At 42.9% G+C, this 266,993-nt stretch overlaps 2 protein-coding genes, 1 long non-coding RNA gene and 1 pseudogene across 7 annotated transcripts; 2 read left to right on the top strand and 2 right to left on the bottom strand.

Moving 5' to 3' along the window:
* Nucleotides 1–15,981: 15,981 nt before the first annotated feature.
* Nucleotides 15,982–57,199, bottom strand: ST14 (ST14 transmembrane serine protease matriptase). Of its 2 annotated transcripts, XM_037841962.1 has the most exons (19): nt 56,965–57,199; nt 36,246–36,405; nt 35,838–35,965; nt 35,590–35,660; nt 34,942–35,099; nt 34,796–34,831; nt 34,320–34,560; nt 32,056–32,195; nt 31,671–31,768; nt 31,030–31,139; nt 30,791–30,921; nt 28,868–28,972; nt 28,625–28,735; nt 28,355–28,468; nt 27,799–27,921; nt 26,639–26,825; nt 19,681–19,955; nt 18,397–18,533; nt 15,982–17,612 (listed from the first exon to the last, which is right to left on the bottom strand). In XM_037841962.1, exons 1-19 carry the CDS (start codon nt 57,043–57,045, stop codon nt 17,451–17,453), a joined length of 2,568 nt encoding a protein of 855 aa, XP_037697890.1. In that variant the 5' UTR covers nt 57,046–57,199; the 3' UTR covers nt 15,982–17,450. The 2 variants fall into 2 exon arrangements, with proteins under 2 accessions (XP_037697890.1, XP_037697891.1); XM_037841963.1 differs by lacking the exons at nt 36,246–36,405; nt 56,965–57,199 and having other exon boundaries at nt 34,942–35,050; nt 35,838–35,908.
* An 18,436-nt stretch (nt 57,200–75,635) lies between these two features.
* On the top strand, nt 75,636–76,284 carry LOC119537428 (annotated as a pseudogene).
* Nucleotides 76,285–103,341: 27,057 nt separating this feature from the next.
* APLP2 (amyloid beta precursor like protein 2) lies at nt 103,342–199,411 on the bottom strand. Of its 4 annotated transcripts, XM_037841958.1 has the most exons (18): nt 199,218–199,411; nt 139,676–139,849; nt 139,018–139,141; nt 124,766–124,878; nt 123,831–124,030; nt 123,298–123,491; nt 122,046–122,213; nt 119,010–119,140; nt 118,083–118,157; nt 116,750–116,908; nt 115,833–115,961; nt 113,030–113,129; nt 111,350–111,502; nt 109,920–109,955; nt 106,987–107,072; nt 106,199–106,273; nt 105,731–105,886; nt 103,342–104,840 (listed from the first exon to the last, which is right to left on the bottom strand). In XM_037841958.1, the coding sequence occupies exons 1-18, from the start codon at nt 199,320–199,322 to the stop codon at nt 104,739–104,741; spliced, it is 2,280 nt and encodes a 759-aa protein (XP_037697886.1). In that variant the 5' UTR covers nt 199,323–199,411; the 3' UTR covers nt 103,342–104,738. The 4 variants fall into 4 exon arrangements, with proteins under 4 accessions (XP_037697886.1, XP_037697887.1, XP_037697888.1 ...); XM_037841959.1 differs by lacking the exon at nt 109,920–109,955 and having other exon boundaries at nt 199,218–199,410; XM_037841960.1 differs by lacking the exon at nt 122,046–122,213 and having other exon boundaries at nt 199,218–199,410.
* Nucleotides 199,412–226,236: 26,825 nt separating this feature from the next.
* On the top strand, nt 226,237–236,263 carry LOC119538088. The gene is made up of 3 exons (XR_005217510.1): nt 226,237–226,267; nt 226,338–226,410; nt 236,128–236,263. It is a non-coding gene; the product is annotated as an uncharacterized LOC119538088 (long non-coding RNA).
* The last annotated feature ends 30,730 nt before the right edge of the window (nt 236,264–266,993 follow it).

The following is a 266,993-nucleotide window of genomic DNA, read 5'->3' as shown; positions in this document are numbered from 1 at the left end:
AAGGCTAAAACTTCCCTCCCTGCTTTGAGGGAAGCACCCACCAACTCTTAATACAGCTTTTCCCCTGGTATTAGTGGAAGCTGTGTTTATTTCATGTAGCTCTTAGAAACTCCTGTTTTCTAGAGAGAAATTTTCTATGATTAGGTTATAAGTGCATTTTCTCTAGGTGATTTCTCTTTATTTCATTTATCAATTTAATTCTCAAGTTGACAAATGCTATGTAAAGTCTCTCATACTGAGAGTCATCCGTTAAATTTTTGAAAGTTGCACTGTTTTTCACCTTTCAGGTACCTGAAATGAACGACATCAGGTACTTGAAGGTGTAAGATCGTAAACTTTATTCATTTTCTTGTACAAAGCGATGGCTTCTAATGCTTGTATTTCAAGGTATTTTTTAAAAAGATAGCAACAGTCCCTAATAACGTTTGGTTTTGATCCAAGTCCCCAATAATATATTTAATTTTTTTGCTATTACTGGTGCCTCCTGTTGTTGCATCAGCAATAGATTGCCTGCCTCTTTGTAGGGCACCCTCGTGGCACCTTATATCCAACTTGAAGGATGGTATATGGCTTCTTTGTGCCTCTACTATCTTTTCAAAAGCCATTTTATAAAAATCCTAGGTAGCCTATTTTAATATTTAAATATATATATTTGTGAAAGATACTTTTAGAACAGACTTTTTTTTTTTACTTTAGAAGTTCCAAATTCCCATTTTTAAGAGTAAATTTAAACTTTCCAAGATGAGAAATGGTCTTTTTCAGAGCAGCATAATGAGAAAGTCATATCCAGGCAACAGCCCATAATTCAGTACTAGAAGAAACTGACGTTTAGTTGAAGGAGACTGATGTGAAGGAAAAAATTGTTTTGATACGTAGCAAATGAATTTTTAAATAAAATTGTGTTTTAGTTCCTGTGATTTCCTGTTTCCTGCTACAGTAGCCCAGTAATTTACAGGGCAAACAAATCTGGCTCCATTTAAAAACTGGAGTCCTTTGTAATGCAACCAGCTAGGAGGAAACTGCACCACAGTCTTCCAGCTGGTGACCGAATGAATGCTTTGTTGAGCTGATGCATGTTTTAATATTTTACCTATAGCCTGGCATCAAGGAAGGTTGGGCGATCTCTTTACCCTGCCAGTTAATTAGCATCATAATTCTTTCGGGGCACTGGAATTTTGTGAAACTTCTTGAGGGAGGGTACTGCCAGGGGAAAATGTGAATTAAGTTCTGTAGATGGGTGTTAGGACTTCTGCCCCTCTCCTAGAACCAGTGCAACTCTCTCATAACTGTGCCACTCCCCAGTTTCCCAGCTTTGTGTCCAGGTAATCATCTCATTCAAGTATGGCTCAACTTTGGTGACAGTGGCCACAGCTAAATTACTTGGCATGTTTGACTTTCAACAGTGACAAAAAATGGTTTGGATTTTATTTCCTAAAAATGTATACAATGTCAGAACTTCACATTTTATATATTAGTATCTGGCTATTAGTATTTTACAGGAACCATAGTTCTTGGTGACTACATATATATATATATATATTTTTGTGACATTTTTGTAAACTAAGTGCCGTTTCAACGTTACAATCATTTTTAGAGTTATTGTAATCAATGTGAATATGTTTTTTCAAATCTGTTCTGAGCCTATAGTGTTTGCTTTGTGAACATGTGTATTGTATATATTCTGTATAGTTACATTGTATTGAAATAATAGCCTGTTTGATATAAGGAAAGTATGTACTGAGTACCTTTTTTTGCTAGCCTGGTTGTTTGATCTTTTTTGAAAAAGTTTAAACTTTAAAAAAAAAAATTCTTTAAACTGGCCTTTATTACATGGTCAAAAATAAAGTTGCATTTAGAAGGGATGGGCAGGGAAAAACTAGTTTTGAGTGTCTTCGGATAGAAACATGAGACTAAGGTGTTTTTTCCCCCCTCATTAAAATATCAAACTAGTGCTTTACGGAGTAAAACTTCCTGCTTCTGTTATTTATTGCTAGCCAGAAGGAAGAACTGCCGGTATTGGTTGAGGTCAAGTGGATGAGAAAAGTCATCAGAATAATACATTAGTTAAGCGACCATCCACTGAGTGCCTACAGTCTAGAGAATATTACATTAAATAGCACATGGCTTCCTGAGTTAGAAAAAACTGGAAGTACAAAGGTTAGAAAAGACTTTGTAACTTCAGATTCATTTTGAGGTAGATTTTGACAATAACTGGTCTATGGAATGGTAGTAACAGGCAAAGAAAATCATTTCATTAACCCCAAACTACCAAGATCATTTTAGCTTTAGAGTTCAGTTGAGAGAGGGAAAGGATAAATTCAGGAAACATTCTCTTTCATTCAATGAGTGTGTTGAGTGTGTTTTACAGAACTATTCACAGTCAGCAAACTGTGTTGTGTTGATTCATAAACGCAGCCACAGATGATGTCTATTAGTGCAGAGTACAGAATTTTAATTATATCCTACAGTTTGATTTGTATATGAATTTTGTAGCAGAAAGATTGTTCTCAGAGATTTGCACTAAAAGTAATGACCAAAGTTGTGTCCCTCAATTGATAGAGTTGAAACCAGAGGTTACTAAACTAAGAAATTAAAATTAAATCTACAGAGTTTAAGGGGGTAAAACTTCCTCATAAAAATACAGCCCAAAGTTTAATGTAATTCCTTTTTTGCATGGGTAAACTGTTACACAGCTAGAAAGAATGACTATGGACATATTTGATCTAGAAAAATTCTTCAGCGAGGGAGATGTGTTTTGTTTTTGTTTTTTCCCCTTAAACTCTGATAGGTTTGCTTGAATTGTAGAAGACACGAAGTTTTTCTGCCTACCCATTTTATAGATAAGGAAATGGAGACCCAGGGAACCAGCCACTGCAGAGGCAGAGGGCAGGGCTGGCGTTAGAATCAGTCTTGCGGGGCTTCCACACGTGATCCCCACTCCCTTCTATCCTGCCTGACTCTTCCCCACAGCCAACACTTCTGGCTGCCTGTGGCTGGATGTCATTTAGTGAATGAGTGAGTCTCATTTCCTAGAGAACCCGAAAGTTAGGCTCTTAGCAAGACACCCACACACACACCCAAAACCACCTGGAGTAAAGGCCTCTGATGATTAATATTACAGTTTAGAAACCTCTTTAGGAAAGTGGCTTAGAGCATAACAAGGAAATGTCACGGCCAAATAAAATTCCTGAAGCCCATTTTAAATTAGGGACTGAGGCAGAAACTAAATATAGTAGAGCCTGTGTACATGATAACTTTTGTCCAGGAACAGAGTTCTTTGTTTAATGCAAGTGAATCTACTTAAAACATTAGTAAAAAGTCCTTTTTTTTATGGTGTCCTCTCTGAAACAGAGTGATTGGAAGAGAAGCCATATCCAGGACCCAAGTGCTCTCTCAGAAGAGTCAGATATTCTTGTCCTTACAATGAGAAAGGAAGTGCTTGTGTACTTGTTCTAAAAGATATGGACTGGTCAAGGTTTTCTTTATGTGCTCACTTCTAGTATTAGCTAGGGAAAGGCTGAGCTTTCATTCCCACCCTGCTGATAACCATTGCCCATGGTTTTCTCCTCCCTCCTGCTACTAGTTTAACTCATTCAAGGCTTGTTGTTCCTTGCCTGCTCACTGCTCCTCCTTTTCTCTGTTCTGGCCCCTTGCATCCTTCACGTTGATGGATGTGATGTCACTGCCCTACTCAAAAGCTCCTGCCCCCATACCCCAAAACCCTGGAGACCCTTCCTGGCCTGCTTCTCCTGCCTAATGACCTCTGAGCTGCCAAGACACAAGCCAGGCCTCACCCCCTCAAGGAGCCAGACTCACTCCACACTGCCCCTGCCCCCACCTCTGCCTGGGATTACAGGCCCCGCCTCTTTACTCCCCTTGCAGATTTTGTCTAGCTGCTTGTGAGAATTAAATGAGTTCTAGGTAAAGCCCTCAGTACAGCACCTGGCGAATGGTCAAGTACCCACTTCCGTCTCGTGCACGACATGAACTCCCTGCGGGCAGCGACTGTGCCCTTTTGCCTGTGATTAACACAGCATCTGCCACATGATAGAACTCAAAAGCTGTTAGGTGAATCAGCGAACATTGCCAAGAAAATGGGCACAAGCTAATTTACCAGAAAGCGCAGAGACACTGAGCAGGGAGCTCTTCGGCCACAGCACATAGGAATTGTTTGTATCATACAGCCTGACGCTCTGCCTCCTCGCTAACTTCACTAAATATACCAGAATCTTACTCACTTTTAAATGAGCGTGGAAATAGAAGGCTAGGTGAAGGTGTGAATGAATACAGACTTTCAGTCCAATCCTCAGAACTGCTACCAGCTAGGCCAACATTTCCCCCGTGCTAATCATAGGGCACTGCTGCCTGCAGCTTTCCTCTGCTTTACTTCTCCATCGAGCCCGAGCTTTCCCAGGCCCTCCCACACTAGGTTGGGACTTCCTATTGAGTATGCACAACGTCTAGTACTTTTGTTACCGTGGTAATTGATTGTTTAAGATCAGTTGGACCAAACACCATGAGACCAAGTTCCATTAGGACTGTCTCTACCAAGGTGGCCCTTGGCCCAGGGTAGTTGAGTGAAGTCTCTGACCTCAAGCAGCAATGGCCTCTGAAGGAAAAAGAATCACAGAAATAAAACGGAGAGAGAAATATCAGACCACTATGACAAAAACACCGAAATGCTTTGGAAATGTGAAGATGGGAGAGACCTGGCTGGAGGAGGTGACACCTAAGCTGTATCTTCCTTGAAAGGGGGCACAGGATTTGTACAGGCAGAAACGAGGGAGTACAAGGCCACTCCAGGAAACAGCATGGAGCTTGGAGTGTGGCGGGGAACAAAAGTTCAAATCACTGCACATTACAGGGTCCCTGAAGGCAAAGGGTGGAAGAAAATGTTCCAGGGTAGTCTGGGACCACATCAGGGAAAGCCTTAAGGATGTGGACTCTTATTTGGTAGGAAGCAGAGAACCATTCAACATTTTCAGGCTGGGAAACAACATGACTGGGGTTTGCCCCAGGAAGACTAAACGAGTATAAAGCACTTTGGAGGGGGTATCCTCTGTCCATCCAGACTTCGCTGGGATCAGTGAGGAACCACTTAAGTAGTTCAGACAGGAGCCCACCAGAAGATAATGAGAGTGGGGCTACAGAGGAGGGGGCATGTGGGTCCAGGAGGTCATGGCCGCACATCGGCAAGTTTGGGTAAGGAGTGTTGTGCTCATAAGTCCAATTTCATCTCTGAACAGCAGGGAATACCTCCTGGAGTTACGTCAGCTACTTAGCTGACCTCGTCAGGTTCTCGATCCCTCCCTGTGTCCTAGAGAAAATAGGGGTAAGCAGTAAGCAGAGTTCTGAGTCACATTCAAGAGGGGAGCCCAGAGTTAGGGTGAGGAGAGATTCCCACCCCACCCAGGAATGATCTTGCAAATTAAGTTATTAAGCCTCCCTTTTTTTCCTCTTCCTCTTCTCACCAGCCACCACCTTTAAAAACAGAGAGAAAGGAAAAAACCTGATTTGCTGCTTTTCTGGATAGCCCTTTCTAGTAGATCCCAACTTCTCCTGAACCAGGTTGGCTGGGTGGGAAGTTCCAAAGACATCACTCGTCTAATTCAATCCCTCTGCCCTCCCACAGCAGGCTGGGGGTGCCTTCCTACCTGGAGAAACCCAGAGGCCACCATGCCAGGCAGTGTTCTAGGCCCCATGAGTCCCCTGTGAACAGAACAACAAAAATGTTCCCCTCATGGAGCTTTTGTTCTTGGCAGGGGAAGGGAGGAGGGGATGGCTAACAACAAACAAGAAAAATAGTGTGTTCAATAGCTGTAAGTGCCAGAGAAAAACAAAGCAGGAAAGTGGGGGAGCAGGGCAGGTGGGCCAGTGAGCCCTTCCAGATAGGGAGGCCAAAGCAAGGCAACAACATGCCCCCAAAGGCCTGAAGAAAGAGCAGGAAAGAGCTGTTTGGATCCAGCAAAGGGCTCCGCCGACCAAAGGGGCTCGCTCCCTAGTGTGTCCCCACAATAGCGAGGCAGCCAATGCCTCACCCACATGAGGCTTGTCTTGAGGCATTGGTGGGAAGAGGCCACGACAGAACAGGCAATGCCAGAGATATCAAGGAGCAAAATAGTAACTGAACATGGAGGAGATTGGCTTCCTGGTCTAATACAGAAGGTCTCTTCCTGTACAAATTCGAGAAGCCTGTTTCCCCAGCACGCACCGTGGAGCAGGCTGCTTGCAGTTTACGACTGAGCCTAAAGGCCAGGCACTGGCAAAGTTGTAGGTTTCAATTTTTTTAAACAGCTGAATTCATTCTCCATGAGAATTTTAGTTGCCATTCAAAGATCTCTGCATCTGCAGAATAGCAGGCCCACCCCTTCCTAGGGTACTGGCTGCATGTACCCTCCTATGTACACCAAATCCAGAGCGCACACAGCCACAGATGGGCTTCATGAGCGTGTGCTCTGCTGTCACCCAAAAAACAGTGGCTTTCCCAAAACATGGTTCCCCAACAACTCCCCTGCAGGTGAGGAGATGTGCACCACTCGCCAGAGAATTCTATCACGGGCCTTTAAAGTGATGCCACAGGGAAGGCTCTAGGAAGGGGGTGAGGTTTCAGCAGGAGGGAACGTGCCTGTGTGTGGTGGAACCCAAGATGTGCCGTGGACATTGGTGCATAATTTCTACCGCTGCACCCCAGGCCTCCCCCTGCACACAGATGGGATGCCCTTTAGAATTCAAATCCACATGGAGATTGCCTGTCAGACGTGGCAGGGCCTCCCACATGGTCCTTAGAGAAAGAAACCGACATAGATTAGCTTTGGGGAAGAGCTGCTGCTAACTTGGCCTTGCACATCACAAGTGCCCCAGAACATACAAGTGTTTGTGTATACATATATATTCATACACATAAGGCATGCATGCATACACATAATCACACACACACACATAAAACTTCTCGATGAAGGGAAGGCCTCTCGTAAATGTGTATTTCAGTAAGAGCGTGCCTTTGTAGCCCCAGTCGTCCCCATGTCAGTGGAGCACAATTGTAACCACTCGTTACTCCCACCAAGTGTCCCCCACAACCCCCCTCATAGGACTGCTCTCAGCCCTTGGAGCACATGGGACCAAACTCCCTACCCACCCACCACCCACCACCCAGGAACCTTCCACGAGCCCAGCGAAAATGAAGATGCTCCCAAGGAGCCTGCCATTCATTCCCCTTCTCACGCTCCCCTCTAGAGCCAAACAAAAACTCCAGCCCCTTTCTTACTCGCCTTTGTTTGCAGGCAGCAGGTGTGGAAGATTTTACCCCAATTTGCCAGTTCTCTTTCCAGCTTTTCTGTGCATCAGTGGATTTTCCAGTTCCTCTCCCACCATAAAGGGTAGCCTGGGAGTGGCAGTGGAGGGGTGAGCAGAGCCAAGAGCAAAGGAAAAACCGAGCAGCTCAGTTCTGCCTAGCAACCCCCAATCTCAGAGAGGCCCTGACTGGTCCAAGCTCAGGGCACAGCACTCGCACCCAAGCCCCTAAGCCTTGGCGGGGGGCCTTACACCCTGGTTCTCAGCACTTGTCATCCCTGGAGGCCACCTCTCGGCAAGTTAAGCAAGAACTTGTGCAGCTTGATTTCAGTGTAGACAGGAAGTTTTGTCCTTGCTTCCCAGAAGTCATCTACAGTGCAGGCTCAAGAATCGAGGACAAAATAGAAGAGATCCCCTAATTCCAAAGGAGAAGGAAAAGTAATTGGGGAGAACAAGGCTGAATAGAATTCGGACTCAATCTAAGATAAAGTGACAGGAACTTGTGGTAACAGATATGTCTACCTCTCCAGAGCCCCAAACTCATCTTCAAGTGGCTGAGCACTGATAAATTTCCATTAACCCTTTGGTTCTGCTCCCTGCCTTTCAATGTTCTTGCCTTCCCCCCTGTGATAGCACAGGGAAAGAGAGCACTGGGTTTGGAAGTCAGGAAACTTGGATTCCGGCACGAGGATGAGTCCTTCACCAGCCTCGAGCCTCAGTTTCCTCCTGGCATGGTTCTGAGGGTCCCTGCTGTACCCCCAGTGCCTAGGCAAGGCCTGGCCCTGAGAAAGAAGTAAGAGTGTCCTTTGAATGAGAAAATAAGGAAACGGATCCACGATCACGCAAACCTGTTAATCATGTCACAGCCATGAGAAAATAATAATAACCAAGAGGCATGAGCCTCAATTCACTTCTTAACCCTGTAAAGTTCATGCTCAATGAAGCTGCACCTAATTATCTCCCGCCCTTCACAGCCCTGTGATGCTCCAGGGCCAGGGCCAGTGTCAAGAGGCAGTTCGCAGGGGCTTAGGAATCACCCCCCAACCCCATCTTCATCAGCTTCCCAAGTGCTCACCAGTGAAGACAGCCTAAAGGGCTTGATGGTTTCTTAACGTTGGAGGGGAAAAGCTTTAGAGACGAGGGCCATGCTCCCAGGCACATGCAATGGGACAAAACCCAGGCTCCGGAAAAGGTGCCTTCGGGAGCTCCTCCAGGCCCTCTGCACTCAGCAGGAGAGCGGAGAGAGAAGGCTGCGCCCCCAGAGCAGCGCGCGGACCCCAAATTCCCCTCGGCCTTCCACAAACCCGCCCCGACCCGGGGTCTCCCAGAACTCCCCACCCCTAATGCCCTCCAAGGTCACAGAAGCCAGGGCTGCTCCCCGCATAAAGCGGCAAGCCATCAAGCTCGGGAAACACTCGTGGGACTCAAAGGCCACGAGCCCCTCCAGAGCGCAGCAAGTTCTCCCACCGGGTGCTGGAAAGAGCTGGGACCTGTGCGGCTGCCCACGGGTGAGGGGTGAGGGGTGGGGACGGAAGGCCTGGAGGGCTCCCCCCCGATGGCGGCCACACGTGGGAACACGGGCGCTGTGCCTCCACGCTCCCCCAGACGCAGGATGAAGGAGGGAGGAACCGGGTGTTGGGGAGAGAGGCGGCCCGAAGCCGCGTTCCGGGCCCTTCCACGGCTGCCCCGCAAGTGCAGTGTGCGCGCGCCCCCTACTGCCCCCTCCGGGAACGAACCGCGGGCGGGAACCGAACCAAGCTCATTGCAGCGCAGTTGCTGCAACCCAGACTTAACAAGATATTCCTTCTGAAACCAAATCAGGAGACTTTCATTTCCAACACACACCCAAACCTAGGAAAGCAGTTCAAACCGTTAACCAGTCTTGCGTTCTTCAAAAGCTACTGAGCTGGCACAAAATGGAACGGACTGTCACCTCAGCCCTGGTTCTTGCTACCTTCTCCCCCACCTCCCGGGTCTGGGTGAAAAACCTCGTGCGGATGATCCAGAAATAGTTCTGGCCCACCCCTTTCCGCAAAAGCAAACACACACACAGACACACTCAACACACACACACACTCAGGTTCAGTTGCGGGTCATCTCTGAGCAAGGGGCCGTGTGGGCTCCATGGCGCCTCACTCCCCGGCTCGGGGCTCCAGGCCCAGCTCCCTTTCACTCTCAGCCTCGGATCCCTTTGCTGAAACTGCCTCCCCGCCAGGGCCATGCCGTGCTCAGCAGAAATGAACACCTCAGGGGAGGAAGAAGAGAGGTAGAGACCAAATCAGTGGGCAGGATGGGTACTTCTGCCGTCCCTGGCCGAGATCACAAGGAAAGACTCTCTCCCTCCAGTCCCCACTGGTCCCCACAGAATAATAAGAGGAAGCAGAAGGTTTTGCCCCTGAGAGAGGGAAAGGGCCCGGGGTTGCTGGAGGCAGCCCTGGAACTGGGAATGGGAAAGACTGTGAACTGCTCAAGAGCCATTTTGGAGACCTGCTAGCAGACGTGCATGTGGGCTTCTCCTCCTGAGGCTAAGTCAGTGCATTTGTCACCTGGCAGGAGGGCCCCTGTCCCTGGCAGCTGAAGGTGTCAGATGGCATGTCCTGGCTCCAAAAGGCAGAGCCAGCCCTGCTGAAATGCACAGGCTTTGGGGCCCAGTGGCTATATCTGTACCCTCCTCTTCCCACGTACACCCCAGCTCCGGGCCTCGGTTTCCTCCCGTGTCAATGGGGACATAAAATCGACTCCCTGGGATGGAGAAGACTCAGTGAGATGCCTTCTCCACGGGACACAGCACAGGGCCTGCCACTTAGTATATGCTGGTGCTTGTTGTCTATTATCAGAGCAGAAAAGCTTCACGATCCCATCAAGCACCAATGTCCAGTGGGGAACAGGCCTGGAGGTCAATTCTAACACCTGATGGCGAGGGCGGTTGCTAACAGCTCTGCAAAGACGGACTGGAGGTGCAGCGAAGTTCTCGTCCCTGGAAGCCTGGCTCTGCTTCAACAGGCTCACAAACAGGATTCACATTCCTCTGCTGGAGACGGGCCTGGATGACCTTCCATGTCAGGTTCTCTCCAACTAGGAGGCTGACAGAGGCATCATTCCAGGTCTATGCAGATTCCCCACAGGCAGTCGTCTTATCCCAGGAAATGCTTTCCACTGAGCGACTGATGGAACAATGAAAAATCCTTGCACCCATCTGCCAAGGCCCCGGGCTTCACACCTGCAGGGAATCTGAGCACTGCCTGGCTACAGACCTGCTTCCAGACACTGTTTCCTCACTTCCACCCAGCCATGGGGCCTGGGCAGCCTCACACCCCACCTCAATCACCCTTTTCTAGACCACAAAGGTCTTATCTGCTGGATCCCAGGTCCCTACCGCAGGGCCGGGCACCCTCCACAAAAGTTTGTGGAATTAATGAATGGCCTCTTCTCCATCCTTTCCCCTGCCTTACTTAAATAAACCTGTCACCCTTTTAAAAAAATAATAATAACACAGGTGCCATATTTCAAACATCTGTTTTTTCTAGTCTGTGTCTATGCATTTCTCCCATCCTGTTTGTCTTCCTTGGAGGGCCTGCATATTTTGGGGCAATGTCTTCAGAATGCGTATCTGTGTGGAAAGAGGAGAAATAGCGAGCGAGAAAAACACCTTCTCTCCCCTTCTCAGCTGGAGCTCCCCCCCCCCCCACACACACACACATACACACAAACACACACATCACACACCATTATCTTGGGCTCTTTGGAAAAAAAGAGCACAGGCCAAGGGTGGGAGAATTTCCTTACTGAGTTAAATAAGACCACATGACGTTCCATAGGAGAGGTTGAGTTATTCTTGATTACAGGGTGTGGACAGGGAAACAGTGATAACTTCCAAGGTGAAGCAGTTGTGGGGTGGAGGGCGAGTGCAGCCAAGGGAAGGGAAAGTGACGCGTTCAGCCCAGGAAAATACACACATCCTTCCTGCTGGAAGATTCCGAGACCACGGAACAGACCGACAATGGGATGCATTTCACTGATGCCTGGAACAATTCTGGCAGGAGCGTTTTGGGAAACATTTGGAGGGGAGGACAAAGGATATAGGATGAAGACACAGTCTCCAAGCTGCAGGCTTTAGGATGGTGGGATCTGGGAGTATACACCCTTTTGAGAAGCAAAGGAAGGAAACTGGAAAAGGAGAGCGGAGCTTAGCGGGGCCCTAGGAGTTAGGCTTTCCTTGTCAGAAAACCATGTCAGGACACGAAGCAATCAGTGTGGCTTACAAGCTCTAAGGTGAGACTCCAGGCTCTTCCAGCAAAGCCAGCCCAGTCCCTTGCTGGCACAGTGGGGTGACAGGAGCCACCCCAGCCCCCAGCACCCAGCACCCAGGAGCTCTCCACCTGCTCAAAACCTCTTGACATCTTCCCTCCCTGCCATTGACGCCAGCGCTTGACCTCTTGTGGGGGAGCAGTTGGAACCAACTTCAACATCATCCCAAGGTCCTGCTTTGGGGGTTGCCCTCATCATTTCTAGTGCTATTTAGTAGCTTCTCAGGACCCCTTCCTGATTGTCACCCTGAGGAATCCCAGCCCGGCATCCAGGGACCTGTCAACAAACACTCAGAGAGAAAAGACCACCCTTCTCCCTTCCCTCTCTAGCAGGCCACCTTGCTGGGCAAGTTCAGACAGCATCAGGGTCCAGAAAAATCACCTCCCGCTGCCTGTGTGGACCTCAGAGCCCAAGAGGCAGTGACACCCTCACCCCACCACGGCTGGAGGAGGAAAGGGGGACAGGCACATGGCCAGCCCCAGAGCAAACCCCACACCTGGAAAATGGGTCTCCTGCCAGGAGGGTCTCACGGCCAGCGAGGCTTCCCTTTATCCCCTCAGGAAGGGGTTTCAGGATTCCTAAAGGAAAGGGGGGCTGGGCGCTTGCCTAGAGGAACCGTTCCCAAAGGCTGACCCACAAGTACCTGCTAGTACACAGAGAAAAAATGAGAAAAATAAGGACAGTGTGTGCACAAAAGCTAAAGCTGTTCCACTTAAAGGGCTGCCCTTGTGACAAGAGCATGACTTCCTTCACACATGTTAAAGTGCCCTTTCTTTTATGAAATGATGCTGACAGTGTGTGTTATATATAGAATGTGGTGGGTAGGTGGGTGATGATGGAGGGATGGAGGGCTGAGAGATGACAGATAGGTAGAGAAATAGGTAAATTGGCTTCTTGGGATCGTTTACTATAGGTAGGGGCCAGCTTCCAAGACAGGCTGCTGCAGGTCATGGAGTCTGTCCTGGTGATTCCCAATCATATATTCAGTCTATCTGAATAGAGGAGATAGAGGGATGACCCAGGGATGACTGATAGAGAGAAGATAGATAGGGGATGGATGGATGATGGATGGATGGATGGATGGATGGATGGATGGATGGATTCAATAGATAGCACAAAGCCTAAGAGTTTTAAATCCTGAATCCACTGTTTCCTAAATATGTGAACTTGGACAGGTTATTTAAACCCTTGGTGTCCTGGTTTTCTATCTGTAAAATGGGTTGTGAGGTTTACATGAAATAAAACACAAAGAATGTTAGAAATGCAGGCCTCCAGTGTTCTCCTACAGTTTCACAGTTCCAAGAAATTCCAATGTCCAAGAACCACTAGCTTAGATAAACTTTGCTGTATTGCAACACACACACACCCTTGTGCACTCATGCACACACACTTGCTCACACACTCAGGCATGCACTCACACTTGCTCACGCACCCACAGGAGCCAGGTCAAGTACCTGTGGTAGATTCTACTCAGTTTATTCCTAGGATCGGGAGCCTGATCCCCAAGACACACACACACACACACACCACTCTCCCCAAATGTACGTCTTGTGTGTGTGAACATACACGTCTATAAGATGCAGATGAGAGACTGAATATATGATTGGGAATCACCAGGACAGACTCCCCACGACCTGCAGCAGTCCATCTTGGAAGCTGGCCCCTACCTACAGCAAACGATCCCAAGAAGCCAAACCACAGTCCCTGGAACAAGGATCCCCAACTAGCCAGCCCTTGACTGATAACTGACAGCTTCCCTAGGTTTTGCCCCTGCTTCCAACTTCGAAGAAAAGCCAGATTGGCTCCCCTCACCCCCTGCCCCGCTTCCGGTTAGCCCACCTTCAGCCCACATCAGGCACACCCGATCTTCCCCTTTTTCCACTTTATGAAGTGTTCCCACGCCTCTGCTCACTTCTGAGTCTCGACCAAACGCAAATGCTGGTGGTGGCCTCCGTCGCGATGGCACGCTCTGAATACATAGTCTTTGTGCGTTCTCTCGGGTGTTCTTCGCTGGTTTCCACACAGAGGACCCCCCAGCAGCCGCCTCAGGCCCTAACCTCTGCCAATTACCAAGTTTCTAATTAGATGATGTTTCACAACTGCTGCCTCTCCCACCTTAACACCCACACCTTGGGGGCCACAGGCCACCCCTCTACTTCTCTTCCACCTTGACTCTGCCCTGGAACTACCCCCTTCAGGCCCCAGTGCCTGGTGGTCAGGAAAATGGCAGATTGGGGGGGGGGGGAGAGAAAGGGGACACTGAAGGGGCTGAGGGACTGACCAGGAGAGGCTCGTGCTGAGCCAGGGCACAAACCCTGCAGCTCTAACAGGGGTCAGAAAGCAGTGGCAGACTGTAGATAGCCAGCCTTCCCGGGACAGAGGGGGCAGGGCTGGGGGCTGGGAAGGCTGGACTGCCCCCTCCCTGCCCTATTCAGGGGTGCAGCAGTGCCCTTGGAGGGGAGCAGCTGCCCTCCCTGCCCTCAGGGTCTATGACAGACTATTCCGTGTTCTGCACCCTGTGAGCATCTGGAGCCCCCCTAACTGGGCCCAGAATTTGAAACCTACCACCCCCATGAAGTCTTCCCGGCTCTTTCTGCAGCCTTCCTGTGAAATCTCACTGTGAAAGCAACTGAAGGACCCTGAGTTAAGCATTCATTAAGTGTAAACTAAATGCATTCAGCTGGTGGCTAGAAAAACAAGGAAATACAAGGGGGTGGAGCAGTAATAACCACAACAAACCAAGTGCTGGTGCTTCTGAGCTGGGGCCCTGGGCCACACACTGGACAGTCCAGGAAGCTGTGAGGGGCACAGCCTGGCAGCCTTGCCTCTCGGCTCCCCACTCCAGAATGGGGTGACACTAATTTAAGAATGTGTTACTCACCCTGTGCTCTGAACCACAAGCTTGACCACAACCCAGAGATGGCGCTAGCAAAACTGTATTCTCTCTCCCACACTTGGAGGTAAAGTTCTCACACTGAAGATGCAACTGTGTGCAAAACCGGGCCGTATGGGATTGTTTCCCTCACGAGTCCCCTTCCCCTGCCTCCCTTAGGGTCAGCAGCGGCCGGAGCCGGTCTTTGGCACCATCGCCCATGTCCCTGTCCCCCCTGACAGAGGTGGACAGACCTGAGCTGCTGTCCTCGGCTGGGAAGAGCAGTTAGAGGGCTCTTTTCATTCCTATCACCACCTCAGAGTATCTGTTGGTACCAGTGGCCTCTGCCAGTCCCTCAAGAGGGATGTCTGACTTCCCACTAAGATTCTTAGCCTGGTCTTACCTCCGGTTGGAAATCACAGTGCATCCGGCTCCACGGTTTTAAAGGCATTGCACTTCAATGATTTTCTGGGCAACAAATGCTTCTTAAAACTCTGGCAGGTTTCCAGAGAGGATATCACTGGGATTTCAGGGCTAAGTAAACCAGTCCCAGTCACGCAGGGAGCACTAGGATCCGGGCTCAAATGAGGCTGAGCCTGGATGGGTCAAATATGGCACAAGAACCTCTCTCACCATCTCGATGGTCCCTTGGGTCCCCCTTCCCCAATAGAGTCCCCTCCTCTTCCTGCCTCCCTCACAGAGATGCTGCAGCTCATTTCCTAAAACCGTAGTTCCCAAAGCAGCCTGGTTCCTGGACCACCTGAGGATTTTTGAAGCCATCTGGAAAGGTGTTTCTCAAACTATAACGTGCACACGAGTCACCTGGGGATCTTAAGGGATGCAGATGTGGGGCAGAGCCCAGCTGCTGAGTGCTAAAGAGACCCCAGGTGACTCTGATGCTGTTAAATCCACCCACACACTCTGAGTGGCAAGCGGTTCTCTCCTGTGCACTCGAGTCTCCTGGAGGGCTTGGGAAACCCCCAGATCTCTGGGTCCCCATCCCTGGGCTTCTGACTCAGGTCTACGTGAGACGTGAGCATCTCAAGCCCATACCTCTGGTCTGGGGGCCACACACAGAGAAACACTGTCCTAGAGGATGTCTGTTCCCACCAGCCCCACCCCAAGACCTCCTGCTCGGAATCCTGGAAGGGTGGAGGAGGCCCCCTAGCACCTCAGCACCTGTATCTTTAACAGGCTCCCCAGGTGGGAAACACTGAGTCTTGGAAAGTGCGTGGGCCCGGAAGAGGAGGTCCCCAGAGGAGCGCAGCAAAGGGACGTCACGTCCTTTTGGAACAAAGGCACTGGACAGTCAAGTCTTCTGCTGGCCTCACTGTCTGTCCAAGCCGGAGTGGGGAGTTGGCACAGTGGGAACATCAGGCCACAGAGGGTGTTGTGTGGCCCCAGGCTGGGCCACCTCCCGAGTCCCGCTGCTGGGCGACGGCAGCAACAGCAGGGCCAGCCCCGGCCAGCAGACTTCCATTCAAACCACACACAAGTCATGTGAAATGTCTCCATTTAATGTAGGCACTTGCATAGCATCGACACTGGGACACTTTTGCTAGAAACGACCAGGAGGAACACACCATGTCACGGGAAAAAACAGACGCTATTTACAACATTATACAGCATGCACAGGAGCCTCGTGATGGTGTTTTTATTCTTCCTTCCATGCCTTGGTAAAAACAGTTCACTGCATGTGGGAGGGAACTCCAACACAGGCGCTTGTGCAGGGGTCCAGACAGTGCTTCTCCCTCCCTTGAGAGGGGAAAACATTCGGCTCAAATGAAAGAGGTAGCTCAACCACACCTCCTCCAAGAAGTCTTCCCAATTGCTCCAACTCGGCTGTATCCTTCCTCCTGTTGCAACCATAACGCAGTTCATTCCACAAATATGTATCATCATCTCTGTCCGTGGGGATGCAGAGGTGAGCAGGGACATCTGCTCTCAGGACACTGTCTGTGGATTCACCTCCTTAGGTCCACCGCCCACCCCATCCCACCCCCCGTCAGCTGGGCTGTGTTAGAGTGCCTGGGCATGTGGGGGTCCCTAAAGCTTCCTTGGGGAAGGCCCTTCAAAGGCCCAGGGTTAAGAGCTCCTAACCCTTTCCCAGCTCCTTGACACTGTCCCTCTGGGCCACCTCAAGCAAGGGGACAGACTATTTTAAGTTAATCCGCAAAAATCAATGGCACTAGAAGGGTGGGGTTCTTAAGTAAGGCCTCAGGCTGCATCCGCAGGCTGTGCACCCACTACCCACACAGACACTGTTTGGGGGGGTGGGTCTCATGGGAAACCCAGCTTCCTTCTGGCTTCCTCATGACAAGTTTCTCCTCCCTCCCTACCACACGCCTCTTCCGTAAATAGTTCCTTTCCGGGCACCAGCACCCCTCCCACCCCAATGCTCCAGGTGGGAGCAGAAATGCAGCCCCATACTGGCCTGGAGAACAGGGCCTCGGGGCTGGGGCCGCCACTCTCGGGGAATTTAAGTCGAGTTTCTTGCAACTAGGGCTGCGAGGAAAGAGGAGGGAGACCCATCAACTCCAGAATGGAAAAAAATAATTAAAAAGAAACAAGATGTTTTACTCATATACACTAAAATACACACACTGGACCCCACCCCAGGAGCCACGAAAACAATTCCAATCTCAGCCTCGTCTTTCACCCCACTCCTTCTGGCCTGGGCTGCTGAAGGGTCTGACCCTCCTTGGCAGTTACTGCTGCTCCTCGGAGCGGGGACGAAGCGGGACTTTAGGGCCGAGATTCGGCCCAGCTCAGCGGTGGCAGGGAGGGGCCGGCGTCGCCATGTCCTCTCCTCCCAGCCCCGGGCGGCTTTGGAGCCCAGGCGGACGCGCCGTCTCCGGAGTCCTGGGGGATCGGTTCGCAGTCCGGGCTCCGCAGGCCCCGCGGAGGGGTGCCCACGGGCAGCGCATCTGTCCTCGGCCCCAGGCGTGCGCGTCGGGGGGCCAGGGGGCGGCCCCGGCCTCTACACCCCCGTCTTCTCCTTGATCCAGTCCCGAAACTCGGACAGCTTCGTGTACACGCCTGGCTTGTCCCTCCGAGCACAGCCCTCACCCCAGCTCACCACGCCGGCCTGGAAGATTCGCCCGTCGGCCTCCACGCTGGACAGCGGGCCCCCGGAGTCGCCCTGGGGACACAGCAGCCAGCCGGGTGAGCGCGCCCGCCCCGCCCCCAGCCCCTCCTCCTCCTTCCTCCCCAGCCCCACCTCCCCTCCTCCCCCGCCCCCAGCCCCGCTTCCCCCTCCTCCCCAGCCCCTCCTCCCCCGCCCCCGCCCCATCTCTCACCTCCGTCCCCGCCCTCAACCCCTCCTACCACTCCTCCCCAGCCTCGCCCCCCCCCTCCTCTCCTCCTTCCTCCTCCCCCGCCCTAGCCCCACCTCCCACCTCCTCCCACACCCCCAGCCCCTCCTCCGTCTCTTCCCCGCCCCCAGCCCCACCTCCCCTCCTCCCACGCCCCCGCCCCACCTCCCCCCTCCTTCCCCGCCCTCAACCCCTCCTACCCCTCCTCCCCAGCCTCGCCTCCCCGCCCCTCCTTCTCCTCCTTTCTCCACACCTGCCCGAGCCCCACCTGCCACCTCCCCACACACGCCCAACCCCTCCTTCCCCTCTTCCCCCGCCCCCAGCCCCACCTCCCCCCTCCTTCTCCGCCCTCAACCCCTCCTACCCCAACTCTCCAGCCCCGCCTCCCCGGACCCTCCTCCTCCTTCCTCCTCCCCGCCCCAGCCCCACCTCCGCCCACACCCCAGCCCCTCCTCCCCCTCTTCCCCCGCCCCCACCCCCTACTCCAGCCCCGCCTCTCCGCCCCTCCTCCTCCCCCTCCTACCCAGCCCCTCTCCCTCCTCCTCCGCCCCCAGCCCCCCCTTCCCCTGCTCCCGTCCCCAGCCCCACCACCCCCACAAGGCCTGGGCCCACCTGGCAGGCGTCCACGCCCCCGCTGAGGTAGCCCACGCACATCATGCGGGAGGTGAGCTGCTGCGGCAGCAGGCTTTCACAGGTGGTCTGGTTGATGACGCGGATCTCGCCCTTCTGCAGGATCAGCGCCCCAGTGCCTGCGGGGAGAAGGGGAGAAGGCAGAGCCGGGGTAACCAAGGGGGAGGCCTGTCCTGGGGGACAGCAGCTCGACGCCCAGTCACGGACACCGGCCATCCCCAAGGCCTCAGCCGAGCCACGGTTTGCGTGACTGGCGCGTTTCCGCTCGACGGCCAGGAAATCAAATCAAATCCACCCATGTGGATGCGCGCGAGCAGTTCAACGATTTGGAAAGAAACGTCACAAAACGCCCACGGGTGCAGGCTGGGGTGGTGGGGCTACAAGTGAGCTTACTTTCCTTCTTCCTCTCATTGTTCCATTAATTCCCAGCACTGGGCTGTATTAATTTTCTACTGACGTTTAAAACATGACATTGAGCACCCGAAGGCCTCTGCCTGCCGGGGGTAGGGGCAGGCGGCTGTGGGGGGCAGCCCCTCCCAGGCCCTTCCAAATCAGCCTCTGCACAGCCAGGAGCTTAGGTTGGGGATTGAATCATGTCCCCACAAAAGAGGTGTTCACACCTTAATTTGCAGTCCTGTGGAGGTGACAAACTGTGCAAATAGGATTTGGGGGAAGATGTCATTATTAGTTAAGAAGTGGGCAAGTTGAATCAGGGTGGGTCTTAATCCTTATGCCTGAAGTCCTTATCAAGAGAGGATGTCAGTCAATAGAAGCCAGAAGCCAGACAAGAGAGACGGCCACGTGACAAAGGACTGCCATCCCCAAAATCCTACCAACCAGGAACAGCACATGGCCTTGCTCACTCCTGGACTTTGAACTTCTAGCCTTCGAAACTGTGAGACAATAAATGCTTTTCGTTGAAACCAACCCCTTGTGTGGTGTTGGTCATAGCTCTGAGAAGCGACGGCAGCTTACACCCATGAAGGACTCTGGGATGGTGCTTTTATCTCCACTTTCCTCATAAAGACATCCGCTCAATTTTAAACCACTTCCCAAAGCCACTCAGGTAGTTAAAACGGCTTTGAATCTGGGCCTGCCCCCAAATGCCCTGTTCTCTTCGCTAGACCTCCCTCCTGGACAGCCTCATCCCGGGGGGGACAGGGAACAGGGCCATCGGGCCCCCAGGCGCCCAAGGGACGACTGGACAGGTGGGGCCCCCAGAGGCCGGAGACAGAGGCACTTCCCCGCGGGGCGCCCAGCGCTCACCTCCCTCCTGGGTGTGGCCCCAGCCCGTGACCCAGATGGCCTTGCCCGCCGGGAAGACGTGGGTGGCGTCGGGCAGGCAGACGGGCCGCACCACGTTGCTGTACTCGGCCGGCCGCTCCAGCTCCAGCACCGCGATGTCGTAGTCGTAGGTGAAGTCGTTGAAGAAGGCGTGGGGGATGATGCGCTTGAGCCGGTGCTCCTGCACCCCTTGGGCGCTGCGGTCGCTCTGGTCCAGCAGCCCCAGGTAGGCGGTCCACAGGGTGGGGTCGGAGTACCTGGGGAGGGCCGGAGGCGCAGCCCGCGTCAGCCCGGGGCAGAGTGCGGGGGCCGCCGGTCATGGCGCAGAGGACGCCAGGGGGCTTCCTGCCACAGACAAAGCCTCTCACCAAACCAACAAGATGGCCTTTGACGTCTGCTCCGTCTGCGTTACCCCTAAGCCCGAAGCTTTACCGGGACCTACTGTTACAGCACTTGCCCTCTCTTTACCTCCTTTCAATATGTTTTTAATCTGACTACAAATATACAAATATATGTATCGTTATCTATATATTATTTATGTTTATATTTATATTATACAGAGAGCAATATATAGATACATAGATATCTAATCTAACTTCACAGGAGTTAACAAGAAAATTAATCCAAATAATGTTTGAAGTTGGCATTATATATTCTATGAACAAAACAAACTGAAAAGCATATTGAACTGCATCTGCTAGGTGTGTTGTTGGTAGTGGAATAGATTTAGCAATTCTGAAGCTATGTAACCGACACTTCAGGACCCAGCAAATGAGTAGACACACTGATGAGGCTGGGAGCCAGTTTTCAGTGTAGGAAAAGGGAGAAAGACACAAATATGGAATGGAGGAAGAGAGGAAGAACCCTGGGCTGCTGGAGTAGAATTAGAGGCCATGGTAAAAACACATGACTCAAAAAAAGAAAAAGCCTAAAAGCACTGCCATCCTCAGTTGCCCCCAATCTTGGCTTCTAAATATCCTTCTTCACCAAAAAGAACCAGGGCTCCTTGGAGAAATGGTTGGTCTCAGGTCTGGGGCACTGTGGCAGTTTGAAGCTGTATGTACCCCTGAAAAACATGTTCTTAAACTTAATCCATTACTGTGGTTGTGAACCCATCGTAAATAGGACCTTGTGATGAGGGTGACTTCAGTTAAGGTGTGACCCAACTGAATCAGGATGGGTCTTAATCCTGTTACCCGAGTTCTTTATAAATGGAATGAAATGCAGACAGACAGAGAGAAAGCCACAGAGGGAACCGCCAGAAGCTAAAAGTCAGAGGAACGTAGAAGAGGAGGGAGAGGCCAGGAGAGCCTGCCATGTGCATTGCCATGTGACAGAAAAGCCCAAGACCAGGGATCACCAGCAGCCAGCCCCAGAATGCCGCCTTCAGAAAGCAAGCATCACCTTGATGACACCTTGATTTTGGATTTCTCCTAGCTCAAAACAATGAGCCAATAAATTCCCATTGTTTAAGCCAACCCATTGCATGGTATTTGCTTTAGCAACAAGGAAACTAAAACAGGCATTTAAAGCACAAAGTAAACTTGGGACATTTTGTTTTGCCAGAAAGTGTGTGAGTGCTAATAAATGGATGGGAATACGTTAAAGGAGCCAGTTTGAAAAGGCTTTCGCTGGTGAGATTTAGAATACTTTGAACATTGAAATAAAAAACAACAGGATTAAATTACCATGCAGGATGAATAATAAAAAAGGGAATCCATGAGTCTATCCTGAGTCTAGAAAATAATTTCAAAAAACTTTATAAAGGGGGACGGAAAGCTATTCTTTACTGAAAAACACCAGCTAATAAATATAGGAGGAATGATATGATACAAAATAACCATCTGAACATACAATGGAATATTATTCAGCCATAAAAGGAATGAAGTCCTGATGAACGCGGATGAACCTTGAAGACGCTGTGTTGCATGAAATAAGCCAGACACAAAAGGACAAATATTGTATGAGCCCACTTACAGGAAATAACTAGAATATGCAAATATATAGAGACAGAAAGTAGATTACACAAGTTACCGGGGCAGGGGTGGGGGTGATGAATGAGGAATTACTGCTTAATGGGTACAGGTTTCAGTTTGGGGTGATAGAAAAGTTTTGGTAATGGATGGTGGTGAATGTAATTAACATCACTGAATTAAATACTTGCAAGTGGTTAGAAGAGAAAATGTTATGTTATATATATGTTACCATGATTAAAAAAAATTTTTAAGCATCCTCTTGCACCTACCATAGCAATAATTAGTACATGCAACAATCATCAATGGATACTAAAATAATCACTGAGTGAAAGATATTTGGAGAACAGGATGTTCCTACTGTCTTAAATATCACCGAACTACTTATTCATAACAAAGGGGGAAGTGCATAGATGATGGAGAAAGCTGGTAGATTCAACCTTAATCAAGAAATCAAACTTTTCTCCCATATCATCACCTGCTGCCTGGTATGATGTGTTGAGAAGGAACAGAATCACCTATGTAGCGTTTCCTGACAGACATGTTTAACCTCAATCTAACCATGAGTTATTAATTTCCTAAAGCCTGCTTTTTAAGATCCTTTTCCTCTCATTCAACAGCCTAAAGCCATTCCCAAGATCTACCAGATCAAGTCTCACCTCCCTAACCAGGCATTTTATATCCATCAGTAATTGGCCATACTCTACCTAACATTGTCCCCAATCATCCAACCATCGATTTATCCATCCAGCTGTTTCGTTTATTCAACAATTATGGGTATTTATAATCTTGCAGGAATGTCACTAGACCCAGTCCTCAAGTTCACAGTGATATGAGAACCACCAATTAGAACATAACATGAGACGTTTCCTAGAGAGGAGTGGGTAGAACCCAACAGAGGAGCGTGGGATGAGAGGCGTGAACCAAGCCTTGAAGACCAAGGAGGAATTGGCCAGTCCACACCTGCAGGCAGGGGAGAGAGGGTGGCCACGGCGGTCATGATTCAGAATGTCTACCTCATCCTGCAAGCTAGGGCATGCCTCTAAAGCAGGGAGTTGGTAAGATCAGATTTGCTCTTTGGAAAGACCACTCTGGCAGTGCGGGCTGCAGACTAGAGTCCCAAGAAGGAATCAAGGACCAGTTAGAGGGTGTGGCAGTCATCTAGGTTAGGGTGACCCAAGGCACTGGCAGTGGAAATAGAAAAGAGGAGGGATATGTCAGGAATGTTTAGAGGGCCAGCACTCAGTCATTGCAAGGATGGGATGGGATGGGGGAGAGGAGGGAATCATTCTAGCCCCCTCTGGGTCCATCCCACACCCCCTGCCCTGTTATCGCAGCACCTAATACAAACATTCCCTCATCGGGGTCTTGGCTGGTGCCATGCCCCCTGCTTTCCACCTCCCTTCTCTCAAGCCTTCATCCAGCATCCTTGGCCCAAGCCTTCTCTATCAGCTCTGCCATGGTGAGCTTTTTACATTATCGAATCTAGGATGAGATTTGATTTTATCAGTAGACTGTCTCTTAGTAACCAAGAGGCCAGTTATGAAACTACCACCACTGATACCCTTAGCAGGGGGGAGTGTGCAGGTGGGGATCGCGGACATTCTGACGAGCCTCCCACACACAAGGCACTACTCTGAGTGCTGGCATGTTAAGTCACTTTATTCTCCAAATGGCCCTTCAAGGTAGGGCCGCCCATGGGAAGACGAGGACTCGGGCACAGAGAGGTTAAGGCACTTGGCTAAGGCCCCACAGCTAAGGAGCAGGACAGGACTTGAACCCAGGCAGCCTCCACTCCTGGCCCATGATAGGATCCCACCTCTCCATGAAGCCCTTCTCCACGAATCTCAGAAATGTGCTCAAAGTGACGGCGCCGCAGCCTTTGTGTCACTTCATGCCTCCCTGCTTTGTTCATGAGGCCCCTCCTTGTCTGGAAGGTCTGGTGACCACCCCGTCCATCCTACAAACACCCCCACAGCCCCCAAAGCTCCATTCAGCAGCCCCTCTTTCTAAATCCTTCCTAACAGCCGCCCTCCTGCCCACCAGGCAGAGTTCCAAATTCTGCACTTCGTGCCCTCTGTAACCTGCAGACATTTCTGCAAGGCATGGACTGTGCATGTGCACATGTGTGTAACATACCTTGTCCCCCTTCCCTGAGAAGAATATGAAGTGCAGAGACCGGGTCTTATTCATCTTTGTCTCCCTGGTGCTAATAATAATGATGGATGTTCAATATATTCATTGCACGATTAAGTGGCAGCAACAAGGCTGAGGATGAACAGAAGAGATAGGACCAGGGTGCTAATGAAGCAGAGAAAAAGAGGAGGAAGTGACAGGGCGTGGAGGTGAGTTCCAAAGTGAGCACACACACATCCTAGCTCTGTCAGCTGGGAGAGCCTGGATAACAAGGAGCCCACCGAGAGGCCAGGTCTCGGAGCTGAAATGCAATTCCATAAAAGGGCTCTGCAGAGAAATGACTAATCTAGGGCTGGGGCAGGGAGAACACAAGATGAGCCCAGGGCACCTTGGAGTGCCAGAAAGCAAGGCAGTGGCTCAGAGCAGGTCAAAGGGACCCAGGAGCCGACTGAAGGCGCTCCCCCACGGCCAAAGCTGGGACAATTTGAACAACAAAGCAAAAATAGCATGGTACTGGATTACAACCCAAAGTATAAAACAAATCTTCTTGGGTCCACCCTAATGTAAATAAGTGATTGCATAACCAAACAGGGAGAAGGAACAGATCTTCCTTCCAGGAAAATTCCAAATAACCTAAGTGGATACTGTCCTCTCCACAAGGTGAGGCTTACTGCCCCCTCCCCTAAAAGCAGGCTGGAGTTAGTGACCCACATCCAAAGAATAGGGTACAGAGCGGGGGAAAGTGGTAACGTCATGGTGGAGAAGCCAGCAAACACCATCTTAACCAAGAGATCAAGATTAACATCAACAGTTACAAGTCACATTGCTAAAACCAACCTGTGATCAGATTTGGTGGGGAAGGGGCTCTACCTCTGTGGTCATCTCTCCAAATACCCATAACCCCAGCCTAACCAGGAGGAAAACAGCAAACACACCCAGATGGGGGGACCTCCTACAGGACACCTGGCTGGTGCTGCTCAAAACCATCACGGTCTCGAAAAGCAAGGAAAAGACTGAAAATCCATCTCAAGGCAGAGAAGGCTGGAGATGGGACAACTAAATGGCATGTGGGATCTGGGTTGGCCCCTGGATCAGAAAGAGGACATTAGAGGGGCTAAATCCAAGGAAAGGAATATTCCCACATTGGTTTCTTAGTGTCAGCCAATGGGCCATGTTACAGCAGGGGAAACGGGGAGGAGCACATGAGAACTCTCCAGACCACCTTTGTAGCTTGTCCGATTGTTCCAAAATGAAAAGCTTATTGAAAAAGATTCATAAGTCAGCAAACATCACACCCAAAAGAAAGCAACTCATTTTGGCGCAGGGTGGAGTTGAGTGTGGCAGAGTGAGCAGAGGAGTGAGGGCAGCGCCAGGCTGGAAGGGGCTGCACGTCCACAGCCCAGCAAGGCCAGCCCCGCTCACCCCCTCACCCATGTCACCCCCTCATCCATGTCGATACATCTGCTCAACCCCACCCAGTGCCTGTGCATTGTGCCTATTTCATGCTGCATGACATGTTTCACCTGAAAGATGGCGGCAGGCTGTCTTCTCCTCCCGGCAAAAGGGTGGTCATGATGGCTGGGTTACATTCTCATGGAGCCTGCCAATGGCAGGAGGGCAGCCAGCCAGTAGAAGTTCCCACTGTAGCAATCTCCTGGCAGGCCCACTCCTCTGCCCCTACTTCTGTCCCCTTAGCTGTCCCCTGGGACTCCTACTGGCAGCCGCTGGCCCAGGGGACCTGGGGACACAGCTAGCCCCCTCCCAGACTGAGTCCCCCAATCCTGGGGGCTCTCTGGCCTCCCAGAGTCCAGACCCTCCCATCTAGTCCTGAGATGTCAGCGTGACCCTTCCATGGTCACCCCCCATGGGCCAGGACTCCACAGCTGCACTGTCCTGAGCTCCTGCTACGTGCTAGGCACAACACTAAGGGTTCAAGTGCGTTGTCCTGTTCAATTCTTACAACTCTCAGGGAAAGAACCAACAGCATCACCATGATCGATGGGGAACGAGTGGCCTAGGACACTGGGATGACTCGCTCAAGGTCAGCCAGCACGTCAGAGCTGAGCCCTCAATCCAGGTTTGTCCGAACCCGGCCTGAGGAGCCCGCGAGGTGCAGAGGCTCACAGCACAGGCGTTGGAACCAAACACATCTCGAGTCACCCAAGCTCGGCCACTTCAAGCCCAGATCCTGACCTGTCCACAACTTGGTTTCTGTAAAATGGGGATAAAATGGGACCTGCCTCACCAGGTCACTACCAGACAAAAATTACTTTTTGATGCATATGACAATGGGGATGAAACTTGAAAACAGTAGGCTGAGCGAAAAAAGCCAGACATGATAGGACAGGTATTATATGAGTCCACTCATGTGAAACATCTAGAATAGGCAAATTCATAGAGACAAAAAGTAGACTGGAAGTTACCAGGGTCTTGGGGAAAAGGGGACGGGCAGTTACTGCCTAATGGATCCCAAGTTTCCGTGTGGGGTGATGGAAAAACTTCATGATGGAAGGTGCCGATGGTGGCATAACATAGTAAAAGTAATTAATGCCACTGAATTGGATACTTGAGAAAGGTTAAAAGGGCAAAAATTGATGTTACATGTAAATGTTATAATTATAAATAAATTACAAAGTAAATTATAATTGGTTGATTACCGCTGGCATGAAGCTCAGTCCTGGGGCAACCGCTGCCTCTCCAGCTTTGTGCACCCTACCTTGGCACGACTGATACCCACGGCTGGGGGGCTTTGCAACCCCAGAAAACCTTCAGAGGGTGCAGGGAGGCCTCCCCCCACCCCCTGCCCCACCCCACCCCACTCCACGACTCACTTGAATCCTCTGTCATCGACGTAGCAGTGCGCCGCGGACACCAGCCAGCTGGGCGAGATGAGCGAGGCCCCGCAGACGTGGCCCTGGCCCTGGGCGTGCAGGCTCACCTGCCAGGGCCACTCGCCCACATCTGCATCCTCACCCCCCACGACCCGCGACCGCTTGCTGAACAGCCGCAGCCCGCAATCTGCAAGGGGGCAGAGAACCCCAGAGGCCAGGGTTACGGCTTGAATTGTGTCCCCAGAGGGACCCGCTCCAGGCCCAGGCCCGGGCCCATGGCTGTGACACTAGTGAGCGGGTTCCCTGATGCTATTAGTTAGGACGAGGCCGAACCAGAGTAGGACAGGCCCTCGTCCCATGCAAAGAGCGTCCTGACAAGCAGAGGAAACTGGACGCAGGAAGAGAGTGAGAGTGACGGCCACGTGATGGAGGCAGAGCTCCGGTTAGGCCACCACAAGCCAGAGGAGAAGCAGGGAGCAGACTCTCCCCTTTCAGAGGAAGCACAGCGAGCTGACTCCCTGATTTCAGACCTGCAGCTTCCAGAACCAAGAGACAATCAACTCCTTGTCTGTGGTTCCTGGTTCAGTGGCCCGGGCAAACTCAGACCGAGTCAAGGCAGGGACACCCAGGCCCCACAGGGCCACCACCAGCTCCGACCCTTAGAAAGGGGCCTGTTTCTCTCAGGAGGCGGCATCCAGGGCCTGAGGGACCCCACCCCACCAGCCTCGTCAACTCCCTACCTCGTAACAGGGACCTCTTCTCTGCCCCCAAACTCAAAACCCTCCCAACCCGGCCTCCCCTGTCCTGCTCGGTGCACCAAGGGGCCTCCGGGTGCAGCTGCTTTGCTTGGATTTGGTGCGGGCGCCATTTGCATGCATTTTCTTGCTCTCTCAAGTAGGAAGAGAGCCAGGGTGATGGGAAGTCAAAGGATGGCAGTGGGGATCTTTGAATTAACCCAGGACCAGCATTTCTGGTGAAGGCTGCTCAGGTTGGCCGTGCCCCCTCCAGGTGGCCTCTGTCCACAGAGCAAGGACTCACCGACCCTGGGCAGATCCCACCAGGTCTCAGACATGCCAGCTGCCCAGGCCACTGGGACCCCAGCCAATCCTTCCCCAGAGAGCCCCCTCCCACCAGGGGCCAGACCAGGCCGGGGAGCTCACCGCAGTCCTTCTCGTCCGAGCCGTCAGCACAGTCCTGCTGCCCGTCGCACTCAGGGTTGGCCTTGTTCACGCAGAGCCCGCTGTGACAGCGGTAAGTGTGCTTGGTGCAGGTGACAGTGCTCACTGCCCAGGGAGAGGGGAGTGGAGAAGAGGGGACGGGTGGGGGGTCAGCCCCTTGCAGCCCCCAGGACTGCCCTGCATCAGGACCCACCCACTTTTAGCCCCTCCATCCAGCCACCCACCCCACCCATGTCCACTGTCCTTCTCCCTGGGCGATGGCCACCCACACTGGTCTGTGGCTATTAAGCTTTGGTGACATGCTGCATGTGAGGCTCCCATGGCTGCTTCCATAGGTTTCTCTGCATTTGGGGGGAGGTTCCCTGCAGGAAAGGGCAGTGTGGCCCCCCACAGGTCGTGACCGTGTGACCTCTGCAGGAAGGGACAGTTCTCTGATGGGACAGTGACCCCCACAAGAAGGGACTGTGGGAACCCTGCAGGAAGGGATGGTGCCCTGACCCCCTGAGCCCCCACCCTGCCCCACCCATATGGTCCTCACCTCTGTCACAGGTGGCCTCGTCCGACCCGTCCCCGCAGTTGTCTCGCCCATCACACTGCTGGCTCTTTGGCAAGCACTTCCCGTTGCCACACTTGAAGTTCTGAGCTGGGCAGCCTGGGGGAGCACAGGGACTCCAGGATGCTGGGCAAACCCCGCCCCTTACCCCCAGCCCCGCCCCCCCACCCAGCCACGGAGGGTGACTCCTCCCAGGGGACACCCCAGCCCACCCCACCCGGAAGCCCAGTCGGCGCCCCCTCCCCGGGCACTCACTGCAGCCCAGCTCGTCACTGTTGTCCCCACAGTCGTTGACATTGTCACAGACCCAGTAGAGGGGCTTGCAGAACTTGTTCTTGCAGGTGAACTGGTGGGCGGGGTTGCATTCTGGGGGGGGCGAGGGTGGTGGTGAGTGGGACCCAGGCCTCACTCCGGCTGCAGGGCCCCTCGCTGCTTCCTGGGGACACCCGGGGGGTGGCGTACTGAGGACAGGGTGGGGCAGGGCTGGGAGGGACTCACGGCAGTTGAGCTCATCGCTGTGGTCCGCGCAGTCGACCCAGCCGTCGCAGCGCAGGGCCTTGCGGATACAGCGCCCCGTGTTACATGTGAACATGCCAGGACACGCTGCGGGGACAGGAAGGCCTGGAGTCCACGCCGCCACCCACAGCCCACTCCCATCTCCCCTCCCTCCAGGCCAATTTTGTGGCCACACTGGGGACCAAAGAGAGAGCCCCTCCCAGCCCAGCACCCCAAAGCAGAGCACAGCAGGCAGGTGCCGGAGCTCAGGGCAGGGGTCCCCTAGGCCACCAAGGTGGGCTTCCTGAAGACAAGGTGCTTGCTCGGCAAAGCGCATGCCCACAGCCAAACAGCCCCTGCAGGCCAAGGCCAAGGGCGGTCGTGGGCTTGCAGCCTGGGCCAGCCAGGACATCCCTCCCGGACCTCCGTGGCGGAAACCCAGAGAAGGCTGGCCTGGGCTTGCGCCCAGTCCTGGTGCCACCGATGCGTCCTTTCTGCATCCCAGCTCCTCGTCCGTAAGGTGGGAGCAGTGGTAGCGGAGCAGATTGAGGATGTACAGGTGCCATCCAAATGTAAGACGGCATCACCGTATTTCCTTCATGCTAAGATACGTGCCACCTTTTAATGTTTCTGAAATTGAGATGTATCTGATGACTGACATCAAAATGGAGTTAAGAGTCATAAGGCAGATCACAGAGTTGGCAGGAAGCCGTTGTCACTGCCTCCATGCAATAAGCGTTGCCGTGTATCAAAGGGATCTGTTCATCCAATTAGACTTTTGGTTATAAGCCACACAGTTGCATTTTAACTTACATTTGGATTCGTCAGTATAGCCCAAATGTCTTCCAAATTAATGCTTAATGGATACAGGGTTTCTGTTTGGGGTGGGGGCAAGTTTGATAATGGATGTTGGTGGTGGTAGCACAATATTGTGAGTGTAATTAGCACCACTGAATTGTACACTTGCAAGCGGTTAAAATGGGAAATGTTGTAGATATGTTACCACCACCAAAACTTTAAAAAAAAAAAAAAAGAAAGAAAGAAAGAAAGAAAGGAAAAAAGAATGCCTTCCAAAAGGCATTCTATGATGCGGGATGGAAACAAAACATTTTTGCCTACCTGGAGGAACTGCTATGCATGCAGCAGACAGTGAAATTAAAGGCAAAAGAGATCACCCAAACTCTTAGAATTTATAGATCACAGAATTTTCGCTCTTGTGCTGAATATCATTGGTCAAAACCTTCCAGCTGATTTTGAAATAGTTTTAACTTCCTTTTTAGGGAAAAAACTGAAACTGTGGGTTTAACAAAAGGGAAAATGCAGACTAAAGCCTCAGCGTTTTCTAGTATGTCTCTAAATTATGCAATTAGTACTGCGGCCACAGAGAGAGATGCAAAAGGACAAATATTGTATGATTCCACTTACATGAAATATTGAGAGGCAAGTTCACAGAGATAGAAAGATCAGACGTTCCCAGGGGCTGGGGGGAGGAGGAGATGGGGAGCTATTGCTTCATGGGTGCAGAGTTTCTATTTGGGGCCAGAAAAAACTCCTGGTAGTGGAAGGAAGTGGTGGTAGCACAACATTGTAGATGTAATAAATACACATTAAAATGGTTATATGTATGCCACCTCAATAAAAAAAAAATTTTTTTTCTAAAAAGGCCACACAGACCAGCACCGGTTATTGAAGTCAGGGTGATGGGTGACCAAAGGGACGGTGGCCCAAATAACTCGGGAGGGCCAGGGCAGACCCGGACAACATCAGGCCCCTCAATGAACACATTGAAAGTAGCGGTTTCGCCCCAAAAGAGCTCTGCCTCCTACCACCCCATAGAAGGTAGGAGATACCAGGGTGAGAGACGCCCCCCGGCCAGGCCCTCTGGCCACTTCCCTCCTGCCACAGGTGTCCTTTGCCTGCACTCACGATCACTGGAGTCGTAGGAGAGGAATTCAGCCAGGAACCCTGTGTCGGTGTAGGACGCATCCGAGTGGAAGCGAACGGTGACCCTGCTGCTGTTACTGGTGACCACGAACTGGGGCTTCTCGCCGCAGTACCTGGAAGACAGCCAGGAGGAGGCGGCTGGGGGCGCCGGGCCGGGCGCAGGGGCTGCCACGCCTGCAGAGTGGGTGGAGACCCGCGCACAGGGCGGCCCTGGACCCCACCTCGCCCCGTGGATCTCCACGTAGTCCTTGGTGCAGGTGCCCAGGGCCACTTCAGGCTCCACCAGGTAGAAGACGTTGAAGCGCACCTTCACGTTCCTGTTCGCCGGCACCTGCGAGAGAGACACGGCTGGGTCTCTGCGGCTTCCTGCCCGCTCCCCCAAACCCGGCGATGCCAGGGGCCCACCGGGGGCAGCACTCCTTCCTATCTGTCCAATTTCCCGCTCTCCATCTTCCAAACTGAGCCCGAGAGGGCCACAGGGAAGGCAGAGCACGTGCGACCCAGGTTAGCTGTTTGGAAGGACTTCTAGACTCAGAGGCAAAGGCGCTCTTCTGTTACGGAAAGAGGCCGGAAAGTTCTCCTGGTGCTGATCTGTGACCGACTTGTCTACAGACTCCCTTTTAGAGAGGCCCCTTCCCAGGGGCTTCCCCTGGTCACTCTCTGATGCCTCCAAGACACAGATACCACCACCCTCATTTCCCTATGGGTAAACTGAGGCACACAGAGGCCATCTGACTAGTCCCTGGCTCAGCCCTTGATGGTGGAGGCTGCCCTTGCGGTCTCCACCTCCCCACCCCTCCCCACTGGCCATCCTGGAGCACCCACTGCTCTGCCACCACTCTCCTGTGCACACAGCTCCTACCTCGATGTCCCAGGTGCAGTCGATGTTGGGTGGGTAGTGGGCCGGGTAATAGGGGCTGCTGAATGTCCCCTGGGCTTGACGAAAGTAGCCTCCACAGCCTGGCAGAAAAACGCAGGAGGACCGGTGTGAGGCCCAGGCTAAGCGGGGCCTGCCGGGAGCAAAACCCGCCCTGCTCTCCCGTCAACCCCACGGGAGCGGAAATCTGCACCCCTGGACCCGTAACGGCAAGTGGCTGGAGGCTGAGGGCCAGCAGACAGCCGCAGGGAGGGCTCCTGGCCCAGCTGGCCAGCAGAGTGCCCTCTGGCTTAGGGTGCAACCTCTGTGGCTTCTGGGCCCGTCCTCCAGCTCGGTCACCTGCACCCACCCTGCCCCTGCCCCTCCTTACTGCTCATCTTAGGGAGCTGGAAGAAGGTGGCCTCAAAGCCCGGGTGCCGCCGCTCGGTGGTGGTGATCAGCGTGACGAGCAAGACGTTCTGGGAGGAGAGGAAGGTCAGGTTGTAGGAGGGAGGGTAGGCGCCACAGAGCCTGCGTGGGGGGTGGGGAGCAGAGGGAGGTGGGGTCAGGAACGCATGCAGAGCCGGCCCCGGCCCCAAGCCCGTCCCACCCACCAAAGGCCAAGAGAGGAGGCCGAAAGACCCCCGATCAAGTCCCTCTCCGGACAAACAATCAATGGTGCAAGTAAGGAGTTGGTGAGGAGACTGTTGGTCATTGATTAAAATGGCAAAATCTCAGACACATCAAGTGCCCGACCATAGGGGACTCGTTAAATAAGCTATGGAAAGTAGCAGCAGTAGTAGTAGTAGTTATTAAGAACGTGCCACATGCTTTTATATCTATTAAGTCATGTGATCCTAACAACCCTAGGAAGCAGATACGATTATCCCCATTTTCCAGATAGGGAAACCAAGGCACAGAGAGACTAAGTCATGTGCCCAAGAGTATACAGTTAATAAGTGGGAGGGCTGGGACCCAAACTCAGACTCCAGAGTCCCCCTTCTCTGCAGGACTATGTCGTCCTGCCTCCAAATAATGCAACATTATTGAAAATGAGGATGAGACCCAGGAAAAGTGAAAGCAGATGTGCAAACAAAAACTCGTGGGTGAAGGTTCATAGCAGCATTATCTGTAACAGCAGAAAGCAGAACAACTAAAAGTCCACCTTCTGATGAACAGAGAAATGAAAGGTGGTCTACCCATATGATGGAATATTCTTCAGCTATAAAAAGGAATGAAGTACTGATAACACACTACAACGTGGATAAGCCTTGAAAACATTATGCTAAGTGAAAGAAGACAGTCATGGAAGACCATATAGTGTATGATTCCATTCATATGAAATGCTGAGACTAGGCAAATCCATAGAGACAGAAAGTGGATCAGTGGTTGCCAAGGGCTGGGGGCGGAAATGAAAAGTCACTGGTAACAGGTACAGGGTTTCTTTTGGGGATAATAAAAATATTCTAAAATTGAGTGTGATGATAACTGCACAATTCTGTGAATACACTAAAAACCACTGAATTTTATGCTTTAAATGGGTAAATTATGTGGTATGTAGAATGTATCTTCCTAATGCTGTTAAAAATGGTGGTTAGAAACAAGTTTACTGATTTGGAAAGACCATCATAATATACTTAGTGAAAAAGAAAAACAGGCAACAAAATTGAATGTACAAGAACAATATACATATTACTAGGATTAAAAAAATTTCTTAAAATGATAGGACTGTACAACACAAACGGTGAACCCAATGTAAACTATACACTATAGTAACAGGACAGTTATAATATTCTTTCATCAATTGTAACAAAGGCACCACACTAATGCAAAGTGTTAATAAGAGAAAGGGTTATAAGGGAACTCTGCATTTTCTATAAACCTACAACTTCTCTAATTAAAAACAAAAAGTTGTTAGAGATCAGATAGCAAAAAAAAGTGTCAGACTCTTTATTAATAGCTCTTAAAAGGTGTTAATAGTCCAAAACCAGAGGATTTATTGCAAGGCCTTTTGATAAAATAAAGTACATTTGACTGCAAAAACAAAAACAAAAAAAATCAGAATGTTCAGTACAATCCTATTTTAAAATACACACACACATATAGCAAATAAGTCTAGAAGAACAGACATGAACAGTGGTTATTTCTAGATGTGAGGTGATGAGTGGATACTGTCTTCTTTTCGCTTGTCTACTTTCCACTTTTCCCTCGGGATCATGCATTTGCTTTTTGTTCAATTAAGAAGTCAGCTAGAGAGAAGGAAACCCTCATAAAAGAGGGGCTTGGGCAGTGTCCTAGGCTGTGGTGGCAGATGGTTTCTCTCTCCCTTCGGGCCTGAATCTTAATGGATCATTAACATCTTCCAGCTCATTTCCCCACAGCCACGGAAAGCTCTGGCGCCTGACCCCCTCGGGGGCTAGGCCTGGCGGTTGACAGAGGCTCATCCACTGGGGCTGGGTTCAGTTCAGAGGCACCACGAGCCCTCCTCAGCCTCCCAAAGGCTGACAACATCACCCCCAATGGCCCCCAAACCCACCCAATATCACACCACACCTGTTCTCTGCAGCCTGGAAAACCCACGATGGCCTTTGGCCGAGAGTCACAAAATCCCTCCCAAACCCACGCTGCGGCCCAGCCAGCCCCCAGGACACTCACTGCACCAGCACGTGGGGCTCCATGGGGCTCAGCGTGTCGTACACGGCCACCATGTCTCTGTCGTGCCCGTCGCAGGGCGCCACGTCGAAGCTGCGGAAGGTGAGGCTCAGCACGGCCCCGGCGTCCCCCCGCAGGGCCCACTGGCAGTGAGCACGGGCCGGGTAGGGGCTGTCGGGGAAGCCGGGCGTGGTGAAGCGCGTCAGCTCCCCGCCTCGGGCGTGCAGGGCGAAGCTGCAGCTGTCTGTGGGGCAGACAGGGCAGGGGTGAGGGCATGGGGCTGAGCCGGGCTGTGCACCCAAAAACCCACGGGGGGGTGCCCCGAGGCCCTGTCCCTCTAAGAGCCCCAGGCTCCTGGGCATGGCTCCATCTGGGGCCCGTTGGGAAGGGGCCTGGGAGAGGTGGACGGCCGTGCGACTGTCACCACTGGGCGACTTCTGGGGAGCCCCAAGACTGAGGGGAGCAGGGGTGGTACTTACTGTCCCGGGTTGTTTGGGCCATTCTCGGGTCCGTGGCTGCAGAGGGAAAGGAGAATAAAGGGTTTCTTGGCGTTGTCTGCTTCGTGCACCTGCTTCCTTATGACCCTAACAGGAGGCACCCCGGGCGGCCCCACCCCAGGACTCACGGAAGGCCACCACGGACGTCATGACGAAGGACTGGAGAGCGCGGGCACGGGGCGGCAGCGTGACGATGCGCTCCTGCGCCATGGACCACTCGGCCTCCTCCGCCAGGTGCTGTGGGAGGCTGAACTCAGACCAGTAGTACGCGATGACGCTGCCCTCGCTGGGGAGAGGGGTCCGGCCTGAGTTGCAGGGACTCCGGGCCTTCCTTCCCCACAGCCCCCCAGGCTGCAGGGGGCAGGCGCAGGGCAGCCAGGCCTCCCCCAGGAGGCCTCCCTCCAGGCTGGGACTTGTCCCACATCCCCAACCCTCTCACCGTCTAGTCCCCCTCTGCTCTACCAGGCCCACCCCAACCAGACACATTCTGGGTTCTCAGGCTCAGGAGTGAGAACAAAGTCTGGGGCAGGGTTTTGCCTCCACCTCCAGCTTGGGCCCACCGAATACCACCCTCCTGATCTGAGACCTGGGATGGCACAGCCTCTTGCTTTGAAAACAGGACGTTTGTAACTGAACAAGTTCTCATTAAAGCACACACCCCAAGAAGCGCGGGGACAAAGTGCGCTAACAGCTTGCTGGAAGGATAGAACAGGGCCTGGGGACGCTCCCAGAAGACCCCACGTCCGCCCCCACCCCACCCCTCTCCCCGCACCCACCTGAAAGCCGTCACGGCCGACTCCTTATGGTAGGGGCCCAGGACGGGGATCCCTCTGTACAGCAGCTTCAGCTGGGGGGGCAGGAGGAGACTCACAGCAGCCGAGGCTGACCCCTGTCCCCACTCCCCCACCCGGAAGCCCCGCGTCCCGCCATCTGGGAGGGTGAAGAGGCCCCCAGCGCCCTTCTTTGTGCTGGGGTGTGGGGAGCCAGGACAGGAGACGGGGCCCGCGTCCAGGCCGGGACTCACCGCTTCCTTCACCTTGGTGGCCAGGTTTACAAACTCTGTGGAGTTGGAGTCCTCGTAGGCATCCAGGAATTTCTCATTTGTGATCCTCAGGTGGCCGTTGAAGATCATGGGGACCTGCGCGTTCCGGGCTGAGTGAGAGCAGGGAAGGAGACGGTCAGTGGGAGGGGACCACCCTACCCCATGGGGAGGTGACAAGCAGACTCAGCTCCAGCCAGCTCCTTTGTGGCTCCCTCCTTAAGGCTCCAAAGGCCCAGGAGAGCAGGCGCCCAGACCCCAGGGGCTTGAACCCCTGAGCTTTCCTTAGCCCCACCCTGAACCCCACCCTTGGGCACACGTCCAGCCAGGTACAGAGGTCCATCTGCCCCCAGGCTGCCGTACCCAGGGCCCACTCCCCCGGGCCCCACTCACACTGGAAGTGCCACACCAGGAAGCCAACCAGGAGGGACAGCACGGAGACGCCAGTGACCACAGCCGCCAGCACCACCCAGCACTTTGGGCCGTGCTTCTCCACCTTCTTGGCATTGTTGGCTGGTAAGAACTCCACACCTTCCTCCAAGCCATTCATGTTCTGAAGAGAGGAAGGTGCCAGGGCTCAGAAACTGTCTTTCCCTTCACCAGCCTCCCCAGCCCAGCTCAGGGAAGGACATTTTCATTTCTTGAAGGCCGGCTTGGAGAAAACGGCAAGGATGTGGATGAGCACAGGGGCTAGTCCATGAGCCACTGGAGAAGAGAGAGGTGGTCTTTCCATCCCAGTCCCCCAGGTTAGTTTAAAGAAAAATGAAATGAAGGACATCTCTAAACCCAGTCGTTGAGGCTCTCCACTTAAATGAATCATCTGGGGCAGGGGGAGCTCCGAAGTAGGGGAGGAGACCCAAGCCCAGGGGCCATGTCCCACAACCATGATGCCTCTGCAAATTACAAATGGCAGCCCTCCCCAGGCAGCCGCTGTCCCGGGCATGGTACAAGAATCCTGGACTATTTCAGTCCCCACTCTTCACCTGGGCGGGGAGCTCTTGGGCAGTGCCTTACCTGCACGCCCAACCCCAGCGGCCCTGCCCCTGCCGTTGTTTAACCAGCCCTGGGCAACTCCATTGTGGAACAAACCACGCTGCCTTCAACCCCTTAGGGTCTGGTCCAGGAACTCGAGCTGGCGTGAGAAAGGCCAGCTCTCTACTGCAATCCACACCCATGCTCAGAACCAAGAGAGTGCAAAGCAAGCAAGCAAACAAAACTGCAGACAAAGAGGGCGAGCAGCTTCCTGGGTTCCTGCCTGCCAGAGGACGACCCAGGAGGAGCGGGGCACAAATACAGACGGGAACAGGTGGGGGTTTGCAGCTCTCAACGACAGATCTACAGACTTTTCTGCACCATGGCACAAAACTTGACCTGCCACTCCTAAATCCTACAGATGTGCTGTGCTCTTTGGCTGGGACATTTTAGGTTTGACCACCTTCTACCCAGTCCAGAAAGGTTTAGAGTGAAAAGCAATATCCCCTACCCAAAATTGCCCAGAAGCAGCCACTTAGAAGACTTTGCAGATGTAGCTCTTCTGCTGGCTACCTCCCTAACTCTAACTCATGTGCTTAATCTGACATTCCTTGGCTTGTCACCTTTACACATTATTAACTCAAGGCTATGAAAGATTCCTCCCACCGCTGCCATTCTTAGATACTGATATTTCTAATTTTTGTTTCCCTATTGGTTACATTTGTGACTTTATCTAATATCATTCAGAGAAACACACCCCAGAGGCAACCTCTTGAAATGCTCTCAAGCTGCTGCTTCTGGAATTTGACCCCATATGTCTAAATAATATGCCAATACCACTAGCTCTCCATTCATCGATTTAAAATACAATCAACGGAATTCCCATCATCATAATGTGCCTTTTAATGTCCATATTTCCCCCATCCTCTGTCCTCCCAACAGTTATAAATTTTCATTTACTTAGATTTCTTTTTAACACACATCCAAGTCTTTCTGTATGATCTAAGAGCTCTGTAATACCCTTCTCTCAATCTTCCACATATAAATTCTGTCAAATAACCTATTGTTTCATTTTCTCCTGGGTCCCTCTGTCCTCCCACACAGCCGGGTAGCCTGCCCTCATCACCACCCTGGGAATTTCTTTCATTTCCTTCCTTTGTTATAGCTCTGAATTCCTGGATTCCACATCTTCATCTCTCTTGAGTTACTTCATTTTGTAGAACAGTTTTCAGTAGTTTCCCAAGAGGCAAATTTTTGAGACTTTGCATGCTTCTGAAAAGATCCATTCTGCCCTCATTTTGGTGGATAGTATGGCTGGGTAGAGAAATATAGGCATAAAATAATTTTCACTTGGAATTTTGAAGGCTCCATTGTCTTTTAGCTTCCAAATTTGCTTTTAAGAAATATGATACTGCTACAAATCCACACCTTTAATTATGGCTTTTGTTCTTTCTCTGAAAGCTTTGAGGATATGCCTTGAATTTAAGTCTCTAAAATTTATTGTGCTGGGCTCTCCAATGCTGTTTCAATCTGGAAACTCACATCTTTTCTTCTGGGAAATTTTCTTACACTATTTTTTAGGTTATGTCTTCCCTTACATTCTCTCTGTTCTCTTTCTGCAATTCCTATTGTCCTCTACTTTTCTTATCCTTTCTCTGCTATTATTCATCTCAATTGTTTTCATTTCAGCTATCAACTTTTAATTCCCAAGAATTCTGTCTTGTTCTCTGATTTTTCCTTTTACGGCATCTTGTACTTATTTCATGAATGCAAAATCTTTTCGTCTCTGTATTTCTATTAAGTATCTTTTTCTCTGTTTTTCACTTTCTCCTCTATGTGGAAGGCTTTTCTCGAATGTCGGAGGATCCTGGTTGTTCATTCCTATTTTGGAATGAGGACCAGAGGCTGTTTGGAGAGTTTGTGTGCACAGCTTGCCACAAATGGCTTCACTATAGAACACAATTATGTGGCTAACCAGATTGTTACTGGGCACTCCCAAATGTTAAGTTATGTAGATCTTTCCTATGAGTAGTTTAATTCCTCCAGAGAATAATTTTCCAATCTCCCGCCTGGGGCGATCTAAACCCAGCCACATGTAAGAGAACAGATCGTCAACTCACTCTCCCACTCTTCGCCCCTCATGCCGGCCCTCCTCTAGGCCTGGTGTGCAAAACTCTGGAGGCTCTCAGTTCCATTTCTCCAAACTATTCTTCCCATCTCCCTTTGGGAGCCTGGCGAAGCAGTTGCCTTTTTGCTTGGGATGGAGGTAGGAATCTGCCCTTTCCTGACTCACCTCTCTCCTCTATACTACCCAAGGCCCAATTCCCGAGCCTGGCAGAAAAGAGAACATTATCAAGGAAATACTAGAATATTTCCAAGAGCTGAAGAGTGACACATATTCTCAAATCCAAAAGGCCCACAAAATGATGAGAAAGAAAAAACAAGAAAGAAGCACACGTAACTAAATATATTGTATTGAAATTTCATCACCAAGGATAAAGACCTCTACACCTCTTTTTTTTCACTCTCATATTTTCACATTTCTTTGTCTTTTAGTTCTACTCCGAGAACTTTTTTACTAGTTCTTGCAAACCTTCCACTGAATTTTAAAAACAGTTTTCAAGAGGTGCAACTGACATAAAATAAATGGCACACGTTTAAAGTGTACAGTTTGGTAAGTTTGCATATGTGTATCCATGAAACCATCATCATGCACGATCATGATAATGGATTTTTGTCCATCATCCCCAAAAGTTTCCACCTGGCTCCTGGTTATCCTTTTCTGCTGTGTCTCCCTGCTCTATCTTCCTGACCAAAGGCAACCACTGATCTGTTTCCCATCATTAAAAATTCATTTGTCTTTTCTAAAACTTTTTATAAATGGAATTATATAGAATATTCTTTTTGGGGGGAGGGAGGTCTGGCTTAATTTACTCAGTGCAATTGTTTTAAAACTCATCCACATTATTACATATATCAATATTTCATTCCTTTCTATTGCTGAGTAGTATCCTATTGTATGGATATAAACAATTTGTTTACCCATTCACCAGCTATTAGACATACGGATTGTTTTCAGTCTTTGGCTATTCCAAAGAGAGCTGCCCTGAGCATATCTATATGAGTCTTTGTATGAACACATGCTTTCATTACCCTTGAGTAGATGCCTACAAGTGGAACAGCAAGATTGCATGGGAGAAGCATACCTAACTTTTTAAGAAACTGCCAAACTGTTTTCCAAAGTGATGTACCATTTTACATTCCCACCAGCAGTGCATGAGAATTCCAGTAGCTCAGCTTTCTTTCCAAAACTCTTGGCATGGGAAATCTTCTTAATGTTAGCAATTTGATTAGATGCATCTCATTGCAGTTTTAATTTACTTTTCCCTAATGACTAAGGATGTGAAGCAGCTTTCCATGTGCTTAATTGCCATCTGTTTATCTTCTTTGGTGAAGTGTCTTTTCAAATCTTTTGCCCATTTTTAAATTGGGTTGTTTATTTTCTAATTATTGAATTTTAAGAGTTCTTTATATATTCTGGAAACAAGTCCTTTGTCAGATACAAGTTTTGTGATAATTTTCTCCTAATCTTGTATTTTCATTCTCTGAACAAATGCCTTTTGGAGAGCAGTTTTTCATTTTGATTAAGCCCAATATGTCAAAATTTTCTTTCATGGGTTGTGCTTTTGGTGTCGTAGCTTAGAAATCTTTGCCTAATCTGAGATTTTCACCCATGTTTTCTTCCAAAAGATCTATAGTTTGTGGCTTTCTAGTTAGGCCTAAGTCTACTTTAAATCAGTTTTTTTTTTTTTCATATGATATAACTATAACAAATAACTATAAGAAATAAAAGTGTTTTTTTAAATATGGATGTCCCATTGTTCCACCACCATTTATTAACAAGACTGTCCTTTCTCCACTGACTTGCCTGTGCAGCTTTGTCAACAATCAGTTATCTGTGTAAGTGTGGTTCTGTTTCTGAACTCTATTCTCTTCCATTGATTTATTATCCATCTTTATGCCAACACCATACTATCTTGATTGCTGTCGCTTCACAAGAAAGTAAAAAATGCTATTGAAATAAGTTTAGCAAGATGGCGGGATACAAGATCAATATACAAAATCAAATGTATTTCTACATACTAGCAATGGACAATCAGAAATTGAAATTTAAAAAATACCATTTACAAGAGCATCCAAAAACACAAAATACTTAAGGGTTAATCTGACAAAAGATGTACAAGACCTATACACTGAAAAATACAAAACATTGCTGAGAGAAATTAAAGAAGGTATAAATAAATGGAACAACATGTCATGTTCATGGAATAGAAAACTCAGTATTGTTAAGATGTCTATTCTCCCCGAAAGATTATCTAAAGATTTATCGCAATCCCAATCAAAATCTCAGCAGGTTTTTTGGTAGAAATTGACAGTATGACTCTAAAATTCAATGGAAATGCAGAGGACCTAGAAAAGTCAAAGTACTTTGGAAAAGAGGAATGAAGTTGGAGGACGAATATTACCTGATTTCAAGACTTACAAAGGCAATAAATTTTTTTAAATTTCATTTCCAAGGGCAATCAATGTTTTATTCTTTGATGGCTACTTTTTTGTGCAGCCTTTTCTTATTTTATGAATGCAATACCTTCTTGACTCTTTCTTCAGATACCAGCTAGATTTTTTTTAAGGTTATCGTCAGTACTTCCTTGCTTTTCTCTAATCGTCTTTAAGAAAGGCTTCAGATGGACCTCAGAAGGTGTGTACGTGTGTTGGAAGAAACATAACAAAATAATACTTTATTCTGTTTGTGTTTATTTTTAATTTATAGCGTAATGCCGCAACTATTTTCTTACCTGATCCTCACAGCAATCAAACAAATCATTCGAGACTGGGACCTTGCCCCCATTTCATAGATAAGGCCGGGAGAAGTGATAACTTTCCCAAGATCGCACAGCCAGCCAGTGGCAGAGCTAGGGTTTGAACCCAGGCAGCCTGCTCCCCAGTGTGGTTTGCTTCCAGACCTCAAGGACCGAGTTTGCAGGGAAACAGGAAAGAAAGGACATTTTCCAAAGGCTCTGGCGGGAAGGGAAAAGGCAGCAGGAGGCCAGGCCAGGGTCCCGGGGCGTCCCGAGCTTGCGGGGAACAAGGGTTTCGGGGGTGGGGCCGGCTCAAGGACAGGGCTCGGGCACAGGGGCAGCATAACTTCAGTGGCTCCACTCTGCCCAGAGGCGCCGTTTAATCAGTAACTGGCCTGCTTCCTTTACAGCCCTGGCTCACAGCTCCGTTTGGAGGCATTTTACAGATCACCTGGCATAAGCCCTTCCTTTTATTGAAAAGAAAACTGAGGCAGAGAGCAAGGGAGTGGCCCGTCCCAGGTCACAAAGTTGGTTAAGTCAGTAAAGCAGTGAAGCTGGGGCTAGAGCCCAAGTTGGGCAACTCGGAGACAGGTGTTTTCTCAGGTAGATGGCGCAGGTGGCCTCCAGGGTCAAGGGCAGATGGAGGAGGAAGGAGGCAGAGGCAGCTCCTGGCCGGGGAGCTCCAGCCACCTTGGTCTGATTGCACACCTGAGCTCCAGGCAGCAGCAACACCAAGGGAAGAGAAACCACACCCCAGCACACTTGTGTTCTTGGTTATTTTTGTTTTGTGTTCTTAAACCTTTTACTGTGAAATAATTTCAAACTTACAGGACAATTGCAAAAATAATACAAACTGGAGGGTATATGGGACAGCTGTATTTTCTGCATGACTTTTCTGAAAACCTACAACTTCTCTAATAAAATAAATACATAATGCAAACCCCATACAGAGAACCCCAACATAACCCCACCCCCAGATAAACAGTTCCGCCAACTTTTAACATTTTGCCACACAATTGCTCTATCATTCTACCCATTCACTCATCCATCCAACCATCCATCCAGCCATCTATTTATCCATCTATTTTCTAAATATTTGAGAGTAGGTTGCATACATCATGCTCCTTGGACACAGAAAACCTCCATGTACATTTCCTAAGAACAAGGATTTTCACATTTGTTACGACCCTAAGTACAGTTGTCAAGATGAGAAATTTATCATTGACGTAAAGCTTAGAGTCTATATTTCAATTTTTTTCTTATGTCCCAATAATGTCCTTATTAGCCTTTTCTCCTTCATGATGAGATCCAGCCCTGTATTGCATTTCATTGTCATTGTCTCTTTAGTTGATCTTTTTTTTTAAAAAATTCAATTTTAGTAAGATATATTCATATACCATGCAGTCATACAAACGTACATTCAGTTGTTCACAGCACCATTATATAGTTGTGTGTTCATCACCAAAATTAATTTTTGAACATTTTCAATACCACACACACAAAAATAATAAGAATAAAATTAAAGTCAAAAAGAACAAAGTTAAAAAGAACACTGGGTGCCTTTGTTTTTTTTGTTTTTTTGTTTTTTTGCCCCCATTTTTCCATTCATCCATCCATACACTGGACAAAGGGCAGTGTGGTCCATACAGCTTTTCCAATCACATTGTAACCCCTCATAAGCTACAGTTTTATACAATTGTCTTCAAGATTCAAGGGTTCTGGGTTGTAGTTTGATAGTTTCAGGTATTTACTGCTAGCTACTCCAATTCATTAGAACATAAAAAAGGTTATCTATATCGTGCGTAAGAGTGCCCACCAGAGTGACCTCTCAACTCCATTAGAAATCTCTCAGCCCCTGAAGCTTATTTAATCTCCTTTCACATCCCCCTTTTGGTCAAGAAGATGTTCTCCATCCCACGATGCCGGGTCCAGATTCATCCCCAGGAGTCATATTCCATGTTGACAGGGAGATTTACTCCCCTGGGTGTCAGATCCCACATAGGAGGGAGAGGGAGGGCTAGTTGCTTTTTTTTTTTTTTTTTAATTGCAAAAATACATATATAACATAAACTTCCCCATCTGAACCCTCCCTGAGCATATCTTTCAGTGCGATTAATCACAATGTGCTTACTTTTGCCTCTCTCATTCTCCCTTTCTTAAAAGTAAACCTATTTGCAGTTGCACCTTCAAATCACAGTGCCCTGTGAAGCCAGGTGCTTGCTTACCCCAAATATAGACAGAGGCCGCATGCCCTCCCAGCCTCTCTCTGCCTGCAGCTCCAGCAGATCCTGCCCAGGGCCCCAGAAACACAGCCTGGCTTGAGGCCACTTCAGAAGAAAGAACGAGGAATGGCTGCTAGGTGGATGGATGGGAATAAAGGACTTGTGGTCCCCGCTGAGGGAAGACCCTGGGCTGAGGGAGGGCGAAAACCCAAAGGGAGAGGGTGGCAGGGGCAAGACCAGTTAATTGCAATTCCTACCCAGCGTCCTGGAGAGAAAGACGGTAGAAGGTCTGGAAGTCCAGGAGGGGAGAAAGTATAAGTCTTGGCACATATAGAACTTTCTGTTGTTTTCAGCATGCTAGTAATAAGTTAAGTGATACTTATCTGCTCCAAGGCCAGTGGTTGTCCAAAGAACCCGATTTATAGAAGGTAAGAAAAGGCAATTTTATATGATGATACAGAGCCACCCTATTCTCCCACTGAGGAAGAAACTCAGCAGGGCTGAGAGTTGAGTGCTGAGCAAACAAAACTCTGCGACCAAGTCAACCAAAGGATCCTCCCTCTCAACCTGTTCCTGGTCCCCCAAGCACATTCTAACAGACCCATCTCCAGGTCCAACCCCCCAGGCCCACGATCCCACTGGCTCTGGAGGCCGGAAAATCCAAAGCAGGGACTTTCCATGGTTAGCTCAGAGTAGAGCCCTCTGAGTGGCATTGGGTTCCATAAATGTCTCTACACTCACAAATAGCAAAAATACTACTAACCAAGGGAATATTATTCAGCCGTAAAAAGGAATGAAGTTCTGGTACATGCAACTACCTGGGTGACCCCTGAAGACATCTTGTTGGGTGAAATAAGCCAGACACAAAAGGACAGATAATGTGTGAGCTCACTTATATGAAATACCTGGAATATGCAAATTCAGAGACAACAAGTAGATTAGAGGTCACCAGAAGCTGAGAGGAGCTATTGTTTAATGGGTCCAGAGTTTCTGTTCAAGGTGTTGAAAAAGTTTTGGTAATGGATGGTGGTGATGGTAGCCCAGTATTGCAAATGTGATTAATATCGCCGAATTGTATGCATGAAAGTCATTAAAATGGGAAAATTTGTGTTGCAGATATGTTACCACAATAAAACTTAAAAAGAGAAAGAGAGAGAGAGAGAGAGAGAGTGCTGTACAACCCCAAGAGTAAACTCTAATGTAAACTATGGACTTATTTAATAATAGAATTATTTTTTAAAAAATACTACTGACAATCCATAAATCCACACAAGATTCCAATCAAAGCACTTGGGGAAAAAATAAATCCTCATGCCAAAACTTTTTTTTTTTTTTCTTTTAAGATAGTCTCTCATTTGGCTGAGGTTGGGTGTGGTCTGCTGGGAAGGCAGAGGGCAGACCTGAAACCCTGCAGAGGTCCCTGAAACTCCCGGGAGGGGCCAGGAGAGGCTGTCACCTGACCAGCAGGAACGTGCTTCTGTTGCAAGGAGATCAAGGTCAAGGGGCAAAGGTGATGTCACCGGCTGGGGACACAGGTGTGGTGCTCAGACTTGAGACTAGGACAAGTGCTCACCAGGATCTGCAGCACATTCTCTTCACTCACTCATCCAGTGACTCAGTCTCTCCACCCACCCATCAGAGGGCATGGACTGCAATTCCATGACGTCACCAGGGCCAGAGAACCATAAAGCCCTGGGACTGGCTGAGATGGTTCGAGCAAGAAAGGAAAGCACAGTGTGACCATCCACCATGGCCATTCAAACAACAGAAGGCTGGAAGGCAAGCTGCAGCCTTCCAGAGACGCCTACCTTCTCTTGGGCACAAGCCAAGGCGGAAATGGCTCTCAGGGCCTCCTCCTGCCCACTAGCTTGAGGCAGACCCTGGGCAGGGTTTGAGGCCACCACCGATAAAAGAACCAGGAATGCCTTCCAAAAACTGATGATGTATTTGTCATCCTGAGCAATGCGGAACACACTAGAAGGAGGTAACAGTGAGATCAGAGGTGAAACCGGAGAAAGTCCTCGTTTTCAAGTTGCTCATGATAAAAGGAAATGTCTCCAGCAAAGAGTGGAGGCCCTATTTGGAAGGGGTCACTCCAGTTAAATAACCATCCCCAGGTCAACTCGGGCAGCTGCTGAGCAGAGACCAGGGGCCCAACTGCAGCCCCTGAGGGCAAGGGCTTTGCACCCTGCCCATGACGGCAGTCCAGAGCCCAGCCCCATGCCTGGTACAGGAAGGGGCTTGATTTGTTCATCCAGAGACGGCTGCAAAAACCATTGATGCGGGAAGAGAAACCCACGTGGGGGATCTCCACACTACCTCACAATCCAGGGGGTGCGATTTACCTAGCAGGAAGCCAGATTCTAGAGAAATGCACCAAGAGGCTAAGGCTCCCTTTTGATAGCCCCACCAAAGCAGTGTTCCCCAAACTCGTCTGGTCACTAAAAAAATAATAAATTAATTTTATCAAACAAACGCTCACGGGGCTTGTTAAACATCCAGAGTCCCAAGGCCCTCTCCCTGGAGATTCCGAGGTCAGGAGCAGGGCCCTGGAATCTGGAAGTTTATCAAGTGCCCCCCAGGCCCCACATCCAGGTTCTTCTTACAGATGTGGAAGTTGGAGAAACCTCACTTACCCCATCCAAGAGACCGCCGGCCCGCTGTCCCACTTCCCATCCCCAGCAGAGCGGAGCCAGCTGGCTGCACTGGAGTTTTCAGTCTATTTTAAGCAGCCACCTGGGCCACACAGACCTACTTCTGGGAGTTGGACTTGCCTCCCACGCCCGGGGACCCTCCCAGCATAGGTTACGAGCATCACCCAAAAGTCCCTGAAGCTGTCATTATTCAGAAACCCACACGCCTGGTTTCTCCCGTAAGTGGACAGAGAGTGGCCCAGGGCAGGACCATGGATACAGAGCCCCTTCCTTCCCCTTTTCAGGGGCTGGGATGGGGAGGAGCCAGGGGAGGCAGCTGGAGCCACAGGGGCCAGTGTTTCCCACTGTGCCTCAGTTTTCCTGTCTTAAAAGTGGGTTAATAACCTCTTATGGCCTTACAGGAAGAGGTGTTGTAAAGCATAATTAGCTGACTCTCTCTTAAGAAAAGCTGCTTATTACGGGGGAGATAATGAGAGCCAGGGCCTCCTATTGTGCCCCTTCCATTTTGATTTCTCCACCCATCACCCAGCCATCTGCCCAAGGCAAGGCAGGTCAAGTTCAAACAGTAAATCAAGATAAAACAACAAGCTTGACAGCACAAGTCTCCCAAGAGGTCCAGAGATCCCGGAAGCCCTGGAGGAGCCAAGCCAAGCCCCAACCCTGTCCACTGCCCGCCCCCCCCACCGAAAACTACCAAGTGGGAAGGAGACAGCCCCACCCTGCCCCCACCCCAGGGCCCCCCAGCCACCTGCCACCTGGGCACATCTGACCCAGCAAAGCCTGGCTGTTGCCTGATCAAGGTGACCCTCCCAACCTCAGTTGACAAGTCTGTAGGTTTCCAATCGCTTTCAAAAACATTTTTTAAAACAAGGAAAAAATTTTATTCCAAATGCAATTTTAGGCAGGACCTCAGAATATATAGAGCAATAAAAGTGGAGTCAGCCAGGTGGAAGGAGCATGTCCCAAAGACCTCAGCAGAGTTCAAAACCACTGCACTAGACAATGCCCCGGACCCTTCTAAGTTGGCTGGGAAAGGAGGGCTGCTGCAGGCTGGAGGCCACCAACAGGTGCTAGGGTGAGCGGCTCCCAAGAACTCTCACAGCTCTGGGGGGCAGGGGAGAGCCACGACAAAAGGAGTCATTCTTTTTGTGCATCTATGTGCCACATTGGATGTTAATACATTCTAATTCTTAGAAAAAGCAGGTTTCATTTTCAGGTGAGAAAACGGATTAAAAGAGGGTAACATCCAAAACTCTGAGAGCTGCAAAGTGGCAGAGCTGAATGTCAGAGCCAAAGTGACCCGTCTCCACTGCCCACTGTCTACACTGCAGCTTCTGAAGGGGACAGTCATTACCCCAACAAGACAGGAGAGGCGACGGAAGCCCGGAGAGATTTCCCGACTTAAAGAACGTTCTGCAAAACTCTACCAAATACAAAGCCTGCATCCTGAGTGCAAGCGATGGGCACTGTTGGATGGATTTCTGCCACTTCTCCCTGGTTCATGAGGTCGTGAGTCCCCCACCTCAGACCCTGCCCCCCAGCAGGGTAAAAACCCAGGAGGCTGTCCCCATTCTGCCAGCTGGGAATGCTTTAGCTCTCCTCACCTCTTAGTGAATCCTGCCTGTCCTTGAGGACCCAGCCCAAGGTCGAGCTTCTCCCTGAAGCTCCTCAATTCAGCAGCTGAGCAATTTCTCCCTGGGACCTGCCACCTCGTTTCAGACCTGCACCTCCCACTTGGCATCAGTGACATCCCACGGCCAAGGCCAAGGCAGGCCAATTTCCTTCTCGTCCCACTTCTCTCCTTCCCCCGACAGAAGCACCTGCTGCTGGAGCACAGCCAGACAGACTCCCAGAGAAAGTAGCCAAGAGAAGGGGAAGGCAACACCTTCATCTTCTCGACTTTTCACTGAACCCACGTTCTGACTTCACGACCTAGGGCTTTTATTTTTAATTGACATGTTTATTGAGATAATTGTAGATTCACATGCCACTGTAAGAAATAATACAGCCCCCTTGCCAGCTTTCTCCACCATCCACGCTGCGTGCTTTTGACTCCCAGCCTCACCATATCTTCTCACGAGACTTTCAGAATCAAGCGATTCCTGGCCAAGGAACAAAAACAGAATCATCCCATTCCCCAATGGATTTGAATGAAACCTGGCAACTAAATCAGGTGCACCTCCCAGAGGAGACTTTGAAGAGCCCAGCTGGGTCTCTAAGACCAAGTGATGGCACACACATCCACACTGTATCACGGTCACTAGCAAATTGCCCCATCAAGTTGAAAAAGTCACCCTCTCCCAACAGTTGAATTTATTTTACTGGGAAAATAACTGTTTGTTTGTTTTTTTCTTTTTTTAATGCTTTTGCATAAATTAGTTGACTCAGTAATAAATATGTGAGATGTTTTGTTTGGAAAAAATAATAATATAGACAGAGCCTTTGTACACTTGGCCCAGTCGCCCCCGAAGGTAGCATCTTGCAAAACTACAGCACAGCATCACAGCTAGGATGTTGTCATGGATACAATTCACAGGTCTTATTCAGATCTCCTGAGTTTTACTTGTACTCGTGTGTGTATGTGTGTGTGTGTTCAGTCCTATATAATACAGTATTAAGTTCCGTATAATAGAATGTTATCAGTAGTGTAGGGTCATGTACCTGCCAGCACACTCAAGATTCGGAACAGCTCCATCTGCCACAAGCGTCCCTCCTGTTGCCCCTTTATAACTATACCTACCTCCCTCCTGCACCCCCTCCACCCCCAACCATGAATCTATCCTCCATTTCTAACATTTCCTCGTGTCTAAAATGTTAAATACATGGAATCATACAGTATGCAACTTTTGGGGATGGGTGGCTCTCTTTGCTCAACAGAATTCCCTGGAGATGCATCCAGCTTGGTGACCAAGCTTGGTGGAGCTGTAAAAAGTTTATCTGACCTTTTTTGACAGCTGCCTTAGTGGACTGAGGGATCTGCAGGAGTTAGTGGAAAAGCCCCAAGTCTTGGGCAGTAGCTCCTAGAGTTGACTTTGTTCTAAAACACCTCTTCTGCGGCTCCCAGGAGGGGTGAATGGAATTACAAATCTAAGAGGCTGTTTGGATGAAAGGGCTGCATATGCAAACAGGAAAACCCTGGGGCCAAAGTAGGGGGCAAGAAGGGAAGGATGAAGACATGGCTGGAGGCCCAGGGTCCACAGTTACACACCAAAATAATCCTGTGTGGTCAAACACAGGGATAAGAGTGACCTGGGAACTACTGAACTGTATCTTTGGCATCAGGTTCTTAGAGCTGGAGCAGATTTTAGATATCCTCTCATCTCATTCCCCATCATCCAGGGGCCAACATTTTGGGTGAAACAGTATTTTTATTTAGTGCCAATTATTAGAAAGTTCTTCCTTTTACTGAGGCATGATCAGCACCATAATAACGTCTACGTATTAACATTGCAACAAAACCAGCCTCATTTCTCCTGCTGAGGGCAATTCATGAAATCCTCACAGTGGTCGTGTGCCCTCTCAGTCTTCTCTTTCTCTGGCTAAACATGCTCAATTCCTCCAATCACTCATCAAACAAAATGTTTTCTAAATCTCTGGACATTGAATCTCACCCCTGGCAATATTCCCCCTAAGATCTGGTACCCAGAATTCAATAGCGTAATCAAATGAGACCCAGTGTGTCCCCCCACTGAGGCAGCTTGTTAATCATGGCAGCTTATCAATTGTCCAATAATTCATTCTATTAGCACACACAGACAGTAAAATAAATAAACACCTGGCTATAGGGAGTTTGTTGAGTAAAGAATGATATAGCCATTTCATGAAAGCCTCATGCAGCAATCAAAACTGGTTTTCTACAGGGGCTCAGATATTTGTAGGCCAATGTTCATAGCAGCATTATTTGCAATAACCCAAAAGTAGAAACAACCCAAGAGTCCATCCAGAGATGAATGGATAAACAAAATATGGTCTGTTCATACAATGAAATATTCTTCAGCATAAAAAGGAATGAAGTTCTGATGCTTGCTACAGTGTAGATGAACCTTGAAGACATCATGTTGAGTGAAATAAGCCAGACCCAAAAGGACAAATATTATATAATCTTGCTTATATGAAATACCTAGAACATGCAAATTCATAGAGACAGTAGATTACAGATCATCAGGAAAGGGGACTGCTTAATGGGTGCAGAGTTTCTGTTTGGGGTGATAAAAAAGTTTGGGTGATGGGAGCACAATATTGTGAATGTAATTAATACCACTGAATTGTACACTTGAAAGCGACTAAAATGGGAAATTTTGGTTTGTATATATCTTAATACAAGAGAAAGTTAAATGAATGAACAACCCTAAGAAAAGAAAAAGTATGAGATTACTTCTCACCCTTTAAAGCTTAGCTCATGTCTCCTTCTCTGGGAAACTTTCAAGGACAGATCCTTCTCTCACCTTTTTAATTGGGTGCTCTCCTCTTCATTACCCTAGCACCCTTCTCACACCTGTCCAGGTATCTCAAATCCTCAAGGTCAAGCCCCTTGCTCCTTAAGGATGGAAGACAGAGAGCCTGTCTTTGCTCCAAATCCTAAAGGGGTTGATATTTAATGAATATTTTAAGAAAGCATGCTTAGAAAACACCAAATTGTTAAAATGCCTCTGTATGGGTAATTTTTTCCATTTTTCCATCACAAATAAGCCTTTAGCTGCAGAACAGTAACTATATAATGATTCCATTTGGGGAGAAATATGTGTATACATAATATCTGTGCAAATATTAGTATATATATGGAAGACTTGTGAGAGAACATAAGCCAAACCAGTTATAGCAGTTATTTCTGCAGGGAGAATTTCAGAGGAATTTCACTTTCTATTTTGTACACGAAAAAGGGATAACCAAATAAAAATAGTGGGAGAGGCATCATGACACGCCAGGCCTCCAGTGGCCTATCAACCAATACCGTAGCGCCAGGATCCTTGTCCTGAACGTGGGCTTTCCTGTGCAGATTGGCTCAGCCTCTCCTGCCAGGCTGTCCAAATCTTCCTGACTCATAAAGAAATCATCCAAAGGTAGCGACCTTTCCCACCCAGCTGTGTGTCATCTACCAAGCTGATAAGCATAGGCTCCAAGTTTTCATCCAAGCTGTTACCAAAGAAGAAATGGTGCAGAACGCAAGAGGGAGGGAGTGGTGGCCAGAGGTCACTGTCCAGCAACTGAGGCGATCAGATATGGATCCACCAGGCCTTCAGTCCTCTCACCAGCCCCCAGGCCTGCCCGGTGCCAAGCAGATTTGAAGCTGACAGCCATGACCTCCCCAGCACACAAGTGGCATATGCACTGCGATCACAAATTAGACAAAACATTTCATAGAGTAAAGAGGCATGAAAAATGTCAACAACTTGATTCGTTGGTGTGAGCCAATTGTGGGTGATTTTTTTATTTCACTTTAAAATGTCCACTATTACTTGTAATCATGTATATAATAAATAAAGCTACATTTTGTTTAAAGCCTCGTTGCAATCATGTCTCCAGCAGAGCTTCTGATCTACCAGCTAAGGAACCTCATCAAAAGGGGAAACCAGACGGGTTTGCTGGGAGATGTTTTGAGAGCAGGTGTGCTGGCACCTGCTGATCGCCACTTCCATTTTTAAATGCTCCCAGCTCTCTGCTTAATGATGTGTTCTGGGGCTTGGCAGGGGATATGCGTCAATCACCATTGTCTTTGGGATACAATTTTATACTGGTCTTGCGGTTAAGGTCAAAGGCTTTGAAGTTGGACAGATACAGGGTTGAATTCTTGCTCTGCTTCTTACTGTCTTTAGGCCATTGCTCAAATCCTTTGAGCCTCTGCCTTCTCATCTGTAAAAGAGGCATATGTTTTTTTTTCACACAGTTGCGGTAAGGATAAAATAAGATAATGAACTGAAGCACATGTATTTGGTGAAGTGTAGAAATGATTATCATCATTTATATTTTCCACCTTTACATTATATCCTCAGCATCACCAGTGTGGGCCATAAAGAGACAACAGATTTTTACCAGTCGTAGCCAACTGTCACAAGAATTCTAGGGAAAACCCCAGGATGTTGCTAAGCCCAGTCAGCAGGGGCAAATTCTGAAAATATAAGACATCAAGACTGAATTTTTAGCAGGGGCCTATTTCTGGAAAAGTTCTGAATCATGAAAAAAAAAAGGGCAATTCCTACCCTGGGCTTGGAAGCAAACACCAGATAGTCTCTCACCACTGCTAGCCAGCACGAGAATGCACTGAGAAACCCAAAATTCCCACTCTAGTGACTACCAAACGGCTTTTATGACTTCTCATCTCTGAGACATCCAAGAAGAGAAATCCGTTTCTTACCCAAATCAAACCAATTCCCACCGTTGCTAACCCATCACTTCAGAGCCCCGTGGAGTGGGCGGCCCTGCCTTGCACTGCCAGCATCTGAGAAGAACACAGCCGAGCCAAGCTACCCAGGTTAGAAGAGGACCCCACTATTATTGGAGCTCTGTGGACTTGGACAGTCCACTAAGCCTCTCTGTGCCCCATTTTCCTATAAGAGGTGATAATAATAGCACCTTATCTCTCAGAGGTGCAAGCCATACACACACTGTGGAACAGAGCCCTAGTGTGCTCAGTAAATGCCAGGAATGGTGACGGTGACTAGCAGACACTCCGGGAGCCACGTTCAAGTGTCAGAAGCAACGACATCTGTCCCAGCCCCCTTCCTCTTCCCAGCAGCCTGAGAACGAACAGCCCACAGGGGATCTCCAGGATCCACCAGGTCCCGAGGGAAAAGGCCAGTGACCACGGTGGGCTGCGTGCTCCCCGGGGGGATGCAAAGGGAGAGGCCGGGGCAGGGGGCGGTGGTGGGCAGGGGCCGTGACTGGTTCTCCCAAGCAGCCTGTGGTGGCGTGGCCTCTCTGCCAACAAGCCAAGGCTCTGAGCAGATCCACCCTCAGACAATGCCTGTGGCCAGGAGGCGACTTCTTGCCCACATCTATCAAGCAAGTTCTGCTTTCTTGTGCCTCAGTTTCCCCATCTCCTAAGTGGAGGCCGCGAATCTGCAGGTGTTGCTGGTCTTTCCAGGACAAAGGTGGAAGGAAGGTTCTAGAAAGCCCCCTTGAGTAGACAGGCTTCCAGTCCCTGGGAGGCTCAGTCCCTGCCCGAAAAACAGCCTTTCTTCCCCTCTGCTCACCACCTTCCCTTTTCTTTCTCTCACTCCCTTGCACACTCCTTCCCAGCTTGAGACCTTCCCCAGGGACCTCACCCACAGTCTCAGGAGAACAAAGAAAGAAGGAAGTTTTTTAAAGGGTTATTTGGCTTGGTGGGGAAAGGGGTAGGGGAGGGAGGGGTGGTCCCAGCACCCATTTCCCTTTCAGGACACCTTTCTCATTGAAGCCCAGGTAGAGAGGGAAATGGTAACCAGAAGTGCAGGTGGAAGAGAGCCTCGACTGCCGCGACGCTGCCACCCCACACTCATCTGAGAGCTTCTCTGTGGGCAGCGGGACGGGCCAGGGCTTCCTCCAAGCCAGCACACCTGGGACAAGCCAGGCTCTCCTCACGGCATCCGGCCCATACTAGCATCTCGTGTTGTCTCCAGGGCCTTTTCCAACCCCCAAAATTCAATCCGTGTGATCCGTAGACCATGCTGCAACATACAAAGCGCTTTCACTTCAAGTGTCCCTTTTAACCCTCATCGCAGAACTTTACCTTAGGTGTCAATAGGCACAGAGACGCTTAGAGAGATTATTTCAGCTCCACACTGGATACACCTGCTGTCATCACAGACCAACCCCCCAGCCCTGGTGCACCCCATTGCCCCTCAGGCCTGGGTTAGAGGGCCTCCTAAGCACCCACTCTTCGCTAACCCATATCTTGAATTTATTACACAGCATGGTAATTCCGTGTGTGTCGCATGGCACTGCGTGTTCTTGGAAGGCAGGGCTGTGTGACTGCGGTCGTTCTCCCAGCTGTTTCCCATGCTCAACCGGTGGGCCCCTAAGTGCGGGAGCGACTGATTAAATGAATGGATGAGTGACCAATTAACAAAAAGATGGCCCTCTCAACAGTCAGAGCCGTAGAGCACAGCCCCCAGTGCCTTGCCTTCCTTTTGACCCCACAACATTTGATTCTCCAGCCCTGTCCTCCATGTGCTCGGGGCACTGAGTCTTCCCTGGGCCAACCCTGACCTGAGAAGAAACCAGTGGGTGTCAAAGCAGCTTCACAGCCGCCATCCAACAGTCAACAGGGCCCAAGGCCTTCGGTGCAGCAGGCTGCCCAGTTCTCACTACCAGCCCTGATGAGTGGCCCCTGCGCCCCGGCTCCCACCCAGGCAGAACTCACACAGCCCCTGCCCTGTATGGATGTCAGGGCCCTGCGATGGTGGAGGCCACTTCCCATGGGTCTCAGTCTTGATGGGAAGGGGTGAGGGTGGGAGCTGGGCCCTGGAGACAGCCAGAACACATACCCCCAGAGAGATCCTCCAGAGAGGGAAGGAGCCCCCAGAGCAGCCTGGAAACAAGAAGCACAAGCTACAGGGACCCTGTGTGGCTCAGCAGGGCCTGAGACAAATCTGCTGACACAGAGGGTCACCAGGCAGTGCGTCACCTCCCTTCAGGGAACACCTCACGGCAATGTCTGCAGATCCAAAGGCAAAGTGAGCCCAGAGGATGAGGCTCCCAGGAAGGTAGCGGCAGGTGGGGAGGACGTGAAGACTTCCTGGAGAAAGAGAAATGAGCTTTGGGCATGGCAGACCATTTCCTTCCCAACCCACTGCCTTGTGTTTAACTTCTGCACACGTTCCTCAGCATCACTCTCAAGACCCTAAGTTCCTGAGACCAACCAGCTTGAAAAGCCCTGATGACTCCAGAAAGACCTAGCTTTTCCACTGTCAGCAGGAGAGTCCCAGAAAGGGAAGTCAAGAAGAACAAACGACTTGCAAAGAGGGAAGAAAGAACAGCTTTGAAATAACAAATAGCAAACAGCAGGCTCTCCGCTGAGGAGGCAGGGGGCTAGAGGCCCAAGCAGGCCATTATCAAGGAACCATAAACAGAGTTTGCAATTACAGAAAGGAAACTAGAAGGCGTTGGGCAAATCCACCTCGCAGCAGGGACAGCAGCAGCCTCTCCAGCTGGCTGCCAAGTCCTTGCTTCCTTATCATTGCTGGGCAAAGAATGGAGAAAACTGAGACTCTCAAGACTCAAATGCTATTTGTGGTTTGGGCACAAACCATGGACAGCCCCAGAATCCGGTGCTCCACAACCTCCCCAAGTCAGGATGCTGCGTGGAGAAAAAGAATTGATTTGAGAGATCTCCAAAATGTAGCCTGACCTGAAGCCACAGCCTCAGCGTGGGGAGGAGGAAGTTTCCCTGACCCAGGAACACAGAGAAAAAGTGAGGCTGCCACTGGATCCCCAGCTACCATTTGCAGAGTAACAAATCTCTCCTTCACTCTCAGCGGCATCCAGGAAACCTGGGTCTGGGCTGGACAGAGGGTAGAGTCCTCCCTTCTCCTTCTGTCTGAGCACTAGAAACAACCCATCTCCACCTCCAGTAAAGTAACAACCCATCCCCAACTCAATAAAGTAAACCATCCCCAACTTGCATGTTAAGATGGCACACTGTTGAGCGCCTTCAAGAGGTCTCTGATTGTTCTCTACCAATGAGTTTCCTGCTTCGGTGTCCTCCAAATGGCTCAAGGCACGCCCACAACCCTTCCCATCAAGGCACCTTCCCAAAGAGAAACCAAAGCTTTGACCTCCCAGTTGTCCTCTGCAAAGATGCCCAAGTACCCCGTGACCAGGAAGAAAGAAGCAAATTCCCTTGGAGGCGAAGAATGGCTAAGACTCCAAACTTCCCCGGAACCCTGCCTTCCCGGGCCAAATCACCCCAATAGCAAAGCCTCTGCGCCCCGGTTTCTTCCCGACGTAAATGAGTTCATAGAGAGACGGGAGCAGAGTCCTTTCTCTCGAGTCCCAAAAACCACCGACAGGCGGGAAGGCCGGAGGGAAGACTCAGCCTCCCGGAGCCTGGGGTTCTCCGCCCCGATCTGGAGCGCCCGGGTCTGGTCCCGAAGGTCCCGCCTGCCCCGCAGCCCCCGCCTCCCCCGGCCCGGCCGGCCGCGGCCCGGTACTCGCCGAACAGGAAATTCCACCTGGCCGGCCAGCGCCCGGGCGCCCAGGTGGGCACTGCGGTGGCGCGCTGGGCCGAGACAAAGCGCGGGGAGGGCGCCAGGGGGTCCCCAACAGCCCCCACCCACCCTCCGATCGCGCCCCGCACCCACCCAGTCCTCGGCGTCCGGCCCCAATGGGGGCTACCCGGCCCCGCGCCGCCCGCCCTGCCGGGGCAGTGTGCGAAGCGCAGTGGCGGGGGAGTCGCGGGCTTCCCCCCGCCCGGCCCACGCGCGCCCACCTGGTGCTGCGAGCTGTACTTGAGCTCCGCGCCGAAGTCCCTGGGGCCCCCGCCGCCCTGCCGGGCCCGATTGCTCTTCATGGTCCCGGCGTGGGTCGGGTCTCAGAGGCGCCTTCCCTCCAGGCGGCCGGCTCCCATGGCCCGGTGACGCAGGGGCGCAGGGGACTGGCTGGGCGAGGGTGGGCAGAGTTCCCGGCAGGCCGCCCCTTCGCTCTCACTCTCACCTACCGCGCAGGTAGTTTCAGGGTGTGGCCTGCCCGGGGCCCCGCCCACTGCCCGCTCCCCGGCGCACCTTTCCCGGGAAGCCCGCCCTGCACCGGCCCTACCTGCAGCCCAGCCCTACCCAGCAGCTTCGCGCACCCGCGTGAACGCTGGAAACAGGGCCGTGGGCCTGGAGGTGATGCAGATACAAGCTGCTGCCACTTGGTTGGTGGGGGTTGGTGTCATTATCGTCAACTATGACCCTGACATATCAGGCCCTGTGTCAATATCTAACAAAAACAACGAATAGTCCAGTCTCCAAAGGGAGGAAGGAAGTTGGAGGACTGACACTACCTCATTTGAAAACTTGCTACAGAGCCACAATAATCAAAACAAGTGTGGTGGGGCCATAAGGGTAGACACATAGACCAATGGAATACAGTTGAGTTCGGAGATAAACCTTCACGTCTTCTGCCAACTGATTTTCAACGAGGATGCCAAATCCACTCAATGGGTTAAGAATCCTCTCTTTTACTTACCAGTAGTGCTGGGAAAACTGGATATCTACCTGCAAAAGAATGAAATTGTACCCCTACCTTTTACCACATACAAAAATTAACTGTAAGTGAATCAGCTATGTTAATAGAAGGGCTAAAACCATCTATTCCCCTATGGGAATATCTTCAAGACCTCATATTAGGCAATGGAATCTTAGATATGACACCAAAAACATGAGCCACAAAAGAAAAAATAGACACATTGAATCATCAAAATTTGAAACTTTTGTACAGCAAGGGACATCAAGAAAGTGAAAAGACAACCTACAGAATGGGAGAAAAAATATGTAAATCTTTTATCTGATGAGGGTTTAATATCAAAAACATGTAAAGAATTCCTACATCTCAACAACAAAAAGACAAACAACCCAATTTTTTTAAATGAGCAAAGGACTGGACTAGACATTTCTCCAAAGAAAATATACAAATGGCCAAAACACACATGAAAAGAAATTCAACATCATTAGCCATCAGGGAATGCAAATAAAAAGCACAGTGAGATACCCCTTTGCACCCACTAGGATGGCTATTATGTAAATAATTTTTTAAAAAAAAAAGAAAATAACAAGTGTCGGGGAGGATATGGAGAAATTGGAGCTCTCTTGCTTTGCTGGTGGGTATGCAAAATGTTGCAACCACAGTGGAAAACAGTTTGGTGGAGACTCAGAAAGTTAGACATAGAATGTCTATGGTGGCTTGGAGTTATATACCCCAGAAAACATGTTCTTAATCTTAAACTATTCCTGTGGGTGTGAACCCATTGTAAACAGGACCTTTTGATGAGGTTCCTTCAGTTAAAGTGTGGCTCGAATGAATCAGAATGGGTCTTAATCCTGTTCCTGGAGGCCTTATAGAGAAGGTCTCAGAGAGAGAAGCCATGGAGAGAAGCCAGAAACTGGAAGTGAAAGGAACCCAGAGGAGAAAGAAGAAGATGCTGCCGTGTGTATTGCCATGTGACAGAAAAGCCAAGGAACCTCAAAGACTGCTGGTCAGCCAGAAGATACCAAAACCAGGAGGAAGCCAGCCTTCTAGCCTCAAAACCATGAGCCAATAAAGTCCTGTTGTTAAGCCAACCCATTGTATGGTATTTGTTTTAGCAGCCAGGAAACTGAAACAGTTACCATATGACCTGGCAATCCCACTTCTAAGTATATACCCAAAAGAGTTGAAGACAGGAGCTCAAACAGATATTTGCACACCGATGTTAATTGCAGAATTACTCACAATTGCCAAAAGGTGTTCTGGGCTGGCTGCCAGGGAACCTTGTCCTTGGCTTTTCCATCATGTAGCAATGCACATAGCGGCATCTTCTCCTTTCTCTTCCACTATCCACTGACTTCCAGCTTCTGGCTGCTTCCCATGTGTCATGGCTCTAGAGGGCTTTTGTAGCCAAAAGACAAAAGAAAGCACCGGACACGTTCTGAGACATGAGCCTTTATTATGGGGCTTACCGACAGGTGGGAAGTCGAGTCACGTTGCCCTGAATTCAGGAGCTTCTATGAGTGGATTCAGGAGCTGCTCTGAATGGCGGCAGGTTCAGAGCTCAATATGAAGATAGTCCACACTATGGGGGGGGGGGCCTGAATAAGCTGGTTATAAGGGCTCGACATTCCAATGGGTATGAGAGCATAAGGTGAGCTTGCAACATAGGGAGGGATTGATTGTAATCAACAAGGAGGAGAAGAGGATTATAGATTATCTTGTAGATAACAGTATCTCAGGAAGTCTCACAGAGGAGGTAGTTATAGATTACATTTAGCATGGGCAAGGAGAATAGGTCAGATATTAACTGTCCTAGATGAAGCAAACTGCTGTATGCAGTCTTCAAGACACTTGAGGTGTTTGGGGCTCCCACAATCCACCCCCATGCAGTGATTTGCATTGACCATATGTGCCAGTTTGAATGTATTGTCCCCTCAAATGCCATCATCTTTGATGTAGTCTTGTGGGGCAGATGTTTTGGTGCTGATTAGATTTGCATGGAAATGCGCCCCACCCAACTGTAGGTGATAACTCTGATGAGATATTTCCATGGAGGCATGGCCCCACCCGTTCAGGGTGTGCCTTTATCAGTGGAGCCATATAAATGAGCTCACGGGCAGAGGGAACTCAGTGCAGTGCAGCTATGAGTGACATTTTGAAGAGGAGCTACAGCCAAGAGGGACACTTTGAAGAAAGCACAGGAGCTGCAGATGAGAGACAGTTTGAAGATGGCTGTTGAAAGCAGACTCTTGCTCCGGAGAAGCTAAGAGAGGACAAATATCCCAAGTGCAACTAAGAGTGACATTTTTGAGGAACTGCAGCCTAGAGAGGAACGTCCTGGGAGAAAGCCATTTTGAAACCAGAACTTTGGAGCAGACGCCAGCCTCGTGCCTTCCCAGCTAACAGAGGTTTTCCGGACACCATTGGCCATCCTTCAGTGAAGGTACCTGACTGCTGATGTGTTACCTTGGACACTTTGTGGCCTTAAGACTGTAACTGTGTAACCAAATAAACCCCCTTTATAAAAGTCAATCCATCTCTGGTGTTTTGCATTCTGGCGGCATTAGCAAACTAGAACACCATAGAACAGACATTGTATCCATAGTTCACAACTATACAGTGAACAGCAGAGTACAAGTAAACCAGGACATATGGACAGTAATCCTGTTAACAAGTGGCACCATGGCTAAGTTAAAGAATTAAATGATTTGGACAAAGGATCATCAGATAAATGTTCAATATTTTGTATTTGATCTGGCATGTGATCAAGAGCTTGTGTTACATTTTGTGAGTTATTGGGTACATATACACAGCATTGAATATTAATTGTAGCACAGGTATACCTGGGGCTAAAATAGCTAAAGGCTAAAACTACCAGGCAGTCTGCTTTATTCTACCTCTAGTTTTTTTTTACCATCTCCTAACTTTGCCCATAGAAATAAATTTCCTTTTCACAAACTTTCTGTGACTTTCTATATCCATACAGATTTTTGTCCTACATGTTCTCTTTTTTGTTCTGAAACAACCAGTCATTTAGGACAAAACCACTTTCCTTTTCCTTTTAATACAAAATATACTTTTTACCTCTTATACTTAAGTTACCAAAATAATTTTGGAAACCATTTTCAAGCAGACATTCTACAGCATACAATTACCACTAAAATTAAAACTTGTTAGAATAATGCTAAAAACTTAAAACACTTTAGTTAATGCATTATTGAAACAGCAATATACAATTTTTTAACAAGAATTAACAGCACATGTAGGAAAAGTATATAAGCTGAGTTTTCATTAGTGGATAGAAGAGTTCCAGGTGAGGTGGTTTTTGAGCTGTCATATTCTTTCCCCCTGTGGGGAGCCCTTACAGGTCAGATCTACAGTTAGTTTGGGGTTGCAAAGTTACACATACAGTTCCCTGGGGGGTGGGGGGTGGGGTCCCAGATGGGAGATAAAAATAACCTTCGGCATAATACCCCATGGGCTTAGGATTCTCAACCAGTGTGGCTGCGTGGGCCAAAACCAGAGCCAATTGACCTTATTTTCCCCAATTTCTAGTGTTTATGGCACAGGCCACAGCAGATTATTATCGCTGACTCGCTGTGGCTTAAGGACAGCTGGCCCCCCTTATTTGAATTTGTAAGGCTTGGCATGGGCCCCGTGGTTACCATTTCCACAGGTGCAGGAGCCACTGCTTTGGGTCTGGAGTTAATGCTGATACAGTCATTGAATCCATTGTTGTTAGGAGTTTCTATTTAAGTGTTCCTTTAAAAGGCCATTCATTCTTTCAATTAACCCAGCTGCTGTGGGATTATAGGGCAGGTGAAACGTCCAAAGGACATTATGTTTTGTAGCCCAGGCCTGAGTTAATTGCCTGGTGAAGGGGGTTCCCCTATCACTGACTACATGTGTGGGGACCCCAAAAAAGGCACTCTATTTTTCTAAGCTGTGTACAGTAGCTCGTTAGTTGGCCTTGCCCCCTGGGAAGGCCAGCAGACGCCCTGTAGCCATAGCTGCAGTGGTGAAGGTATATTTTGCCTCTTTGGCCAGAGGAAGAGGCCAATGTAGTCTATTTACCACCAGGTGAGAAGAATCTGGTCTCGGCCGATGGGCCCAAGTCAGTGAGGAAGCATTCTGGGCGGTCACAGTGAGCAGGAAGGGCTAGCGTCTTCTACTCCTTTTAACTCTTATGGGGTGACAGGCAGCTGAAACTGCTGTGCCACCTTCCACAGGGTCTGGTACCCTCGGTGCCTGGTTTTCCAGTGCAGCCACTCAGTCGCCTCATGCATCGTTAGTGTTAGGCTGCGGAATTTTGCTAGGGCATCTGCTTCTACCTTACCTGGCAGTGAGTTAATGTTATGGGCAGAAATATGGAAAGCAGTTACCTTGTGTTTCTGGCAGGCCATCCAGATGTCTTCCCACAGTTCCCTCCCCCATAGGGGGCGGTCAACCACCGTCCATTGCTCCTGCTTCCCCGTGGCCATCCACACTGTTAAGCCTCGATATATGGACCAATTATCTGGGCAGACAGTCAAGGTGTTTCCTGGTTCATGGACAGTTACTCTCCATACAGCCTGCAGCTCAGCTCACTAGCTACTTTGCATATTTCCGGATGTCAGTTTTCCCACCAGATGATGTCAGTACTTGGCTGGACAGTCATGGCCGTCCAGGTAGCATGTTGCCCAAGTGCCAATCAGTCAGTCCACCATGCAGAATCAGGTATATTCCCTTGTCTGTCATTGGTGGGCATGTGAGGAGCCACCTCGGGAGGATCAACAGGAGGCAGGGCATGCTGCTCTTCCACATGGGAGACCCATCCTAAAATTTCATACATCTCTGCACTCACAGGGCTATTGTTAAAAATTCGGCATTGTAGGACGTAGACTTTCCATTTTGCCAGCATGCTTAGCTCAGCACTCCCCGAATGGGGCTTATTTATAGTCTTCTGTGTCCACCCGTGCATGGATATGGCCACCCATAAGGTCACTGGGCACCTTTGGGTTAGACCTTCGACTTGTAACAGAGCATTATAAGCTGCAAACAATGGCTTTTCCAATGGGCTGTATCTGAGTTCTGTGCCCTTCCGAAGTTGGGACCAGAATCTAATATTATGCATTTAGCCTGTTGCCTTTGCCACAAACCCCACCCAAAGCCAATATTGGCAGTGGCCACATCCAATTCACAGGGTATATCAGGGTCCACCCCCCTTAAAGCCTGTGCTTGCACCATAGTTTGCTTAGCTTTTATAAACACAGCCTGCCCTGGAAAATCCCATTCCCTTGCTTTTCCTTTTCTAATTAGGGTGTACAAAGGTTTTAAAGTTTTTAAATAGAGTATAAACAGTTTCCAATAACCTCATAAACCAAGAAAAGTTATTAACTGTTTAGGAGTTAGCAGTGTAGGATAACTTTGTATTTTAACAACAACAGCTAAAGGAATAGCTTTAGTTTTACCCAACCAGACAATGCCCAAGAACTTGATGGAACGTTCGGGCTTTTGTCATTTGCTTTGATTTATCGCCCATCCTTGACTTTCAAGGTGGGTCACCACTGTGCTAGCAGCCCTAGTAATGGAAAAGAATTACCAGTTAGCATGATATCATCATTATAGTGCCTTTTCCTTAAATCTTGTGCTGCCAGTCCATGGCAGATGGTGGGACTGTGGAGGTATCCTGTGGAATCACAGCAAATGTCATTGTTGGTTTTCCCACGTGAAGATGGACACAGTCTGGCTGGCGGGATCTAAAATACTAAAATAAGCTTTAGCAAGGTTTCACACAATGTGAAATTGGCTTGAGTACTCATATCCTGCAACAAGGTAGCTATATTTGACATGGCTGCAAACAAAGTAGTTACTAAATTAAGGTCGATATAATTAACAATCATTTGCCAGGTACCGTTAGTTTTTTTCATTGGCCAGACAGGGCTATTAAATGACCCTGGTAATTTATACTGATACATCACCACAGTACATCTGGGAGAAGGCATCTTTTGTTGGACCAGAGGACGCACATGCTTACTTTCCTCAGTTTTAATTTCCCAGTCAGACAGGAGCTCATCATCTTTTGATGAGGAATCAACAGGGTCCCACACTTTAGGGTCAGGGGAAGCCAGGGTATACCTAACTTGCCCTTTGGGCAGCTTATGCCCTCTTACTCTACTGTACTGGCTTGCCAGTGTTTCTAAACTTTTATCCAGAGTGTCTTTCAATTCTGCTTGGGTCAATTGCATATATCTTTTCAACTTCATTCTTCTTCTAAGCAGCAGACGGCCACATCAGCTGTTAAGGCCTTTTCTGCAGCTGCACACACAGCCTCCGAGAACGGCCAGGCTACTGCTGCAGCAGCCTGGCGGCTTTCCTTCTTCCCATGAAATCCTACTAGTACTGTGGCCTGTTGCAGGAGAGCTATTAACCCGCTGGGGAGTTACAGGCATCTCCATACTCCCACAGCAGACCCCATTCATCTAGAAGGGCAGCCACCCCTCCCCACATAGATATCACAGGCCACCCCAGTATCCCACCCAGGAACTTCCCCTTTCCCTTCCCCAAGTTCATGTCATCATATCGAAGTCCAAGAGGGCTTTTGTAGCCAAAGGACTAAAGAAGGCACCAGACATGTTCTGAGACATGAGCCTTTGTTACGGGGCTTACCAACAGGGTGGGAAGTCAAGTCACGTTGCCCTGAATTCAGGAGCGTCTCTGAATGGATTCAGGAGCTGCTCTGAATGGCGGCACGTTCAGAGCTCAATGTGAAGATAGTCCACACTTTTGGGAGGCTGAATAAGCTGGTTATAAGGGTTCGACATTCCAATGGGTAAGGCGAGCTTGCAACGTAGGGAGGGATTGATTGTAGCCAACAGGGAGGAGGGGAGGATTATAGATTATCTTGTAGATAACAGTATCTCAGGGAGTCTCAGGGAGGAGGTAGTTACAGATTACATTTAGCATGGGCAAGGAGAATAGGTGAGAAGTTAACTGTCCTAGGTCAAGTAAACTGCTGTGTGCAGTCTTCAAGACATTTGAGGGCCCAGGGTTCCCACATCATGGCTCCTTTCTCTGTGGTCTACCCTATACGGCTTCCAGTAATAGGATTAAGATTCAACCTAATACAATCAGGCCATACCTTAACTGAAGTAACCGCATCAAAAGATCCTATATACAAGAGTTCACACCCACAGGAATGGATTAAAATTAAGAATATGTTTTTCTGGAGCACGTAACTCCAAGCCACCACATATATCAATGGAATATTATTCAGTCGTATAAAGGAATGAAGTTCTGGTGCATGCTACAATATAGGTGGGACTTGAAGACTAAGTGAAATAAGTCAGAAAGAAAAGGACAAATATATTCTACGATTTCACATATATTAAATATCTAGAATAGGCAAATTCAAAGGAACCAAAAGTAGATAAGAAGCTACCAGGGGATGGGAGTAAGGGGAATAGTGCGTTATGTATTGCTAAACAGAGTTTCTGTTTGGGGTCATGAAAAATTTTGATACTGGATTGTGGTGATGGTAGCTCAACAATGTAAAGTAATTAATGCCACTGAACTGTATGCTTAAAAATAAAATGGCAAAAATTTTGCTGTGTTTTCTTTTTTTATTGGAGAAGTTGAAGGTCTACAGAAAAATCTTGCAGAAAGGAGAAAGACTATGTTCTTTTAATCCAATCTTGTGGGGGCAGACCTATTGTGGGTGGGACTTTTTGATCAGGTTGTTTCCATGGAGATGAGACCCCACCCATTCAAGGTGGGTCTTAATCCCCTTGCTGGAGTTCTTTATGAGAGGATAAAAGGTAGAGACATTTTGGAGAGAGCTCACAGAAGCTAAAAAATGTAATCCAGAGTTTGCCCTCAGGAGAAGCAAGAAGGACCCACGAGAGAAGCTAAGACAGAAAGCCTAGAGACATTTTGAAGAAAGCCACAGAAACCAGAAGCTAAACCTGGGAGAAGAACAGCAGACTCCAGCCATGTGCCTTCCCTTTTCTGGTATATTGCATTTCAGCAGCTTTAGCAAACCAGATCACCCCCATCCTCACACACACACAGTTTTCCCTATTATTAACATTTTTCATTAGCATGGTAACTTTATTAATAATATACTATTAACTATAGTCCATAGATTACATTAGAGTTCATCGTGTTGTACAGTTCTAACATTTTAAAAAATTTTCATTCTTGTAACTTACATACCTCCTAAAACTCCCCCTTTTAACCACATTTGAATATATAATTCGTGCTGTTAATTACGGTCACAATGTCGTGCTGCCATCGACGCTATCCATTACCAAAACATTTCTATCACTCCAAACAGAAATTCTATACCAAGTAAGCATTAACTACCCATTCCCTACTCCCACCCTGCCCTGACCCCTGTAAACTATATTCTAGTTAAAATGGAAAATTTTATGTTATACATGTTGCCACATTTAAAAAATATACAAATTAAAACAAACAAAAGAAGAGTTAATTTACCCACTCAGTCTCTTGAAAGAGTAAGTGTCCCTTTCTGCTGGGAGACAACCCTTGGTCTGTCTCCTTGATTCCAACCATCATTTCTTTCCTTCCTTTTTGCATCTTCATTCTCTTTTTCCACTACATCTTTCCCCTCGGCTGCCTTGCTGCATGGCTAAGTCTCAATTATTCCCTCATTCCCTCTCCAACACCAAATAAAAGACAAAACAGCCCCTTGCCCCAGCCTCCCCCTCAAGCCACTGCTTACCGTTCTCCCCAGGCCAGTTGCTGCTACCCCTTCACTGTTAGGGGCCCCTGATGTCACTGCACCCAGCCCTCCCAGTGTGTGTCACCAGGGGTCCAAGCTGCTCAACCAAATGCCCTCGTATCACTTCCCGGCATCCCCCACCCATTCACAACATGTGAAGATCCCCATCTTCCCTGGTTTCCAGTTCTACTCTGTCACCCCCTGAATGTAATGGTTCCCAATGTTCTCTCTGCAACCTCTTCCCTTTTCCCTCTATATATTCTCTCTTGAGAACTCATTCATCTTATAGTTTCAAATAGGTAAGTTTGCCTTCCCAGTATTGACATCCCTAAGGAGGACCGATTCGGCATTAACAATCACCTGGGAACTTCTCCATTTGTGTTCCACTCATGTGCTCAACAAGTATTATTGAACATTTATGATGTACTAAGCACTGTTCCAGGTGCTGGGAAGCAATGGTGAACAAAATAAACAAAAGTCCATGCTTTGAAATCAACAACCTCCAAACTTCCTTCCCAGACTTGCTGTCATCCATTGGTTTCTCTGATTTTAATGGTATCACTCACCTAGGCCTAAAACTTTGGGGTCATCTTAGACTCTCCACCCTCCTTACATTTAATATCCCATTAGTTCCAAATCTGGTTAAGTTTTCTCCTAAGTAGCCAATAGATATAGCCCTTTCCTTCCTTCCTGGAAAGAAGATACCTACTCAAGCTCTCTCCATTCTTTGCCTGGATTTGCATAAGAAACAAACTGATCTCCTGCATCCAGTTTGCTGCCGTCAGATTTCTCCTGCACAAAGCCATCAGGTTATCCTTCCTAAACCACAGCATCTCCTGGATAAAATCTACTCTCCTTAGCATGGTTTCTACTACGTGAACTAATAAACCTCCTTTGTAAAGTCAATCCATTTCTGGTATATTACATTTTAGCAGCCCATTTGAGCCCCTTCTTTTCAGCCAGACTTTCCAACTTTGCACCTTTCCTAAAGCTTCTTGCCCATTGAAATCCCAGCCCCATCAGACTCATTTTTGCATCCCAGGCCAAACGTCACCTGAGACAGTCATCAGTGGTGGTCACTAAATGTTTCTAGTTTTCTGCTTCTGGGTGCAGGCTAGGGTCACACTTCCCTCCCCTTTGAAGTCAGGTGTGGCCAGCAGCTAGGAATGGCCAAGAAAAAGTCCAGTGAAAGGTTATATGCCCCATTCCAGGTAGGATTGAAGGGAGGCCACACACGATTCCCCATGCTCTCTTCCCCTTGTCATGATGACTCGGGAAGCACATGTTGAGATGGATCCTCCGTGCCCTGGGGGAGCAGCTGATGTGCCCTGGACATTGGCATAAATGAGAAGTAAGCGTGGGGGCATCAAGCCACCCAGAGTTGAGGGTTGTACGTTATTACCGCAAACCCAGCCCATCTCGACCAATACACCACCTCCTCCATGAAACTCTTCCTTCTCTCAAAAGCAGAGTTGGATCCTTTGGTACACCTGTCAGAGAATGTGTCACATTTCTGTCAGTGTCTCACTCAGCTCTGTGTCCTCAGAGACTAACACAATGATTGGCACGATAAATTGTATCTGTTTAATAAATGGGAAAATAAATCTGCCACCTCCCATCATATAAACATTCCAAAGCTAAATGGAAGGTATCTGAATTAAAAACAAACAAACAACAATTCCCAGTTTGGGATTATCAATGGCCCAACACCCTTCAATTAGTGTGGATAATCAAAAGTAAGCCAGATCCAATAACAAAAAGAGCAGAACACTCAGAGCACCCCAAGCTGCTATTCTGCTATAAAAAGAGTGACGCATGTCATCTCCCCGGTTCCTAGTGCCACCTCTTTGAGCTCATGGACCTACTATGGGGTCTTGAATGCACAATTATTTGAATGGAATACTCAGCACTATTATTTGGCTGGGATACATGTGTGCTTTAGTTTGCCAGGCTGCTATGACAAACACCACACCATGCATTGGCTTAGGCAACCAGCATTTATTGGTTCACAGTTTTGGAGCCCAGAAGCACCACATCAAGTTGTCAGCAAGGCCGAGCTCTCTCCGAGTCTGTAGCCGGGCTTCCTTGCGTTGCATCTCAGTGCTCTCTCTTTCCTTGGGTCTGCTCTTTCAGTTTCTCCTGACTTCCTGCTTCTCCCTGCGGCCTCTGATTTCCTGCTTCCCCTTTCTTCTCTTTATTAGGCCTCCAATAATAGGCATTAAGCCCCATCCTGATTCAGTTGGCCACACCTTAAGTAAATAACGTCTTCAAAAGGCCCTATTTACAAATAAATTCACACCCACTTGGATGTGGACTAAGTTCATGTCTTTCATTGGGGAACAGGATTCAACATACTGCAGTGTGCAAGGCATTTACTGCAAATCCAGGTTAAGAGAAAGAGATTCGGGTAAAGACCCTTCTCCTCCAATTGCTGCATCAAGTCAGCTTATTGAGAGCACGTTGTGTGTCTCATGGAGGAAGAAGTGTGATCCTGTACTGTCACATTTGAACCCATTTGCTTTAATCCTCATAAAATTATGATATGAGAAGTAGGTGCTTTTATTCCTAAGTTGCTACTGAAGAAATAAACCCAGACGAAAGGATATGGCCAGCTTCACAGATTCGTAAGGGGCAAATGCACTCAAAACCAGACTCCAACCTGAGACCTGGGTCATTTCTCTTCTGCAATGACCAGAACTGCACACCCGAGGCTGCGTTCTCTTTCTCTCCCACCACCAGCATCCCCGCCCCACCTGCAACACTCCCAAGCCTTCCATCTCTCTTCTCTCCAAAAGTCAGTTCCTGACCCCAGGACTCTGCCTCTTGGTGAAGTCGGGTCTCTGTCTCTCGGGCCCCCCAGAGGCCCACTCCAACCAACCCAGCCTCTGAATATTCTTGGGGCCACTTAGTGGTACCAGGCACAGCCTATAAGACACTGGCTTGAACTGGCCATAAACATGGGAAGAGAGTGGAGCTAAGTGAGGTAGACCCAGACCGAGTTTAAAATCACCAGGCTCTGTTATCCTCCACATGCAAAACCAGAGGAGCTGATTGTACTTGCCCTCCAGGCAAATCACACTCCTTCAAGGAGGAGAAGTCTGCAAACCACAGGAGATCTGAGCATTAGCATAAAAAACAGAAGTCCCCACCATAGCCAAAGGGACAATCTTTGATTCTTGCTAAACAGCCTTCTACACCCTACACAAGGTATGGGAGAGGTTAAGAACCAGCAGAATAATGCAGAATTAGCCAGTTAAGAGAGCCATCATCCACAAAAGGACTCAGTTCTTCTGGAACAGCAAAATTTAAACTTTCCACACCTAGCACCACTTTTGCTTTTGTACTGCCACAGCCCTAGCACTTCTCTACGGAAAGGGCTCTTCGTAAATATCAGTAGTTTAGGAGTCACAAAGTAATTCTGCTTTCTCTCTATACAACACCCCACCGCCACCATCCAGTGCCCCCGCCACAGACTTGTTGCACACTTATGCCCCAGACCTTCACATATGCTACTGTTTGCCTGCAATCCTTCCTCGCTTCACCACACCCCATTTCATCTCCTTCTCTTGGCGAATCCCAATTCAGCTGAAATATCATTTCTATGAAACTTGCCCAGGCATAATCTTCTCTTCCAATTATCTCCTCTTCCTCTGCCTCCCAGAAATTGGTACACACCTCGTTTAGAGCTTTTGTGACAAGGTATTTTGATATTCCTGGCACATATAAAGCTCTCCCAGTGTTGTCAAAAGAAAGAATGAGGGAGAAGATTCCATGAAGCTGGGAAGTATCAGTCTATTAAGCCTTTGCTATTATCTCAGAACTATAACTGTTTTGTTTTTGAGACAAAATGCAAGCAGATGTGGTCCCTGCCAAGTGCTTGCCATTGGTTGAAAACATAGGAAACAATCTGAAACAAATTCAAGGCAATGCAAACTCTGGCAGGAGGGTATTGAACAGGGGCTGGTCTTTACACTGTGCTTGTCCTCCCTGAAAAGACTCACATTTTCTCCACCGGGTAGCAGCCTGGCAGTTTGGGTGGGACTGACCTGATTGGGTGGGAAACCTGATTGGACAAAGGGTGAGCCTTCTCCTTTACCACAGTGATTGGCTCCTTGATTTGCCTGATTCAGCCTGAAGCCATTCTCCACCTGGCAGTTAGGACTTGTGTTCAGCGACTGGAGAAAGCAGCAGGCTCACCAACTGTTGGTTATGAAGAGGGAATACGTAGTCCTGGTTGCTACTGGCAGCCATCTTGAAAGCCAACTAAGGCCAAAACCAACTGGGGAAAGAGGACAGAACCAGAGGCTCACCCGGAGAGTCAGAGACCTGATAAAGAGCCTGAAGCCCACCTTTTTTTTTTTTTAATTAGAGAAGTTGTGTGTTTACAGAAAAATCATACATAAAATACATGGTTCCCATATATCAACCTATTATTAACACCTTGCATTGATGTAGTTCACCTCCATTTTTACTTCTCAGTTATGTGGACCAATACATCACCTTCTTAGCTTAAGCCAGATCGAGTAGGATTATCAGTTATTTAAAACTGCAAGCATCCTGAGACAGGATTCTATAGGAACTCAGAGTAGAGAAAGGCCCCTTTCCTTCCTGTGGCTCACTGGGAAAGCTACCTGGAGCAGGACCTGGGATCTGATGGGATCTGGAAGAAGCAAGCAAACTTGACCTCCAAAGGCAGAGGCATGAAGAAATGTGCGTGGATGGGACAGTTTAGAGATGAGAATAGATGGAATCAAGGATTCTTACTCCAGATAAAAGGCCAGATGGATACATTGGAGCCACTTGAAAGAGGGCATCAAATGACTGACATGAATGATTGCTAATAACCAAAGAAGAAATTAGGTTCTTAAGGAGAGTATTTGCATGATGTACCAAGAAGATTCATCCTACAGACATGGGCCCAGTGTCTTGGAGGTATTGGCCACAGTCTATGCAACTCAATTTACACACATGTAGTTGAGCATTCTCTTTGATCCCGGCTCTGTGAGGGCTGCTCAGATGAAACAAGCTGATGCTCCAAATCAAGGAGCCCATGAGGTGGTAAAGGAGGTGAGGTATGTAGCAAAAGAGGTGCATAGATGTTACGAGAAACGGTCAGACTGCCAAGGGTACAAACAAAACACAGTGAGGTTATATCCAATAGGAGGCCCGAGAAGACTTCAGGAAGCAAGTGACACTTAAAATAAGAAAGATTTCAAAAGGCTGGGATGGTAGGGGGCATGGAGGAGGCTCAGGGCTTATACCACAGATTCAAGCACAGAGGTAGAAACAATAATTTCATGACATTTTTCTGGAAATGACAAGTGGTTTGTAACACAGTTACCTACCAATAATCAATTGTTTTCCCCAAATCCACAGCACATCAGTTGAGTCATTGATACAAAATCTAGTCAAACAATTTTTGAAAGTCTAAATAGCTAACCAAAAGATGATTCATGAATAAACAAAATTTATAATTTTTTTAAATCAGCACATACAAATCAACTCTAAGGACACTTTTCCCATTTAGTAAATGACTTTGTCATCCATTTTCACCCAGTTCTAGAAGACATTGCTGACTTCTTCTTTGTCCTTACCCCATCCACAATAAAATAAAGACCAACAACAACAAAAAGGCAAATCAGAAAGACCACCAAAAAATAAATAAATAAAATAAAATCACCAAGTCTGTCAGTTCTACCTCCAAAATATGTAAGTAGTCTGTCTACTTCTCTCTCTCCCTACTGCCCTCCCTTAATCCAAGCCACCATCTTCTCTTCCCTGGACTATAAAGAGTCTCCTAAGAGCTATGCCTTCTTCCGCTTTGCTCCACTCCAATCCTCTGTGATTTCAGTAAAAGATAAACAATATCTTATCACTCACCACCGAAAGTCTTTAAAGAATTACCACTCTATATACCCGGAAGATCGGAAAGCAGTGACACGAACAGATATCTGCACGCCAATGTTCACAGCAGCATTATTCACAATTGCCAAGAGATGGAAACAACCCAAATGTCTTTCAACAGATGAGTGGATAAATAAAATGTGGTATATACACACAATGGAATACTACACAGCAGTAAGAAGGAACGATCTCGTGAAACATATGACAACATGGATGAACCTTGAAGACATAATGCTGAGCGAAATAAGCCAGGCACAAAAAGAGAAATATTACATGCTACCGCTAATGTGAACTTTGAAAAATGTAAAACAAATGGTTTATAATGTAGAATGTAGGGGAACTAGTGAGAGAGCAATTAAGGAAGGCGGAACAATAATCCAGGAAGAAAAGATAAGTTATCGTAGGTAAACTTAACGTTCTGGGAATGCCCAGGAATGACTATGGTCTATTAATTTCTGACGGGTATAGTAGGAACAAGTTCACAGAAATGTTGCTATATTAGGTTACTTTCTTGGGGTAGAGTAGGAACACATTGGAAGTAAAGTAGTTATCTTAGGTTAGTTGTCTTTTTCTTATTCCCTTGTTGTGGTCTCTTTGAAATGTTCTTTTATTGTATGTTTTTTAAAAAAATTTTTTTTCATATAGTTGATTTTAAAAAAAAGTTAAAAAAAAAAAAAAAAGGAAAAAAATATGCAGAGCCCCCTTGAGGAGCTGGTGGAGAATGCAGGGGATGTGCTCACAGATATAGGGGACTGAAGGTTTGATGGGCTGAGCCCTCTACCACAGGACTTGCCCTTGGGAAGACTGTTGCTACAAAGGAGAGGCTAGGCCTCCCTATAATTGTGCCTAAGAGCCTCCTCCCAAATGCCTCTTTGTTGCTCAGATGTGGCCCTCTCTCTCCAGCTAAGCCAACTTGAAAGGTGAAATCACTGCCCTCCCCCCTACATGGGATCAGACACCCAGGGGAGTGAATCTCCCTGGCAACGTGGAATATGACTCCCAGGGAGGAATGTGGACCCGGCATCGTGGGATGGAGAACATCTTCTTGACCAAAAGGGGGATGTGAAAGGGAATGAAATAAGCTTCAGTGGCAGAGAGATTCCCAAAGGAGCCGAGAGGTCACTCTGGTGGGCACTCTTACGCACAATATAGACAGCCCTTTTTAGGTTCTAGTGAATTGGGGTAGCTGGTGGTAGATACCTGAAACTATCAAACTACAACCCAGAACCCATGAATCTCGAAGACAATTGTATAAAAATGTAGCTTATGAGGGGTGACAATGGGATTGCGAAAGTCATAAGGACCACACTCCCCTTTGTCTAGTTTATGGATGGATGAGTAGAAAAATAGGGGAAGGAAACAAACAAACAGACAAAGGCACCCAGTGTTCTTTTTTACTTTAATTGTTCTTTTTCACTTTAATTATTATTCTTGTTATTTTTGTGTGTGTGCTAATGAAGGTGTCAGGGATTGATTTTGGTGATAAATGCACAACTATGTAATGGTACTGTGAACAATCGAATGTACGATTTGTTTTGTATGACTGCGTGGTATGTGAATTAAAAAAAAAAAAAAAAGAATTACCATTCATTACATGTAAGATAAAGGCCCAAATTCTCCATGCTGATGATAAGGCAACACAGGGCTTGATTTTGCCATAGGTTAGTTCTCCAGGAAGAGTTAAGCTATTAGGGTGTGCCCTTGACCTGTGGAAGGGAAGGGAAGGAAGCTGGATTGGGCAGAGGGAAAGGCTGAACTGCAGTGGTGCCTGCCTGATGGCAGTTTTGCCCAAGCCCACAGGGAGCTCTGGAGCTCAAATACCAGAGCTGGACCCTGTTGGACGGAAATGGCCAGGCCTTTGCACCCCGTTTCCATCAATCATTGGATGAGGGCAACCTCAGGAAGGGCATGCCTTGTGCGAGGTGGCTCTCTGCGCCTGGACATCCCTGAAGGAGCTGAAGGCCATCCACAGATGAGCTTCCCAGCAGCTGGGACAAGGAGCTCCTCCTCGAAGGGGGATTGAGGAGGCACATGTCTATCCATCCCACTCCTATGACCGCAGCCTCATCTCAGGCCTTCTCCCCTTTGCTCAGAGAAAAGAAAAGAGTTGAGAGAAAGACTCCCAGGAGAGAGGTGAGCAGGTCCAAAGGCACAAGACAGGAAGGACTTTGCATTTTGAGGGAAGAAAAAGGAGGCCTGTGCAACAGGAGAGCACGGGGCAAGATGAGATTGCAGCTAGGCGAGATCCACAGGGCTGAGAAGTGTTCTGCAAAGTTTCTGATGCATCAGAAACAGCAAGGGGACAAGATTCAATTTACGATTTTGAAGAGATCCCTTTGGCTGCGGAGCAATGATTGCAGTGGGGCAAAAGCAGAAACAGGGAGATTATGCAGGAGGCTGATTGTAGTCCAGGCAAGAGATCAGATAAGTTGATGGCAGTGGAGCTGTCGAGATGTGGATAGACTAGATATATTTTGGAGGTGGAGATGTGGGTGGGTGAAAAAAGAGGAAAGGGATAACTTCCATCAACCCTGGTCTAGGCACCTGGGTCAGTGATGGCACCAAATGCTGAGATAAGAAATGCTGGCGGGGAATGGGAAGTAGACTTGATGTGTGGGAAATGAAGGGTTTGGTTTGGGGATGTTAAATCTGAGATCTCCATGAGACATCCAAGTGGAGATATCAGACAGTTCAGAGGAGAGATCCAGGCTGGAGACAACTTTCAGAGTCACAGCGTAACTATAATTTGTGAAGCCATGGCAGTGAATAAAATCTACTTAGAAGCAAGGGCAGGTTGGAGGTCTGAAGAGGAAGATGAGAGCTGAGACTCCATTCCCTACTCCTTCCTGAATTAACAGCCTAAGGAATTCAGACTCCAGATTTTAATATCACTTTTACTGATACTTCTAGCCACTGGCCTGTGCTATTGAATTTGGACTTGCCAGATCCCGCACTCACTTGCCTACCTGATGGAGAGAGAGAGAGAGAGAGAGAGAGAGAGACTGAGGAAACAACTGAACAGATACAAGCCCTTCAGTCTCCATTGTTTCAACTGCTTTCCCTAAAGGAAATACTCAGGATTACAGAGAAAGAAGGGATCCCAAAGTTTGGCTTGATTTGAAGAGTCTAGAATGAGCCAAATTGCTGTGCCTGAATGAAATGTTTCCGTGGGCCATTGATGCTTGACAATTGGCATAGGTGTTGCCAAGTGTGTCTGCTCCAGAACACAGAAGAAACCTGCCAATCTTTTTCCCGTCCACATAAGAAATAAACAGTCCTATCTTCAACTAGCCACATGTGCCAGAATGTCCAAAAGGCTCAGTCCCCATTTACAATAAAAAAATCCCAGAAGATTACTATTGTCTGAAACACCTGGAACCACCACAGCTATTCTGTGATGATGGCCAAATCGCACTTTGTGTCAAGTGTTTCCTGTCCCAAGAGCACGAGAATCATGTGGTGTGTGGAGTAGAAGAGGCTGCTGTGAATTACAGGACGTTATTCCAGGAGATGTTGAACACATTGAAGAAGAAACTCGGAAGTAGCTCAAAGGATATTGGCTGATGAGCAAAAAGGAACAGTGATTTTTCAGGGAGAGGAGCAGAATTTTAAAGGGATGATTGTCTGAATATAGGCTAAGTTTCCCATTGTTCAATGAAGAGAAAGAGAGGAACCTCTTGAGACTGCAAGGATGAGTGTTCAGCCTGAATATGAGAGAAGCCAGTCTGAGTCATGTAGTCGGGTTTGTCAGAGACGTTACAGAGACTAAACACTTTGGGAAAAGAGAACATGAATAAACTGAAGGAGAGTGAAGTCAGGGTCTCTGAACATATCTGCAGCCTCCAAAGCATCACCACAGAGCTAGAGAAGAAATGTGGGGCTCTGCCTTTGCACTGCTCCAGAATGCAAGATATTCTTTGCAAAGGAGCGAGCCCATCCTGCTTCAGTGTCTAGAGCCTGCCCATATCACAACATTGAGTTTTTGCCGGATAACAGGAAAGAGGAAAATGCTGAGAGTATTCCAAACACATATAAGTTTGGATCCTGAAACAACCTATTGCTGTCTAGTCTTATCTGAGGATCTGAGAAGTGTGAGATTTGGAAATGTCCTCCAGGATGTACAAGATAAGCCAGAGAGACTTGATGCTTCACCTCAGGGAGGCAATACTGGGAGGTGGATGTAGAAAAGGCTACAGGTGGCAGCTGGGCACATACAAGGGCTCTGCAAGCCGAAAGGGTGACAGACCCCATGCCTCTGGAGATAAATTCTTACTTACAGGATCCATTACAGATACTGACTTTACCTTCTGGGTCCTTTAAAAAGGGGTCTCCTGGAGAGAGCAAATGCACAAAGTTAGAGTTTTCCTAGACTATGAATATGGGCAAATATAACTTTACAATGTGTTAAAGATATCTCTCATTTACAATTTATCTCATCCGACCTTCAAAGGAGCTCTCAGACCTATATGTTCTCTTTATATCATAAATAGAAAGCGTGAATTCAGACTGCCTCACCATCTGCACCCCTCATGCTCCTTGTGGTGTAACTGTCAGCTCTTCAGTCTTCCTTGGTATGAAATCCAAGGCCAAGAGGGACCAGAAAGCTAAGAGTGTTGTGACTTTGAGAAAGCATTTCTATAAAAGATTTTTGCACTTGAATTGGAACCCAGTTCAATACCCTAGAGCCTTTGCATTCGTGACTTGCAAACCCCATTTAGTGGAAGAGGTTGCATTTAAACTGAATCATGAATAAATAAAGGACCCTACACTGATTAGAATAACAAATGCATATACAACAAAGGATTGGAAAATTGGAATGGAAATGTAATCTGTCCTCAGATTAACTGGAGTCCTTAGGTCTATTTAAGGACTGTAAACATAGTCCTTAAAACATTGGCAGAATTCAGTGATTAGCTCAAGGAGCTTTACTGTGGATTTTTCATAATTTTCTGTATATAGGATCATGTCATCTGCAAATAGGGAAAGTTTTACTTCTTCCTTTCCAATTTGGATGCCTTTAATTTTTTTTTCTTGCCTAACCGCTCTGGTAAGAACTTCCAGTACAATGTTGAATAACTGCGGTGACAGTGGGCATCCTTGTCTTGTTCCAGATCTTAGAGGAAAAGCTCTCAGTCTTTCACTATTAAGTAGGATGTTAGCTGTGGGCTTTCATATATGCCCTTTATCATGTTAAGAAAGTTTCCTTCTATTTCTTGTTGAAGTATTTCTGGTCTTCTAAGTGTTTTTATCAAGAAGGAGTGCTGGATTTTGTCAAACGCCCTTTCTGTATCAATTGCGAAGATTATGTGATTTTTTTCCTTCATTGTGTTAAGGTGGTGTATTACATTAATTGATTTTTGTATGTCAAACCAATCTTGCATGCCAGGGATAAATCCCAGTTGATCATAGGGTATAATTCTTTTAATATGCTATTGGATTCAGTTTGCTAGTATTTTGTTGAGGATTTTTGCATCTATATTCATAAGGATATTGGTCTGTAGTTTTCTTTTCTTATGGAATCTTTATCTGGCTTTGGTGTGAGGGTGATGGTAACACAGCACTGTGAACGTAGTTAACAGCACTGAAATATATATCTGCATATGATTAAAAGGGAAATGTCAGATTGTATATATGGTAACAGAATGAAAAATTTTAAAAAGTACATTACACAAACAGTGAACCCTGAGTTAAATCATGGACTATAGTTAATAGTACAATTATAAAAATATTATTAAATTATTAAAAGAATTGATGTAACAAATATCCCACACCAATGCAGGGTGTTAATAATAAGGTGGTATATGGGAACCTTGTATTTTATGCATGATTGTCCTGTAAATCCACCACTTCTCCAAAAAAGAAAGAAAAATTTTTTAAATAAAGAAGCAAGCCCCCCCACCCCCACCCCCGACATGGGACCTGACTCCCAGGGGTGTAAATCTCCCTGGCAACGCAGGATATGACTCCCGGGGATGAATCTGGGCCCAGCATCGTGGGATTGAGAACATCTTCTTGACCAAAAGGCGGAAGTGAAATGAAACAAAATAAAGTTTCAGTGGCTGAGAGATTTCAAATGGAGTCGAGAGGTCACGCTGGTGGACATCCTTATGCACTACATAGGTAACACTTTTTAGGTTTTAATATATTAGAATAGCTAGAAGTAAATACCTGAAACAACCAAACTCCAACCCAGTAGCCTTGACTCTTGCAGATGATTTTATAACAATGTAGTTTACAATGGTTGACAGTAAGTGTGATTGTGAAAACCTTGTGAATCGCACTCCCTTTATCCAGTGTATGGATGGATGAGTAGAAAAATGGGGATAAAATCTAAATGAAAAATAGGGTGGGATAAGGGAGTTATTTGGGTGTTCTTTTTTACTTTTATTTTTTATTCTGATTCTGATTCTTTCTGGTGTAAGGAAAATGTTCAAAAATAGATTGGGGTGATGAATGCACAACTATAAGATGATACTGTGAACAGTTGATTGTACATCATGGATGATTGTATGGTATGTGAATGTATCTCAATAAAACTGAATTTAAAAAAAATTTAAAAAAAATAAAATAAAATAAAGAGGCAAGGGCAGCAAAGAGAAGAGAATATCTTGGACCAAGACACAAGATGCACTGATACCTAGAGCAGAGATGGAGGAGGAAGAGCCAGCAAAGGGGAAAAAGGGGACTGAGACAGATAGCTAGTAAGACAGAAGGACAACCAAAAAAGAGTGCTTTCTAGAAACCAAGAAAGCATGGAAGGCTGCTGGAGGCCAAGGCTCACGAGGCCGAGGAAGTCTCCTTCTAACAACACAGACATCACTGGCGACCCGACAAAGGCAGCGTTAGAGACAGAAACTACAGTAGGATGGATTGAAGAATGAACAGGAGCTGAGGAGGTGGCAGGGCAGGCGTGAAACTCTTTAAAAGAAATTTCCTCGTAAAAGAAGTAGAGAAACGAGAAGAGCTGAAGAAGGATGCAGGGCTGACAACACTCCCAGGGGAAGTCCCTCAGGCCAGTGTTTCCTGGTCCCTCAGTTGGAGACAGTCTCCTCTGTAATCTTTTCATCACCTATACTTTCCTTCATAGCACTCGCCACCATTTACATTTACCTTTGTGTGATTCTTTAACGTCTGTCTTCCCCCATGAGATTATAAACTCCTGGGGGACTGTCTCCCCAACACACACAATAAATGTTTGTTAAATTATTAAAAGAATAAATGTCCAAGTGAAAAGCTTAAGTAAATGTTTTCTGGTTTTCTGCTCTCATTTACATTTTTTTTGTTACTGCTTAAGGTAACACAAATATAGAAAACAACATAAAACAAATGGAAAGTGTAATGGATTATTATAAGGCAGCACTCTTGTAATCGCTAACCACGAGAGGAAATAGAATCTTGTCAACAACCACTCCCCACTCCCCCGAAAAAATGTCCTCCACATGCCTGTCCCCAAAATAAGTCCCACTGTAGTCACTAAGAATAACCACTAGACTCACCTCTATGTGATAACTTCTTCGATTTCTTTTATGTAGTTTTATATCCAGGCCTGAATGGATGGTCTAAATACACTGTAGATTAGCTTTGGCCTAGGATTTGTTTTGTTTTTGTTTTGTTTTGATTTGCTTTAAATATGTTTTTTAGGTCTCTTTCAATCTACAGGTTGCCACATCATCTTCCCTACCCCACCCCACCCCCACACACATACACACCTTTGCAATTGATCTATTGATGAAACCTGATGATTTGTCCTGTGGAGTTTCTCCCGGCCAGAACTTTGCTGTGTTCTCATAGAGCAGTTTATTTAACAGGGGCCCCTGTTCTTTGCCTTTCCTGCAAATTGTTAGTTGTATCTAGAGGCTTAATTGGATGGGGGTTTGATAGTTTGGAAGGAAGATGACTTTTGTTCTTCACCTGGCACATGTCTGCTTGTCTCTTGTATTGCCAGCTCCATGCTTGGATCCTAAATTTGTTAAGAGACACAAACAGGGATATTTCACAATTTCATTCCTTATTTACTTGTTGGAATATTTCTATGAATAGAACCTTCTCCTCAACTATTTGGTTACCTTGTGTACCCTTTGTACAGGAGAGGAAGGATAAATGTCCAAGTTCTATATTTAGCAGTTTTCAAAACAGTTAATTCTCCAACATTCTCCCAACAGGCCAATTGTTTTTTGTTTATTTGTTTGCATATTATTTAATACTCTTGGATTGAAATGCATTTGATATGTATGGGCTTATTTCAGGTTTTAACCTTATTGTTGCTCAAATTATCCCATCTTTGGCCAGTGGGAGTATCTTCAAGTTGGCTTCAAGTCCCTTTGTCCTATCTTTGACCATCTATCGTCTTTGATGGTTTCCTTGTTTTCTGATGTTCCAGGTTCATCTCGTACATTTCCTACCCCAGACCTGCAATCAGCCATTTATCTAAGACATTCTAGTGTTTTTTAGCAGGAAATGGTATTTCAAGACCATGCGGTGAACCCAAGAAAGATTCAATACTACTGAGTTGGTCATTGTTTCTGGAGTTTTTTGGTGGACAAAGCCACCAATTTCTTTTTAAGAAAAAACACCTGATAAGATCATATTGATAATTCCAATTCAAATTTAGGATTGCAGGGCAGGGACTTAACTTAACTCTATCTGTATCTTCTTTTCCCCACACTGAGAATCGTGTTCTCTCGTCACTTTTTTTTTTAACCCTATCTCCTCCACTAAATTAAGGCAAGTACAATTTTCCTGTTATGAGTTTACTCTAGATGGGGTTTTTGTCAACTTGCCAGCTCATACACAACAGAACACTGTAGCTAATTTGCACACACAAAAAAGAAGAAATTATTAAAAAGCATTTTAGGAGGCTCACAGAATCTCTAGGAGGCCAGAGAGGGAGGTGTGGAGAAGACACAGCCAGGAACGTGCCCTCAGCCGCCACCAGGCTGTATGGGAAACCCTCACCGCGGCTGCCCTGGGGAGACCACTGCAGTTCAACCCAGTGACATCAGTCCTGGAACCAATCACCTTTTGCTGCTGCCCTGAAGCTGGAGGCCTCTATCTTCACCCAAGCCAGAAAGTGGATTCACCACGTGGCAGTGTGCGCTCTCTCTTCCCTTGAGTGCAACTCATAGACTGACCCTAACTTACGCCTCGGCACCCTACATTCAAGCGAGCCAAGATGTCAGGTCTGTTTTGTGCCTTGCATAAGCAGGATTTATAATACGGGAATTCTCCAAATATAGGAGGGCTGCTCGAAACCCACTGGGGTATCCATAAACTGGGAAAAAACAGACGCACCAAGCAGTTATTCTGGGAATGTGTCCTCGGAGCTTTCCGGAAATGCACGTCACCCTGGGCTACTCATTTATGCTCCCTCCTTAAAGACGTTCCCTTTTCCTGACTGCCCCTCTCCTGTTCACATCGTCAACTCATCCAATTTCACCCCTTCTTCCCTCTAATGTGGGCAGCTAGGCTCCAGCCTCCTCCCTGACCCACGGGGTCTACAGGGCTTGACCGAGATGAGGGCCTTCCAGAGCGCACGTACAGAATGGCCGAGCAGGAAGCTTCATGCATGGCTCCCGCCACTAGAAAGAATGGGAGTTGGGAAGACAGCCTGGAGTTAACTAGGTGGTCACTCTGGATCTAGAATGGACGCCTAGAACAACTACAGGAGTGCCAGAGGAAGCAAGAGGCCGCCCCGAGTTCAGCTGCTGTAAGTGAAAACAGGAACAAGTGCCCAATCTCCATGGCGACAGTGGCTGCAGAAACAGCCATGGCTGTGGCAAGGGGGAAGCCAGCTCTGGAAGCCGGCTGGGACCAGGGTGGGGAGAGGACACATCCGCCTCTAAAAGTTGGGGTTGAGGGCCTGGGTTGGGGGGAATCCAGCGAGGAGGTTGGCTTGGGTTTTACCATCTGGGCAGCCACTCCCAGCTTCCCCCCACATCCACAAGGACATAAAACCTAGTGTTGTTTCTTCCTTCTGTGCATGGACATTTCCTGGTCTGGAAGATTCCATGAGGACCCCGGGTGTTCTCTGGCCTTGGTTTCAGCCCTGTTTGCATCAAGGGTTTCTGGCCTCACACCAGCATCTACCAAGACTTAAGGACCAGGTACCCTTTTTCATTGGTTGGTTTTCTTCTTTCTCCTTCTTGTGTTGTAGTCTGGCTGCTCCCAAGGCCCAGTTCAGATGATAGGCTTGCTTTCTTTCAGAAGGAGACTCTGCTGGCCTTATCCTAGCATCTACAGGAACATAAAACGCCAGTGCACTACTTTCTGTTTTTCTTTTCTTTATTTTCCTTTTGCTGTTGTTGTTGATTGCTTTTATCTTCCTCAGTTTTACATTTGTGTGGCTCTGGTGGATCTCTGAGGGATGAGCAGGGATGTTGGCCTAGGTTTTGGCCTCAAAAACAGCAGTTTCTGGCTAACATAGCTGCATAGAGAGGAGTGGAAGACTGTTAGTCCCACTGGAACAATTCATAAATGACAAAAAGACTAGTAAATAACCTGGAATAACTGCAGGGAGACAAATGTGACTGTCCACCCATCACACACCAACCTGAATTGGGAGGAATGCCTGAGATGGCAGCATAAAATCTGTAAGTAAAAACTGCGAACCCGCACTGAAAGCTGAGAGCCGAGAGCCCCTCCCTCACAGAAGCCTCACGGTGCTAGAGAGCAGCACTCTCTCAGCCCAGCTCCAACTGGGGTTTTAATGTTAACTGCTCAATACAGACAGCAAATCCTCAACAAGCAGACAGAGGCTTTTGGTGACAACTGACCTTGGGAGAGTCAGGGGACATATCTGTCTCAGTACGGGGAGCCCAGAGGATCGGGTGCTATCTCGGCTGATGGGTGAACCTGGGAGCTTTCTGTCCCTTTCTCTCTCTGTGTCAACCTGGATGGCTCAGTGCAGAAAGCCTCAGCCGTTTTCAGCCCACAGCACTTTGCAGTAAAGAAAGCCTCAGCCATTTTTAAATCACAGCACTCTGACCAGCAGAGTCAGAGAAACAAAGAACTTATTGATATGCAAACGACATCTCTGTAGGGGGCATAGCTTCCCAAGAGGAAAGGGAGGGGCCCAGCTCTTCTACTACCTGCCTTACTGGAACCAGACCCCAGAGCCTGGGGGAGGAGAGCCGGGACCACACCCCCTTACACCAGCCCATGACAGGCTGACAGGCGCCACCTGTTGAGCAGAAAAGTGCAGGGTGTGTCAATCCGCTAAGAAAAACCATCAGGGAAACTGGATACTGAATATTTCCTCCTTCTGTGACCTGAGCCTGTTCTCGCCTGGGAAAACCTGATAGGGGTGGCCTAGGAGGTCAGTTGCCTAGGCAATAGAAAACTACAACCTATACTAAGAAAAACAAAGTTATGGCCCAATCAAAGGAACAAACTTACACTTCAACTGAGATACAGGAATTTAAACAACTAATGCTAAATCAATTCAAAAAGTTTAGAGAAGATATGGTAAAAGAGATAAAGGCTATAAAGAAAACACTGGGCATACATAAGGCAGAAATCTAAAGCTCAAAAAAACAACCAGCAGAATCTATGGAAACGAAAGGCACAACACAAGAGACAAAAGACACAATGGAAACACAACAGCAGATCTCAAGAGGCAGAAGAAATCACTCAGGAACTGGAGAACAAAACACCTGAAACCCTACACACAAAGGAGCAGATAGAGAAAAGAATGAAAAAATATGAGCAATGTCCCGGGAACTTAAGGACGAAACAAAATACAAGAATGTATGTATCATTGGTGTCCCAGAAGGAGAAGAGAAGGGAAAAGGGGCAGAAGCAATAATAGAGGAAATAATCGATGAAAATTTCCTATCTCTTAGGAAAGACATAAAATTACAGATCCAAGAAGCGCAGCATACTCCAAACAGAATAGATCTGAATAGGCCCACGCCAAGACACTTAATAATCAGATTATCACACGTCAAAGACAAAGATTGAAGCCTGAAAGCAGCAAGAGAAAAGTGACCCATCACATACAAAGGAAGCTTAGTAAGACTATGTACGGATCTCTCAGCAGAAACCAGGGAGGCAAGAAGGAAGTGGTGTGATATATTTAAGACACTGAAAGAGAAAAACCACCAACCAAGAATCCTATATCCAGCAAAATTGTCCTTCATATATGAGGGAGAGCTCAAAATATTTTCTGACAAACAGACAATGAGAAACTGTGAACAAGACACTTGCCCTACAGGAAACACTAAAGGGAGCACTACAGGATGATAGAAGACAGGAGTGAGAGGTTTGGAACACAATTTTGGGAGATGGTAGCACAGCAATGTAAGTACGCTGAACAAAGATAACTATGAATATGGCTGAGAGAGAAAGGTTAGGAGCATGTGAGACACCAGAAGAAAGGAGGAAAGATAAAGACTGGGACTGTGTAACTCGGTGAAATCTAGAGTGCTCAACAATTGTGATAAAATGTACAAATACATTCTTTCATGAGGGAGAACAAGCAAATATCAACCTTGCAAGGTGTTAAAAATGGGGAGGCATTGGGGGAGGGATGCAATCAACGTAAACTAGAGACTGTAACTAACAATCATTGTATTATACTTTCTTTAATGTAACAAAGGTGATATACCAAGGAAAATGCAGATAAGAGGGGGGATAGGAGAGGCATGTGAGACACTTGACATTGGTGGTGTTGTCTGATTCTTTACTCTACTTTGATTTAAGGTTATCTTTCCTTTTGTTGCTTCCTAGCTGTTATTTTTTTTTCCTCTTTCTTTTTTCTTTTTCTTTTGCCTCTCTACCTTCTTTGACTCTCCCTCCTACCTTGTGGAAGAAATGTAGATGCCCTTATATAGATAGTGGTGAAGGTGGTGAACACATAAATATGTGACTATACAGGGAACCACTGATTATTTACTTAGGAAGGAATGTATGGCATGTGAACAAAACCATCTTAAAAAAAAAAAAATGGGTTGATGATGAAAACTTGAGGGCAATGTACTGAGTGAAATAAGCCAGACACATAAGGACAAATATTGCAGGGTCTCATTGATAGGAACTAATTATAATATGTAAACTCATAGACATGAAATATAAATTACCAAGATATAGAATGAGGCTAAAGAATGGGGAGTGGTTGCTTAGTATGAGCAAAATGTTCCACTAGGATGAGCTTAAATGTTTGGAAATGAACAGAGGTGTCGGTAGCAAGATGTGAGAATAACTAACAGTGCTGAATGGTGCATGAAAGTGGTGGGAAGTTGGAGGTCAAAAGATGGGAATGCATAAAACTGAATCCTATGGTGGGCAATATCCATGATTAACTATACAAATATTAGAAATCTCTTCCATGAACCAGAACAAAAGTATGACAATACAACTAGAAGTTAATAATAGAGGGCACATAGGGAAAAAATATATACCTGTTGCAAACTATATACTACAGTTAGTAGTATTTCAATGTTCTTTCATAAACAGTAACAAATGTGCTATACCAATACTACGAGTCAACGATGGAGGGGGGGTGGTTAGGGATATGGGGGGATTCGAGTTTCCTTTTTTTTTCCTTTCGTCTTTCACTTCATTTCTTGTCTGGAGTAATGAAAAGTTTCTAAAAATTAAACAAAAATTAAGTGTAGCGATGGATGCACAGCTGTAAGAGGGTACCCAGGGGCAAGTGATTGTACAGTTTGGATCATTGGATAATTGTATGGTATGTGAACAATCTCAATAAAAATTAAAAACAAAACAAAACAAAACAAAAAAAAGGAACCAAACAGAACTACTGGAGTTGAAGACCACAATAACTGAAATGAAAAATGCCCAGGAGGGTTTCAACAGCAGATTGGAACTATTAGAAGAAAGAATCAGCAGACTCGAAGACAAGACAATTGAAATGGGTAAGGCTGAAGAACAAAAGTAAAAGGAACTATAAATAGTGAAAATAGCCTAAAATATCTCTGAGATGTCATCAAGCATACAAACATACATATTATGGGGGTCTCAGAAGCAGAAGAGAGAAAGGGCAAAAAGGAATATTCAAAGAAATAATGACAGAAACTTCCCAACTTTTGCAAAAGATGTGAATATGCACATCCAAGAAAACTAGAGAACACGAATCAGGATAAATTTGAAGAAAAATGCAACCTGTCACATACTGCTCAATCAAATGCAAAGGACAAGGAGAGATTTCTGAAAGCTGCAAGAGAAAAGTAATGTATTATGTACAAGGGAGTCCCAATTAGATTAAGTTCCAATATCTCATTAGAAACTATGAAGGCAAAAAGGCAGTGGGTTGAAATATTTAAGGTGCTAAAAGAAAACAACTGCCAAGCAAGAATTTTATATCCAGTGGGACTTTCTTTCAAAAATGAAGGTGAGATTAAGACATTCCCAGATAAGCAAAAGCCGAGGGAGCTGATCACCAACAGACCTGCCTACAAGCAATGCTCAAGGGAGTTTTTCAGCCTGAAAGGTAAAGACACTGGATAGTGCTTCAAAGTGGCGTAAAGAAATAAAGACCTCCAATATAGGTAACCATATGGGTAATTATAAATGCCACTATTGTGTTGTCTTTTTTGGTTTGTAACTCCACTTCTTACTTCTTATAGGTCTTAAAATGCAAATGCATAAAAAGTAATGATAAATCCATGGTTTTGGACATACAATGTACAAGGATATAATTTGTAACAAGTACAAAAGAAGGTGGGAGGATGGAAGGATATACAAACAGTATATGTGTATGCTATTGAAGTCAAGTTGGTATTAAACTAAATATGATTGTTATATATATTTAGGATGTTAAATTTTTAATCCTATGTAGTCATAAGGAAAATAGATGAAAAATCTATCCAGATAGAAGGCTCTCAACATGGTATGAAACAAAAAAATCAAATAAATATGAAAGTAGGCATTCACAGAAGAATTGAGGGACAAAAAAGGTATAAAATTAACAAAGACTAAAGAGCAAAATCGCAGAAAAAAGCCCTGTATAATCAGTAGTGATTTTACATTAAATGGATTAAACCTCCAGTAAAAAGAGATTGGCAGAATGGATAAAAAGCACAACTGAACTGTATGTTGTCTACAAGAGATTCACCTTAAATTCAAAGACATAGCTAGGTTGAACTAAAAGGATGGAAAAATATATACCGTGCAGGTAGTAACCGAAAGAGAGCTGAGGTAGCTATACTAATATCAGATAAAATAACTTTTAAGTCAAAAACAGTTAAAAGGTTGTGAGGTATGGAACTAGGTAAATGGGCCTTGAGGACAGTATGTTGCATGAAATAAGCCAGAAATGAAAAGACAGACACTATAATGCCTCACTAATATGGACTAAGTATAATGTGCAAACTCTGAGAACTGAATTCGAGAGCATAGGCTATCAGGGGGATGGCCTAATTGTAAAGGTTCCTAGATTGTAAGCTCTTACAGCAGTTACCTCTATTCCTGAGTTGTAATGGTAATTACTAGATTCTGAGATGCTGAGCTCTTGTGAATAACCTGGTTGGTCCCTAGAAATTCAGGTATTTGTGTGACACCTGAGACTCAGAGCTAGAGGTCAGTAGCTATGAATGTCAACATTACCCCCATACAGCAAATGTTAAAAAAGCTGAAAAAGAGATCAGACTTCAGTTAGAGATATGAACAAAATGGCCTTGGTTAGGACTAAGGTAAATCAGCCTAAAGGGTAAAGGATGATATTGACTGTGTTTTAAAACTTCAACTTCTGTGTGAGGCCTAAGGCAGAGATGTTTATTTGGTGGAAAACCTTTGTTTTCTGTAGCACGCTATATAATTTAAATTGTATGGTCAGTTTATTCAAATACACATAATCACGTGGAATCCTGAATAGGGAGTGAGACCTGGTTTGTCTGTAAAGGTTAGTGTGAAACCCGGATACATCCTAGTTATAATTTGGGCAGGGCATAAAAAAGAATTTGAAAAGCCCCCTTGAAGGACTGGGGAAAATGTGGAAATATTAAACTTCCCCATCTGGGAATTCCTGTTATTCTCTTAAGCATTGGGGACTACCAGTGTAGTAGACCAACCCCTCAATCTTGGGGTTTGCCATTATGAAACTTTTTCCTGCAAAGGAGAAGCTAAGCCTGCTTATAATTATGCCTAAGAGTCACCCCAGAGAACCTCCTTTGTTGCTCAGATGTGGTCTCTCTCTCTCTAAGCGAACTCAGCAGATGGGACTTGCTGCCCTCTCCCCTATGTGGGACCTGACTCCCAGGGGTGTAAATCTCCCTGGCAACATGGGACATGACTCCCACGGATGAGCCTGGCCCTGGCATCATGGGATTGAGAATGCCTTCTTGACCAAAAAGGGGAAGAGAAAGGAAATAAAATAAAGTTTTAGGGGCTGAGAGATTTCAAATGGAGTCAAGAGGTCATTCTGGAGGTTATTCTTATGCACTATATAGATATCCCTTTTTAGTTTTCAGTGTATTGGAATAGCTAGAAGGAAATACCTGAAGCCATTGAACAGCAACCCAGGAGCCTTGATTCTTGAAGACAGTTATATAACTATATAGCTTACACTGTGTGACTTTGTGAAAACCTTGTGGCTCCCACTCCCTTTATCCAGTGTATGGATGGATGAGTATAAAGACAGAGTATGGGAAGTTTAGATTAAAGCACAGATGTTTCTATCATATCTCAACTTATGCTATATTTGCCAGGTTGTTTCAATCATGAAATAACTATTTTTTAGTGTGTCCCTACATACTGAAGAAGATATGTTCTCAACAGTAAATGATTTCAATTAAAAACAATAAATAAAAAATGATAAATGTGACAGCTCATTTCATGTGTCAATTTGGCTGGGTCATAGTTCCCAGTTATTTAATCAAATGTTAAATCTACGTGTTGCTGTGATAGACAGAGGTTTCCTGGATGCTGACTTATGTAAAGTTGCTTTAACTAAAGATTATCTTTGATAATGTGGGTGAGCCTCATCCAATCAGTTGAAGGCCTTAGAGCAAAAACTGAGGCTTCCCAGAGAAGAAATTATTCCGCAAGACCGCAGCATAAATTCCTGCCTGAGTTTCCAGCCTGCCTGAATGCTTTACAAATTTTGGACTTCCTAGTTCCCACCATTGCATGAGCCAATTCCTTAAAACAAATAAAATAATATAATATATATCTCCTATTGGTTCTGTTTCTCTGAAGAACCCTGACTGATACAAATCCCTTTCATCGATCCTTGCTCTGTGCTCACACACATGGGGAAACAAGGTCCAGAACAGTTAAGAGAATGCACCCAAGGTCACTCAACTAGTAAGAGGCCAAACTAGGAAAAGAATCAGGCAGTCCAACTTCAGAATCCCTTCTTTTAACACTATAGCTGCCTCTTAGATTATTTGTAGTTTATGAAAAAGTATGTATTATGAAACATCTGGTAGGCATAACCCCTGATGGATCGGCTCCTAGGATGGAGTAAAGAAGTCTTCCCACGTATGGTTCTGGTACTGGCCAATACGGAAAATCTGTAGGAAGCCAGTGCTGCAAAGGAAGCTGAGGCCACACGTGCACAACGTGCCAAAAAAAAAAAAAAAAAAAAGTCTTCAATGTAGTTCTTTTGATAAAAATCAAAAACTTTAAAATAAGGTAGAATTGTTGCAATGTTTTGTAATAAAATTGGAAAGGACGAAGAAAATCTTTTGTGCTGCTCATCTTGTGACAACGTATTTAAAGAATTGAGCTTTTATCGAGTCAGAATCTAGAATACAGGTTACCAGGGAATTGAGTGGAGATAGGGAATGGGAAGTTAAAGCTTAAAATGTAGTGTTCCTGTTTGGAATGGAAATGTTTTGGCAATGGATGGTGGTGATGGTAGCAATTAAGAGCACTGATATATATATATATATATATATATGAATATGATTAAAAGGGGAAATGTCAGATTGTATATATGGTAACAGAATAAAAATTTTAAAAAACATCCACAGAACTACACCACACAATGAACCCTAAGTTAAACCATGGACTTTAATTAATAGTACAATTATAAAAATTTTCTATCATCAATTGTAACAAATGTTCCACACCAATGCAAGTTGTTGGTGGGATGGTGTGGTAGTTTGGGGCTGTTACGTACCCCAGAATAGACCATGTTCTTTTAATCCATTCTTGTGGGTGCAGACTTTTGACTAGGTTATTTCAATTGAGATGTGACCCAGGTCATTCAGGGTGGGTCTTAATCCTTTATTGGAGTCCTTCATGAGAGAGACATTTAGAGAGACAGCAGAGAAAGGAATGCCCAGAGAAGTAAGAAGGACCCACAGGAGCTGAGAGCAAGTTGCTGAAAACAGAACCCAGGAGAGAAGGACCAGCAGATGTCACCATGTGCCTTTCTATGTGACAGAGGAACCCTGGATGCCAGCAGCCTTTCTTCAGAGAAGGTATCTTCTTGTTGATGCCTTAATTTGGGCATTTTCATGACCTTAGAATTGTAGCTTATAACTTAATAAATCTCCATTATTAAAAGCCAACCCATTTCTGGTATATTGCATTTAGGTAGCATTAGCAAACCGAAACAGGTGGTGTATGGGAATCCTGTATTTTATGCATGACTGTGGAGAATTTTGAAAACAAATGTCTGGGGCAAGATGGCAGACTGGTGAGCTGTATGTTTTAGTTACTCCTCCAGGAAAGTAGGTAAAAAGCCAGGAACTGCGTGGACTGGACACCACAGAGCAATCTGTCTTTCGGCATACTTCATACAACACTCATGAAAACGTGGAACTGCTGAGATCAGCGAAATCTGTAAGTTTTTGCGGCCAGGGGACCCGCGCCCCTCCCTGCCAGGCTCAGTCCCGGGGGAGGAGGGGCTGTCAGCTCCAGGAAGGAGAAGGGAGAATTGCAGTGGCTGCTCTCATCGGAAACTCATTCTACTGATTCAAACTCCAACCATAGATAGACTGAGGCCAGACACCAGAGACTCTGAGAGCAGCCAGCCCAGCAGAGAGGAGACGGGCATAGAAGGAAAACAACACGAGAAGCTCCAAAGTAAAAGCAGAGGATTTTTGGAGTTCTGGTGAACACAGAAAGGGGAAGGGCGGAGATCAGGCCTTGAGGCGCATATGCAAATCCCGAAGCAAGGCTGATCTCTCTGCCCAGGGCACCTTTCCTTAATGGCCCTGGTTGCTTTGTCTATTAGCATTTCAATAACCCATTAGATCTCTGAGGAGGGCCGTTTTTTTTTTTTTTTTTTTTTTTTTTTTTTAAATCCTTTTTGCTTTTTCTAAAACAATTACTCTAAGAAGCTCAATACAGAAAGCTTCAAAGAATTGAAATTTGGGCACGTCAAGTCAAGAGCAGAACTAAGAGAGCTCTGAGACAAAAGGCAATAATCCAGTGGCTGAGAAAATTCACTAAACAACACAACTTCCCAAGAAAAGGGGGGTGTCCGCTCACAGCCACCATCCTGGTGGACAGGAAACACTCCTGCCCATCGCCAGCCCCATAGCCCAGAGCTGCCCCAGACAACCCAGTGTGACGGAAGTGCTTCAAATAACAGGCACACACCACAAAACTGGGCGTGGACATTAGCCTTCCCTGCAACCTCAGCTGAATGTCCCAGAGCTGGGAAGGGGGAGCAGTGTGAATTAACAGAGCCCCATTCAGCCATCATTTGAGCAGACTGGGAGCCTCCCAACACAGCCCAGCAGCCCAGAACTGCCCTGGGGGGACGGCACTCACCTGTGACATAGCACAGTCATCCCTCAACAGAGGACCCGGGGTGCACAGCCTGGAAGAGGGGCCCACTTGCAAGTCTCAGGAGCCATACACCAATACCAAAGACTTGTGGGTCAGTGGCAGAGACAAACTGTGGCAGGACTGAACTGAAGGATTAGACTATTGCAGTAGCTTTAAAACTCTAGGATCATCAGGGAGATTTGATTGTTAGGGCCACCCCCCCTCCCCGACTGCCCAGAAACACGCCCCACATACAGGGCAGGCAACACCAACTACACACGCAAGCTTGGGACACCAATTGGGCCCCACAAGACTCACTCCCCCACTCACCAAAAAGGCTAAGCAGGGGAGATCTGGCTTGTGGAGAACAGGTGGCTCGTGGACGCCACCTGCTGGTTAGTTAGAGAAAGTGTACTCCACGAAGCTGTAGATCTGATAAATTAGAGATAAGGACTTCAACTGGTCTACAAACCCTAAAAGACCCCTATCAAGGACAGCAAATGCCACGAAGCCAAAAACAACAGAAAATTATAAAGCATATGAAAAAACCAGACGATATGGATAACCCAAGCCCAAGCACCCAAATCAAAAGACCAGAAGAGACACACCTAGAGCAGCTACTCAAAGAACTAAAGATGAACAATGAGACCCTAGTACGGGATATGAAGGAAATCAAGAAGACCCTAGAAGAGCATAAAGAAGACATTGCAAGACTAAATAAAAAAATGGATGATCTTATGGAAATTAAAGAAACTGTTGACCAAATTAAAAAGATTCTGGACACTCATAGTACAAGACTAGAGGAAGTTGAACAACGAATCAGTGACCTGGAAGATGACAGAATGGAAAATGAAAGCATAAAAGAAAGAATGGGGAAAAAAATTGAAAAACTCGAAATGGACCTCAGGGATATGATAGATAATATGAAACGTCCGAATATAAGACTCATTGGTGTCCCAGAAGGGGAAGAAAAGGGTAAAGGTCTAGGAAGAGTATTCAAAGAAATTGTTGGGGAAAACTTCCCAAATCTTCTAAACAACATAAATACACAAATCATAAATGCTCAGCGAACTCCAAATAGAATAAATCCAAAAAAACCCACTCCGAGACATATACTGATCACACTGTCAAACATAGAAGAGAAGGAGCAAGTTCTGAAAGCAGCAAGAGAAAAGCAATTCACCACATACAAAGGAAACAGCATAAGACTAAGTAGTGACTACTCAGCAGCCACCATGGAGGCGAGAAGGCAATGGCACGATATATTTAAAATTCTGAGAGAGAGGAATTTCCAGCCAAGAATACTTTATCCAGCAAAGCTCTCCTTCAAATTTGAGGGAGAGCTTAAATTTTTCACAGACAAAGAAATGCTGAGAGAATTTGCTAATAAGAGACCTGCCCTGCTGGAGATACTAAAGGGAGCCCTACAGACAGAGAAACAAAGACAGGACAGAGAGACTTGGAGAAAGGTTCAGTACTAAAGAGATTCGGTATGGGTACAATAAAGGATATTAATAGAGAGAGGGAAAAATATGGCAAACATAATCCAAAGGATAAGATGGCCGATTCAAGAAATGCCTTCACGGTTTTAACGTTGAATGTAAATGGATTAAACTCCCCAATTAAAAGATATAGATTCGCAGAATGGATCAAAAAAAATGAACCATCAATATGTTGCATACAAGAGACTCATCTTAGACACAGGGACACAAAGAAATTGAAAGTGAAAGGATGGAAAAAAATATTTCATGCAAGCTACAGCCAAAAGAAAGCAGGTGTAGCAATATTAATCTCAGATAAAATAGACTTCAAATGCAGGGATGTTTTGAGAGACAAAGAAGGCCACTACATACTAATAAAAGGGGCAATTCAGCAAGAAGAAATAACAATTGTAAATGTCTATGCACCCAATCAAGGTGCCACAAAATACATGAGAGAAACATTGGCAAAACTAAAGGAAGCAATTGATGTTTCCACAATAATTGTGGGAGACTTCAACACATCACTCTCTCCTATAGATAGATCAACCAGACAGAAGACCAATAAGGAAATTGAAAACCTAAACAATCCGATAAATGAATTAGATTTAACAGACATCTACAGGACATTACATCCCAAATCACCAGGATACACATACTTTTCTAGTGCTCACGGAACTTTCTCCAGAATAGATCATATGCTGGGACATAAAACAAGCCTCAATAAATTTAAAAAGATTGAAATTATTCAAAGCACATTCTCTGACCACAATGGAATACAATTAGAAGTCAATAACCATCAGAGACTTAGACAATTCACAAATACCTGGAGGTTAAACAACACACTCCTAAACAATCAGTGGGTTAAAGAAGAAATAGCAAGAGAAATTGCTAAATATATAGAGACGAATGAAAATGAGAACACAACATACCAAAACCTATGGGATGCAGCAAAAGCAGTGCTAAGGGGGAAATTTATAGCACTAAACGCATATATTAAAAAGGAAGAAAGAGCCAAAATCAAAGAACTAATGGATCAACTGAAGAAGCTAGAAAATGAACAGCAAACCAATCCTAAACCAAGTAGAAGAAAAGAAATAACAAGGATTAAAGCAGAAATAAATGACATAGAGAACAAAAAAACAATAGAAAGGATAAATATCACCAAAAGTTGGTTCTTTGAGAAGATCAACAAGATTGACAAGCCCCTAGCTAGACTGACAAAATCAAAAAGAGAGAAGACCCATATAAACAAAATAATGAATGAAAAAGGTGACATAACTGCAGATCCTGAAGAAATTAAAAAAATTATAAGAGGATATTATGAACAACTGTATGGCAACAAACTGGATAATGTAGAAGAAATGGACAATTTCCTGGAAACATATGAACAACCTAGACTGACCAGAGAAGAAATAGAAGACCTCAACCAACCCATCACAAGCAAAGAGATCCAATCAGTCATCAAAAATCTTCCCACAAATAAATGCCCAGGGCCAGATGGCTTCACAGGGGAATTCTACCAAACTTTCCAGAAAGAACTGACACCAATCTTACTCAAACTCTTTCAAAACATTGAAGAAAATGGAACACTACCTAACTCATTTTATGAAGCTAACATCAATCTAATACCAAAACCAGGCAAAGATGCTACAAAAAAGGAAAACTACCGGCCAATCTCCCTAATGAATATAGATGCAAAAATCCTCAACAAAATACTTGCAAATCGAATCCAAAGACACATTAAAAAAATCATACACCATGACCAAGTGGGGTTCATTCCAGGCATGCAAGGATGGTTCAACATCAGAAAAACAATCAATGTATTACAACACATTAAAAACTCGAAAGGGAAAAATCAATTGATCATCTCAATAGATGCTGAAAAAGCATTTGACAAAATCCAACATCCCTTTTTGATAAAAACACTTCAAAAGGTAGGAATTGAAGGAAACTTCCTCAACATGATAAAGAGCATATATGAAAAACCCACAGCCAGCATAGTACTCAATGGTGAGAGACTGAAAGCCTTCCCTCTAAGATCAGGAACAAGACAAGGATGCCCGCTGTCACCACTGTTATTCAACATTGTGCTGGAAGTGCTAGCCAGGGCAATCCGGCAAGACAAAGAAATAAAAGGCATCCAAATTGTAAAAGAAGAAGTAAAACTGTCATTGTTTGCAGATGATATGATCTTATATCTAGAAAACCCTGAGAAATCAACGATACACCTACTAGAGCTAATAAACAAATTTAGCAAAGTAGCGGGATACAAGATTAATGCACATAAGTCAGTAATGTTTCTATATGCTAGAAATGAACAAACTGAAGAGACACTCAAGAAAAAGATACCATTTTCAATAGCAACTAAAAAAATCAAGTACCTAGGAATCAACTTAACCAAAGATGTAAAAGACCTATACAAAGAAAACTACATAACTCTACTAAAAGAAATAGAAGGGGACCTTAAAAGATGGAAAAATATTCCATGTTCATGGATAGGAAGGCTAAATGTCATTAAGATGTCAATTCTACCCAAACTCATCTACAGATTCAATGCAATCCCAATCAAAATTCCAACAACCTACTTTGCAGACTTGGAAAAGCTAGTTATCAAATTTATTTGGAAAGGGAAGATGCCTCGAATTGCTAAAGACACTCTAAAAAAGAAAAACGAAGTGGGAGGACTTACACTCCCTGACTTTGAAGCTTATTATAAAGCCACAGTTGCCAAGACAGCATGGTACTGGCACAAAGATAGACATATAGATCAATGGAATCGAATTGAGAATTCAGAGATAGACCCTCAGATCTATGGCCGACTGATCTTTGATAAGGCCCCCAAAGTCACCGAACTGAGCCATAATGGTCTTTTCAACAAATGGGGCTGGGAGAGTTGGATATCCATATCCAAAAGAATGAAAGAGGACCCCTACCTCACCCCCTACACAAAAATTAACTCAAAATGGACCAAAGATCTCAATATAAAAGAAAGTACCATAAAACTCCTAGAAGATAATGTAGGAAAACATCTTCAAGACCTTGTATTAGGAGGCCACTTCCTAGACTTTACACCCAAAGCACAAGCAACAAAAGAGAAAATAGATAAATGGGAACTCCTCAAGCTTAGAAGTTTCTGCACCTCAAAGGAATTTCTCAAAAAGGTAAAGAGGCAGCCAACTCAATGGGAAAAAATTTTTGGAAACCATGTATCTGACAAAAGACTGATATCTTGCATATACAAAGAAATCCTACAACTCAATGACAATAGTACAGACAGCCCAATTATAAAATGGGCAAAAGATATGAAAAGACAGTTCTCTGAAGAGGAAATACAAATGACCAAGAAACACATGAAAAAATGTTCAGCTTCACTAGCTATTAGAGAGATGCAAATTAAGACCACAATGAGATACCATCTAACACCGGTTAGAATGGCTGCCATTAAACAAACAGGAAACTACAAATGCTGGAGGGGATGTGGAGAAATTGGAACTCTTATTCATTGTTGGTGGGACTGTATAATGGTTCAGCCACTCTGGAAGTCAGTCTGGCAGTTCCTTAGAAAACTAGATATAGAACTACCATTCGATCCAGCGATTGCACTCCTCGGTATATACCCGGAAGATCGGAAAGCAGTGACACGAACAGATATCTGCACGCCAATGTTCATAGCAGCATTATTCACAATTGCCAAGAGATGGAAACAACCCAAATGTCCTTCAACAGATGAGTGGATAAATAAAATGTGGTATATACACACGATGGAATACTACGCGGCAGTAAGAAGGAACGATCTGGTGAAACATATGACAACATGGATGAACCTTGAAGACATAATGCTGAGCGAAATAAGCCAGGCACAAAAGAGAAATATTATATGCTACCACTAATGTGAACTTTGAAAAATGTAAAACAAATGGTTTATAATGTAGAATGTAGGGGAACTAGCAGTAGAGAGCAATTAAGGAAGGGGGAACAATAATCCAGGAAGAACAGATAGGCTATTTAACGTTCTGGGGATGCCCAGAAATGACTATGGTCTGTTAATTTCTGATGGTTGTAGTAGGAACAAGTTCACTGAAATGTTGCTATATTATGTAACTTTCTTGGGGTAAAGTAGGAACATGTTGGAAGTTAAGCAGTTATCTTAGGTTAGTTGTCTTTTTCTTACTCCCTTGCTATGGTCTCTTTGAAAGGCTCTTTTATTGTATGTTTGTTTTCTTTTTAACTTTTTTTTTCATACAGGTGATTTGAAAAAAGAAGGGAAAGTTAAAAAAAAAAAAAAAAAAAAGATGTAGTGCCCCCTTGAGGAGCCTGTGGAGAATGCAGGGGTATTCGCCTACCCCACCTCCATGGTTGCTAACATGACCACAGACATAGGGGACTGGTGGTTTGATGGGTTGAGCCCTCTACCATAAGTTTTACCCTTGGGAAGACGGTTGCTGCAAAGGAGAGGCTAGGCCTCCCTATATTTGTGCCTAAGAGTCTCCTCCTGAATGCCTCTTTGTTGCTCAGATGTGGCCCTCTCTCTCTGGCTAAGCCAACTTGAAAGGTGAAATCACTGCCCTCCCCCCTACGTGGGATCAGACACCCAGGGAAGTGAATCTCCCTGGCAACGTGGAATATGACTCCCAGGGAGGAATGTAGACCTGGCACCGTGGGACGGAGAACATCTTCTTGACCAAAAGGGGGATGTGAAAGGAAATGAAATAAGCTTCAGTGGCAGAGAGATTCCAAAAGGAGCCGAGAGGTCACTCTGGTGGGCACTCTTATGCACACTTTAGACAACCCTTTTTAGGTTCTAAAGAATTGAGGTAGCTGGTGGTGGATACCTGAAACTATCAAACTACAACCCAGAACCCATGAATCTCGAAGACAGTTGTATAAAAATGTAGCTTATGAGGGGTGACAATGGGATTGGGAAAGCCATAAGGACCAAACACCACTTTGTCTAGTTTATGGATGGATGTGTAGAAAAGTAGGGGAAGGAAACAAACAGACAAAGGTACCCAGTGTTCTTTTTTACTTCAATTGCTCTTTTTCACTCTAATTATTATTCTTGTTATTTTTGTGTGTGTGCTAATGAAGGTGTCAGGGATTGATTTAGGTGATGAATGTACAACTATGTAATGGTACTGTAAACAATCGAAAGTACAATTTGTTTTGTATGACTGCGTGGTATGTGAATATATCTCAATAAAATGATGATTAAAAAAAAAAAAAAAAAAGAAAACAAATGTCTGGATAGGTTTCCATTATTAGGTAATTTTGCTGTCAAAAATGATGCTTCACCTAAAAGGGCTCTCTACACACTTCAACTTGGAAATGGAATTGGCAGACAGGATTGAAAACCTAGTATCACCCTGTTAACAGGTTACAGCCAATGCTGCACTTGTCCCTTTCCAACCTGTTTTTGTGAGGTGTCTCTTCAGGTTGCTTTAAAAAGCAGCTTTGAGGTACAAATGACATACAATTGTGCAGCTACTGAAAGCGCACAATCTGACAGGGTCTGAAAAAAATATACCCCCGAGAAACCGTTGCCACAACCAAGAACTCTCTTTCAGCTCTGACAGTCCTTGAACATAATATTGAAACAAAGCAACCTTGGAACCAGACTTTCTTATGCTCTATTTCAGTGTTAAAACCCAGTTTAAAAATAATGAGATATGGGGGATCGTAACTCCCCACTCCTTAAGTGTGGGTTGTGTGTAGTGACTTTCTTCCAAAGAGTACAGAAGGGAAATGGCGGGGAGAAAGAGTAGCTTTGCTGGGAAGAAACTCGACAACCCCCACCTCAGCCAGGTGATCAAGGTCAACAACAACAGTGATAAATCAGTTTGCAAGCATGCATCTTGGATATGTGACAAAAAAGGCACTTTATCTCTGTGGTCTCCTCCCAGGAACCCATAACCACAGGCTCCTTTTTTTTTTTTTTAATTGTGGTAACATATATGGAACATAACATTTCCCATTTTCACCACTTTCAAGTATACAATTCATTGGTGTTAATTACATTCACAGTGTTCTGCTATCATAACCACCATCCATTACCAACACTTCTCCATCATTCCAAATAGAAACTCTGTACCCTTTAAGCAATAACTCCCCATTCCCCACCCTCACCCTTGGTAGCCTATAATCTGCTTTGCCTCTATGAATTCATATATTCTAGTTATTTCATATAAGTGGCATTATACAATATCTGTCCTTTTGTATCTATCTGGGTTACTTCACTCAAGACAATGTCTTCAAGGTTCATCCATGTTGTCGCATGTATCAGAACTTCATTCCTTTTCACAGCTAAATAACATTCCATCGTGTGCATATACCACATTGTGTTTATCCAGTCATCGCTTATGGACACTTGGTGTTCTGGTTTGCTAGTGCTGCCATTATGCCAAATACCAGAAATGGATTGGCTTTTATAAAGGGGGTTTATAAAATTTACAGTTTACAGGTCACAAATTTACAGTTCTACAGCCATAAAAGTGTCCAAACTAAGGCATCAACAACAGGATGCCTTAACTGAAGAACGGCCGATGGTGTCTGGAAAACCTCTGTCAGCTGGGAAGGCACGTGTGGGGCATCTGCTGGTCTGGGGTGTGTTTCAGCCCCTCTCTCAGCTCCCGTGTGTCCTTAGCTTAGCATCTCCAAACGTCCTTCTGTCCACAACTCCAAGCAACTCCAAGCATCTCTGAGCATCTCTGTCAGTTCCCAAGTGTCTCTCCATAAGTCTCTCTCAGCTGCTCTTGGGGCATTTTGTCATCTCTTAGCTTCTCCGGAGCAAACTCTGGGCTAGCATCTCAAAGTGTCTTCAAGCATCTGGGTTTCCTGGCTTGGATGTCCTGGGGTGTTTTCATCTCTCTGCTCTGTGTGAGCTCCCTTTAAAGGAAAACTAATCAAGACCTATGTGCAGGATCAAATTTCCATGAAAACATTCAATCAAGAGGTCCCACCCTAATCAAAAAGATTAATCACTCTGCCCCCACAAGATCGCATTAAAGAATATGGCTTTTTCTGGGGGACACTATACAGACCGGCACACTTGGGTTGCTTCCACATTTTGGCTATTGTGAATAATGCCGCTATGAGCATCAGTGTCCAATTATCTGTTCGAGTCCCTGCTTTCAATATTTTGGGTATATATCTAGATGTGAAATTGCGAAGTCATAGAGTAATTCTATGTTCAACTTTTTAAGGAAGTGCCAAACTGATTTTCACAGTGGCTGCACCATTTCCAGGGTTATATCATGAGAAAAACATTAGACAAATCCAAACAAAGGGGCATCCTACAAAATACCTGACCACTCCTCAAAACTGTTAACATCATAAAAACAAGAAAAACCTGACAAACCACAGCCTAAGAAGACATGACAATGAAATGTGATATGGTATCTAGATGAGGAAAAAGACAGATAAAAACAAACAAAACAAAAAAACCCAGTAACAACAAAACTAAGGAAACATGAATAAAATATGGACTTTAGCTAATAATAAAAAATTATAAAAATGGTAAAATCAAAGAAATCACTTTGCTTGCACTAAAAGTAGTAATATTTTAGTGGCATTCAAAGGCTTGTACATGTAATTAAAATTTGGAAAATTTCATCTTTCTTATACTTTGTATTTATGCTAGTCCATTTCTATAATTTAAAAATAACTACATGCATAGGGCACATGCTAAGAACGTTTTATGGCTGGAGGCCACTGCTCTAATCAGAAAGTCAGTGTCTATCTTGAATCCTTCCATGTCTGGGCTAACTTGGCCACAGAATTCCTGTGGATTCCTCAAGAAATCATGCCCTATCCATCTCAAGGATTCTAGAAAGAACACCCAATTGACTATGATCCCACCCACGCTCTAGCTCTCCCGACTGCTCCATGGTGGGAAGGCACTAAAAAGTCTGGGATCCCTGAGGCTGCCAGATGGAGCCCCAAATATGTCCTCACATGACACAGCAACACCACTTCCCCTGGCTTCGTCGTCAGTGACAAGGCAAGCTACCTTCCTCCTGTTTCACAAAGAACCCTCACCTTTGTTCCAGAAGGGAGAACCTGCTGCCCACACAAGATTTTGGCTCTGCCACCAAACAGCATGTGACCTAGTGTCTTGTTCCAAATTGACAATGGAGGGGGCCATAGGGTCCCCTAGTTCTTCTATCCATCTTGTCCGTGTCCCTTACTTCACACGGAGAACCTCAGGCACGTATGTTCCTTTAGAGAGGACCCCTGTGCCTCCCCAAATCTTAGAATACCAATCTGTCTCCTCAATAAGGGCATTGGTGTCACCCATGAAACCAGAGATTATGCCGGCCCCTGGAGCTGCCTTGGGCCTTGGCCGTGGGGCTGATTCCTAAGAGGGCAGGCGGGGAGGCAGCAGAACTCAGGCACCCCTGGAGAGGTGGTGGAAACTCCCGAGTCAGTCCCCTCAGACCTGACTAGTGGGCCTGGGTGAGGCGTGCTGGGCAGTGCCCGCCCAACTACACTGCCATGCGGGTGTCCTCACAAACTAGAATTTAGTCTCTATTTACTACCATTTATACATCCACTTGTCTATGGTGTAAGGCATATGGGGTGGGGGGAAACCCAGCTGCAACACGTGCACATCCTGATCTAACCCCATTTGGGTACTGAAAGCGTACACTGCCATTTTGGCTTCTCCTAGGTCTGTCACCAACTTGGGTGATGGTAGTGGGTGAAAGTCCTGATAGTTGGCCAGTTGAATGTGTACTGAATCCCGCGGGCCCTGCCTTCTAGGACTGACATAAACTAAACTGTGGAATGACTGCAGTGTTGGAGTCACACAGAGTGGGCTCGCCATCTTTACACTCCATCCCTCACCAGTCGGAGGGCCTCGGCTTTCTGCACCTCCAATGGTTGAGAAGATTCAATGAGATCCTGCACGTAAAGTAGCTGACAGATGGCAAGCACTAAAACAAATGAAGCTGTTCTGTTGGTTTGGAACTAAGATAGCAAATGCGGCCAGAACGACACTTTTCCAGCTGATCCAGCAGAGGATTGGCTGACACTACTCTTTCAGGGCACTCTGGCAGACACAGTCTTAAAAAAAAAGAAAGAAAAAAAGGATTCATTTTTTGTGTGACCTTCCTGGCAGCAAGTGGAGTTGGAGGGGGTGGTGGACGGGGAACTGCTGGTACTTACTGAGAATCGGTTTGCTCGACTGGTTCACCCTGATGTGCTTCCTGGCTAGAGGCTCACAGAACATGAGCTCCGGATTCCAGTATTCTGGGGAAAATACAGCAGGTCCATCTCCGCACATGCACGCCTCTGCGTGTGTACACAGCTGCACCATGTACTTACACTGCAGTTACACTATGGCAGGGTGGGGATGCACGGTGGAGATTAGCCCTGAACCTAACCTTACACATTTAGCTGGGCAATAAAAAGACTCTGCTCGCTAGTGAATAGCAACACAGGCAGTTAGGTAAACCAACCAAACACCTCTTCCTACCAGGAAACACGGCCTCCTGGTGGCAGGTTATTTAAAAAGCTCAGACATGGAGGCTGTAACACTTCTCTGAAAATCCAGACACAAGCCCCGTTCATTGCTTCTGGTACCATTAAGAGAAATCTCGTATTAATAAATATCCATAGGTGAGATTAAACTTTGCCAAATGCTGGAGACGGACTTCATCTTATTTTATTTTTTAGGTGAAAATTGGAATTCAAGCCCAAGTGTCACAACTTGCTTGAGTAGGCTAATGTCAGCCTCTGACACAAGGCTCAGCAATCCTCCACGGAAGGAGGTCACCTGTCACCCCCGAAGGCAGAACTACAACCAGCATCACAGATCAATGCCGCGGTGAAGAAAACAAGGAGCCTCTGGGGAAGTTAAAGTATTTATTGATGTGTTTGAATTCTGTACATTCTCCACGGATCATATTAAGGAGTTTGTAGGTGAAGTTTAATCTGTGCATAGTGGGAAGACACAAGGATATGGTTGAAGGGGGAGGAAGAGGGGGGAAAAAAACAGTTAAAGGAAAATAGAAAAAAAAAATACACTACAGGTTACCAGAACCTTCAGAGTAAAAGAAAAAAAAGGAAAAAAACAAACAAAAACAAATGCTGAGGGAATCAATGTCAACTATACAAGCATTACAAAGACTCGTGTCAAACAAAAATCTTCTATGCTTTCCACGGTGGCTACAGATCCAGTTTCATGTACAACCTGGAATATCCTCTTTTCAAATAAAAGCAAACCTTGCGTGCTCTAGCCTGGGGCCACTAGCGGCCTGCTCATCGTTGGTCTTCTCTGCGTGACCGCCCCGGGGGCTGGTGCTCAGGAAAGGGAGGGCAGAGAAGCCCGGATGCAAAGGCGGGGGTGGGGAGTCAGTGCCTTTCGAGGGACATGTCCAAAGAGGAAGGAGGCATCACATTTGGACATAACTTGTCGGGGGAGGTGAAGAGTAAAAAGCTACAGAGCAAACGACGGAGAGTGGAAGAATGTCATATACAAAGTGCAGGCAGATCTCGGTGGAAGAACTGGATATGAAGGGAAGCAGCTGTGGACGCACTGTCTGTGTGCCATTAGGCTCGCTAAAAGGTGCTGGAATCAAATAACTTTAACTCCATGGTGCCAAGGCTGGTGGGGACACAGCACGTCACCCAGCAGCAGAGCACCAGACTCCCAAAAAAATGGGCCATGTGAGATATTTTGAGAGGTGGTCATGATATGCTTCAAGGTCAATTCCAGTTCCCTCTTTCCTTTCGTTTCTCAGCAACCTTCTGAAAGCCCCCTTAAAGAGGGGATGCTGCCTTTTTTTTTTTTTTTTAATTAAAACTATGAGAGTGAATGAGCCTTAAAGAGTTGATTTATACATTGCAATGGGAAAAAACAGCCTGTGTATACAGTCTATCGTTGAAAATCAACTTTTTCTGTTTATATAGAACGTGGAGCATGTGTGAGAATACAATAGAACTGGGATTTCTGATTAATTTAAAAAAAGAAAACTACATCAGTCAAGTATTTGCAATAGATCATTTTCTCATTTTTAAGGTTTATATATCATATATTGTTATATTAACATTTTTTCACCCATTTAAAAGAATGGAAATTGCAACTCTACAGTAGTACTTTATAGTTGTAGTGATCCAGGAGTTCTGAGTGTAAGATGAAATCCTCCGGAAGCAACTGCTGGCCGGCCATTGACCCAAGCGGCCGGGCCTCTCCCCGCCTGCCGGCACCCCTGCATTCCAGCCAGCAGGGCCACCCGCTCCCCCCGCTCAGATCTGCATCTGCTCCAGGTATTTGTAGGTCGGGTTCTCATAACCATGGTTCTGCATCTTGTTCAGGTGACGCTCTTCTGGGGTGAGCATTGGGTCAACCTGGAAGAAGCAAGATTGTGGATCACGGTGGGGGATCGAGAGCGAGCCGCACAGGGCGTCAGGGGACCTGAGCTCTTTGCTGGGCAATGCCCTGGGGACCAAGGGCAGCCAGTGTCCCCTCTGGGTGGACAAAGAACAAGAGCTAGCGGTGAGGATGCAGGAGGAAAAGAGACAAAGAGTAAAAGGAAGCAGTGCTTCTGAAAAAGCTACAGTCCAAGGAGGAGAGGAGTCCACTGAATTTCCCAGCACCATAGTGACAAGCAAGCCTCTGATCTGCTACTTCCTGCTTGGGTGGCAGGGGCAAGCCACTTACCCAGCCATCCAGAAAGTGAGGGGCTGGGCTCTAGGGTCTCCTCGATGGTCTCCTGCAGCTCAGAAGTTCTACAACTAGGTCAGTCTCCAGCAGAAGATGACATGCATCTGAACTAATTCCCCAAAGCATACTATGTTCCTTATCGTATTTATATTCTAGAACCAAGGGCACTTTGAGCATCCCTGCCATCAACAAAAAAGGACGCGGCAAGAAGTTCCAATCACAAAGCAGCAGAAGACGGAACAGAAACAGCCTGCCTTGGTTATTTCTAAATTTCTTTTGTTTTTTAATCCCCATTCAAAAAGAAGAGTTTTAGCAGTCTGTCATTCCCAAATCTCTAACTACGTGGAACAAAGGGAACACTAAAGAAATAACCTGGGAAAAGTTTTTGCTCTCAGTGGAATAAAATGCTCTTAGGACTTTCTGACACTCAGAGTCAAAGCCCAAGTCACAGTTGGCGACAGCCCTCTGCAAGGGTCAGGTGGGGCTGACTTCCAAAATGTGGCCCGATAGTCCAGCGAGTAACGTAACTGATGATGCTAAGACGTGTGAAGCCCGTGAAGACCCCAGCCCTCACCTCCACGATGCCGTGGCTGATGGTGCCGTACTGCCGCTTCCTCAGCATCACCAGGCTGACGACGATGACTGCAGCCACGGCCACGGCGACGACCAGCAGGCCGATGAGGGCGCTGCTGCTCAGGGCAAAGTCCTCCCGCAGCGGCCCCACTGATTCCTGAAAGAGCAGGGCAGGGCGCCGTGAGAAGACCACGACTGAAGAGACAGGTAAGCCAGCGGGGCCCCCCTAGGACACTGTCTCCGAAACCCCATGCCACCCCGAGGCTCTGCTCGCCGGCTCCCCATCCAACTGACATGGAGATCTTCACTTCCGATCTCTTACCCATGAGTTTGGAAAGGCAGGGAGGGGACCTTTGTAACAGGATGTCAAGCATCTCTGCCACAGTTTACTTGAACAGAGAAGGCAGGAGAGAGAAGGGGCTGAGACGGAAAGGCAGCGGGGCATTAGATCTGGGAACTAAACACCTACCGGCTCCTCTTCCAGGCCTCCAACCCTCTCAGCATTGAAAATCATTTCCTTAACATCCAGCGTTTCGTCGATGACCTGAAACAGTCGTCAAAGTGTCTGCTACTGTGCGGAAGGGGAATTTATATAAATGCCACTGCTTCTTTCTACTCCATTTACTACTTGGTGGAGGGGAGCTGGCACCTGTTGGACACCCACTAACACACTGGTTTTGCCACATTCGTCTAAGTCCACTCACCACACCCCTGAATAAAGAGGCAAGTGGAGGTGCAAGGCTCTTAAACAGCAGTTAGTCCTCTGAGGCCCTGGTCTGCATTCTCTTTAAGGTAACTGCTATGGGGAGAGACAGTTCAGGGCAGATTACAAAGTGGCCAAGTTTGAGTATCAAACTCAGGTGAGAGCAATCCTGAAATATAAGTGATGGAAAATTCTAGAATAATAATAGCAGGTACAAAACTAAGGCAGGATAAGAACCCAACCATTAAATCTACCATTAAATCTCTAATCCCTTGAAAATGGCCTCTAGCATTTTATTCATATTTTTAGCTACAACGATATCCCCACTTTATCTGTATAGCAAGAGACAAACTACTGCCGAGAAAAGTTTTTTGTTCTCTCTCATACCTCGTGCTCAACAACACAGCAAATCTATGGGAGCAGCCTGAGCCCACTAATCTCTGCTATATGGAAACTGAGCACATGGCGGTTCTGGAAAGCCTCTAAAACAATGCCACTCATTCGGATCACTCTCAAAATTAACGTGTGCTCGGGGCAGGAGAGAAACGGCTCACCATGTTTTCGTCCACTTTGTTCTTACTGTTGATCAATTTCTCCTCGGCCCCGATCAGTCCTCCGTCCTGCTCTCCCACGCCTGATCCTGGGGGAGAGAGATGCAAGCTGGGTGTCCCAGGACGGGCTGAGCTCATGCCAAACTCACAGAAGCCGCAAGCTCGCTCCTGGGGACCGGGGAAGCCCCTTGCTGAATGCCACCGACCCCCACCCCTGCACCCCACTCAATATGCTCCTCTGTTCACATTTCTGACGATGCACTGTGCTCTGTAAGCATGAATGATACAGGCATTTTTCAGAGGCCCGGTGGGTGTAATGAAGGAAGAGAGAGTGCTGACTTGGCTTCACCTTGGGAAAATGGAATGCAAAGCTTTAGGAGAGAATGTTTGTTGTAAGACAAATAGAAGCGGAGCCCAAAGGCGTTCCAGCATGGAGAAACATGGAACGCACTGCATGATGCCACGAGCACCTGCTGTCCCCACCTCACTCCTTCCCTGGGGCCTTCTGGAAGGATGAAGAAGCTGTTCCACCAGCGAGGAGTGTGCAAATTTGCCTCGAGCATCAGATTTTATCCTAACAGCAGTTTCTCCTGCCTGGAATACCCTTTCCCTACCTCAAAGCCCTATCTGTCCTTCATGCTTCAGCTCTTTGGGGGAAACCATTTCCAGTTTTCAGGCTTACAATCACATTTTGTAATTACTGTTTTTCTTCTGTGTCCCACCCGGACTGTTCCCCTCTCGGGAAAATAGCAAAGTGCCGAGATCACAGACCATCCGTCACATCCTGACTGGTTATTAAACAATGAGTGAGGAAGGAAGCGCTCCAGAGCACCACGGTGAAAGGCACCTTTCTATAAACGGAATGAGGGCAGCAACCAGCACTGCTACTCTCGTCAAGGCCAGACGTTGCCTGACCAGTGCCACCTGGGTGTGGCACTCCCCACACCAGGACCCAAATGTGCAGTGTGACTGGACCAGGGGAGAATGGCAAATGGCAGGGACGCCTTCTTTATTTTTAGTTCCAAAACATGTGATTCTGAGCCACCATGAGCGCTCCTTATTAATAATAAATGCACACCAGAGTCAAGGATTTGAACCTTTTATAAATGACCCTGATAACAGGTTCTAAGGTAACTACCTGCAAATGAGCAAGAGTCAAACACGAGCATATGCGGAGCTCTCTCCCTCCAGGGCTTGTCAAAGGCAGACAATGAAACGAGGCCCAGCCTCAGCAAATGTTCCAGTTCCCAACCTGGCTCATTCTTATCACGGACCCACTAATACCAGCCACCATGGCTGCCAAACTTGCAGCTAGCTGATGACGATGCAGGAACTCATTGCAATGCAGCCAAAAAGGGCGTAATTTTTTTTCTAGAGAAGACCTTACTCTAGGGTAAGTGAAATCAGGGCTGGCTTCTGAGGTCTCAAAACGCCCAGGGGACAGCAGTGGTATACCCCAACTATCTGAGAAATAGGAGTCGGAAGGGTATTGCCTGTCAGGGTACTTGTGATCAAGCCTAATCAATTCCAGTTCTGAGCTGCTTCGATCTTTTTCTCTCAGAATCTTAAAGGTCATGTACCTAGAAGGCCAGGATGCTACACAAAAAATGTGGCACTGAGCCAACTAACTTCAAGCCCTACTTCCAAATGTTTTCATACTGCTTTGGCAGTATGACCTATGAGTTCCTTAAACTCTGGCCAAAACAGTTTGGCTTTATGGAATCCATCAACAAGTGACTTCAAGAGACCCAAAGTTAGTTAACTGTTAAATTATTCCAGCTTAACAGGTGAAGCACGAGGGCAGAAGCAAGTTAAACGTCTAAAACATTTATCTTTATCTATAAACATCTGAGATGTGCTGTTCAAAGGAATGTTGACACAGTGATCGCCAAGAAGGGGCACATCCAAGCAGAACAAAATAAAGCATTTACATCTGAGTGATTTTTAGAAGATTCAAATTGCGCTATTACGTTCTGAGAACAAGGTGGGGCACACACCAGAACACCCAATGCTTATCCAGGGAGCACGGCTCGGCTTGGTCCATCCGTAACCAGTCCGCCAAAGTCCAAAGGGTGGGGTCATAAAACACACATGAACAACCAACCAGGAAATGTCTGAAGTTACCTGCAGTGACTCTAGAGACGGTGGACCAACCAAGAGCCCAGCGACTTCAGCAGCTGACACTGGCACCTTATGTGCCTGGAGTAGCATGGCCTTTGAAGGGAGAGGGAACTGAGCCCAAACCCTAGTTCCTCCACCCCTTAACCCCGTGACTTGGAGCAAATCGTGTCATCTCAAGGCTTCAACTGCTGAGTCTATAAAACGGGGTTAAAAGTGCCCCCGACGAATGTGCACGAGGTTCACTTGGTTTAAAAACTGGAGACTCCCTATGGTGAGAGTTCCCTTGTGTCAGCTTGTTTCACCCATCAGCTTCTAATGGTTTGAGGGATGCTACAAGTCAAGAGATTTGAGACCATTGGTAAGGCCCGAGGGCAAGATAGCGCTAAAAAGAAAGGGAAAAGATGCAAGTGGGAGCAGCAGCGTTTGAAAAGAAGGGCTTAACGGGCTAAAAAATTGTGTATTAAGCCTATTTTATAAACACTAACAATTAAAATGGACATTCTTAAACATCTGCCCAGATGAAAAGAATTTATACAAATGTCATCTTTTGGTTGCTCCACGTTCTCTGGACCTGCTGCCAGGGAGAGCAGGATGGTCACACTGTACAAATGCTGTTGGAACTGCCACCCCAAGTGCCGGGAGGTCGGGGCCTTGTTAGCGATGCCGAGGGAGGGCCACGCCACGCCTGGCCACGTGTGAGCATGAGGTGGGGGGAACCAGGCGATGGGATGGAACACACAGTGAAACTTCCGACACACTGAGCAAGTGGGGAGGGATGAGAGAGATCTTAGGGGGAACATCTTTGAAAAACCAACCTTTTTTCATTGGGTGGTACAACTCCGGCTGAGTGTCTAGCAGAAAGGAAAACAATAAAACAAAACAGCACAAAAGGAGAGATTAAGAAAGAAAATGGCTTCTTTCAAAATTCGTGTCTTTGACTTTCTCTGTAACGTGAACAGAACGTGCTCTTCCTCAAAACCCATGCCCGAGACATCCCATACACCAGCCAGCAGTGAGAGTGAAAGCAAATCACTACAAGGTATCCTGGTAAGACAGAAGGAAGTGGGTCTGTCTTGGGCCTTTCCAGGGAAGTCTGGAAAGTAAAAAATTATCTGGCTACGGCCACAAAGCTGTTTTTATTAGAAAGTAACAGAGATTGGAGTGGGGACTGGTGGTGGTTTGCCGACAAGGAGACAAGGCTCTGGTTCAGGTACGGCTGAGATGCCTCCACAGCAAACAAGTACACGGGACCTATCTGTGCCCCGTGGGGGTGTGGTCTGTGGGGGCAAGTTCAGGAGCAGAGTGGGAGGTCTCCATTTATCCTCATCCTACTACTGGAGGGCAGACCGCCTCGAAGGCTGAGCTCAGGGTAGGCAAAGCTGGACGCCCTCCTGCTGGAGGCCCCCACCCAGCACGGATTCTGGCCAGCAGGATGTGATGGCACCAGTGTCCGTGTGACTCCATGACCAGGTTCAGGTCCTGACTCTCCACCACAGGCGACGTGACCTTGGCAAGTCACTTCCCTCTTTAAGCCTTGGAAAATCCCCATGGGGATGCTCACAGCACCTGCTTTAGAGGGTCTCTTGAGGATTAAATGAGAGCACACCTGCAAACTGCTTAGCTGAAGGTGGCAGCGATTAAGGACTCAATAACCACGGGCCATTATTTGCATCGTTACTCCCTCAGCAGCAGCAGACGAGTAACAGAATCTGGCAACATGCGCTGGTCCCAGGGTGCCCACCCCGGCAGCCTGTTTACTTCTGGTGCAGAGGCCCAGCTTTTAGACATCAAGAACCAGCATGGAACAGAGGAAAGCAGGCCTGCCCAGGAGCCGGGCCACAGCTTCTTACCCCCAAGCCCAGACCTCGCGTGAGTCCCTGACCTCCTCGGGCTCACCCTTACCCACCTCCCAAGATGGTCACAAAAGGACAATGCCACAAGAGAAAATGAAAGTGCTATTTAAACCACAGAGTGACTTCCATGTATCATCAAATGAGCTGCAACCGGCTGGCAAGGCTGGGAAAACAAGGGGCTTTAAGCCGTCGTTCTATAAACAGGAGAGATGGCCAGCTCCACCATGATGCTCAAGTCAGCTCTGGGCACACCTGGGCACCGAGCTACATCAAAAGGAGGTGCTCTCTAACTTGCCCAGGAAACCACCTTCCCGGATTAGCCCAGAGGCAAATGACCAAGTTCAGTTTTCTAACCGTGCCCACCCGGAAGCTGTGCTGTCAGTCGCACCTACCTTCGATGTCAGGTAGGGGCGGGAAGGGATGGAGGGGGTGGAACGGCGGGATCTCGTCACTCTCTTCAGAGCTCACCCTGACGTCCACGGGGGTCTCTGAGATGGAGGCAGTGAACTGGTCCATGTCTGCCCGCTGCTCTTGAAGGAGCTCATCTGACCAAAACAGACACACAGGGGACCAGGTTTACAGAAGGAGCCTGTCTCTAAGCACAGGCCACTTCTCGCCACCTGAGAGCAAGGGGAGACTGCCAGGGGGATCCGAGAGGGGAGCATCTCACCAGCGTGCAACCCACCAACGACTCCCTCCTCCCTGAAACACACACACACCCCTGCCCCCGAATCTGGAGCAGGGCTCTGGGACCCCAGGTCTCCACCCTGGGCACCACCTCCTCTCGAGCCACACGCTCTGCCTCAGCGGTCTCGCCCAATGCCACAGTCTCAAACGCCACCCATAAACCACGACTCCCAGACCCGGACAGTGTGCCTACTTCCCCGACTTCTGGCTCTGACAGCCTACTTCACCCTCCACCTGAACGCCTACCAGCAACTTCTAATTTAACTCACATAAAGAGAACTCTTGCGTTTCTTCCCAAACACCCTCCCCCACCTACCCAGCCACTCAGACAAAATCCTAAGCATTATCCTTGACACTTTCCTTTGCCACACCTTGTGCAGCCATCCGCCCTTCCTCAGAAGACATACCCTCAAAGCCCTTCCACGTCTCTTTCCCTCCTCCGTGACCATTCTAGTGCAGACTGCCCTCATCTCTCTTCTGGATTTTTATAACTGCTTCCTGGCTGCTTTCCAATTTTAGTCAACTCTCCAACCTACAACCAATTTTTTTTTTAAAGCCATGCCTTTTTTAAAGCATCATTTGGATCTTGTCCCTCCCCAACTGGAAACACTCTAATGGCTTCCCGTTATCCTAGACTAAAATCTAAACCCCTTGATATCTGCTTAATTCTCTTTAGGATGTGGTCCCGGTCTAGCCATGCTGATCCACTCAAATATGCCAGACAGGTTTAAACCTCAGGACCCTAGTGGAGTCGCCAGTTCCTCGGCTAGTGATGCTTTTTCTCTCATGATCTTTGCATGGTCACTTTGTTGCCTGGATCTCAGATCACCTTTACCTGAGAAAGCTTCCTCGGCCACCTTGTCACTCTCCGTCGCTCGCCCTATACAGCACTTATCATGGTCAGACACTGGTTTTATTTTACTGTTTCCTCCCACCTACAATGTGCTCCCTGAGATACTGTCTGCTTGTCCACCATTTTACTGTGAAACAACAAATACTTTTCTAATGAATGAAGAAGACAAAGAAAGACCAGAAGAGGGAGAAGTGAGAATGTGTATAAAATAGGGTGCCTTGAAGCTCATCAGCAATTAAAGGGCGGGGAAAGGTTAACAGGACACTTCCCTGTCTCTTGCAATCTCACACCCTAGATTTTCTTCCGGTAACAGAGTGTAAGGTCAATGAAATACGAGGCCCTGTGGCTCACAGCCAGCACGTCTGTCCAAGGCTACTACTCCCCTGACCTTGCACATAAGCTCCAGGTGGCTCCAGGCTTCGGAACCAGCGGCCTGCCTTGTTCCACTTTCTCTGCCCTTGCCCTGTGCTCACCACTGAGCCTTAGCATGACGGCCTGACCTGGACATGCACACGACAGCCAGCATACCCACCGATTTCCTCCTGGATTTCCTGGGCCACATAAGGTACTTTGTAGAGCAGAGAGAGGCTCTGGTTCCTCCTTTCTTCAATTACGTGGAGGTGTGTCAGCACCTGGAAGCACAGCCCTGTTAGAGGCTCCCTGGTGAGGGCCACACCCCCACGCTCCGGAGCCCAGTAGCTGGTCGGGGGTGGGTATCAGCCCCTGGCCAGACTGACCGACCACTAGAGGACAGGAATGTGTTTGGCCTGTGCATGAGCCCCTCAGTAGTCCAGTCATTTATTCCCGAGCGCTCCAAGGTAGAAGACGACTCAGTAAGACCTCCACTGGCCAGCTGCTGACTTGCTTTTCCTAGAATGTGCTTCCTAACTGTGCTAAATGAGGTTAAACAGCATCCTAACTCTACAATGTCAGAACCTCAATAAGGTTTTGAAAAGATGAAGAAGGAGAGTCGGTCAATTTTTACCGCTTTTAAGAAGATGGGGTAGAGAGACTGAAATCATTGGTTAAAAAGTAGGTTTGGGGGAAGTGGGGTCACTTGTGGATTTTACTTAATGAAGCAATTACTAAAAATGGTTATCATGGTGAACAGCAAATTATTTCCCTTCTCTTTAATCTAAATTATATTATTCTTCCAAAAATTCATCCTGGGTTATAAATTTTAAGCCAATTTTAAGGGGTCAACATAGGAAAGGCTTATCAACCATCTGTCTTCCTCAGCTCACTACCTTTCCTGAATGCGAAAGTTCCCCTAAAAAGAAAGCCATTAAAATTGGCCACTTAGTTTTAAAGCTTTTCAGGGTGCAACGTAAAGAATATTTGGCTAACACCCACTCCAGAGCCACGAGCAGGCCTGCGATCCCACTCTGGAGAGCTGCACTAAATTAAGCTACTCCTGCCCAGCAGCCTGGCAGTGACCAGGCTTCTCCTACAGAGGGAGCACTAAGTCAATTAATTAATTATGTGGGCTCCCAGTCCAGGAAGGGTCAAAATGGAGGGAACAAGTTAAAAGGAAAGATGCTTTTATTGTAGATTGATTTCTCTCTGACCTCTAAAAGCAAGGATGAAAGCAATTTAATTTTATATCTGCCATTCTGTCGTTCAAGTAAATTGATGGGAAAGCACAAGAGCAAGTGCCTAAGAGGAAAAATGCAAATGGAGCCTGGAACGTACCACCTGCGGTTTAGCATGTGTTGATATGGTTACACCTCTTTGGGTGAATTAAGAAGCCCCACAAGAAGGACAGTTTATGTTACAGTTATGGGGGGGGTACACTCCATATCACTCATATCCAGGCAACCAGATATGGCACATGTTATAATAGGCTGAATATATTCCATTTTTTCCTAGAGTTTAGATAACACAATAAGAAACAGAATAAGTGACAGGCAAAAAGGTTAATGTAATTCAACAGCCAAGCTTCACTACAATCAAAGGCTTGGAGCAGACAGGGACTGTCACACAGCAGAGCTGGGTTCTCTCTCCCGGGGACTTAGAGATGGGAGGGTGCCACTGCCCATGTTACTTGGTGTGGCACTTGGATCTTGCTTCCAGGAAACTATTCTCTAGTTATTGATTTATGAAGCTGATCAAAGTCTCTCCTTCCTTCTCTTACCCCACAAAAATAGTAGCCCAATTTTTCAACAAAGTTTGAAAATGGTTACGTTTTGTTGAAAATCAAGACCACCTGAAAAGTCCCTGTCAAGAGGCATGTACTTCCCGACCCAAGCTTCCCCGAGATCACTCTAGGATTCTCTTGGCTTTCCTCCTTCTCTTCTAACCCGGACAGCTTAAAATGAAGCCTCGAGCTCCAGGCCCATCCCCTCTGTCTCCGAGGATCCCAACACCACCCCCTTCCACGTTCTCCCTACACAGGAGGAGCCTGAGTTCTCTCACTCCCCCAAACATCCAACTTTCAAGGTGAACTCGGTAATTCTTCATCTTTCTAGTTAACGTACTTAATTCTACCCTAGGTGGTGGGCTGCTCCAGGGTACCCAAGGGATTCCGCTGTGTCACTGGATGCTAGGGCAGAGTTTGGCATACAGAGAGTAGGCACAGAAACTTGTGCTCAACAAACTCAGCTCCAGAATTCCCAAGACTTCTAGGTAGATTACAACCTTACAACCATAATAGACACACACAAGAAGCTGGGAGGCTGGGATATGGATGATGGGCAAGTTCCCATGCTGTATTTAAAATATGGGAGGAAATCAAGTAAGATCAGTTGTGTTATTATAAGGCCCTCCCAGAAAACACTTAATAGACGTTCTGATTTAAAAGAAGGCTAGCAATCTTATAGACAAGTTCATTTTCTGTGAATACAGGTGAGTGACATTCAAGTTAATATATGGATAATTCTGAAATGAGAAGCAGAGCACAGAAACAAACTTGTAAAGATGACAGTAAAATAAAGCGGGACCTGGCATGGGACAAAATCCAGGAATGTAAAAGTGTCTATTCAAGCAACAACTCTGATGCAAAAAACAAGAAAAGTGACCAACTTTTAAGATCCACAGGATAGATCTACCTAGAAAAGGATTTCAAATGTTAACTCAGATGTTATCCTCAATCAAAAAATGGAATTCAAACTTCACAGATCTCTTCCATATAATGCTGCCTTCCTAAACTTTCAAAGACTGTTAAAGTAGAAAAGTACTTAATATAAGAAAGTGGGCAAAAGATTTAAAAATAGTACACAGTATCTTTGCAAAGACCAACTCATGTCCCAAATGTCTCTGGAAACCCAAAATCCTAAGAACTAAGAAGCAGCACGACCATCAGCACCACCCAGCCACCTCTCCTCTGTCCACCGTACCTGGGACTTCATCTGGGCCGCCTTTTCGGGGTCCACAGCCAGCACGTGCTGGTAATGCCGGATGGTGTGCAGGCGGTCTTTGTTCTCAGCACGCACGTAACGCCGCAAGGCCTGGAGAATGCGATGGGGCTGCAAGGGAGGGTGACAGCAGTTTTAATACTCATAGACTAGAGAATTGAAAAGAGGCAGGAAAACAAAGTTTAAAAAATTCACTTATGAATGTAACAAAAAAGCGCTGTCTAGGTAAATTCCAAAAACTAAGTTCCAAGGTTATCTCAGCTCCCTAGTAACACTGCTTTTTCAGACCCTCTAGCCCCTTGCTCTCTTCCCACCTGTCCTCTTTTCCAGCTCAGCCTCTGACACCTTAATGACACGCTAGGAAGCCTCATCTATCACCCAGAAAAGACCTTACTAGCCTATTTAAGAAGGATACAAATATCCTCTTTTCCAGTACTTCCCCATCCCCTCAAAGTAAGGCAGGTTAGAGTGAAGAGACCACTAGCACAAGTGCTAATATAAATTACTTTTCTTTATTTAGAGAGGAAATGGTTCAAAAGCTTTCATCCATGGAAGGCATGTTTTTATTCTTTCAAAGTAAAACTAGACAAAAAAAAAAGTGACAATTGCATAATTAACCCAATATCCTGAGGTTATGCTTTTCTAGTGCAAGATACTTGCATATCATAGGTGGCATACTTAGGCATAAAGTGATGTTATAAGCCTATAACAAACAGATACTAAAAGACAATAATATTGTTTCCTCCATAACTCCTGTCCTTACCTCAAGACTTGCCAGAATCTGTCACTGGAAATGTGAGTTTTACAGACCTGTCACCCCCGTCCCTCCCACCCACCACTTTAGGACAGTGACTCTGAGGACACAATTCATCGAGGACTCAGCTCTGAAGGCGACTCACCCGGGGCGGGTCAGACTGCAAGGCCGCCAGGTAATTCTCCAGGGCCACGCGCCGGCGATCGTTCAGCATGGCTTCCACACGGGCCAGGTGGGTCTCCACCAGCTGCTGCTTCTCGCTCGCTGCTTCCTTCTCCAGAGCCTTCACCATAGCTTGGAAGTGCTAAACCAACAAAGGGGACTGCCTTGGAATCTGTGGTCTCAGGATCCTGGAGTCTAAGCAAGCAACTTCTAGCCTCTGATGCACTGCTTCTCCTTGCCTCGTCCCATGCAGGAAGGTAACAGGTTCAGAGAGGTGGGGCAGGGTAAAGAGTAAGGTAGGTGCACTTCGTCTGATTTTTGTCTGGACGATGGCTCCTTCATCTAATGGGAGCACGTGGAATCTGCGTTTCAGAGGGATTCCTTAGCATTTTTGGAACTGAAATTACCAGGGCTGCAAGACAGATGCCCGGTTTCTCAGTGTGCACCATGAAAGAAGGAATACTGTTCTCCCATTGTAGCAAAGACTGACTTACAAATTGTGAAACCAACGACCCACAGGGGATAGATTTAAATATCTCCCAGCAGTGTGCTGGGTTACACAGAATCTTCACTTTCATGTCATTGAGGACAAGTTACCTGTGAGGTACCTGGCCACGTTAAATAGTAGATTTAAATTTCCCTGCAGAAGCTACATAAACTTACAGAGAAATTAAAACTCTTAAGAACAGATTTTCCAGATAACTGATATAAAAAGCAAAGGTCTTCCAATACAGTGTTAATATCACAAGAAGAGTAATTTTAGCTAAACAGAAACAGAAACCAGTTGATTTAAAATGTAATCAATTTTATGAAACCCTCAATCAGTCTTGTAAATTGCTGTATCACTACTTCTATCAACGCCCTCTTCTATTCAAGGGCAATGCAGTTTGCTGCCACGGTTTTAAGGTACATTCTTGCAAAGCTAGAGATGAGCTTGTGTCAGAGAGCTTTGTTTTCCACCTCTGACTTTTTAGTAAGTCTGGACAAAAAAAAAGGATTCAGTCCTCCTGAAAATCAAGTCATATATACCTAAGAAAGAAGATGACAGAGGACATTAGCCAGGGAACTGGAACTAACCAACACAGCCGAGCTAAGGTTCCTTCCTGGCATGAATTACGAGTGCTTTGGTGGGGTGTTTGGTTTCCTTCTACACCAGTGGGAGGGGACAGAGAAAAGCAGGTCAGTTCGCTTGCTTGTAACATAAGCCCTCTGCTAAGAGGAGGTGTCGAATTCTCATTTCCCATGTGCCTGGCTGGCTCTGACCATACTTGCAAGTTGTCGAGCTGAAGTCTCAGTCCCTGGAGAAGGCATCTCACCTGAATGAGAGTCTGTCTCTCTGCTTTGGGGAGGTTCTTAGCTTGAAGCTCTGCCTCTTCCCATTCCTTCTTCACCTAGGGAAAGAGCACTGTAATCAGACAACAGTCCTCTGAAACAACTCCTCTGTTTTCTAAAAATACTGCTGGACACTGAATCTGATGGAGGAAACTGGCTGCTGGGGTCTGTCCCATGACTATGGCCCATGAGGCTCGATGAGGAACCAGGATATCTGAGCCAGGTAACCCTGGGCAGGTTACTTAGCAGGCTCTGGGCTCAATACTTCTAGAACTGATGTGGATAAAACAAAGCAATGAGCACTTCCCCAAGTGTAGGCACAGCACTGGGGACAGCAGAAGGTGAGCCGGTGTCCGGCCTGCCGTAACTAACACTGCCCCGGGCCTCCCTTCTCAATTTTCTTTCCGTCCTTCTGAGTAAGTCAAGGAGAAAGTTGCACTTTGGTGCTCACACAGCGAACACTTCTTTTAGAATCCTTTTTAAGGAAAACATCCCTGAGACTCGGAATCTTCAGTAGACAACAGTGTCTGGCTGGAATTTATTATTACAGGTTTGCTTTCCTTTACCTTCCTCTTATGGCAAATAACACCAACTGTCTATTTACAAAAGTGATATAAAGTTTTTTTGTTTTTCAAGTGAGTTAATGGCAAAGAAAAATAAGTACATAATAGTGACAGGAAGTGCTTAGCACAAAGTCTAGAAGGAGATAAGCGTGGAGGGGCAATTATGTTATCATGGAGGTGGAGGTGGGGAAGGAAGGCCTGGTAACGTCCAGAAGGAAGCACCACTTCTCCTCCCCGGCCTCACCTTTCCTAACATAGCCACAAGACAATGGAAGGGGAACCCCTTTTCTTCAACTCTGAGGAAACCGTGTTCCTCAAACCACGAAGATGAGAAGCGCTGGGACTCACCCTGTCCATTCGGTTGCGGTGCCGTATCTCCAGCTGCTCCTTTGCCTTCTGGAAGCGCGCGTGCTCGTTATCGTCTGCCGAGGTCTCGAAATACACGTCGACGTCGTTGGTTGGCAGAGGAGTTGGAGGAACTGAAACAAAATGAAAGAAGTTCTCTTTGGGGGTCAGGCCCAATATTAAGGAGGAACGCCAAGTTCGGGACCTGCAAGATGGATGCCGTTTTTCTTGGCTCACACCGAAAAGAACCGGGTGCTGCTGCCTGCCACGCCTCCACTTGGTGACGTTACACAGGGGCAGCCTTCTTTCCGTGTGTTCGCCGACCCTGTCGGTCCGTGCTAGGGCGGCACCCTGTTGGTGGGTGAACCACTGGCGCCTGCAGCACCAGCTGGACAGCTGCTTCTGACTCTGGGGCAGAAGAAGAAATGGCTGCTTAAACCTGAAAAATACCTTCCTGCCTGTCACTGATAACACATGAACAGAGATGAGGGCTTAAATCAGATCCTGCAGAGGCACTTTCACAAATTCTCCATTTTCTAGGAATTCCTTCTGGCCAATTCTAGGTTATAAGTTACCTGGGGAACTGGTTCACTTGCATGTTCTCTGCTTGTGGGCTGTGTGGAAAAGGTCTCAATCACTCTAGCTATATTTTTTAGTTTTCACTATTATTAAAGGACTCAACCCCCCCCCCCCCCAAAAAAAAAGGCTAAAACTAAGTTGCTCTGTTTTACCAAGACACCTTACTTTGAGTGTGAAGATACACTGGGCTTTTCAATCCATTACACTGATTGGCCTTCCCAGGCCATTAGAGAACAAAATCCATTAACTGAACGCTCCTCACTGGAGCATAAACTATTACTTGTCCCATGCATATGAATATCTGCACAATGGGGCTTAGCATCAAAAAGGAAAGGATGACAAGTTTACTTAGTCAACCTCTCAAGAAATACCTACGGAAACTCATATACCCAATATGTTCGAGATTCTCTGCACTGGGAAGGAATGACATGTAACTGGCTTGAACAATTTACTATATCATGACATAATTTTTAGAGCTAGGTGGAGAACAAATGCCAAAATCAAGCTAATTTTAATTCAGAAACAAATTCATCTCATTTCCAGAACTGTATAATTTTAATCCAACAATCCAACAGCTGTATAACCGATGAATACAGCTATAAATTAGTAAGCCACTCTGAAGTTTCTCTACTGGAAGCATCTTTTATTTACCACCCCCCTTTATTAAATAAACCTAAAAGCTAAAACCAAATCTTGTGAAGAATATTTATTAGACTCTTACATGAATAATTTTAAACAGCCAACTTTTGAGATTAACTAAACTAGAATACACAGCATGGCAAATCACATAGTCCAAGACTCAAAGCACTGAATCCCACGAGTGCCAATGCCCATGCCACCATCAGGGACACCTGTCTGCTGTTCAAGACTGTGCTCTGGGGAGTGAGCCTGTGGCTCTCATTACTAGGCTGGGTAACGACAATACAAAGCCCAAGCTGCGCCACCTTCCTGGGATACCTGGACGTCAAGTCTAAGGCACCACGGGGTGCAGAGTCAGGGCCACACCCACCGTCCACGTGGAACGCCACCTTCTCACATAGCTCAGAGCCCTGACCCACCTCGGACACCTTCCAGGAGGGACACAAACTTGATCCCTGGCAGGGGGGACGTTTCTTGGCCTCCAAAGCACTGCAGTTGGTGCCCCCACACATACACGAACGCACCGTGGCCCTGCGGCAAATCTCCCCAACTGTGAGTTACAGGAAACTACAACTCTGCAGCAGACTTCCAAGCTGTTGGTGTTCTAAATAATGGCTGTCACATCTGGTCTCACCCCACTCTCTACCTGATCCTTTGGGTAAAGGTTGCAAAGCCTCCCTCAGTGAGCTGTTGGGGTCGCTGACTCCTCAGGCTTCAACCCTAAACAGCTTTCTGTTGACCCTTAGCTTGAGTAGTTTTACAAAGTAGTAAATGGCATCATCACTTCTGTCTCTAAATCTGTCCTCAATAAACCAGGTTTCTGCTGCCAAAGTTACCTAAAGCCTCATAAAAACAGCCTTTCCATAGAGTGATAGCTAGAGTGGAAGCGCTAAAAATATACCACAGATTTTAAAAATCTTTTGGTGGAGGGAGCTTAAAGGTTCTTGAATGAAAATCCACCAGAAACTACAGCCAAAAGCTGTCAAAGCAAATCCCAGGAACAGGCAGCCACTTTTGTTACTCTACCCAATTCCAGGGCAAGACCCGAGAAGATCGCCCACCCTCAGGACTTGCTAGGTCTGCAAGGTGAGAGAAAGGTCTCAAAAAGAAGGCCTGCCTTCCTGCTTACTTCTAACCTGACCCTAACACAACTGAAGCACTGAGCTGCTTCTGTGACCAAAGATGGCACGAATGAAAACTCCCTCACTTTCTAAAGTGAAGTACGACTGACCGTTGTCAAAATATCATGAGAAACAAAGAGCCAGCACCACCTGTCTGCAGAGCTATCTCCCCAGAGTGCACAAAGCGAGCTCTTTCAATATCCCAGACACCCACAGTCACCCCCACTGTCACTTCCCCAGGGAGCAGGGGGCCCCCATGAGCCAGCAAGCATCACAGGGGCAGTGACGGGCTCATTCAAAGACAAGGAGCAGCAAAGACCACAGCACGAGTACGAACAGAACTCACGGCTGATCTGCTCATCCGTTTTTGCCTCTCAACCCAAGATGGCCAGAGCCTGTTGACACGAATGCACTCTGGGAGCCTACGGACTTCAAAGCTGGATGAGGACAAACAAGCCCCAGCTCCACGGCCATCCCGGGCGGGCCATCACCACCACCACCAGCAGACACACACAGGACTATGTCAGAAGGACAGCAAAGCCCGGGTCCAGAAAGCACGAAGACGGGGGAGGGCAACTGACAGCGAATGCCCGCGTGAGCAGGGCACACCACACAGACGTGGCCGCAGGGATGGCCGGGAAAGGACAGCACGTGGGACACGACAGTGGCTGCCGCGGAGCCAGCGTGAGGCGGGACTTACTCATCGTTTTACACACAGCCATACAATAGTCCTCAGACTCAAAATTGTTCCTGTTGCCGCCGCAGCCGCCATATATAAAGCGCACGCACTTTCCCTTGGAGAGGTCGAAGTACCAACGGGGCATCACGGCCCGGCAGGGGCCCGTCATCGCCTCCTGGGAGCAGACAGCTGTGTGGAAACGGTCAGAGCGTCAGCGGGGAAGAGGGGGTGGCTGCACATGCTTCAGAACACTACGGGCCAGCCGGGGCAAGCATGGGGCGCAGGAGGTGCCAGGGCACCCGTGACGGCCAGGCAGAGCCCAAACGCCCTGGCTACGCTAAACTCACCAGCCCGAAGGTCAGCCATTCCTGAGGACGTGTGTGAAAAAGGACACCAAAGAGCTGAAAGTTAATTTTCTGGCACTGTCTTGAGTCTAGACTGACATCCAGGTGGACATACAAAGAATTCCACATCTCAGCACTCATGTTTCTGATCTGCTGGGTGGAAGGTGTTTGCCTGACTTGCTGATCTTGGGCTTGCAAGGATCAGACGAGCTGATGTGGGTGAAAAGCTGGGACGCTGTGTTGGAGACCACTTAGGCCTCCAGAAAGGATGCGTGTTCTCTGTGCTTATGATTCCTCATGGTGAATCATAAACTTGTACACTCTTTAAGTAATTTCCCTGGGCTGGGTCCTGAATAATTCCTTGGCTCTTAGTTGGCCTCAAATACACAAGCAGCAGAAGGCTGTGTAAATGGCTCTGACCCTATGATGTTGTTTGTTCTTTAATTGGCAGGATGAGAAAAACTGGGGCCCTAACCCATTTCCTAGGATGTCCTTAAATATCCCCTCCCAGCTACAAACATCTTTGTAACGGACGAGCAGGGCAACCTACAGATGGGAATGCATTTGAGAAAAGGAACACCAAGGAGGGGGATTTGGTGGTGTTGGTGGTGGGTTTCCCTCGGGGAGCACCTGTAAGGCTGCACAAGTCAGTCATGCTGCAGGGAGATTATACGCTCTCCTCTCTAGTTCTGCTGTCTCATCAGATCTTGCTCTGATTCGGGCCTGTCTCTCCCTGGGGGCAGCACCCGCCAGGCGCCCTGCAGTGGTGGCCGCCTGTCACTGCTCAGATGGCACCCCAAGGTGCTGGCAGGTGAAGGTCACCTTCAGTGTGCAGAAACACACCCTTTCCTTACCTGGAACGGACAGAGCCCTGAGTTCTAAGTGAGCAGCGAGTGTACGGGCACGGCTGAGGCCCGGCACCGGGTTACCTTTAACGTCGTGGGTGATCTCCTTTTCAGACACAGTGTCATCGCTGCTGGGCTCGGTTGGGTTCTCTCCGGTGTAGTCGTCCCCTTTGAAGGTGTCGTAGTAATAATCGCGCTCTTCCACCACTTCCTCCCCCTCGTCCTCATCGACAGCTGCTTCTGTGAAGTCTTCCAAGTCCGCCTCAGTCGGAAATTCACTAATGGGGACAATAAAGAAGGAAGGTGGGACAATGACTGCCTTCCCCACTGGGAGACGCAACACAGAGCCAGGAAGTCAGCGCACACCCCACCGCGCCATGAGAGCAGAGCCCTCGGCCCGGCCGTGTTGGCAGAAGGGGAGGGTAAGTGGCCAGGGACCACATTAGCCTGCAGAAAACAGCATGGCCCAGGGTGAGGGGACAGGGAAGGCTGCCCGGGCTCCCACGAACAGCAGGCTGAGTCAGCTCACACATGAACAAGGGGCAGCCCCTTGTCCAAAAGCACAGAGGGTGAACAAACAGGCGACCTGGCTTTACAGGCTTGGGACAGGAGTTCACCTTTTATAAATGTCGTAGTCATCGTCATCGTCGTCATCATCGTCATCCTCCTCCTCATCCTCCTCCTCTTCCTTCGACACAGCGGACTCCACAACCTTTGTCTGGGGGCAGCACACGTACTCGGTGCCGTGGAACTGGTCGACCCCGCAGGGCAAGAGCATGCCATAACTATACAAGGTCATTCCCCGGGTCAGACACGCCTGCAAGCAGCCAAAAGACCCACGTGACGACATGCTCCACAGCAAGGGCGGCCACGCGCTCCCTGACCCAAAGAAACCCTTATTAGATCACTGCAATGCTTTCCCTTAAGGCCCCAAGTTCCCTGCCAAAAAAGATGTGATTCTATTATTTTAAGAAGATTCACAAATTTTGCTTAACATACACCACATGGGACAAAAACGTTGAAAGCCCAAAACTGGGGGAAAAAAAAAATTAAGGGAAAGGGAGTTTTTTCTAGAAATTATCACCACCAGGTAAAGGTGGTCGCCAACGATTTCCATTCATCAGCGGAGCAGGCAGTACTTCAGGAAGATGACTGACTGGAGAACCAACTTAACTGCACAAGACAGGAGGAGAGTGTTTCTCTCCACCAGAAGAATGAAATGACAGCTAATCCCGTGGCACCCATTCCCGTGCCTGCGCTTTCCCACGCAGTCCAGAGGGCACGGGGCGGCTGGCCGGGAGCTGCGCTGACCGCACCCAGCGTCCTTGCTCAGACTGAGCTTCAGCAGCTGAGCTGCCCAGCCAGCACCTCCCTACAAAAGTACCTATGCCCTTTGCTCCCCAATATGTTTAAGCCAGAAGATACAAGCAACAGCGAACTTCAAAGAGGTGATGGGGGAAGGAGAATTTAACCACGTGGTGAGAGGTGGAGATGTCCCCTTCCTTCCTCGCAGCGGCAGCGATGCCCGACCTCCCTGCCCAGAGCCCTTTACCTCTTTGACCACAGTGTGCCAGTGCTGGTGATTCTCGCACATCTCCATCCGCTCCTTGTGGAAAAACTGGCACTTTTCCGGAACTAGCAGAACATCACTTACAAATTCACCCACTGGAAAAGAGAAGCTATGTCAGAAACAAATTGGACCGTGGGCTCAGGGTGAAAGCGACTTGCTGTGGAAGGTTGAGGCAGCCACCGCCGGGCATACATAGGAGCCATCTCTAACCCGCATCAGTGGAGCTGTGTTTCTTGTGGAAAAAGACCAGTGGACACTACAGCTCCAGGCAGGCCGGCAGCAGAACCCCACCTTGCTTTAGAGCCACAGCACTAGGGTGCTCCTAACTGCCCGGGCTCCAATGCCATGTGACAGGGGGATAGAAACAGGGCTCCCGGGACCCCACCATCCCTCTACAGCCCTTCAGCACACAGCCACACCCCTCAGCCACTCTAGCCTCTCACTTCCCTCCTTCTGCCCTCGCCTGTTCAACAGCACAGTACCCAGGGAAAGAGGACTGGGTGCTCCACTGAAGAACAGACGAGTCTTCCTTTAGCCCTGTATGCACCTAAAGACACCGAGCTCTAAGACAAGCCGCCACTGCAGGGACTGACTCAGGCAGGGGTAATCAACGGACGGTTAACTACAAAGAGGAAAAGGGACCTTTACCAAGGGACACTCAGACGCACTTCCTTGACCAGACGACCAACTTGGCATCACCGATATTGGACGGAATGACAGCTGTGATGCCCCAAGAACACCTCACCCGTGCAGTGTTTCTGCCAAAAATGTATAACTTGAATCTAATCATGATAAACAAATTCAAATTATTCAGGGATATTCTACTAAACAAAAAGCCTGGACAGAAAGGAAAGAAAAGAAAGAAAGACCAGGGAGCTAGTTTAGATCAAATGACATGTGTGGTCCCTGCCTCGATTCTGCATTTTTAAACAGAAGTTATAAAAAAATCTATAAAAGCAGACGGCCCCACGGTGCCAGGCCTCTGGCCTCTCACTGCTCTTTCCTTGCAAGCGTGCCCACATGTCCTCTCACATGCATTAAGCTTTCTCCCTGCTTTCTCAAGAAAAAAAAAAGAGAGAGAGAGAATAAAAGAAAAGATATAAAGGACATCATTGGGATCTTTAGGGAATTGTCCGCAGTGCTTTAACTGCATTGTTCTTACACAGCAGAATGTTCCTGCCGTAAGGAGCAACAAGCTGAAGTGTTTAGAGGTGAACTGTCATGGTGTCTCAACTTCCTCTCAAATGATTTAACCAAAAAATAAAAAGTACACAGAAACATACAGAGATAGAGATGGAGTAAATAAGGTGTGCCGGTTTGAGTGTATTGTGTCCCCCAAATGCCATTATCTTTGTGGTCTTGTGTGGGGCAGAAGTTTTGGTGACGGTTAGATTTGCTTGGAGTGTGCCCCACCCAGCTGTGGGAGATGATTCTGATGAGATGTTCCCATGGAGGCGTGGCCCCGCCCATTTGGGGTGGGCCTTGATTGGTGGAGCTATATAAATGAGCTGACTCGGGGGGAGAAAAGAGAGTGCAGCTGGGAGTGATGTTTTGAAGAGAAGCAAGCTTGCTAGAAAGGAACGTCCTGGGAGAAGCCGTTTTGAGGCCGGAGCTTTGGAGCAGACGCCAGCTGCCTTCCTAGCTAACAGAGGTTTTCCGGACACCACTGACCGTCCTCCGGTGAAGGTACCCGATTGCTGAGGTGTTACCTTGGATGCTTTGTGGCCTTAAGACTGTAACTGTGTAGTGAAATAAACCCCCGTTTTATAAAAGCCTGTCCATCTCTGGTGTTTTGCATTCTGCAGCATTAGCAAACTAGGACATAAGGCAAAATGGTACCATCTAGGTAGGTATTGAGCTATTCACCAATACAAATTTCCTGTAGGTCTAGAATTTTTCACAATAAAATCTGGGAGAAAATACACATTGATTTGTTAAAAAAATAAAATGCTCGTCTTTTAGAAATAGATGCTGAAGTATTTATAGAAAAAATGGTGTGTCTGTGATTTGTTTAAAACAAATTGTGGGTGGGGCTCTTGATGAAATAAGAGGGGTCGTGATTGGTGATTGCTACAGCTGGAGAACAGGGCTTAGGGGTCACCTGCATCATTCACTCTATATTTGGATGTTTGTAACTTTCCATAATAAGACCATACATGTCACAGGCTTGTCCCCAGAGATTCTCACTCAGCAGGCCTAAGGGGGGACACTGATTTGCACTTAACAAGCATCCCATGGGACTGATGCAGGAGATAGAGTTTGTCATCGCCACACAGTCCCTATGGGTCTAAGAGGAGGAAGGCAGAGACAAGGGCGTCTGTGCCTGGTTCTGGGAGAGACATTTAACTAGGGCAGAGGTCTAGTGGAAGTCTACAGAGGCCTGCTCCCTGCTTCGCCAACATGGCCCCAGGCCCCGCCGTCTCCGGCCACTGCAGTCTCTTCCACTACCTGAGTGGACAGGGAAGGGAGCTCCGATGTACAGTAAGAGGGGAAGACGAGCTGTGCACATCACGAGCTGGAGCAGCGAGTAGTTTCCACTCATCAAGACCAGTTAGGTTTCCTCACTCTATGAGCACAGGGACATCCTGGGTCAAGTAGCTCGAGTGAACATACTGAGCTCAGCGACATCTTGGTGCCATACCACAGAACAGGGGCCAGTCCGACGCAGTGCTGCCCAGGAGGGCCCTAAGGGTCCGGGCGAGGTGGCACCTGTGCACAAGCTTCACAGACAGCTAGACTCACCATTAAGGGGCAGAACCAAGCCCAAGGGCAACCGACATCTGCCTCCATGTGGAGAGAAGAAGCTGACACTCAGGACGAGTAGAAATCCTTAAATCCTCACATGCAAGGTGCCAACTCACACTGTCTGAGGTGACTACTCCGTATTAATCAGGGGATTATTACACGTGTTAACTGTGACAGAAAGCTACCAAAGCATATGTAAGCATATGTAAGATGTAGCGTACAGTATTAAAAACACTCTGCAGTGATGTCACCAACATGGCTATGTAAGACGTCCCCTGAAAAAGCCACCCCAGAGATTTAGAAGAAAGCAGTGAATCCCACCTGCTTAGAACTCTGGAAGATGGTAGAGAATGGAGACGGACTCCACAGAAAAATACCAGGTAGGAAAATTGCTTCCGGAACTGCTGGTCTGTTCCCACTCCCCCTCCCCTCACTTGGTCCCACACAGCGTGGGCATCGCAGAGGCAGCACAGTGGGTCTCTGTTGTAGTGCAACTCACAGCAGAGAGTAAACTCCACGCACATCCAGGTATGGGGACCGAGTCTGCAGAGACCCAGGGATGTGGAAGCAGGGTGCGTGTAAGTATTAAAGCTAAGCTGGTATCTTTTCAAATTAGTAGTAGAGACATAGTTTGTGTGATAAAAACCCCAGGGTAACCGCAAAGAGAGTATTTAAAAATATATACAGAAACAGAAACAAGAAAGGGATCAGTCAGATACTTTGTAAGATCAACTGCACAGAAAAGGCTGCAAAAAAGGAAGAGACAAAAAAAAAAAAAAATACAACATATAAAAACACAAGGACAAAATGGCTGAAGTAAGTACTACCTTTACAGTAATAATGCTGAATGTTAATGGGTTAAACTCCCCAATCGAAAGACACCGATTGGCAGAATGGATAAAAAAGCACAATCCAACTATAAGTTGTTTACAAAAGGCTCATCTTAGACCCAAAGTGAAAGGATGGAAAAAGATATTCCATGCAAATGGTAATGAAAATAGAGCTGGGGGCAGCTATACGAATACTGGACAAAATAGACTAAATCAAAAGCTGTTATAAGAAATGATGAAAGCCACCATACATTAATAAAAGGGGCAATCCACCAAGAAGAAATAACAATCATAAATACTTATGCACCTAACCACGGTGCCCCAAAATATATGAAGCAAACACTGGCAATAGTGAAGGAAGACATGGACACCGCTAAAATAATAGCTGGAGACTTCAATACACCACTTTACACATCTAGATGGGAGAGCTATAAGGAAACAGAAAACTTGGATAATATGACAAATGAACTAGGCCTAAGAGATATATACAGAGCATTGCACCCAAAACAGCAGGACATACATTCTTCTCAATGGCACATGGATCATTCTCCAGAACAGACCACATGCTGAGTCACAAAACAAGTCTCAACAGATGAAACAGTTTCAGTGGCTGAGAGATTCCAAATGGAGTCGAGAGGTCACCCTGGTGGACATTCTTATGCACTATATAGATAACACCTCTTAGGCTTTAATGTATTGGAATAGCTAGAAGTAAATACCTGAAACTACCGAACTCCAACCCAGCAGTCTGGACTCCTGAAGACAATTATATAATAATGGAGATTACAAGGGGTGACGGTGTGATTGTGAAGACCTTGTGGATCACACCCCCTTCATCTAGTGTATGGATGAGTGGAGGAATGGGGATAAAAACTAAAGGACAAATGGCGTGGGATGGGGGGATGATTTGGGTGTTCTTTTTTCACTTTTATTTTTTATTCTTGTTCTGGTTCTTTCTGATGTAAGGAAAATGTTCAGAGATAGATTGTGGTGATGAATGCATAAATATGTTATCATACTGTGGACAGTGGATTGTATATCATGGATGACTGTATGGTGTGTGAATGTATTTCAATAAAACTGAATTTAATAAAGAAAAAAAAAAAGTCTCAATAAATTTAGAAAGACTGAAATCATACAAAGCATCTTCTCTGACCATAATGGAAGAAGCTGGAAATCAGTAACAGGCAGAGAACTGGAAAATCCACCAATACATGGAAGCTAAATAAAACTCTCTTAATCAGGTCAAAGAAGAAAGCAAGGGAAATCAGTAAATATCTTGACATGAATGAAAACAAGAACACAACACATCAAAACATGATGTGCAGCAAAAGTGGTGCTGAGAGGGAAATTTATCACCCTAAATGTCTACATTAAAAAAGAACTAAAACCAAAGACCTAACTGCACACCTGAAGGCACTAGAAAAAGGAACAGCAAACTAATCTCAAAGCAAGTAGGAGGAAAGAATTAACAAAGATTAGGGCAGAAATAAATGAAATTGAGAATGAAAAAACAACAGAGAGAATTAACAGAACTGAAAGTTGGGCCTTTGACAAGATCAGTAAAACTGATAAACCCTTAGCTAGCCTGAACAAAAGAGAGAAGACGCAAATAAATCACAAATGAGAAGGGGGGCATTACTACTGACCCCACAGAAATAAAAAGGATCATAAGAGGATACTAGAACAACTGTATGCCAACAAATTAGACAACTCAGATGAAATGGACAAATTCCTAGAAACACACAAACAACCTATGCTGACTCTACAAGAAATAGAAGACCTCAACAGACCAGTAACAAGTAAAGAGATTAAATCAGCTACTGAAAACCTCCCAACAAAGAAAAGCCCAGGACCAGATGGCTTCACAGGGGGATTCTACCAATCATTCCAAGAAGAATTAATACCAATTTTGCTCAAACTCTTCCAAAAAAATTATTATAATAATAAAGATATTACAAGAAAATTACAGACTAATTTCTCTCTTACAAATACAGATGCAAAAATTCCTCAACAAAACACTTGCCAATCGAATCCAATAGCACATTAAAAGAATTACACACCAAGTTTAAGTGGGTTTTATCCAAGTATGCAAGGGTGATTTAACACAAGAAAATCAATTAGTGTAATACACCACACATTAACAAAATGAAAGGAAAAAAAGCACATGATCATCTCCATTTATGCAGAAAAGGCATTTGACAAAATCTAACACTGCTTCCTGATATAAACACTCAGAACACTAGGAATAGAAGGAAACTTCCTCAACATGATCAAGGGCCTATATAAAAAGCCAAAAGCTAACATCTTACTTAATAGAGAAAGAATGAAAGCTTTCCCTATATCTGGAACAAGACAAGGATGCCCACTGTGGCCACTGGTATTCAACATTGTACTGAAGTTCTAGCCGGAGTAGTCAGGCAAGAAAAAGAAAAGGCATCCAAACTGGAAAGGAAGAAGCAAAACTTTCACTATTTGCACACAATGTGATCTTATATATGGAAAGTCCCAAAAAATCGACAAAGCTACTAGAGCTAATAAACAAATTCAGCAAAGTGGCAGGATACATGAACAACATGCAAAAATCAGTAATTTCTGCATGTTAGTAAAGAGCAATCTGAAGAGGAAATCAAGGAAAAAAATTCCATTTACAATAGCAACCAAAAGACCCAAATATCTAGGAATAAATTTAACCAAGGAGTAAAAGACTTATACGTAGAAACATACAAAACATTGCTAAAAGAAATCAAAGAGGATCTAAATGAATGGGAGGACATGCTCCTGGTAGATGGCCCTGGGAAGGGGTGAAAGGCACACCCAGTCATTTACCCCGCGCATGGTCCACCACGGGGAAGGGGCAAATTCTTCGTATATGACACAGGACTCTGAGGCTGCAAATGGATGCCTGCAACGGGCAAGGGAGCTGCTCAGATACCAGGGGCAGTTGCTGATGCCTGCACCTCAAAGCTTCTGAGCCTGGCTTGATTTTAAAGTAGACATTGAATCAAGGCATTAATTTGGTAGTCTTCAAATCACAGTAGCACATCCTGTTCACATCTCCATCCCAAAACAACGGCAGCGGCCAAGGGCTTATAAATGCTAGAGATGACTAAGCCCCCATTCCTACAAAAGAGTGGTAGCTTTGCTTTTTTGCAACCTCACCAACTGTTCCACTTTGACCACCCTATCTATCAATTTTAAAATTTTATTGCTAATGGGAAGAGAGTACTAGCAACATAAGATATAAGGATCATGTGAATAAGAGGAAGTGTCTCACCAAATATATGAAGCATCAGTTTAAAAGAGTCGCATTGGTGGGCTGTAAAGTACAGTGAGAATAAGGCAGAGCTCAGCCATGTGGTGAGCAAAGACGTCTACGGGGCAATACCAGCCTACTAAGAAAAACAATAGTGGTGTCCTGGGATAGCAGTAATAACCCTAGCACACCCAAACCAATTACTAGAGGCACCCAGACAACATATTCACATCCTAGTTTTCCCAAATCCCCATCTTCTCAACCTTCTTTGGGTTTGCTAGACAGCAACATACTTTTTTTACCGGTGAATTTTATTCCATCTTTAAAACTGCAAATAGGTCTGGCATCCTGTTGTTTCCACTGCTGCATAACTCTTAGATCTTATTCATCAGCCTACTGAACTGTTCCTTTTTCAGAGACATAGATACCATCCCCAAATTTTCTTATATCCTTGTTTTTAACTGATGTTGCTTGCTGAATCAAAGCAGATGAATTTGATAGAAGTTCAATGTCATTTCCTTCAAGAATTAACTCATCTTTCTGGGTTTGAGATATTGAACAGGCAACACCTGGCCTCATCCGAACCCTATGGATATATTTTTCACCCAAGAAATTTCGGATTTCAACCAGAGACCCACTTTCATGAATAACGTTGATGGGGAAGTGAGCATACATAGACCTCATCTTGTAACGGAAGCCCAGTGTAAAACCCCTGATCGTGTTCTGTACATGACTACAGAGAATGCAAACTGTAGCCAGTTCCTATTTCCCCATTTGTCAACCCGAAGCCTCTTCCTTTTCTTCCCAAGTAGACTGACTTCGACAATTGGTATGATTGTAGTCCCTCCACAGGGTTCCTCGGGGGCCCTTCACAATAACTGTGCATCCCTTCAATGTGATGTCGACATTTTCTGGAATGTTAACAGTCTGGCTGCTGAGAATGGTCTTCATTCTCGCAGATGTGGAAAAATGGCAGCAACATCTTAAAGAGGGTGTGGGAGCCAATGCCAAACACACCACACCATCTCTACTCCAACATGTGGTCCTCATCTTGGTGTGTATTAATGGACTTGCTGTGGTTACTTCTGGTGAATACAATGGAAAAAAAAATTGAGAACGGTTGCATAACTCTGTAAACATACTAAAAACAACTGTAGTCTTTAAATGAGTGAACTGTGTGGTGTGTGAGTTATATCTCAATAAATCAGTTTAAAAAAAAAACAAAACGGTGCAACCACTTTAAAGCTCTTTTCTCCTCCTCCTTCATCAAGACAGGTTTTATGACAACACAGGGGACAGGTCTGGGATCAACCTTCTGGCCGACAGGATTGAGAGACTGGTTATTTTTACAGGGGTTATTGTGCAAACAAGTAAATATACTGAGGATAACAGAACTTTGGTTTCCTACTGTCAGAGAATGGAAGTTACAAAATGGAAAAGGGCAAGGTTAGAATAATCCTTGGTGTTGAGGCTGGAATTAGAGGTATCACTATGAACTCTCTGCTTTCAATACATATACATAAATATAAAGACGCATGTATGTCTATATATACACACATGTATTTCTCAGCTCTGTCTGCTGGGTGGACCTAGAGGCTCTAAAATTCTAGTAGCACTAAGCATACTTAGTATAAGGAACCAGGGCTTCTTGGAGAAATGGCTAACTCCAGGGGAAGGAAGAGAAAATACAGGACGGGCCTCAAGCATCTTTTTGTACCACAAAGTAAGGACATTCTCAAAGAATGATAGGGACATGTCAAAAAAGATACAGGAATCACCCTGAAGGTGCTCCTATTGGCCAGATCTGCACAATGAGTTCAAAATGATTTAAATAAATTAATGGAGATACCATCTTAGCCAGGTGATAAAAGCTATCACCAGGAATGGAACAGAGTGTCATCATCAACTCGTAAGATACAAAGAAAAGAAACAGAATCATTTCTGTGATATCCCCCTCAAAAATGCATATATCATAAGGATTGTAAGACACACTCAAATTGAGATGCTTTCTATAAAGTAATCAGCCTGAGCCCTAAGAAACAACTATATGAGACGTGGTCCTGGATTGGATCCTGGCCATCATTGAAACAACAGGCTAAGCTTGTATAGGGTTTACAGATTAGATATTAGATCAGTGTGAAGTTCCTGATTTTGATGTTTGTACTATGACTATACATGAGAATGTCCATGTTTTTAGAAAATACACACTGAAGTATTACGGAATAAGGGCACCATGTTCTGCAACTTCCTAGCAAATTTTAAATTTAAAATGTAAAAAATGAAACAACTCAGCAGAGAGTCTGTGTGTGAGAGTGTATGTGTGAGTGTGTGAATGTGTGTAAGAGAAAGAGAGATAGAGAGTGTGTGTATGTGTGTAGGGAGGGAGGGAGAATGACTAAGGTTAATACAGTAAAATGTTAATAACCAGAGAATCTGAAATCTGAGTATGGGGTATTACGGGCGTTCTTCAAACTATTTTTACAACCCTTCTGTGAATCTGAAATTATTTTTAATATAAAGAGGCAGAAGTAACTCTAAGAGTTATCACCAAAAGGCTTTCTAAGGAGTACATGGAAAAAAGGTGGTGGTGCTGGTTGCTAACCAATGTCAGTCCCACCTGGGTGGTCTAGGGGGACGCAGGACAGAGGACATTAAAAGCCACTGCTTCTTAGATGATCACAAGGAAGAAATGGCACTATTTCCTTTCTACTACCTACCTCCCTTAAACGCCAGTCTCCTGGTCCCCCACAGCTTAGGCTCAGGCAACTGCACCTACTTCACAATAACAATGGAAAGCTCTGCTTGTTGGTTAAGAAGCTGTCCAAATGGGTGTTGTGGTAAAACAAGAATAACTGTCTGAATTAACTAACAATGAAGACTGTATAAAGCTTCATTCAGTGACCACAAAACAAAGACGATGTTGAGCAGATTATAGCAGCATTTGTCTTTTACACATTTAGTCAACGACAATATCATTTCCTCATTTGATTCTGTAACACACTGAAAAATTCAAACTATAGCATTTGTAAAATAAAGGAATAAAGGTAGGGTCCTTGTGTAACTATCATAAACAGTGTATCTTATGTTCTAGGGACTGTTGTGATGCTGAGGGTACAAAGAAAACTAAAACAGGGTCCCTATTTTCAAGGTATTTACAATCGAGCTGGAAAAAGATATAAATGGCCAATTATTACACAGTATGACAGGTGCAATGACAGAAGCAAGGATTACTAAAGAAATCTGGATAGAAAATAAGACCAGGAGGGAAGGCTTCCTTTATAGGAAAAACTAGCCAAGTAAAGAAATGTTCCAAACAATGGCAGGTCTGTGAACAGAACCACCTGGTGTTCAGTGTTGGGGAAGTGTGAGCACAAAGCAGGGAATGGGAGACTGGAGGAAGAGTTAAGCAAGGGCCAGACTAGGGGGAGTTTTTAAGGCCAGCTAAGGAGCTGAGTTTGCCAGGTTGCTCTAACAAACACCACAGACTAGTTGGCTTAAACAACAGGAACTGATTGTGTCACAGCACAGTCTGGAGGCTAGAAGTCCAAAATCAAGGTGTCAGCAGGTCATAAATTCCCTGAAATCCATAACGTAATGTTCTGCTGATGGCTTGCCAGTGATCCGTAACTCAATCTCTGCCTCCATCTTGTGACCGTCTCTCTCCCCCATCTGTCTCCTACTGAGCATATCCAAACTTCCTCTTCTTACAAAGATACCAGTCATATTGGATTAATAAGGCCCACCCTAATCTACTTTGATCTCATCGAATCACATCTTCAAAGATCCTATTTAAAAATGAGTTCATGCTCACAGGACTGGGGGTTAGGACTCAAACACATCTTTTTTGGGGGGCAGGATTCATTCAATCCGTAACAGGAGCTTAAACACAATTCTTTTAGGTGAAAGAAAGCTACTATAGGGTGTTTTTTTTTTAATTCAGTTTTACCGAGATATATTCACATACCATACAATCATCCATAGTGTACAACCAACTGTTTACAGTACCATCATATAGTTGTACATTCATCACCCCAATCTATTTTTGAACATTTTCCTTACAGCAGAAAGAATCAGAGTTAAGAACAAAAAATAATAATAAAATACTATAGGGTTTTATGCAGGGGACAGGCATAATTACATCTTTATTTTAAATCATCAAGGACAATAGCTTGGGCAACAAAACTGAGAGAAATTGTATGGGGACTATTGTCACACACCCAGCAAGAAATGGCCAAATGCTGAACTTGAGCAGTGGGATCCAGTGGAAAGGAAGGACAGAAGCCAGACGCTCCCAAATTTTCTCAGTTCCCAGTAGTTTTTCATGGCACCACTAGGCCAAAACAAACAACCCAAAAGCTAAGTAGTTAGGTGCAAATAAGTATTTGTGTTCTAACACCTTAGTGCCTGTTGGGCACTGCACAACTACACCAACCTTGTCATCGGACTGCACACCACCATCCTTGTTTTTTTCTCTTCCTCAGTGATTTTCGTGTGACTCTTCCTGTTTATTACCAGAACCACCGAAAACCCAGTTTTGCAAAGATACGAGGTCATGGAAAAGAATGGAGTGATCTAATGTTGAAACTGGGAACTAACTCCAGCTCTTAGTTTGCAGGACATTTGACAGGTATCACTGTGTCTCCCTTGAAAATAAAAACTACTCACAATACCCGTATGAATTTGCTGCAATGCCCTGGGCTGCCTATGTGCACCATTTCAGAACTGCGGAGACAAGCAGTATTTGAAAGGTAAGAATAAGCAGGGTTTGAAACGGACAAGATGTGGGAGGATAAGGAATAAAAAGGTCTCCGAGGTTGCGAGCACGGGTGTCTAGGTGGGGATTGGAGCCAGAAGAACCTACAGGAAGGGGAGGAAGACCAGGTCACCAAAGCCTTTGGGGGGGGGGGGGGTTGATGCAAAAGGAGGAACCTATATAAAAAGAAGAATCGATGTCAAGTACAATCTATCTGTTGTCTACAAATACTCAAGAACAACTTCCTTTCACTTAAGTTTGAGCACCGTATAGAGAACTAAAACCTCACACCCACAGACTCTTAGAGCTGAAGGGAAGAACATCCTTAAATCACATCACTCACAATTTCTAAGGAATCTCACACTACTGCAAGATGCTGTTATAAAAGCATACTCCAGGGGAACAATAATCCAAGAAGAACAGATTAGCTATCGTGGGTAAATTTAATGTTCTGGGAATGCCCAGGAATGACTATGGTCTGTTAATTTCTGATGGGTACAGTAGGAACAAGTTCACAGAAATGTTGCTATATTAGGTTACTTTCTTGGGGTAGAGTAGGAACACGTTGGAAGTAAAGTAGTTATCTTAGGTTAGTTGTCTTTTTCTTACTCCCTTGTTACGGTCTCTTTGAAATGTTCTTTTATTGTATGTTTTTTTTAAATTTAAAAAAATTTTTTTTTTTTCATATAGTTGATTTAGGAAAAAAAAAAAGTTTAAAAAAAAAATAAGGAAAAAAATATGCAGAGCCCTCTGGAGGAGCTGGTGGAGAATGCAGGGGTATTGGTCTGCCTCACCTTGATGGTTGCTAACATGCCCACAGACATAGAGGACTGGTGGTTTGATGGATTGAGCCCTCTACCACGGGATTTGCCCTTGGGAAGACTGTTGCTGCAAAGGAGAGGCCAGGCCTCCCTATATTTGTGCCTAAGAGTCTCCTCCTGAATGCCTCTTTGTTGCTCAGATGTGGCCCTCTCTCTCTAGCTAAGCCAACTTGAAAGGTGAAATCACTGCCCTCCCCCCTACATGGGAGCAGACACCCAGGGGAGTGAATCTCCCTGGTAACGTGGAATATGACTCCCGGGGAGGAACCTAGACCCGGCATCATGGGATGGAGAACATCTTCTTGGCCAAAAGGGGGATGTGAAAGGATATGAAATAAGCTTCAGTGGCAGAGAGATTCCAAAAGGAGCCGAGAGGTCACTCTGGTGGGCACTCTTATGCATAATACAGACAACCCTTTTTCGGTTCTAATGCATTGGGGTAGCTGGTGGTAGATACCTGAAACTATCAAACTACAACCCAGAACCCATGAATCTTGAAGACAATTGTATAAAAATGTGGCTTATGAGGGGGGACAGTGGGATTGGGGGGGCCATGGGATCACAATCCCCTTTGTCTAGTTTGTGGATGGATGAGCGGAAAGGTGGGGGAAGGAAACAAACAAACAGACAAGGGCGCCCAGTGTTCTCTTTTACTTTAGTTGCTCTTTTTCACTTTAATTATTATTCTGGTTATTTTTGTGTGTGTGGTAATGAGGGTGTCAGGGATTGATTTTGGTAATGAATGTACAATTATGCAATGGTACTGTGAACAATCAAATGTACGATTTGTTTTGTATGACTATGTGGTATGTGAATGTATCTCAATAAAATGAAAAATAAAAAAAAAAAGCATATTTCATTGTCCTCTTTCCCCCAATGAATACTTTTACCACAAATTTAACTGCTACATATTTTCAACACTATTATCAGGTGCTGATTCTTCCTGTTATTTGGCTACAGTTCCTTGCTAGATGTGAGAATGAGAAAGCAAGATATTCCATTCTGCTGCCCTTTGCTGTTAGAGGAAAGGTTTTAAGGAATGAAGGGAGGGGAGAGTAAGTTAACTTGATGGCTAAAATTAGACACATCTACAGAACTACTTAGGATGTCTGTGTTTATGCTACATAGAGGTTAATCTATCACAGATAATCTAAAAGCGACTGTTTTGCCCTTTCAGGCTTTTGTGACCAAGCAAATCTGTCCCCGAATCACCCAGACTACAGAAATGTAAGCATACTTCTGATGCATCAGGCAATGAGTCATTACGATGAATACTTTCACTGAGCATTTAAAGCAACAACCCTGTTTCTTTCCTCAAGTTGGCACTGACTGTTTACACCAGCTACACAGTCCTGACACCCTAAGAAACCCTCCAGAATGGCAAGTGCCAAAGGGCCCCGCACCCGAGTGCCCACCAGCTGGCTCATTACGAGCCATGTCTCCTCCTGGAAACAATCAGAATTTTGGTCTGGCTTATAATATGGGATTTTGGTGCCTTGCATGTGCGTGTGTTGGGTGAAGTCTCTGCTTTAGGACCACTCACAACCACCACTGTGAGGACAAAGTCAGACTGCTCAGGGGGCAGCAACACCCAATACTATGAACAAGACTCATCCTCAAAAGACACAACAATGTCCGCAGCAGCAGAAGCAGAGCTAATCATAATCAAAAAGAAGAAAGGTTCGAAAGAGAAATTTTCTGGTGAACTTATGCAGCCCTCAGCTTCTCGATAGATAGATATTTCACTCCGAGCCAAGAGAAAATTAAATTTAAAAGTGGGGGAACCCACTCCCTGAAAAGCAGCCAAACATGTCGAGGGGAGCACTCACCGAGACACTTGAATGGTATAATGAGGTGACTCTTGCACTGCTTTTTGTCCCTCCGGCACCAATTGTCAATACTGACGGGCTGGTTTGCTTCCATCACATTTGTGATCTGCAGCTCTGGATACATCTGGTAAGGAAAAGAAACCACAAACATACAATAAATCGACTTGCGGGTAGATGTTTACTTGCTGTGTTTACCCAGCCTGGTCTGCCCTATCCTATATACATCCAAATTCCACTCCACTGGCGTGGTTCCCAAGTCAAAAGATACCATGACTATTAGTTTTCTTTTGACAAGCAGGTTTCTGACCATTTCCATGCATTCTCTTATGTCTTTATTTAAGGACAAATAAAATCAGCAAGCTTTCAGCTCAAAACACAGCCAATAGGTATCAAGTCCACTTGTGACTAGACTGTACTCTCACGGTACTTGCCGACCTTCTGCAATATTCCTTCCTGAAAGAAATGAGTCCCTGAGCACACACAGCAAGGGCTTTTGAGAAGTCTCCATCATACATCATACATTCAGGAGAAAGGCCTGGTGCCCTACTAATTAGCACCTGGGTTTTAGGTCAAAGCGGAGAAGAGTAGAGCATCTAACAGATTCAACCCTGACGTGGGGGCGGGGGGGGGGGGTTCTGGTTTCCTGCCACACTCTTACCTCCTGACAGTACTGAAGCACTTCTTCCTTTGTCCCGAAGCAGCTCTTGGTGCCCGTGGGGTCTGGCTCCCATTTCCCAGTCTGAACATTCACATGCATATTTAACTTCCCGCAAAACATTGCAATTTGAGGCTCAGCAACAGCAAATCCTGTTCCAGCATTGGCTGCAAGAGACTATGAAAGGGAAAAATTTCCAGGTTTACTCCAAAAAAACTGGCACAAGGGCAAAGTCATCCAGCAGTTTGTGACAGAAGTTATCTTTAGGAAATCTTCATTATTTACTATTTTTATATTCATAAACAAGTTTTCCAGGGGCTGGGCCAGAATAAAAAAATAACCTTTGGACTTATATAATCCAAATGAAAGGTCAATGGGAAATCTAAGCCCCCAATCCCCATCTGGGATACTTCCGACTTGGGAAACATAACCTGACTTCCGTCTACTCTAATACAAGCAAATCTACTTTCCATTCCCTAATATACCAAATCATAAAATTACACAACAGCAAACATTCCAGGAATTTTACTTAATTCACTCACACACCAAATTGTTAGCAACTGTTAATTCTGCAAAGCAGTGTGCTAAATAAATGCTTAGGACATAATAGCGAACAAATGTTATGGTACCTGTTCTCATGATGCTTATGGTTTAGTGTAGGAGTCAATAATCACAGGAAAAAATGTGTGATCACATTCCAAGGTGTTCTAAGGGGCAAAACAACACAGTGTTGAAAGAGTGTGTATTTGGTGATGGATGGTGGTAATGGCAGCGCAACACTGTGAATGTAAATTAACACCACTGAATTATACAGTTGAATATGGGTAAAGGGGGGAATTTTAGTTGGTATATGTTAGAATAAAAATGAAATTAAATTAAAAAAACCAAAAACCGTAGGAGTGTACAACACAAATGGTGAACCCTAATATAAACCATGGCCTACAGCAAATAGCACAATTATAATATACGCTCTCATCAATTGTACGACAGGTATCACACTAATAAAAATGTTAATAATGGGGCAGATCTATGGGAACTCTGTACTTTCTGCATGATTTTTCCGTAAAACTACAACTTCTGTAATTTAAAAAAAAAAAAAGGAATCCAGCCTAGACTTGGGTAGGGAGCTGAACAGGGAAGCTTCCTGAAGAAGATGGCATTTGAGTAGAGCTTTGAACCTAAAAAAGGTGGAAAGGTGTGCAGGACAAGGCTTCAGTCTGTAAACCAAGAGAGGATTTGGGTCTTAATCATTACAAGCTGATGAAAGGTTTTAAGCATGAAGTTAATATTTTCAAACTGCAGCACTGATTCTCTGTCTGGTTACAGGGTAAAGAACGGAGGAAGGAAACGAGTGTTTGTGGTCTGGAAATGGCTCAGGAAGCTGGAGTTGCAGAGTCAGAGATAGAGAACGGTAGGAGGGCTAAGTGGTGTGGGGGCGGAGCAGATTCAAGAGATTCAACAGAGTAAAATGGGCAGAGCTTGGCAATGGATTACGTGTGGGGGGTGAGGAAGAGGAAGATGTCAATCTGCCCTGCATTCCTCCATGGGTGATGCCATTGCGCACGTAGACAGAGAACTCTACAAGGATTTCGCCAACACTTTCATGCTGGGTATAAACAGGGAACTATTCCAGGAAGTCTCTCTTTGGCTACTATCCCCTTCTTTGATGAACCGATCTTAGCTGTTAACTGCTCACAAATGATAGGTGGGAAATAACATCCAGGCAGCACAGTAAGGCTCCTGCAAAGGATTATGCACCAGACAAGCACAGACATCTCTGCATTTAGCCATATGCCGATTATCAGTAGCTACATCTACAGTGGCATTTTATACTCTCCCCTAATGCAAAGGTTATCTCAAAATAAAACTTAAACAGCTTTGAAAAATGTTCACCTTAGGGGCTAAAGTGACTGGTTTATTATGTTATTCTTTCAAAAGAGAGCATAAATATGAAACGGTTTTCTTGTTAGCAAGAAAGGGTAGATTTGACTTTCAAAATATATGGAAAATGTGCGCTATTCTTATTTATCTGTGCTGGTGGACTACCCAGACAAGAATAATCCTTACATTTGATTTTGAAATACATTATGATCTTTTCCCAAGCAAATTTACCACCCCACATATGTTTTGCTTTAAGTGCTTATTAAAATTAGTATGCTTTCTATTAGTATGTGAGAAGAGAACACAAAACACTTGTTGGATAGCTGTGGAAAAGCTAATTTGGAATTAAACTGTTGCCAAGATCAGGGTTGAAAGCACCTCAGTTAAAACCAATGGAGAGAACAATTAGCACGTTTATTAACTAGAATTAAGTGTAGTCCTACTGTGAGAATAATCATTTATTAAAGGAGAAGGCAGAGCCTATGCCTTCAGTATAATTGCCTATGAAGTTACAGACTGATGTGAATTCCCATGTCTCTAAAAGAAGGAACATTTTGTAAAAAAGATTTCTGTAGAAGGGAATACATACCTACTAAAAGGTAATACACTAATGGTACTTAATTCAAACGAATTATTAAAAGGTATAAAGGACAAATGTGCTTAACAATTTTCACTCTGAGTTTAAGAACTGTACAAAAATGCCTCTTCTTTTGGGCATCCTTCTTTCTTGGAGTCATAATCTAGAAATTTGAATTATGGCACTAAGGAAAAGGGATCTAATATAGACATAAGGTTAAGACAAAACCCCAGGGACACTTTCATATAACTGATCCCAGTACTCGTGCTAAATTTTTTGCTTCGTACTTCAAAAGCCCAGACAGGGAAAAAAAAAAAAAAAAAAAGGAAGAAAATCCAAGATGACAAGATAAATACATAAGTGAGAAAGTCAAACCAACAAGTCAGAAGGAATGTTTCCTAAATCTGCTAGAAGTGAACTACCACAGTGAAACCTGAAAGATTTTGAGCAGTATTTTCTAGATGCTTGCTACAGCCTTGTATGTTTTATTAATATTAAAAGTGGTTATTTAACAAAAAGGATTTCTGATGTGGTATCTAATCTTTCTGAAACTCAAGGAGAAAACAAAACGTCTACCCCCTAAATTCTAAAGAAGAATACAGGTTAAGACAAGGTGTCAACTGGCCTGAGCTTGCCCAGTGGCAGCCCCCAGAGTGGCCAGTTTTGGTGCAGGAAGCCGCTGGCCATCAGCACGGAAGATTATGCCCACATGTTATTCATCACAGTTGCTGGCTAAGACCACAAGAGCTGCAACTGCATAAATGTTCGGTTTACGTTCCACCGCAGAGGTCAGTATTTCAGTGGTAAGTGCATTTGATCTCTGTGCTGAGATGGTCAGCACCGCCTTCCCTAAAGAGTCTCTAAAATACCAGAGGTTAAAGCAACAGGAAGAGGCAGCCAAGCAGCAACAGACCCTCCCATCGGTTACCACCAAGAAAAAGCGGAGTGGCTGGAATGATTCCAGACAGCTAATATGCTGCAGTGATTCACTTCTGAGTTCAGAAAGATTAATCCTTGTGGTCACGGAAGACTCTCAGGAAGGCATCATCTGAAACATAAAAAGCCTCTGTGGACCACATCTAGGAATCGGCTAATCAAACATACCCTAACCTTACCTAGAGCCTAACAGGATAATTCTGGCTTTAGCGTCTGCACTTCTTTGCTTTGAAAACGCTTTTATTTAATGTGCTCTCCATTTTCTTAAGCACACACTGTGCCTCATCCATTACATCAATATATAAATCAATCTGCTTCCTAATCTAACGCTGCAAATAGGATTGCACTGCCAAGTCAGCACTTCTGGTACCTGTGAACCTGGAATCCTCTAGAAAGAAAATTAATGCCCCACACTTTGGCATTTAAGCCAGTCCTTGTGATCCATGCACACTGCAGCACTTTCAAGGCATTGAAAACAAATTGCATCAATTGTGTTCCTAGCCCAGTGCCTTCATTTTATTCAATAATTCATTCTTAATAAGAAATTCCATTTTATTAATTTGGCTTGGGGAGAAGAGTTTAGCTATCCAAAGACAGAAATTCAACTTGGTAAAAAGTGCTTCTAGTAACTTAGTTGAAAACCTTAAAGGACTTAAAGCAATAAATAAATATGTAAATATAAATAAATCTAAATCTGAATCTAAATTAAACCAGTGCCTTCAACCATGAACCCAAGAGATGCAACTCCTGGGGCACCCCTCAGGAAGCTGCTAATGGCCTCACTAAAGCTACTGCCCAGAATCAACCTGGTTTCAGGGTTTGTTAAAGTGCCTGCATGAGTGGCAGCATCTTCCAAAGGGGAGGATTTTGTTGCATTACAGACTTGGATAGGAAGGCACCACCATCTTAACAGACACAATTCAAGCTTCCCCAGGCTTCCCCCTGGCAAGTTGTTCAAGCAGAGCTCCAGTTCCAATAAATACGGAATGAAGTGCATCTGCAGCCCTTACCACTGCATGCTGGTGAGAGCAAAGCATATGACACTTTCATGCAAAAAAAAGGTAAGTAAAATGACAATCTACTGGTAGATACAAAGGTCCTATGGAATATTTTCATTCCTGTTTGTTCAGATCCTCAGTGGTACTTGGTGATTCATAAATCAAAACGACTTAAATCTGTGTTCATGAATCTTCTCCAAAGACTTAAAGGGCTTAACCGAACAAAGTAGGAAAAAAAAAAAAAAAAAAAAAATATCTTGTCTAAGCATAGTCTCAAAGTACCCTCCCACCCCCAAGATACTTATTATAGCTTAATACAAAAGGGAATGCAATTATTTCTACAGTAGGGAAACCTGTCAGATACCATCGAAACCAAGTGACAGAAGGTAACATCACCAGCAGCAAGACATGTAAGACCAGGAAAGCCTGAGGGACTGCCACAGCCTGGAAAAGACTAAGAAGAAATAACAAGTAGATGCAGTGTGGGATCTTGATGGGAACAGAGAAAGGACATTTGTGGAAAAACTGGTGCAATTATTCAAATAAGGTCTAAAATTCAATTAACAGGATTAGACCACTGTTAATCTCGTTCTGATAATTGTGTTACATTTAGGTTAAGGTGTTAACATTAAGGGAAGCTGGGTGAGGGTAGAGGGGAACTTTCTGCAGTATTTTTGCAACTTTTTTTAAGTCTAAAATTAGTTCAAAATAAAAAGGTTTGTGTCTTGTTTTTTAAAATCCTGTTTATTACCTGCCTGGATTTGAATCTGGGTTGCATACTTTCATTATTAAGAGTCTGTTACATGAGCCCTCGATCATGGGACTTGCCCTTGTGAAGCTCATTACTGCAAAGGAGAGTCTAAACTTGCATATAATTGTGCCTAAGAGTCTCCCCGAGTACCTCTTTGTTACTCAGATGTGGCCCTCTCTCTCTCTCTAACTGAGCCATCTTGACAGGTGAACTCGCTGCCCTCCCCACTATGTGGGACCCGACTCCCAGGGTTGTAAATCTCCCTGGCAATGCAGAATATGACTCCCGGGGATGAATGTGGACCTGGCATCGTGGGACTGAGAGTATCTTCTTGATCAAAAGGGGGATGCAAAATGAGACAAAATAGTTTCAGTGGCTGAGAGATTTCAAATGGAGTCGAGAGGTCACTCTGGTGGACATTCTTATGCACTATATAGATAACACCTCTTAGGTTTTAATGTACTGGAATAGCTAGAAGTAAATACCTGAAACTACCAAACTCCAACCCAGCAGTCTGGACTCCTGAAGACAATTATATAATAATGTAGATTACAAGGTGTGACAGAGTGATTGTGAAGACCCTGTGGATCACACCCCCTTTATCTACTGTATGGATGAGTAGAAAAATGGCGGTAAAAACTAAAGGACAAATGGGGTGGGATGGGGGGATGATTTGGGTGTTCTTTTTTCACTTTTATTTTTTATTCTTGTTCTGGTTCTTTCTGATGTAAGGAAAATGTTCAGAGACAGATTGTGGTGAAGAACGCATAACTATGTTATCATACTGTGGACAGTGGATTGTCTACCATGGATGATTGTATGGTGTGTGAATGTATTTCAATAAAACTGAATTTAATAAAAAAAAAATTAAAAGAGTCTGTTAGAAAAGAGAAAATGATTAAGTACAATCAAAGCAGGCCCCAACACCTGAAAAATACAATTCTGAAACGGACACATATTTTAAGGTAGTAAAACCCCAGAGGTACATATATTAAGTTTTATTGTCCTGCGATGGGAGCACTATTATAATTCTGACCCAGAGCCTAACATTCAAGAAATTCTGTTTTTATTGCTGTCAAAAAGGGTGAGTAGTTTGGAGCCTTCAGAGTATCTTCTCTGCAGCAGAGAAATGAAGCTTTGAATTAAACAAACAAACAAAAAAATTGAAGAATCAAACATTTCAACCCACCATTTAATAAAATAAGATTCTTGTTGAGTATTTCCCAGTTTCAGCAGCAAACTGAGAAAACCTGTTCTTAAAAGTAACAGTTAACATTACACCAACTTGAAAATACTTGGCCTTTCTACATGTGAACTGAAATCTAAGTATAACTAGTGAATTAGGTGTGGGGGGAAAACTTCAAAGGCAAAAATCCATCATTCTTTCACTGACATATGCTAACTACCAGAAATTATCTTCATAGGCAGTAAATTATACAAATAACCTCTGCTTTTATTAGAGCTCTAAATATTAAAGTATAAACGAGGTATCATTTCCAAGACTGAAAATGGTTTAGACTGTCTGCAAGGCTTTCTATAGGAACATGGTAATTTGTCCGTCTGGATATCCATGGGAAGGCGCAGAGTTTCAAAAGAGGGTCTGTCTTTCAGTCCCTCTCTGAAATGAGAGCCGAGAGTCTTTTACAGAGGAAGTTACTGAAAATATGAAAATACATAAAATGCTTTCATATCAAAAAACAGATGCACAACAGTGTCTCCAGCCCTAAAATTCTCAAGTGGTCAGGTTCTTCACTGGTTTCTCTTTCTTTCTGATTTTAAGGGTCTCCAACCTGTAAAACAGTGCTGCTGGTGGATCCACTGCTAAGTCAGAGCCCTGCCCAGAGAAAGCCCCGGGGGTTGGCATCGCTACCGTGGACTGGCTCCAGGCACCTAAGGAAGGACACATCCAAGTCCCCACAGGACAGGTCATCCTTCCCTGATCCAAGATGGGACGGAAAGGAGCAAAGATCACATGCTCCTTCTTCACCCATTAAATCTGAACGTGCCTGAAGTAGGTTCATTTTGTGTCATGGGGATTCACTCCCCAGATTTTTAATGAACAGTTGAATATAACCCTATACCTAGTAGAAAATGACCAGGAGTTGCCGGATTCCTGGCTCTGGTCCAGCTTCCGGCTGGCACGAAAATGAGGTCAAGATGAATCTGCACTTATAATCCAGAAACAGCTGTGATCAAGAGGGCACTATGTAAGTCAATTCTCTAAATTTGTTTTCTTGAGATGCATTCCCTCTACTTACTAGCTATGTAAACACACAGAAGTCATTTCATCTCCCTTGGACTCAGTTTTCACTTTCGTGCTACATAAACAGAGTGCTACCCAAATTTTAGGTAGAAAAATAACTGATACCTACATTAGAAACTTTGGTTCACATGACAACTGACAGAACCGTGCTTTGCTAAAATTTCTAAAGCATGAAAAACAAGGCTTGGGAAACAAAGACAGCTTTTCACTAAGGAATTAGCTATGATTCCACAGCAAGGCAGTCGACTGGTCGGACTTTGCAAGGCAGGCAAACTGCAAGGTCGGAACGCCAGGAGGCTTGAGTATTAATCCAAGATGATCTGAATGATGTGACCTTGGGCTTCACCTTTGAACTCATTTGGCCACTATTACTTAGGCAGTTATTTATTACGAGTGGCTAAATAAGCATACGTAGGGCAGGGGTAATGTACAGAGGTGCATTTCTTAAGCCTTAAAAGGGTGAAATGATCTTAAGATGCAAACACTCAGAAGTGCTACTGATTAAATATTAATAATTAAATATGTTCATTTTAAATCACTCTTATTGATTCACAGGCAGAAACGATAACAACGATGGGGAGTTTTCCGTGGACCATCCGATGCACAAATCATAGGCATCTTTCTGGCTGATCTGATGACCTACGTTTTTGATTTTTATATGCAATAGTCAGTCATTAAAGATTAGGGAATTCTTGAGCGAAGCTTTTAAAAAAAAATTAGGGAATTCTTAACATACTTTGAGTATTTCATGTATTCAAAATATAAAAAAAAACATTTTAAAAAATATTCTACTCTTCAGACAGATCTGTCACCAAAATACTCAGCTTGGTGATTTTACCAAGATTAAGTTGAGAAACTAGTCACTCCATCAAATTTGACCTAAACACTACAAAACTGACTTCAAATGTTAAAACCACAATGTGAATAGCCAATGTCAATTCCAAGATCTGAAACTTCATTTCACTGGGTCTCCTTTCTTCTAACACACAGCATCCAGGAAAAGATAAAAAGACAAATCCATGCAGCCGAAATCATTCATGTTTTCATATACAGCAGGGGTTCCCTAACACTTAGAAAAGGCTGTGGCAGGTTGAATTATATATAACCCTCCACCCCCCCCCCCAAAAAAAAAACACGTTCTTAATCTTAATCCCATTCCTGTGGATGCGAGCCCATTGTAAATACAATCTCTTGAAGACCTTATTTTTAGTTAAGGTGTAGCTGAGCTGAATAAGGATGGGTCTGAATCCAGTTTCCTGGAGTCCTTTACAAGCAGAAGAAAGGCAAACAGGAGAGAAAGCCATAGCACAGAGCCAGAAGCCAGTGGGTACCAGGGGGAGAAAGTAGAGGACATTGCCATGTGAGGGGAAAGCCAAGGAACCCAAGGACTGCTGGCCAGACAGGACGCTAGCTACCTATCCCGGGTAGGAAGCAGGCCTTCCAGCCTCCAAAACCCAGAAAATAAATTCCCAATGATAAGCCAGCCCACTCAGACAAGGGCTAATATGGTCTATGACAGACTTTCAGTTGTCTCCTGAAAAAGGAGGAAAAGTAAGTTCTGGTGTGTGCCCCAAAATACGTGAGGGTGAAGAGTTACTAACTGTCCTCTTAAAGAACCCTAAGACTATGCCCTTTCCACCTTCTGTCTTTAAAATGGTTTCTATAAAATGGTAATAGTAAACAGGTAGTCTGTGTTTTTGAAAAACAGTCTGTTACCTTAAGAACTGGCAACCTTATCTATCTACAACTTGCTTCTTAGTTTTACTGTTCCATGAAAACCAAAATATTGGCAACTGCAGGCTTAGCCCTTTATTTCTAAGGTTCTGGGATACAGAAAAGGAAGAACTGGGCAGAAATTCTTGGGTGAAGAAAGCTGTTTATAACTAGAAAATAAGTCAATTTGCCAAAATGACTCTTCACAAGACATGGGAGGGAAACGAAGAGGGGGGTTCACATTTTAAAACACAAATGGCAATTTCCATACAGCTATTCTGCTAAACATTTTACCAGGTGCAAATACTATTTGGGTAACAGTCTTGATGCAACAATTCACTTTACCTTCAAATGTCCATTAAAGCTCTCAAAATAATAAAAATAGGAAAGATCAACACACTCTCCAAGTTCAAAGCAAGTCAAAATGACAGCTTTCCTATGATTTATGCAGCATTTAAATTTAAAAGTAAATAGACTGTATTATCAGCTCACACCAGATCGGCTGGCAGACAATAATTCTTCCTGTCTTGGACCCATGCCCATGTGCATTATTGTGATTATCAGGAATCTTAAAAAATAAAGTAATAAAACTAGTACAAACCGCTAGTCAGTATGTTTACAGACTGCTTGCTGCAACAGCCATTAATTAGCTTTCTTGGGTTCAAGCCACCTTACCACTAAATAAATGCAATACAGGACAGCAGGAAAAGCTACCTTCAAGTAAAAAGAATAAAAAAGCATGTGGATGTGTGTGTAAATACACACACACACACACAATCTGGCTCCTGACTCATATCATCACCCCAACCTAGCTCTCATCACTATCCCTGGTGTTTCCCACACAAGTCAGGCTCCTTCCTGCCTGAAGGCCCTCCACCTGGAACCACTTTTCCCTGCTCTTCCTAGAGCAGGTATGTTCTCACATTGCAGGACCCGGTTGAAACATGCATCCTCCTAGAGGCCTTTCTGGTGACCCCATCTAAAATGTCCCTCCCCAGTCCATTACCAAGTTTCATTTTCCTCAAGCAATCTGAAACTATCTTGCTTCTTCATACTGCCTTGTCCACCTGCCACCAATAAAATGTAGGGGGGGGGGCGCTTGCCTACTTTTGTAACCACTGTCTCGTCGGGAATTGCATCTAGAATAGAGTAGATAATCACTTATGCCCAAGGAAGTGACTGTTTTTAAAGGCTTGGGCCAGAACACAGCCCCCTACCCCAACCGTGAGCACACTCCTCAGAGGCAGCCACCAGCAGGTCTTTCCACCTTTCATCTGCCATTTGCCTCCATATTTCTGAACAACACTCATAATTTCTACACCTTGATTTTCCAGTTCAAACATTATCCATCAACTTCCTACTAAAAGACTGAGCTCTTAAACCACCATATACTATGCTCACCCACCCCTCTACCCTCCCTCCGTTAGTCAAGCGAATACTCCTTGTTTACTTTATTATAATAAACATCAAAGTACACTAGGATTACATTTCCTTTCACAGACGTCTACTCTCCCCGTTAGAATTAGCAACTGCATCCTTGCTTTTACTGGCTTAGTTTTACAATACTTCCCGAAATTGTTTAAAAGATCCGTAAAACTTCCTTTGATACAGTCAGATGCCCTAAGTGATTCACTAGTTTCATTCTTTTTTCTTGAAGGCATCCCTACTTGGGCCCTCTGTTATCCTGCTTCATCTGGACCAGTTATTCTCTAAGCACCAAAATCATCCTGGGATACACAACCATTGTGAAAATTCCTTTTGCCTTTTACCTGTTTCCTGATTCAGTGTCTCCCTCATTCTTTTTCTTTTAGATAAAACATAAAATTTGCCATTCTAACCATTTTTAAGTGTACAATTCAATGGCATTAATTACTTTTACAAGGTTGTTCTACCACCATCACTTCCCATTACTAAAACTTTTTCATCACCCCACATACAACTTGCACCCTTTAAGCAGTAACTCCCCATTCTCCCTCCCCAGGCCACTGGTAGCCTGTATTCTACTTTCCGTCTCTATGAATTTGCCTATTCTAGGTATTTCATACAAGTGCAATCATACAATGTTTGTCCCATTGTGTCTGGCTTATTTCACTCAAAATAATGGCTTCAAGATTCATCCATGTTGCAGCATGTCTCAGAAATTCATTCCTTTTTATGACTGAATAAATTCCACTGTATCTATACACCATTTTGTTTATCCATTCATCTGTGGATGGACACTTGGGTTGCTTCCACCTTTTGGTTATTGTAAATAATGCTGCTAAGAACACTGGAGTGTAAGTATCTGGGGAAAAATGGGGACAAAAACTAAATGAAAATTAGGGTGGTATGGGGGGATGGAATGTTTTAGGTGTTCTTTTTTTACTTTTATTTTTTATATTGGATTTAGAAGTCCTATCACATTTCTAACTTCCAAGAGCTCTGTTTTCTGAATGCCCCTGTGTAAATGCAACCTATTATTTCATAGATGTTATACCATCTTGTTGGTGTAAATATTAAAAATATTTACTACTCAAAGTTCTTTCTGTCCCCTGTACTGTCTATTTCCTTCAAGTTGCTTTCTCCTCCATCTGCTTTCTTACTCTCATGTTTGAGGCTTTCCTAAGCCATGTAACTCACATTTAGCACTAAAAAGCTTACTATGTTTTCCGTACTTGAAAAGACTGGTCAATGAGTGGCCCTCCCTTCTACAGAGGGGAATGATGCAGTCTCTTGCCCAAGCCTGGCTGTCAGGGGCCTGCCATCCAGGAATCCATGTCTCCAGAGTAAGCCTCACGTCTTTTCCTGGGGTGTGGGATGGGGAGGGGTTTTAAGGGGCCAATCACTCCTTACATTTACTTTTAACCATTTCTCTGTTTTCAGCCTCACGCCTGTCTCCAGAGGCTCAGGTGCTTCCAATCCCTCCACCTACCTGAGTTCTGCTTTGCAAACCAGTCTGCTTTTAGTTGGCATCTTCCCCTAGAGTTTAGCTTTCAGCTCTTTCTGGTCTGCTCACTCAGTTCCTCAGGTCTATCTGCTCTCACTCTTCAAGATTTCCTCTTCTCTCTTGTTCTCTGTCCTCTTGTTATTTTCATATGGTAAAATTTTACCAAAGGCTAAGTGGAATTCTCCCATGAGGACAGAAGCTAGAACAGCTAGCATCCTCCACCTGCCATGAAGCTACTATGAATATATCTGAAGACTAGAGATGAGAAAGTATACATATTATTTTTGATTAAACACTGTGGTAGTTTGAAGCTGTTATGTACCCCCAGGAAAGGCCATGTTCTTTTAATCCATTCCTGTGGGTGTAGACCTATTGTGGGTGAGACCTTTTGATTAGGTTATTTCAACTGAGATGTGACCAGCCCATTCAAAGTGGGTCTTGATCCTCTTGATGGAGTCCTTTATAATAGAGTATAAAATACATACAGGAGCTAAGAGATGAAATTTGGAGAAGCTCATAGAAAAAGCCCTGGAGAAGCTAAGAGAGGACCCACAGAAGCTCAGAGAGGAGGCCACTGAAGCCAGAAGCTAAAAGCAACGAAACCTGGGAGCAAAGGACCAGCAGACACCGGACATCTGCCTTCCCAAATGACAGAGGAACCCCGGATACCAGAAGCCTGTCTTCAAAGTCCGATTATTGTCCTGTTGATGCCTTGAGTTGGACATTTTTATGGCCTACAAACTGTAAATTGTAAGTTAATAAAATCTCTATTGTTAAAAGCCAACCCATTACGTGATTCCCGAGGATGGGCCTGGACCCAGCATTCTGGGATTGAGAAAATCTTCTCGACCAAAAGGGGGAAGCAAAACGAAACAAAATAAAGTTTCAGTGGCTGAGAGATTTTAAACGGAGTCCAGAGGTCCCTCTGAAGGGCATTCTTAGGAGCTATATAGATATTCCTCTTTAGTTTTGTGTACTGGAATAGCTATAAGGAAATACCTGAAACTGTCAAACTGCAACCCAGTAGCCTTGATTCTTGGAGGCAACTGCGTAACTCTGTAGCTTACATGGTGTGAGTTTGTGACTGTGAAAACCTCATGACTCACACTCCCTTTATCCAGTGTATGGACAGATGAGTAGAAACATGGGGACAAAAACTAAATGAAAATTAGGGTGGTATGGGGGGATGGAATGTTTTAGGTGTTCTTTTTTTACTTTTATTTTTTATTTCTTTTGGAATAACGAAAATTTCAAAAATTGATTTTGGTGATGAATGCAAAACTCTTTGGTGGTACTGTGAGTAACTATACACTGTGGACGATTGTAGGATATGTGAATATACCTCAATAAAACCATATTAAAAAAAAAAGGCAACCCATTTCTGGTGTATTGCATTTCGGCGGTGTTAGCAAACTGAAACAAACATAATGCCCTTTAATTTAAAACTCTGATCCGTTACTCAAAGAATATTTCATTTTACCATTATGTTGCAGTCAACACGGTACTCTAATCAGGGTGGAAACTCAAGTAAGACTCAGTATGTGTACTTGGGGAGCTCACAGTTTCTTAAGAGACAAGGCTCAGCCATATAGAAACACAGAATTACAGTACAGGGTGCACATTATGAACCAGAGGTGAGGACTGGACACGAGAAGTATTCTATAAGATGAGAAGAGCTGTAACAGAGGTGTGCTCAGGGAAGAACAGCTGGGGAATGGGGGGTGCAGAGTCTTCGGAACCTCTTCTCCAGGGAAACTGTACTGAGGCTCTCTTCCAGCATGAGTATGACCTTGAGAGGAATATTTGAGAAGGTGGGAGAGTGTGATAGGGACAGAATGTTTGGAAAGGAAAACCCTTTAGACTGGAAGGCCAGTTCAGAAGCCACTGCATTCATCCAGGCAAAAGATGCTGGACAAAGCCAGAAGTAATGTTGGGAACAGGCTGGAGAAATACCGACAGGACTTGCAACAAGGGACACAGAGGAAGGGTCATAAACGATCCAGGTGTCTAGTTTCGCCAATCAGGGGAATGGCAGGGCTATTAACCAATCCGGGGGAGACAAAGGAAACTGAAGAGGGACGGAAGGGAGAGAAGCAAGGACTGGAGATGGGCAAAAGTCTTCAGTGCTGGACACACTGTATTTGAAGTATTCACAGGCCACCTAGGTGGCGATCATACAGAAATCTACAAGACCAAAAAAACAAAACAAAACAAAAGTTAGGACTTCTGGAAGGTAATCTGGGTCAGAATGATGGATTTGTGCTTCAATAGCAGGCCAGAAAATGCTATGCCCTGTGAACACGGCTGACTCAGCCCCGTGGAAGGGATGGAAACAAGGTCACAATGAAATCAGGTGGCAGAGGAGGGGTGGGGAAATAATATACCAGGGACGGCTAGAGCTCTCCCAAGTGAGCTGTGCTACGTCATCCAGATCACAAAACTGCAACTCGTGTTGGCACAATGCAGCCTTCATTTGTCGGGTCACTTTTATACTGCAAACAACTGCAGTTTATGTGCTGAGATATAGGGTAGTGGGCTAACTTTATGAGACCCGGAAAGGTAAAATCTTCACATTATTTTGAAATGAAAAGAGGAATAACAAGGAAAATCTATTGTTCCACACAGAAGTGTGCTGGTTATCTCCTGGAAAGTACCTTATGAGAGTCATCAAACTGAAAGGTAAATTAACACATTTTTATTCAACCAAAAAATGTTCTAAGTCTGCTAACTTTTTTCTGATGGCAAGTCTATGTCAGTAGACACAAAATGGGTATTTTCTGAAAAATAAATACCTTAATCTTTCCTTTCAAAGTAAATGAGATGTTTTAAACAATGTGATAAAGGAAATGTTTTTTAAAAGTAACTCATGACTATGGAGAGTCATTTTGAAAACCGCTATTTGAAAAAATTTCCCTGGTGTTATTTTTATTGTCAAAAATGTCAAAAGTGCCTGTCACCTACAGACCTACCTGTAAACTTTAACTTGGAAACAGTTTTCCAAACTGATTTTAAATCTTGCAAATCAAAGAGTTTTACTAGGTTCTCTGCCTGTTTTTTAAAGATATAGAAATACAATTCTTTAGAGAACCAAAGTTAAATGTCAAAAAAATTTTGCATAATTAATGGCAGAATGAAAAATGAACATGGTCATTTAGTCGGTGCAGAAAAGTACTTCTGTTTAGATCTCTATATCTATGTAAGATGTCTTTTCTCAGCTCTGACAGCCACTAACACTAAGAAGCAAAGTAAACTGAACTTAGACCTTTCAACAGCTATTTCACAAAATTTAAGGTCTAGGTTTTTAAAAAAGTATTTAATTGTTAAAGAGTATTTAATCACATTACTCTAAAAAAATTCAACATTTTTGGTGATAATGTTTTTGCATTGCTAAAGTTTTGATGTTCTCCTAATAAACTCTCTCCACTCAGACACACATTTTTATACCTTAAAAATATATATGGCTATGCATATAATTTACAAGTAAAAATATACATTTTGAGGTTTATGTTCAACATTTTTTTATCCATAGGCTCTGTGATCTCTACTCCTGGCTTATGTTGGGCATTGAGCTGTGTACCCCAGAAAAACACGTTCTTAATCTTAATCCATTCCTGTGGGTGTGAGCAGCTGTTATTTTTAGTTATGGTGTGGCCAAATGAAGCAGTTTGGGCTTTGATCCAGATTACTGGAGTCCTTCATAAGCAGAATGAAATACAGAACAAAAGAGAAAAGCCACAGGGTGCAGCCAGAAGCTGGACGTCAGCGGAAGCTGGCTGAGAAAGAAGATGCCGCCATGGGTATTGCCATGTCATGGAAAAGCCAAGGAACCCCAGAGACTGACAGCCAGCCAGGAGATAAAGACCCCAGGAAGCCAATAAATTCCTGTTAAGCCAACCGATTGCATGGTACTTGTTTTAGCACCTGAGAAACCAAAACAGTGTGGGGGAAAGGTGGACTTTTCAAAGCTTGGCATGTGTGGCACCTGTGACACAATTTATTAGTTACACAGCTTTTCCCAAACTTCAGTCATTCCATCCATGACTTGTGCCATACATACCCTCCCCACACCAGACTACTATTTATTTCTTTAAAACTGATCTTTTAAAATAGAAATAAATTTTTTAAAGCGGACTTAGAACTCTACCATAAATGGAAACCCACAATTTCTTGGTAAGTTAGTTACAGTTAAGTAACCTTTAGTATCCCAATCTGTTTTCAGTGAGAATCCAGGCAGCAGGGGATACCTATATGTTTCTAACATAAAGTAAAATAAACATAGCCATTTAAAGAGCTCATTCATGTACCATCGAAAATCATAGGCTTGGGAATGCAGGAACTTATACAGAAAGTTAATACTTTGCCACTTCAAGTAAAATGTAAATGACTTAATGACCAGTTAGTTTCCTCTACCCTTCCCTTCCTTTATGTTATATTGCTGTCACAGGAACATCTACATGCACTGAAACCCCCCAACAATGTTACAATTTTTGCATTCAACCAGTCATATATATTTTAAAGAACTTAAAAAAAATAGTCTATAGTATTTACACAGATATTCACAATTTGTTACTTTTCCTTCATTCTTGAAGTTCCAGGTTTCCCTCTGGTATCATTTTTCTTCAACTTGAAGAACATCGTTTAGTATTTCTTTCAGAGCAGGTCTGCTGGTGACAAATTCTGAGTTTTCCTTCTTCTGAGGAGATCTTTATTTCATCACCTTCATTCCTGAATGGTATTTTGACTGGATATAGAATTCTGAGTTGACTTTTCTTTCAGCACTTTAAAGACGTTCCACTGTCTTCAGGCTATCATGTATCATCCTTCATTTTTCTCTGGCTGCTTTCAAGACAGTTTTCTCTTTATTGTAGGCTTATAGGAGGTTGATTATGACATGAATGGGAGCAATTCTGAGTTTATCCTGTTTGGGATTTGCTGAGCTTTTTCTGAAAATTTAAGTCTTGCACCAAATTTGGAAAAGTTTCAGTCATTACTACTTCAAATACTTTTTCTCCACCAGTCTCTTTCAGCTGTCCTTCTAGGACTCCAATGACAACATCTTTTGATATTGTCTCACAGGTCCCTTTACTTCAGATATTGTATTTTCCAGTTCTAAAATTTCCTTTTGGTTCTTTTTGTTCTCTGTCTTTCCTTCAGTTCAAGAGTGTTCACATTTACTTCACAGAGCACAGTCACACAGCTACTTTAAATTGTCTTTGGTGATTCCAATTTCTGGGTCATCTTGGAGTTGGCATTGATAATTTTCTTTTCCCTTGCAAATTCATCATATTTTCTTGGTTCTCTGTATATTAGGTAATTTGGGATTATTCCTGGACATTTTGAATATTATGGTGTGAGATTCTGAGTCCTGTTAAATTCATCTTAAGAATAATGCTATTTTTTTATGTTAGCATGCAATCAACTTGATTGGTTTCAGACCATGAGTTATATCTTGCCTTCTGTGAACAGTAGTTCCATGACATTTTAGTCTTCAAAAGTTTGCCAAGCTTAGGCTGCTTGGGTCTGACCTGCACATGCACCACTCACTCATGTGTTACTCTGGGATTTGAGTGGTGTTTTATATTGTAGCTCACCTCTGAAAGCCTCTTCTATGCTTCTTTGCATCTGTTCCCTGCATGTGCAGCCTGAGGAAGAGCTCAGGACTAATGTCAGTTCATACAAATACTTAAGAGAATCCTTTTACCCAGCTCTCCTGCTCTGGGATTTCCCACACACACTCCAACTCCCAAGGGCCCTTTTTCTGGGTCCTCTGGCCTGAAAGAGAGAATTTCTATCTGTACCCAGTGTTCTGTCCTATAACTCAGGCAGGCTCTGTCTAAAAGCCAAGAGATAAACGGGAGGGGGAGGAAACTCACTTCTATATGGTTGTTCTTCTGATTTTGACTCCTCTTCCCCATCAGTCTTCTAATGTTCACTTCACAGAACTTGCAGGTAGTTAGTTGCTTTTCACATTCTCTGCAAAGGCTTTAGGTTGTGAAGAAATAAGCTATAGTGGCCTTGTTCTATCTTGGCCATCACCAGGAATCTCTATAGTAACTTACTCTTCTAGACAAAAAAGTTCAAAATGAGAAACAGTAGAAATTGCTGCTTTATTCTAGGAGCGAACATCCAAAAACCCAGGCGTAAGACAAGCAATGGTGATAAACAAAAGCTCCCTCTTTACTAACACAGTTGCATAAATTAATCACCAAGCAGAAGTCGGCATTTACTACCATCGCTGTCATGGAGAGAAAATGGCACAGGAGACCTAAAGAATATATTACCTGCCTTTTCTTTCTGTTTTATTATCTATGAGTATTTGTGTTATTTATAGGCTCATTTATGATACCACTTTTTATCATATCTCCCCATATACAAGAATCTAGAATAACAAATTTAGCTATTTAATATTTTCTGTTTATTTAACATTTTATTATCTAACTATATACATTACTGTTTCCCAACTAGCTATGTTACCATGAGCTGTCTAACTATTAAGCTTCCTACACTTCAGTTTCCTTTTGTAAATGGAAATAAGAGCACCTACCCAACCAAGATATTGTGAACATTAAATAAAATAATAAATTTAAAGTTGAACACAGCAACAGCACACAGTAAGCTCTCAATAAACATTAGCGATTACTGGGAATCCTAAAAATAAAGCATGATCTCCTGCCCTACCAGGTCTGCAAAATTATAAAAAGAAAGATACCAAGATACAAGCAACAATCCCAAAATAAAATGTAGTTTATAGAAGGGAAAAATTACTCATCAGTAAACAGGACCCACAGAAGAGATGGCCCTTGAAGACTTCAAAATCTGGTTACATATTCCCATGATCACCAGGCAAGGGTGTCTGCTCTCACCACTTTTAATTACCATTGTAGAAGTTATGCAGAGGACAATTAGGCAAGAAAATGAAATAAACAGCATCCAGATTGGAAACAAAAAAGTAAAACTATTTTTATTTGCAGATGGCATGATCTTAGATACAGAAAATCCTAAAGCATCCATGAAAAAAATATTAGAACTAATAAATGATTTTACAAAGGTTGCCAGGTACATGAATAGAAAAATTTAAACTGTAATTCTACACACTTGAAATGAACAATCCAAAAATGAAATGAAAAACACAATTCCATTTACAATAGCATCAAAAAGAATAAAATATGCAGGAATAAGTTTAGCAAAAGTGCAAAACTTATAATCTGAAAAATATAAAACTGTTGAAAGAAATTAAAGAGGAAATAAACAAATGGAGAGATATTCCATGTTCATTGAGCAGAAGACTTAATATTGTTAAAATGGAAATATTCCAACAAATTGATCTACAAATTTAATGTAATCCCTATGAAAATCCCAGCTGGCTTCTTTGCAGAAATTAACAAGCTACTTCTAAAACTCTTTTGGAAATTCAAGCTACCCAGAATAGCCAAAATAATCTTGAAAAGTTCAAAGTTGGAAGACTCACACTTCTTGATTTAAAAACTTACTGTAAAGCTCCAGTAACAAAGACAGTGTGGTACTGCCATAAGGACATAGATATCAGCAGAAGAGAAATGACAGTGCAGAAATAAACCCTCACATTTACAGTCCACTGATTTTCAACAAGAGTGCCAAGACAATTCAAAGGGGAAGATTAGTCTTTTCAAGAAATGACACTGGGAAAACTAGATATCCACATGCCAAAGAATAACGCTGGAACCTTATTTCACACCATTTGCAAAAATTAAATAAATGGATCAAAGACCCAAATGTAAAAACAAAAACTATAAAACTCTTAGAAGAAAATATAGGCGTAAATTTGATGGACCTTGGATTAGGCAATGGTTTCTTAGCTATGACATCAAAAGCACAACAACAAAAGAAAAAGACACGTCAGATGGTATTAAAATTAAAAATTTTTGTGCTTCAAAGGACACCATCAAGAAAGTATAAAGGAAACCCATAGAATGGAATAAAATATTTGCAAGTCATACATCTGATAAGGGATTTATAGTTAGATTATATAAACTCTTACAACTCCACAAAAGAAAGACAACTCAATTTAAAAATGGGCAAAGGATCTGAATAGACATTTTTCCAAATAATATATTCATATGGCCAATAAGTACATGAAAAGATGCTCAACATCATTAGCCACCAGGGAAATGAAAATCGAAACCACAACAAGATACCACTTTGCGTCCATTAGGATAGCTGTAACCAAAAAGACAAGATATTGGCGAGGATGTGGAGAAATAGAAACTCTCACGCACTGCTGGTAGGAACATAAAAGTAGTTCAGCACCTTGGGAAAATCGGGCAGTTGACCTCAAGTTTCAACCTCGAGTTACCATATGACCCAGCAATTCCACTCCTGGGTACATATAAGAGAAATGAAAACAAGTCCATACAAAAGGTTGTGCAGGACTGTTCATAGCAGCATTACTCATAACAGCTAAAAAGTGGAACAACCCAAAAAGTCTGTCCACTGATGAATGGGTAAAATACAATGCAGTATAGATATATTAAAATATGATACACATATATTAAAATATGATACACATATATCCATAAGATGACTATTACTTGGCCAAAAAGAGATGAAGTACTGATATATGCTACAACATGATGAACCTTGAAAACCATCATGCTAGGTGAAAAAAGCCAGTCACAAATGTAACACATATTGTATGATTCCATTTACATGAAATGTCCAGAATGGGCAAATCCATAGAGACAAAAAAGGATTACTGCTGGATCGGGGCAGAAGGGAATGGGAATGACTGCAAATAGGTAACTTTCTTTTCAGGGTGATGAAAATGTTCTAAAATTGGTTGTCTTGATGATTACATACCTTTGTAAATATATTTAAAAACACTGAATTGGACACTGAAAATGGGTGAATTATATGGTAGAAGAAACATCTCAATAAAGCTGTTATTTTTAAAATTGTTTAGACAAGGGGCAAATACAAAGGCCCAGAGGCAGTAAAGAACAGGATGAAGTCAAAGACCTGCTTATACTTTGGAATATAAGCTGTGTGAAAGCGAGTCACACCAGCTTGGCTAGAGTGGAGAAGAGTGGTTGGGATTGGCTTGCAGAGGTCCTTGGAGGTCTGGTTTGGTTTGGCAGGCAACGGTGAGCCACCTGGAGAATTTCTGATGAGAGATGGGCTCCAGGGAGATTTGTGAAGAAGCAGGGTTTGAACTGGACTGCATGAGTGCACCTCAAGGCAGGCTACTTCAATAGCATGGATGGGAGGTACTAATAAAAACTAGGGGAATGGCCTGGGAATGGACAGGAAGGGACGGTGTTCCTGAATTAGCAATTAAGTAGCTCTGGGAAGACAGACACCAAAACTGACTTCAATTCTACAAGCCCATGTTACTGGCTTGGCGGCTGGATTAAAAAAAAGCAAACTCTTGCAGAAGAACATATTTGGCAGGAGGAAAAGGACAGAAACATAGCCTTGAATCGGTTAAATTCTACTTGCTAGTAGGATATCAAGGTTAAAAAAAAAAAAGTCTAAAAGATAAAGATATACGTCCAGGATTTCCAACTGCCTTAGAGTCATCGTAATTATCAACTGTTTTTGTCCATCGTTGTTCTTTTCGAAGTTTTACTGATAACATGAACTTTACTGATAATGAAAATCCTTATCCTTCCATGAAAAAGCTTATGTCATATTGCTCTGCCACTTTTTCTAGATTTGCTTAAATCTTATTTAAGTGAGAATAATCAATTCGGGGTTGAGCGCTCAAGTCCTAAGAGTGGATAATACGTAAAATGCCACCAAATACTGTCCTCTCTGAGAAAAAGGGTTTGGAAAAATGTTAACCAGTTTGCCCTCCAGTCTAGGCAAGACTCAGGAAAGGATTAGTAATTACATGATTTAAGACCCTTGTTTTGAGGCCGTCACAGCCTAACTGCTCTCTCTGCCCAATTCTACCTGCCACCACCCAACAGGTATTGCTTGTGTGTACAATCCTCAATAAATGTTTCTATTTATGTTAATAAACAAATATTTAATATCATGCTAGGGAAGAAATTACTTGAATGACTTTTTGCCCCATCACCTGCAGATTCCATTTAAATGCATCTTCCCTTCTTACATTACAATTGGCTAATGAGAGTTTCCAGTAATTGGAAGAATGGGTTACTAGATGATTCGCTGAGAATTTCTCAAATCGCCAAGACTTAAGTGGTTAAGCCGTAAATCTTCTCTGAAAAGACCAAGCTAGTTCAAAAGAAATAGGTGGTTACAAGTAAAATGATGAACAGGAATTAGACAGGAAAGTAGACATTGAGAAGTTTCTTTTTAAGAGGGATTTAGTTCAGTGTAGGTTATGTAAGAAGAATCAAGCTCCAAGAACCCGAATTCTTAGTTTATCCAGTTGCTGGGGGAGAAAAACAATCTCCTTCACTCCCCAAACTCTTTCTTCAGGTCCACAAAAAATTAAAGGATCACTGATTGAGACTTAAAAACTAAAAAACCCTTTCACAGGCTCCTGATGATTGCAGAACAAAATTCTGTAATTGGTCTTCGAGAAGACAATAAAAACAACCAGAGCAGATACTGCACATGATATAAAGCTCATGCCACAAAGGAACTGCTAGTTGGGTTATTTTTGTTTCTATTCAATAAGGACTTTTAAAAGCCTTCAACAGTAGCCTCCAGAGACAATAAGATGACTGCGTCACAAGTCCTCCTTTTGAAGGATACATCAGGTAAACAAAATAACCATAAAAAAATACATGTTCTGTCATATAGGAGATCCCTGACTTACAGTTTGGTTCCTATATGACAGCTAAAAATTAAGTCACAATAAAGGGTACAATAATGGTGCCCTTATATTCTATATGTGTAATATAAATCGGGAGTCTGTTTCTGAAATTCAAGCTGTGCCACCAAAATAAAAAATCCAAACCTGAAAATAAGAAGGGAAAAAGAACATACACGCACACTGTTATAAACTCAAATACCTGGGTCAGAAATGGTCTTTTCTTCTTTTTTCTTTTTTCCTTTTTTTTTTTTTTGGAGTGTTTTCCCCTTACAGGGTAGACAATGCTTCTTAAATATTTAAGTCTAGTGAAATACAAGGAGGAGAAGACATATTCTTTCCCTGGGAAACTTCTCTGGAGCAAGGATCCCTTGCTACTCTAAGAACCTATTATTTCCTTCAAAATTACACATGTGGATTGATTTTCACTGCTAATTCACTGTACGAGAATCCTGCGGTCATGTCAAGAAGGGGTTTGTGTATTTTCCCACAGAAGCATCTTCAGCAATCCCTTACTCTCGAGTTCAGCTAACTTCTCTGGAAACCTCTGCTTGCCAGTGTTTGCAACGTTCTCCCAAACAATGATTTTCTTAAAAATTCACCTAACCTTTTCTTCCTTTTTCTGGAGCAATCAAACCATCCTTTCCTTGTGCAGAAAACTCCTTCCTTTAATGATTTACACACACTGCCCAGATCAGGTTTAACCTATTATCCTGTATAACAGCACATCCTTTTAATTTGAATTCAGACACCTAATAAAAACTCAAAAAAGGTAGTCCAGAGCATGGAAACCATCAGCAAATACCAAACTATCAGATCCATGGATATTTTAAAAAGTGACAACCACCTTGCTAAACTGATTTTATGTTTCTAAATATTTTTTTAATCATTACAATTCACAACCTAATATATGTATAAGAAATTATATATAAGCATATATACATATAAACATATAAATTATATGCTTAAGAAATTCAACGTTTCTTAAAAATTTGCCCACTGAATACTGAACATGGTTTGAGAACCATAACAAACCAGTTCACTGGAAAATCACTAACTCTGCTAAAAGTGAAGTATTTGTTTTGTCCTAAGTAGCAGATCTAAATAATATGCCAGCCCAAACACTGCAAGAAGAAATCATTTCTACCTACATACACAATTCCCAAAGAAAGAAAGGGGTGAGGGGCGGCAGGAAGAAAGAGATAAAGAGTGATTTTTTCAATATTTAAGCACTAAGATAATTTTCAGTGGATATATGACCTTGTGCAGCACATGCACACATCTATAAAAATCTTTCTTTGTTTTCTGTGTTCCTCCTAAATAGTTGTAGAAGTTGGGTGACTGATACCAGAACTAGTTCACGCTGAACCCTTTCCCAGACTGACAAGGGCAAGAACTATTTAGTTATAACAAACACTACCTAGTAACTCAGTGCTCGCACTAAGACAAATTTGGGCAACCCACGCTGGTTTTTATTAGAATGACTCAATGGAGCTTCTCCTTCATCCCCAGCATCTCTTGGCAGTAGCTTTTAAGTTTAGTGGAAGAATTTTTGCAACTCATTTCTAATACTTAATGCCAACCTGAAAACGGGCTGAAATACTTTATAAATACAGCCAAGTGTTCTACAGTTAAAGTAGACTCCTTTGGCCCTGTGAAAATGCTGGCTTCAAAAATTTCCAAAAGTATGTAATACTAAAAGGTACATGTATAACATCACAAAACCCATAGCCTGGTGTCAGTGATATTTAACATGATATTTTACTTGACCAAGAATGAACTCTAACTACACTGGTATAAAATAATGTAATTTCATCTATTCGTATGAGAACCTCTTTGCCTTTCTGAACTTCTCTGTCTACTACGATTCTCGCTGCTTTCTTCGAAACATGTCTTCCCATAAAACACAAAAATGTGCCAAATACTGGTCTAGCGAAATATCCAAAAGAAATTTATCTTCAGAAATGTCCAGGTAAAAAGAATGCAGAGTGAACCTAAGATGGCGGCTAGATGAGACAGGGCAAAAAAACACCTCCGTGAAAAATACTAGATAAAAAACAGAAAGTGACCCAGAACACCAATGCCAGCAATGCACCAGCAGGACAAGGTCTGCTAAATCCATAGGGAACATGCATTTGGTGAAACCAGGAGCCTGCATCCTGAAATAAGTGAGTGAGTCGGCTGAAAGTCCCACAGCCGCGCTGCAGTGTGGGGAAATGCTGGGCTGGCGTTTGGAGACGGACTAGTTCCTTAAAAAAAAAAGCCCAGGAGTGGCTGCAGATACGACGGCGAGAGCCATGCAGTGAAGCACAGTGAGAGCGGGCTGGGATAACGCCTCGGTGTCTGGCATGGAGGATACCCCTTCCCACACGTGCTGCTGATTGTCTCGAGACCAGAGGAGCAGAGGGGAGCCAAAAGGAGAAAAAAAACTGCATTCCTTGCAGCCATCTCCCCAGCAGGCAGGGGATGCTCCTGCCCGAGGCCAGACCCACAGGGAGTCTTTCCCGCACCACTATACATAAGCCACAATATAGGCCGTGGACAGTGGCCTTTAATACACCCACAGCTGATTGTCCTGGAGCTGGGAGGGCGGAGCTCTGCGAAAAGGGGGAAGTTAACTCTTCCCATTCAACCGTCTTTTAAGAGGGCTGGGAGCGCCCCTGCACGGCCCTGCGACCCAGGGCTTCCATGGCAGGCCGGCGCGCACTGGTGACATGGTGTGCCGGTTTGAATGTATTATGTCCCCCAAACGCCATTATCTTTGATGTAATCTTGTATGGGCAGACGTTATCGGGGTTGATTAAATAGTAATTCTTTGAGTGTTTCTTTGGAATGCGCCCCACCCAGCTTTGGGTGATGACTCTGACTGGATAATTTCCATGGAGGTGTTGCTCCATCCATCCAGGGTGGGTTTAAGTTGATTAGTGGAGCCATATAAATGAGCTCATGTAACAGAAGGAACTCAGTGCAGCTGTGAGTGACGTTTTGAAGAGGAGCAAGCTTGCTAGAGAGGAATGTCCTGGGAGAAAGCCATTTTGAAACCAGAACTTTGGAGCAGACGCCAGCCACGTGCCTTCCCAGCTAACAGAGGTTTTCCGGATGCCATTGGCCACCCTCCAGTGAAGGTACCCGATTACTGATGTGTTACCTTGGACACTTTATGGCCTTAAGACTGTAACTGTGTAGCCAAATTAACTCCCTTTTTATAAAAGCCAATCCATCTCTGGTGTTTTGCATTCCACAGCATTAGCAAACTAGAACACATGGCGTGGCCCTCCCTCAGCAGAGGTCCTGGAAGAGCACAGCTGGGAAGGGGGAACCGCTCGGAAATCCCAGGGAACCTACGCCAATACCACAGATTGTGGGTCAGCGGCAGAGAACAGCCTTAAATCTACGGGAACACCTGGGAGGTTTTATTATTAAAGCTGCCCTGCCTGCCTAACCACCCAGACACATGCCCCATATTCAGGGCAGACAGCACCAGCAACACACCCAAACTTGGTGCACCAACTGGACCCCACAAGAATCAGACCCCCACACACCAAAAGACAAGGTGGGGGAGAACTGACTTGAGGGGAACAGGTGACTCAACAGATGCCATCTGCTGGTTAGAGAAAGTGTACGCCACCAAGCTGCAGTTCTGTCTAATTAGGGATCAAGTAAAGCAAATGCCAAGAGGCCAAAAACAACAGAAAATCTTAAAGCATTTGATAAAACCAGGCGATATGGAGAACCCAAAATCAAAACACCCAAATCAAAAGATCAGAAGACACACAGTACTTGGCACAGTTAAAGAATTACAGACAGGCAACAAGAGCATGGCTCAGGATATAAAGGACATGAAGAAGAGCATGGCACAGGATATTAAAGACATAAAGAAGACCCTAGAAGAGCATAAAGAAGAAATTGCAAGAGTAAATTTAAAAAAAATAGAAGATCTTATGGAAATTAAAGAAATTGTTGGCCAAATTAAAAAGACTCTGGATACTCATGATACAAGATTAGAGGAAGTTGAACAACTCAGCCTCCTTGAGGACCACAGAATGGAAAATGAAAGAACAAAAGAATGGGGAAAAAATCAAAAAAATCGAAATGGATCTCAGGGATACGACAGATAAAATAAAACGTCCAAATTTAAGACTCACTGGTGTCCCAGAAGGGGAAGAGAAGGGTAAAGGTCTAGAAAGAGTATTCAAAGAAATTGTTGGGAAAACTTCCCAAACCTTCTGCACAATATAAATACACAAAGCATAAATGCCCAGTGAACTCCAAATAGAATAAATCCAAATAAACCCAATCCAAGACATATTCTGATCAGACTGTCAAATACTGAAGAGAAGGAGCAAGTTCGGAAAGCAGCAAGAGAAAAGCAATTCACCACATACAAAGGAAACAACATAGACTAAGTAGTGACTACTCAGCGGCCACCATGGAGGCGAGAAGGCAGTGGCATGACATATTTAAAATTGTGAGGGAGAAAAATTTCCAACCAAGAATACTTTATCCAGCAAAACTCTCCTTCAGATTTGAGGGAGAGATAAATTTTTCACAAACAAATGCTGAGAGATTTTGCTAATAAAAGACTTGCCCTACTTCAGATACTAAAGGGAGCCCTACCAACAGAGAAACAAAGAAAGGAGAGAGAGAGAGAGAGAGAAAATTGTAACAGACATATATAGAATATTACATCCCAGGTCACAGGGACACACATTCTTCTCTAGTGATCACGGATCTTTCTCCAGTATGGACCGCATGCTGGGGCATAAAAACAAGCCTCAATAAATTAAAAATTAATTAATTAATTAATTTGTTCAAAGCACATTCTCTGACCACAGTGGAATACAAATAGAAGTCGATAACCATCAGAGACATGGAGAATTCACAAACACTTGGAGGATAAAAATGAGGGGGAGATAAAAACATTCCCGGATAAGCAAAAGCTGAGGGACTTCATCACCAGTAATCAGTCCTACAAGAAATGCTAAAGGGAGTTGATCAGGCTGAAAGGAAGGAAGGGACACTAAACAATTGACTGAAACTACATGAAGAAATAAAGATTTCCAGTAAAGATCACATGGTAAATATAAATACCAATACTACTGCATTTTTGACTTATAACTCCACTATTTACTTCCTACAGGATGTAAAATACATAAACTGTAATGATAAAAAAAAAAAGAATGCTGAAGGTGGTATACCTATAAAATTACCTTCTTAATAATAACGCTTCATGGAATCAACTATCATTACCTCAAACTCAGCTTGGACTTCATGGTCTATTTTATTTTCTACAGCTTTTCAGAGACAGATATAGATGCTACTGACATAAAAACCAACCACCTCAGGGGTATTTTAACGGGGATCCATTCGTCCAGCGGGGATGAACATCAGATAATCTACGATGCCTCATTTTTCTACCATTCTGTAGTCAATTCAGTTTCTTCATTTGCAACATATACAGGCAAAAAACCACATATAATGGCTCCACTCAGCTGGGAGCTTAACAGGATTGCATTTAATCTTTTAAGGGCAATACTTAAAACATTTTCAATTGACTTTAATCTGTACTAAGTACTATTACTGTTGTTTATGATGGTGATTAAATGTACAAATACAAGAACGTTTTTACGTGAAAAAAAATAAAAAAAACACTAACCAACTATCAGACTCCTGACACCATCAATTAACAAGATTCATCTTTTAAAAAGATCGCAGCAGGATATCAGGTTATTTTATCAATGTAAGTCTTGAGAAAGCTAATTGAGCCTCAAGTAATTAGTTTTCTTAAGAGCTTTTATGGGGGGGGGGTTTGCTACAAGGGAAAAATATTCACAATTCCCTAACCAGAAACCCTCTTCAAGGGGGTGAGGTGGAGTCCAACCAGACAATAGAAGAAGTTTCTGTTGTGAAATGTGCTTTTTTTCAAATTCAATTTTATTGAGATATATTCACAAACCATACAATCATCCACAGTGTACAATCAGTTGTTCACAGTACCATTATATAGTTGTGCATTCATCATAGTTTCTGAACATTTATTACCACAAAAAAATAACAATAAAAATTAAAATAAAAGGGAACACCCAAAACATCCCATACCCGTCCCATCCCTCCCTATTCATTTACTTTTTCTTCTCATGTTTCTACTCATCTGTCCATACACTGGCTAAAGGGAGGGTGAGCCACAAGGTTTTCACCTTCACACGGTCACACACTGTCATCTTCAAGAATCAAGGCTACTGGGTTGCAGTTCAACAGTTTCAGGTATCTCATTCTAGCTATTCCAGTATGTGAAATGTGCTTTTTAGTTCACTTGAAATCTGCCAAGGATAAAAAAATATTTATTGCAAGAGATCATTTCAACCCAACTTTCCTGACACTTAGATCAAGGGTTGACATCACAACTGCACACAGATAACAGGGAACAGGAGCAGACGGGAGGGGGAGTGTAAGACAAAAATGGAGACCCCCATGTAGCCTCCTTAGGGAGGCAGAACTGCCAGTGCCAGCTACACAGCGGGGCCAGCTGCTACCTGACTCCTGCTGCCAGAACTTCCAATTTCGTCAAAAGCTGGAGAGAAACTTTTATGTAAAAAGCCGTGTTATTTGGAAACAGTAATATCTAACTTGAATTGAAACCCAGTATGGCATGGCCCAAATAAAACGCATGCCTAGACCACATTCTGTCTGCAGGCTGCAAGTTTTCAATCTCTGCTCTGAATTATGTACCACACATTCCACTTACGAGAATATTTTCTATATTTAAATAAAAAGATTGTAGAGACTGGCAGTTATTCTAAAAAGAAGATCCACCAAAACATCTACCACCCAAAAGTCAGAGTACAAATTAATTGTATTCTGCCGGCCACAAGAAATCTGATCATGATAATTTACTTTAAAGACGGATGGCATTTCCTTTGTACAATATAAAGAAATTTTTATGTCTTACATGTGGCTAAAATAATGCAAAATATGTGGAAGCAAATCCTATAAATGAGTAAGAAAAAGGACAAGCTAGATTAAAATAATTTTTAAAATAACTTGAGAAGTTTTATCTACCACTTTTATAACCACCACTGTAAGAACTATACAGTGCCTTTAGCTACGTTGCTATTACTTCTTTCACTATGACCTGTACACAGGAATTGATGTGCTAAAAATGATGACTATGAAGAACTTCAAATAACCAATTACCACAGAAAGTCCTCATCTTTTGAACAAGTTATATGCAAGATTCTTCTTTTAAAAATCAATTTGAGGTACAGCTAAAAGGATTAAAAAAAAAAAGATAACTACTGCATGTTTACATTAGAGGAAAAAAGAAACATAAATGTCCAATTATAAAGTAGTCAAATAAATCTATAAGAGGCAGTCTCCTACTCACACAAAATATTCCTGAAAATGTGTGCAAGCTACAAAGACATAATGTTAAATGGGATTTCTACTACTGGAGAGCTAATAATTGGGTCCATTTAGTGTTCACTTAAGTTCAAAGAATCTTTGCATAGAAGGCACCAAGTAAGCACCACTCTAACATAATCAAGAGCTTCTTATCAATAAAATAAGCATTTTTGTTTTCCATTTTTTTCAATCATTCTTATCAAATAAGGGCAAAATGCAACCAAGTATTCAAATAAGTGTTCTAATACTGCTGCCAAAAATCCAACCACTGTCTGGCAGGCAGCATCCTTATGCAATAACTTAAAAAGTATGTGCATCAGCTGAAGGGTTGCAATACTGAGTTCAAAGGCAATATAAAGGGATGGATGTCGTACATTTAAAATTGCAGGGAGTTCAAATGCCTCAAACCCTCTGAAGGATCATCAATTTGAAACAATATTTTAAAAGTTAATGCCCTGGAGAAGAAAAACGTATTCAAAAGCCCCCTTGAGGGACTGGGGGAAATGTGGAAATACTAAATTTCCCCACCTGAGGAATTAATGATATTCTCACAAACACTGAGGACTAACCATTTAGAAGGCCGAGCTCTCGATCTTGGGGCTTGCCCTTATGAAGCTTATTACTGCAAAAGAGGCGATCCACCTACTTATAATTGTGCCTAAGATAGTCACCCCCAGAGAACCTCTCTTGTTGCTCAGGTGCGGTCTTTCTCTCTTTAAGCCAACTCGTCAGGTGAACTCACTGCCCTCCCCCCTAAGTGGGACATCACTCCCAGGTGTAAATCTCTCTGGCAATGCAGGATATGACTCTCGCGGATAAGCCTGGACCCGGCATCATGTGATGGAGAAAATCTTCTCAACCAAAAGGGAGAAATGAAACAAAATAAAGTTTTTAAAAATCAAGATTCTTTTTATGTTGTATGTTGATTAAAAACTGTTTCAAAGTTTTCTAAAATGTACCATTTAAAGGGGCCTTAAATTTCTTATGATGAAAATAAAACATATGTAAGTGTGGGTGAAAGGCATATCACTAGTTTGAGATAAGACATGATTTTCATGGTAAAATACCAGTATGTATGTATGTACTTGTATACAGCCTGTGCTGCTAAACAGAGTAGGCTTATGGAAGTAAATGCATTAAACAAGTTTGGTACTCTATTATAAACCTAGAGAAAAATCCAGACTGTGTATTTTTGATAACTGTGCATTGATTTTTTTTCACATTAATATAGTTTTATTATAGACATGAAGACTTGTGAAATTTCATTTCAGTCATTTCCTTCATGAGATGAAATCACTGTACTCTGTTCCACTTTTACATAGACTGGACTCAATTCTAAATGGTCTTGACTCCCTCCTTCCACTATTTCTTTTTGTTTGTACTTTAAGACAAAGACGAGTGTTTTTCAAATCTGTAGTTTTCATTTTTGCATTGGATAACACTTTTCTCCTTTTTAAGAGGAGATATTCTTGCTCTTCAACATTTTTCTTGGTTGGCTCTTTTTTCCTTTAAATGATTGTCAGTGATGAGTTTTTTTGTTTGTTTATTTTTTCCATTTAGATTAGCTTACAACTGTACACTTACAAGAGATTGAATCTGTCTTTACCATTCCATCCTTTCACTATATGAAAGGTGATGGCCATGCATATCTGCACTGCAATTTTAGGGGGGGGGAAGTTCTTTAGGTTTCAGGATTTAATTGAACATATAACAGTTCATTTATATATGCCAGCTTCTTAAAGAACCCACAATCCCTGGGATTCCCCTACCCTGAAAATATGTAAGAGCCCATTCAGCTAGGAAACAGCTTGACATTTATTTTTCATGTAATTATGTGCATGAAAAATATCTAAACTCTGTTGTCGTGTATGTTCCATTTGTGTATGTTCAATGCCAGTCTAAAAGAGTGCCTGTAGCTTGCAGGAAAAGCATAAATAATAAAATTCTAGTTAAATAATCCTCATCTCATACATTTTCCTTCCTGCTAACTGTGATTTTGGGCTATTTGAGTCTTTCTGTTTATGTAGGCAGAAATTTGAATTGAAATTTGGGAAATTGGTTATAGACTGCTTTGATCCCCTGAAATAGTACATTGCATCATTGTTCATTTTAGCACTGGATTTGCTGGAAAGGAGGGGCAGTATATAGAATGTAATTTTAAAGATGAAAACTCATTATAAATCAGTTTTCCCTAGTCTGTATAAATGAATTAGAATAAAGTATACAGAAAAACATCTAACAGTCACATTTGATTAGGGGAAAACATGGATAAATTCAGTTGGTTGTATTTTACTTTATGGTGTACAACTTTGAAGAATTTTTCATTTCTTTATAAAAAATTTAGAAAATACAATTTAACACTGGAAACAGTACTTAAACAAAAGATGCCTCAATTATCTGTGCTTTTATGAAGCAGAGTTAAACATGTAAAGTATAAAAACAGATTTGTGTTTATTTTGTTTGACCATTTTGCTGCTAATTATGTCCTCATAAGTATATGAAATTTATTTGCTATTTTATTGTTGCTCTTCGCCCCTATGTGGGATCTGACTCCCAGGGGTGTAATCTCCTTGGCAATGTGGGACATGACTCCCGGTGATGAGCCTGGACCCGGCATCATGGGATTGAGAAAGCCTTCCGGACCAAAAGGGGGAAGCAAAATGAAACAAAATAAAGTTTCAGTGGCTGAGAGATTTCAAATGGAGTCAAGAGGTCACTCTGGAGGGTATTCTTATGCACTATATAGATATTCCTTTTTAGGTTTTAGTGTATTGGAATAGCTAGAAATAAATACCTGGAACTATCAAACTCCAACCCAGTAGCCTTAACTCTTAAAGATGATTGTATAACAATGTAGCTTACAAGGGGTGACAGTGTGATTGTGAAAACCTGTGGATCTCACTCCCTTCATCCAGTGTATGGATGGATGAGTAGAAAAATGGGGACAGAAACTAAATGAAAAATAGGGTGAGATGGGGGAGATGATTTGGGTGTTCTTTTTTACTTTTATTTTCTATTCTTATTTTTACTCTTTCTAGTGTAAGGAAAATTTTCAAAAATAGACTGGGGTGATGAATGCACAACTATATGACTGTACTGCGAACATGGTACCATACACCATGGATGACTGTATGTGTGAAAATATCTCAATAAAACTGAATTTAAAACAAAAAAACCTACAATGAGATATCATCTCATACCAATAAGAACGGCTGCCATTAAACAAACAAGAAACTACAAATACAGGAGAAGATGTGGAGAAACTGGAACTATTATTCACTGCTGATGGGAACATAAAATGGTATGGCCACGGTGGAGGATGGTTTGGTGGTTCCTCAGGAAGCTACATATAGTTGCCTTACGATCCAGCAATCCTACTGCTCAGGATATACCAGAGGATCCGAAAGCAGGGACGTGAACAGACATTGGCACACCAACATTCATAGCAGCATTACTCACAACTGCCAAAAGATGGAAACAATCCAAGTGTCCATCAACCAATGAATGGATAAACAAAATGTTGTATAAACATAGGATGGAGTATTATTCAGCAGTAAGAAGAAATGAAGTCCTGAAGCATGCAATAACATGGATGAACCTTGAGGACATTAGGTTGAGTGAATTAAGACACAAAAAGACAAATATGGTATGATCTTCTAACATGAACTAATTATAATATGTAAACTCATGGATACAGAATTGAGAATATAGGTTACCAGGAAGTAGAATGAGGCTACAGAATGGGGAGCGGTGGCTTAGATGTGCAGAATTTTCAAATAGGTTGAATTTAAATGAGTGGAAATGAATAGAGGTGATGACAGCACCTTATTATCAATACAATTAACAGTGCTGAATTGTGGGACAACAACTGTGATTAAAGGTGCAAGTGTAAAAATTTCATCCATGAACTAGAACAAATGTACAAAACTATTTCAAGGAGTTAATGACAGACTGGTGTGCTGGTATGAAGCTGTTATGTACCCCTGAAAAGGCCATGTTCTGTTAATCCATTACTGTGGGTGTAGACATATTGAGGGTGGGACCTTTTGGTTAGGTTCTTTGCACTGAGATACCATTCAAGGTGGGGTTTAATCCCTTTACTGGAGTCCTTTATGAGAGGATAAAAGAGATGAAACCAAGAACAGCTATACAGAAAAAAACACCTAGAGAGCTCAGAGAGAAACATCCAGAAAGTGCTAAAAGAGAAAAGCCCAGAGAAGCAAGCAAGGACACACAGAAGGTGAAAGCAATGGAACCCGGAGAGAAATACCCACAGATGCCTTCCATGTGCCTTCCCAGCTAATAGAGGAACCCCAGATGCCAGCAGCCTGTCTTCAGAGAAGGGATCATCCTGTTGATGCCTTAATTGGGACATTTCACAGCCTTTAATTTGCAAGCTAATAAATCCCCATTGTAAAAGCCAATTCATTTCTGGTATTCTGCATTCCAGCAGCTTTAGCAAACTGAAACAAAATGGATATGGGGGAAAAAGTGCACCTACTGCAAACTATGGACTACAGTTAACAGTAATATCTTAATATTCTTTAATGAACAGTAACAAATATACTGCACCAATGCTAGGGATCAATGATAAGGGGGGACAAGAGGCATGGGATGTTTTGGGTTTTCCCTTTTCTCTCTTTTTTTGTCCTGGATTAATGAAAATACTAAAAAATAAACTGTGGTGATGAATACACAGCTATGGGATGATACCGTGAGCCACTGATTGTACACTTTTGATGGAATGTATGGTGTGTGACTATATCACAAAAAAATTGTATTATATATACATATATAAACACAGAGAGAGAGAGAAATGAAATACATTTAGAGACACACACACAGAAACAGAAATGAGAAAAGGACCAGTCAGAAGCATCAGAAAAGATCAAATATACCAAAAAAGGAGATTGTAATAAAGGAAAAGAGAGGTTAAACAACAACAACAAAAAAGATATGGCATACAAAAACCAAAAAATAAAACAGCTGAAATACTGCATTTACAGTAATAAAACTGAATTTAAACTCTCCAATCAAAAGACAGACTGGCAGAATGGATTGAAAAAAGCAAGATCCAACTATATGATGTTTACAAGAGACTCCCTTAGGTCCAAAGACACAAATAAGCTGAAGGTGAAAGTTTGGAAAAAGATATTCCATGCAAATACTAACAAAAAAAGAGCTGGGGTAGCTATACTAATATCGGACAAAATAGACTTTAAGTCAAAAGCTGTTTTAAGAGACAAAGACCATGATATATTAATAAAATGGGCAATCCATCAAGAAGAAATAACAACCATAAATACTTACGCCCGTAATCATGGTGCCCCAAAATACATGAGGCAAACAGTGGCAAAACTGAAGGAAGAAATAAACACTTCTACAATAACTGCTGGAGACTTTAAAACACCACTCTCATCAATAGATAGAACATCTAGACAGAGGATCAATAAAGAAAGAGAAAATGAGTATTATGAACTAAACCTAAGACACACACAAAACACTGCACCCCAAAACAGCAGAATATACATTCTTCTCAAATGCACATGAATCATTCTCCGGGATAGACCACATGTTGGGTCTCAATAAATTTAGAGAGACTAAAATCATACAGAGCATCTTCTCTGACCATAATGGAATGAAGCTGCAAGTCAATAAAAGATGGTAAACCAGAAAATGCAAATACATGGAAGTTACATAACACTCTCTTAACAGTCAGTGGGTAGAAGAAGAAATTGCAAGGGAAATCAGTAAATGTCTTAAGACAAACAAAAACAAGAATACAACATATCAAAATGCCAGAAGGAAAACCTCCTTACCCATCAGAAGATTCACACTGGTGAGAAGCCATTTGAGTGTAAGGATTGTGGAAAAGCTTTCACTCTAAAGTCAAACATCATCAGACACCAGAGAACTCACATGGGAGAGAAACCTTTTGTATGTAAGGAGTGTGGAAAAACCCTCAGTGGCAAATCAAACCTTACTGAACATGAGAAGATTCATATTGGAGAGAAACCCTTTAAATGCAGTGAATATGGCACAGCTTTTGGCCAGAAGTAGTACTTCATAAAACATCAAAACATTCACACTGGAAAGAAACCCTATGAATGTAATGAATGTGGAAAAGCCTTCTCTCAAGGAACATCACTTAATGTACATGTGAGAATTCATTCAGGTGATAAACCTTATGAATACAATGTATGTGGAAAAGCCTTCTCTCAAAGCTCATCCCTCACGGTGCATGTGAGAAGCCATACAGGTGAGAAACCTCATGTTGCAATGAATGTGGGAGAGCCTTCTCTCAGTTTTCAACTCTTGCTCTACATTTGAGAATACACACAGGTAAGAAGCCTTATCAGTGTAATGAATGTGGGAAAGCTTTCAGCCAGAAGTCATACCACATTAGATACCAGAAAATTCATACACATTAAAAACCCTAAGAATACCTTGAAGATGTGAATTTTTTCATTGTGAATTTACATCTCACAGCACATCAGAAATAATCATTCTAAAGCAAAGCACCATGAATGAGGAAAATAAAAGCTAAAAACTTATGGGATACCAGAGGTTACATACTGAAGAGAAGGACATTTTGTGACCAACAAAAAACCTACAGCAAACAGCAAAGGTAATGCTGAAACTTTAGAAGCATTTCCACTAAAATTGGTGAAGAAGAAACAGATGCCTTCTATCATCACTGCTATCAGCATAGATCTGGAGATCCTAACCAATGTTATATATAAAACAAAGTTTTAAGTGTTGGAAAACAAGAGACAATATTAGATGTCATCTACAAATAATATAAAACTCTTGTGGTATTGATGCAGCATAACTGAAGTGAGCCCAGAAACAGACTCTCACTTATTAGAATTTGGAATATGATAGAAATGGCATCAGGAAATGATGAAGTAATGGGACTTTGTTAAAAATAGTTTGGAGGTAATCTGTTGTCCAGGGAAGGGATAAACTATATACAAAAGTAAAATGCAAAAGTGTTAACAACAAATACGTGATAAAGCTATATACTTAAACATTCTTGAGATTAGGAGAGCATTACTTCAAACAAGTCCAAAATACCTAGCAATTCTTCTCTGAGTATATATCAAGAGGATATTTACTGTGGCATGATTTGTAACAGCCAAAAATTGGAAACAAATACCCATCAAGAATGAAATGGAAAATTCTTGTGAAGGAATAATACATCTGTAAAATGCAACATAGGAGAAATGAAAGACTGAAAGCTTTCCCTCTAAGATCTGGAAGAAGACAAGGATGCCCACTGTCACCACTTGTTCTGGTTTGCTAATGCTGCCAGAATGCAGAACAGCAGAAATGGACTGGCTTTTATAAAGGGGGTTTATTTGGTTACAAAGTTACAGTCTTAAGGCCATAAGGTGTCCAAGGTAAGTCATCAACAATTGGGTACCTTCACTGGAGGATGGCCAATTGTGTCTGGAAAACCTCTGTTAGCTGGGAAGGCATGTGGCCGGCATCTGCTCCAAGTTCTGGTTTCAAAATGGCTTTCTCCCAGGATATTCCTCTCTAGGCTTTCAGCTCCTCAAAAATATCACTCCTAGTTGCTCTTGGGGCGTTTATCCTCTCTTAGCTTCTCCGAAGCAAAAGTCTACTTTCAATAGCCATCCTCAAACTGTCTCTCATCTGCAGTTACTCTCTCAGCTTCTGTGCATTCTTCCAAGTGTCCCTCTTGGCTGTAGCTCCTCTTCAAAATGTCACTCTCAGCTGCACTGAGTTCCTTCTGTTTTCCAGCTCATTTATACAGCTCCAGTGATTTAATTTAGACCCACCCTGAATGGGAGGGGTGACCCCTCCATGGAAATTATCCAATCAGAGTCATCACCCACAGCTGGGTGGGGCGCATCTCCATGGAAACACTCAAAGAATTACAATCTAATCAACACTGATACATCTGCCCACACAAGACTACATCAAAGACAATGGCGTTTTGGAGGACACACACATTCAAACCAGCACACCGCTGTTATTCAACAATGTACTAGAAGTTCTAGCCAGAGTAGTCAGGCAAGAAAAAGAAATAAAAGCATCCAAATAGTAAAGGAAGAAGTAAGACTTTCACAATTTGCAGATGGCATGATCCTATATTTTACAAGTCCAAAAAAAGTGGCAATAAAGCCACTAAAGCTAATAAATGAATCCAGTGAAGTTCTGGGGTAAAAGATCAAAACACATAAATCAGTAGTGTTTCTATACACTACTAAAGACCAATCTGAGGAGGAAATTAAGGAAAAAATTCCATTTATAACAGCAACTAAAGAATCAAACATCTAAGAATAAATTTAACCAAGGATGTAAAGGACTTGTACACAGAAAACTACAAAGCATTGCAAAAAGAAATCAAAGAAGACCTAAATAAATGGAAAGACATTCCATGTTCATGGATTGGAAAACTATCATTAAGATATCAGTTCTATCCAAAATGATTCACACATTCATCACAATCCCAATCAAAATTCCAACATCTTATTTTACAGAAATTTTCGAAAAGCGAATTATCAACTTTATTTGGAAGAGTAAGGGACTCCAAATGGCCAAAATCATTTGAAAAAGAAGAACAAAGTTGGAGGACTCATACTTCCTGACTTTAAAACATATTAGAAAGCTACAGTGGTCAAAACAGCATGGTACTTACACAAGGATAAATATACTGACCAACGGAATCAAATTGCAAGTTCAGAAATAGACTCTCACATCTACGGCCAATTGATTTTTGACAGGACTGCCAAGTCCACTCAACTGTGGCAGAAAAATCTCTTCAACATATGGTGCTGGTAGAATTGGATATCCACATGCAAAAGAATGAAAGATGACCCCTATCTCATACCATGACAAAAAACTAACTCAAAATGGATCAAAGACCTAAATATAAGAACCAGGTCTATGGAACTCCTAGAAGAAAATGTAGGGAAGTATCTTCAGGACCTTGTGTTAGGCAATGGTTTATGTGACTTTACACCCAAAGGCACAAGCAACAAAAGAAAAAAAAAGCTAAATGGGAACAACCCCAAATTAAAAACTTTTGCTGAAAGAATGTGTCACCAGCAGACCTACCCTTAAGAAAGATCCTAAAGGATGTTTTTGTGAAAGAAAAATTATGCCAGCAGAAAGGTAAGAAGTGTAAAACTTATGAAGAATTAAAAAAATAAATAAATAAATAAATATGTGGTAAATCTAAAGCAGAAGTTCTCAATTAGACTACAAATTCGAATTATGTGAGGAGCTTTTAAGAGCCCTCTCAAGGGGTCCTGATTTAATGTGTCTTAATCTTCTAGGGATTAAAAAGTATATGAAATTAACATACACAACAGCAGTGGCATACAGGTTGAGATGGGGATAAATGGAGTTAGGATGTTCTATGGTCCTTGTCTTCTCCAAGAAGAAGGTAAAAGTACCAACTAATATAAGACAGTGATAAGTGAAAGATACTGACATTTCTAGAGTAACCACTAAAGAGATTTAAAATATATATATATATATTTATATATATATATATATATATATATATATATATTTATATATATATATGTTCTAAAGCAATAAGAGAAAGAAGGAATAGAATAACAACCAATTCCAAAGAAGTTAAGTCAGAATAAAAAGAAACACAGACAGAATAAACAAAAAGCACTAAATAAGAAAGTAGATGAAAACCCAAATATATTAATAGTCACATTAAATGTAATTGGACTCAATATCCCAATCAGAGGACAGTCCAGTAAAAACACCCCTAAAACATAAAGATGGAAATTAGATAAAACAATGATAAAGGCAAAAAAACATTATTGAAGAAGGAAATTTTATAACTATGAGAGGCTCATTCCTCCAGGAAAAAATAATTCTAAATTTGTATGCACCTAATAACATAACATCGCAATGGGAGAGTTTAACATACCTTTCTCAATAACTAATGAAAAAGAAATTTAAAAATTCATTGAAGATAAGGATCTGAACAACATGAAAACAGCATGGTCAGAACATACATAAAACATTGGAAACAGCTACAGAATACATATTCTTTTCATGCACACAGTGAAAAATTTACCATATACTGGGCCATAAAGCAACTCTCAATAAATTTCAATGCATATAGAGTAAATTTCTGACGCCATAAAGCTAGAAATAAATAACAAAAAAAAAAAAACTAGAAAACCTCCATATATTTGGAATTTAAGTAATATAACCCAAGGATCAAAAGCAAAATCACAATGGAAATTTTTTTTGAATGATGTATTATCAAAATTTGTGAACTACAGCTAAAGCACTGTTGAAGGAAAATGTATTGTTTTAAATTCATTTATTAGAAAAAAAGAAAGTTTACAAAAACTGCGTTCGGCAAATTATTACTCCTCAAATTTATTACAAAAAGAACAAATTATACCCAAGGAAAGCAGAAAGAGGAAATTAAGAGTGTAAAGCGATAAAACTGAGAACATACAATAGAGGATCAACAAAGTCCCAAACTGATTATTTATAAAGACTATTTGTAAGAAAGGGTTACGTTTAGCTTTCACATAAAGGCAATGTGGAACAGTGAAAATGCAAACTAGACAAGACTGGCTCAAACTGACTCCGCAGTTAAAGGGAAGAAAGGGCCCCTGACATAAGCCTAGAGTTGGCGCCAGCTCCTTATGGGTGAAAACAAGCAATAACAGGGGTCACTGGAATGTAAGGTATAATCAAAGGTGGGAATTCTCAGTGGGAAATTTAAACTAGTTAGCTCTCTAGGATAGGCTGTATAATTTTAAAATCCCACAGGCAGGCTAGTTAGCTCTCTCAGATAGGCTGTAACCTCTGGAGTACCCAGCCAATGAAGAAACAGGGGAGGGACCTGCGTGTTAGGCTTAGGGCATAAATATTGCTGAATTCTATTGTTTGGGCGCCTCCCATGTTTTTGGTTGTGCGCCAGTTCTTGCAAGATGGTGAATAAATTCTTTTCTCCTCCACAATCATGTGAGCGTTTATTCTCTTTTTGAAACCTAGCAATATTGATTTTAAAAAAGTAAGTCAAAAATAACTGAAGTCAGAGTTACTCAAACACCAAGATACATGGAACTTTGAATAGGAAGTAAGATCTGGTAGGTCTATAAACACTACAGATGGCTTCATTGGTAAATCTTCCCATTTTCCAAACATTTAACAAAATGCCAACTTTAAGTAAAATATTCCCAAGAAGAGAAAAAGAGGTGATGATCTTCAACTCTTTTTATGAAGCCAGCAATTTTGAAACCAAAACCTGACTAGTATATTACAAAAAAAAAAAAAAAGTTGCATGTCAAACCCACTTTTGAGCACAGAGATAAAAATTCTGATAAAACTGTTAGTGAACCAAATCCAGAAAATACTTAAACACACACACACACACACACGCACGGACACCTCACAACCAAGTTTGGTTCATTTCAGGAATACAATCTTGGTTACACATTTAAAAAAAAAAATCAAAATCCTTCACATCATTAGAAAAAGGAGAAGATTCATATGATCATCTTAATAGTTGGGGGAAAAAACAGAAAAAAAATCAACATCCATGGATGACAAGAATCCTTAGCAAACATGGAAGAAAGAGAAAAAGGATATGGATCTACAAAATCCTACAACAAATAGCATACATAAATGGTGAATGTACACTTTCCCTCTGAGATCAGGGGTTAGACAATACCAGCTATCACCACTTCTACTGAACATTTTACTGGAGTCCTAGCCAGTGCAATAAAGAGAAGGACATAAAAGATACAAGGATTGGAAGGAAATTAGTAAAACTGTCATGATTCACAGACTATACTCAGAAAATTTCAAAAGAAATTACAGATAAATTATTAGAGATAGTACACAAGTTTAGCAGGGTTGCCAGATACAAGGTCAATTTGCAAAAATCAACACATTTCTACAAAGGCAACAACAAAAAAAATTTAAGATGCCCTTTACAATAATATTAAAAATCTGAATACCAATAAATTAACAAAAGATGCAGAAGCTCTCTATGCAGAAAGCTAAACACTGATGGTAATCAGGACCTAAATAAATAAAGGTATATATCATGTTCATGGTTTGAAATACTCAATTTTATAAAAATGTCAATTTCACCAAATTGATCTATAGACTCAAAATGCAGAGTTATTGTTTGAGCATGTTGTGATGATTTAAGAAGGTAAGGATGCTAAGGTGCTCGAACTGAAAGTCAAGACATCCCCAAGGCACTGTTGCTGCCTGCCCTTCACCACATAAGAAGGGTATTTTTGAGCTTAAGATTTAAAACTACACAAAACAAAACGAAACAAAAATGTATAACTCAGTGTATTTTCCTGAAGCCAACACCCAAGGTCAAGAAGGAGAACATTCAGCACTCCCTCCTCCCACCACCACCCCCGAAAGGTAACTAGTACCTTTTACAGTAATCCCTTCTTGCTTTTCTTTATAGTTTTACTCCCCAAGCATTTGTCCCCAAACACTGATACAGAAATCAGAGTACAGATAAAGGCCTCATTTGAACTTTTCCCCCAACCCTTTAAGCTTCCTTTCCAGAAGTAACTCATGCTAAACCCTGCTTTGGGAGCTTAGCATCTCCGTGCCTATTTTCCTGTCTAGAAGACCCCTTTCATCACTCTGGATTGTTAAAGGAGCTTGCTCAGGCTCTTAAGATGATATCACTGTATCTGTTCCTAATAAAGCAAATACAGTAAATGTTCAGATTTAACAAAACTGGGTGGTGGATATATGAGTACCTGTAGTTTTATTCACTTTACTATGTTTGAAATATTCATAATTAAAGGAGGTAAAACAAGAGGGTCCTAACGTCTCTTCAAATAAATATCCTGCCTTCGGCCTGGGAAGGCATACATTTAGCCTTCCAGAGACAAAGTATGAAATATTTGAAAACAGTTACGTTCACCAGCACCAACATCACCACTACCACCACCTCCAAATTCCATATTTTCTTCTTTCTAAGCTAAATACCTCCCCTATAGATCATCCATGTTTCAGGTCACATTTTTCATATTCTTCACCATTCCAAACGCTTTGTGGGAGAGATCCCTCCTAAGACTTCACTTCACAGGTTAACTTTTAACCCCCAGATAATCCAGGCAACGACAGATGACTTCTGTCTCTTTCCTGCCAGCCCAGATCCATGACTTCTCAGATGTCCACCCAACATCTGCAGCTCCTTTCTCCAACTGATCCCCACTTGATTCAAGCCGGCGCCCGCCTCCTCCTAGCCTCCTGCTCCAGAAAGCAGGACCTGAGAAGTCTGAGCCTCTCGAGGCACCAAAGTAGAATTCTGTGCAAGGTCTCGAGGGGTCTTATGCAGTGGGCTTTGGGAAAAGGTGCTTCACTCTGAAAAGGAGACATGGAGGAAGAGACAGTCTGTTCCTCCCTGATGCTAACATGCCTGGACCATCCTCTGGAACTGCAGCTGCCATCCCACCAACAGTGAGAGGCGCTGGCCTGAGGGTGGTGGTGCAGAGAGGACCCAAGAGCTTCTGGGTCAGCTGTCCCCCAGGCGCCCACTCCAAAACCTGATGGACCTCCTTCCTGGACCACAATCTCATCCAGTCACATTGATCAACCACTGATTGGAAATCTGGCGCACAAACCCTTTTTTCTCCCAAATAATACCATACCCTGATTTTTATAAGAACCTCCCCCCCAACAGGGGGCCATATTTACTGTGCTCTGCATATATTCTTTTCTCAAAACTTTGTCAGAAAACAAAGATGAAACAAGCTTATTTTAAAAATTCACACATCTTAAAAAAAAAAAAGCACAGAGTTGGGAAAAAAAAAAATCAATGGGATATGTAAAAAGGCAAAGTCCCTTAACTCCAGCTTCAAAGAGAACCACTGGTACATGCTGACTGGATCATAATACATGTTAACTTCTGTGAAATTAGTTCTTTAAAAATAAATTCACATTAGATTTTTGGAAGCGGGAAAGATAGGGAGAGTGAAAAGGGAAGCATTTGAAAACACCTTGATACAGAGAAAAGAATGAGCACTAGACTTAGAATTAAAGCAATCTTGACCTTCAATGACTCACTTTTTAGGTGGGGATAATACCTACTTCACGGGGCTATCTGGGGACTTACATAAGACAATGAACTCAAAAGGGTTTTGTTGGTGGTTTTTTGTTTGTTTGTGTGCTAGTTTTGTTTTTCTCTACTTGCACATTAGAATCACCAGGGGAGCTTTTGGAAAAAGAGCATCCCAGATGTATTCAATGAGAATCCCTGGGGGAGGGGTTTTGAAATCGCAAGCAAATGCATTTTGCAAAGTAAAAGGCACTATCTGCATTTGTTTTTACCACTGTACAGTTCAGCATCTAGCACAAGACCTCCTAACAGCACTTCAGTAAATATTAGTAGGATGGATGAATAACAAAGTCAGCTGCTTTTCCAATCTTCGTATTTTAAAAATGATAGATTACAGTGATGTTTAAAAAGACTTCATGATGCTTGTGTAAGAAAAATTCTCTTAGCAAAAATAAGCATTAGTTATATTTTGCATAAAGCACCGGAACCAAGAGAATGGATAAAAGGCATTCCTATTTGAATGTGCCTACATGGCTCACTTTCCGTTTTAGGCCATAAATCAAAGTACACTACACTAAATTTAATTAAATGTCAAGGTAACCCAGTTTATCTCACTAAAAAACAACTCACGAAAATTGAATTATAGCCAATTTAGAATTCTCTCGAGTGTCCCTCCACAGAAACTACAATCTTTGAACAAAGATTTCCCTACTTTTTGTCACATAGAAAACTTAAATTTTCTCTCAGTAATTCATTTTAGGGTAACCTGAAACAATCATTGTTAGGTACCAGCTTCAATTTGCAATATGGGTCATTTTTTTAAAATTTACATATGTAATATTTCTGGAGGGACATACACCAAAATGTTTACAGTGAGGTTTCCCTGGAAATGTGATTTCAGGTTACTTTTCATTTCTGATTATCTGTATTTTTTTATTTTTACATCACATACATACTATCTATATATTTTTTCTTCTGCTATTTTAAAAAGAAAATTCAAAAGCCCAGGAATGTGGTAAGGGTGAATAATATAATTGAATAAAAAGTCTTAAAAAGTTTTGAAGTTTTTTCGAAGTCAAAACAATATCGCACAAGAGGTCTGCACCCACAGGGATGGATTAAAAGAAAATGGCCGAGAGGCGGGGCAAGATGGCAGACTGGTGAGCTGTATGTTTTAGTTACTCCTCCAGGAAAGTAGGTAAAAAGCCAGGAACTGCGTGGACTGGACACCACAGAGCAATCTGTCTTTGGGCATACTTCATACAACACTCATGAAAACGTGGAACTGCTGAGATCAGCGAAATCTGTAAGTTTTTGCGGCCAGGGGACCCGCGCCCCTCCCTGCCAGGCTCAGTCCCGGGGGAGGAGGGGCTGTCAGCTCCAGGAAGGAGAAGGGAGAATTGCAGTGGCTGCTCTCAACGGAAACTCATTCTACTGATTCAAACTCCAACCATAGATAGACTGAGGCCAGACACCAGAGACTCTGAGAGCAGCCAGCCCAGCAGAGAGGAGACGGGCATAGAAGGAAAACAACACGAGAAGCTCCAAAGTAAAAGCAGAGGATTTTTGGAGTTCTGGTGAACACAGAAAGGGGAAGGGCGGAGATCAGGCCTTGAGGCGCATATGCAAATCCCGAAGCAAGGCTGATCTCTCTGCCCAGGGCACCTTCCCTTAATGGCCCTGGTTGCTTTGTCTATTAGCATTTCAATAACCCATTAGATCTCTGAGGAGGGCCGTTTTTTTTTTTTTTTTTTTTTTTTTTTTTTTTTTTTTTTTTTAAATCCTTTTTGCTTTTTCTAAAACAATTACTCTAAGAAGCTCAATACAGAAAGCTTCAAAGAATTGAAATTTGGGCACGTCAAGTCAAGAGCAGAAATAAGAGAGCTCTGAGACAAAAGGCAATAATCCAGTGGCTGAGAAAATTCACTAAACAACACAACTTCCCAAGAAAAGGGGGGTGTCCGCTCACAGCCACCATCCTGGTGGACAGGAAACACTCCTGCCCATCGCCAGCCCCATAGCCCAGAGCTGCCCCAGACAACCCAGTGTGACGGAAGTGCTTCAAATAACAGGCACACACCACAAAACTGGGCGTGGACATTAGCCTTCCCTGCAACCTCAGCTGAATGTCCCAGAGCTGGGAAGGGGGAGCAGTGTGAATTAACAGAGCCCCATTCAGCCATCATTTGAGCAGACTGGGAGCCTCCCAACACAGCCCAGCAGCCCAGAACTGCCCTGGGGGGACGGCACTCACCTGTGACATAGCACAGTCATCCCTCAACAGAGGACCCGGGGTGCACAGCCTGGAAGAGGGGCCCACTTGCAAGTCTCAGGAGCCATACGCCAATACCAAAGACTTGTGGGTCAGTGGCAGAGACAAACTGTGGCAGGACTGAACTGAAGGATTAGACTATTGCAGTAGCTTTAAAACTCTAGGATCATCAGGGAGATTTGATTGTTAGGGCCACCCCCCCTCCCCGACTGCCCAGAAACACGCCCCACATACAGGGCAGGCAACACCAACTACACACGCAAGCTTGGGACACCAATTGGGCCCCACAAGACTCACTCCCCCACTCACCAAAAAGGCTAAGCAGGGGAGATCTGGCTTGTGGAGAACAGGTGGCTCGTGGACGCCACCTGCTGGTTAGTTAGAGAAAGTGTACTCCACGAAGCTGTAGATCTGATAAATTAGAGATAAGGACTTCAACTGGTCTACAAACCCTAAAAGAACCCTATCAAGGACAGCAAATGCCACGAGGCCAAAAACAACAGAAAATTATAAAGCATATGAAAAAACCAGACGATATGGATAACCCAAGCCCAAGCACCCAAATCAAAAGACCAGAAGAGACACACCTAGAGCAGCTACTCAAAGAACTAAAGATGAACAATGAGACCCTAGTACGGGATATGAAGGAAATCAAGAAGACCCTAGAAGAGCATAAAGAAGACATTGCAAGACTAAATAAAAAAATGGATGATCTTATGGAAATTAAAGAAACTGTTGACCAAATTAAAAAGATTCTGGACACTCATAGTACAAGACTAGAGGAAGTTGAACAACGAATCAGTGACCTGGAAGATGACAGAATGGAAAATGAAAGCATAAAAGAAAGAATGGGGAAAAAAAATTGAAAAACTCGAAATGGACCTCAGGGATATGATAGATAATATGAAGCGTCCGAATATAAGACTCATTGGTGTCCCAGAAGGGGAAGAAAAGGGTAAAGGTCTAGGAAGAGTATTCAAAGAAATTGTTGGGGAAAACTTCCCAAATCTTCTAAACAACATAAATACACAAATCATAAATGCTCAGCGAACTCCAAATAGAATAAATCCAAAAAAACCCACTCCGAGACATATACTGATCACACTGTCAAACATAGAAGAGAAGGAGCAAGTTCTGAAAGCAGCAAGAGAAAAGCAATTCACCACATACAAAGGAAACAGCATAAGACTAAGTAGTGACTACTCAGCAGCCACCATGGAGGCGAGAAGGCAATGGCACGATATATTTAAAATTCTGAGAGAGAGGAATTTCCAGCCAAGAATACTTTATCCAGCAAAGCTCTCCTTCAAATTTGAGGGAGAGCTTAAATTTTTCACAGACAAAGAAATGCTGAGAGAATTTGCTAACAAGAGACCTGCCCTACTGGAGATACTAAAGGGAGCCCTACAGACAGAGAAACAAAGACAGGACAGAGAGACTTGGAGAAAGGTTCAGTACTAAAGAGATTCGGTATGGGTACAATAAAGGATATTAATAGAGAGAGGGAAAAATATGGCAAACATAATCCAAAGGATAAGATGGCCGATTCAAGAAATGCCTTCACGGTTTTAACGTTGAATGTAAATGGATTAAACTCCCCAATTAAAAGATATAGATTTGCAGAATGGATCAAAAAAAATGAACCATCAATATGTTGCATACAAGAGACTCATCTTAGACACAGGGACACAAAGAAATTGAAAGTGAAAGGATGGAAAAAAATATTTCATGCAAGCTACAGCCAAAAGAAAGCAGGTGTAGCAATATTAATCTCAGATAAAATAGACTTCAAATGCAGGGATGTTTTGAGAGACAAAGAAGGCCACTACATACTAATAAAAGGGGCAATTCAGCAAGAAGAAATAACAATCGTAAATGTCTATGCACCCAATCAAGGTGCCACAAAATACATGAGAGAAACATTGGCAAAACTAAAGGAAGCAATTGATGTTTCCACAATAATTGTGGGAGACTTCAACACATCACTCTCTCCTATAGATAGATCAACCAGACAGAAGACCAATAAGGAAATTGAAAACCTAAACAATCTGATAAATGAATTAGATTTAACAGACATCTACAGGACATTACATCCCAAATCACCCGGATACACATACTTTTCTAGTGCTCACGGAACTTTCTCCAGAATAGATCATATGCTGGGACATAAAACAAGCCTCTGTAAATTTAAAAAGATTGAAATTATTCAAAGCACATTCTCTGACCACAATGGAATACAATTAGAAGTCAATAACCATCAGAGACTTAGAAAATTCACAAATACCTGGAGGTTAAACAACACACTCCTAAACAATCAGTGGGTTAAAGAAGAAATAGCAAGAGAAATTGCTAAATATATAGAGACGAATGAAAATGAGAACACAACATACCAAAACCTATGGGATGCAGCAAAAGCAGTGCTAAGGGGGAAATTTATAGCACTAAACGCATATATTAAAAAGGAAGAAAGAGCCAAAATCAAAGAACTAATGGATCAACTGAAGAAGCTAGAAAATGAACAGCAAACCAATCCTAAACCAAGTAGAAGAAAAGAAATAACAAGGATTAAAGCAGAAATAAATGACATAGAGAACAAAAAAACAATAGAAAGGATAAATATCACCAAAAGTTGGTTCTTTGAGAAGATCAACAAGATTGACAAGCCCCTAGCTAGACTGACAAAATCAAAAAGAGAGAAGACCCATATAAACAAAATAATGAATGAAAAAGGTGACATAACTGCAGATCCTGAAGAAATTAAAAAAATTATAAGAGGATATTATGAACAACTGTATGGCAACAAACTGGATAATGTAGAAGAAATGGACAATTTCCTGGAAACATATGAACAACCTAGACTGACCAGAGAAGAAATAGAAGACCTCAACCAACCCATCACAAGCAAAGAGATCCAATCAGTCATCAAAAATCTTCCCACAAATAAATGCCCAGGGCCAGATGGCTTCACAGGGGAATTCTACCAAACTTTCCAGAAAGAACTGACACCAATCTTACTCAAACTCTTTCAAAACATTGAAAAAAATGGAACACTACCTAACTCATTTTATGAAGCTAACATCAATCTAATACCAAAACCAAGCAAAGATGCTACAAAAAAGGAAAACTACCGGCCAATCTCCCTAATGAATATAGATGCAAAAATCCTCAACAAAATACTTGCAAATCGAATCCAAAGACACATTAAAAAAATCATACACCATGACCAAGTGGGGTTCATTCCAGGCATGCAAGGATGGTTCAACATCAGAAAAACAATCAATGTATTACAACACATTAAAAACTCGAAAGGAAAAAATCAATTGATCATCTCAATAGATGCTGAAAAAGCATTTGACAAAATCCAACATCCCTTTTTGATAAAAACACTTCAAAAGGTAGGAATTGAAGGAAACTTCCTCAACATGATAAAGAGCATATATGAAAAACCCACAGCCAGCATAGTACTCAATGGTGAGAGACTGAAAGCCCTCCCTCTAAGATCAGGAACAAGACAAGGATGCCCGCTGTCACCACTGTTATTCAACATTGTGCTGGAAGTGCTAGCCAGGGCAATCCGGCAAGACAAAGAAATAAAAGGCATCCAAATTGGAAAAGAAGAAGTAAAACTGTCATTGTTTGCAGATGATATGATCTTATATCTAGAAAACCCTGAGAAATCAACGATACACCTACTAGAGCTAATAAACAAATTTAGCAAAGTAGCGGGATACAAGATTAATGCACATAAGTCAGTAATGTTTCTATATGCTAGAAATGAACAAACTGAAGAGACACTCAAGAAAAAGATACCATTTTCAATAGCAACTAAAAAAATCAAGTACCTAGGAATCAACTTAACCAAAGATGTAAAAGACCTATACAAAGAAAACTACATAACTCTACTAAAAGAAATAGAAGGGGACCTTAAAAGATGGAAAAATATTCCATGTTCATGGATAGGAAGGCTAAATGTCATTAAGATGTCAATTCTACCCAAACTCATCTACAGATTCAATGCAATCCCAATCAAAATTCCAACAACCTACTTTGCAGACTTGGAAAAGCTAGTTATCAAATTTATTTGGAAAGGGAAGATGCCTCGAATTGCTAAAGACACTCTAAAAAAGAAAAACGAAGTGGGAGGACTTACACTCCCTGACTTTGAAGCTTATTATAAAGCCACAGTTGCCAAGACAGCATGGTACTGGCACAAAGATAGACATATAGATCAATGGAATCGAATTGAGAATTCAGAGATAGACCCTCAGATCTATGGCCGACTGATCTTTGATAAGGCCCCCAAAGTCACCGAACTGAGCCATAATGGTCTTTTCAACAAATGGGGCTGGGAGAGTTGGATATCCATAACCAAAAGAATGAAAGAGGACCCCTACCTCACCCCCTACACAAAAATTAACTCAAAATGGACCAAAGATCTCAATATAAAAGAAAGTACCATAAAACTCCTAGAAGATAATGTAGGAAAACATCTTCAAGACCTTGTATTAGGAGGCCACTTCCTAGACTTTACACCCAAAGCACAAGCAACAAAAGAGAAAATAGATAAATGGGAACTCCTCAAGCTTAGAAGTTTCTGCACCTCAAAGGAATTTCTCAAAAAGGTAAAGAGGCAGCCAACTCAATGGGAAAAAATTTTTGGAAACCATGTATCTGACAAAAGACTGATATCTTGCATATACAAAGAAATCCTACAACTCAATGACAATAGTACAGACAGCCCAATTATAAAATGGGCAAAAGATATGAAAAGACAGTTCTCTGAAGAGGAAATACAAATGACCAAGAAACACATGAAAAAATGTTCAGCTTCACTAGCTATTAGAGAGATGCAAATTAAGACCACAATGAGATACCATCTAACACCGGTTAGAATGGCTGCCATTAAACAAACAGGAAACTACAAATGCTGGAGGGGATGTGGAGAAATTGGAACTCTTATTCATTGTTGGTGGGACTGTATAATGGTTCAGCCACTCTGGAAGTCAGTCTGGCAGTTCCTTAGAAAACTAGATATAGAGCTACCATTCGATCCAGCGATTGCACTCCTCGGTATATACCCGGAAGATCGGAAAGCAGTGACACGAACAGATATCTGCACGCCAATGTTCATAGCAGCATTATTCACAATTGCCAAGAGATGGAAACAACCCAAATGTCCTTCAACAGATGAGTGGATAAATAAAATGTGGTATATACACACGATGGAATACTACGCGGCAGTAAGAAGGAACGATCTGGTGAAACATATGACAACATGGATGAACCTTGAAGACATAATGCTGAGCGAAATAAGCCAGGCACAAAAAGAGAAATATTATATGCTACCACTAATGTGAACTTTGAAAAATGTAAAACAAATGGTTTATAATGTAGAATGTAGGGGAACTAGCAGTAGAGAGCAATTAAGGAAGGGGGAACAATAATCCAGGAAGAACAGATAAGCTATTTAACGTTCTGGGGATGCCCAGAAATGACTATTGTCTGTTAATTTCTGATGGTTGTAGTAGGAACAAGTTCACTGAAATGTTGCTATATTATGTAACTTTCTTGGGGTAAAGTAGGAACATGTTGGAAGTTAAGCAGTTATCTTAGGTTAGTTGTCTTTTTCTTACTCCCTTGCTATGGTCTCTTTGAAATGCTCTTTTATTGTATGTTTGTTTTCTTTTTAACTTTTTTTTTCATACAGGTGATTTGAAAAAAGAAGGGAAAGTTAAAAAAAAAAAAAAAAAAAAAAAAAAAGATGTAGTGCCCCCTTGAGGAGCCTGTGGAGAATGCAGGGGTATTCGCCTACCCCACCTCCATGGTTGCTAACATGACCACAGACATGGGGGACTGGTGGTTTGATGGGTTGAGCCCTCTACCATAAGTTTTACCCTTGGGAAGACGGTTGCTGCAAAGGAGAGGCTAGGCCTCCCTGTATTTGTGCCTAAGAGTCTCCTCCTGAATGCCTCTTTGTTGCTCAGATGTGGCCCTCTCCCTCTGGCTAAGCCAACTTGAAAGGTGAAATCACTGCCCTCCCCCCTACGTGGGATCAGACACCCAGGGAAGTGAATCTCCCTGGCAACGTGGAATATGACTCCCAGGGAGGAATGTAGACCTGGCACCGTGGGACGGAGAACATCTTCTTGACCAAAAGGGGGATGTGAAAGGAAATGAAATAAGCTTCAGTGGCAGAGAGATTCCAAAAGGAGCCGAGAGGTCACTCTGGTGGGCACTCTTATGCACACTTTAGACAACCCTTTTTAGGTTCTAAAGAATTGGGGTAGCTGGTGGTGGATACCTGAAACTATCAAACTACAACCCAGAACCCATGAATCTCGAAGACAGTTGTATAAAAATGTAGCTTATGAGGGGTGACAATGGGATTGGGAAAGCCATAAGGACCAAACACCACTTTGTCTAGTTTATGGATGGATGTGTAGAAAAGTAGGGGAAGGAAACAAACAGACAAAGGTACCCAGTGTTCTTTTTTACTTCAATTGCTCTTTTTCACTCTAATTATTATTCTTGTTATTTTTGTGTGTGTGCTAATGAAGGTGTCAGGGATTGATTTAGGTGATGAATGTACAACTATGTAATGGTACTGTAAACAATCGAAACTACAATTTGTTTTGTATGACTGCGTGGTATGTGAATATATCTCAATAAAATGATGATTAAAAAAAAAAAAAAAAAAAAAAAACAATATCAGGTTTGTCTCCTTATATAGTAATTTTATATGTAAGAGAATCAAGAAACAAATTTAAAAGTTTTGTTAAATGAACTAACTTATATGGAACCAAAGTGTTTTTCCTGAACTGTAAAAATTTTACAAATTTTTTAATTAAGTTTTTTCCTGAGTCTGGAACTTTTTTTCCTCTAGGTTGATCTTGTTTAAATGATAGTATTATGAAGTACAGTGAATCCAGATTCATAATTTTTCACTATGAAAATTTAGATTAAAATCTGTTTTTACTAACACATTTTATTGAATCAAACATTCCCCTCTAACTGTACTACCTAAAGTCTAAAAGGTTTAGACTGTCTAGCTCATTTTAACAGAATGATGTATTTCATTTTATTAAAAGTAAGATGACAAGTGTCATAAACAATTATTCTGCATCTCAGATTTTTAAAAATTCCTAGTGAAAACTGAATGCATATAATACAACTAAATTATTTTTTAAAAATCATCATTACATTGCACTACATCTCTATCCCAGTTTCAACATTACTCCTACAAGCAGAACAAACTTAGTGACGTAGTACTGTACCTCCCTCCATGGATCCCAATACACTATGCGTTTTTCCTGCATAGTTTTGTTTTCCATTTTCAAAAGAACCTCAAGAAGCAAGTATGGAATTTAATTATAGTTAAAGAAAAGTGTGTAAGCATATATACCTACATATAATGTAAAAGTAATTGTCCAACATGGAATATGACTCCCGGGGAGGAATGTAGACCCAGCATCCTGGGATGGAGAACATCTTCTTGACCAAAAGGGGGGTGTGTGAAAGGAAATGAAATAAGCTACAGTGACAGAGAGATTCCAAAAGGAGCCGAGAGGTCACAATACAGACTCTTATGCACAATACAGACAACCCTTTTTAGGTTCTAGTGAATTGGAATAGCTAGCAGTAAATACCTGGAACTGTCAAACTGCAACCTGGAACCCATGAATGTTGAAGACGACTGTATAAAAATGTAGCTTATGAGGGGTGACAATGGGATTGGGAAAGCCATATAGACCACACTCCCCTTTGTCTAGTTTATGGATGGATGAGTAGAAAAATGGGGGAAGGAAAACAAACAAAGGCACCCAGTGTTTTTACTTTAATTGCTCTTTTTCACTTTAATTTTTATCCTTGTTATTTTTGTGTGTGTGGTAATGAAGGTGTCAGGGATTGATTCTGATGATGAATGCACAACTATGTAATGGTACTGTGAACAACTGAATGTACGCTTAGTTTTGTATGACTGCATGGTATGTGACTATATCTCAATAAAATGAATTAAAAAAAAAAAACTGTCCAGTGGGCAAAGGCTGCCAGGTAGAAATATAAAGAGTACAAAAGCCCCATATTTCATATCATGGGAAATCAAGAGAAATTGTCTAATAAGAGCTAAAACCATAAAACTCTTAGAAGAAAACACGGGAAAATCTTCACGACCCTGTAGTAGGCAATGGATTCTTAGATATGATACCAAAAGCATGAGCAACAAAAGAAAAAAAAATAGATAAACTGGACTTCACACAAATTTAAACTTTTGTGAATCAGAGGACATTATTCCAGAAAGTGAAGAGACAATTTACAGAATGGGAGAAAATATTTGGGTACCATGTATCTGATAAGGGTTAAATAGCTATAATATATAAAGAATTGCTACTATTCAACAACAAAAAGACAACCCAATTAAAATATGGGAAAGTACTTGAATAGACATCTCTCCAAAGAAAATATACAAATGGCCAATAAGCACATGAAAAGATGCTCAACATCATTATGAGAAATGCAAATCAAAATCACAATGAGACATCACTTCACACCCACTAGGATGGCTATTAAAAAAACAGCAAGTGTTTTTAAAAGAAATAACAAGTGTTGACAAGGATGAAAGAAATAAGAACCTTCTCACATTGCTGTTGGGAATGTAAAATGGTGCAGTCACAGGGAAAAAGTTTGGTGGGTCCTAAAATATAGAATTATCATATGATCCAACAATTCTACTTCTAAGTACATACCCAGAAGAATTGAAAGCAGGCAATTGAACATTTTACATCAGTGTCCATAACAGTATTCCCCCAAAAGGGGGAAGCAACCCAAGTGCCCATCAGCAGATGAATGGGTAAACAAAATGTGGTATATCCATAAAATGGACTATTATTCAGCCATAAGAAAAGAATGGAGCTCTGATACATGCAACAACATGGATGATCCTTGAAGACATCATGTTGAGTAAAATAAACCACACATGAAAGACAAATACAGTATGATTTTGCTTGGAAGAAATACCTAGAAACAGCAAATTAATAGAGACAAAAAACAGAGAACAGGTTGCCAGGGACTTCTGAGGGAGGAAGGAGAATGGGGATTTATTACTTAATGGACAAAACATTTTTTTTCACCACGAAAGTTTTCGAAATGGATCGTGATGATCATGGCACAATATGGTGAACATAATTAAATATTACTGAATTGTACACATTCCTTAAACAGGAAATATTGTATTGTATATCTTATTACAATAAAAAATATTGTAAAGAAAAAAATATCAGATGAGTTAAAAACCTGATTTTTATATTTGGAAAAATTAAATAACTGCCTATTACAGCCAAGAATTCAAAAGCTCTTTAGTTTTAAAAATAATATTTTCAATTGCTATACATTATTGCATCAATCGACAAACTGGAATACAGACAGTAGATCAGATCAAAGGACTGTATCGCTGTTAAACTTCCTTAAGTTGATAACTGTACTATGGTTATGTAAGAGAATCTCCTTGGTTCTTAGGAAACACACTAACACTTTCAGGGATAAAGAGGCATGATGCATGAAACTTACTCTCAGTTCAGCAAGAAATACAATAATAATAATAGAATGAATAATAAAATAAATGCTAGACAGGGAAAAAGTTAAGTGGTGAATCTGAGTAAAGAATATAAGAGTCGTTTGTAAAATTCTTACAGATTTTGAATTGAAGAAAATAACATCTAAAGTTGTCCTAATAAAAACACTTAAGATCATGCGGGACTACCTTAAAATAAGACTTTATTGGGGAAAAGAGTAGCAAGACAGCAACATACGTCAAAAATCATGCTAAAAAAAAATTTGTGAAGACTTTAAATCAGCACCATCCACGTATTTATTATTAAGTGTGCTAACAGCCACATTAAAGTGAAAACAAACAGGTGAAATGAATTTTAATATACTTTATTTAACCCAATATTTCCAAAATATTATCATTTTGATGTAATTAATATAAAATTTATTGAGAATTTTTTTTAATTTTTTTCCTGCTAAGTTTTCAAAATCTTTGTAACCCTCAGTTACATCCCCATTTGAACACTAAATTTTCATGGGAAATACTTGATCTGCATCTAGATTTCATAAAATATACAGTTAAAAAAAATAGAATGACATAACTAAATTGTTCCACACATAGTTAAGTTTTCCAATCATCCAGTTGAGTATCAGTTTTAAGTTTAAAATTACATGAAAATTAAATAAAATTAAAAATTCATTTCCTCAGTCACACTAGCCACCTTTCAAGCTTGGTGGCTACAGTACTGGCCAGCCCACCTTTAGATAATAAGACAAATTCCCTCTACAAAAGGAGGAACTGACGGATGAAATTTAGTTTACCATATTCATCAAAAAGACTTTTAACACAGTTGTGATAAAATAACAGCTGATATTTCCATCAGAGGATCACCAAGGTATATCCCCAAATCATAATTAGACATACCCTACACTAACATTGGGAAATAGCAGCACCAAAGCGTACTCCAGCCTCTGCCTCGGTGGTCATACTTTAATTTGGGTTTAATTTGCGTTTCCTGGAAGTTGTCTATCAACTGGCCCACTTACTTTAAAATGTGGCAGAATGAACTCAGTTCAGGCTTTCAGGATTGTCCACTGCATCGGTGCAGGGTTTCAGCACCAAATACAGTCCTGAGATTCCCAAATGGGAGCAGGCGTACTACAGAACTTGTCTTGCATTTAAGAAGGAGTGACCCAATTGGTTTTTGTTTTTTGGTGGTTGGTTTTTTTACCCAGGTGTAAGAGATTAATGTGGTTAACACCAAAACAACACTCAAGATTGTCCAATCAGCAATTCCATGCCAAGCAACTTCATCAGGGTCTTGGCTCGAGTCCCTTTGGCTAATCTCAATGGGGCCCTTCCCAAAGATCCTGATTTAGGTCATTCTCATTTAAGTCAAGGCCACTCTCATTTAGGCAGTGCTTTGCCTGACAGCAGATAAATAAAATCAAGTCATACACATGTGAACAAAATTCTGCCAGCTTGATAAAAAGGAAAGGCAGCTTGTTTTAAGACCACTTGAAAGACAACTGAGTAAGTAAGGGCAAAAAATATGGTTCCAAAGAACAGGAGGCACCACAAAACAACATTTGAAAACCATTTTGGGAAACGTTTAATTCCCACTTACTGTTTAGCCAGACAATTCAACTGAACAATGTTGTGGCTGACAATTAAGTATAATCCACAACAATTCTGATATTTTTTTCTTCCTCTGCAGATACACATGAGTTAACATTCTACTTCAATGAAAGGAAGATACTCTTTAAAATCGACTAACTCTGCATTGTGAATTCACTAACGCCTGACTTGCTCATATCTCTGGGAAATAAGGTGAAAGGGCGTTAAACAATGGTTTCTGAAACACTGCCCCAAGAGCTAACCCCACCTCCCATATAAAATCCTGTTTTTCCTTTCCCTCCCATCCCACTGATGTAGCTTCGTCTTCACACTACATCATACTGGAGATCACAGATAGAAATCCAACCATTCTGAGCAGACTAAAATACATCCTAATGTATAAGCATGTGCACATAAACATTTACTATTTCTATTTAAAACTTAACTTCCCTGAAGAGTCATAAAACGGAGCGAATCCAAACAAGTTATTCCATCAAGAAGGGCTTTTCTTGCTGATTACATCTATTTTATCCGTGGAAATATTTTAAACATCCTGTAGAAGCCGACATCCTCTAATCTGGGGTTTTTATTAGATAAGTCGCCAATGTCTATTTAATCAAATCAGTCTCACGGCTCTCTGAAATCAGCCAAGTGCACGGATATCAATCCTCATTTTTAAAATAGTCGTGAGGAAGAATAAAAAATAAACTACACCAGAAACACGCATTCCAGTCCAACAGCTCAAGCACTATTTGGAGAACGCAAGCAAAAATAAAGTTCCCACGGCTCCCTCCGCAACGGAAAGGTTTACCTAAAGCGGAATCCACCAGACCCCACTGCAGAGACCACCCGGGCCCCACCTCAGGGACCTGAACTACCAAAAAAAACACCACTGCCATTCAATTCCCCTAACAGAGCCTCACCGTGCAAGGAGGTTCTCGAAGGCACGAGAGCCACCTGAATTCTGACACCAAAAAAGTCCGATTAAAAAACGAGTTTTCACCACGAGCGAAGAGGTACCTTCCCTACTCACATCAACACGACACCAGAGAAGGTTTAGACTCGGGCTATCCGCCCTATTCAAACACTCCTCCCCAAGGGCCGGAGCCAGAACGAGGCAGCGCACGGCGCAGCAGCGCACCCTCGGCTTCCCCCAAGCGGTTCTCCGTCAGCGTCCCATGGCACCAAGGTTTCTTTGGAAAGGGCGAAAACCGGGCAACAGGCATCCAAAAAGCAAAGCCCACCGTGCCAAGGACGGCCCGGGCCGCTGCTTCCAGGGAAAACCCCAAAGCACCGGGGCCAACCCAAGACCCGGGGCGCGCGCCGTCCTTGCAGCCGGAGGTTTGGGTACAGCGGGAAGGGGGTGGAGAAGCAGGGCCACAAGCTCGGGGTCTCCCCTGACCCACCTCCTACCCTCCCCAGGAGAAAGACGCGCCGCTCGCACAAAGGTCTGGAGCTGTGGCCGCAGATCCCAGGCGCGGGGCCACAGAGCACACCCGGGGGAGGGCGCGGTCCGAGCCGGGCTGCGCGAGGACCCCAGTCGGCCTGCGGAGCGGACCCGGGGGCGGCCCCTCCCCTGCCGGGAGCCCCCCGCCAGCGCCCCGTCGCCTTTCATTCGGCCTCTGCAGCGGCGCGGGCAGCCGACCTCCAGCATCTAGCACTGCGCCAAGCGGGCGGCAGCAGGCGCGGGCCCGGGGAGGGGGAGCCGGAACCTCCCCTCCGTGCGGCCCCCACCAGGGCCCTGCCCCCCGCGTTCCCCACCACAGCCGCACGCCCGGAGCCCGCCTAGCCGCCGTCTCCCTGTGCCCCTGCCCCGCTGCCGCGGGAGGCGGCGGACGGCCCTACCTCGATATAGCCGGCCAGCGCCACGGAGGGAGCTGCGAGCCCGAGCAGCAGTAGCAACAGGAGCCTGCCGGTGGTCGCGACGGCCGCCGTCTCGGTCGCCGCCATCCCTCGCGCGGTGGCTCTGGCGCTCGGCTCCACAGTCCCACACACAGACCACAGCGCCACCACCACGACCCACTAACATCTGAAGCGCAGCCACCGCCGCCCCGGGGGTTTTACACCGACCGGAACTTACGTCACGGGACCCAGCCCCCTTCCGCGGCGCCCAATGCCGACCCGCAGCAACTCCACGGCACCGCCCTTGCTGAAGCCGCACCGAATCAAGAGTCAGCAGAACACGCGCCGCCCCCGCCCCGCTCGGCCCGGTCCCCACCCCGACGCACGGCCCCGCCTCGCTGCTGCCCGATCCCGCCCCGGCGGCCGCTCTGCCCCGAGAGGCTTGAGGGGTTGCTGGGCGCGTGCAGTTTGCTCGCGGGAGCGGGGGCTTTGCAGAGGCGAAGGCTCCGCCGAACCGCCACCGCCCTCCATGGTGTGGGGCGCGCTCCGCTCCCGGGGCCCCTGCTGGGTATTTTCCAGGTCCCTTTGGGTACCGCCTTCTTTGGATTCTGTAAATGGTTTTTATTAAAAACAGGATGAATTGCTCCGAGTCCAGATTGTTCACAGGAAGCCCCCATCTCCCCCGCCCCCGAGGCACCTGCCCCTCCCCCGGCCCCGCGCAAGACGCGCACCCCCCCCCCACCTTCCCGCAGCCCGCTGCGCCCCCTCCTTGTTCCCACACGTTGACCTCCGTCCTGGGCCCCTCCTGACCTTCGTCTGGCGACCACTCAAGCCGGGGCCAGCTGCCTCCCATGGAGACCACTGGTGCAAAGACCACCTGACCTTAAACCCACGTGCCCTTTCTCGTGTGTTTTAGGAAAAAATGCTTTTTTTATTTCTTCTTCCGTTTAAGGTCACCTGCAAACCCCTGCCTCTCCCGCCTGGGGAGACCCTCTGCGGAGTCCTGGATCAGTCCCTATGGGTTCAGCTAAATAAACAGAAAACAGGATCTCGACCCAGAGGACACTGGCATGAAAAAGGAAAAGACGTGTCCACAGAGCCAGCAGAGGGGTGCAATGAGAAGAATCCTGGATTTCTCAGCCTTATTCCACAAACCGCGCGGCGTGCCCGGCTCTCGGCCCGATTCCCCAAAGACGCCCCTCCCTTTTCCATGACCCAGCTCTTTTAAATACTGTTGCTATGCCTGCAGTGCCTTCTCTCCAGTATCCACCTCACCTGTTGAAAACATTTCACTCTTCCTCCGCTCCATTGGATGTAATTTCCTCCACTTTTGCATCCCCAGAGTGTTTTCCCCCATTATGGCACTTGCTCGTCTACTTATTTCTGCATCGCCCTTCTGCCACCGACTGCACTATGGGTTTCTTGCGATTGTGGTGCTGCGGGGTCCCTCTCAGTGGAGGTGCTCACAAATGCTTGTTGGCTTTTCCGGAGCCCAGTTATTCTGAGTGCTGCTGTGGAGCTGCCATCCATTTAGCTGTCTAACTATGGGCAAGTCCCTTCACCACTTGGGACTCTCTTTGCTTCTCTATCAAGGAGGAATATTAAAACCTCTCCAACTTGACTAATTTGTGGAATTCACAAATGTATGTGAAAACAGTGAAAAGCATGAAGAGTCTCAAATATAAGGGATATGGGGAAGTTAAAGCAACGTATTTTCTAGGGCAAGTTTATGTGAAAGTATTATGGAAACAGTATGCAGTGATTGCACAAGTCCTGGCTCTATTGTGGAGCCACTGGTAAATCATATTGCACTCTGGGGACTCTTTGTTCATCCACAAAATTAGGGATCTGGTATCAGTGATTCCTAAATTTCTACAGCTCTAAAGCAAGTGAAAAGATCAGAGTTCTGAGCAGTGATCTGGATAGTCATGCTGATGAGTTCTACTATTAAGACATGGGACAAGGAAATACAGGAAAATGATTTAGGGGGTCTTCAATCTAATATTAGTTAGGTCCTGAGAGGCCTTTATTTGCTTTTTCCAGGCACTGAAAGATAATTAATAAGGGTTCATTGCCTCATTCACCAGTGTTCTCGACTTTAAAATGCTACCCTCTTTTTTATTAAACAGTAGCAGCGTGACTAGTCTTGCAGTTCTCAAACAATAATTTATTTTCCTAAATATGCTTATGTCAGTGACCAAGAAATTTCAAGAGTGCCGTTTTAATTTTGGGCACAAAAGCAAAAGACCCCAAAATAACCTCATCTTTCTTCTACCTTTTTAAGAATTAGACTCTCTCCTTAAAGAGTTATGTTCCATGCATACTTAAGATATGTGCATTTCTTTCTTGTAATAAAAAAGAGTAAGGATTATGTTCCTGAATATATCCTTCCACGAGCAGCACCCATTCATTTACCAGACACTTCTTTAGCAAGCACCATTAAGGATAAAGTAAACCAGCCTGGGATATTGCTGCCAAATCAGAATGCTTTTCAGAATCAAGTAAGTTTTATAAAAAAGCAAATTCTTAAGTTCCAACGTCCAGTCACTAAGTCTAGGTTGTCATAAGAGAATCAGTGTATGTCTTTAAAGTTCTCCAGGGAGTTCTGATCCTCTAGCAGTTTGGAGGGCCTCGGCTCTAAAGCGGCAGTACCTCAATTCTTTAATATCATGGACCAGTAAAAAAAACGGTTTTATTGAAGTAACTAATTTACAATGGCCAGTTTTAGTTTCCTCAGTAAAAGCATTAAATTAAGACATGATTCAGAATGGTGAGCCATTAACAATGGAAGGTCCTGATCTACACACAGGTGTTTGAATCACTGTGGTAGAGGAAATAAACATGAATCAGTTATAACTTCAGTCTCAAGGAAACGGTATCCTTTAATTATCTCGCCCCTTTTACTTACAATGTCTTTCCCCCTCATCCATGGATGACTCAGTATTTAAGACTTGACTCAAGCATCCTTACGTGTGGAATTTTCTGCCCTCCCCCTTCTTCTCTGAGGCTGAATTACATACACCTCCTCTGTACTTCCCAAAATACTCTGTACGCACCTCCAGCATGTTATTTGTAAACTAAATATTAATCATTTATTTTCTTTACTGTTTCCTTAATTATACCAAGCATCCCTTAAGGGGGAAACATGTTTCATTCATTTCTGTGACTTCACAATCTAGCACACTGTTTGTACTAAAAAGCCATTCAAAAAATATCTGCTGAATGGATGCATAACTAAAGAGCTTTGCAATCTGATACAGAGGATAAAACATGTACATTTATGTGTATAGTCCTAGGTGGACAGTCATAAAGAGTGAAAGAAGAGAACAAGCTAAGTTTTTTAGGGAGTTCAGAAGAGGAGGTTACAGCTGCCTGAGGAAGTTGTGATGGTTAGGTTCATGTGTCAATTTGGCCAGGTGATGGTGTCCAGGTGTCTGGTCAAGCAAGCACTGGCCTAACCTTTACTGCAAGGATATTTGTGGCTGTTTTAATAAATCAGTAAATTGACTGCAGCTGTGATGATTACATCAATGAAGGGCATGTCTTCCACAATGAGAGAATTCAATCAGCTGGATTTAATCGAATCAGTTGAAGACTTTTAAGGGAGAAAAAGAGAGAACCTTCACTTCTTCTTTGGCTAGCCCACAAAGCATTACCTGAGGAGTTCATCAAACACCTTCATCAGAGTTTCCAGTTTGCTGCCTGCCCTACAGAATTTGGACTCGTGCATCCTACCCTACAGAATTTGAACTCACACATCCCCACAGTTGTGTGAGACAATTTTATAAAATCTTGTATTTACAGATAACTCTTGTTGGTTCTGTTTCCCTCAAGAACCATAGCTAATACAGACGTCTAGCAAGGATCAGAGAAGAGATGGTATCTGAGCTCTCCTGGGAGTGCATACAGGATGTATGAGATGTGCCAAGAGAAGGATGAGAAGAATGGAAGGAGCAGTGTGAGCAAGGGCATGGCACTGGAAAACAAGGGGCATGTAAGAGAATATGTGAATGTTTCACGGAACTGGGGCACAGGGTTTGTAGTAAGTGATTAAACAAGGTGGGATGGTGGGTAGCTTTTCTTAAAAGATACTGGGGAGCCATAGCAAACCTTGGCCAAGAGCATAATTAGAATTGTATTTTAGGGGGAAAATCTTTGACAGCTATATAAGGAATGGATTGTAGACCACAAGCAAGGAGACGAGCCACCGTGATGTGGAGAGGGAAGTATGGGCAGAACTAAGAAAGATGCAGTGGGATTGGGAAGGAGACAGATGCCAAAGGTAGACTCTATGGTCTTGGCCAGTCATTGGCTCCAGGGAGTCGGTACATAAGAGTGGAGGAGGAAAGGGGGAAGAGGAGTAAAAAGAATCTCATGTCCAAATTTGGTGCCTGGGAGAATATGGTGATGATTATGCCATTGAAAGAAATATGGAAAATGAAGCAATTACAGGGACGGGAGAGGGTGGGGATGATAAAGTGCCAGCAGAATCTACAGCATAGGAATGAAATGCATAGAAATTAGTTTGGAAAAAAAGCATGGAGAGAAGTTGGAATTAGAATCTAGAGAGTTACCTACCCTAAGGTTATTAGTTAAATCCACAAGAGAGTCAGTGGGACAGCCACAAGAGAAGACGTAGATAGAAAACCAGGAGGATGTATTATTTTTCTGTTCAATCAGTATTTATCATCACAGCACAGAGTCAAAAGCTAGAAAAGGCCAAGAGGCATGAAATCTAAGAAAAGACCAGCGATGATGAAAAAGTTTTGGAAATTGACAGTGGTAATGGCTGCACATTGTGAATGTAAGTAATGCCACTGAATTGAACTCTTAAAAGTGGTTAAAATGGCAACTGTTATGTTATATATAATTTTTTTACAATAAAATTTTAAAAGAAGGAGAAGACAAAAAAAGGGAAATGACCACTGAACCTAGAGATCATTGAACTTGGTTAATGGTCATTTCTGTATAGGGATTAAAACTACTTGCAAGAAGGAGAGGCTAAGCCTACTTATAATTGTGCCTAAGAGTCTCCCCCAGAGAACCTCTTTGTTGCTCAGATATGGCCCTCTGTCTCTAAGGCCACTTGGCAGGTGAACTTGCTGCTCTCCCCCACTATGTGAAACATGACTCCCAGGGGTGTAAATCTCCCTGGCAACACAGAATATGACTCCCAGGGATGAGCCTCGACCAGGCATCCTGGGATTGAGAAAATTCTTGACCAAAAGGTGGAAGCGAAATGAAACAAAATAAAACTTCAGTGGCTGAGAGATTTCAAATGGAGTCGAGAGGTCACTCTGGAGGGCCTTCTTATATGCTATATAGATATCCCTTTTAATTTTTAGTGTATTGGAGTAGCTAGAAGGAAATACCTGAATCTGTTGATCTGCAACCCAGTAACCTTGATTTTTGAAGACGATTGCATGACTGTGTTGCTTACACGGTGTGATAGTGTGATTGTGAAAACCTTGTGGCTCCACTCCCTTTATCTAGTGTATGGACAGATGAGTAGAAAGAAAGGAGACAAAAAGTAAATGGAAAATAGGGTGGGATGGGACAGTGGAATGCTTTGGGTGTTCTTTTTATTCTTATTTTTATTTTGGGGGGAGTAAGGAAAGTGTTAAAAAATTGATTGCAGTAAGGAAAATGTTCAAAAATTGATTGAATGCACAACTATATGATGGTACTGTGAACAGTTGATTATACACTGTGGATGCTTGTAGAGTATGTGAATATATCTCAATAAAACTGAATTTAATAAAATAAAAAAAAACCTACTTGCAAGAAGTAAAGGTTTAAGTGGATTGGGAGGAAGCAGCACTAACATGTATAGCTGGTTCTTCTGAGATTTTCCCTGTTGAAAGAGAGAATTAAGGGAGTAGCTTTTGTGGGATGTGGATGGAAAGTTTTGTTATTGATGTTTGTCACTGATAAGAAGGTACCAGAGGAAAGAGAGAAACTGAAAACTAAAAATGCAGGAGAGAGAGTTGACATTTGTAAAATAAGTATTATCCTCATTTTACAGAGGAGAAAACTGAGGCTCAGACAGTTGAGTAACTTGCTCACAACTCAAAACCAATAACAAGCAGAAAAGAAAAGTGAACCTGGTTTGTCTAACTCAGAAACTTATGACCTTCTTATCACATCAAGCTTCCCAACAAATATCAGAGAAATATTAGTCTAATAAAACTCTCAGTGGATACATGAAAAATGTACAAATGACTTTCCATTCTTTTTGCTGGCATTTTAATGTGGTTTTGTGTTATTCTTTTAAACCACACTTCTAATAATCAACAGAGAAGCTACTGTATACAAATGCGACATAAGGAGTTATAAAGTCATCTAGCTACCTACCCCTCCTTTCTCTCTGGCTGCCCCTCCTTTCTCTCCTGCTTAGAACACTTTCCTGTTCTCTCTGCCACTGCTGCAGAATAGGTGAAATTACTTCTCAGAGAGAAGCAAGGCAATTGCTTGAAGCACAACAGGTTTAACCTTAACTGGTTTACAACTTTACTGCATGACTATGTAATTAAGATTTAAATATGTTAATTTATAAAGACTTTCTTCGACCTCCAATGGTCAAGACTAAGACAAGGACCTGATTTTGTCAAACAAGTCAAAAAGATGAAAATATGATGTACTTGAAATCAATTTTTTTTATTAAATTCAGCTTTATTGAGATACATTCACACACCATACAATCATCCATGGTATACAATCAACTGTCCAAAGTATGATAACATAGTTTTGCGTTAATCACCACAATCTATCTCTGAACATTTTCCTTACATCAGAAAGAACTAGAACAAGAATAAAAAATAAAAGTGAAAAAAGAACACCCAAATCATCCCCCCCATCCCACCCCATTTGTCCTTTAGTTTTTATCCCCATTTTTCTACTCATCCATACACTAGATAAAGGGGGTGTGATCCACAAGGTCTTCACAATCACACTGTCACCCCTTGTAATCTACATTATTATATAATTGTCTTCAGGAGTCCAGACTGCTGGGTTGGAGTTTGGTAGTTTCAGGTATTTACTTCTAGCTATTCCAATGCATTAAAACCTAAGAAGTGTTATCTATATAGTGCATAAGAATGTCCACCAGGGTGACCTCTCGACTCCATTTGAAATCTCTCAGCCACTGAAACTATTTCATCTCACTTGAAATCAATTTTAAGCACCCAAATTTGATAATACCAGAGCAGGGTCTGGGCATGGGAAAGAATCTGGCCCTAGAGTATGTGTTTAAGTATGATTTGTTTTCAAAGATAATATTATTTAACTGATTATAATCTGGGTATGTAGGCGTGTCTGGAAACCAGTGCTTGAAAATAATTGTAAACACACCAGTGCATATTCTAAGTTTGATTTTGCTGGTAAACTGGTTTATAGCCTTGATGCAAACATAACTTACATAATTTTGAGTGCCGTCTTAAAGACAGACAATATAAAATTGTTGAGTTCCTGCCAGGGCCTTGGAAGAGACTGGTGGCAAAAGAGTCGTCCTGAAATTCAATATTTTTGTTAACTCAGTTTTATTGAGATATATTCACATACCATACAATTATCTGCAGTGCACAAACAGTTGTTCACAGTAACATCATATAGTTATGCATTCATCACCACAATTTTTGAACATTTTATTACTCCAAAAAAATAAGAATAAAAATGCAAGTAAAAAAGAACACCCAAAACATCCCACTCACCCACCCACATTATTCATTTAATTTTTGCTCCCATTTTTCTACTCATCTGTCCATACACTAGATACAGGGAGTGCCAGCCACAGGGTTTTCACAATCACACAGTCACATCATGAAAGATACATAGTTACACAATCATCTTCAAGAATCAAGGCTACTGGGCTGCAGTTCAACAGTTTCAGATATTTCCTTCTAGCTATTCCAATACACTAAAAGCTGAAAAGGGATATCTGTATAGTGCATAAGAATGCCCTCCAGAGTGACCTCTCAACTCTGTTTGAAATCTCTCAGCCAGTGAAACTTTATTTTGTTTTGTTTCGCTTCCCCCTTTTGGTCAAGAAGCCTCCAAAACTCAATCTTGATGAGCTCTGCAGAAAATCTGTCTTTGGTTGCAAATTGCTTTTGGAAAATTTGTCATAGCATATAACCCTGCCTATTTGGCTTCCTTCACTTGTGTTTGTCTGATCTAACCTGTCTGGAATTCTACCTGAAGAACTAACAGGAGGCACTTCTCTATTTCCTTAAGTCAAAACACCTTCGGGGTGAGAAAGCAGGAGGCATTGCTTCAAAAACATTGGAAGGTGAATGAAAAGCCTGTGGTTTCCTGGGGCAAAATATTACAATTGAGACATAACATACACCACCAGAAAGCCTAGAATGAAAAACTGGGGAGAATATTTCTGTGAGAAATGATGGCATTTTAAAGTGCCTCTGTATACTGGGGAATTTAGAAAGCCATGCACAAGTCCAGGGCAGGACATAAGCTCAGAAAAGACCTAGAAGACCCCAAGCTTTAACCTCTGCCTTTCCTCAAGGTTCAGGGAAAGCAGGAAGTGAAGATTAAAGCAGAGCTGCAGCAGCTTGGCTAAGTGTTCAAGGAGTGCCAGCCTGCAAAGACCGAGAGATGTGTTTGTTTGTTTGTAAGTTTGTCTTCATTTTTAGCACCTGGTGTTTATTTGAAAGAAGCCATCCCACTCTTTGTACATTAGTTGGTCTGCCTTGACTCTATGCTATTGCTGTTTTCTCAGCAGTCTAGAATGATACCACATTTTTTAAACCTGCTTGGTGCTTCTTTGAATGATTTCTTCTGCCTTTGGAGCAGAAAATATAAAGTGATGCTAAAAACTCAGTGCTGTCCACCTGCCTACACCAGAATTTCTTTTGTTGGTGATTTCTCCATGTGAGTTGCTTTAAAAAAAAAAAGTTATAGGTTTAGAGAAAAATTGCTGGAAAGTACAGAGTTTCCATGTCCCACCATATACACACATGTAGTTTCCTCTATTATTAACATCTTTCATTAGTGTGGGACAATTTTTATAATCGATGAATCAATATTGATGCATTATTAGTAACTAAAGTCCATAGTTTCCATAAGGATTCAGTCTGACTATACACTTCTATGGGTTTAGACAAATGTGTAATTTCCGTATTATAGTATCATACTGCCCCAAAAATGCCCTGTGCTCCACTCATTCATTCCTCTCCCATCCCACCCTGAACCCATGGCAACCCCTGACCTTTTTACTGTCATTATAGTTATGCCTATTCTACAGTATCATAGGGTTGGAATCATACAGTATGTAGCCTTACAGACTGGCTTTTTTACCTCATCAATATATATTTAAGTTTCCTCTATGTTTTTCAGGATGATAGCTCATTTCTTTTTATTGTGGAATAATATTACATTGCATAGATATGTCACACTTTGTTTTTCCATTCATCGGTGGAAGGGCATCTTGGTTGTTTCTAATTTGGGGCAATTACAGTAAAGCTGCTATAAGCATTCATGTCCAGATTTTTGTTTGGACATAAGTTTTTGACTCCTTTGGATAAATACCTAGGAGCACAATTGCTAGATCACATGGTTAGCCTAAGTTTAGCTTTGTAAGAAACTGCCAAATTGTCTTCCAAGTGGCTGTACCATTTTGCATTCCCACCAGCACCAAACAAGAGTTTCTGTTGCTCCACATCCTTACTAATATTTGGTGTTGTCTGTGTTTTGGATTTTAGCCATTCTAATAGGTATGCCTTTGTTATCTGCTTTTCAAAAAGCTGATATGAAACTACTCAGCTTGAGATGCCCCAAAGCACAGAATTTGAAGGTGTTTGGGTCATTTTTTGTATCCTGGGCATAAGTCTTTCCACAATATCTGTGATAGAAGGATGAAGAACCTCATCTTTATATTGAGCTAATCCTCTTCACATATTAGAAGATGATTGTCATGTCCATTCTCTCTCCCAACTCTCAACGTAAACAGACTCAATTTCTTCAATCAAATGATTGAACAATGAAATTAACAACATGACATTGTTTCCAGACCTTCTTACCATCCTTTATGAACCTCTGTATACATTCCTATTTATCAATCAGCCTCTAAAAATATGAAATACAAAACTGAACACAATATTTCACATGCTCTATGGAGCAGAGTTTTCACTTTCTGAACAGGATAGATTTTGTTAGTGTAACCCAACATCTCCTGGTGAGACCATCTGTAGCAATATCACATAATAATTCATTCAACAGTTATTTATTTAGCACCTACTGTGTGTCATGTACTTTACTAGGATCACAAAATTAAATAAGATATGTTTCTTGTCCTCAATTTGCTTAGTGAATAAAAGCTCTTAATTCAATGTTTTTAAAAAAGTGTTACGATAACGGGGAAGACTTTCTGAAGAAGATGCTTAAACTGAATTTGAAAAAATAGGATTCACCTGGACAAAGAAGGCAAATATGGCCAGCAGGTGCAAGCCAAGCAGAGGCAGTGGCATGAGTATTGACACGGAAGCATGAAGCAGCGTGACACTGTATGGGAACCACGAAGGGGAAGAGAAAATGTGAAGGGTGAGCATGCTCAGATCAAGATTCTGAACTTTTTCTTGACAGCTGTGGGAAACCGCTAAATGATGGTCATGTTTGCATTTTAAAAAGATCAGTCTTTCAGCAGGAGAACAGATTATAGGAATGTACCATACCAGGAGATTATTGCAGTAATCCAGGGGAGACGCAATCAGAGCCTGATCCAGTGCTGAGGGTACAGGTGTTGGAAACTGCCATGCTCCAAGACTGGATGGATACAGAGGGAGTGTACACCAGGGAGGGGCAGGGCAGGGGCATCTGGATAACAGAGTAGTTAAGGAAGGGACTTTAATTCAGATAAACGTCAGGGTTCAACCCCCTGTGCTGCCATTTTCCACCTGTGTGACCTTAGATGACTTAATTTCACCAAACCACAGTATGCCTTTTGTAAAATAGGGTAATATCAACTTCCTAGTGGGTCCTTTATGAAGACTAAATGGAACAATGCATAAAGTGCTTGCATGTTTATCCCAGTACATGGCACATAATAAGCACTCAACACACAATAGTAGGCAATGGTGATTGTTGACAGCTGTGGTGGGCATGCTGGCACTGTTCAGCAAAATGGAGAATTCAGGAGTAGGAGCAAGTTTAGGGAAGAGATAATGATATTACAGTAGCAGCTCTTATTTGTACAATGCTTTTCAATTTTCAGATTTCTGTTGTATCCATTATCTCGTTTGATGTTCAAAAGAACTCCAAGAGACAGGAACCCCCAGATGAATGAGTCTCCCTGGTGATGTGGGACACGGATTCTGGAAATGAGCCTGACCCTGACATCGAGGGATTGAGGATGCCTATTCAACCACAAGGGGGAAAATAAAGGCAACAAAATAAGGTTTCAGTGGCTAAGAGAGTTCAAATAGTCACTCCTATGCAAGCTTCACCTAGATATGCCAAATGACCACAGTATGATAAGCCCAAGTCAACAGTAGTCCCCAAAACCCTAAAGAATACCTGGATCCCTACCTGAGACTCTATAAAATTTTCACCCACCAAGTTTATTCTCCAGAAACGTAAATCCCCCAGAGAGCTCTCATGCCAGCCAAGTCCCAAAACCCAGGGACAACAGCCTCTTCAAGAACATCAACTGGTTGTGTCCCCTTTTCCCATAATGTCGACACCCCTTTTCAACATGAGCAAATTAGGGTGGTCACTGCCTAGACATCCCTGAAGATCAGGAATGTGATTGAACTAAAGGAAGGTGTAGCAATAGACAAGATGGAATTTAACAAAGGATTATGAATACTGAATCTCTATATAATTTTCTTTTTCTTAGTTGCTATGGTATTAGAATATCTAGAGGGAGAGAACTGAAATGGTGGAACTGCAACCCATAGCATACTTTGAAATTTGCTTATAGCTACTTGTTAAATTGTAATTTGAAAGTTACCACTTTTTTGTATATATGTTATATTTCACAATAAGGAAATAACTGAAACTATGGTACTGTAACCCATAACATTCTTGGAAATTTCCTGTATAACTACTTGTTAAATCATACTTTGTAAGTTACCAGCTTTTTACATATATGTTATATTTCACAATAAGGAAATAACCGAAACTGTGGAACTGTAACCTATAACATTCTTTGAAATTTGCTCTCTAACTACTTGTTAAATTGCACTTGGAAAGTTATCACTTCTATGTAAATATGTTATATGTTATATTCTGCAATTAAAAAAAAAAAAAAAAGAACCCCACGAGACTCACTTATTTCATTTCTAGGAATCCATCCAAGGGAAATAATCAAAAATGAGAACAAATGATGGAAATAGGCTTATGAGATACGAGAAATTTTTTTAAACAATGCAACTTTTTATTTATAGAATAATCTCAATGGTGTGTTTAAAGTAGACTGGAAGGAAATAAAAAAGATATTAACTTTTTGGACCGTGGGATTGTAAATGACTGTTTTATTCTTCTTGATATATATCTGTATTTTCCAAATTTTCTATAATGTATATATATTACTTTTATAATGGAATGGGGAATGGTTTGCTTCTCCCTTATTTACTTTCTCTTATTAACAAAATATTGTTAAGTAGACAGGATACTCACTATTATTCCCTCCAACTTGTCCCCCACTTCTAGCCTTAGGCAACTACCTATCTACTTTTTGTCTGTATAGATTTGTCTATTCCAGATGTTTTTATGAAGAGAATCATACAGTATTTGTCCTTTTGGCTTCTTTCACTTAGCACTAGTTTTCAAGGTTCATCTGTGGTGTAGCATGTATCAGAATTCCATTCCTTTCTATTGCCAAATAATATTACCTTGCATGGGTATACCACATTTTATTTCACCATTCATCCATTGATGGAATTTGAGATGCTTCCACTTTGGGGCTATTATGAGTAATGCTGCTGTGAACATTTGTGGACAATTTTTAGTGTGGATATATGTTTCATTTCTAGGAGTGGAACTGCTGGACCATATGGCATCCTCTGTTTTACAGCTCATAAATCTGATCTTGTCAGAGCACTTAAAAGACTATCTCACCTACCTGAATCAAGATAGTGGAATGAGAAAATTCAGGGCTCCATCCCCCCCCAGCAGAAGCTTTGAGCAATAGGAAGAACTGAAATAAACATCCTTCTCAAGGGTCAAGAAAACAGTTAAAGGACTGCAGTAGCAATGTGAACACCAAATCAAGGAAAAAGCACTTAAAAGTGGTAGGGACTTCTGGTAGACCAGGATGGTGGCATAAGATGCTCCATGGTGCCATTCTCTCTCAGAGTCTTTGAACAACTAGGAAAAACTGGTAGAGCTGTCTTCCTCAAACCTTCAGAAAACAGTTAAAGGGTTGCAATGACTGGACAAGTGTCAAATCCAGAAAAAGCAGCTTTAAAAATGTAGAAGCTCATGGTACCCTTGCTGGCTCCTCCTCCACTTCCTCCCTGGCATGGCATGGAGCCAGGTTGTGTTCCCCTTGTGAGTCTCTGGCCCTGTTCTGGAAGGTGCAGATTCACCCCTATGTGACTATTTGCATACTGGGATGCATGTACATCAGTGCCAGTTTATCCAGTAGCAACCTGGAAGGCTGAACCAGGAAACTCATCTCTGCCTTGCCTTCCCAGAACTTTCCCTCCAAGCAGAAGCAGCTTACAGACAGCTAAAGCAGTGTAAGAAACAAATCAAAGTAGTCTGGGGCAAAGAATTACCTGCTTTAATATGCAATAAGAGCACCTGGGATAGGGGGAAGTCTGTCTCATAGGGGGTGATGGGGACATTTGAATTCCTACAAATGGGGAAACTCCTAAGGTCATGAGTGAGCACAGACCAGAACAAGACATAGGCTCAGTAAAGAAAGAGATTGTGAAAGGTGTTGTGTTTTTTTATTTGTTCATTTGTTTGTTTGCTTGCTTGTTTTTTTAGCTCCTGGCACTCAAGGAAATCTGTGTCATATCATTAGCTGGTTACAAACTTAGGGAACAGACAGCTCAGGAAATAAATTCCAGACTCAACACTTAAAAATATTAAAATGTAGAGTGTTCAACCAAAGATGACAAGACAAAGAAACAGGAAGAGATGGCTCATCAAAAGGAATAAGATAAAAATCCAAGAACCATCAATAAAGATCAGACTTTAGACATTATGTTCAAAGACTTTTAAAAGAAGGGTCTTCAATATGCTCAAAGAAGTAAAAAATATCATGAAAACAATGAATGAACAGTATGATAATCTCAGTAAAGAGACAGAAGTTTTAAAAAGGAACCAAACAGAAATACTGGAGTTGAAGACCACAATAATTGAAAGTGAAAAATTCCCTAGAGGGTTTCAATAGCAGATTGGAGCTGACAGAAGAAAGAATCAGTGAACTCAAAGATAAGATCATTGAAATGATTCCCACTGAGGAGCAGAAAGAGAAAAGAATGAAAAAAACATGAACAGAGCCCAAGAGACTGTGGGATACCATCAAGCATTCCAATATACACATTATAGGAGTCCAGAAGGAGAAGAAAGAAAGAGCAGAAGGGAATTCAAAGAAATTATGGCAGAAAACTTCCCAAATTTAATGAAAGACATGAATGGAGACATTCAAGAAGCCTAATGAACCTCAAACAGGATAAACTCAAAGAGAACCAAGCCCAGATGCATAGTAGTCAAACTGTCAAATGCCAAGGACAAGGAGAGACCTCTGAAAGCTGCAAGAGAAAAGCAACATGTTATGTACAAGGGATTCCCCATAAGATTAAGTACTGACTTCTCATCAGAAACCATGGCAGCAAGAAGACAGTAGGAGGAAATATTTAAAGTGCAGAAAGAAAAAAATCTCCAACTGAGGATTTTATATCCAGTGAGACTATCTTTCAAAAATGAGGGAGAGATTAAGACATTCCCAGATAAACAAAAGCTGAAGGAGTTCACTTTCACTAGACCTGCTCTAAAGCAATGCTAAAGGGAATTCTGCAGACTGAATGGAAAGGACACCAGACAGTGGATCAGTGAGGCAATAAAGAAGATAAAGGTCTATTGTAAAAGGTAGCCATATGGGTAATTATCAATGCCAGTACTATTGAAATGTATTTTTTTTTATGTAACTTCACTTTTTAGTTCTTACAGTTTCTAAAATGCAAATACATAAAAAGTAATGATAAATCTCTGGTTTGGGAACATACAATGTATAAATGTATAAAGTTGAAACTTGGATGACCATTGAAGACGTAATATTGAATAAAATAAGCCAGACACAGAAAGAAAAATATTGTGTGGTCTCACTGATATGAAGTAATTAAAATAAGCAAATTCATAAAGTCAGAAACTACAAGACAGATGTGCCGGTTTATATATACTATGTCCTCCGGAAAAAGCATGTTCTTTGATGCAATCTTGTGGGGGCAGATTGATTAATCTTTTTTATTAAGGTCTGACCTTTTGATTGGATGTTTCCATGGAGATGTTACTCAATCAACTGTGGGCAAGACCTTTGATTGGATAATTTCCATGGAGGTGTTACCTAACCCATTCAGCATTGGCCTTGATTAGTTCACTAGAGTTTTATGAAAGCTCACAGACAGAAGGAGTTAGGAGCTGCAGCTGAGACGGATGCTTTGAAGATGGCTGTTGAAAGCTCACATTGACATTTGAAAAAGCTAAAGTCAAGAGAGACATTTTGAAAAATGCCATTTTGAAACACAACCTGGGAGCAAGCAGATGCCAGCCATGTGTCTTCCCAGCTAACAGACATTTTCCAGAGATCAATGGCCTTTCTCCAGTGAAGGTACCCTATTGTTGATGCTTACTTTGGACACTTTATGGCCTTAAGACTGTAACTTTGTAACCAAATAAACCCCCTTTAAAAAAGCCAATCCATTTCTGGTGTTTTGCATTCCAGCAGCATTAGCAAACTGGAACAACAGATTACTACAGGCTGTGGGGGTAGGGAATGGAGAGTTAATGCTTAATTGGTACAGAGTTTCTGTTTTGGATGACAGAAAGTTTTGGTAACAGATAGTGATGATGGTAGCACAACATTATGAATGTAATTAAAACCATTGAATTATATATTTGAATATGGTTAAAAATGGAATGTTTAGGTTGTATACATGTTACTAGAATACAAATTAAACAAACAAACAAACATGGGGCTGTAAAACAAATGGTGAACCTTATTATAAATGATAGACTACAGTTAATAGTACGATTATTGCCCTGTGTGTACAAGGCCACTCACAGAGCTCTCCTATGGGAGAGCAGTCTAGTTGTGGCTGCTTGGAACAAGGAATTGCTGGCTGTAGGGTATACAATGCAGTGCCTGGGACCACGAGGAAAGTGTTTTCCAAGAAAAAGGGGACATTTGTATCTGTTTAAATAGAGGAATTCCTAGGGCCATGCACACATGCCCAAGGCAAGACTCTTTTACATAAAGGATCAGAGGGGCCCCTATATTTTGGCCTCAAGCTATTCTATAAACTCTTTGTATGGAGAAACTCTGAAAGAGAGCAGTCACTCAGTTCAACCTGCAAAGACTTGGAAAGGTGTTTTCTTTTTTTTTCCTTCTCTCTCTTTTTGTTTTGTTAGCTCCTAGCATTCAAGGAAACCTCTGTCATAAAACTAGCTGGATAAAATCTTAAAGAATCAATGCCTCAGCATGTAAATTCCAGCAATAATACATTAAAATATCAAAATGTTCAGGTTTTAACAAAACATACATAGAAATAGGAAGCAATGGCCCAGGAAAAGGAGAAGATTAAAACATTAGAATCTATCAATCAGGACAAGACTTGGGACATACCAGACAAAGACTAGTTTGTGATGACATTTTCTGGCATACCTCCTTAAAAGCACCATCAGCGGAACTCAGGGAAGCTCCTTGGCTGTCTGTCCTGCAAGGACTTTTGATGATGTCTGTACCATTTGGAGCTAAAAAGAGTTCTGGGTCCAGCAGTCCAGAAAGATATTCTGACATTCACTTTTAAATCCCTTGTATCATTTTATATGATGAAAGCTGCTGAAGACTTGAGTTTCCAGGTCTACTATAATAAATTGTGTTTCCCCCCTTTCAGGGAGGATTTACAGATCAGAAAAGGCATCATCACCATATGGCGACTGACCCCTCCATCATGCCTTCAGATATTACTCATCTTAGAATCACCAGATTTGCTCCAGATTTTTTCAGAAAACCATGATTGTCACCTCTACTTTGCTGTATTTGCATACTAAACTCCATAGCCCTGATAAAATATGGAATTAAAACTCATGTTGAGGATTTTTGTTAGATGTGACAACGGCATTGTAGTTATGTAGAAAATGTCCTACCCCCACCCCCTTTGAGATAAATGCATACTAAAAAAGAATTTAGGGGGCTGTGGGAAGCAGACAGAATTAAATATTTGGTACAAGTAATTAAAAAATGTGTAACTGTTACTTGAATCATTGAGATTTGACTATGTATGCAACCTTCCAAATCTGATAGAAACTATTTACACTGAAGTGCACAGAGAGAAGTAAAGAGAAACTATAAGGCAAATGTATCAAAAGCTGACATACTTGGTGAGGATAAATGTTTCTTGAATATTACAAATAAAAAAAGATGTTAACAGTTTGAAGTCATAAAGACTGATGTATGGGGCAATAACCCATCCTTGTAAGGAGAAGTTATTCCTGAGTGGTGGCTTTTAATCTTTTGCTCTTGGCTGCTGCCCTAGAAAGATAAAGTTTGGTGCTTTCAAGATCTATGAGGTTGAATTTACAGTGACAAAGGATAAAGACAGTTTGAGGGTGTCCAGCCTTCAAGAATAGATCAAGAATGGCCTTCCACCTGCTTCCCAGATGTATGCCAATTGGCTTAGTTCTTTATGAAAATATTTGTGATGTTCAGTCCTGAGTTCTTTTGTTTTCTACCACTCAGCTGTGCTTGGACTTCAAGTTCAGAGGTGTCTGATTGAAGTCCAAGTCAGCTCCCAACCATCCATCTACTTTCTATGTCATCCAAGACCTCTGTCTCAGCTCCTCCAATTGGAGACCCTCTTTTTAACAATTACCTTGAGGAAATGAAACAGCAGCTAAGAAACAGTACATTTTATCCCTGCTTGAGCAATTCTGGCAAAAGATAGAGGAGTGAGGAAAGGATAGAAAGGAACAACTAAGACATAGAGAAAAATCATGATGAGACAATCACTTAGAGTAAGCTTTGGTGGTTATTTGTGGAATTCCATTATTTGAGTTCCACTGCTTACCAGACACAAATCTACCGTCATTCAACTTGTGTATGCTCAACAGACACTTCAACATCTCCTTCTAGTTAGGAGTTATTTCCCCCTGCCTCTAAGTCACTTTGAACCATCAAGCACTAATCAACATTAAGGAAAACTGGAAATTGTCAACCAATTGCTGACACCTTAAATGCTAACAGGCTATAGCTATCAAATTCCTGGGTCAAAGATGCCCTGTATTTGTATAGTGATTATATTTTTTAAAGCTAAAATTGAGACATATGATTGGATAATGAGATGAAATATTTTAAATCAGGACATTCAGCCATCACACATACTTGAGAGTTAAAATGATGCTTTCCCATTCTACCCCTTGTTTGTAATTTCTTACATTGTTATGTATTGAGCAGTCTGGCCCTTAATCAACCTTCCTTCAAGATGGGATCCGAAACACAGACCATGTATAAAAGAGAAAAAGTCTAACAATTTTTTAAAGTAACAATATAACTGGAAATCATGGTTCTCAGTATTTGATATTCTTCGGCAATATTAGGTCAATATTTTTAAAATAAATTTTATTTTTTAGAACAGTTGTTAGGTCTTTTTTTTTTTTTAACATTATAAACCATTTATTTTATATTTTTCAGTGTTCACATTAGTGGTAGCATATGATATTTCTCTTTTTGTGCCTGGCTTATTTCGCTCAGCATTATGTCTTCAAGGTTCATCCATGTTGTCATATGTTTCATGACATCGTTCCTTCTTACTGCTACATAGTGTTTCGTTGTTAGGTCATTTTTAAAAACTAGTTTACAACTTTGGCAGATCTGATTTGCAAGAACAAAAGAGAGAAAAGCAATCCTGCTGTATTCAGCTTTGGGCAAATTATTCTTAGAATATTGTGTACAATTTTGGTTTCCTTAATTGGAAAAAGATGTGTAAAACTTGGGAAGAGTCCTACAAAATCAATCACAACATTCTGAGGCTAGAAAATAAGCCATATGGAATTTATCCTACAGCTATACTTGCACAAATGGACATTCAAGTTTATTCATTACAACATTATTTATACCAGTAAAATATTGGAATCTACCTAAACATTCATCAGTATGAAACTGGTTAAATGAATTATGTGCCTTACAACATGATTCACTGCAGCTGTAAAAGAGATTGGGGAAACTCTTTTATGGAAATATCTCTGAGATACATTGTTGAGCGAAGAAAGCAAGAGGCAGAATAGCATATATTGCTTGCTAGCTTCATGTTAAAAAAGTGAATATATTTATCTGCTTGCGTATACATAAAAAAAATCTCTGGAAATATAGGCAAGAAATCAATAACAACAGTTACATATAAAAGGTAAGTGGGGAAAGCACAACTGTATGACGATACTGTGAACAACTGATTGTACACGTTGAATGATTGTATGTTATGTGATTATATCTCAATAAAATTGCATTAAAAAAGGTAAGTGGGGATAGGATGGATGGAGATGGAGTAGTAAAGACTTTTTATTTTATAATTATTGTGCTTTTTGATTTTTGATTCTTACAAATGTATTACCTATTTAAAAGCTAAATAGATACTTTTCAATGAACAACAGAAAAGAAGCATGTAGTAAGACAACAGTGAGAGAGATGCTTGATTTAAATTGTGTCTACACGCACGAGGACCCTACGGAGCACATCTTATCTCAATATCTCTATAAGCAGTGTAAACTACCACATGGTTAACTCAATTGCAAAGACAAACAATGAATGAATTTATTGTGGCACAATATAGTTCATTAATGATACGAAGAGGAGGCCTGAATTCACAGAAGAGAAGATTAAGTTAGTAACTGATTTTTCCAACATGACAAAGAATTAATCAATGAAAGAATAATACAGTTCACTACTCCTTGGACTTAATAATGTTTGTAAAGCACTTTGTAGTTTGCCAACTGCTTTCACAAATATAATCTCATTATATCCATCTTTATGAAAACATTAAGCGACATTTCTATTGTCATTTCACAGATAAGAAAATGGAATTAAAGAGAAGATGAACAACTTACTGACAGTCTTGAACAATAGAACAGGATATTTGAAATTGGAACTAGCTTGAAAAATGAAGGAGAGAATATAATCACCAAGAGCTTGGGTACTCATTGGACTTCTTAAAAGTACTTACAGCTTTAAAATTTTACTACCTCACTGCTTTTTGTCCCAAGTTATTTCTTAATCATTTTTTCTTTGCTTGCATCATGAGATTTAGTTAAAATTTAGATTTCTGGCTCACCTTGTTTCTTCATCATAAAAGGCATGTAAAACCTTTTTATCTTCCATCCGCTCAATTGTAAATTTTAATGTGCATAAGAATCAGGGAAGAGGGTTTATTAGACTGCAGATTCCTGACACCGCAATCCAAAAATTCTGATTCCCTGGGTCTTAAGTGGAGCCAGGAATATGCTTTTCATGAGCATGTGGTAATTCTTATACAAGTGCTCTGAGCACGGCCCTAAAATCATATGCTCAACAAAAAATAAGATTATCTGTAACTAGTGACCCTGTGTGGCTGATTAAAATCAAAGACGCTTTTCAGATCCTCTTTCCAAGCTCATTATTTCTAGTGCAAAGAGGCACTGGGAGTGATGATTAGCCTCCAGTGGGTTCAGAAGTTGTTGGCGGAGCTAACGTTTGCCTAGCACTCGGAGGACGAAGACTCACAAAATTAAATTAAAACTCTTAGGATTTATTTCCCTATCTCTGAAACTCTGAAATTGAACTTGTCTTGGCCAGCCAGGACAAGATGCCAATTTGCTTGTAAGGAGAATCTTTATGTTGACCATGGGCTCTTAGGGACCTAAGTGAGTTGAGATTTGGTTACTCTGGCAACTGCTGTTCTCCCTCAGCAGTGCAGAAGCAACTGGAGATCTGCTAGGGCACGTCCATTCACAGTTCCCGAATTCCAGCCGCAGAAAGGGGAACCGAAAATGCCAGCGGCCTCATCATGGTGGACCCTGTTTACATAAGTTTCTGTCCAGTCTTAGCCAAATGAACCTTTACTTTGGCTTCTTTGGGAGTCTGGTCCCACATTATCTTTCTTTGGCTGGCCTCTCTGTAGGAAAGAGTAATTTGCGAAAGCTGCTTTTAAAATTATTTAAAACGGCTGCGTGACTAAAGCACACATTTATCATCTGCTGAAGGCTTTTATACTTTTACATAACTTACTGAAGTGTTTTTAAGGTTGTATTCCTACCCTAAGGCAATTACTGCAAAGGAAATAGTTTTATTAATTGAAGTAATAAACACTCTATAGGTGTTCTAATAAAATATGGGGATTTACAGTATAAATGGTCAATCAAGTCACTCCAGAATAGCCATAGAGCTCACCTCTATAAAAGTCAAAGGAAAAAATCCAGAAGGAGGATAAAACCAATGAAAAATTAAAATAATAGTACACTTGCTGAGATCACAGCTACTTTAAAAACGCCTGCCAAATGGAGAGAAATCTTCTCATGAGTTTTGGACAGATCTATTTGCCAGAAATTTCATTTGCTAATTGTTTTTCCTAGATTCAAAGATGAGAAGATATTGCCCTATCTGTCAGAAAGCTTATCCTCTACAAAAGGAAGAGTCATTCTGAGTCCTGACCATTCTCAATTGACCTTACGGAGTCACTTAGTACCAAGTGGCCAATTTCCTGCTCTCTATACTCTGTATCTATTGGTTTGTATTAGTCTGCTTTCCACAAGGTTAGCAGATGGATGGAGAAATTACAAGTTTGTCTAAGCATGATACTTGATTATCTATTACATTTGCCTCCAAGCCTTAAACTCCAAGCCTCAGGTGGGTGGGTCGACTTCTGTCTGTTGGAGAGATCTTTATCTGAAGATCTTGCAATAGACCAAAGGTGCAAGCCAGGAAGTCTGAATGCTTATCAGAAGAATCTGTCTCTAGGGAAGAGGACTCTAATCAGCTCTTCTGCACAATTGGTGTATAACCCACAGTTTCCTCATCCAGAGTTGGACTTGCAGATGTTTTTCAAAGGTGGGAAGGGGAAAACGGTAAATTTGGAAAGTCCAGCAAGTGATCAAAGCTGCTGTCATATAATTCTAGACCAGGTACTTGTGCTTTTGGGGATATTGGACATGTCCCTTATCTGAGCTGTACAACACAGTCACCATCAACCACATGTTTCTATGTCCTTGATATGTGCTGAGTGTGACTGAGGACATGCATTTTTTTTTATCATATTTAATTCTAACAAATTTAAACATAATGATCCACATTAGCTAGTGGCTGCTGTCTTGGACTGTGCAGTTCTAGACTTTCAGATACCTTTTCCAGCTATTGGACACCAAACCCAGATATCTTGACTGGTTAAGTATTGGAAGATGACAACCTTAGCCATTTCCTGAACTGGAACTCAAACTAAAAGAAGAGGGTGTTTGGAAATTGAAAGCGTGGAGAGAAAAAAAATACCCTTATCTATTACAGAGGTGAAAGGAGGAGCCATATACAATTCTAAACCAACTAGATGAAAAAGGAAAATTAAATGGATCACCAGAACATTTGGTACCTACACAATACCAAAAAAAATTTTTGCTTTTTTTTTTCTAAACTGAATGGAAGGAGTTGGCAGATGAATTTAGCATTATGTAACACAGTGAAATATAAATGAGAAATAAGTACCAGGTACACCTAAGTGGATGTGGATTAAATTAAATATTTACATTCCACACAATAGATCTTTTGTAGAGGGCAATTCTATAAACCAGAAGCTTGAGTATAATAAAAGGAATAAGTTCATTTTGATAACAGGACCTGCTAGTTTGACACCCAGGCAAAGGCAACCAACCCAGATAATGACAGGAGATTTAAGTATCACAAAATAAAATTATCCAGCTGTGTTTAAACTACATTCACAGGAATAGATGAATAACACAGATGGGAGTTACATATGCCAATAGACGTTGACTGGTTAATTCTGTTATTTTAGTTAGATTTTTGTTTTCATTGTTGCCTTTATCCTTTGATTTGTTAAGATTTTCATCATTGACCTGAAACATTTTTTAAGAAAAAACATTTTTTAATAGAGAAAAACATAGAGCACAATATAGCCATCAAGCATGTGACATTTCCCAGACTGAACAGTTGCTATGATTTGTCTTACTTTCTTTGAATATTTCTTTTTATAAGAAATATAATATTATAGCTACCGCAGAAGTCTCCTCTGTACCCTCCTCAGCTCCCATTGCCCCTTTTCTCCCCAGAAGCAACCATTAGCACGTGTGAGTTCAGTGTGTCTTCCTGTCCATTTCAAGTACTTTCCCTTCATATGTTTGCATCTGCTAACAACACAGTACTGTTTCATGCATTTTAAAATTCACGTATAATGGTATTACATTGCATGAATTTCTGTAACTTACTCTTTTCATTCAACTTTACGTCTCTGAGAGATGTTGAAACATACATACATACCTTAAGTAGACAAATTACTTTTTAAAAGGTGCTCCACCAAAACTCACCACCACAATAAGGCAAACTTACATTTTTGTAGAATTTCATGAGGTGAATTTTCACATTACCTCATTTGAACTTCTCAGTGACCCTGTAAAGCAAATACTGTGATTAATCCATTTTAACAGAAAAATAAACATGATTCAAGAGAACCAGGGACTTGGCCAAGGCTCAATAAATAACAAGAGGCAGGACCTGAACTCAGTCCCTAGCCTTTGAGGCAAGGAGTTTATTTGAACTTCCACTGATTGCCTCCCGTGCTGCCTGGGGTAGCAAAAATGCTGGGCAGGCTCTCCCCTACCTGGGATCTGACTCCTAGGGGTGTAAATCTCGATGGCGACACAGGATATGACTCCCAGGGATGAATCTGGACCTGACATCATGGGATTGAGAACATTTTCTTGACCAAAAGAGGGATGCAAAATGAAACAAAATAAAATTTCAGTGGCTGAGAGATTTCAAATGGAGTTGAGAGGTCACTCTGGTGAACATTTTTACTCACTATACAGATAACCCTTTTTAGGTTTTAATGCATTGAATAGCTAGAAGTAAATACCTGAAACTATCAAACTCCAACCCAATAGCCTTGATTCTTGAAGATGACTGTATAACTATGTAGCTTACAAAGGGTGACAGTGTGATTGTGAAAACCTTGTGGATCACACTCCCTTTATCCAGTGTATGGATGGATGAGTAGATAAATGGGGACAAAGACTAATGAAAAATAGGGTGGGATGGGGGTGGTGGTGGTGATTTGGGTGTTCTTTTTTACTTTTTTTAATTCTTACTCTGATTCTTTCTGGTATAAGGACAATGTTCAAAAACAGATTGGGGTGATGAATGCATGACTATATGATGGTACTGTGAACAGTTGATTGTACACCATGGATGATTGTATGGTATGTGAATATATTTCAATAAAATTGAATTAAAAAAAAATGCTGGGCAGGAATTTCCTTTGCTAACCAAAGAAAGGCCAGAGCCAGGAAATCAAGAAAGAGGAAAGAAAATAAAGCAGTTGAGGAAAATGGAAAGAGGAGGGAGAAATGGAGAGAAAAATAGTCGTTTTGGTCAGGAATGGAGTATTATCACATTTTGCCTTAGATGTCCACAGTTTAGAAAAGACAGACCAAGGTTTCTTAAGAGAAGAAGCTTAGATGTCATATCAATCTACCCCATTTCTCAGTGCCCCAGTAGGCAGTCCAAGGGTGGGACGGTGTGACTGCGAGCTCTTATCTTCCCCTAGAGCATGGTTTCTCAAAATATAGGAGGCATCAAAGATAATTTTAGGCCTAGTGTGAAAGTGGGTCTTTTTCCATTTGTTTTAATCCTTCTCTACCCAGTTTATTGAACAGCCTGAATCAAGCGGTGTACAAACATGCAAAGTTTTGTGCTCTCCGATTACCCACTTCCACCATGCTCAAATCTGTTTCCCACCCCTTAACCACCTCTTGGGCAGAGGCCATATATTTCTGATCACTTTTAGTTATAAGGAAAAGCCAGTCATGCTTAAAACTTCAATCTCTTAGCTCCGGCTTTCCTCCAACCTTCTTAGGTCCCTTTCTCCTCTGGAATGAGGGAGCAGGGAAAAAAAGACAGCAAAAGAGACAAATGTCTCTTAGGGGTGATCCTCCCTTGGTTTGTGCTTGTGCAACCTCTGTCACTAACACTTATTGGCTATGACAGTCCCCTTCTCCCAAATTCTGATTCTTCAGTGTGGGGTGAGTTCTTCAGTGGGCCTGCCTGAAGGCACTGCAAAGAGAGGCCCCCCTGGCTTGACCTCGGAGCCCACTCCCCTCCTTCATGACCGTCTTCAGACAGGACACATCCCAAGGCCAGGGGACATGCCCCAGGCTCTTCCAAGACCTCTTCCTCCACACTCCACCCGGCTTGGAGAGCAGCCCAGGGCGGGCAACGGATTCCAGCTCAGCAAACCTCCCGTGCGGAGGCGAGATGCCAGGCTTCCTTCTTACCAGTCCCCAGTCTTAGCGAGTGATTCAGACTCCCTTGCTGTCTCGAGGGAGGGTGCTCCTGAGCCCCCAGGCGACACTACCTCACACGTGACTAGGCACCATGAGTCAGGACTGATGATTCCACGACCATCGCCCCATCCTTCGCCTCTTCTCTCCCCAGGCAGCTGAGTTTATGGACTCGTCAGCAATAATGATAAAGTAGCAGAAGCACACTCCGCTGCCTCTTGATAAGCCCTGAGAAAGCATCTGGCCTCAACTGTTTTCAGGTCTGTATTAAAGTGAGGTACAGAAAACCTTCTTTGCTCTCAGCCTTGGATCACAGTCACCAGTTTTGATTACGTCAGAGAGAAATTCTGTTGGCACTTGTATCTCTAAATCATCTCCCTAACACTCTGTCTCCTTTTTCAAGAAGAAAAAGCAAGCCTTCTTTAGGCAACAGCTGTCTACAAACTAAGAACATTTGGCTTTCCTTGTGTTTGTTTTTATGGTTTATTATTTATGACATAAATACTGGTGGTCCATTTATCATAGTAAAATAACTTCTTTTTAAATGGACTTATATAGGTCAAAAAAATAAGTTGCTTTAAGGAAAAATAATAGGTTAATAATAGTGCAGGTGGTAAGTGGATATGGAAAAAATATTGAACGTTGTATTTGTATGACTGAAGTGTGTGAAACATTTGCCTTAGAAATAAAATAAGAGTTCAGATGAGCGAAGGGATGAGTCAAGCTTGGAGTAGCACTGACTTCCCAGTAATTAGCTACTCACTATAGTATTGAAAACCCACCATATGCCCGGTGTTTGTTTGTTTAAACTGCTTTACTGCAGTATAATTTATACACCACAGAATCCTATCATTTTACCCCACGATTCAGTGACTTTTCGTGAATGTGCAGAATCGTGCAACCATCACCACAATCCAATTTTAGAGCATTCCCATCACTCCAAAAACATCCCTCATGCCCATTTGCAGTCACACTCTCTCCACCTCCCCCAGTCCCAGCCAACCTTAAGCCGCTTTCAGCCTCGATTGATTTCCCTTTTCTGGATTTGCCTTTCCTTATATAAATAGAACCATAAAATACGTGGTCTTTTTTGTCTGGCTTCTTTCACTTAGCATAATGTGGGGTTTTGTGTGCTTTTTTTTGCGGTTTACTTACGAATAACACTGCTGTGAACATTCTCACACAAGTCTCTGTGTGGATATATGTTTACATTTCTCCTGGGTAGATGCCCAGGAAGAGAATTGCTGGGTTGTGTGGCAAATTTATGTTTAACTTTTTAAGAAACTGCCAAACTGTTTTTCAAAGGGCTGCACCATGTTACATTCCTACCAGCAATGTATGAGGTAGGTAGGCATTTTTTCTGTATTATTCTGTATGCCTAAGTGTGGTTACATTGTAACCAATATTTTACAGGAGAGAAGCCCCAAGCAGAGAGAGCTAAGGTGCAGGAGGTCGACCAGTTGCCGCAAAGCCAGAGTTCAACCAGGTCTGTTCCAAACACCATACCCTGGGACTTAAGCTCTGTGCAGGGAAATTGTTTTTCTCAACAGGGATGGGGGAGGGTGCAGCTTGCTTTTTGGGCTCACTCCGGGGAACTGACACAGAAGATAAGGTGGGTAATGGAGCCCAAGGCCAGAGAAGGAGGCAGGTCCTTTTTATTTATTTATTTATTTATTTTTGCCCTTGGTCCTGGATCACAAGCCCCGGAAATGCTTTGCATGACTCACTTCTTTCTTTAAATTTGGAATGAAACAGCTCAGATTCTCGAATGACACAGCAAATGAGCAAACCCGGGTGATAAAAAAAGGACCCCAATCACTGCGGACTTTGTCTTGTAAATGCTTGGCTGGCCACAGAACAGGGAGAGGAAATTTTTGCTGTCCTCCTGTCTCTGAGTCAGCAAGTAGTTAGTTACTGAAATCACATTCACTAACAAGTCCTGACAACTGCTGACTGCTTGGTTCCCCTTGCCTTGTTTGGTGTGGTTAGTCAAAACACAAATAGCAGGGTGTATAAATTGATAATAGAAAGACATGAGTCAAATCAAAAAGATCAAGCAGGAATTAATGTTTTCCATGATCTTTACCTTCAGCAGCATTCTAATAAAAGTCTACCTTATCTAATTCCTATCTTTATGTTAGGGTAAACAAGCCTGGAGTTTGGCATTTTCATTCATTCATCCTTGATGGCAGGGGCCATGTCTTTCTTGTTCCTCTTTGTATTCCCTGCTGGGCCCAGCATGATGTCTTGTAACATCAGACCTTCCTCATTTGTCACCTGGCCTATTACAATCAATCTCCCAGCAGGTCATCCTCTATCCATATCTCCTCTTTCCACTCCATTTTTTACACTACCACTGGAGTTATCTTTCTAAAACACATTTAAAAAAAAAAAATCAAGGAGAATTGCTGATGTTTAATTATTTAATTAGATTTATGGTGCTGCAAATATGGCAAAGGTAGGCCCATACATGTCTTTGTGTATTTTATAGTTGCCTGCTGATTTATGGCATGTCTGAAAAAAATTTCTTTCATGATTGACAATTGCTGTGGGATAAAATCCGTATTCTTTAGCAGGTTATAAAAGACCATTTATGAGCTGGCTCAGCAAGCACCAGCTTGATCTCTTGCTGCCCCTCCTCTACTCTAGCTCTCTTTATGTTTTCTAGCATCTGCCTGAGATCTGGGCGTAAAGCAAGTATTTAATAAGTACTTCTTGATGGGTTGGTAATTACTTTGACCTGTTGTTTTAATTTCCTAACCCGCTAAAACAAAAACCATTCAATGGGTTGGCTTAACAACAGGACTTGATTGGCTCACGGTTTCAGAGGTCTGCTTGCTTCCTCCTGGGGCTGGTACCTTCTAGCTGATGGTGAATCTTTGGGGTTCCTTGGCTTTTCCTTCCCATGGCAGTGCACATGGTGGTTTTCTCCTTTCTCTCCTGGATTCTGGACTTCCAGCTTCAGGTTCTCCAGTGGCTTTTCTCTTGGTGTCCAATTTCCTTTTCTTAAAAGGACTTCGGCCATATGGGATGAAGGCGCACGCTCATTCAGTTTGGGCACACCTTAACTAACAGCATCTGCAAAGATCCTATTTACAAATGGGTTCACACCATAGGACCAGGAGTTGTGACCCGAATGTGCCTTTTTTGGGGGGACATGATTCAGATCCCAACATCTGTCGAGTTCTATATGAATTGTATAAGGTTTCACTGGCAACTTCTACTAATTCCTAGAGCTTTCTTCATAATGGAGGATGTGCACATGTAGTAAATAAATGCCTATCTGTTTTCTCTTCTCCTCATAATGGAACCACTGATTCATTCAACTTTAGGCTTGAATTTTTTAAGGTCTTATCTTTTCTTCAAAATTGCAGAAGTGGGAGAACCTAAGATGGCGGCTAGGTGAGACAGGGCAAAAAAACACCTCCGTGAAAAATACTAGCTAAAAACCAGAAAGTGACCCAGAACACCAGTTTCAGTGATGCACCAGCCGGACAAGGTCTGCTAAAGCCACAGAGACTGTGCGTTTGGTGAAACTGGGAGTCTGCATTCTGAAATGAGTGAGTAAGCCAGCTGAAAGTCCCGCGACCGCACTGCGGTGTGGGGAAACCAGGGGCTGACATTTGGAGATGGACTAGTTCTTTAAAAAAAAACAAAAAACCCAGGAGTGGCTGCAGTTACGACAGTGAGAACCACACAGTAAAGCACGGCAGGAGTGGGCTGTGCCAACCTCTTGGTGTCTGGCGTGGAGGATAGACCACTGCTGATTCCCTCAGGGCCAGGGGATAAAGGGGAGAGTCAAAAGGAGAAAGAAACTGCGCTGCTTGCAGCCGGCTCCCCGGCGGGCTGGAGACATTCCTGCCTGGGGCCGTACCCACAGCCCAGAGCCATGCCAGGAAAACCAGTCTGATGGGGAGTGTATCCCACAGCACTGCGCACACGCCACAATATCAGCCATGGACAGTGGCCTTGGGTGCATACACAGCTAGGTGTCCCAGAGCTGGGAAGGCGGAGCTGTGCGAAAAGCGGGGGGTTGAGATGACCCATTCAGCCATCTTTGCATCAGGCTGGGAGTGCCCCAGCATGGCCCGGTGGCCTGGGGCTTCCCTTGAGGGATGGTGTGCTCTTATGATGTAGCACAGCCTTCCCTCAGCAGAGGTCCTGGAAGATCACAGCTGAGAAGGGGGGCCTGCTTGGGAAACCCAGGGTTGCTACATCAATGCCGGGGACTTGTGAGTCAGCAACAGAGAAAATTTGGAGCAAAACTGAAATGAAGGCTTAGACTCTTACAACAGCCTTGAATCTCTGGGAACACCTGGGAGATTTGATTATTAAAGCTGCCCTGCCTCCCTAACACGCCCCACATTCAGGGTGAACAGCACCAATGACACACCCAAACTGAGTTCACCAATTGAACCCTGCAAGAATCAGACCCCCAAAAACCACAATGACAAAGTTGAGGAGAACTGACTTGAGGGGAATAGGTGACTCGCAGATGCCATCTGCTGGTTAGTTGAAGAAAGTGTATGCCACCAAGTTGTAGATCTGAAAAATTAGATTGGTATTTTTTACAACTTAAAAGAACCCTATCAAGCAAAGCAAATGCCAAGAGGCCAAAAACAACAGAAAATCTTAAAGCATATGACAAAACCAGATGATATGGAGAACCCAATCCCAAACACCCAAATCAAAATATCAGATGAGACACAGTACTTGGCGCAATTAATCAAAGGACTACAATCAAAGAACGAGAGCATGGCACAGGATATAAGGGACATAAAGAAGACCCTAGAAGAGCATCTTCTATAAAAATTAGAAGATCTTATGGAAATAAAAGAAACTGTTGGCCAAATTAAAAAGACTCTGGATACTCATAATACAAGCTTAGAAGAAGTTGAACAATGACTCAGGGTCCTAGAGGACCACAGAACAGAAAATGAAAGAACAAAAGAAAGAATGGAGAAAAAAAATTGAAAAAAATTGAAATAGATAAAATAAAACATCCAAATATAAGACTCATTGGTGTCCCAGAAGGGTAAAGGTCTAGAAAGAGTATTCAAAGAAATTGTTGGGGAAGACTTCCCAAGCCTTCTACACAGTATAAATACACAAAGCCCAGCAAACTCCAAATAGAATAAATTCAAATAAACCCACTCCAAGACATATTCTGATCAGACTGTCAAATACTGAAGAGAAGGAGCAAGTTCTGAAAGCAGCAAGAGAACAGCAATTCACCACATACAAAGGAAACAACATAAGACTAAGTTGTGACTACTCAGTGGCCACCATGGAGGCGAGAAGGCAGTGGCATGACATATTTAAAATTCTGAGAGAGAAAAATCTCCAACCAAGAATACTTCATCCAACAAAACTCTCCTTCAAATTTGAGGGAGAGCTTAAATTTTTCACAGACAAACAAATGCTGAGACATTTTGCTAATAAAAGACCTGCCCTACTTCAGATTCTAAAGAGAGCCCTACCGACAGAGAAACAAAGAAAGGAGAGAGATACAGAGAATTTTAACAGACATATATAGAACCTTACATCCCAAATCACCAGGACACACATTTTTCTCTAGTGATCACAGATCTTTCTCCAGAATAGACCATATGCTGGGACATAAAACAAGCCTCAATAAATTAAAAAAGAAACAAAACAACAAAACAATTGAATATATTCAAAGCACATTCTCTGACCACAATGGAATACAAATAGAAGTCAATAAGTTTTGATTTGTAACTCCATTATTTACTTCCTACAGGATCTAAAATACACAAACTAATGACAAATCAGTGGTTTTGGACTCAATGTAAAATATGTAGTTTTTGACAAGAGCTATATAAAGGTAGGGGAATGGAGGAGTATAGAAACATAGTTTACATGTCCTATTGAAGTTAAGTTGGTTTCAAAGAAAAACAAGATTGTTATGGATTTAAGAGGTTATTTTTAAGCCCCACAGTAAACACAAAGAAGAGAATATGACCATAGAGATGAAAAGTAGAGTATGGGTTATGAGAAGTGGGGGAAGGGGCAATGGGGAGTTAAGAAATTAGTGTAGGGTTGCTGTTTGAGGTGAAGGGAAATTTCTAGTAATGGATGGTGGAAAGGTGATAGCATTACAACATTCTAAATGTGATTAATCCCACTAATGGAATGCTAGGGAAGGGTTGGAATGGGAAGATTTAGGCTGTATATATGTTCCCACAGTTGAGGAAAAAAAAAAAAAAGACAGTCTAAATAGATGACAATTGAATGCCAAGGATCATCCTGGATGGGATCTGAGGATGGAGGACAGGAGGCTCAAAGGGACACAGTTGAGACATAAGGAAAAAAAAAAAAGGAAATATAGAATGTAAACTTTGTATCAATGTTGAATTTCTTGAACTTCTTAGCTGCACTTAATGGGATTGCATAAAAGAATGATCTTGTTCATGGGAATTGTATATGTGAATTTTAGTGTTTGTTCAAGGATGTGTGCAGTTTGCTCTCATATGTTCAGAAAACAGAGCAATAGATGAAGGATGATAGGAAGGGAGGGAGGGAGGGAGGGAAAGAGAAATGGCAGTGTGACAGCATGTTAAAGTTGGTGGAACGGGGTATCAGGGGAGGGGGGTCAGGGTATGCTGGAGTTCTGTGTATGGGGTTTGTATTGTTTTTGCAACTGTTCCTATAACTTTGAACTTACTTCAAAATAAAATTAAAAAAAAAAAAATTGCAGAAGTGTCCATCCCTCAAAGTAGAAGAAACTCATAAAAGAATAACAAGTGTGCTAATTTTCCTAACAATAAACAAGTCATTGAAATGTAATTTGAAAGGCTATACTGGCTATTTAAATGAACTGCTAAACAGTTCCTTAAGAAAACATAAAAATAAATTTAAATGAAAATTATTTATAAGTAATAATTTAATTTCCTTTAATTAAAGGAAAGAAAGCTTAACTAAAAGGTCAGCATAGGATATTAAAGTTTGCTCACACTTTACAAACTATATGAAAGTTAACATTTAACAGCTCAGTTGAAAAAAAAAACACCTAAGAAAATTTTTTTCGCAAATTTGACAAGAGTTACTTATTGTTATGGAAAAGCTCTTATAATGAGATAAAACACTGTCTCCAATGGTGTTAATGGGCAAAAGTCAAGAAAAGGTAGATTATAAAAGAAGTGAAATGATTAAAAGATAAACATGGATAATTATCCCACTTCATCTTCACCAGAAGTCAACATACCACTCTTGGCTTAGCAAATTAACCAAAGTTAAAGGAAGAAACATAAATAATACCATCAGTGGCTGATGAGTATGTGATGAAACAAGAATGAATACATTGCTGGTAGCAATTTAAAATTGCTAAAATTCTTTTGAAAAGCAGTTTAGCAATACGCATTGAGATCTTAAAAATGTTCATGCTTTTTGGCTATTTCACTTTTGGGATCTATACTAAGGGAATAATCCTAAATGACAAAAAAATAAATATAGAATTTCCATATGACCCAGGAATTTCCCTTCTAGCTATATACCCAGGAGAAATGAAAATGCATATATGAATGTTTATAGCAGCGTTTTAAATAAAAGTCAAGACATGGAAAGAATCCAGGTGTACATCAATGGCTGAATGGATGAGCACAATGTGGTGTATCCTCACAGTGGAATATTATTCAGCCATAAAAAGGAATGAAGTTCTGATCCACACTACAACATGGATGAAACAAGAAAATACTGTGCTAAGTGAAATAAGCCAGACACAAAAGGACAAGTATTGTATGATTCTACATATAGGAGGTACCAAGAAAAGACAAATTCTGCAGAAGTGGATTCGAGGTTACCAAGTACTGGGAGACAGAGGATGGGGAGTTATTGCTTGATGAGTACAGAGTTTCTGTTTTGGGTGATGAAAAGTTTTGGTAATGAATGGTGGTGATGGTAGCACAACATTGTAAAAGTAATTAATGCCACTAAATTGTACACTTTAAAAATGATTAAAACAGCAAATTTTCTATTATATATGTTATTTTAAAAAGTTGCATATAAAACCAATGTAATATGGAAAATATATGTGCTATAAGATTAAGTTAAACAATTTTAATATTCAAAATAATTACTACATGGCAAAGAAATACTCCAAAAGTTAACAATTTTCCCTTTGAATGGCGGGTGATTATTTCCTTAATCTTTTTTATATTTAATCTATTTTATGTTGGACATTAATAATATAATTGAAAAATAATAAACTTATTTTTTAAAACAAGTGCAATTATTAGTTATTAAAAGTTGGCTATTAGTAAGTTGATTCATAAGTTAATTTTCTGCTTAGCTTAGAATGTGGTATCATGTATGAGACATGGCAGATGTAGAAAACCGACCGGAGAGACAGGAGGTTGAAACGTCCATGAGTTGGTTGACAAAGGGGCTTGAAAGCTGAGTGAACCAAGGGTTGCTGCTACAGGTTCCTGAGCCCAGGAGGGACTGTTGAGGAGTGTTTGAGGATGATTATTCTGATGGTTATGGATAATTTAGGTTTGCTTCCAACGAGACTTGAAATAGCAGTGTGCCAGTTTGAATATATTGTGTTCCCCAAACACCATTATCTTTGATGTAATCTTGTGTGGGCAGACATTACCAGTGTTGATTAGATTGTAACTCTTTGATTGTTTCTGTGGAGATGCGCCGCACCAACTGTGGGTGATGACTCTAATTGGATAATTTCCATGGAGTGTTGGCCCGCCCACTGGGTGGGCCTTGATCAGTGAAACCATATAAATGAGCTGATGGGCAGAGGGAACTCAGTGCAGCTGAGAGTGAACTTTTGAAGAGGTGCTACAGCCAAGAGGGACACTTTGAAGAAAGCACAGGAGCTGCAGATGAGAGACAGTTTGAAAACAGCTGTTGAAAGCAGACTCTTGCTCCAGAGAAGCTGAGAGAGGACAATGTCACTAAGGTGACATTTTTGAGGAACTGCAGCCCAGAGAGGAACATCGTGGGAGAAAGTCATTTTGAAACCAGAACTTTGGAGCAGATGCCAACCACGTGCCGTCCCAGCTAACAGAGGTTTTCTGGACACCATTGGCCATCCTCCAGTGAAGGTACCCGATTGCTGATGTGTTACCTTGGACACTTGGACACTTTATGGCCTTAAGACTGTAACTGTGTAACCAAATAAACCCTCTTTATAAAAGTCAATCCATTTCTGGTGTTTTGCATTTTGGCAGCATGAAGCAAACTAAAACAAGTAGCAAGGTTCCTCATATGCAGCATAAAACATATGAATGCTGTTGAAAGAAAGAATAAATGAATGGAAGAATAAATCAGAGCTAACACTGAAGTTGAAGCTCTTAATGCATGCTGAGACTTTTCTAGAACATTTTAATAATTCTGAATGATTCACAGATTTTTAGAAACTGGCAAGGGTCTTTGAGATCATCTGCTTTAACTTCCGTGTGTATTGTTGATAAAACTAAATTCCAGACAAGTTGAATATGCCCACAAAGAAAGTAAAAGTATCAAGGATGGTGACTCTTCTTTACTTACATTATTTCTCTTCTGAAAACAAAAACTAATAAAATCTAAAATTTTTACAAGAATATTTTTTCCACAAATTTCTTGGCCTTCTCCTTGCTGGTTACATAAACTCCTCAGCAATATAGCTCCAGCCTTTCTTTCTACCTTGTCTCCCACTATAAAAGCTTGGAGTTGCTGCTACATTCTGCTTTCTGATCTCGCTGCCTCTGTTGATACCCGTTTTTCCTCTTTACCCATAAGGCCTTGTTCCCTTCTCTCTGCCTATCTAAAAATAATTCGTTTTTCAAGGTACAGCTAAAGACAATGAGTGGTTTGATTTGGCTGAAGGGTGCAGAAAGGAAAAAGAATGCTGTGGGGACCCAGGGCCTGGGCTCCCCCTCCCTAATGGGGAATGAGGCCCCCCAGGACGTAGCAGTCTGTGTGACTGGGTCAGAAGTTGAAGGTCATCAGATCTCCTCAGGGAAGGAACTATGTACAGACAGTATCATAAACAAAGCACTGAAACTCCCCTCCCCTGAATACTGTTGATAACAAATCTCCAGACCCCTATTTCACGAGACCCTGCTAAAACTCTGTTCTCATACCCTATGGAATGTCTTTGTCCTACACCTTTAAAAGCTGTCCCTTTGCACTGCCCACCCTTACAGAACGCTAATTCCATTTTCTTTGGATGCCGCCACCAGGAAGAATCTTCTCCTTTTTGTAAGTTCTAATTGTTGGAAAGAACACTGTACCTAAAAGAGAATAAGGCTCACATGATTGTGGAGGAGAAAAGAATTTATTCATGATCTTGCGAGAACGGATGCTCAGCCAGAAACATGGCAGGGCAGCCGAACAAAAGGACACAGCAGTAGTTATACCTAACACACAGATCCCTCCCCTGTTTCCCCATTGGCTGGGTATTCCAGAGGTTACAGCCTGTCTGAGACAGCTAACTAGCCTGCCTTTGGGATTTTGAATTGTACAGCCTATCAAAGAGAGTTAACTAGTTTAAATTTCTCACCAAGAGTTCCAGCCTTTGATTATACCCCACATCCCTTTACATCCCAGTAACCCTGGTTATTATTCCCATATAAGGAACTGGCACTAATTCTAGGCTTATGTCAGGGCTCTCTCTCTTTCCTTCCCTCTACCATGGGTCCAGTTTAAGCCAGTCTGCCACTGAGTCTCCTTTTTCCCTATTCCATGTTGCCTTTATGTGAAAGCTAAACTTAACCCTTTTTTACACTAATAAACCCATGTCTCACCCCATGCCTGTGTTCTTTAGTCCTAGTGCTGCACCAACCCAAGCCCTCCAAGAGCTGGGTTGGAACAAATGCAAAAGCTTGTGCTTGAGATGGGAGAGAACAAAGAGCCATGAGGATAAGTAATAATGGTAACCTAATGACAATGCTAACCAATGACATTTATGGCATGCTTGCTATGTGCAAGACCCCGTGTTAACCATTTTTATATTCATTATCATAATTAATACTCTCAACAACTCTGTGAAATAGTGTCATCTGTTAGGATTTTTATTTAACAGCAAGTCTTATTAAAAGAATTTAAAGAAGTGAGGGCTCTTTTTTCCTTGCCATTTAATGCGAAAGCCAGTCCAGTTTTAGTGTGTGGCTCAGTGAGGTTATCAAGAATCCAGGCTCATTCTATCTTCTTTCCTCAATATCGTTAGCATATGTCTTTTGTTTTCAAGCTTACAATATAACAGATCCTTCTTCAGACACTGCATCTGCCTTCCAGACAGAAAGGAAGAGTGAGCGAAATGGACAATGGGCATCTCTTCTCAAGGACTTCCATCAACATTTCTTTGAACTTTGTCATGTGGCCACCTCAGTTGCAAGGGAGGCTGAAGAGAAACCCCCATAAAATTCTGTTAATAAATAAGAAGGAATGGATATTTTGGTGGTCAACTCAATGACAAACATAAGGCTTAAGAATATTTTTTTAAAAATCAGTGGTAGAAGTAGATCTGACAGCAGAGCCCATGTTCCCAACCATTATTTTATATGACACTATTTTTAAAATGGCTTCAGTCCCGCTCTCCACAGAAGATGTGAGTCTAAGAAATATCAGAACACATTTTGTGCTACTGTTTCCCTTCTTTGGTAGCTGCCACCAAAGGGTTCACTGCTGCCCCCATCCCACCCTACCCCCCACCCCCACCTTGGGAGAGGAGCCTACAGTTTTGGGTTAGGGCTGGAAGGAAGAAAACCAGGGTAGTTCTTTATTTTCTTTCCAGTTAACATCCTGAATAACTGTGTGAAACAAGAAAGGATGACTTCATAGGGGCTTGAAATAGAGTCAAAGGAAATCTTAAAGTTTTGATCACAAAGTTACTGTGTGGGCCTTGGAAAACACATATTAGTAAGAAAGGGGGCTTACTTTAACTTTTTGTGTGAAGTTTCAGATGTCAGCAAAATTTTCAGATAGGGATAGATAATCTTGGTAGGGCAATCATAATGAGCAGGTAAGAAGAAAAATAAGGTGAATGTATGAGGAAGAGATGCTTCTGTCCCTATTGCATTATTAAAATATATTTGTTATAACTATTATTGATTATAACAAGGCTTCATATGCCTGAGGATGAAAAAGAGAAGTTTTGGAGGTAATGAGACAATGACAAGTATAAATTTTTTTTCTTACTGGAGCATCATCAATTTATATTTGTGTATGCATTTGGGGGACAGATAACTTGTTAAACTTCTCCTATGGAACCATTTCTATGGATTTCGGGGGAAGGAAAAAACACAGGAACAAGGAATTCAATTGGAGAGCCTCCATGATACAATTTCTGCAAAAATCCACTTCAGATGACCAAATGGTAGTAAGCGATATGAACTTTTTCATTTCATGATTATATATTACAAATGTGGCAGAAGTCAACATGGGAATGTGTTTACTTCCTGTCTTTGCCAGACTTTAGGTTATATTGACAAATATAGTATCAGAATCTTCTCAATAGGTGAAATTTTCTGAACTCTGCCAAGTGCCCTCTTTCTGTGGGTAATATATCTTTCCCTATTACATACCAAAGTGTGGTTCTTGGTCTAGCAGCAACAAGGGCACTTAGGAATTTGTTAGAAATGTAGAATCTCAAACCCCACCCAGACTTCTCAATCATCACCTTCATTTTTAAACAAGAGCTCCATGTGATTCATATGGAAATTAAAATTCGAGGAGCAGAGCCAGTTGAAACAGTCTATGGAATTCCATATAAAAGCCCCTTGGATTTCAGTAATCATTGTAACACAATGTGGTCCTGGACTTCTTGGAGAAAGTTCTGGAAACTATGAAATTTCCCCTCAGAAGGAGCATGCCTGTGAATTTGAACAGGTTGTTTTGCCTATGAATTCAACGAGAGATTCATGGTCTCAAGATTAAAAGCTAGCTCTTATCGCCTTCTCTAATCTGGGGAAACCCTCTTAAATAAATTGCCTGTGGATAAACTGAATGACTAGGACATGAACAGTTGTGCTGTTTGGGCATGTGTGTGACTTGAGTCAAGAAACAAAACAAAAGAAAAAAAGATTTTTTCGGGAAACCTAGTCATTAGCAATGATTAGTGATTAGGTATCAGTGATTAATATTTCTTCCCAGGGAAGAAGTAAAACATTTCAGCTTAAAAACTTTTTATTTTGGTCGTGACTCAAAAGAAATTGTCTGCCCTACTAGAATTCCACAAAGAGCCTTAAGAAGAAAGAATCCAGCTCAGCTCTCAAGATTTTAATTTGATAAGGAAAAGACGTTAAGAGGATATTTACATTCCATGACCACAGGAGTGGAGTAGAGTAAATAAACACTGTTAAGGAAGAAGAAAGTTCTCGTTTCAATGTAAATACACGAAGGATCTGTCTGCTGAGAAAGAGCTAGAGGCTGAGAAACTTAAAATCCAGTCATGAAGTACCCCGGGAAGCGTGAAGGTAGAAAGTTTTCCCCTCGTTTCTTACTGACTCCCGCTTCTAATAATCAGGGAAATGTGGTCCTTACTAACAGAAGAGGGATATTTCTCTAACCGGTGGCTCTTAGTTCCCTCTCAAGTCTTTAAAACTATGCATTTATGCCCCGTCGTAACAATGTCACTGCTCTTCAGTCTTCTTGAAGCTTCTGTTGCCATATGTGCTGGGAAAAATCCATCCAGTTTTTTTTTTTTTTCCATCTGATTTGAATCAGCAAATATCTATTTCTGAGGATTATTCATGGATTACTCATAAATATTCAGAATAATGTTCCTGTGGATCTTAATCTTTGCTCTATTTGGTTTGGGGTTTTGTTTTCATTTTTTTTTTTTTTTCCATTTCCTTTCTCACATTCTACATAAGATTTACCCTGGTTTGTCATTTGGCCAGCCAATCTATTTGCAATCTCACTTGGATGAAATGGACTATCCATCTGAAAGGTTCAGCAAGCTGTAAAGCACTATGTAAAAAGAGGTGTCTTTAAGGCTTAAAATGTACAGGGTTCCTATTTGGAAATGGAAGGAGTCATGGTAGCACAACATTGTGAATGTAATTAACAGCACTGAAATATATAGCTGCGTGTGATTAAAAGGGGAAATATTAGATGATGTTAATAGTAACAGAATAAAACTTTTTCAAAAAATCCTTGGAAGTTCACTACCCAAACAGGGAACCCAACGTTAAATAAACCATGGACTATGGTTAATAGTACAATTATAAAACTGTGGTACCATCAATTGTAATAAATATTCCACACCATTGCAAGGTGTTAATAATGGGGTGGTTTATGGGAATCCTGTATTTCATGCACGTGTGTTCTGTAAACCCACAACTCTTAATAAAGGAAGAAAAAAAAAGACATGTTTTACTCAGAATAGAAATACTTTGACCCTCCACTGGTTTTTAAAAATTAAAGTTTAAGTTAACCATAACAGGAACTCTGAATGTTTTATTGGTGAAATTCTTAGAAAACATTTTCTTTAATGCTTTCTGGCAGCTATTTTTTTGAAAATTGTTCATTCACATCTTATTAGCTTATGTAGTGCTTGGAGTTATGCAGCTCCAGAATCCTTCTTAATTGAGTTATCTCACACGTCCCATTTCCTAAAGGACTAATCTAAGTGCATAGCAGACTCTCCATAATGATGTATTTTTCTACAAATTTCCTATGATCATTGTTACTAATTAGGAAAACTATTGATCTGTATTTAATTATTTTGCATCTGGCCACTACTTTAAACTCTCTTAGAAACTCAGCTGTATATCAATTCATCTCCTTCAGACTTCTGCACATAATGATGGCTTTCTTTTTCCTTTTCTAATAATCAAAGCTCTTATTTTTTTTTAACCATCATTTTATTGAGATATATTCACATACCACGCAGTCATACAAAACAAATTGTACTTTCAATTGTTTACAGTACCATTACATAGTTGTACATTCATCACCTAAATCAATCCCTGACACCTTCATTAGCACACACACAAAAATAACAAGAATAATAATTAGAGTGAAAAAGAGCAATTGAAGTAAAAAAGAACACTGGGTACCTTTGTCTGTTTGCTTCCTTCCCCTACTTTTCTACACATCCATCCATAAACTAGACAAAGTGGAGTTTGGTCCTTATGGCTTTCCCAATCCCATTGTCACCCCTCATAAGCTACATTTTTATACAACTGTCTTCGAGATTCATGGATTCTGGGTTGTAGTTTGATAGTTTCAGGTATCCACCACCAGCTACCCCAATTCTTTAGAACCTAAAAAGGGTTGTCTAAAGTGTGCGTAAGAGTGCCCACCAGAGTGACCTCTCGGCTCCTTTTGGATTCTCTCTGCCACTGAAGCTTATTTAATTTCCTTTCACATCCCCCTTTTGGTCAAGAAGATGTTCTCCGTCCCACGATGCCGGGTCTACATTCCTCCCCGGGAGTCATATTCCACGTTGCCAGGCAGATTCACTCCCCTCGGTGTCTGATACCACGTAGGGGGGAGGGCAGTGATTTCACCTTTCAAGTTGGCTTAGCCAGAGAGAGAGGGCCACATCTGAGCAACAAAGAGGCATTCAGGAGGAGACTCTTAGGCACAAATACAGGGAGGCCTAGCCTCTCCTTTGCAGCAACCGTCTTCCCAAGGGTAAAACTTATGGTAGAGGGCTCAACCCATCAAACCACCAGTCCCCTATGTCTGTGGTCATGTTAGCAACCATGGAGGTGGGGTAGGCGAATACCCCTGCATTCTCCTCAGGCTCCTCAAGGGGGCACTACATCTTTTTTTTTTCCTTGTTTTTCTTTTTTTTTTTTCTTTTTTTTTTTTTAACTTTCCCTTCTTTTTTAATTCAACTGTATGAAAAAAAAAGTTAAAAAGAAAACAAACATACAATAAAAGAACATTTCAAAGAGACCATAACAAGGAGGTAAGAAAAAGACAACTAACCTAAGATAACTGCTTAACTTCCAACATGTTCCTACTTTACCCCAAGAAAGTTACATAATATAGCAACATTTCTGTGAACTTGTTCCTACTATATCCATCAGAAATTAACAGACCATAGTCATTTCTGGGCATCCCCAGAACGTTAAATAGTTTATCTGTTCTTCTTGGATTATTGTTCCCCCTTCCTTAATTGCTCTCTACTGCTAGTTCCCCTACATTCTACATTATAAACAATTTGTTTTACATTTTTCAAAGTTCACATTAGTGGTAGCATATAATATTTCTCTTTTTGTGCCTGGCTTATTTCGCTCAGCATTATGTCTTCAAGGTTCATCCATGTTGTCATATGTTTCACCAGATCGTTCCTTCTTACTGCCGCGTAGTATTCCATCGTGTGTATATACCACATTTTATTTATCCACTCATCTGTTGAAGGACATTTGGGTTGTTTCCATCTCTTGGCAATTGTGAATAATGCTGCTATGAACATTGGCGTGCAGATATCTGTTCGTGTCACTGCTTTCCGATCTTCCGGGTATATACCGAGAAGTGCAATCGCTGGATCAAATGGTAGCTCTATATCTAGTTTTCTAAGGAACTGCCAGACTGACTTCCAGAGTGGCTGAACCATTATACAGTCCCACCAACAATGAATAAGAGTTCCAATTTCTCCACATCCCCTCCAGCATTTGTAGTTTCCTGTTTGTTTAATGGCAGCCATTCTAACCGGTGTTAGATGGTATCTCATTGTGGTCTTAATTTGCATCTCTCTAATAGCTAGTGAAGCTGAACATTTTTTCATGTGTTTCTTGGCCATTTGTATTTCCTCTTCAGAGAACTGTCTTTTCATATCTTTTGCCCATTTTATAATTGGGCTGTCTGTACTATTGTCATTGAGTTGTAGGATTTCTTTGTATATGCAAGATATCAGTCTTTTGTCAGATACATGGTTTCCAAAAATTTTTTCCCATTGAGTTGGCTGCCTCTTTACCTTTTTGAGAAATTCCTTTGAGGTGCAGAAACTTCTAAGCTTGAGGAGTTCCCATTTATCTATTTTCTCTTTTGTTGCTTGTGCTTTGGGTATAAAGTCTAGGAAGTGGCCGCCTAATACAAGGTCTTGAAGATGTTTTCCTACATTATCTTCTAGGAGTTTTATGGTACTTTCTTTTATATTGAGATCTTTGGTCCATTTTGAGTTAATTTTTGTGTAGGGGGTGAGGTAGGGGTCCTCTTTAATTCTTTTGGATATGGATATCCAACTCTCCCAGCCCCATTTGTTGAAAAGACCATTATGGCTCAGTTCAGTGACTTTGGGGGCCTTATCAAAGATCAGTCGGCCATAGATCTGAGGGTCTATCTCTGAATTCTCAATTTGATTCCATTGATCTATATGTCTATCTTTGTGCCAGTACCATGCTGTTTTGGCAACTGTGGCTTTATAATAAGCTTCAAAGTCAGGGAGTGTAAGTCCTCCCACTTCGTTTTTCTTTTTTAGAGTGTCTTTAGCAATTTGAGGCATCTTCCCTTTCCAAATAAATTTGATAACTAGCTTTTCCAAGTCTGCAAAGTAGGTTGTTGGAATTTTGATTGGGATTGCATTGAATCTGTAGATGAGTTTGGGTAGAATTGACATCTTAATGACATTTAGTCTTCCTATCCATGAACATGGAATATTTTTCCATCTTTTAAGGTCCCCTTCTATTTCTTTAGTAGAGTTATGTAGTTTTCTTTGTATAGGTCTTTTACATCTTTGGTTAAGTTTATTCCTAGGTACTTGATTTTTTTAGTTGCTATTGAAAATGGTATCTTTTTCTTGAGTGTCTCTTCAGTTTGTTCATTTCTAGCATATAGAAACATTACTGACTTATATGCATTAATCTTGTATCCCGCTACTTTGCTAAATTTGTTTATTAGCTCTAGTAGGTGTATCGTTGATTTCTCAGGGTTTTCTAGATATAAGATCATATCATCTGCAAACAATGACAGTTTTACTTCTTCTTTTCCAATTTGGATGCCTTTTATTTCTTTGTCTTGCCGGATTGCCCTGGCTAGCACTTCCAGCACAATGTTGAATAACAGTGGTGACAGCGGGCATCCTTGTCTTGTTCCTGATCTTAGAGGGAAGGCTTTCAGTCTCTCACCATTGAGTACTATGCTGGCTGTGGGTTTTTCATATATGCTCTTTATCATGTTGAGGAAGTTTCCTTCAATTCCTACCTTTTGAAGTGTTTTTATCAAAAAGGGATGTTGGATTTTGTCAAATGCTTTTTCAGCATCTATTGAGATGATCAATTGATTTTTCCCTTTTGACTTGTTAATGTGTTGTAATACATTGATTGTTTTTCTTATGTTGAACCATCCTTGCATGCCTGGAATGAACCCCACTTGGTCATGGTGTATGATTTTTTTAATGTGTCTTTGGATTCGATTTGCAAGTATTTTGTTGAGGATTTTTGCATCTATATTCATTAGGGAGATTGGCCGGTAGTTTTCCTTTTTTGTAGCATCTTTGCCTGGTTTTGGTATTAGATTGATGTTAGCTTCATAAAATGAGTTAGGTAGTGTTCCCTTTTCTTCAATGTTTTGAAAGAGTTTGAGTAAGATTGGTGTCAGTTCTTTCTGGAAAGTTAGGTAGAATTTCCCCGTGAAGCCATCTGGCCCTGGGCATTTATTTGTGGGAAGATTTTTGATGACTGATTGGATCTCTTTGCTTGTGATGGGTTGGTTGAGGTCTTCTATTTCTTCTCTGGTCAGTCTAGGTTGTTCATATGTTTCCAGGAAATTGTCCATTTCTTCTACATTATCCAGTTTGTTGCCATACAGTTGTTCATAATATCCTCTTATAATTTTTTTAATTTCTTCAGGATCTGCAGTTATGTCACCTTTTTCATTCATTATTTTGTTTATATGGGTCTTCTCTCTTTTTGATTTTGTCAGTCTAGCTAGGGGCTTGTCAATCTTGTTGATCTTCTCAAAGAACCAACTTTTGGTGATATTTATCCTCTCTATTGTTTTTTTGTTCTCTATGTCATTTATTTCTGCTTTAATCCTTGTTATTTCTTTTCTTCTACTTGGTTTAGGATTGGTTTGCTGTTCATTTTCTAGCTTCTTCAGTTGATCCATTAGTTCTTTGATTTTGGCTCTTTCTTCCTTTTTAATATATGCGTTTAGTGCTATAAATTTCCCCCTTAGCACTGCTTTTGCTGCATCCCATAGGTTTTGGTATGTTGTGTTCTCATTTTCATTCGTCTCTATATATTTAGCAATTTCTCTTGCTATTTCTTCTTTAACCCACTGATTGTTTAGGAGTGTGTTGTTTAACCTCCAGGTATTTGTGAATTGTCTAAGTCTCTGATGGTTATTGACTTCTAATTGTATTCCATTGTGGTCAGAGAATGTGCTTTGAATAATTTCAATCTTTTTAAATTTATTGAGGCTTGTTTTATGTCCCAGCATATGATCTATTCTGGAGAAAGTTCCGTGAGCACTAGAAAAGTATGTGTATCCTGGTGATTTGGGATGTAATGTCCTGTATATGTCTGTTAAATCTAATTCATTTATCAGATTGTTTAGGTTTTCAATTTCCTTATTGGTCTTCTGTCTGGTTGATCTATCTATAGGAGAGAGTGATGTGTTGAAGTCTCCCACAATTATTGTGGAAACATCAATTGCTTCCTTTAGTTTTGCCAGTGTTTCTCTCATGTATTTTGTGGCACCTTGATTGGGTGCATAGACATTTACGATTGTTATTTCTTCTTGCTGAATTGCCCCTTTTATTAGTATGTAGTGGCCTTCTTTGTCTCTCAAAACATCCCTGCATTTGAAGTCTATTTTATCTGAGATTAATATTGCTACACCTGCTTTCTTTTGGCTGTAGCTTGCATGAAATATTTTTTTCCATCCTTTCACTTTCAGTTTCTTTGTGTCCCTGTGTCTAAGATGAGTCTCTTGTACGCAACATATTGATGGTTCATTTTTTTTTGATCCATTCTGCGAATCTATATCTTTTAATTGGGGAGTTTAATCCATTTACATTCAACGTTAAAACCGTGAAGGCATTTCTTGAATCGGCCATCTTATCCTTTGGTTTATGTTTGCCATATTTTTCCCTCTCTCTATTAATATCCTTTATTGTACCCATACCGAATCTCTTTAGTACTGAACCTTTCTCCAAGTCTCTCTGTCCTGTCTTTGTTTCTCTGTCTGTAGGGCTCCCTTGAGTATCTCCAGTAGGGCAGGTCTCTTGTTAGCAAATTCTCTCAGCATTTGTTTGTGAAAAATTTAAGCTCTCCCTCAAATTTGAAGGAGAGCTTTGCTGGATAAAGTATTCTTGGCTGGAAATTTTTCTCACTCAGAATTTTAAATATATCGTGCCACTGCCTTCTTGCCTCCATGGTGGCTGCTCAGTAGTCACTAGTTAGTCTTATGCTGTTTCCTTTGTATGTGGTGAATTGCTTTTCTCTTGCCACTTTCAGAACTTGCTCCTTCTCTTCTGTGTTTGACAGTGTGATCAGTATATGTCTCGGAGTGGGTTTATTTGGATTTATTCTATTTGGAGTTCGCTGAGCATTTATGATTTGTGTATTTATGTTGTTTTGAAGATTTGGGAAGTTTTTCCCAACAATTTCTTTGAATACTCTTCCTAGACCTTTACCCTTTTCTTCCCCTTCTGGGACACCAATGAGTCTTATATTTGGACGTTTCATATTATCTATCATATCCCTGAGGTCCATTTCGATTTTTTCAATTTTTTTCCCCATTCTTTCTTTTATGCTTTCATTTTCCATTCTGTCATCTTCCAGGTCACTGATTCATTGTTCAACTTCCTCTAGTCTTGTACTATGAGTGTCCAGAATCTTTTTAATTTGGTCAACAGTTTCTTTAATTTCCATAAGATCATCCATTTTTTTATTTAGTCTTGCAATGTCTTCTTTATGCTCTTCTAGAGTCTTCTTGATTTCCTTCATATCCCGTACTATTGTCTCATTGTTCATCTTTAGTTCTTTGAGTAGCTGCTCTAGGTGCTGTGTCTCTTCTGGTATTTTGATTTGGGTGCTTGGGCTTGGGTTATCCATATCGTCTGGTTTTTTCATATGCTTTATAATTTTCTGTTGTTTTTGGCCTCGTGGCATTTGCTGAACTTGATAGGGTTCTTTTAGGGTTTGTAGACCTATTGAAGTCCTTATCTCTAATTTATCAGATCTACAGCTTCGTGGAGTACACTTTCTCTAACTAACCAGCAGGTGGCGTCCACAAGCTACCTGTTCTCCACAAGCCAGTTCTCCCCTGCTTAGCCTTTTTGGTGAGTGGGGGAGTGAGTCTTGTGGGGTCCAATTGGTGTACCAAGCTTGCGTGTGTAGTTGGTGTTGCCTGCCCTGTATGTGGGGCGTGTTTCTGGGCAGTCGGGGAGGGGGGGTGGCCCTAACAATCAAATCTCCCTGATGATCCTAGAGTTTTAACGCTGCTGCAATAGTCTAATCCTTCAGTTCAGTCCTGCCATAGTTTGTCTCTGCCACTGACCCACAAGTCTTTGGTATTGGCGTATGGCTCCTGAGACTTGCAAGTGGGCCCCTCTTCCAGGCTGTGCACCCCGGGTCCTCTGTTGAGGGATGACTGTGCTATGTCACAGGTGAGTGCCGTCCCCCCAGGGCAGTTCTGGGCTGCTGGGCTGTGTAGGGAGGCTCCCAGTTTGCTCAAATGATGGCTGAATGGGGCTTTGTTAATTCACACTGCTCCACCTTCCCAGCTCTGGGACAATCAGCTGAGGTTGCAGGGAAGGCTAATGTCCACACCCAGTTTTGTGGTGTGTGCCTGTTATTTGAAGCACTTCCGTCACACTGGGTTGTCTGGGGCAGCTCTGGGCTATGGGGCTGGCGATGGGCAGGAGTGTTTCCTGTCCACCAGGATGGTGGCTGTGAGTGGACACCCCCCTTTTCTTGGGAAGTTGTGGTGTTTAGTGAATTTTCTCAGCCACTGGATTATTGCCTTTTGTCTCAGAGCTCTCTTAGTTCTGCTCTTGACTTGACGTGCCCAAATTGCAATTCTTTGAAGCTTTCTGTATTGGGCTTCTTAGAGTAATTGTTTTAGAAAAGGAAAAAAGTATTAAAAAAAAAAAAAAAAAAAAAAGGGCCCTCCTCAGAGATCTAATGGGTTATTGAAATGCTAAGAGACAAAGCAACCAGGGCCATTAAGGAAAGGTCCACAGGGCAGAGAGATCAGCTTTCCTTTGAGATTTGCATATGCGCCTCAAGGCCTGAGCTCTGCCCTTCCCCTTTCTGTGTTCACCAGAACTCCAAAAATCCTCTGCTTTTATTTTGGAGTTTTTTGTGTTATTTTTTTTTTTTCTATGCCTGTCTCCTCTCTGCTGGGCTGGCAGCTCTCAGATTCTCTGGTGTCTGGTCTCAGTCTATCTATGGTTGGAGTCTGGATCAGTAGAACGAGTTTCCGAGAAGGGCTACCACTGCAGTTCTCCCTTCTCCTTCCCGGAGCTGGCAGCCCCTCCTCCCACGGGACTGAGCCTGGCAGGGAGGGGCGCGGGTCCCCTGGCCGCAAAAACTTACAGATTTCGCTGATCTCAGCAGTTCGACATTTTCATGAGTGTTGTATGAAGTATGCCCAAAGACAGATTGCTCTGTGGTATCCAGTCCACGCAGTTCCTGGCTTTTTACCTACTTTCCTGGAGGAGTAACTAAAACTTACAGCTCACCAGTCTGCCATCTTGCCCCGCCCCTCCCAAAGCTCTTATTTTTGTTTTGTATTTTATTGCATTGGTTTACCTTCCAGGGCAGTGCTAAACAATTGCAAGGAATGTGGCATCCTTTTTATCTCTTTTTAATAGGAATGCTTCAGTCTGTTGGATATTGTCCCTTTTAATAGATACATAAAAAGAACGCTTGCATTCCTCTTTGATTATGATATCTATACAATTTAACACAGAATGAGAACTAGTTTATCAAATGACTTTTTAGCATCTATTGAATACTTGCCAAATAATGTAAATGTATATCAGTTTTTAAATGTCTGTATACAGACGTACCTCATTTTATTGCATTCATTTTATTGTGCTTTGCAGATACTGCATTTTTTGCAAATTGAAGATCTGTGGCAATGCTGCCTCGAACAAGTCTTTTGCCACCACTTTTCCAAGAGCATGGGCTCACTTCATGTCTCTGTGTCACATTTTGGTAATTCTCGCAATATTTCAAACTTTTTCATTATTATTGTGTCTGTTATGATGATCTGTGATCTGTGCTGTTTGGTGTTACTATTGCAATTGTGTTGGAGCACCATGAACCGCACCCATATAAGATGGCGAACTTCATTGATAATGTGGTGTGTTGTTCTGACTGCTCCACCCACTGACCATTCCCCCATCTCTCTTCCTCTCCTCCGGCCTCCCTATTTCCTGAGACACGATATTGAAATCAGGCCAATGAATAACCCTGCAATAGCTTCTAAGTGTTCAAGTGAAAGGAAGAATCATTTATTTTAAATCAAAAGCTAGAAATGATTAAGCTTAGTGAGGAAAGCATGTTGAAAGATGAGAGAGGCCAAAAGCTAGGCCTCTTGGACTAAATAGTTAGCTAAGTTGTGAATGCAAAGGGAAAGTTCTTGAAGGAAATTAAAAGTGTTGCTCCAGTGAACACATGAATGATAAGAAAGTGAAATAGCCTTATATGGAGGAAGTTTTAGTGCTCTGGATGGAAGATCAAACCAGTTACAATGTTCCCTTAAGCCAAAACCTTATCCTAAGGAAGGCTATACCACTCTTCAATTTTATGAAGGCTGAGAGAGGTGAGGAAGCTGCAGAAGAAAATTTGAAGCCTACAGAGGTTGGTTCATGAGGTTTAAGGAAAGAAGCCATTTCCATAACATCAAAGTGCAAGGTGAAGCACCACATGCTGATGTAGAAGCTACAGTAAGTTATCCAGAAGATCTAGCTAAAATTTTTGATGAAGGTAGCTACACCAAACAATAGATTTTCAATGTAGATGAAACAGCCTTCTGTTGCAAGAAGCTGTCATCTAGAATTTTCATAGCTGGAGAGGAGAAGTCAATGCCTGGCTTTGCAACTTCAAAGGAGAGGCTGGCTCTCTTGTTAGGCCTAATGTAGCTGAAGACTTTAAGTTGAATCCAGTGCTCATTTACCATTCCCAAAGTCCTAGGGCCTTTAAAAATTGTGCTAAGTCTACTGTGCTTGTGCTCTATAAATGAAACAACAAAGCCTGGATGACAGCACATCTGTAAGCAACATGGTTTATTGAATATTTTAAGCCCACTGTTGAGAGAAACTGCTCAGAAAAAAAGATTCCTTTCAAAATATTGCTGCTCATTGACAATGCACCTGGTCAGCCAAGATCTCTAATGGAGATGTACAATGAAATGGATGCTGTTTTCATGCCTGCTAACACAATATCCATTTTGCAGCCTGTGGATCAAGGAGTCATTCTGACTTTCAAGTCTTATTACATAAAAAATCAACTTAATCAGGCTATTGCTGTCATAGATAATGACTCATGTGATGTATCTGGGCAAAGTAAATTGAAAACCTTCTGGAAAGGATTCATCATTCTAGATGCCATTAAGAACATTTGTAATTCATGGGAGGAGGTCAAAATATCAGCATTAACAGGAATTTGGAAGCAGTTGATTCCGAGTGACGTGGATGCCTTTGAGGGGTTCAAGACTTCAGTGGAGGAAGTAACTGCAAATGTGGTGGAAATAGCAAGAGAACTAGAATTAGAAGTGGAGCCTAATGGGCTGAATTGGTGCAATCTCATGATAAAACTTTAACAGATAAGCTGCTTCTTATGGATAAGCAAAGAAAGTGGCTTCTTAAGATAGAATCTACTCCCAGTGAAGATTGTGTGAACATTATTGAAACAACAAGAAAGGATTTAGAATATTACATCAACTTAGTTGATAAAACTGCGGCAGGGTTTGAGAAGATTGATTCCAGTTTCAAAAGAATTTCTACTGTGGCAAAATGCTATCCAAAGCATCACATCTGTGACAGGTTCATGTGTCAACTTAGCTAGGTGATGGTGCCCAGGTGTCTGGTCAAGCAAGCACTGGCCTAACAGTTACTGCAAGGATATTTGTGGCTGGTAATAAATCAGAAGGCTGGTTTATTAAATCATCAGTCAATTGATTGTATCTGTGGCTGATCACATCAATGAAGGGAGTGTCTTCTGCAATGAGATAATTCAATCAGCTGGATTTAACCCAATCAGTTGAAGACATTTAAGGGAAAAGAGAGAAAACTTTTGCTTCTTCATCAGTCAGCCAGCCCCTCTGGGGACTTCACTGAAGACCTTCATTGGAGTTGCCAGCTTGCTGCCTGCCCTGCGGAATTTGGACTCATGCATCCTGCCCTACAGAGTTTGGACTCATGCACCTCCAAAGTTGCATGAGACACTTGTATAAAATCTCACATTTACAGATATCTCCTGTTGGTTCTGTTTCCCTAGAGAACCCTAACTAATACAGTCTCTAAATAGAATGCAATAACAGACATATGTTTCACCTAACAATACTCAACTGTCCTGTGTACAACTGGAAATGCACTAAATTTCTCCAGAATAAGGTGCAAGTAACATTCACTCATAAACTTGATATTCCATAACTTAAATATTACAAAATGAACAATACAACTTATGTCATATGATAAAGGGATAAGATAGAAAAGAAATCAAAGATATTTGCTTTATGTTCAAATACAAACATACTCATAACAAAACAAGGTCCCCCTTACCCTCAGCAAGCACTTCAGCTGGCTGTGGTTCTTTGCCTGGTGGGGTGACCCAAACCTTCATTCCTGATGTTTCTGGGCTATTGGTAGTCCTGCCTGCATTGGGTTGTTGCAGTTTTCCATATACTTTAGTCACAGGGCATGGTAGTACTAAGAGATGCCCTAGGGGATCTCCTGTATTCCAGGAAAACTCTTTTTTACCTCCATTGTGTAGATGCAGTCCTATTTCCCCTTGATAGTCAGGATCAATCACCCCAGCCAGTACAGTAATCCCCTGCCTTGTCTGTTGATTCAGAAGCATGAGAAGCCCAAAGTGGTCAGGTGGCAGTCTTAACTTCCAGTTCAATGGTATTGTTGTGTCTCCTGGTGGGAGCACTCTTCCTATTGGAACTAAGGTTTCCCATGATAAATCCATCCTAACATTCCAATCTCTCTAAGCACTGGATCCCCTCCTCTACATTATACCAGGGCAGTTCTGGCATTTCACCCTCAGGTAATGTCGGCCACCTTCTGATGCACATTTCAGCCAACCACCCAAACTGTTAATACCCTTTCTAACCCCTTGAGCTACAACATTGAATGTAGAATCTCTGCTTAATGGACCCATATCAATAAATTCAGCCTGACCCAACTTTATATTCCTTCTACCATGAACCCACACCCTTAACATCCATTCCCAACATACTCCACTGATTTCTGTCTATATAAATTGGAAAACTCATGTAGTTCATTTGGAGTATAGCATACTTCCTCATGGATCACACTTTGTACCTCACCTTTTAGTGCCTGTTGGAACTTTAGTCTAGTTATAGGACTTGAAGGAAAGAGTGGTGGTAGGGGTGGGTTATGAAAATAATTAGAAGCATTCTTCAAGCAAATTACCTCAGGACATTCCATTGCAGTTTCATCTGCTGAAATTGCATTAATCTCTCCAGACAAAGGATTGACAGCTGCTTCCTCAGGGGAGGTGATTACAGGTTTAGCTCACATTGAAGGGTTAATCTCTTTAGGTGGAGGTTGGATGGCAGTCTCCTCAGGGCAGCCTGGAGTTTGGGAAACTGTTTCTCAGGGCAGGCTGGAGGTGGGAGGGGCTGTTTCCTCAGGGCAGACCATTATATGTATATCCTAGCAAAGACTGGGTAGATTCCAGGGTTCCAATATCCCCACTACCATCATTATCAACCCATATGTCCCCATCCCAATTTTCAGGATCCTGTTCTTTTCCAATCAATGCCTTTACTTTAACAGCAGACACCCCATGAGGTTGAGATTTTAGTTTACATTGTAAATTTGCTACTCACACAATTGTTGTGGGTTTACAGAACAATCATGCATATAATAGAGGATTCCCATATACTACCCTATTATTAACACCATGTATTTTGAACCTTTGTTACAATTGATGAAAGCACCACATTTTTATAATTGTACTATTAACTATAGCCCATGGTTTATCTTAGGGCTCACTGTTTGTTTTGTCTAGTTCTATGGATTTTTTTTTAAAATTTATTCTATCATATATAAAATCTAACATTTCCCCTTTTAATCACATTCAGATATATATATATATAAGTGATGTTGATTATGTTCACAATTTTGTGCTACCATCACTGTATTTCATTCTTAACCCAATCTCTTCTTTTATGATATGTGCTTTAGTTTCCTAGGTGGCTGAAGCAAATACTGTGAAATGATTTGGCTAAAACAATGGGAATTTATTTGCTCATGGTTGTGAGGCCAGGAAAATGTCCAAATCAAGGCATCATGAAGGCAACACTTTCTCCTTGAGGACTGTGGCATTCTGGACCTGGCTGCTGGCGATCCTGGGCTCCTGTCACATGGGAAGGCATATGGTAGTGTTTCCTGGTCTCTCCATTCTCTTCCAGGTTCCATGGAGGTTCAGCTTCTGGCTGCTCCCTCTGTGGCTTTCTCTCTCTCAGTCTGAATTTCATTCTGTTTATAAAGGACTCTAGTCACAGGATTAAGACCCATCCCGATTGAGGTGGGCCACACCATAACTGAAGGCACCTCAACAAAAGGTCCTACTTACAATAGGTTCACACCCACAGGAATGGAGTAAGTTTAAGAAAATGTTTTTCTGGGATTCATACAGCTTAAAACCACCACAATATATTTACCTAAAAACCCTAAGAGATTTTAGTAAAACATAATCATTATGAACAAAAAGAGATTAAATTCTCCTTTTCAAATTCTTACCCAATTTAAAATTGTTCGTGTTATAATTGTCAGAAATTCAAAAACAATTTTTAACACTTTAGTGAGGGATAAACTCCACTTGTTTAACAGATATTTCAATGTGGACAATTTAATAAGCTTTGAAATATGTACACACCCTTGAATCCACCATAGCTGAGAAATTGAACATATTTATTATCTTCAAGTTTCCTCCTGCATCTCTGCAATCCCTCCTCCCTCTTTCTCTTCCCTTGGGTGCCACCATGCTCCCTAGGCAATCACTGATCTGCTTCTGATTACTACAGATTAGTTTATATTTTCTAGAATTTTATAGAAATGGGATCATACAATATGAATTTTTTTGTCTGGCTTGTTTTATTCAGCATAATTATTCTGAGATTCATTTATGTCGTTGCATGTATCAATAGTTCATTATTTTTTATTGCAGAGTGGTTGTTCAAGTTTGCTAATGCTGCCAGGATGCAAAACACCAGAGATGGATTGGCTTTTATAAAAGGGGGTTTATTGGGTTACACAGTTACAGTCTTAAGGCCATAAAGCGTCCAAGGTAACACATCAACAATTGGATACCTTCACTGGAGAATGGCCAATGGTGTCTGGAAAAACCTCTGTTAGCTGGGAAGGGATGTGGCTGGCGTCTGCTCCAAAGTTCTGGTTTCAAAATGGCTTTCTCCCAGGACACTCCTCTCTAGGCTGCAGTTCCTCAAAAATGTCACTCTTAGTTGCACTTGGGGTATTTGCCCTCTCTCAGCTTCTCCAGAGCAAGAGTGCTTTCAATGGCCGTCTTCAAACTTTCTCTCATCTGCAGCTCTTGTGCTTTCTTCCAAGTGTCCCTCTTGTCTGTAGCTCCTCTTCAAAACATCACTCACAGCCGCACTGAGTTCCTTCTGCTTGTCAGCTCATTTATATGGCTCCACTGATCAAGGCCTACCGTAAATGGGTGGGGCCATGCCTCCATGGAAATATCCAGTCAGAGTCATCACCCACAGCTGGGTGGGGCGCATCTCCAAAGAAACACTCAAAGAAATCTAATCAAAACTGATAACGGCTGCCCACACAAGATTACATCAAAGATAATGGCGTTTGGGGGACACAATATATATTCAAACTGGCACAGTGGTATTCCATTGTATGGCTATACCACAGTGTGTTTGTTTACTCCTTTACCTGTTGATGGACATTCCAATTTTTGGCTATTACAAATGAAGCTTTTATGAACATTCATGTTCAAGTTTTTATACAGACATATGCTTTCATTTCTCTTTGGTGAACACCTAAGGCTGAATCATATGAATAGTGGATGTTAAATGTTTCAAAAAAGTGCCCATTGCTTTCCAAATAGCTTGTACCGTTTTACATCCCACCATCAGTGTGTGAGTTCCAGTTGCTTCACTTCTTGGCAACGGTTGATGTGGTCAGTCTTATTTTTGGACATTCAAATAGGTGTTTTCATTTGCATTTCTCTAGTGACTAATGATGTTGAGTATCATTTCATGTGGTTGTTTGCCATGCATATATCTTTGGTGAAGTGGCTGTTGAGCTTATATTGTTTCCAGTGGGAAGGTTACAGTCTCTCTTATCTTCATTCCTACTGATGAGAGGCCTCTCTCTAGCAGAGTCTCTGGAGCTCTGTTTCTCTCTGTGTATCTCTCTCCTCTCTGGTATTCTGCCCTGCAACTTGAGCCTCCTTGGCCCCCCTGGGCTCCCAGAACTGTCTCCTCAACTCATGGAAATTGCTTGGCCCACTCTGGGTTCTCCCACCCTGTACTGCGCCTTCAATTCTCCTGTGTGGTTAGATGGGACAGGTGTAGTGTGGGGCTCACTTCAGTTGACTCTCATCCCTCAAAGTCCCTGTCCTTTGTTTCCTAGGTCCAGGTCTCAAAAACTCTTGCTTGTTTTTAGTTGTTTTTGGTGAAAGATGGTAAACACAGTCCTTGTTCTAACATCTTGGTTGAAAGTGGAAGTACTTTACCTAACAATTGAACTTTTATAAAAATATTTAATATGGTCTATAGATTTTTTGGTGAATTAAAACCTTTATCTTTATGTAGTGACCCTATTTATCCCTAGCAATGCTCTCTGCCTTAAGATCTATCTTTTCTGACATTAACCCTAGTTTTCCTTCAGTTAAGTATTTCAAAATTTTTGTTATTGTGATAATGTACATACAATGTAAAATTCTCCATTTTAACCACTTTCAAGTATACAGTTCAGTGGCATTAATTACATTTGGAACGTTATGTGTCATCACCACCATCCATTTCCAAAACTTTTCTATCACCCCAAACGAAGCTCTGTACCCATTAAGCATTAACTCCCCCAGTCACTGCTCCCTACCTGCCTTGGAAATAATGTACTTTCTGTCTCTGTGAATTTGCTTATTCAAGTCATTTCATATAAATGAAATCATAAATTATCTGTCTGTCTGTGTTTGGCTTGTTTCACTCAACGTGATGTCTTCAAGATACGTCTATGTTGTAGCATGTATCAGAACTTCATTCCTTTTTATGGTTGAATATTCCAGTTTGTATATGAACCGCATCTTATTTATCATTCACTTGTGGATGGACACTTGGGTTTCTCCCACCTTTTGGCTTTGTGAATAATGCCTCTGTAAACACTGTAGAAGTATCAGTTCAATTCTCTGTTTTCAGTGCTTTTGGGTATATACCTAGAAGTGGAAATGTTGGGTCATATGACAATTCTATACTTAAATTTTTGAGGAACTTCCACACAGTTATTCATGGAGACAGCACCATTTTACATTCCCATCAACAATATATGAGAGTTCCTATTTCTCTACATACTTGCCAACACTTATTTTCCTTTTTAATTTTTTATATTAGCTATTCTGGTGGGTAATGAAGTGGTACCTCATTGTGATTTTGATTTGCATTTTCCTAATGCCTGATGATGAGCATCTTTTCATATGCTTATTGGCCATTAGTATACTGTCTTTGGACTTTGGTTTGTATTTATCTGTTTTCTGTACTTTGACTTGTAGCTTCCTTTCTGTGTCCTTATATTTTAGGTATCTCTTTTTAGTGGTACATAGGTAGGTGTGTGTGTGTGTGCACGTTCATAAAGTCTGTCTGACAATCATTTTTTTACTGTATTGTTTATGTGTTTTACATTTATTGTGATCTGGATTTATTTCTATGATTAAATGCTATCCATACTTTTCTACTTTTTTTCCCCACCTATCTTGCCACTTTGGGATTGATAGTTTTTCTTTTTCACGTTAAGTTTATTTTTACTATATTAGAAGTTATACTTTCTGCTTATTCTTCTACTCTTTTCCTAGCTAAATATGCATTCCTAACAAAATCTGAGCTTAAATGATTTACCCTTCTTGCAAATACTTCAAGACTTTTAAAATGCTTTACCACAGATCATCTCCCTCAGTAATTTTGTGATATTATGTTTGGTACTTCAGTTCTATCTTGTCAGTTTCCTAATGCCACAAATAGACATTATTATTTTTGTATATTCAATATTTGTTTAGAATTACCTACATATTTTTCAATGTTTTCTTTCTTACAACTCCTTGTTTATCAAACTGTCCCTCTATGATTGTATTCTTTCCGCCTCAGTATACCCTTTCCTCCAGTAAGAAAATTCCCTCTACCAAACATCTGTTGGTGGTAAACTCAATTTTGATTGGTCTGAAAATGTTTTATTTTACCATTGGTCAGGAAAGGCAAGTTTACCTGATGAATCCTCCTGCAAGGAAAGTTTATTTTTATCCACCCTTACAGTAAGCCTGAAATTCAACTTTTATGGGCAGGTCTTCTATTAGGCTTTCTATCTTGGGTGAGCCCAAGGCTCTGTCACCTTACTCCTCCCCATATTCTATATCTCTTTAAAACAGAAACTCAGGCATTCTGCAGAACCCACCAGTGAAAGCTAGTTTATCTCCCAGGGCTTCCACTTTGAGTTTTAAAACATTTTAATGATCATAGCTTTATAATATATGTAGAAGGTCATATCATCAAAAAAATGAGAACTTTGTTTCTTCTCTTCTAATCCTTATACTCTTTTCCTTAGTTTTGCTTTCATTGATTAGGCTTTCCAGGACCATGTTAATTAGAAGTGGAGTAGCCACATCCGTTATTTGTTCTCGACTTTCACTTGGAAGGTTTTGAAAAGCTCTGCATTAATGATGCATGTTGTTATCAAACTACAACCTAGAACTCATGAATCTTGAAGACGATTGTATAAAAATGTAGCTTATGAGGGGTGACAATGTGATTGGGAAAGCCATATGGACCACACTCCCCTTTGTCTAGTGTATTGATGAACGAGTAGAAAAATGGGGGCAAAAAAAAAGGCACCCAGTGTTCTTTTCTACTTTAATTGTTCTTTTTCACTTTAATTTTTATTATTATTTTTGTGTGTGTGGTAATGAAAATGTTCAAAAACTAATTTTGGTGATGAATGCACAACTATATAATGGTACTGTGAACAATTGAATGTATGCTTTGTATGACTGCATGGTATGTGAATATATCTCAATAAAAATGAATTTAAAAAAAATGATGCATGTTGTGATAGTTTTTTGGGCCCAATTTCTATGATACTGCTATTTCTCCTTATTATAAATCTCTAGTATCCTATGAATTTTGAGTTGCTACTGAAGCCTTTCCCATATTAATTAAATTTGCTCTAAAATAAAATATCTGTCATGCTATTAAATATGAATTTCTGCTGAAGTCTTTTTTAAGTTCAAGGTATTCAAAAGGTTTTAATGAGTATGAATTCTCTGGTATCTAACATAGCATGACTTCTGTTCAAGAATCTTCCCATATTCACTACAAATTTTTTTTCACCTGTATTCGTTCTTATATGTACAGCAGGGAATGAAAATTGAGAGAAGGCTCTTCTACATATTTTACATTTATAATAGTTACTACCTGTATGAGTTCTCATATGTATAATATATGGTGTGATTCTAGAGAAGGCTTTGCCACCCTTAGTACAGTGGTATAGGAAGTTTCTACTATATAAATGTTGTACTATTTAATGAGGAATAACATCTGCCTGAAGGTTGTTACACATTCTTTACATTTAAGTGTGTCTCTCAAATATGAACTTTCTCCTGCCCAATGAAATCTGAATAGCCACCAAAGTTTTTTTTCCATTTCCTTACATGCAAAGCCCTTATCACTAGCTGACTTCTCTGGGGTCTAGTGAGGCTTGACTTCTGAATGAAAGCTTTGTCATACCCAATACATTCATAAGATTTCTCTCTTATATGGATTATCTGATGGATGATGAGGCTTTCCTGTTGGCTGAAAATGTTCCCATTGATTATATTCACAGGGTTTCTTTCCCATATGGATGTTCTGATTTGTAATGAGGTATTGCTTCTAATTGAAGATACTTCCACACTGATTACATTCAAAGGGTTTCTTTCTGGCATGCATTTTCTCATGTGCTGAGAGATTTGATTTGGTTCTGAAAGGTTTCCCACCTTCCTTACAGCAATAAGGTTTCTCTCCAGGACAACTTTTTTTTTGGAGTCTAGTGAGTTATGACATCTGAATAGAAACCTCCTCACATTCATAACTATCCCTTAGAATGGGGACGAAGTTTTCCATGCTGGCTGAAGACCTTTCCACATTGACACTTTCATATGATCCCCTCATATGAATTTTTTTAAAATTCAGTTTTATTGAGATGTATTCACGTACCATACAATCATCCATGGTGTACAAGCAACTGTTCACAGTGCCATCATACAACTGTGCATTCATCACCCCAATCTATTTTTGAAAAATTTCCTTATACCAGAAAGAATCAGAGAAAGAATTAAAAATAAAAATAAAAAAGAACATCCAAATCATCTCCCCCATCCCACCCTATTTTTCATTTAGTTTTTGTCCCCCTTTTTCCACTCATCCATCCGTACACTGGATAAAGGGAGTGCAATCCACAAGGTTTTCACAATCACACTGTCATCCCTTGTAATCTACATCGTTATACAATCATCTTCAACCGTCAAGGCTACTAGGTTGGAGTTTGGTAGTTTCAGGTATTTACCTCTAACTATTTCAATACATTAAAACCTAAAATGGGTTATCTATATAGTGTGTAAGAATGTCCACCAGAGTGACCTCTCGACTCCATTTGGAATCTCTCAGCCACTGAAGCTTTATTTCATTTCATTTCACATCTCCTCTTTTGGTCAAGATGTTCTCAATCCCACGACGCCAGGTCCAGATTCATCCCCGGGAGTCATATCCTGCGTTGCCATGGAGATTTACACCCCTGGGAGTCAGGTCCCATGTAGGGGGAGGGCAGTGAGATCACCTGCCGAGGTGGCTTAGCTAGAGAGAGAGAGGGCCACATCTGAGCAACAAAGAGGCACTCAGGGGGAGACTCTTAGGCACAACTATAAGCAGGTTTAGCCTCTCCTTTGCGGTAACGAGCTTCATAAGGGCAAGTCCCAAGACAGAGGGCTCAGCACATCAAGCTGTCAGTCCCCAGGGTTTGTGAGAACATCAGCAACAATCCAGGTGAGGAAGTCCAACACCTCCGCATCCTACCCCAGCTCCTCAGGGCGGTCCCAAATATGTATTTTCATTCTCCGCCCAAATTACCTTGGGATGTGTGACAGTTTGAATGTATTATGTCCCCCAGAAAAAGCCATATTCTTTGATGCAATCTCGTGGGGCAGACATATTAGTGGGGATTAAGTTGGAACATTTGGATTAGGTTGTTTGCATGGAAATGTGCCCCATCCAACTGTAGGTGTTCTAATTTGCTAATGTTGCTGGAATGCAAAACACCAGAGATGGATTGGCTTTTATAAAAGGGGGTTTATTTCACTACATGGTTACAGTCTTAAGGCCATAAAGTGTCCAAGGTAACACATCAGCAATTGGGTACCTTCACTGGAGGATGGCCAATGGCATCTGGAAAACCTCTGTTAGCTGGGAAGGCATGTGGATGGCATCTGCTGCAAAGTTCCGGGTTCAAAATGGCTTTCTCCCAGGACATTCCTCTCTAGGCTGCAGTTCCTCAAAAATGTCACTCTCAGTTGGCCCTTGGGGCGTTTGTCCTCTCTTAGCTTCTCAGGAGCAAAAGTCTGCTTTCAATGGCTGTCTTTAAACTGTCTCTCATCTGCAGTTCCTGTGCTTCTTTCAAAGTGTCCCTCTTGGCTGTAGCTCCTCTTCAAAACATCACTCACAGCTGCACTGCATTCCTTTTGTTTGTCAGCTCATTTATATGGCTCCATCGATCTAGACCCACCCTGAATGGGTGGGGCCACACCTCCATGGAAATTATCTCATCAGAGTTATCACCCACAGGTGGGTGGGGCATATTCCACGGAAACACTCAAAGAATTACAATCTAATTAACACTGATAGTTCTGCCCACACAAGATTACATCAAAGATAATGGTGTTTGGGGGACATAATACATTCAAACCAGCACAGTAGGTGATAACTCTGATGAGATATTTCCATGGAGGCATGGCCCCACCCATTCAGGGTGGGCCTTGATCAGTAGAGCCATATAAATGGGCTGACAAACAAAAGGAATGCAGTGCAGCTGTGAGTGATGTTTTGAAGAGGAGCTACAGCCAAGAGGGACACTTTGAAGAACGCACTGGAACTGAGAGAGGAGCTTCAGCTTACAGAGACATTTTGGAGAAGGCCTTCGAAAGCAGACTTTTGCTCTGGAGAGGCTGAGAGGATAAATGCCCCAAGAGCAACTAAGAGTGACATTTTTGAGGAGCTGAAGGCTAGAGAGGAACGTCCTGGGAGAAAGCCATTTTGAAACCAGAACTTTGGAGCAGATGCCAGCTACGTGCCTTCCCAGCTAACAGAGGTTTTCCGGAAGCCATTGGCCATCCTCCAGTGAAGGTACCCGATTGCTGATGCATTACCTTGGACACTTTATGGTCTTAAGACTGTAATTGTATAACCAAATAAACCCCTTTATAAAAGCCAATACATTTCTGGTGTTTTGCATCCCAGCAGCATTAGCAAACTAGAACAGGATGTGTTGCTGTTTCACTCTAACCTGTACAGACCTACCATAGCACTTCCTATTCAAAGTCCCATGTAATTGTGGTGTTTGAACAAACTGACTGTAGAAGTTATATTGTTTATTAAATACAGATCCTATACCAAGTAAACATTTCTTCCTTTGGTCTCACATGGATGTTGAAGTTTTAACACACAGTCAGTTTCAACCTTTACTCTTTGGCCCTATTTGCCCTAGTCTTAACCAGATCTGCTTCATTCATATATTTAATTGAAGTCTGGGCTCTTTTTCAGCTTTTTTTTTTTCTTCTTCTTCTTGTAACAGTGGCTGTATGTGTTAATACTGACATTCAACCCATATGAATTTTTAAATATAGAGTGAGGGATGAAATTCAAGAGAACCCTTGGAATAAAAGAGAGAGAGAGAAAACACTTGACTACACTCAGCATTTTCATGTTTTTCTCTCCAGTATCCATTTTTTCATGATCTGTGAGGTATTGCTGAGGCTAAAGCTTTTTCCATATTTGTTACACATGATTTTCTCTTCAACATGAATTTTTTCATGCTGAAGGAGACTTGGTTTGGTTGGAGGCTTTCCAACATTCTTTACATGCTGGTTTCTTTTCTGTATTAATTCTCAGGAATCTGTTGACATTACATTTCCAGGAGATTTTTCTCACACTGAGTACCCTTAAATGAGATCATTACAAATGGGATAAACCATACCATGCTCAGTATATTAATCATAATTGTTCCTTACATTGCTTCTTTCATATTGAAATCTAAATTATGGTCCAGATCTTACAAACTGAGTTGCATTCACAGAGAAGTTTCTTTGAACTATCATTGCTTGGTGGAAAGAACTTTTTCATTTTGTACAGTTTCTTTTTCTTGTCTGTATTTTCATGGAGAAAGATGCAACTAAATTCCCAGACTTCTTCCAGACATCACTTTATTTACAATTCTTTCTCCATTATCCATGATGGTTTAAAGATGACATCAGTTTTGTGATTTTAAAATCGCTGGGATTCTGGGCCACAAACCAAAGCAAATAGCCTTAACAGCAAGTTCTTTTGCAATTCTCTTTTATATTAAAAATAAATGATGGTCATTTTGTGTACCATTCCATAATACATGTCTGATTTTATATAAAAATCACATTTAAAAATATTTACCTGCTCAATTCCCTAGCCCTTTCCTTTCAAATCTTCAAAAACACTTTGTACTGGTTTGTATATATTATGTCCCCTCAAACGCCATTATCTTTGATGTAATCTTGTGTGGGCAGACATATCAGTGTTAATTAGATTGTAATTCTTTGAGTGTTTCCATGGAGATGTGCCCCACTCAACTGTGGGCGATAACTCTGCATAATTTCCTTGGAGATGTGGCCCCGCCCATTCAGCATGGGTCTTGATTAGTTTACTGGAGCACTATTAAGCTCAGACAGGAGTGAGCTTGCTACAGCCAAGAGGGACACTTTGAAGAATGCACAGGAGCAGAGAGAGGAGCTTCAGCGTACAGAGACATTTTGGAGGTGGCCTTTGAAAGCAGAATTTTGCTCCGGAGAAGCTAAGAGAGGACAAATGCCCCAAAAGCAACTGAGAGTGACATTTTGAAGAGAAGCTGAAGCCTAGAGAGGAACGTCCTGGGAGAAAGCCATTTTGAAACCAGAACTTTGGAGCAGATGCCAGCCATGTGCCTTCCCAGCTAACAGAGGTTTTCTGGACGCCATTGGCCATCCTCCAGTGAAGGCACCCGATTGTTGATGCATTGCCTTGGACATTTTATGGCCTTAAGACTGTAACTGTGTAACCAAATAAACCCCCTTTCATAAAAGCCAATCCATTTCTGGTGTTTTGCATCCTGGCAGCATTAGCAAACTAGAACACACTTTTATCTCATACATGCTCATAATCCCAGCCACCCCTCTCCTTGGCTTCTTTCTGAACCGCCCCAACCTAAATCTAAAGCTCTGAACAAGACTCTGATCTGGTCACAGACTTCCTGATTTTTCCTCTTCAGCCACCCTGTTCTAATATCAGACTTCTACTCTGTCATTCTCTGTCAGCACAATGCAGACCTGAAGTCATATGACTCACCTTTTTCCCTTTTTTGGACTAATGTCTTATCTTATTGTTTTGAAACAATTTCAGATCTGCAGAGAAGTTGCCAAAAGAGTACAAGAATTCCCATATACCTGTCATGCAGACTCCCCCATGTTAACATTTTAACCATGTTTGCTTTTTCATTCTCTTTCTTTGTGTGTGTGTGTATACTGTCTATAGATAGATCAGATTATACTTATGTTTATTTTTCTGAACTGTTCGAATGTATATTCAAATATATTTGTATATATCACCCCTTTACTCCATATAGATTTCCTAAAAACTAGGACATCCTTTCATATAACACAGTAAGTACAATGATCAAAATCAGGATATTAACATTTATGCAGTATTATTATCTAATCTACAGATCCTACTCCAATGCAACCAAATATCCCACAAACATTCTTTGTAACTAACAACAAAAACAAAAAAAAAAATGTTTTTTCCTGGTCCAGGAACCAGCCTGGGCTCACATATTGCACTGAGTTATTGTGTGATTTAGTGACTGTGTGTCTTTAGTCTCCTTTGATCTGGAACATTCCCTCAGACTTTCCTTGTCTTTCATGACCTTGATTTTTTTGAGGAGTACAAGCCAGCTATTTTGTAGAATTCCCCTCAATTTGGGCTTGCTTAAATTCAGGTTATTTTTGCTAGCCGTATCAACAAGTGCAGTGGAGTCCTTCTCTGTGCATCACACAAGGAGGCATACAATATCTGTTTTCCTCGTCCCGAAGATATTAACTTTAATTAAATTAAAAGATTGATCGAGATGGTAGCTGCCAGATTTCTCCACTATAAAGTTACTACTTTCCTCTTTGTAATGAATAAGGATCTTTTGCAGAGATATGTTGAGACCCTGTTGATATCAAACTTTCGCTCATTAATTTTCACATCCATTGATGATTCTTGCTTGATGCAATTTACTAATTGTTATGGTTGTTGCCAAATGATACTTTTCCTTTTTTTTTTTTAAAGCTCTCTTTTTACTTTGATTAGTTTGCTTTCTTCTGTCATTGCAAACTTTCCCTTCTTCTCCACTGACTTGGTTTTTCACCTTTCTACATACTGAACTCTCTTGCTATCTCTGTGATGCATTAAAAAAAGTCTGTAAAAATAATGTACAGCATTTTGGTTGTTTTTATTGGGCTGTCTTATCTGTTAACCCATTGGCGACAGACGTCACTCTTCACCTCCCATTTTTTCTTCAGGGTTCCCAACCCTCCCGGAAGCTGCTATTGTCAGTTATCAGCTACCTCCACCTCCATCTTTCCAGATCCAAAGGTTGCCTGCATTTCTCTCTCTTTACTTGGCAGCAACATTTGCTAAGGTGGCCACTCCATCCTTCTGGAAACACTTTCTTCCCTTGGCTTCTCTGACACCACCATCCCCTGGTTCTCCTCCTGTTCCACTGACCTCAGTCTCTTTGATGGCTCCACTCTTGCCTCTCACCTCTAAATTCAGGAGCTCCCAAGAGCTTAATCCTGAACCCTCTGGACTCTCTCCCTATATTCTCTCACTAAGTGACCTAATCTAATCTTATGTATTTAAATTCAATATATAATTGGATAAATCCTAAAACTAGTCCTGGTCTCCCCTTTGATTTCCAACCAATTATAAAGTATGACTTTGTAAAAGATATTTCAGAAACTTAACATGACCACAAGACAACTCAATGTTCTAACTATTTCTCTCCCAGTTAAGGCACCAGCATTACTTGGCCACTCAGGCCTCAACTTTAGAAATCATTCTTGATCACTCTCTTGCCATCACCAGCAACCCCTACCCTGTCCTACAACTTATCCATTTGCAAGACCTGTGGCTTTACCTCCAAAATATATCTGGTGTCCATACTCTTTTCCACCACTCCCCATTTATCACTCCTATTTTAGTCAAGAACACCATTGTTTCTTGCAGAGAGCATATGGCAACATACGACTTACTAGCTTGTCTCTCAATCCTATCCTACTCAATATATTCCCTGGAGCAGCCAGAGTCACCTTAAAAATATCTATCTCTATCTCTATCTCTATCTCTATCTCTATCTCTATCTATATCTCCTGACACTCCCCTGCTTTTAACCTCCAATGGCTTTAAATTGAACTTAAAATACAAACTTCATACCTCAGCCTTCACGGCTCTATATGATCTGGCCCCTGTCTTTCCCCTAAGTTTTCTTGTATCACTATACCCCCAGCCCTATGTTCCACCAACCCTGACCTTTTTACTCTTCTTTCATGTGCTAGAATTGAAGCTTCCACAAAGGCATGGATTTTTATGTGCTGCATATTTTCCTTTGTCTATAATGTTCACCGATGAATCCCAAAGCACCTGGGACAGTGCCTGGCAAATAGTAAGCACCCAATGATTATTTATTCAGTGGAAGAATATGTGCATGCTGTTTATTTTTTTTACCTCATGGTCTTTACATTTGTTGTTCCTTCGGAATAAAATCAGCATGGCTGGTTTTTTTGTCCCCCCCATCATTCAAGTCTCAGCTCAAATGTTAGTATCTCAGAGAGGAGATCTTTAACATTGTAATTTAATAGCTAGCCTTCTCCTTCCCTTTACCTTGGCATGCTTTATTTTCGGCATGACACTTACTACAAGCAGGAATTACCTTAGTTATTAATTTATCTTCTGTGATTCCACTAGAACATAAGCTCCATAATAGAGGGACTTTTTGGTTCTCATCTGTGCTGGTTTGAATGTATTATGTCCCCCAGAAAAAGCCATATTCTTTGATGCAGTCTTGTGGGGCAGACATATTAGTGAGGATTAAGTTGGAACGTTTGGATTAGGTTGTTGGCATGGAAATGTGCCCCACCCAACTGTAGGTGATAACACTGATGAGACATGTTCATGGAGGTGTGGTCCCACCCATTCAGGTTTGGCTTTCATCAGTGGAACCACAGAAATGAGTCGACAAACAGAAGAAACTCAGTGCAGCTGAGAGTGACATTTTGAAGAGCAGCTACAGCCAAGAGGGACACTTTGAGGAATGCACAGGAGCTGAGAGAGGAACTGCAGTTTACCAAGACATTTTGGAGGTGGCTTTTGAAAGCAGACTTTTGCTCTGGAGATGCTAAGAGAGATAAACACCCCAAGAGCAACTGAGGGTGACATTTTGGAAAGAAGCTGAAGCCTAGAGAGGAAAGTCTTGGGAGAAAGCCATTTTGAAACCAGAACTTTGGAGCACATGCCAGCCATGTGCCTTCCTGGCTAACAGAGGTTGTCTGAGCACCTCCAGTGAAGTTACCCAATTGTTGATGCATTACCTTGGACACTTTATGGCCTTAAGACTGTAACTGTGTAACCAAATAACCCCCCTTTTATAAAAGCCAATCCATTTCTGGTGTTTTGCATTCCAGCAGCATTAGCAAACTAGAACATCATCCTGTCCCAGAGTTTGGAATAGTGAGTGGTACACAGCACGTGTTCAGCAAATACTTGTACACCAAAAATGAGGAATTTTACTGTGTGTAAGTTAAAAAATTAAAAGTCCACATTAAACAAACAAAAACCATATTCTTGTTTTTTTATGTTAAATCTCAAAAGGTGAGGAATTTTTCCCAGAGGCCAAGAGATATAAGGAGTGGCAGCTTCCCCCCGCCCTTTTTTTTAATTAAGTTCAGTTTTATTGAGATATATTCACATACCATACAATCATCCATGGTGTATAATCAACTGTTCACAGTACCATAATATAATTGTGCATTCATCACCCCAATGTATTTTTGTACATTTTCCTTATACCAGAAAGAATCAGAATAAGAATAAAAAATAAAAGTTGAAAAGAACACTCAAATCATCCCCCCATCCCACCCTATTTTCATTTAGTTTTTGTCCCCATTTTTCTACTCATCCATCCAGACTCTGTATAAGAGTGTGATCCACAAGGTTTTCACAATCACACTGCCACCCCTTGTAAGCTATATTGTAATACAATCGTCTTTAAGACTCAAGTCTACTGGGTTGCAGTTTGATAGTTTCAGGTATTTACTTCTAGCTATTCCAATACATTAAAACCTAAAAAGTGTTATCCATATAGTGCGTAAGAATGTCCACCAGAGTGACCTCTCAACTCCATTTGAAATCTCT

The sequence above is a fragment of the Choloepus didactylus genome, chromosome 6 (genome assembly GCF_015220235.1).
Source record: "Choloepus didactylus isolate mChoDid1 chromosome 6, mChoDid1.pri, whole genome shotgun sequence".
NCBI lineage: Eukaryota > Metazoa > Chordata > Mammalia > Pilosa > Megalonychidae > Choloepus > Choloepus didactylus.
This window is presented reverse-complemented; position numbering and strand designations above follow the sequence as displayed.

Excerpts from the sequence above, each read along its gene's own strand:
- ST14 (XM_037841962.1), bottom strand. The coding sequence starts at position 57,045 with ATGAAGAGCAATCGGGCCCGGCAGGGCGGCGGGGGCCCCAGGGACTTC. Across the intron at positions 32,196-34,319 it reads GAGCCCCACGTGCTGGTGCA|GCTCTGTGGCGCCTACCCTC; the intron begins GTGAGTGTCCTG and ends CCCCCCACGCAG. Across the intron at positions 28,973-30,790 it reads CTCCTACGACTCCAGTGATC|CGTGTCCTGGCATGTTCACA; the intron begins GTGAGTGCAGGC and ends CTGTCCCCGCAG.
- APLP2 (XM_037841958.1), bottom strand. The coding sequence starts at position 199,322 with ATGGCGGCGACCGAGACGGCGGCCGTCGCGACCACCGGCAGGCTCCTG. Across the intron at positions 123,492-123,830 it reads GACTACGACATTTATAAAAG|TGAATTTCCGACTGAGGCGG; the intron begins GTGAACTCCTGT and ends TGTCCCCATTAG. Across the intron at positions 116,909-118,082 it reads AGAGACAGACTCTCATTCAG|CACTTCCAAGCTATGGTGAA; the intron begins GTGAGATGCCTT and ends TTGTTGGTTTAG.